This window comes from Phascolarctos cinereus, unplaced genomic scaffold, assembly GCF_003287225.1.
Source record: "Phascolarctos cinereus isolate Bilbo 61053 unplaced genomic scaffold, phaCin_HiC Scaffold_9;HRSCAF=440, whole genome shotgun sequence".
NCBI classification, from domain to species: domain Eukaryota; kingdom Metazoa; phylum Chordata; class Mammalia; order Diprotodontia; family Phascolarctidae; genus Phascolarctos; species Phascolarctos cinereus.
Window position 1 is genome coordinate 170,438,077 of NW_027556402.1, and position 288,358 is coordinate 170,726,434.

At 36.3% G+C, this 288,358-nt stretch overlaps 1 protein-coding gene, 1 long non-coding RNA gene and 1 pseudogene across 3 annotated transcripts; 1 reads left to right on the top strand and 2 right to left on the bottom strand.

The window, feature by feature from the left end:
* Window positions 1-5,067: 5,067 nt before the first annotated feature.
* Window positions 5,068-5,566, bottom strand: LOC110213250 (small ribosomal subunit protein eS10 pseudogene; annotated as a pseudogene).
* Window positions 5,567-39,959: 34,393 nt separating this feature from the next.
* Window positions 39,960-218,780, bottom strand: STIM2 (stromal interaction molecule 2). Of its 2 annotated transcripts, XM_020992223.2 has the most exons (13): window positions 218,233-218,780; window positions 157,319-157,449; window positions 122,610-122,724; window positions 82,518-82,629; window positions 77,675-77,790; window positions 74,313-74,490; window positions 70,509-70,686; window positions 53,119-53,286; window positions 52,834-52,857; window positions 52,281-52,381; window positions 51,784-52,022; window positions 46,284-46,539; window positions 39,960-41,396 (listed from the first exon to the last, which is right to left on the bottom strand). In XM_020992223.2, exons 1-13 carry the CDS (start codon window positions 218,570-218,572, stop codon window positions 40,919-40,921), a joined length of 2,436 nt encoding a protein of 811 aa, XP_020847882.1. In that variant the 5' UTR covers window positions 218,573-218,780; the 3' UTR covers window positions 39,960-40,918. The 2 variants fall into 2 exon arrangements, with proteins under 2 accessions (XP_020847882.1, XP_020847891.1); XM_020992232.2 differs by lacking the exon at window positions 52,834-52,857.
* A 3,441-nt stretch (window positions 218,781-222,221) lies between these two features.
* On the top strand, window positions 222,222-235,200 carry LOC110212246 (uncharacterized). Its single transcript, XR_002325614.2, has 3 exons — window positions 222,222-222,290; window positions 234,100-234,204; window positions 234,801-235,200. It is a non-coding gene; the product is annotated as an uncharacterized LOC110212246 (long non-coding RNA).
* The last annotated feature ends 53,158 nt before the right edge of the window (window positions 235,201-288,358 follow it).

Here is a 288,358-nt window from a genome sequence, read left to right on the forward strand (position 1 = left end):
TGTTTATCACATATCCTACCCAGTAGGAAAACACAACTTTGGCACTAATAAACTACTAGATAATATATAGGCAGTTAGGTGGCACAGTGAATAGAGTACAAGACTTGGGGTCAGGAAGACCTGAGTTCAAAGCCTGCCTCAGACACTGACTAGCTATATGACCCTGGGCATGTTACTCAACCTTTCTGTGCTTCAGTTTCCCTCATCTGTAAAATGGGGAAAATAATAGTACCCTACCTTTCAGGGTTGTTGTGACAATCAATTGACTTAACATATGTAAAAGTGCTTTGCAGACTTTAAAGCACTATACAAATGCTAGCAATTGTGATGTATAACATCCTAATGAATATAATGGCTTAATTGAAGCATAGATTTTCTTGCTAGCAAATTCTCTCAGCATGCTCCTGGTCCTGAGATGCTTTTTTTTTTAATATAATTCTAGAAAATGAGTATGAGAAGGCAGCACTGACTGCCTATTGAACTGAACATTTCCTTTAGAAGGCAGATTCCCAGCCAAAGTCCTAGCTTTCTATCACCGTGGGCAAATTTACTTAACTTCCAAGTATCTCCAGAGAGGTTGATAACTAGACCATAAATTCACATCGAGGTCTTTGAGCTCACTCATTTCACTATGTCTGAAGGAGAAATTATAAAGTGAGGTGGGGGTGGAGGAAGGGAATATAAAATCAAGCCAGCCCATCCAGAGGGTGAACAAAATAATGAAGTGGAAGTGACATCATATGAAGCTTAGTTGAAGGAATTTTGAGTATTTATAGTGAAGATTAACACTCACATTAATTCACATTTCTAAGTGCTTTAAACTCTACAACATGTTCCTTACAACCAACAAGTAAAAGAGGAAGCATGAGTTTTATTATCCCCATTTACAGATGAGGAAACTGAAGCTCAGAGAAATGAAGAGTTTTGCCCAAGGTCATACAGATCATATATGTCAGAAGAAAAGCTTAGGGGATGCAGGGGGAGGGGGGGGAGTTAGGAGGAAGAGAAAAAAGGGAAAATCAGATAGTTAGAGGGGACTACAGATTTATTCCATATCCTTAATGTCATCACTATCAGTAGATTGCAGGCTGCTCATGCCCACCATGCATTGTTTCATTGCCTGTTTCAGTCATCTAAAATTATGATTTCTGCTAAGATGATGGTGTTCCATGATTTATAGATACATATCGTCACTTGGAGTTTATTCCTAATCCCCTGAATGCAGTCCAGCATAGTACAGTGGGAAAGGGTTGAATTTAAGGTCAGAAGACTTGGGTTCAAATCCTGGTTTTGCCAATTACTACCTGTGTAACTGTGAGTAAGCCACATCATGTCTGCTGTGTTTAGTCATCATCCTCCATTCCCTCATCTGTCGAAGCAAAGTGGTTAAAAATAGATGATTTCAAAGACCTCTTCCAAAGCCTAAATATATGATCCTATGGTCCACAGGATAGAAGTAGGATTAATGGGTGGAAGATAAAGGGAGTCAAAACCAGGCCCAGTACAAAAACTAAAACAGTTGTTCAGGATGAGAGGAAGCTGCTTCTTCCAAGTATTAGAGCTGAGGGTGAGCGGTCACCTGCCAGGGATATCATCAAAGGGATCCCTGTATTGGCACTAGATCGAATGAACAGACCTGTGTGGTCCTGGCAGTTATAAGATAATGTTATTCAATTCTGATAATGGGGAAGAGAGAAGTTTAATTCTATTTGGATTAACCTCTAAGATGTAAGTGCCCTAGTCTCTGACTTTCCAAATTCAGGTGACCCTAAGGCACTTTCAAAACCTAAAGCAACAAAATCTAAGTGTTAAAATGTGGAAATGGGATATTGCTGGGATGTGCTTGAACATAAAATTTGACCCTTCATAGTTTTTAGTGCCAAAGCAAAGACAATTTTACAAAACAATTCAAAATAAAATATTTAATTAGCTGCTCTTAAATAGATTTGTTTTTAAACCATTCATCTAATTAATACACTCACAATCTTAGCTCTTTATTGAGTCCCTGTTTCTATAATAGGACTGGTGCATAGCTTTCATTCATCTGCCTGTAAACTTCTCCTTATGTTTACAAATTGTTTTTAGCTCTCTCACTCAGTGCACTTGTGTGCAATATTCATTTTCCAAGAGATATCAAGAAACCCTTCCAAATGAAAAATATTTTATGTTCTGAATTGCATGGAAAGCAGAGGTGACTTTTTTCCAAAATGCATTGCAGACGTGGCATCTTAATGCAAGTGCTCACAAAAAAAAAATGTAAATGAGCAGTCCGCATCACCGGAACAATTATATTTTACAATACATTGTCTTCCCTAATAGACTCAGGCTGTTCCAAGGAGAAAAGAATTGTCTTTTTGTTCTTTTTTAAAAAAATTGTAGTTTATGGATTCTACCTGCTTACTGATAAATCTGACATTATTGAAAAAATAAGGTAACAGATTTAGAAACAAAAATTATTCACACTGAAAAATTACATAATTAACAGTTTGAAAGTCTTCAGGAGGAAGGGCTCAAATATCATATTTAGTGCAATGTTGCCATCTTGTGGTTAATGTAGGAAGCGAACAAAAAAACTTTTCAGGACATCTTCATTTGAGAGCTTCAAAACGCAAAAAAAATTAAATAAATAAAGGGATTTACCAGCCCATCTGATAATGAAAAGTACACAGTATGGGATTCAAGTTTTATAATACCATTGTTTTCATCACCCATTTGATGGGACAAGTACTGGGATCTTTTTACCCTTCCCCTTCCTTTTTCTATTTGAGTTACTAGGAAGAATAAATGATTACCACTGGATGGCATGCCTAGTAGCAGAGAGAATGCAGGGGGAGAACAGGAAAGGAAGAAAAGAACACTAGTAACTGGGGAGGAAAAGATGGCTCCATCTTACACAAGAAAAATGACACCAAAAGGCTAGAGAAGATTAGAGATCCACCCATGCCTGGACTGAGTTTATACAGTTATATGTATTCTATATATGTGTAGGTCAAAATAACTCAAAAGAGCCAGTTGTTAAATGGTCTGCATGAGCATTTAGAAATTGGCAAATGCTACAAAGCAGGGCTTGACTTATTGTTTTGTTGACTTGTCTAGTTCTAGACTTAAGAAATTGACAGAAAATGTTAATAATGCCATTCAACTTAAAAGTGTGTTGTGTATACTTTTTTTCTGGAGATCCTATTTTAAAATATTTATCAGCACATCACTATATCTATGTGTATGGGTATTTGTGTACACATATATGTCTACGTGTGTACATACTGACTCTAATACATATATACACATATATATGTATTCTATGCCTGAGGGCCCCAACCAGTAGTATTAGGATATATTAAGAAAAGGTAAACATTCCAATGTATAAGTTCATTCATTCCTTTGACTCTTTGTTAAGGTAGGGCTCTGCTTCCAGGGTGGAAGGCATATTGCCCCAAGCTTCAAGGATTTTGTGCAGCTGCTTTCAGAGATACTTCTAGGGACCTGTAAGTTTTCAGTTCTTCCAAGGTAGTATGATCTAAGGAGAGGTGTTTGGCCTGTGCTCTGGTCTGTGAGTGACCACAAGCACTCTTTTCTGCCCTGGGACTGTGAGGAGGGCTCCCCTCCACTGTAGCCACCGAGCTCTGCTGTGCTAAGTGCTCCTCCTCACCCTAGAAGTGCCACCCAGGACTGCAACCGGGATCCAGGGGTGGGCAAAGCAACAGAGGCCTGCCCCAGTGCTAGCAAAAGACCTCTGTAATCTCTTTCTTACCAGATGTTTGACATGTACTCCTTACCATCTGTAGGCTGAGAGCTCCGAAAGTAGCCACTGCAGCTGCTGGTTCAGTCGCTCCCAAGGCCTGCTCCTGGTGTGCTGGGGCTGGGGCTGTGCTGTCACAGCCTGTGCTGGACTGTGTCACCTAGGTGTGACAGATCTTTCCTGCCAACCTTCCAAGTTGTGTTAGGCAGGAAATTTGTTACACTCCAGCTTTTTGTGGGTTCTGCAGCTCTAGAATTTGTTTAGAGTCAGTTTTTAAAGGTATTTGGAGGGGTTTGAGGGAGAGCTCAAGCAAGTCCCTGCCTTTACTCCACCATCTTGGCTCCACTGCCCCCCACTGAGGGAAGAGCATTAACGTCTAGGGGTATCACCTAGTTCAACCCGTGCTTATGTAAGTATCCAGAAAGCTCTCGACTCACTCTTGAAGAGTCAGACTGACTAAATCTCTCCCTCAGGATTCTAAGTATACCCTTGGGGTTGTATGTGATGTTTAAGCAGGACTAACACCTCTGATATGAGGGCTTGTCAAGCCCTTTTCAGGAATGCTCATCAACCTTTGGTGTTCATCTTCACCAACTCTTAACTTTGGCTCCAAAAAGCTGTAGCGTGCACTACACCCTGGTAAAAACCACTTTGGCAAATGGACTAAACCAGGTTGGGGGTAACTGACATGCCTCAAACTTGTCAGTGACTTAGGGCGATGTCTAAGCCAAGCACGTGAAGACTTTCCCCAGTGGAATGGGGACGAGAACAATTTGTTTCAATGGCAATGAAGGCAGCTGAAACAGGCACTGTGGAGCACTTAGAATTCAGTTAGTCATCAAAAATGCCAAGGTCATCCACTTCATCCCGGGGCAATACCACTGGACTTTGCTGACTTTGGAAGATGACTTTGTGCAACTCTGCATCACTTAAATCCAATTCAAGGGCAAGTCAAGACATCACCTCGTCTTGAAGGATTAACAAAAACAACAACAGGGGTACCCCAAGAGGAAATAAGGTGATTTTTCTCTACTACCATCAGCTCAAGCCCCATTCTGTTGTGTTTACACACACACACACACACACACACACACACACACACACACAATTAGCTACAGGTGATCAGCACTCCAATATCATTTAACCAATTAATAATAATTAACTTCTAAAGAGGGATCTTTAGTGTAAAGAGGAAGCAAGAACAGAAGTTACAAATATTTCCCCACAATACCTGAGGGCATTCTCGCCTCTATACTACCTTAGTCATTGGAAACTTAGGGCAGCTTCCTTTTTTTTCTTCCAAATTTTATTCAATATGAAACATATCTCTACACTTTCAGTTGAGGAGGTTGACCACATCCACAACCAGATCCACCTCTAAACTGGAATTCTGTTGCTGACCCAGCCCCAGCCTCAGCCTTCTAGTCAGCGCCAGGGGGAGTAGCACTCCTGTCTGTATGTGTCTCTGTCAGCTTCACCTCGAGTAAGCCAGGCAGGTCGCTCACCCTCCAGACCTTTGGGCCTTGGCCTTCCTCTCTCAGGATAACTTCTGCAGAGTGCAGCAGGCATGATCTCAGGGGGCAGGTGAAGGTAATCCCGGAGGTAATGAATGCCCTCATTGGTGAGGTACCAGTAGAAATGCCTCCATGAAAACCGCTCCTTAACATAGCGATGAGACTTTAGAGACTTCATGACATGGAGATAGGGTACATTTTTGTCTGCCAGTTCAGGATGCTTTGGCATGTGGACATCCTTCTTGGCTACCATTACTGTCTCCTTAAAAAGAAGTTCATAGATGGCAATTCGGTTCTTCTTGGGCATCAACATGTCAGCGGCTGCAACGGGTGCTGCTCTTGATGAAGCCCAGGATAGAAAGGAGGGCAGCTTCTCCATAGCATTCACCCCACCCAGATTACTTCCAAATGTGTCATGGCCAAGTGGTGGACGAGTCTGCATCTCTGCTACAGTGGGAATGGGCCAGGAAGATCACTTGGGACTTTACTCTTCACCACCTAATGTCTGATAAATCCTCACAGGGATTCTATTTCTGGATTTCTGATAGTTCACCATTCTGACTTTTCAAAACTCACAAAGTTGTAGATGTCTCCAATTCTTTTTTACCTTAAAAAAAAAAAGCAGGACGGAGCAAAGGCAAAGAGGCGAAGAACACAGGTCTGCATTCACAGACTACAAGTCAAGCTTGGATGGGGAGGGCCCAACACCTTCATATTGTCTCACCTGAACAGCAACTAGGTAGGAAAGTGTCCAAGCAAAGTCTAAGGGCCTGAATTTTACTGCTAGTGTTTTTTTAATGCACACCAGTTTTGTGGGAACATAGAACTGGAAACTAAATTGGTTTCCATTAATTAGCAGAATAGCTGAACAAATTATCATATATAAGTGTAATGGAACTAAGCTATGATAAAGGGGATGGTTTCAGAAAAACCTGGGAAGACTTGTATGACCTGATGAAGAGTGGAGTGAGCAGAACCAAGAGAATAATTTATACAGTAACAACAACATAGTAATGATAAGCAAAAGACCCAAGAATTCTGATCAACACGATGACTGCTCCCAATTCCAAAGGACTCATGATGAAATATGTTACCCACCTCCTGACAGAGAGACAATGAATTTAGAGTGCAGATTGAGACATATTTTTTTTTACATGACCAATACTATAATTTATTTTGCTTGACTATATATATCTTTGGAGGGGGGTTTTTTAAATTCATTTTGAACTTAAATACAAAAAGAAAAAAAAGAACATTTCCATGTACACAACACAACATCGAAAAGGATTCAATAGAAAACCATGAGCTTCTATTTCACACTGTTTACTTATAAAAAAAAAAAACTAAGTAATAAATACTACACATCATTTTCAAAGCTACCCTGCTTCTCTGTACTTCTTTCTGGTTTCTTTTGTTCTCTGCTGTGCACTTTTTTTCTCCCTCCCCACCCTGCCCTAGAGAAGGCTACCATTAGACACAAAAATGTTTATTTATACACACACACACACACACACACATATATATTTATATATATGTATGTATGTATATGTAAAACCATACTATTCATACTTCTATTAATCTATTCTTTCTTTGGATGTGAACAGTATCTTTCTTCATAGATCCTTTGTACTTGATTTGAGTGTTTATAATTCTCAAAAGGATTTAGTCATTCAAAGTTGTTCTTAGAACAATACTGCTGTTACTATATTCTTGGTTTTACTCATTTCACTCTTCATTATTTCATACAAATCTTTCCATGGTTTTTTTTTTCTGAAATCAACTAGCTCATCATTTTTACAGCACAATAATGTAATATCCCAAATTGACCAGCATCCCCTCAGTTTCCATTTCTTTGCCACCACAAAGGGAGCTGCTATAATTATTTTAAAACATACAAATTCTTTTCCTTTTTTCCCTAATCACCTTGGGAAACAGACCTAATAGTGGCATCACTGGGTCAAGAGGTATAGGTCATTTAATAACTCTTTAGGCATAATACCTGATTGCTCTGCAAAATGGTTGGATCAGTTCACAGTTCTACCAACAGTAAATGTGTTTCAATTTTTCCACACCCCTTCCAATATTTATCACTTTCCCTTTCTATCATTGTAACCAATCTGATAGGTGTAAGATGATATCTCAAAGTTGTTTTAATTTGCATTTCTTTAATTGTGAGTTCAAACTTTTTTCATATGACTATATACAGTTTTGATTTCTTCACTAAAAACTGGTTGTTCATATCTTTTGGGCATTTATCATTTGGGGAATGACTCATTCTTATAAATTTAACAAAGTTCTTTATACATTTGAGAGATGAGACCTTAATCTGAGAAACTGTCTATAAAAATTTTCTCCCAATTTTCTGTTTTCTTTTCAATCTTGGCTACAATGGTTTTATTTGTACAAAACCTTTTTAATTTAATGTAATTGAAATTATACATTTTACAAGGCTCAGATTCTTAAAATCTAGCCAATAGCTCACTAACATTCAAACCACTTAAGAGTCTGCACAATAGGACAAATGTTCTAATAAACCTTGTCTTTGGCTAAAAAAAAATTATACATTTTACACCTCACAATGATCTCTATCTCTTGTTTATTCATAAATTATTCTCCTATCCATAAGTCTAATAGTTAATATGTAAGTCTAATAGTTAATATGTTCCCTGTTCTTCTAATTTTCTTATGATATCTCCCTTTATATCTAGGTCATGTATCCATTTTGACCTTATCTTAGTAAATGGTATAAGATCTTGGTCTGTGTCCAATTTCTGCCCAACTGCTTTCCAGCTTTCCCAACAGTTTTTACCAAATAATGAATTCTTATCCCAAAAGCTTTACTCTTTACATTTCTCAAATGCAGTATTACAATAATCATTTGCTACTTGTATTGTATGTCTGCTCTGTTCCACTGATCTACCTTTCTATTTCTTAGCCAATGCCAGATAGTTTTGATAATTACTGCACAACTAATATTTATCCAATTATTTAAATCTGACTTTATTTGTATAAAAATATTTTATAATTATGTTTGTGTAGTTTCTGGGTGTGTTTTGATAGGCATACTCCCAGTTACTTTATAATGTTTACAATTATTTTAAATGGGGTATTTCTTACTATCTCTTTTTGCAGGGTTTTGTTGGTGGTATATATATAGAAATGCTGATTATTTATGTGGGTTTATTTTATATCTTGCTACTTTGTTAAAATTATTGTTTCAACTAACCTTTTAGTTGAATCTTTAGGATTTTCCAAGTCTATCATCATATTGTCTTGAAAAAGAAATCATTTTATTACCTCATTGCATTCTGATTCCTTCAATTTCTTTTTCTTCTCTTACTGCTGTGGCTAACATTTCTAATACAATATTGAACAATATTGGTGATAATGGGCATCCTTGTTTCACTTCTGATCTTGTTAGGAAAGTTTCCAGATTATCCCCATTACAAATAATGCTTGCTGATGGTTTTAGGTAGATGCATTTTATAATTTTTAAGGGGAAATCCCTTTAAACCTATGCTTTCAAGTGTTTTTAATAGGAATGAGTGTTGTATTTTATCAAAAGCTTTTTCTGTGTCTATTATATAATCATGACTTTTATTACTTTTGTTATTGATGTAATCAATTATGTTAATGGTTTTCCTTATGTTAAACCATCCCTGCATTCCTGGTATAAATCCCACTAGATCACAAAGTATAATCTTTGTAATATATTATTGTAGTCTCCTAGCTAGTATTTTATTTAGGATTTTTGCATCTATATCTATATTTGATCTATAATTTTCTTTCTCTGTATTTCCTCTTCCTGGTTTAGGTATCAGTACCACATTTGTTTCATAAAACAAGTTTGGCAGGACTCCATCTTTGCTTATTATTCCCAATAATTTATTTAATATTGGAATTATTTGATCTTTAAATGCTTGGTAGAATTCACTTTTCGTAAATCAATTTGATCCTAATGCTTTTCTCTTAGGCAGCTCATTTATGGCCAGTTCAATTTCTTTTTCTAAAATAGGTTTATTTAAGTATTCTATTTCCTCTTCTGTTCATCTAGGCAGTTTACATTTCTGTAAATATTCTTACATTACACTTAAATTGTTAAATTTATTAGGCAAAATACCACCTTATAATTGCTTTGACTTCATCTTCATTAGTGATGTATTCACTCTTTTCATTTTTAGTGCTAGTGATTTAATTTTCTTCTCTCTTTTTAAAAATCATATTAACCAATTGTTTATTTTTTTTCATAAAACCAACTCCTAGTTTTATTTATTAATTCAATAATTTTCTAAAATTCAGTTTTATTAATCTCACCTTTAATTTTTAAGATTTCCAATTTGGTGTTTAATTGACAATTTTTAATTTGTTCTTTTACTAGAGTTTTTAATTGCATACTCAAATCATCCATCTGCTCTTTCTCTATTTTTATTGAAATGAGCATTTAGAGATATAAATTTTCCTCTGATTACTGCTTTTGCTGCATTCCATAGGCTTTGATATGTTGTCATATTATTGTCATTCTCATTAATGAAATTGTTGATTGTTTCTATGATTTGTTCTTTAACTTACTCATTCTTTAATATTAGGTTGTTTAATCTCCACTTAGTTTTTAATCTGTATTCCCATGGTGCCTTACTGAATGTAATTTTTATTGCAGTGATCTGAAAAGGATGCCTTTAATATTTCTGTGTTTCTGAATTTAACTATAGTGTTTTTTTGCCCTAATATATGGTCAGTTTTTCTATAGGTACCATGTATCACTGAGAAAAAGGTGTATTGCTTTGTATTTCCATTCAGTTCTCTCCAAATATCTACCACATCTAGATTATGCAAGATTCTATTTACCTCCTTAACTTCTTCCTTATCTATTTTTTGGTTAAATTTATCTAATTCTGAGAGGGGAAGGTTAAAGTTCCCCACTATTATAGTATTACTATCTATTTCCACCTGAAATTCATTTAACTTTTCTTTTAAAAATTTAGATGTTATAACATTGGGTGCATATAGGTTTAGTATTGATATTGCTTCATTTCCTATGGTATCTTTTATCATAGTGTAGTTTCCCTTTTTATTTCCTTTAATCAAATGTATATTAGCTTTAATTTTATCTGATCGTGAATGATACCCCTACTTTTCTTTTCATCTCAGCTGAAGTATAATAAATTCTACTGCAGCTCTTATTTTAACTCTGTATTTATCTCTCATTTTTAAACATTTCTTGTAAACAACATATTGTTTTGGACTTTGATTTTTAATCCATTCTGTTATTTCTGTTTTATGGGTGAGTTCATTTCATTCACATTCAAAGTTATAATTCCTAGTTGTGTCTTTTCCTCCATCCTATTTTTCCTCTCTATTATCCTTCTCACCCTCTCTTTTTGCCCTATCCTTCCCCACAAGTCTGAATTACTTCTAACCACTACCTCCCTAAATTGTACCCTTTTTAAGAATCTCTCCCTGAAAATCTGGTGTGAGTTTACACTGGCGTTTCTATATGTATCAAATCCTGGGCCAGATACAGATTCCAGGCATATTCATGGAGTTGGTCACACATGTGAGTAGCCTCCCTAGAACAGCCCCAATTCAATTTCCCCACATTGTTTAGCCATTGACAGAAATGTTCTTAGAAATGTAACTTCTGAGCACGCTAGAAACTATATATGATTTATAGCAGTGTTTTCTTAAAGAGAAATGTTGTAATTTTAGTATAGGGGATTAGTTTTAGTAAATTTGACCTATGTTATACCAAATTGTTTAACTATTTCCAAAGTTCTGGTTTAGATGACAGTGAGTAAAGAATAATTTTTAATGTTTATTAAAGCATTTTAATGATCTTTAAAAAAAAAAGTCCCTTATCCTCTCGCTCCTACTTCTTGATCTACACACCCTTCTAAAAGTTCCTCACCCTCTAATTTTCTTATCTATTTAGAAAAATGTTATACCCTTCTAGGTGTATATGTTATTTCCTCTTTAACCCAGTTCTGATGAGAATAAGGTTCCAGCACTATCAGAACCTCTAGCCCCATCTTCTTCCACTGTAACAGTTCTTCCATCCCAAAGCGGAATTACCTGCCTAGAGAGGTACTAGGTTTCCTCTTCTCAGAGGACCTTCAAGAAGCAGGTGGATCACCACTTGTCAGGTATGTCATAGTGAAGATTCCTTTCATGTAGGAACTGCACTAAATGTGTCGGGCACTCTGCTAGGCACTGAGGGGACAAAGACAAAATTTAAGTAATCATTGCTCTCAAAGAATCTTACTTGAGCGGTGTGCTTGAACCAGCTCAAACCAGCTCTCTTGAGAACCAAACATTAAATGTTCACTGTGAGCATTTTCACTTTGGACATCAGTCAACATTACAAATAAGGGTTTGATTTACTGTTCTGATGATTGTCTAGCTTTTAAAAAGTGATAGAGAAAATGTTAATGCAGATTATACTTAAAAGAGTGTCTTCCACACATTTTCCCCAGAGAGTGGATTGTTAAATATTTAGTAGCAAATCCCAACTTTGGTGGGAGTAGGTAGTTTCAGTTGAGAAATGAGGTCAGAAGTTAGACTGGAGAGAGTTAAGAAGGGAGTAAGAGGAAACAAAATGGAGACACTTAATGTAGACAGCCTAGGGTGTCCGTGGCAAAAGGCAGGAGAAATGTGGAATAAGAGCTAGAGAGAATGGATGAAGTAAGGGGTTTTGAGCATGTGGGAGACATGGGAATGTTTTTTGTGCAAAAGAAATTAAATAAAAGATGTTATTGAGGGCATATACGTCCAGAAAAAGAGGCAGGGCGGATGGTATAACATGAACAAGAGACAACAGAAAGCCTCAGTGGTACCTTAGGTCATTGCTGCTGTTTAGTGATTTTGTTGTGTCCTACTCTTCGTGACCTCATCTGGGTTTTTCTTGGCAAAGTCACTAGAGTGGTTTGCCATTTCCTTCTCCAGCTGATTTTACAGATGCGTGACCTGTCCAGGATCACAAAGCTAGTAAGTGTCCGAGGCCAGATTTGAACTCATGAAGCTGATTTGAAGCCCAGTGCATTATCCACTATGCCAGCTAGCTGCCCAGTACCCTAATATCTCTGAGCTATTAAATGAAGACTTCCAATACATTGGATAGATTCTCAATGAGGCATTTATGGGAAAACATAGAAAAGAAACACATGGAAGAAAGTGTGAAAGGGACGTGAATGCCATTCACCAGCAGCACCTCCACCAGTGAAATCAAGAATGAACCAATGGACCAAAATACAGCACTTTAAGCATTATTAGTCACTTAAATCTTAGTGTGAATAAGTCAAATAGGTCATTTAGTAAAAGCAGGTTTTAATTAAAGGCAGGGTTAAGGAGAGCATGAGAGCATTTGAAGAGCAAGGAGAGGAAGGAGACAAATGGTACAGAACAGGATGGCATTCCCCTCACCAAGAATGCTTATTTCAATTTGGCCAAGGGCCAAATATTAACAATAGCAACTCCCACACCTATAGCAAGACCTAGTTTAGGAAGTGCTTTCCTTCCCAATAACCCTTTAGGGATATAATACTAAGACTCCCTTCTGATAGAACAGGAAGCTCAAACCCAAAAAGGTTGTGACATAGTCATGGTTATTTAGTCTTTGTGCAAGCCCAGGCATGACAACCAAAAGTCCTATGCTCTTTCTACCATGTCTCTAATGTACTCTACCACCTGTTTACCACAATCTTCCATTTTTAGTCTGCTGAAGATATCTTCTTCATGCTTGAAGGCATAGCTAAAAAAAAGACAGCTACATGATTGTAATACTTTCCATTCTTTTTAAGTATGAAAAGTATTCTTCAGTTTGCAGCTACACTCACTGAACAAAATCTGTTATATATCCTTGCTGCCCTTATTCACCTTTCTTATACAAATATGAACTTGTCTAATCACTACTTATTGTATCTCAGCATTTTGATGTCCATATTTTGGTTGTATTCTCAGGAATCCTTATAGGATTTTTTTTTTACTTGCAACTCTCAACTTCCTCCTCCCTCCATCAGCCTTCCTCTAGAGACGTATCTGGTGGAACCATCCTTTGGTTAATATTCCTGGCCACATAGTCAATATTAGAGCCAGTCTCTTGACTACAAGTCTAGGCCTCTTTCCACTATACTGTACTACATATGAAGAGAACCAGGTCAAAATAAAATGATAGACCACCAAAAACTTCAATAGAGTGCTGCAAAATGCAGGGGAAATATAAAATCTTGAAAGAAAGCATCACCAAAAAGTTAGTGATTCAGAAAATAAGATGTAATATTATGTTCTGTGAATAGCCAGAAGAGTTTATGGTTCTACTTTCCAAGGTTTGGCTCCTATTGAGTTCTTTGAAACTTATCTAATATTCTCCCACAAGCTTGCTGATATGGTACATTCTAACTCCACTTTCCCCATCCTGAGGGCTTCTATGCTAGACATTCCCAGTGAATCTTTAGAAAAATTCTCTTGCTATTAGTCCAAGCTACTTAAATCCATTGCTACCTGTGATTGCAGGCCTTCAACATGAGTTCACACTTCCGCACATCCAACCTCCTTCCCATAGGGAGTGAAAGAGGCTGCATGTGACTCCATCACTGACTTAATTGTTGTACATCTGCCCGTACTGTCTAGTACTGTCAACCCTCCCTCAGTCAAATCCAATTCACTTGCATGTCATGGCATCACCTCCCTGATGTCATGGTCCTCTTCAAGAAGGAAGGACAAACAGTAGTAGTAGTACTGTACGTGGCTGTGAGTACCAATTAATCATTTTGGTCCATCCTAGTGTTGCTTTGTGCCATTCACCTCAACTCCACTCCGAGCTTATATGGCCTAACTTTAAAAACAATCGGTGCTAGATCTGAAGTCAGATATCTGGGTTCATATTTTGGCTTTGCTATTTTATTGCATTCCACAGATATTGTGTTTTTTATAAGTTGAAGGTCTGTGGCAACCCTACACCAAGCAAGTCTATCAGCACCATTTTTCCAATAAAGCATAGGGATTAGAGCCAAAAAGCCACAGATTTGAGTCCTGTTTCAAACACTGGACACTTCACTTAACCTCTCTCAGCGTGTGCTCATCTCATGTGTCACATTTTGGTCATTCTTGCAATATTTCAAACTTTTTCATTATTATGTCTGTTATGATGATCTGTGATGGATGATCTTTAATTTTACTATTTTAAGTGTTTTGAGGTGCCATAAACCATGCCCATACAAGACAATGAACTTAATAGATAAATGTTGTATGTGTTCTGACTGCTCCACCAACCAGCCATTCCAGTTTCTCTCCCTCTCCTCAGGCTTCCGTATTCCGTAAGACACAACAATATAGAAATCAGGCCAATTAATAACCCCACAGTGGCCTCTAAGTGTTCAAGCGAAAGGAGGGATTAATCAATGAGGCAAATTTCTTGTCGTTTTATTTTAAGAAATTGCCACAGCCACCCCACCCTGCAGCAACTACTACCCTGACCAGTCAGCAGCCATCAACATAGAAGCAAGACCCTCCACCAGCAAAAAGATTATGACTTGCTGAAGGCTCAGATATGGTTAGCATTCTTAGCAATAAATTATTTTTTAACTAAGGTACATACATTGTTGTTGTTGTTGTTTTTAGATATAATACTATTGCACACTTAATGGACTAAAGTATAGAGTAAACATAATTTTTCTATGCACTGGGAAACCAAAATTTTCGTGTGACTTGCTTTATTATGATATTTGCTTTATTAGAGTGGTTTGGAACTGAACTGGCACTATCGCTGAGGCATACCTGCATATTAGATATAAAATCTACCCACACTCCCACTCAATTTTATGTCTTTACCTTTCAAATAAAAAGGAAAGGGAAACGATGATACAGCAAATCTAAAGTATGCCACAGGGTGGCAGTATTGTGACTATTTTTGTAGATAAAGGCAGATACTTGCTGAAAATCCTGATTTTCCTGGGTGTGAGAGGTACATTCAGCTTCTGATTTGAATATAGATAGCAAATACATTGGTATATTTTTAGCAACTGATTTTTATTTGGGGTACTTAATGTTTCATTATTTATTAGACAAACACATGTTAGAGGAGTGCTAAATATGGGCATTTATAAACTCAAGACAAAGTTTGAAAATTGCATAAACCTACATCTGAAAATTGAGCTTCCTCTGTGAATTGTTCTAACAGATAGCCATTCTGGTAAGCAACTTAGAAAAAGGCTAAAAACAAGTTACTAACATGTTCATACCTGTGACCTAAAGAGTGTGCTGACAGGTATATAATCCCCAAGGTAGTCAAAAACAGAAAAAGAAAAAAGTCCCTTCTCTCCAAAATTCATTGAGGCACTTTTTGTGTGGAAAAAAACTGGAAAAAATATAGGCATCCATTGATTGTGGAATATTAAATAATCAATGTAATGAAATAATCACTATGCTATAAGAAGTATGAAGAATTTGGAATTTAGAGAAACAAGAAAAAACATATGGGAACTGATGCAATGAAGTAAGTAGAACCAGGAAAATACAACTTTAATTAAGTAAATGGAAATAAAAATAAAGCCAAGCCTGAAGACCCTAAAGAAGAGCAGAGAAAATTAGCCACTTTTGCTTCGTGGCACAAGTGGGAGACATGAGTGTAAGTTTATTGCATATATATGGTCGGATGAAATCATTGTGATGGATGATTCTGCTTTTAAAAGTAGTTCATCCTGGCAGTTAGGTGGTGTAGTGGATAGAGCTCTGGCCTTGGAGTGAGGACCTGAGTTCAACTCCATCCTCAGACACTTGATACTTACTAGCTGTGTGACCCTGGGCAAGTCACTTAACCCCAATTAGCTATTTTTTTAGAAGTGCTTTGTTCCCCACACACACTTTTTAAATCTTTGTTACAGGAGGTGCTATGTTGGAGGACAGAAAGTAATATATTTGAAAACTACCATGAGTAAACAGAAGACCTTATAATCTACCTCCTTCCATTTGGCCTGTACTGTAGACATCCCTCAGAAATGTAGCAGAATTTGGTTCGGTGAGCTTGCCTGTATTTTGTTTGATGACAAATAACAAAAAGTTATTAAAAGCAATGTGGGGAAGGGGACAGAGTACAGGGATTAGGGCCAAAAAGCCCTAGATTTGAGTCCTGTTTCAAACATTGGGCACTTCACTTAACCTCTCTCAGACAGTTTTCTCATCTCAAAGATGCAGATAATACTAGTCAGACCCTTTGCTTCACACTAACCTCAGAGTTATCGTGAGGTTCAAATGAAACACACACACACATACGTATATTTGTGTGTATACACATATATGTACAAAAATACATGCACACATGTTTGCCAAATGGAGACCCACAGTAGCCAAAAACTATAGCAGTTCAGACTATAACTTTTGTACAATCTGAAAAAGATGAATGATTGAAGATTATCAATATTATAGTGTCACAAAAGAGAACCGTGGAGTATAAAATCAACTTAAAGAAAAGCTGATAAGATCCAACTAAGCAAATCTATCCTGAAGATATTAAAACATAAAAAATGAAGGAAGACAACAAAGAGAAGAAAAATGGAAAAGATTTGCCAAGATTTTTATAACCAACACTTTTCATATTCAAGTCTAATTCTAATTTTTACCCTTCCTTCTCTTTCCTTAGCTTAGCCCAAATCACTGGTTTGTTTTTCTTAGAGTTATTCCTTCTCTATCTTTACTCTCTGCCTTAAATCTTCTCTCTTCCTTTCCCTTTCCCAATTCAATTTCCTGTTGACTTTACAGTATTTTTATATAGATTTCTTTTTTCTCCCCAACTTTTCCTTGCTTGGCTCAGATAACACTATATCAAACAATATATTTTAAATTACAACAAAACTATTTGGTATTGGTCAAAAAGACAGAAGTAGATCTGTGGAACAAACTATGAAGATACCAATAAGATCAGAGAAAGGCTAGATGAGCAATACAAAGGAGCAAAAAGCAGTGTTAGACAAACTCAAGAGTATAAATTACCTGGAGGAAAGACTCCTTTTTTGACGAATGTTGCACATCATGAGCATTGACATAGAGATGCTAGACTCTTTCCCATGACTTACTGTGTTTGGTGGTGTGGAAAACATGTTGTAGGAGAAACTTCTGAAAGGGGAAGGGAACATGCATTTTATAAAGTGCCTATTATGTGCCAGCACCATGCTAAGTGCGTAATAAATATTATCTCATTTGATCCTCACATCTACCTTGGGAGGGAGGTGCTATTTTATAGATGAGGAAACAGAAGCAGAGATTGAGTAACTTGCCCAACATCATACAACTAGTATGTATCTGGGGCTGGTTTTGATCTGAGATCTTCCTAGTACTCCAGGCCTACTATTCATTGTATCATGTAGTGTCTCTGAAAGAAGAAGGCAGCACTATCATTTTTCCTCAAATGTTTGCCATTATTGTTATTAAAAATCTGTTCTTTCTACTAATGCAAACAAAAATCAGATGGCCATCAGGTCCTGGCCTGGATTAATCACTGCTGTGGGTAGAGGACTTGGGGGTAGGGGAAGCAGCCCAATTAGATTCCCACGAAAGAAAGTGAACCAACAATTAATAAAACCCCTAGATGCAAGCTATCTGGAAAGAATAAGCTAATGCAGGTAGTGGGATGGGAAACTGGCATCATAGTTTGAGAAGCAGAGCACCACCCTGAATTGAAATGCTTTGCTAGCATCAGTGGAGTTAGATAAACGCGCATTTCTATCAACTAATGACCACACTACACACACCTTGAATTTTTATTGCCCATACTATCGAATCTTAGCAGTATAGGTAGGTATATGACAAGTGCTAACCCAGGTGGAATCACCTCCAAATTTCTTCTCTACACAGGGGAAACTGGATACCCTGTCTGCTTTACTTGAAGGAGACTTTAGTTTTTTATCTAATGTGTCTGCTGTATAGGAGCTACATATATGGAATCATGGGTAGCCATACAATCAATAGGTTATAGCTGTCCCCACCCTGTATTTGAAAGGGCTATTTATATTACACAAGAACGTCCAGAAAAACTGGAAAAAAATTTGGCAGGAATTAAATTTAAACCAGTGTTTCATACCATGCACCAAAATAATTTTCAAACGGATACGTGACCTGAATATAAAGGTCACACAATGAATAATTTAAAAGAGAATGAAATCAGGTCAAGAGAATGAATAATTTAGAAGAGAAAACAATCACTTCTCCTGAATACTCTCACCTCTCTAGGATTTTGCAACACTGAGCTTTCCTGGTTATCGTCCTATTTATGCTACATCTCAGTGTCCTTTTCTGGTTCTTCATCTGGGTCTTCTCTGATAATCATGAGTGCTCCCAAGGCTCTTTCTGGGCCCTCTTCTACTTCTGTACTGCTTCATTGGTGATATCATCAGGTCCTGTAGGTTTAATGATCTCTTTGCAGTTGATTCCCAGATCTATATATTCAACCCTAATTTTTCTCCCAACCTTGTAAGAGTTTCTTCTACTGCAAATATCCTCCTTCTGGGATTACTTCTCATTTGCACAGTACATATCTTGTATGTACATTGTTGCTTGCATATTGTCTTGGGCATTATGATGTGAGTTACTTAAGGGCAATGACGATGGGTTTTTTTTTTCCTTTCTTTGCATCTCTAGAATTTAACATAATGCCTGGCACTTAATAAGTACTCATTAATTTATTGAAGACATTTAGAAGAGAAGTGAAGGAATAATAAAAATGTGTATCAAACATGAGTGATAAAATTCTGATACAAAAATATTCAGGGAAATGGCTCAGATGCAATACCAAGAGCCATTCCCCAATGAATTAGTGACCAAAGGATATGAACAATTTTCAAAGAAAGATCACTATCTGAATGAGCACATGAAGGTATGCTCCAAATCACTAATAATAAAAAATGCAAATTAAAACTCAGAGATATCATCTCACACAAATTAGTAGAGATGAAAAAGATAGGAACAATCAATGTTTGGGCACTGTGGGACAATAATGAACTAAAGTGCTATTGGTGGAGCTGGGAAGTTGTCTAACTTGTGGATTTTAATTTGGAATGATACAAGAAGTGATTAAATGCTCATACCCTTTCACTCATTAGTCCTACTACTAGACATAGACCTGTAAAAGTGAAGAAGTGAAAGATAGAAGCAAACGTCCAACAAATAACAAAATATTCATAGCAATATTATTTGTGGTAGTAAGGAACTGGAAGAAAGGTGCCCATCAATTGAGACATGACTCAAAAACCTAAGGCATGTCAACGTAATTAATTATTGTGCCTGAAGAAATGACATATGAGGAATTCAGAGAAACATGGAAGATTTGTATGAATGGATATAAAAGAACTTAAGTAGACTCAAGAAAACTATATACACAATAACTGCAACTATGTAAATGAAAAGATCATAGAAAGGAAGTCAAACTCTTAATAATCTAAAAAACAGTGAAGATCCTGGAAAAGAAATCATAATGCAAACCTCATATAAACAGGGCAGAGGTACATAGAATCACAGGCCTAAAACTCAGAGGGAACTTAGAAGTCATCTAGTCTGATATCATCTTATAGAAAATAAGATTGGGAACTACTGGGATAAAATAGTGTTTGTTTGTGTGTTGTGTGTAGATAGGTAGATACAAAGATCAATCTATACATACAATTTGTTTTACTTTGTCACAATTGAAGGTTCCATCTGGTGGTGGAAAATAACTATAATGTAAAAATAAAGATAAAAATACCAATAAAATGTACTTTTGAAAAGAGAGCTTCCAGAAACTCTGATACAAATGTCACATTTTTCAGTAAGCTTAGTATCAGTTCCTGCCAAATTTCTAGAATGGATTATCAAACTGGTAGTTTAGTTAGAAAAGAAAGTACCAGAATGTGTTCACTAAAAACAAGTCAGGTCAAACTAAATATGTTAATTTTTTTGACTGGTAGTTCAAAAGAATGTACATAGTGCATTTTATTTCAGCAAGTCATTTCACAAAGTCTTTCGCAATTTGTTTAAGTGAATATGGACAATAAAGTGAACTGTAGGAGAGAGATAGTAAAATTCAATAGAGTTGTAGCTGATTGAACAATCTTATTCAAGAGTATTGATGGCTGATGCAATGTCAAATTGGAGGGAAGTCTTCAATGTTATACCACAGAAAGTGTTAACTTGGTATTTTCCTATTTTTTCTTATGTTCTTTTCCTATTTCCTTTTTAATCGATGGCTTAAGTGAAGACAATGAAGACATGCTTATCAAATTTATTTACCTAAATGTTTGGTGAATTGATCACAAAGCTGGGATAGGTAATAAGCTGAATCATAGAATCAGGATACAAAACCATTTCAATCAGCTAAAAAGATGCTAAGATAATTCACTAATAAATGATACCAAAAAGTTAAAAAGTAATTTACCAAACCAACAAGATATAATTTCATAAGTATAAATGCAAAGTCCTGCATTATCATTTAATGGTTCATAGATCTATTATTTCACTTACGCAGGTACTCCATCTATGTATATTAAAACCCCTTGATGAGGGGCAGCTAGGTGGTGCAGTGGATAGAGCACTGGCCCTGGGGGCAGAAGGACCTAAGTTCAAATCCAGCCTCAGACACATAACATTTACTAGCTGTGTGACTCTGGGCAAGTCACTTAACCCCAATTGCCTCACCAAAAACAAACAAAAAAAACCTTGATGATTGAGTAAATGCATTTCAAGAGTTGTATGGCCAAAAAATTCACCACCCTATGACCAAAATGGTGATGAATCTCTGAACTTCTACAGACTGGTTCTCAGACAATAAGCTTTCACTAGACTCACACTTGGAGCCTTTCCAAGTTGGAAACCAGCTTGGAGCTAGCTATTAAAAGTCCCCCAAGTCAATTACACAAATATAAATGCATTATTATGATGCAATTATGACCAACAACCATTAAAAATACAAAGAAAGTGGGAAAGACCTTTATGAAATAATGTAAAATGTGGAAAAAGGCAGAAAACTGAGTATATATAACTATAACCATACCAGAGGAATGAGAATGAACAAAGATTCCTTATAGGAACTTAGAATAACTAAAAAATGACAATATTTTATGCACTGAAATTAATTAATTTAAATATCAATAAGCAAGTGATGATTAGCTATATTTGAGGAAAAGTAGGTTGGAACCAGGCTGTGAGAGGTTTTAAATGCCCAAGTTTTTCTATGAATCTAGAGATAATAAGGAATCATTGGTATTTACTGAGTAGAGGAGTTTCATGGCCAAATATGTATTTTAGAATTACCACTTTGGCAGCTATGTGGAAGATGGATCAGAGAGGATAAGACCTGAAGCACAGACACCAATTAGTAGACTACTGTAACAGTCCAGGATAGAGATGATTAAGATCAGAAATAAAGTGTTGAGTAATTAGAAAGTGTATGTAAGCAGAAGAGAGATGTTGGAAATATTATAAGGATCAGATGGTAGAATTTGGTGATTACTGAGGTAAAATTGAAAGAGTAAGGAGTAGGGGATGCCATGGAAGTTTTAATCTGGGAGACTAGAGGGATTATGGCACCTTTGGAAATAGTAGGGTAATTTAGAAAGGGCATATATTTAGTGGGAAGATAATGAGTTTGGTTTGGACATAAATACCTATGAAATATCCAGTCTGAAAAGACCAATAAGTAGTTGGTGATGCAGGACTGGAGCTCTGGAAACTGGAAGTGGGATTGGGGAAAAAGGAAAGAAGAAAGGTCATAGGCATCATAGATTAAGGGCTAGAAGTGACCTTTGAGTCTGTCTAGTTCACCTGTTTCACTTTGTGGGTGAGGCACCAAACCCAAAGAAGGTAAGTGACTCAGCCAAAAGTCACACAGGAAGGTAGGGAAGAAGGGAAGAGAAGAAGGAAATCTGTGAGGAAGAATGGGTTATCTCCAATGGCTGCTGATTTTTATGCTAAGGATCATACAAATAAGTCAGCACAGTCTCTGAATGCTTACATTACATGTAATTTTGCAAAGAAGATTCAGGACTAAGACCTACAATGTAGATGAAGACAGCTGCTCTTGAAGTTGAGACCTGAGTTCACATCTCATTGCAACCTCTCTCCATCTCAGCCCCCTAATTCCAGATGTCTCAGAGTATGTAAATTGTCCCTAATGACCTGTAAGTTATATCCAACTATCCCAACAGAACAGTTGCAAAGTGTGATAGGGCCAGAAATAGGGATTTTAATTCCATGAACACCAATATATGCTTGTGAAAAAATAATCAAACTTGATTTTATGGTAAAGAAGGGCTTTCTGGTGTGAATGAAAAGCATACATGTCAGCAAAAGCAATATATCGTACAATCACTTAAGGCTTCAAGTTTACAATGTCAAATGTTAAGCATCAAACATAGAATTTTTTTTTGTTTCAGTGGTAGAAAAAAGCTGTTATTAATAAAGAAATGCCATCAAAGAATGTTAGAAATGGAAAGGAGCTCAAAGACCATTTAGCAAACCCCATCTTTTTTTAAAAAAGGTTTTGATATCTTTTGTTTCAAAATCTCCTACATTCTCAAATTTAAAACTAATTTCTCCAGAATCACTCATAATTGATGAGGAAAATGAAGCCCAGAAAGTTTAAATGACTTACCTAAGTTCATACAGGTACCCATAACCAAGAAAGGTATGAGGTTCCCTGTCTCTTCCCAGTATTTCCTTCACTGTACATCTTTCTTGATTATATTGTTAAAAAAAAAAGCTCTGAAAATAATTTTATATATGCCCAAATTACAAGAAATAACAAAATGAAAATTCAGGATCTCATTTATAAAAGAAGTAAAAGTTGACCATGAAGTTCAAAGCTTATCTTTTTAAGTATATAAGAGGAGAATAAAATGTCTTTTGGGAGCTAAAAAGATAGCTGTATATAAAAGCACCATGTTTACTGATATTGTGAGATATTTGACAAAGAAAATGCAAAACTGATACTTAATTTCAAATACTTTCCACAAAAAGACCAGTTAAAAAGGATGACTATAAGCAGTTATGTAGATTCTTTTTAAATGTAATAATTGTATGTGTTTATATATATACATATATATGTATGTATGTATGTATATATACACACACACATTTATATGCATATACACAAAGTCACATATGGGGCAGGGAGTAAACACTCTGAACCTGTTCAGCTGCACACAATTCGTCTCACACAATCTAACAAAAAACAATGACAGACTTATCAAGTCCACCCTTAACCCCAGTTTTGGCCTAAACTTTAGGCAATCCATCCTCACCTATACATTCAAAACTCCATGCAATCAATTTGTTACTGTCCATTGTTATTTGCTCTCCTCAGGAAACATTTTCTTTTTTTTTTTTTTCTATTTTTTAAATTAATTTATTTTTAGTTTTCAACATTCACTTCCACAGGATTGAGTTCCAAATTTTCTCCCCATCTCATCCCTTCCCCCACCCCAAGTCAGTGTGCATTGTGAATACCCTTTCCCCTAATCTGCTCTCCCTTCTATCTCCCCCGTTTTCTGTTATCTCCTTCCCCTTCTATTTTCCTGTACAGCAGGATAGATTTCTATATCCCATTGCCTGTATATCTTATTTCCCAGTTACATGTGAAAACAATTTTTAACATTCGTTTTTAAAACTTTGGGTTCCAAATTTTCTCTCTTCCTCCCTCCCAACCCACCCTCTTTGAGAAGCCAAGCAACTCGATACAGGTTATACATGTGTAGTCATGCAAAACATTTCCATAGTAGTCAAGTTGTGGAGAACTAACTACATTTCTCTTCATCCTAGCCTGCCCCCCATTTATTTTATTCTCTCTTTTGACCCTGTCCCTCTTCAGAAGTGTTTGCTTCTGATTACCTCCTCCCCCAATCTGCTCTCCCCTCCCTTTGCTCTCTTATCCCTTTCTCTCCTATTTTGCTGTAGGGTAAGATGGATTTCCAGACCCAGTTGTGTATGTTATTCCCTCCTTAAGCCAAATCCAATGAGAATAAGATTCACGCATCCCCTATCACCTTCCCCCACTTCCCCTACAATGTAAAAGCCTTTTCTTGTCTGTTTTATGTGAGATAATTTACCCCATTCTATATTCTCCAGATATCACCCCTTCATCTTCAACTCACCCTGTCCCCTATATCTATCCATCCATCTCTCTCTATATATCTCTATATCTATATAGATATAGATATATAGAGAGAGATGTAGATATCAATATATCGATATAGACATAGATATATGGATATATATACACAGATATATATGTATGTATGTATATAATAATTTTTCCATCCAACTACTCCAATATTGACAAAGGTTTCACAAGTTATAAATACAATCTTTCCATGTAGGAATATAAACAATTCAACCTCAATAAGTCCCTTATGATTTCTCTTTCCTGTTTACCTCTTCATGTTTCTCTTGAGTCTTGTATTTGAAAGTTGAATGCTTTATTCAGCTCTGGTCTTTTCATCAAGAATGCTTCAAAGTCCTCTGTTTCACTGAATGTCCATTTTCCCCCTGAAGGATTATACTAAGTTTTGCGGGGTAGGTGATTCTTGACTGTAATCCCATCTCCTCTGACCTCCAGAATATTATATTCCAAGCCCTCTGGTCCCTTAATGTAGAAGCTGCTAAATTCTGTGTTATGCTGATTGTGTTTCCACAATACTTGAATTGTTTTTCTGGCTGCTCGAAGTATTTTCTCCTTGACCTGGGAACTCTGGAATTTGGCTACAATATTCCTAGTTTTCCTTTGGGGATCTCTTTCAGGAGGTGATCAGTGGATTCTTTCAATTTCTATTTTACCCTCTGTTTCTAGAATATCAGGGCAGTTTTCCTTGATGATTTCTTAAAAGATGATGTCTAGACTCTTTTTTTGATCATGGCTTTCAGACAGGCCAATAATTTTAAAATTATCTCTTCTGGATCTATTTTCCATGTCAGTTGTTTTCCAAAGAGATATTTCACATTGTCTTCTATTTTTTCATTCTTTTGGTTTTGTTTTACAATGTCTGGATTTCTCATGAAGTCACTAGCTTCCATTTGCTCCATTCTAATTTTTAAGGAAGTATTTTCTTCATTGAGCTTTTGGACTTCCTTTTCCAGTTGGTCAATTTTACTTTTTAAAGCATTCTTCTCCTCATTGGCTTTTTGCACCTCTTTTGCCATGTGGGTTTGTCTATTTTTTAAAGTGTTATTTTCTTCAGTATTTTTTTGGATCTCCCTTAGCAAGCTGTTGACTTGTTTTTCATGATTTTCTTGCATCACTCTCATTTCTCTTCCCAGTTTTTCCTCTATTTCTCTTACTTGTTTCTCAAATTCCTTTTGAGCTCTCCCATGGCCTGGGACTGATTCACAATTTTTTTGGAGGCTTTGGATGTAGGAGCTGTGACTTTGTTGTCTTCTTATGATTGTATGTTTTGATCTTCTTTGTCACCAAGGAAAGATTCTATGGTTTGACTTTTTTTACGCATTTTGCTCATGTTCCCAGCCAATTACTTAACTTTTAAAGTCTTTGTTAACATAGGGGTCTGCTTCCAGTGTGGAGAACATACTGTCCCAAGCTTTGGGAGTTTTGTGCAGCTGTTTTCAGAGATAATTCTAGGAACCCATAAATATTCCATCCCTCCAAGGTGGTACTATCAAGGGCAAGGTGTTTACTCCTTTCCTGGCCTGATTTCTGGTCTATGAGTGACCACAAGCACTCTTTTCTGCCTTGTAATTGTGAGGAGGACTCTCTCTGCACTGCCACCAGAAGCTCCACCATGCCAGTGCTCCTCCTCGCCCCTCACCCCAGATGCAAGAGCTCCTCCTCCCCACCCAGAACCGTGAGCCAGATCCAAGTATGGGCAAAGCAAGAGAATCTTGTCTCAGCACTGGCAAAGAGATCTCTGTGATCCTCACCCTGATCAGCCACTCAATTTTCCCTGTCTGTAAGAGGAGAGCTCCAGAAGCAGCCACTGTGCTGGAGCTATGCTGAGACTAGGGCTGGGACCAAGCTTCTCTCTCACTGTGGTCACACACATCTTTCCAACTGACTGTCTAAGATGTCTTTGGTATTTCAGTTAGATGGATCGCCCACTGAGCTGGTCCATCAGTATTATTTATCTTGAAGTTTCCTACTATGTTCCAGGCACTGTGCAAAGCACTTTAAAAATATTATCTTATTTGATCCTTATGGGAACTCTGAAAGGTAGCTTTTATTATTATCCTGATTTACAGATGATTAAACTGATCCAAACGGAGGCAGAGTGACTTGCCCAGGGTCAAACAGCTAGTAGGTTGAAAAGTTTGGAAATCACCACAGCTGCCCACGATTCAGTCTTCTGAGGCCTGCTCCAGGTGTGCTGAGGCCTGCGTGCCCATGCTGAACTGTGCATCCTCTCCCAGCCTGGCACAAGAGACATTTCCTGCTGACATTTCAGGTTGTATTGGGTTGGAAATTTGTTTCACTCTGTCTTTTGGTGGGTTCTGCCCCTCTATATTTTGTTTAGAGCCATTTTTGCAAGTATCTGGAGGGGTTTTGGGGAGAATTCAAGCAAGTCACTGCTTTTACTCCACCATCTTGGCTCCACCCCCCAGGACCCATTTTCAATGCCTTAAATTAGAGGTGTCAAACATACAGCTCACAGGCCATAAGCAGCCCACCATACTCCTGAATACAGTCTGAACTAGATTAACATAAAATTGAGAAATATTTAACAAAATAAATAAAAATACAATAAAATATGTTAATACGTGGTTTTCTAAGCCAAAATGAGCCCACTGGATTCCTTATGTACAGTTCAGTGGCCCCCATTTCTATTGGAGTTTGACACTATTGCTCTAGATGATTTTAGTATCAGGATCATGTTTTTCATTTTTCACTACATTGTGTAATGTCTATCATTTTTTGAGACTTCAGCCTCTATACTGACAACTCATCTGATTTACCACTTCTTCACATTCTACGACTTCATGACCTTCACAGCCATTTCACATTAGCCACCCAGAGCAAGACTATATGTTGAGTCCTGTCATCACTCAGCATGGCTCCACTTCCAAGCTTCCAAATGTGCTTTTCCTTTGCTTTTAATGGCATATTCATGTATTTAATTCACATCCATTTAACATGAGCTTATCAGATACTTGCACAAAGACAAAAATGGATGTGTCCTCAAGAAGCTTCTGTATTAGAGGAGGGAAACAGTACATACATATGCAAATCCATACCAAATATACAAAAAGTAATTTGTGTGTGAGGAGGGCACTCACAACTGAAGGGGGGCAGGAATGCGTGAATCAGGGACAGCCTTGTGGAAAAGGTGGCCCTTCAGCTGAGTCTTGAATGGAGCTAAGGATTCCAAGAGGGGGAGATGAGGAGGCCATACATTCCAAGCTTAGAGAACAGCCTAAACAAAGCCACAGAGAAAGGAGATAGCCTGTCATTTACAGGAAGCAACACGCAGGCCAGTTTGGAAGCAATGTGAGATTAGTCTGGAAAGAGAGGGTGGAGCCAGGCTCTGAAGGACTTCAAACACCAGAGAGTGTGTGTTTTATTATGGACAATAAGGAACTACTAGGAATATGCAAGGGAAGTTAGGAGGTGCAGTAGATAGCATGGTGGGCCTGGAGTCAGGAAGACTCATGTTCCTGAGTTAACCCGACATTTACTATCTGTTCGACCTTGGGCAAGTCACTTCGCTTCCATTTGGATCAGTTTAAGCATCTTTAAATGAGGATAATAATAAAAGCCACCTCTCAGAGTTTCCATAAGGATCAAATAAGACACTTGTTAGCCTTTAAGATGACATTTTTCTTCACCAAATCTGACTTTTTAAAATAAAAGAAAATGACACTAGGATTCTGTTTTCCATTTTCGTTAGTTAATTATTTGGCTGTGTAAAGAAGTGGTCTGCTAAAGAATACCATGTGAAAACCTGACTGTTCATTTCTCATATTTTCATAAAGGAAGCCTTTGGTATACATATAATTTTAAATTTTTTGTTTGTTTTGACATTGTACTCTTTCCAAATATAACCCTCCAGAGACCTATTTACTATAACAAAAAGAAAAAAAAAGTTAAATAAAACTAACCAACTTACAAAGCCTGACAGCATATGTTATGTTCCACACCTCTGCAAATGAAGATATATTTTTTCTTGTTCCAGGCAAAGCTAATTTGTTATTTTCAAAATTGTTAATTTAAATACTTTAATTTGAACAATTAAATAATTTAAATACAAAATAATTATTCTCAAAAACATTGCAGTTAAGGTCCCAGAGTCACCTCTACTCCATGATGAGCCATAAGAATAGGTCTTTGTGGAATAATAAGGTATATATCTCTTTTTATTGCACTTTGCAGATATAACTTTTTTTACAAATTGAAGGTTTATGACAACCCTTTGCTGATTATCTCCAATTTATCCTGTATATATCCTATTTGTATATAGTTGTTCGCATGCTATCTCCCCCATTAGACTGAGAGCTTCTTAACAGCAGAAGCTGTCATTTGCCTTTCTTTGTATCCCAAACACTTATGTGCCTGGCACTTAGCAAGCACTCAAAAAATGTTTACTGACTGACAATAAGGAGAATCTACTTATGTACAGGGGTGTTGTTGTCCTTTGTTCATGAAGAGGATCATGACATCGGGTAGGTGATGTCATGACTTGCAAATGAATTGGATTTAAGTGAGACAGGGCTGTGCAAAGTCACCAGCATCACTCTCTCCTCCGGAGCCATCTTGGTCCAGTGGTGAGATATAGATCAGGACTGGAGGTGGCCCTGGATGCGGTGGGAGACCTTGGCTTTTTTAAGCTAAGGTCTTTCCCAGGTCTCAGTTTTTCTGAGGTAATGCCTGTTCAGTGATTAAGACGAGCAGAGAGACAGAAGCAGAGAGGCAGAGGCAGAGCAAAGGAAAGAGAGGGAGAAAGAAGAGGGAAGAAGGGAGAATTCTGTGGCAAAGAACAAACATGTGTAAAGAATCTTTTTACCCGCTCTAATCTCTAATATGCTCATTTCTGCTACATTTTGCCTTCTGCCTTTAGTAAGAGACAGAGTAGATGTCATTACTCCTCAAGCCTACACTAAGGGATAACAATAACATGACCAGATTCCACTGGAGGAATTTTTTTTAAAAAGTGAACAGTATAATATTATTTAGTAAGTGCCCTCAAAGACTTCAATGTATTTACAACTTCCAGCATTGTCACAATTAAAATGTACTAAGTATTTAGCATGTTTGGATGCCTCAAGCACTTAAAATCCATCAAAACAAATAAGTAAAAAAAATGAAGGAGCAATTAGAAAGATTATATTTAAACCTGTTCAGAATAAAAACACGGTTTCTCCACAGAAGTCAACTACCCTTCCCCCAAATGCATGAGAGGCTTATGTTGAGAGAACCACTTCAAAAGTATAACAAGACTGTTTTTCACTGTCTTTAGTTGCTAGTTGCATTGTAATGCAATAACAAAATTCTGGAGAAAATAATATAAGCTTACTTGAGAATGATTTTCAGTTTAATGGACGAGATTTTAAAGGTTATTCTGATCAGAAACAAGGTCAAAGGTACATATCATATAATGGACAGGCTTAATGTATATGAGAATTGAAAGTTACATAAAGAAAAAATGTAGAGTACTCTTTGCCTCAGTTTTGCCTACCTTCCAGGGTTGTTGTGAAGATCAAATTAGATAATAATTGTAAAGTGCTTAGCACAGTGTACATGATAAGCACTATATCGATGCTAGCTATCATTATTATTGTTGTTGCTATTGGTATTCTCTGACAAAAGTCAATCTCCAAAGGTCTACTCCAGTCCAGCTCAGTATTGCTAATATAATCTTAAAGCTTAATAAACCTGAAAAACATAGGCTATGGCAAAACTACAATCACTGGTCTGTTTGCAAACCCTAATAAGCACTCTCATCCCACAGCCTACAGACATTTATATACTACCAGGTAGCCTGGGAGAGTAAAAAGTATGTCCCAAGTATAAGCCATTTTCAACTAAAGTGAGGTATCACTTGTCATTTTCTAGAACATTGTTCTATGCACAGAGAGAACCCAGAAGTGAAAAATGGAAAGACAGGATGGGAACACCAGGTCACATGTTTGAACTCTTAATGTGGATCTTATTAGCTATAGAAATGTAATATAATGATGCTCAAGTACCATCTCTGACATTTACTGGTTTTGTGACATTGAGCAAATCATTTAACCTCTTGTTGCTTCAAGAAACTTGCTAAGATTATAAACTGAAAAACACCTGTCAATCTGCACTGGGCATTTTCTTGACCAGAAGCTCCTTTGATTGATATGCCCAGACCAAAACAAAAGAGACCAAAAACAATTACACCCACATCCTCATAGAATTGTGGTGGAATAAACACTAGGAATGTGGAAAAGGGAAACAAGATTGCTAATAGGGATGCCGACTGCTGACTTCTTCAGAGAGCTGTGATTCATCACTGCCTTCCTACCTTAGAAATATTTCCTGGTATTCCAACACATGTCATTATGTCATAAAAACAATTTGGGAGGGGAGGATGGTGAAGCCAAGATGTGGTAAAGAAGCCAGAAAGTTGCTTGAGCTCTCCCCAGTTTCCCTTGGAAACAATGTTAAATTAAGCCTCTACAAGAATTCTAGAGCAACAGAATCCGCAAAAAGGCAGAGTAAAACAATTTTCCAGTCCAATACAATTTAAAAGGACTTCAGGAAAGGTCTGTTGCACTTGGGTAAAAGCGAAGCACAGCCCAGTAAAGGTGGTGTCTGACCAAGCCAGCTGGAAGTTCTTAGACACTGCACAGAATAGTACCTTAGGCCCCATGGTCCTGGGTGGGCAGGCCAGTGGGATGACAGGCCACTATGAGGCCTTCAGCCCCGCACAGCAGGCAAACTGCCAGGGCACAACTGGTGTGACTCAGCTAGGCCACCCAAGCACAGTGGGCAAGCTGCCAGCCCCAGAGGCCCTGGCTCAGAAAGCCAGTGACCAGAACCTCGGTGCCTGGTGCAAGAAGGTGGGGACAGTGCCCCCTGTATCCCATAAGCAGAGCTCAACTTTTTAAATAAACAACAACAAAAAAGCCCCGATCATAGAAACCACGATGGTGACAGGGAAGATCAAAACACAAACTCAGAAGAGGATAACAATATCAAAATTCCTATATGCAAAGCCTCAAAGGAAAATAGGAATTGGTCCCAAGTCCAAAAAGAACTCTTGGAAGAACACAAAAAGGATTTTAAAAACCAAGTAAGAGAGGTTAAACAGGAATTGGGAAAAGAAATGAGTTATGCAAGAGAATTACGAACAAAGAGTCAACAACTTGGAAAAAGGGAAGAACAAAAATTGACTGAAGAAAACAACTCCTTAAAAAATAGAATTGGTTGGGGGCAGCTAGGTGGAGCAGTAGATACAGCACTGGCCCTGAAGTCAGGAGGACCTGAGTTCAAACGCGACCCCAGACTTGACGCTTGACACTTACTAGTTGTGACCCTGGGCAAGTCACTTAACCCCAATTGCCTAAAAATAAAAAAAAATTTAAAACAAATTTTAAAATAGAATTGGTCAAATAGGAAAAAAAAAATCTACTGAAGAAAACAACTCTTTAAGTAGAATTGGCTGGGGCAGCTAGATGGTGCAGTGGATAAAGCACTTGCCCTGAAGTTCAAATCCAGGCTCAGACACTTGACTCTTACTAGCTGTGTGACTCTGGTCAAGTCACTTAATCCTGATGCCTCACCAAATAATAATAATAATAACAACAACAACAACAACAACATAGAAGGAAGGGCAGATTGACGGATGTGATGGTCAGAAGCAAAATACTGCTGAGGAGGGAGAGGGTAAAAGGAGAGGGAGAGAAAAATATAAAGAGGGGGAAAATAGGATGGAGGGAAACACACAGTAATCATAACTGAATGTGAATGGGATGAACTGTCCCATAAAACAGAAGCAGATAGCAAAGTGGATTAAAAAACAGAATCCTATGATATGATGTTTACATGAAACACATTTGAAGCAGATAGATACATATGTATCTCACAGTATGTATCAAAGGTAAAAGGCTGGAGCAGAATATATTATGCTTCATCTGAAGTTAAAGAAAAAAAAGCAAAGGCAGCAATCCTGATCTCAAAGCAAAAGCAAAAATTGATCTAATTAAAAGAGACAAGGAAGGAAATTACATCTTGCTAAAAGACACCACAGACAGTGAAGCAATATCTAAACATATATGCACCAAGTGGTATGGCATCAAATTCTTAGAGAAGTTAACTGAATTACAGGAAGAAATAGACAGCAAATCTACATTACTGGGGTTTATCCTCTCCCTCTCAGAACTAAATAAATCTAACCCCACAGGAAAGCAGTTAAGTAGGTGAACAGAATTTTAGAAATGTTAGATATGATAGACCTATGCAGAAAACTGAATGATGATACAAAGGAATATGGCTTTTTCTTACTAGTACATGGCACCTACACAAAAATTGACCATGTATTAGAGCATAAAAACCTCACATTCAATGCAGAAAAGCTAAAATATTAAGTGCATCTTTTTCAGATCATGATGTGATGAAAATTACATGTAACAAAAGGCCACAGAAAGACAGACTAAAAACTAATTAGAAATTTATTAATCTAATCCTAAAGAATGAATAGGTCAAATAACAGCTTATAGAAACAGTCAGTAACTTCATCAAAGGGAATGACAATAATGAGATGATATATCAAAATTTATGGGATGCAACCAAAGCAGGACTTAGGTGGAAATTTATTTCTAAATACTTATATGAATAAAACAGATCAATGAATTAAGCAAGTAATTTAAAAAGTTAGAAAAAGAACAAATTAAAAATCCACAATTAAACACCAAATTAGAAATTCTGAAAAACCAAAGGAGAGATTAATAAAAGTGGAAGAAAACTATTACAATAATAAATTAAACTAAGAGCTGGTTTTATTCGGGGGGGACAATAAAATAAACATTTGGTTAATTTGATTTAAAAGAAAAAAGAAAACTAAATTACTAGTATAAAAAATGAAAAAGCTGAATTCACCAAAGAGGAAATTAAAGCAATAATTAGGGGCTATTTTGGCCAACTGTATACCAATAAATATGACAATCTAAGTGAAATGGATGAATATTTACAAAAGTATAAATTTCCCAGACTAATAGACAAAGAAATAAAATATTTAACCCCATTTTAGAAAAAGAAATTGAACAAGTCATCAATGAACTCCCTAAGAAAAATATCTCCAGGACCAGATGGATTTACAAGTTAATTCTACTAAACATTTAAAGAACAATTAATTCAAATATTATATAAACTATTTGGGAAAATAGGCAAAGAAAGAGTCCTACCAATTTGCTTTCATGACACAAATATGGTACTGATACCAAAATCAGGAAGAGACAAAACAGAGAAAGAAAATTATAGACCAATTTCTCTGATGAATGCTGATGCAAAAATTTTAAATAAAATATTAGCAAAGAGATTAAAGCAATCTACCACCAGGATAATACACTATGACCAGACAGTTTTCAGATGAAGAAATTAAAGCTATCTTTAGTCATATGAAAAAATGCTCTCAATCACTACTGATTAGAGAAATGCAAATTAAAACAACTCTGAGGTACCACCTCACACCTATCAGATTGGCTAAAATGACAGAAAAGGAAAATGACAGATGTGGGAAAATTGGGACACTAAATGCATCCTTTGTGGAGTTGTGAACTAATCCAACCATTTTGGAGAGCAATTTGGAACTATGCCCAAAGGGTAATCAAATTGTGCATACCCTTTGATACCAAAGATATCGTAAAAAAGGGAAAAGGATCTACATGTACAAAAATATTTATAGCAGCTCTCTTCATATGGTGGCAAAGAACTGGAATATGAATGTAATGGAATACTATTGTGCTATAGAAACGATGAGTAGGCAGAGTTCAAAAAAACCTGGACTTACATGAACTGATGCTGAATGAAGTGAGCAGAACCAGGAGAACACGATACACAGTAACAACATTGTGTGATGACCAACTCAGCAATACAATGATCCAAGACAATTCCACAAGATGCACAATGGAAAATGTTATCCACATCCAGAGAAAGAACTATGGAGTCTGAATGCAAATCAATTTTAACTTTTTTTTTGGTGGCTTTTCTCTTTTGTTCTGTTTCTTCTTTCACAACATGACTGATGTGGAAATGTTTACAAGATTGCACATGTATAACCTATATCAGATTGCATGCCGTCTTGGGGAGGGAGGGGGGGAGGGAGGGAGAAAAAACTGGGAGTCAAAATTTTTAAAAAATTAATGCTGAAAACTATCTTTACGTGAAATTGGAAAAAATAAAATATTAAAAAAAAATTTGGCATATACTGCCGAACTCTGGGGAATAAGGCTTTTATAAAGCTTAGCATATAATTCTCAAGCATGTGAAAAGACCCTTGACTGCCTTTATCCCTCCAAATCTTCATTTAAATTATAGTGCTATATCACTTATACATTCTTACGAGAGCTACCCAAGGAAGGAAGGCTTTTCTGGCTTTGTAACCAACCTAATGATCACAGGATCTTGGGCCTAGTGTTGGAAGAAACACAAAAGGCTATCTAGCCCTGCTTTCTCATTTTAAAAAATGAAAATGATGAAACTTAGGGAGAACTAAGCTTTTCCTCTCTTCTGAGACCAAAGAACTGAGGAAATCTTGAATTTAATTTGGCCTCTTTAAATCATCTTACACAAGTGATTGTCATTCAGGATCAATCAAAACTAGAGGAGAGTGATGCCAACAATTAACTGTGAGGATACCGTCTTCAAAAGGCTATATTACCAACATGTCAAATTTCAAATTTAGATGTATAATAGTTAACACAATCAAAGTCACAGATACATTAGTCATCAAAATACACAGCTATGTTCTGAACTAGCTAACATTAAAATACTATACTTTTCTTTGGAAAACTCCACATTTTCCCAACCTTGACTAGACTGACACATTCCTTTTCTACACTAGCTTCTAGCACTGACCACAACAACCATAAATATAATTGGTTTGAAAATGTTGGCAAAAATTTTACAGATAAATTCCCAATTTACTGGTTGAACACAAGCTATTAGTTTATAGAAGAGTAGAAATAATCTGTCCTTATCATCCAGTACCTTTCTTCCTATACTCTTACCTAATGAAAAAATAACATTGGAGTCAGAAGGCCTATATTCTAGCCCTGCCCATGTTATTTATTAGCTATGTAACTTTGAATTCTATCTCCATTTCTGTAAAATGGTGCCGCTACTACTTAACACTGATTATTTCTGGGTTACTGTGATTACAAGCTAATGAAATAATAAAGAGTCTATACAAATATAAGCTATTGTTGTAACATCTGACCAATTTAAAAACAATTTTTTTTCTCCTCTCTACTACCCTATCACTATGTGCCTCTTGAAAGTATTTCTACGTTTTAAAACTATATTATAATTGTGTCATCCTGTTTACTTGATTGTAAAGCTACAGTAGTTCTGATAGAGCACTTGTCCCAAAAACTCAAATTGGTTTCAATGCAATTGATTAGTTAGAAAACAACTTGAGCATCATGCAAATTTTGCATTTGTTTAGGTCTGAAGCCAGATACCCTCACTATTTATTTTAACATTTACGTTTAGCATGTATCAAATTGTGCTATCATTTTTATTCGGTTCTGATCTTTTTTAGGTGACATTGACAAAGTTGAGTGTTGTGCCCATAACTCCCATTTTTCCCTTAAGCCCTAGGTTATTTTGGTGTTGTTGTTGTTGTTTTGTTTTGGGTGAGGCAATTGGGGTTAAGTGACTTGCCCAGGGTCACACAGCTAAGAGTCTGAGGCCGAATTTGAACTCAGGTTCTCCTGACTCCAAGGCCAGAGTTCTACTCACTGCGTCACCTAGCAGGAGTGTGTATATTGCACTATAGCAGAACTGACTGTACTTAGAAGCAGACTGTCTTGTTTTTGTATACCCCATTGCCTAGCTTAGTTGACTGAAGTTCATTAGCATAAATTGAATTTAATCTTCAACTTCAACTAGATACTAATGTAACTTCAGAAAACTGTAGTAAACAACACTGCCTTCACTTGAGATCTCAGAATCAACAATAAAATAGCATTTCTAAGACCAAGTCTAAACCCAGTGTTTTTTTTTTAATCATGACTTGGCTTTTAACAATATGTATAAAAAACACAGACAATGCCATTTTTTGTTTAGTAATTACTTCCAGTAGTATAGTGACGAATAAGACAATAGCTACAAGTTGAACAAAGGCTGTCACAAAGTCATCTTTGAATCAAGTGTGGGACAACATCTCTGAATGAGGTAAGATGCAAAGAGTAGTACCTTTAAAAAGTTCAATTACCTTCATTTGTATTCCAATAAAAAGAACAATTCACTAAAACATAATGCTAAATCAAGTTTAAGTAAAATAAATCAGTAAATACCTTTCAGTTGATTTTTTAGTCTACTAAGTAAGCTCTTTGCAAAATATTCCAAGTGTTCTCAAACAGATTTCACATTTAATTTCAGTTTATGATAATCATCTACTTTAAAAGTTTGACAAGAAATCAAGATTTAGGCAGTCGATCTAAATCTTGATTTCTTGTCAAACTTGAAAACATCTACAATTTCATCAGAGTAGGTACATTTTCCTCCCACAAATGCAGGCTGACATCTTTCCACATCTTAAGAAACAACTCTGCATGATTTGCTGTGGTCAATCTTTCTGATAATGAATGAGCTCCGAACTCAGAGAGACTGGTCCTTGAGATAGAAGTCTGTTGGCAGGCCATAGCCTTTTCAAACTGATAGGACCTGTTTGAATCAGTACTTTGTTAGAATAAGAATCTGTAAAAACTGAAGGTCATACCCCCAAAGAGATCAAACAAAAAGTCATCCATACACACACACACACACACACACACACATAGAAACACACACACCCCTTTTATAGTGGCAATAAATTAAAAATAAAGAGGGTGCCCATCAAGTAGGAAATGGCTAAACCAATTATGGTAAATGAATGAATATGCCATAGAAAATTATGAAAGGGACAGTTTCAACGAACCCTATGAAGACTTGTATGAATTAACGCAAAGTGAAAAGTAAACAGAACAAGGAGAATATTACTCACAAAAACAGCACTAAAAAAACAAATATTGAAAGCCTTAAGCACTCTGGTTGATGCAGTGGCCAACCAGTATTCCAGAACACTGGGCTAATGATGATGCATAATATCCACTTTCTGACAGAGAAGTGATGGACTAGAGGTGCAGAATATATAGCAGTAATTTGTTTTGCTTAACTACTCGTATTTGTTAAAGACTTTTGTTTCTTTTTCCCCGCCACACTGAAGGGTAAAGATTGGGGGAGGAATAAATACATATTCATTTTTTAAAAATAAATTTAATTTCTTAAAGGGTCACTTCTCCAAGGCAAATAAAAAGTAGCATGTTACCGAATCTAATTATATATTCACTGAAACAAAGGGATAAAGGGTTACATATCTTGGAGGTTTATAAGCTATTGTATAGCCATAGTAATGGAGGATTCAAAATTGCTACCCAGGCACTTTCCTGCTTCCCAAATTACTACTGAATACCCTGCTAGGAAAGATAAAGGAGGAAGGAGTGTCCTTATGCCTCACTCCCCTCCAGTTCTGTGGCACATCACCTACCTTTTTTGTGTTCTCTTCTTTCTGTGCTCCTAGAAAATATTAATAGTTCTACTTAAGGTTGGTGGTTGTTTTTTTTTAACTTAAGTAGCACTATTAAATAAAAAAAAGTTTTTGTGGACCTGGCCTAGAAGCCCAACTACCACCTATCAAACTGTTTCTCAAGTTAAGCAACTAGCCCAGGAATGAACTTTTAGATTAACATCTTTTTAGTTTGGACCAACATGTGTAGAAAAAAAATGCCTGACATGGTTGCTCACTTTTATCTTCTGAAATTCTTCCAATTCTGACTGGGGACTCAATATTTTATATGATGTAGGTCTTCAAATCTAACCTCTAAAGTTACTTTGGAAGCCACTGCAATCACTATTTTGAATGTCAATTAGCATTTTCCTCTTCACAGTTTTCCAAGGATTTCTTGGAAATCAAAACTATGTAAAGAGATATGACAAAATTACAAATTTAAATTACAGTTGAATCTCAACTTGGGTCTGGTTATATTTAATACACTCTTCATAGCATATTACTGATATGCTAACACCCAGGGTACTGAGCTTCCACTGATGAGGTCTTAGGCAATCTATATGAACAGGACAAAGGCATTTCTACTTTTTGTATATTTGATTAATTTATCTTTCTAATTATAGATATAGTCTCTAAAACCTAGTTCATGCTACCTATGAATATAATCATGCTACCTACATTAGTAAATAAATGAGTCACAGGTGGCAAACTAAAGCCCAACCCCTATGCAAATCATGTGAAATTCAAATTAATTATATTTAACCATGTTGAAAATGCAGTAAGTACCTATTAACTACAAGTTCTAAATAAATGTAAACTTCTTATTGCTTCAAAGAAGTAAGTCATTAAAGAACTGATAAAAAAAAAAACCACAACTCCTTACCTGTAACAACAACAACAAAAAAGATGACATTAGAGAATGAACTTAATTATCTACCATGTAGACAGTTTTCACTAGTAAGGGCAGAAGGGCCATGTTCATTTCCCAAAGATGCCAGCTAAATGGGAATTACCAATCATTGTAGGCTGTTGCTGACTCTCTCGAGTTCTGCCTAGTAAATCAGCCAAGTGAATTTTGGGCACTTCAAACACTTCAGCAAAGGTCTCTGAGTTCTTTTCAATTCTTTACAACTTTCCCCTCACTTTCATCATGCTTTATTTTCACAATATCTCTTCCATCTTGAACAAATCACTGGAAACTCTACTCCTTTTCTTTATCCTTCAAGTCAGTGTACCCTAATCTTAGTCAACAGTTTTTTTTTTCTTTTTACTTCAATCTTTTTCACCTTCCTTCTGGAACTTGTAGATCAAGCATCCTAAAAATTAGGGGAATCACTTAGATTATTCTAAATTCTACAAATAAAAATATTAATATGTCCTTCAACAAGTACTAAATAGAATCAATAGCTATAAACTTACATGAAATTTCAACTGCTAACATTCTATAGAAGTGAAAGCATTTCTTTGGAGTGAAAATTCTTGTTTACCGATCAGCATTTTCATGTAATCTTAATAGAAAAACTCTTATTTTCTGGAACAGCCATGATGTGCAACAACTGACTCCAATCCACAAGTACAAGTCTTTCATCCAAGCACACACAGCACTGAAGAGAAGACCTCTGATTATTTTTTAAGAGCTGAGAGATGAAGGCAAAAAAAATTCCAAATATTATACATTTTGTTGCTCTAAGTTAAACTTGTATAAGTAACCCAACTAAAGCTATTGTTCCATCTGAAAATTATACCTGAAATGTCAATTTAATAAACCCCAAATTAATAAATTACAACTGTCTAAATGCATCATGAATGTATATTTGTTTGCCTTAATATTAGAACATTTAACACTATGTACATTATAAAGGAAGATAAGAATTTTTTTGAAAATAACTTCAAAAATACCACTATTATTTATGCGGCAATGAAACAAGGAAGCTTATCACAGCTTTTAAGAAACCATAACTGTTTTAGTGGAGTATCACCCTCAACATAAATTAACACAATCCCACACAATAATGTCTCCAATTTATTATCTTTTCCACAGTACAAAGTTTCACAAACCAAATATCCTTTGTAGTTATTCAAAGTCTGTAAACAAGTGCCCATATTTCCCCCCCAGTTTAAGTTTGTGAATGTTTTAAGTCCTTCAATCAAGTTCCAAGTTTGTCGCTTGCAAAAAGAAATCAAGAACCTCAGCTCATTAAATTATGTATATCTTTTATCATACAGCCTGCAATGCAGTAAAATCACAGTGAAAGCCCTTGGGAAAAACAACAGAAACAAAAACCATGATCTTTACAGCAGGACTTGAAACTTTAGAATAATAAATGTGTCTAAAGAAGCTTCCCATAATAAAAGTGTAGGTTTCCATTTCCAGAAATCAAGTCAGTTAGAAATCCTAGGTTCTATTTAAAAACCTATTTAGATTTAAAAGTGAAAACAGCTTCCTCTCCTTAGTCATTTTATAAGCCCTAGACAGTTTCACTTGCAAAGATTTTTTTTTTCCAGTCTGGAAAACAGTAGTGCAATTAGTTTTACTTCTTTTAAGTTACTTAGTCCAGTATTGTAAATAGCTCTCTGGAAAGATAAGAAGATGCTCTGGTAAACAAGAAATTTTTGCAAGCCCATGCCGGCTTACTAGTCCATTAAAGCTCAGAAGTCCAAAGTGGCTTTCAAAAAAATTTTTATATACATAACTAATAACAAAGCAGAAATAAATAGGCAGGAATAACTGTAAACTGTCTCAATGTTTTAATGATTTTTTTCAGTGACAGCTGGTATGATGTACTGATGGTAGAGTCACTTTAATAAGCAAACAGTTGCCTTTAAGGGCATTCCACTATGGTATTCATTCTGGAATGCCCAAATGGAATTACATTCCTAAAATTTTAAAATAACAAAAAAAAATTTTTTTAAGTGAAAGATAAAGAAAGGTTTAATGATGCCACACTTATGGATTTCCACCAGCCAATTCATTTGGATTTCTTCTTAAAAAGGCTTTTAATTTTGGATGGCTTTTTGCTTTTCTCTCCATTCTGATAAAGGTCCTGTGGGATGCTGCTTATCCTGGGGACATTTGGGATTTCTTGAATGGGTTTGCTTTCATTGTTGGCTGATGAACATGAAGTGTGGCGAGGCTTAGGAACAGGCATTCCACTAGAAAGCTGGTTCATGCTGCAGGATTTCTCCAGGATACCATTATATACTTTGCTTGCAGGACTGAATATCATACTTTTAGTTTCTGTCAGACCTATACAATCAGGAGAACCCCTGGAAATATTAGCAGTTACTGGTGAGTCTCCTCTGGATGAATCTTCTAATGAGAGTTCCTCCCTGGATATTTTTCGAGGAGACAAGGTATGGTACATCTCAAGGCTTGAAGGTGGAGACTGTTTTCTTCCAATGGATGAGTTTAAGGAGTCACATTCTGAAGCTGTATCTGGTATTTCCCTGAATGAGATAAAATCAAAACAAAAAAGTTAAAGATAAAATGCTGACAGGAAAAGATGACATTCTAATTTAGTCAATGTATCGTCAATATACAATTATATTTAATCTACTGTAATTTGAAAGGGGGAATACTGAAAGTGAATTCCACAAATTTCAATAAACAAACCAAGAATAATCTTCATTATTAAGATTTACATTATTTGTAATAATGTGAAAGTCTGATGTTTAATTTAGGAAAAGGAGAAAAAGCTGAAGTATTTTTATTTCTAATCTAGAAAATAGTCTATAACAAATTTAAAATAGGACCATCTTATTACATTCTAGACAGCTTAACTTTGTGATTTCAAGAATTACTACAAATCATTGTCCTGTTCAATGTATATTTCAAAGCACAACTGAGTATTACCATCTGAAAAATAATTTTCTTCAATCTTCCTTTTCCCAGTTATTTTCTAAATTTTTATTCAACTGAACAGTTAAAAATCTACAATGGAAAACTCAGTTTCATTTGTTTCAAGTAAAAAAAAAGTAGAAAATCAACTGAAATGCTTAAAAGTACAGCTATGAATATGCTAAATATTATATCATTTAAACAGAAGATTATATGAAATAAAATTGGCCAGATTGCTCTATTTTACTTAAATCTTCTCTAAAAAATGAACATTCCTTTTAAAATTGCCTTATAACTGTCATATTATTGGAGAAATTAAATAAGTATTTACATTGGAATGTTCTACCTGAGAGTCAATTAAATTAAATAAAGACAACAAATGAAAATGTACATTTCCACAGATACAAACATTAAGAGAAATATTATAATTTTCTACTGGGAAAGATAATGTTAGTCTAACCCCTGATTTTTTAGTATCTGATTAAACTCTTAGTTTCTGTTAAGCACATGATCAGAACAACTTGTGAAAACATTTACAGTTATTCATGAATCTCCTCTGGATAAATCCTCAAATGAGAATTACTCCCTTGATTTTTAAAAATTATGTTGAAGTCTTTTGTTTTTACAGCCCAATCATTTCTCACTTACCACCCTCCTAATGATCTCTTGATATTTTTGAATAGACAATGTTTGGCCTACCACAACACTTTAAGGAAACTCAGTTAACTTCAAATCAAGATTTTAACCAACAACAGGCAAATTTTTAAAAAAATATCCTTATCGACTGAAATGTTCAAATGATTATAAGTAAATAGGTACCTTTCTATACCCATTCCTTCATGACATTTTTTATTGCTCCTTTCCCTCCCTGAGAAAAGTAGAGGAAAAAAGGGTACAAAGAGGAAGTATCATGGTAGAAAGGAGTAATGAAAAAAATAAGGGAGATAGTCAAGAAGAAAAATAGTTGGCAAAAGGTACAAATGTAGTATAAACAGAAAGAGATGAATGCTAAGAAAACAAATTGCTCACAAAACTATCTGTTACGCGATTGTTACTCTCACAACTCACACCTGTAACTATCCATCCATTTCTTGGGAACACAGCACTATGGGAATTTTCCAGTATTATTTCGGTGTCTGAATCAAGTTATAGGCCTGAAGACCTCAGGTAGGAGCATACTCTCAAAGTTACCACTGCCCCTCATTCTAAAAAGCACAAGGGGGTGACAGCATGAGGAAGCTGAAAAAAATTGGTTGTAACATATTTCTGGTACTATAATTAGTGTTGAAAAAGTTTCCTTTTTGGTAGAGGAGTATTTCGACTAAACCCACATATAACTGTTATCCTAGGAAAAATGAGTCCTGTTACTGCTGGAGTAGCATTCTCCAGGAATCAGCAGAAACGCTGCCCATTTGCTGCATTCTACAATTTAAAGTTACTAAATTAATACTTTAGTAGAGGAATAACAGAGAGAGAGCCAGTTTCAGGTTCAGGAAAATCTGGGCTCAAATGTAGCCTCAGATATGTATTGACTTTGTGACCCTGGCAAGTCATGTAACATTTCAGTTTCCCAGGCAACTCTTTAAGAACATGAATTGCAGAACAACCGCTGATCTATATTGATTAAGGGAGTTTCCTTACCAGGAGGTTCCCTTCACTGTTGAAAGCACAGGTCCAGACCAAAAATACATAAAAATAAAATAACACAGCACGCTATAATGAAATGAATACTGGATTGGAAGTGGAAAGAACTGAATTTTATTTTGGACTCTGTAACTAATTTTCAATAAGAAGCTAAACCTTAAGCAACCCCAAGGTGTGAAAAATTAGCTTGTTCAACCACTACCGATGGCTAACCTTATAATGACTAACAGAAGGGAGTCCTAGTTTACAATCATTTCTAACATATTTAGGATGATCTAGGGTTCTCCACAACTGTTTCTTCCCTATTCTACATAATCATATGACATAATGACATTGATCTTTAACATGCATTTTATATTCATACCTAGTCACTGTTAACCAATAATTTCTTGTGCACAAGAAGTAGTGTAAAAATATTCATGACAAAGATTACTGGAAAAAGAAGCAGACTATTCATATAGCAAGAAAAATGAATAATCAAAGCTATAGCCTGAATAGCATCCTGGGAACCTCAATATAATACAAGACCTAGAAGATTTCCATCATACTGGGTGGCTCTCATATGAATCAGACTAAAAAGGATACGTATTATGAAAAAGTATATATTTATAATGGTTCTTTTTTGCAATGGCAAAGAACTGGAAACTAAGAGGGTGCACATCAATTGGAAAATGGGTAAACCAATTATGGCATATGACTGTAATGGAATATTATCATAAAATAAGAAATTATAAAAGGGACAATTTCCGATAAACTTGGCAGAGTTTGAATACAGAGTGAAGCAACCAGAACTAAGAGAACAATTTATACAATAACAACATTATAAAGAAAAACCAACTTTAAAAGCCTTAGAACACTGATCAATGAAATGACTAAACATGATTCCAGAGTACTAACTATCCTTCTGAAAGAAAGGTTCTGGATTCAACATACAAAATGAGATATATTTTTGGACATGATCGATGTGGGATTCTGTTTCATTTGACTACGCATATTTGTTACAAGAACATTACTGTTGTTTTTTAAATGAGGTAAGGAGTAAGAGAGTGTGGGAGTAGAATAGAATCACACACACATACATACACAGACACACACACACACACAACAGCAAAAAGGAACAGAAAGAATCAAAGACAAGCAGAAGAGCTTTGAAACTTGGAGGTAAAATTTATTGTGTATTAAAAATCAAAGCAATACATATTTGAAATTTCATGTACAATCCTCTGAGGATGTACGTTTATTAAAATGCTGATTTTTATCTGATGATTTGTTAAAACTCAACTTAGATTTTTTTTTCAAAAGGCACAGATGTACGGTAACCTGTACTAGTGGAGGGAGTACTAGAACATATGAAGTCTATCTCATGGTCTATTCATGCATGGAGCTACTGCTTTCATTTTATCATATCTATGTGCTTTACCTAGGCCTGTGTGAATGCTGACTTTATAAGCTTATAAATTCTTAAGACAAATTCTTTCACTGTAATTTTCTTTGTACAACATGACAAATATATCAATAATTACATGATTGATGATTATGCCTTACTTTACCCAGGATATCTCATATCAAAGCACTTGCACATAAATTATCTTACTGGCAGAAACACAATAAAATTTAAAGGCAAGGGACAGTGCACATATATGGACAAATATCCAATCCAGGGCCAACAGTAACTAGTTGGAGGCTCTACAAAACTTCTTTTCCTTCTAGACTGGATGGCCAAAAATTGAACAGTGTGTGTCATTATTCCCTGAGGATGTTTAGTTTTCTGTGCCTCAAATGCCTCTGTAATCAGATAGTTATTTCATTGTAACTATTAATTTACTTGATATTTTGTTATGTGGCTCAGCTGTTCTCTGTCATTTGGCTGCTTTGTGTGTGAAATTCTAATCCAGGTTAAAAATATTTCAGAAGATAATATCCAATAAAAACCTAATAAAACTAAACCCCTTAATATATGGGAAGGTTCCTTATACCTACATACTCAAATACATTTAGGGATCAAGTAATTCAAGTAAGCTGAAACAGCTAAATTGAGCTTTCCACATTCCTGGGTTTTCTCTACTACATATGGCCAATTTTACTACAGAAGTACACAGAAAATTAGTCATATCAATTTTTACCAATTTAGGCAATCTAGATTCTCTAAAGGTCAAAATGAGAATAAGGAAAGAGAATATTAATTATCCCCTAATGATATTATTCTAGTAATCACTTCATAACTAGATTTTCTTTCAACTTTGTAAATGCTTTAAAAAGTAGACAAGTGATTATTTTCTATCAGTTTGATTCTTCTGTTCTTTTTTTGACTGACTTTTACAAAATTTAGAGCAAATTAGAGAAACAATGGTCATAAGAGATACAGATTAGTCTCCTAGCATGAAAGGCTCATGACAATCGTAATAACAGTGCCAGTAGCAGAATCGTGGAAAATTAGAGTTAGATATCATCTAGTACCACCACTTCATTTTAAAGAAAAGTAAACAGAGACCTTCAGGTGTTAATGACCAGCTCAAAGTCATAGTTCCCACTATTGTTATTAGTAGTAGTATTCTTTATAAGTAGATAGTGCTTTATAATTTCCAAAGTGTTTTCTCATGCAATACTCACAATGATGTGAGAATGAGGTTAAGCTAGTCTAATAAGTATCCAACCCAGTTCTTTAGAATCTCAATCCAGAGCTCTTTCACACTATATCACACCAGCTGCACCAACATTAAAAAAAAAAAAGGAGGAGGGGGATAATCATAGCTCAAAGACAAGGTCTTCTATGATATACCTCATCTGACATATCACATTTTCAAATGCCTATGCCCAACCAATTTTTAAAATAATCATTTCATTACTCATACCACTGTTTGTCAGCAGTGAAGTAAATGGCCTCTTCCTCCTCTTCCGTGCGATAAAGAGCAGGGCAACTTGAAACTGAAAGAATATCAGGATCAGGGGAAGGCAAAGAATGCTGTATATGTTGAGGATGCCGAGGATGAGGTGTGTGTGAAGGAAGCTGAGTATGTGGAGACTGTGGAGATGATGGCACAATACTTCGTCGAGAACGACACAAGCTGCTACTTCTTGCTAATGACACAGAAGGTTTAGGTATAGACCCTAAAAAAAATAAAAAATATTTGAAGAACACTCCCTTATATGAAAGTGAAATTGCAATTATGACCATATGCTCCCTTTATTCATATTATTTATTTACATACAGAAGAGAATTGTGAGGTACAACTGTCTGACCATCTTCACCATATTTGTCCTCTGCCTTTGGACTGATAATTGCTTGCTCGTAAGAAAATTAAGTTTTTTGGAGAAATAAGTACTTATTTTGACAGCAAAATAAAATGGACATGCACATATAATAACAACTGAACAATAATATCACCAATTGCCTTATCTCGATTTACTGAGTCTCCCTAAAGATGATTAGCATCGTTAAATTATAGAATTAGCATAATAAATTATTTAAAGGATACTTGTATCAACTGAAAAAGCATTAATGGTTCTAGGTATTAAATAGGCCTTTACTCATGCAGTCATATTGTCAGGCTAATTTTAGGCAAAGAGATATCTTTTCAGGTACTACAATCAAATACAGATACTAAAATCAAATAACTTCAAGAAGCTATAAATCAGGGAATCATTTTGATCTACTGAGGTACATATATATTTTTTTTGATACTGAACTTTCATTGACTTAAGGAATCCCTGAAGAGGAACTGCTATTGACCAATGGAGATGGGCCCCTGCTTAGTTAACTAACTAATTATGGTATTAGAAAGTTGACTAGGGCACTAAGAGGTTAAGCGACTTGCCCAGGGTCACACAGCATGTGTCAGAAACAGGATAGGAACCTAAGTCTTCTTAAATTTGAGGTCAGCTCTCTGCTCACAATACCAAACTGTCATTATAAAGTTACATACTTTAAACAGGATTCTAAATTTAGAATTGTGAGGAACCTTGACCTTTAAGACCTTCTCAGCTTAGATTTGAGCAAACTGAGACCCCAAAAAGAGTTGTGACTTGTCCAAGGCCATACAATTCTTTTAACTTTTGAGTTTCTATTTGGCCCATTTGAATTTTCAGGAAGTTTGCTGCTTGGGCAAGATTTTATATTTCCTTTGCCAAGCTCTTTGATTCCCTTTCAAATTCCTTCTTCCATGGCTCTCATTTCTTTTCCAATTTGGTCCTCAAATACTTTCACTTCCTTTACACAAACATTTTGAAACTCTTTAAAAAACAACTATTGATTCATCTTTTCCAGGAATTCTAGTTGAATTGGTGCCCGAGCTGTGTTTCTCTCTGAGGCTTTGCTTGTATGTTTTGGACTCATTCTCTTTTTCTCAGTTTGCCTTGCATGTCTCTGTCATCATAATGGCTTTTCATGGTGGAATACCTCTTTTTGTTTGTTCATTCTTCCAGCCTACTTTCCTGACTTCTGACTTGATAATAGGGCTGGACTCTGTCACACTTCTGGAGGGAGGGATGGGCTGGTCTTGTTGCTGCTTTCTTTAGGGTACAGAGAGTTGTGTTATCCTAGGATCTCAGAACTGCAAGCACTTTTTAGTGCTCCCAAAGTTATCTGATACAGGGTAAACTCTCAATGTTGCCCTCCTGCTCTAAGCTCTACAAATTCCTAGGTTCTGGTTTGAGCAACAGGAAAACGCTACAGAGCTCAGTCCCTATTAGCCATTGTGGAAAGCTCTCCTGGATCAGAGTGACCGAAATGTAGGCTCCGCTTTCGTTTGGGTTTCCTTTCCTGGTTGTTCCTCTACTGCGGAGACGGAGTAGATAACGAAACTGAGACATTGCTCTCTGCTCCTGTGATCTATGCTACATTGATGCTGCTTGCTTCTGAACTTCCTTCTAATTATACTAATACACTATCCAGGGCCTCCCTACCGAGGAACTCTACCCTTGGAAACAGGTCTCCTTCTCCGTCTGCTCTATATCTGTGACTAAGAACTGGGTAATGGGCAGCAAAGCTGCAAGTTTCCACTTGTCCCAAAGTGGTGGCCTAGTATGGGTCTACAGTCTCTCCCTAGGCACTGAAGTTGTCGAAGTGCAGCACACTCCTGGCCTGACCCCATCCCCCAGTGTCTACAGGACCCTCTGTCACCTTAAGGTGACCTGGGTGGACAAATACCTCACTGTGTTTTTCCTCTGGATTTCCCCATCAAGATTCAATCTGGTACATTTTCGAGATCTGTCTGGGACAGTCTTGTCAGGAGGAGCTCTCAGCTCTACTGCTTCTGTCTACTCCACCATCTTGATTCCAACTGTACATAATCTTTCTAAATTATTACTGTCCCTTTTGTTTCTAACTAAAATGAAAAGACTAATAAATAATAAATTTATCTAATATTTATGTAATTATTTACCTAATAAGAAGAAAAAAGGGCTTCAATTACCTTTGGTTAAAACACCATTAATAGTTTTAAAAGGAACCATATGTAAAAACAATTATAAGAAGGCAAGTGTGACTAATTTTGTAATACTCTACCTTTTAAATAGCTCTTTAATTATAATTTTACTATATCTCAAGTCCATTTATTTTCTTTAAGGTGTCTATACCTTTCCATTCTCCATCTCTGATTTCCTGGTAGCAAGCAATATGAAATTTAGATTCAAAATAAAGAAATTAACCAAGAAGACCTTTTTCTAGGAATATATATATTTTGGACATCAAAGGTTGCACAAAATAACAAGAGCTGAGATTTATATTTTTTAATATCACTAGCATTTAACATAGTGCCTAGTTTTTAAAAAGTAAGCACTTAAAAATGCTTGACTGTTTACAAGTAGATTCCACATTATTTCATTTGAGCCTCACAACAACCCAGGACAGTAGTTAAGAAAAGCAGCTGTCACGTGTAACTTTACCTAGATAGTTCCAAAAGAGTTTACTATCCTTGTCATCACTAGTGAGGTTATTAGTCAGTCAACAAGTATTTATTAAGTACCTATTATGTGCCAGAAACAAGATGTGCATCATTCTTCTTGGATGACTATTTATTCCAAGCAAAAGGAGAGTAAATTTTTATTTTCTTTTCGTAATATTTTATTTTTTTCCCCAATTACATGTAAAAATGATTTTTAACATTCATTTTTTAAAATTTCAGGTTCCAAATTCTCTCCCTCACTCCTTTCCCACTTCCTTGAGAAGACAAGCAATATGACATAGATTACACATGTGCAGTCATGTAAAACATGTTTCCATATTAGTATGTGATATAAATTATATGTATCATATATATACACACAATATGTGTGTATGTATGTAATCTCCTTAGGGATGAAATATTTGATAGAAATAAAAGGTTGGAAATAAATTTCGTTGTCACATAATACAGTACATTGTTTTAAAATCCCAAGCTTGTTTTTGCTTCCACTTCCTACCTACTTTTTCTCACTATAAATATTCTGATTTGATAGCAAAATTTTTTGAAATTATATACAATAATATCTGAAACTACCCCTCAGTTGACATAAAGATTAAAAAAACAGAAACATGTGTACAAAGCACTTTGTAAGCCTGAGTGCGGCATAAAAAGGTAATTTGAAGTTCCCATTACTATTGACTGGAAATCTGTTTTACAGATAAAACGTTAGCAGCAAGAAAAGCACTGAGTTTGGAGCTAGTTGATCAGGACCAAGTCCTAGTTCTGTCATGTGATTTTGAGCAGATCACTGCCTCTCTCTGTCTCCATTTCCTCATATATAATATGGGCATGAAAGATTGCCCATGTCAATAGATAAGCAGTCTCAGTGTCAGAGCACCTGGGTTCAAATCCACTTGTGGTACATACTGGCTTTGTGACCCTGGGCAAATCATTTAAACCTCTCTGTGTACCCCAGGCAACTCTCTAAATGTATATACTGCAGAGCAGCTGCTAATCTGTACTGATGGAGGGACTTTCATCATGAGGAACCTCTACACAAATGAAATCACAGGTCTAGAAAAAAAAAAGGAAAGGGGAGAGGAAAGACAGGGAGGAGACAGGGAGAATACAGGGATAGGGGAGAGGAGCAAAGGGAGGATAAGGGAGAGCAAAGTGAGCGGAAAGGGGGAGAGGATAAGCAAGCCTAATGCTTACAAAGGAATATCCAAGTAAAAAATTTAGCTTGAAACTAATTAAGCTGTTTGCTGTTCTCTGATTCCTTCAACTAACATCTATATAACTCCTTCACCAAATTATCTCATGGGTAACTTCGCTGCTCTTAACAGCAATAATAAGTGCACAACAATAGAATTATGTTTAAAAGATATTATTAGATTAGTTAATTTTCAGAATAAACACTTCATCCCATAGATGTGTTAAAATATTAGAAGTCACATCAATAAAAGAAAAGTAAGGTTCAGTTAAATTTTATAAATTATCATATTTTTATTCCAAACTTTGATAAAGAAGCAATACTTGGGATTAAAATAAAAATCCAAATTGGGTATTATATATGCTCATAAATTCAAAATTTCTATTTGTTTTAAAGCCAAACAACTGTAGCTAGTTTAATTAATGCATAGTAATGGCTAGCTAATTTTACAGAGGCCTATTTGCTGCTGGGGTGGTGTATTTTTTTGGCTACAGAAAATCTGAAACATGGTCTATCCAGTCAGAGAAGTTTTAATCTGTGTTAGTGGAAGGAAGTAGTACCAATAATAAAATTATGTCATCTTGAAGGACGGTAACAGTAAACTTAATGTATATAAAGACTCTGCAACCCAAAGTATTATAACAGTTGTCCCAAAAGTCTTAATGCATTCTAAGTACTAATAGCAGCTAGCATTTATACAGGGTGCCCCAAAAGTCTTAGTGCAGACCTAAGTACTAAAAGCTTTAAACTGTCTGTCCTGTTGTTCTGTCTACCTTACAAGACTTGCTATGCCCTCAATTTTCATAATGATGTAGCTTTCTCTAAAGTTTAACATATCTACTTGTCCAAGTGTCCATATTTTTCAGACAGTACTTTCATTAACTATTAGTTATTGGTTTATGTACATGTTTGCTACCTTAATAGTGAGACATCTATAAAGCAATGACTGTCTAGTGCTTCTTTATAACCACAATACCTTGTGTGTACAACAGGTATTTAATAAATATGTGCTGATTAGTTCATTAAGCAAATTAATCCTTGATGTTTATTTAAATTCAGTAATATCATGGTTTCACATACTTTTGAATTCTGAGTTCCTAAATGATAATGCAAAAAAAGCTTCAGGGGAAAAGAACAAATAGACTGTCAGACAACTATAAAGAAAGCTACATTAAAAATTGGTATTTTTAAAAAAATTATATCAATTTAAACTATTTTAATTATAATCATCTATTACATCATATATTTTAAACCTACCTGAAAATTGTGAAACTATTGGAGGTGTATCTTCATCTAAGTCATCAACTCCACCAGCAATTGGGTAGGGTGGAATAGAGACTCTAGGCATCACTACCCAGCTGTGATCAGAATAAAGAGAAGATGTCAGGCTTGGTAACCCTGAATTATGCGCTATTTGAAAACCACAGATCTTCTCAATCTGCTGCCAGCGAAAAAGTCGTTCTCGTAAACAAGTTGTCAGCTCAGAGAGAGCTTTCCTAGGAAAAGTTGAGACAGTAGTTATTCATCATCTCAGTGAATTTCATGCGAAACAACAAATGTGACTATAAAGAGTTCACAGTAGAATAATTAACATCATGTATTTATTGACACTGATAAAGGAAAAAAAAATTAACCACTCTTAGAAGGGCATAATAGTTTGTACAATTTACTTGATAGAAATGGGTGTATATGTCTTTGTAAACTAATTTTTTTAAAATCACGTTAAAAAAGATTTCTGATTTTAATTTTCTTACTTTGCTTCAAGAATTTTATGGTCCACCTCATCCAGAGATGAGCTGTGTGCAACATGCAGAGTCCCAAAGACTGTGCTTCTCTTTTTTTTAATCTTCTCAGCCTAAGAATATCAGAAAAGAAAGAATGAATCTAAAAATCAACCTTACAGCACATTTATATACAATATCTACACATTAATGATGTTTATTTTGCTTAAAATAAATTTAATAATCATGAAAACTGCTACAAAATTAATAAATCAGAAAACAATTTTACGATTACCAAAAATAGAACAATGAAGTGGCAAGCTTTCTCAAAAGGCATTATTAATCAATGAAACTCAAATCCCTGTTCTAAAGAATTTTTTCCTAATCACTACTGCTGAAACAAACAAACAAACAACAAAACCTGAATCCTTCCACTGAGGCTACAAAAAAAGCATTAACTAGAGCCTACTATAATGGAGGGAGTTAGTTAAGTAAGCACTTGGGTTTACTAAAAACCAAGTTAACATTTTGTCTTATTTCAAACAAATAAATAGGTGTCAGATAAGAACTTTCAGTTACTACTAACCTGAATCAGATATGAAGCAGCAACCTAGAGAAGAAAAGCTCCGTATAAAACATTTATAATAATGATGAAAATTTTTAACTGTCAATTTCCTCTTGGTAAAATACATATTCTTCCAAATTTAGTGTAAATTTTATAACCTAATACTACAGAAGACTAAATCTAAAAACTAAAAAATGTTACCTAGAACACTCCAATACCTTGGAGGTTTAGAATAATGCCATCTTGAATGGTCATATTAAGAAACAAAATCAACATGTTCTTAAAACATGAGACAAAATAAAATACCTCATCTTTAGCAATTGCTAATTGCATTTCAGCATTTTGTCTTTTAATATTGTAGTACTGTACTTCCACTTCATGTGTTAACTGAAGCCATTTTTGCAACGCATCAGGAACAGACCAACTACTTCTTAGTTCAAATTCCTTCTCAGCTTTTTTCAGAGCCATCCGAACCTTAAAAATGAGGAATGCATAAATGATTAAGATGTTACTGTACTCTCTCTATATATATATTCAAAACCCACTTCCATTCTTTTAATGCAAAAATCACAACCTGGTAATCATACATACTTGTAATATTTATATAGAACTATTGTCTTATATGAAATGGGATGTTTGTGTCAGACTAGAAAGGAAAAGGCCTAAGGCAGAACCTTAAGTCTATGTCATACCTCCATAAAATCTCCCATGTAGTAAAAACTTAATTAACTCTTGATAAATTAATCACTGAAATTAGATATAGGTGCTAGACAATGACAGACAATGGTAGTAAGAATCTGGAGAGTGGAATTACTGTGTAACATGGATACCAGGGAAGGAGTGGCAAATCAATGACCTGGAGGTAATACTAGGGAGTCACAGCATTAGGTACAAAGCCAATTGCTTGTCTCCCACTGAGGGAAGACATGAAAAGACAGAATTTATGTGAAAGGGGAAAAAAAGCTCTGAAGAATTTAATAGCTTAACAAATTCAAAGTGTCAAAAATATGAGTAAGCAGCCAAAAACTAATTCCAGCCTACGTTAACAGAAGTATTCCTGGTTAGGTAATAACTGCATCATTCACTGCCCTGGCTAAGACAACATATGGAATATTGTGTTGAGTTCATGGTGCTTCATTTTAGAAAGGACACTGACAAACTGGAGTTAGTCTGAAAAAGAAGAACTGCACTAGTGAAGGAACTTGAAATCATGTGAGGCAAGGATCGCCTGAAAGAACTATATGCACAAGTCATCCCATCCCATCCCGTCCCCAAAACAAGATGCCCAAGCCCTCTCTATCATTCTTATTCTCACTTATCTTCTATCTTTCTGTGACTACTGGATGCCTCTCAACTAAAAACATGCCCATGTTTCATCCATCCTCAAAAAACCCTCATTTGATTTATCTATCCTAGCTAACTAGTGTCCTATATCTTTCCTATCTTTTGTAGCTAAACTCCTTGAGAAGGTCATCTGCAAAAGATGCCTCCATTTATTCTCCTCTCTCTTTTTAAGTATCTACAATCTAGTTTCTAACCTCATCATTTAACCAAAAATGATCTCTCCAAAGTTATGTCTTAATTGCCAAATACAATGGCCTTTTTCCAATTTTCATCCATCTGTACCTCTCTATAGCCTTTGACAATGTCAGTCACAAAAACTGTTACAGAAAACAGATGTATGGCTAAGTGACACTCCATTAAGCCTAAGGGAAAGAGCCTAGCCTCCATCTGAAGCCAATTTTGACTCCTCAGAATGAATTGGGGCAAAGACTTACTCCTGTGGAATGTGAATTGCCCTGCATGGGAGGAGGCTGTAATGCCTTTGAGGCTCAGCCTCTAGGGAAGCTGCAATAAATGAAGAGTTAGAAAGTGAGCAACAGGAGAATTTAAGGATAAAGACTGAAATTATCAAAGATCCTAAGAGAGAAAAAACTAATCAAGGGAGATATTAATAAAAAGAGGAAATACGGGCTCTTGATCAGATAAGAGTCCAGATGATTATGAATAAATATTGCAAGAGGAAGGAAAGTTAATCAATCAATACCTGACGAAACAGAAAACCATGGGGATTGCATTGAGGTTATGGAACCACAGTCAGATATTCCCGAATGTTTTAACAGATGAATAAGAAATATAAAAGCAGAATTTATGGCCTCATAGAAGAAATAATTAGTAAACAAAACAACTTGAATTGGCAAATCTCACCAAAGAAACAAAAGACATAACTGATTGGGAATGCAAATACAAAGAAGTAATGCGCAATCTGGAAAAGATTTAAATAGCTATTATTTAAAGATAGCCTGATGATATTAAAAGAAAGCCTGATCTCTATACAACTAAAATACATTGATATCAAAGATAGGATGTAGACAGACAACTTCAGTATTAGAGGGCTCCCAGAAAAATACAAGCTGGAAACCTAAATTCGATTATGCAAGAAATAATACAAGAAAACTGACCAGAACTTCTAAACACACATAACAAAGTATCAGCTAAATGACTCCAGACATCACTTCTAGGGGGAAAAAAAACCCCATGACATTCACTCCAAGAAACATATTGGTTAAATTTAACATCTCCAATGACAAACAACAAATTCTATGAGGGAACAGAAGAACAATCTTCAGATATAAAAGAAAGGAAATGTGAATTACACCAAGACTATTCAGCACCTACCATAATGTATTACGAAGAGTAAAGGAGCTCAGGATGTAACCCAAGGTGATGTGCCCTGTAAACTGAGACTAACCATTAATGGAAAAAAAAAAGATGGACGGTTTAATATAAAAGAAGAGTTTTGAAGCATTCTTAAAAAGAAAACCAAACTTGAACAAATCATTTGCTTTCTGTAATCTTATAAAAATGGGTTTGCAAACTGAAATACAGGGTGAGAAAAGAAAATTCCCTGCCTGTACTCACACAACTTCCTCGCTGTGCTCGCCTAACAATAGTACAGCTGGATCTCCTGAGAGAACAGACTTATAGGTTATATACTGATTTAGCCAAATTAAGAACAGAGCAGACAGAGGAATGGCCAGAACCCCCTCCCCCATGGGAGGATATTAGCTGCGCAAAGAATGAGGAAGTTTTAGGAGCTGTGAGAACAAAGGAAGCTCCCGCCATGTGCCATGAGGAATTTCAAAAATCCCACCAGTAAGGAATTTCAAAAATCCCCAAGAACAGGGGAAGGATAAAAGAAACATGTAGTCACAGCGCCATCTTGTGGGCATTGTGGAACATTACAAAGTGAAAAGGTTTCTGAACAAGGGAGTGTAACCAGCCCCTTACAATAATTATTAAAGCAGTATAAACCATCAGATTTTGAAGGAATAGAGAGTTTACAAACATATCCTGTGACAGAGCCCGATCCACAGAATCCAGGGCAGACGAGAAGGAGACATGACCCTGTAGACATACAAATGATAAAAGAATTGAAAACGGCTTGTGTTACTTATGGAGTTAATTCTCCCTATACATTGTTACAACTGGAAAACATGGCATACACTATTTTTACTCCCAATGATTGGAAAGCCATAGCAAGGGCAGTGCTGAGTCCTGGTCAAGCAATCTTTTGGATAGCAGAATTTTCGGAACAGGCCACGGCCCTCCGCTTAGCCCCAGGCCCGCAAGTTCAAGCCATGTATGAACAATTATTTGGTCAAGCACAATGGTCCACTAATGCAGAACAAATTCATTTACCAATTGGAACACATGAAAGAATAGCTTCATGTGTTTTAACTGCATGGAAAAGAATACCAGAACCAGGATCTGAAACGCCTTTTGCACAAATAAAGCAAAAGAATGGGGAAGACTTTACTGATTTTCTTGGTAGACGGACGAGAGGTATACAAAGGACTATGGGAGAAGCCCCAGGAACAGACATACTATTAAAGCAGTTAGCCAGAATTAATGCTAATGAGGATTGTAAAAGGGCAATGACAGGAGCAAGACAGGATGCTAGTTTGGAAGAATTGATACAAAGGTGTAAGGGAGTAGGATCACAGACATTTTATATTAATATGTTAGCAGAAAGAATGGAAAAAGTCCTAAACAGACCCTCTGACAGACAGAAAACAAGACTGCGCTATAATTGTGGCAAACCAGGTCATATCAAGAGGGAATGTAGAAGTAAGAATACTCCAGGGGGCACAAATAGGCCCACTACTGCATGCCCAAAGTATAAAAAACCAGGACATTGGGCATCAGAGTGTAGATACCATGCGGGAAACAAGGGCAGGGGTCCAGCCCCAAGGACCCCGAAAAAAAACCGTGGGGAGCAAACAGGAATCAATGGGGAATGGCAGGATTACAAACAGAGGAGACAAACAGGGAATAGGAGGATTGGAAACACAAATACGCCACACTGGCGGCCATGCGGCCCCCTCCTCAATAGACGTGATTCTCATCAGAAGCATGGGTAATTATAAACTGCCTGCTCATTCATGCTGTGTAGTACCAGTGCTTCCTACCCCTTTTGTGAGACCAGGTACTTTTGCTTTAACTATATCTCCACCCACCACCATGTATACACAATTAATTCCACCCACAATGGTTTTTGATGGCATTTTGAAACATGTGCCTATTGTCAACACCAATAATAAGGATGCTTTTATAGAAGAAGGCCAGCGGGTTGCTCAAGGTATAATTTTTCATAGTCACATACTAGGAGACACTTTGGACAGTCCATGGCAACCCCCTATAACAGGTAATCCTGAGGCACTGTTTACAACTACTATTTCTCAGGAACGTCCTATGTGCACCATACTTCTCAATGGCTTACCCTTTACAGGGTTGTTAGATACAGGTGCAGACAAGACAGTTATACCACAACATTGCTGGCCACCCCACTGGCAGAAACAACCTGCCTATCAACAGTTGACAGGTATAGGAGGAAAACAAGAAACAGAAATTTCTTCTCTACCTATCTTCTGAAGAAAAGAAGATAAGACAGGGGTTATACATCCTTATGTAGTTACTGGTTTGCCTGTTACTCTTTGTGGAAGAGATATATTGACTAAATTAGGAGTGGCCTTAACAACAAATTTATAGTGGAGGCTACTGTTGAGGCAAAGTACACCCCGATAGCACCAATTAAATTGAGTCTAATGATCCTGTATGGGTGGAACAGTGTCCCCTTAGTAAAGAAAAAATCTCTGCCTTAAAAGAAGTAATATAACAACAATTAAGTAAGAGACATATTGAAGAAAGTACAAGTCCTTGGAATTCTCCGGTACTTGTTAGTAAGAAAAAATCAGGCAAATGAAGAATGTTAACAGATCTAAGAAAAGTAAATGACACTTTACAGCCCATGGGAGATTTACAACCAGGTCTCCCTTCACCTAATGATTCCTAGAGGCTGGCCCCTACAGGTTGTTGATATTGCAGACTGTTTTTATTCTATTCCATTACATGAACATGATAAAGAAAGGTTTGCATTTTCTGTTCCAAGTTTCAATATACAAGAACCTCATATGAGATATCAATGGAAAGTTCTCCCTCAGGGCATGAAAAATAGTCCCACAATGTGCCAATATTATGTAGCCAAAGTGTTACAGCCTATGAGACAACAATTTCCTGAAGCAATTTGCATTCATTATATGGATGACATTTTATGTGCTCATCCTAATCCTGAAGTGTTAGAAGAAATTTTACAAAAAACACAAGATGTGTTGCAAAGTCATGGGCTTCAAATAGCCCCAGAAAAAATTCAAAAACATCCCCTATATCAATATTTAGGCCACCAGATACTTCAAGAAAAAATAGTTTTACATCCTCCAAAAATAGACCTACAAAAGTTAAAAACACTTAATGATTTTCAGAAACTTATAGGAGACATACAGTGGCTTCAGTCACAGACTGATATTCCAAATTATAAATTGATACCCGTGTATGATTGCCTTAAGGGGTGATCCTCGATTAGATTCACCCTGGGTACTAACCCCTGAGGTGAAACACACATTGTTGTATATTCAGGAACAAGTAGTTGGAGCACACACAAGCAGGATTGATAGGCATGAAAGTGTGGAGGCTTCTATATTTAACACTCCAAATTCTCCGACAGCAGTAATATATCAGAAATAAAGGCTTTTAGAATGGGTATATTTACCATCTCAAGCAAAAAACACATTAAGCAATTATATGGCCTTGATAGGGGGACTTAATACATAAAACTGACAACAGGTGTTTAACATTATGTGGTACACATCCTGAAGTCATATACCTTCCATTTTCTCAACAAATAATTGAAATGGCAATACAAGCCACACCTAACTGGTAAATGAATATCAATTTGAAAATTGTGTATGGAAAACCCCTTAAATATCACACAATCTTTGTGAATTGGCCTTGTATACAACCCACACTTACAGCAGGTGAACCCATACACGGGACTAATGTCTTTACTGATGCCGCTAAGATGAATAGGGCCTCTATCTGGTGCCCTCAAAGAAAGGAGCTACATGTGATTGAAACACCCTTTATATCCACACAACAGAATGAATTATATGTTGTCTATTGTGCATTTCAAAAATATGAGGAGCCAATGAATATTATCACAAATAGTAAATATGTTGAAGGAATTCTAAAACATCTGAAGACTGCTATAATAAAAAATACTGGTAACAATATATATCAGTTACTTAATTATATACAACAAAATATACAGAATAGGACAGAAAAATTTTATGTTTTGCATGTTCGTTCCCACACTCTTGACCCAGGACCAATTTTCGAAGGTAATGATATTGTTGATAAGTCTTTAACAATGAATGTGGAAATAGCAAGGAATAGTCATAATAAATTACATGTATCTGCTAGGTCTTTAAGAACTTTATGTGGCATAACAAAATCACAAGCACGTGAAATTGTTAAACGCTGTGCTACTTGTGTGCCTTTTCAGCCCCCTTTCCATGTTGATGTCCATAACCCCGAGGGACTTACACCTAACACCTTTTGGCAAATGGATGTTACTCATTATTCTCCTTTTGGAAGACAAAAATATGTTCGTATTTCTATTGATACTTAATCAGGCTTTATTTTTGCTACTGCTCAAGCGGGTGAGGCTGTTTGCAATGTTATTAATCATTTGCTTCATTGTTTTTCCTTCGCTGGCCCACCTCAATGCTTGAAGACTGATAATAGTCCTGCATATATTTCACAGGGTTTTTAAAAGTTTTGTACTGAGTTCTCTATTAGTCACACTAGTGGCCTTCCCTATAATCCTCGTAGTCAGGCCACAGTTGAATGTGCCAATCGTACCTTGAAAATGGTGCTCCAAAAACAAAAAGGGGGAGCTAAGGGATCCCCTTGGCATCAATTGCACACTGCACTCTACACTATAAATTATTTGAAATTCGATAGTTGTAATCTCTCTCCTGCAATAAAATATCTGGCATGAAATGACAACAGTACTAATGATACCACTAAATACGTTGACAGCGTCTGGCAGGGCCCAGGGCAAGCGCTAACCTGGGGGCAAGGGTTTGTTCTTATTTTTACAGGTGATGGAGAACTTTGGGTCAGAACAAAGGATGCCCGTATTATCCATTCAGAAGGAACAAGGCAAGCAGAAAAGAAAACACAGGCCAGCCAGGAATTGAAAGAGTCGAAAGAATAAGAAGAAGGCACTACAAGAACTTTTAACCAAGCTGTGCCTCTTGTCGTTATTGTCAGCAGGGATACAGAATACAGCAGCAGCAGAGACAGGAAATACAATATGATGGGCCTTTGTGACAAAACCACCACGGCCCAGACTAGTTACATGGGGAGAGACAATACCTGAGGTCATTCTGCAAGGAAATGCCTCCAAGGTTTTGGCAAGGAATTTCATTTCATATCACCTAAGAACCGGTCTCAACACACTGTAAAAATGAACTTTACTGGTGTGGCTTTGGTGCCACCTATTTGTGTTACAAAAGGCAATGACACCAAAAACTCCACGTGTTTACAATTATTTAATGTCACCACCCATTTTGATGGGTATGTGTTTAATAACACGGCACCCCCTCCTTATACTGTTGTCTTTTTTCAATTTTATAAGGTTACTTACATGGGCATCTTGGGGTCACAGTGTGTTAATGACACACCTATCAGACGTCCAAGTAATTCAAAGCCATGCTATCATGTGACACCGATTAGCAAGAGCTTAGGGTATCCTCCTTGGTTATCCTGTCATACTTCAGAATGTCATTGTGTTGTGTTACAAAAGAATTTTACGTTACAATGCTGGCACAATTATACTAGAGAAAAAACAATCATACTTGGGCTTTTGGTGGGTTTCCATTTCCTCAGTGGGTTTCCCTTCATGATAGAGGGGTTGAAAATCAGTTGTGGAAGGTGTGGGCAGCCTTAGGTACCATAAACATCATGAATTTGCAAGGGATAGTCCATGATAATATGACAATGCAAGCTTGTTTCACTGGTAATCATGCATTTATGTGGGGAAGAGCACAGAATATTAATATAATGGCCGTGGATTCAGGGGAATATAATGTCACTTGTATTAATTGCAGGGTGTCTGAATGTATAGGAACCAAGATTAGAGACCAAATTATTTTTGTTATTACACAACAAAAGTTTGCCTTGGTGCCTGTGAAAAGCAAAGATTGGTATGAGTCACGTTCTGATCATAGTTTTGGAATAATAGACCAAAGTAATCAATTAGCAGTTGCTAGGAAAAAGAGGTATATTTCATGTGTAGTATTAGGAATTGTTTCACTTATAGCTATCATAACTGCTTCTGTATCTTTATCTCAATCTATATCTATCGCAAGAAATGAAATGGTTCAAGCTGATTTTATGAATCAATTAGCTCGCAATGTATTAAAGGGTTTTCAAACACAAAAGAGGACAGATGATGAATTTTACCACATACTTGAGGGAATGAAGGAAACCATTATCGAAATAGGTGATGAATTGGATATTTTAGAATATAGAACACATTTGAAATGTGATTATAGGTATGAATTCATTTGCCTTACCAATGTTAAATACAATAAATCCCAATGGGATTGGCAAAGAATACGTAGACGTCTAAATGGGCTGTTTGGGAATTCTACTATCGCAGTAGATATTGATGACTTATATGAAATTGCTAAAGATATTGCAAGGGTGGCTGATAAGGATTTGATGACAGATAAAACTGCCCAACATATACTTGACTGGATAGATAAAATCCGTAATCCATTTAATTACCTTGGGCCTTGGTTTATATCTCTATTATCTTCTTTATTGCCATTATGTTTGCTATTGCTGGCCATGCTGTGTTTTGGACCATGTTTGCTCAGGTGCATAGCTAATCAGATAAAGGACTTTGGGACTGAGCTTCATATGCTCCATCTCCAGCAAAAACAAAAAGGGGGAATTGTTGGGGATCTGTAAGGATGTAGAGGGCCACAGGCTGTTCATGAGGTCTCACTGATGGGCGGAGGCCCCTCTCGGGTGCTGATCTATGAGCAAAGGTCGCCTGGTTCAGTGCTCCATTATATGGATCTTTAACAATCTTTAACTCCTTTAGTTACCAAACGGTCATTAGCAGTTTATCTGTGATTAGAGTCAGATAAGTGCACAGGATGTGCATACACTGTCCTTAGCACACCATGAGCTCTAGGTCATTGTGACTTGAGAAGAAGTTCCTGTTACTTTACTACTAAAGTGAATGCTTTGTTAAAATTAAAAGGAGTTGCTTCCATCTTGTCTCCCTCCTCATCAATGCGCATTCCAGATAGGAGGTTAAGCTGGTCTTATCCCTTCAAGGGTAGTATAGGATCCTTGCTCTTGTGGTGAGCTGAGATAGTCGCGTGACAATTATGAATAAATATTGCAAGAGGAAGGAAAATTAATCAACACCTGACAAAACAGAAAACCATGGGGATTGCATTGAGGTTATGGAACTACAGTCAGATATTCCCGAATGTTTTAACAGATGAATAAGAAATATAAAAGCAGAATTTATGGCCTCATAGAAGAAATAATTAGTAAACAAAACAACTTGAATTGGCAAATCTCACCAAAGAAACAAAAGACATAACTGATTGGGAATGCAAATACAAAGAAGTAATGCGCAATCTGGAAAAGATTTAAATAGCTATTATTTAAAGATAGCCTGATGATATTAAAAGAAAGCCTGATCTCTATACAACTAAAATACATTGATATCAAAGATAGGATGTAGACAGACAACTTCAGTATTAGAGGGCTCCCAGAAAAATACAAGCTGGAAACCTAAATTCGATTATGCAAGAAATAATACAAGAAAACTGACCAGAACTTCTAAACACACATAACAAAGTGTCAGCTAAATGACTCTAGACATCACTTCTAGGGGAAAAAAAAACCCATGACATTCACTCCAAGAAACATATTGGTTAAATTTAACATCTCCAATGACAAACAACAAATTCTATGAGGGAACAGAAGAACAATCTTCAGATATAAAAGAAAGGAAATGTGAATTACACCAAGACTATTCAGCACCTACCATAATGTATTACAAAGAGTAAAGGAGCTCAGGATGTAACCCAAGGTGATGTGCCCTGTAAACTGAGACTAACCATTAATGAAAAAAAAATAGATGGATGTTTAATATAAACGAAGACTTTTGAAGCATTCTTAAAAAGAAAACCAAACTTGAACAAATCATTTGCTTTTCAAATACCCTAGACAACACAAATACAAAAAAAGTAAACAAACACAGCAACTAAGGATAACAAAAACAAAATAACAATGAGGAGATCATTGTGAGATATCTTTCAAAAAACACACAAGGAGACTAGGGTAAAAGCAGAAGACAAATAGAAGTGAGGGTGGAGAAATAAGCCTGAAACATCATAAATCTCACAACATAACACCAACAGGTGAGTCAATGGTTTAGAGAGACTAAATTACTAAAAGGGGAGTGTTAGAGGAGGAAGGGAATACCTGACGTACACTAATCAAGTCAAAAGTCAATGAAGAGATAATAATTCCTCTAATCTCTCAACAAGAAGAGAATCTACAGGAGAATGAATAGGCAAGGAGGCAAAGGGAAATATTAAAAGGAACAAAGGGAAAAAATCTCATTGCAGTGGGGTGAAGAGGTTGTCCCACAAAACAATGTTCTCAAGAGGAATCTCTAAGAGATATTCTATAAAGGGAGATGGGGGTATTATAACAAATATAATCTGTAGGGATTTGGTTCTTAGCACCAAATTCATCCTGCCTTGTCAGGAGAAACAGACTCTGAGGCACAACTGACACCCAGAAAAGAGGGAGAGCATGGACCCAGGGAGGAGATTTCATGGCAAATGGGGTGAAAAATGACCATGGAGAGAGCAAAAGTTAATAACAAACTGCACAATGAAGGACACAGAAAAATTCCTAACATGGGGGAATAACCTCTCTCAATAGCCTGCAGGAAGTGGTATTTCTAAGAGTAAATCACAACAGGAAAAAGGTGGCCAGGGAACGGAATCTATAAAGCAACAACATACAAACTATTTAGAAAAAGAAACCCAATGGGGCAGCTAGGTGGTGCAGTGGATAGAGCACTGGCCCTGAAGTCAGAAGGACCTGAGTTCAAATCCGGCCTCAGACCAAATACTTGACACTTACTAGCTGTGTGACCCTGGGCAAGTCACTTAACCCCAACTGCCTAAAAAGAAAAGAAAAAGAGAAAAGAAAAAGAAACCCAAGGTGGGCACTATAGAAGCTTTAACTCCATGAAGAATACAGAGGCTAAAGGACAAAACAAATGTAAAGGCCATCAATTAAAGAACAGAAGTCTAGAATAGATAGAAAAGGAAGAGAAATAATAAAGAGAATGGAGGAAAGAAACCCTTTTTTAGAAAAGGACACAGGAAATAAAATTCTAAAAAACAAAACAAAAAAATACAAGTTGAAGGTAAGGAAAAGAAGAGGGATTTTATTTCACTACTTATCTGAGAGGAAAAATTAAATAACTAAATAAAAGTTATAAAGAAAAAGGAATTAAAGTTAGCTTGTTAGTAACTCCAAAACTAGGAAAAGGAGAAACAATGGATGGTTGAAGGGAAGAAAGCCAAAGGGAAATAAGGTTGTCTTGAAGTAGATTAAGTAAAAATAATTGAAGAGACAAAGTACTATGTTTACAGAGGAAGAGGGAAAAACTTCCAAATTCACGGGAAAAGTATTAGACACAAAGAGAGGAAAATATAAACTTAACCCTTGTATCTTCAAGGGTGAATGGATTAAACAATCTGATAAACTGGGAGAGGATTCTGGGAAGATGACAGAATAGGTTATAAAATTTTTGGCTCTCCAAATCTCTCCCACAAAAAAAGACAGAACATCGCCTCAGAAACAGCAGAAATAAACAAAAGTTGGAGAAAAGCAGTTGTCCTCCTAAAACAACTTAAGAAAATGCCAGGAAAGACCCAACTTCCAGGGGCAGAGGTTCAGCCTGAGTGAAGTGCAAAGACCTCCAGGCCAAGTCTGTAGAATCAAGAAACAAAAAGCCCTGGGAGCACCTGGGTTAAGAGGCAGCCTTAGCCTGAGGAACTTTCACCTTGAGAATAGCGTGGGGGTCCAAAGGCTGAATAAAAGAGGTTTAAGGATCTTCCACTGTAGAGGGATGCCAAGCACAGCTGTGCTAATCAGACGAGTCCTGGAGAAGGAGCTAGTACACACTTGGTGAGTGCAGTTAGCAGAGGGGCAGGGACCTTTCCAGCTGTGGACACTAGCAGGAGAGCAGAGGCCCTGGTTTCAGCTCCAGAGCAGAGAGGACAGCTGTAGTCTGCAGCCAATCAAGGGACAAGCTGGGAACAAGACTATTTGTGGGACAGGGTGCCTGGGGGCCTTAGCCACGACTGAGGGGTAGAGAGGAGAGCCCAAGGTTGGGCCCCAGGACAGACCTCAGAAAATAACAGTAAGAAGGACCTGAGGTTTGGCGAGTCATTCCCCATATCTCAGGACTAGAATTTGATTATATGAATAGCTGCTAAAAATAAAACAAAATAAAAATAAAAATGAGTACGCAAGGGAGAAAGAACCTAGCCAGAGATAGCTACTACGGGGATAAAGAAGATCGAGGAAGATAATGGAGCTAAAAAAGCCTCTCTTTTTCAATGAGAAACACCAAATGGTCCCAAACACAAAGAGTTCTTGGAAGAACTTGAAAAGGACTTTAAAAAACAAATAAAATTGGGGAAAAATTAGAAAAAAAATAAGAACAATCCTAGAAAATCAAGAAAATTATGAAAGGAAACTCAGACAACCTGAAATAGAGAATCAAAAATTTAAGGAGTAAAATAATTCCTTGAAAACTAGAATTGGGCAAGGAGGAGCTAATGACATTCTAAGACACCAAGAAATAATAAAACAAAATCAAAAGAATAAAAAAATAGAAGAGAATATGAAACATCTCATCAGAAAAACAACTGATCTGGAGAAGAGATCGAAGAGAAATAATATAATAGTTGGACACCTGAAAATTACAACAAAAAAAGAATCTTGATACAATACTACAAGAAATTACCAAGGAAAATTATGCTGAAGTTCTAGAACAAGAAGGCAAAGCAGATATAGAAAAAAAATTCACTGATCATCACCTGAAGAGATCCCAAGAGGAAAACTTACAGGAATATCATAGCCAGGTTTCAAAGTTCCCAGGTTAAAGACAAAATATTGCAAGCAATAGGAAAAAAACCACAATTTAAATGTCACAGAGCTACAATAAGGATTATACAAGACCTACCAGATTTTATAGCACGAAAGAGCTGAGGTTACAAACAAAGGCAACTTACCCAGCAAAGTTAAGTATAATCATGAATGGAAAAAATAAAATGGGCATTTAACGAACTGAAAGACTTTCAGGTATTTGTGACAAAAACAGCAGAACTTAAGGGAAAATTCAACCTATAAGATCCAAGAAAAATATATGGTACACATTAAAGACCAATTATAAGGGACTCAATAAGGTCAAATTGTTTACACTTCTCATATGTGGAAAAGTTATCAATGACTGTCATTATTTGGGTAGTTTGAAAGAAAGGCTTGTGCTGAGCTGTGTATAATAAAGTAATTTTTCAATATTGTGTAGGGAGAGATTAAAAAGGAGTAATTATCTCATGCAAATGAGGCATAAAAGGAAGAACTGATACAGAAGAAGCCAGCAGCAGGAAAGACAGGGAATGTTGGAACCTTATTCTCATCAGGAATGGGTTAAAGAGGGAACAACATGTATATCTAGAAGGGTATAAAAGTCTTCTACATTCAGAAAGAAATAAGAGGGCAAGGGGATAGGGTTGGGGGGGGAATAAAGGAGGGACTTTTATGGGAGTAGATAGGTTAAAGAATAAGAGGACAAGGTGGCAGGTAGAAGTAAAGCAGAAGAGTGAGGAAGGATAGGGTAAATAGGATAAGAAGGATAATGAGGAAAGATAGGAAGAAGGAAAATATACAACAAGTAATTATAGCTTAGAATGTGAATGGGATTAATTTACCCATAAGATGGAAATGGACAGCAGATTAAAAATGTGAATTCAACAATATGTTGCTTTTAGGAAACACTATAAAAATGAGAGATATACACAAAGATAAAATAAAGGGCAGGAATAGAATTTATTATGTAAAAAAAAAAGCAAGGATAGTAATCATGATCTCAGACAAAATTAAAGCTAAAATACATGTAATCAAAATAGAAAAATAGGGAAGCTACACTATGTATCAGCAATATTATTTAATATTGTTTTAGACAATTTAAAATTATCAGACAGTATAAAATACCTGAGAGCATACCTGCCAAGACAGACAAAGGAACTATACGATCATAAATACAAAGCACTTTTTTATACAAATAAGGCCAGAGCTAGATAACTGGAGTAAAATTTATTGTTCATGGGTAGATAAAGCCAATATAATAAAAAAAAAATAACAATTTTACCTAATTAATCTATTTATTCAATGCCATCCCAATTAAATTACGAAAAAATTATCTTACTGAGTTAGAAAAAATTGAAAACAAAGTTCATTTGGAAGGACAAAAGGTCAAGAATTTTAAGGAAACCAGGGCAAAAAAAGATGTAAAGGAAGCAGATTCAGTAGTATTCGACCTTAAAATGTATCATAAGGTGAGACACTGTTGAAGTACAAAATGGATAATTTTGATTATTTTAAATTAAGATTTTCTTGTATTAATAAAACCAATGTAGCCAGGAATACAAGGGAATGCAGAAAATTTGGGGAAAAAACTTTCATAGACAATCTCTCAAAAAGGATGTGATTGTGCAGAACATTGCTGTGACGTGGGAAATGATGAGCTGGTTGATTTAGAAAAAACAGGGCAAAATTTGGATTTATGAAGGAAGACACTACCTTCAGAGAAAGAGATGAAAAGTAGAAATATGCCTAGTACATATATGTATATGAGTGTACATGTGTATGTCTATAGAAATCTCTGTATGTACCCACTTTTAATTGTAGCCTTCTTGGGGGGATGGTAGGAATAAAGTAAAAACTGTACAGCAGAGAAGAAAACCTACAAGGAAGAAAAGAAAAGCTGGGTAGCTTTGAAAACAATGAGTAGTATTTATTATATAGGTTTTCTTGAAATGGAAGTGTATTGTTTTGTACTGAATCCTCTCTTACGTTCTGCTGTGTACATGGCAATATTCTTTTTTTCTTTTCTTATTATGTATTTAAGATTAAAGTGAATTAAAAAAATTACCAAAAAAAGAAAGAAAAAACAATCTAATAAACTAAAAAAGAAAGTTTGGATAAGAAAAAACTTCACAATTTTGACTACAAGAAACACATTTAAAAAAATACACACACACACACACACACACACAGAGAGAATAAAAACAACAGACTGGGAAAAAATTACTATCAACAGATTAATCCAAAATAAGTGAATTCAAAAAGCAGGAATTACAATCACATTATCAAACAATGTAAAAACAAACATTCACAACATAAAAGGGGATAAAGGAAGCAACTAAATTATACTGAAAGGAATCACAGACAACAAATTAATATCATTATTAAACTTATGTGCTACAAGTACCTTAGCATCTAAATGAATTTTTAAAAAAACTGAACTACAAGAAGACAGACAGTAATACAAGAGCAGCTGGAGGTTTCAATGATCCTCTCTCAGTTTTGGATAAATCTAACAGAAAGACACACGAAAAAGCAAATACAGCATTAAAAAAAATTCAGGAGAAACTACAGCTAAAAAACCTTATATCTTCTAAATGAGACTGCTAAAGAATATACATTCTCCTTAGAAATAAAAAAGCACAAAGAACTGAGAGACACATGGGGAGACACACTTGAGACAGTGATGTGAACAGATCTATAAAAATAATCTACATAATAAAAACAATGAGAATGGAAAAAATGAAAGAAACTGAATGTTGTATAATTATAATGACAAAACTTGGTCCTAGAGAAAAATTGAAAAAAAAATGTATCTCTCATCACTCTTTGAAGAGGTAGAGGACTATGGATATAACATGCAAGACATACTGTCAAAAATGGCAAATATGTTGGTTGGTTTGGTTAAATTACTTTTTTTTCTCTTTCAGTAGGTGTGGGGATAAGTGGGGATATATCAAATTCAGTGCAAAAAAACCCAAAAGATCAAAAACATTGAAAAAAAGACTTGTTGAATGAACATTAAATAGCAACACAGCTCAGTTTAAATACAGCTGATAAAACTGCTCAAAAAAAAGTAAAGCTGTATATTTAATTTTAACAAGGTATTACAAAGGTAAGTATATAAACTAACAAAAATTATAAATTATCATCTGCTTGGTAGAAAATGTACTGTTGAGAAAATCCTTTTAAAATATAGAATTATAAATATTAAAGAAGATCTCATTAAGTTTAACAAACTTTTAATTTGTAAAAGAAAATATTCAACATAGGATTCTCTCCTTATCCTCTTATAGCTCATGGTTCCTGGCTTAAAAGGTGGGTGTGGAAGCTTTAAAAATAAATAAATAAAACAAGCACGAAGATTATTTGCTAATAATTTAAGCTACGAAAATATCTCCTTTCCTCCAGGCCTGGTGTGCAATGCCGAAATACTTGCATTCAAATGCAATTTCTTTGAGAGAATGAATATGTTGAGAGACAACCTTTAGATGTCATAAATTTTTTATAAAGCTTAGCTGTGAAAAGCTGTGGATATTTTTATATATAAAACACATTTACTTTTAAAGCAAGTTAAATTGTTTTTAGTGATGCTAAAACTTAAGGGCATATTAAATCTTTTTTTAAGCTACATCTTGATATTCAAGAACTGGTACATAGTGGAGACCTGTGTCTTTGCAGAAAATTTCCACATGGACCATTTTAAAATGACTATCTCCTAGAAATCAAAATAAATAAATAAGTGAATAAATGGATAGCTAGATAGGCAAACACACAGGAGATAATTGATTGGAGATTATAATTCTATTCATCATGACTTATGAGAAAAGAATCATCATCAAAATGTTTCAGTGGAAGGAGATTTAAAAGGTGAATGGATGAACATGTTATGTTTATGATTATGTTACTGACTAGATATTGCTCCAAATAATAATTTGCCTCATTATTGAGCTTTATCTGTCACTGGAAAATCCGTGTGGTATCAGTATGCTATAAACACAAAATTATGTATAAATATAGCAAAATCCAACAGGACATATATATATGATACATACATATGTCATAAAAGGGAAATTAAATACCTGTTCCAATTCCTGCTCTGCATATTGGCGTCTACTCAATTCACATTCAGCTCCCTCCCGTAGTTCTCTCAGCCGACAAGCCTCCTCCTTGGCATAATTAATTTCATCCATCATTTTGCGCTCCAAATTTTGCTTTTCCACAGCAACATTTCTATTTTCTTCTTGTGCCTTTTCAAGCCTTACAGCAGAATAAATAAGAAAGAAAAAACTTCATTAAAATGTTGAAAATTTTATATTCTAAAAAATTAATCATAAGAAGTTATAGGCTAAATGTTTCAAAGGCAAATTATAGCACTTTTAACAAAATGTTAACTCAAGTTTATAAAAGCTGCAAGAACCCTACTTAAGGTTAATTTGATTTCTTGAGCTAAAGGAGTACAAATGTTCTCTTAAACAAATGGAGCATGTAAAGAAATTCACAATGTACCTAAATGTAATAAAATTAATGAAACTCTATATTTTCTCCAAAATTTGGTTTTTCCAATATTCCTGAATTTGTTTTTTAATTTATTGAATATTTTGAAAATTATCTTTGGAATATATTAATAAATCCATGATATCCTAGAATATGAAATAAAACTTTCATATAACCTAACATTCTATATGAATCTACTTCTGGGGGCAGAGCCAAGATGGTAAAGGAGAGAAATCAGTGAGCTGAGCTCGCCCAACACTGCCTCTCCAGACAACTTCAAAACAATGGCTCAAGTCAAATTCTGGAGTGGCAGAGTCAACAAAGGGTCAGAGTGAGAAATTCTTCCAAACCAAGACAACTTGGAAGACTGGAGACAGAGATCTGTGACATCACAGTTGAGGCTGACTCAGAGTCCATGTGGATTAAGGACCAGTAAGTAATGGGACTAGATGGTGGCAACAGAGTAACAGTAGCTTCAAGAGCTCTCAAGCTAGAGATGGTTTGGGGACTGGGCAACTGATCAGAAAGAGATTACAGAGGACTCCTGTCCTAGCACTGGACACAGGACTGGACACTGCTTGGCAATTCCACTGTTTGTACTCACTTCTGGGTCATATTTCAAGGACAAAGAAGAGTACTTTTGGTATTAAAAAAAAAAGCGGGAGTGGGTGTCCTAAGAGGCAGTATAGTTTCCGCTAAGAAAGGATCAGGGACCTTGAGAAGCAATATCATTTCCAGTCCCAAAGGAGCAGGGGCCCTGAGGAGCAGTATTAATTGCAATTCTAAGACATCAGGCGCCCTTCTTGAATAAGTTACCAGAGTACAGACTAGGAGAGCAGTGACTACACCTCTTCCCAGATCACACCCACCTTGGAAACACCAAAAACTTGCAAATCCCCAAAACCAGTTCTGAAAACAGCGGCTCAGAAAAAAAAAAAACCTTAAACTTAAGATGGTATCCCTCCCACTGCCCAAGCTGGGAACAGAGCCCAACTTTAATACAAAATTCAAAATCAAGAAATAGGGTGGGGAAATGAGCATATGACAACAAAGAAAAAATAATAACCTGACTATTAAAAGCTACTATGGTAACAGGGAAGATCAAGAGATAAACTCAGAAGACAATGAAGTCAAAACAGCTATGAGTAAAACCTCAAAGAAAAAAATGTAAAATGGAAACAAGCCCAACAAGAATTCCTGGAAGAGTTAAAAAAAATTTTTTTTTCAAAATCAAATAAGAATAGTAGAGGAAAAAATAGGTAAAGAAATAAGAGAAAAGGAAAAATTATGAAAAGACAAGCAACAGCTTGGCAAAAGAAAAAAATCAGCAAAAAAAAAATGCCAGAAGAAACACCTTTAAAAAACAGAATTGGTCAAATGGAAAGAGAGGTATAAAAATTCAATAATGAAAGTAATTCCTTTAATGGCAGAATTAGTCAAATGGAAAAACTGGTTTAAAAAAAAGCCCACTGAAGAAAAATCATTCCTTAAAAATGAGAATTGGCCAAGTAGAAGCTAATGATTACATAAAACATCAAGAAATGGCCGGGGGGGGGGGATGGACAGAAGAAAATGTAAACTATCTTACAGAGAAACTGCAACGAAAAATAAAAGAGATCAAATGAAAGAATTTATTTTACAGAGCTAGAAAAAATAATAAAATTCATCTGAAAGAACAAAAAGGGCAAGAATATCAAAGGAATTAATTTTTTAAAAATGTGAAGGAAGACAGTCTCATAGTTTCAGATTTCAAACTATATTACAAAGTGGTAATCATCAAAACAATCTGGCAATGGCTAAGTAATAGAATAGTAGATCAGCAGAATAGATTAGGCACAAAATACACAAAAGCAAAAAACCACAGTAGTCTAGTGTTTGATAAACCCAAAGATCCAGTAAGAATCAACATCTGGTAAAAATTGCCTGAAAATTGGGAAGCAATTTGGGAGACACTAGGTATAGAACAATATCTCACACTATACATCACAATAAGGTAAAATAGACATAAAAGGTGAAATTGTAAGTAAATTAAGTGAATGTCAAAAAATGTAGCTATCAGATCTATAAGAGAAGGGAATAATTTATAACCCAAACAAGAGACAGAGAGGATTGTAGAAAATAAAAATGGAAAAGTCTGATTACATGAAATTAAAAAGCTTTTACTCCAAACAAAACTAATGCAGCCAAAATTAGAAGGAAAACAGGCAACTAGAAAAAAATTTTGTAGCAAGTTTCTCCAATGAAGACCTCATTTCTCAAACATACAGGGAACTGATTCAAATTTATAAAAATAAGAGTCACTCCTCAGCTGATAAATGGTCAAAGGATATGAACAGGCAGTTTTCAGAAGAAATCAAAGCTATTAATAGTCGCACAAAAAATGCTCTAATTCATCCTGATTAAAGAAATGAAAATTAAAATAACTCTTGAGATACTACCTCATATATATCAGATTAGTTAAAATGACAGAAAAAAGAAACTGAAAAATGCTGAAAAGGATGTAGAAAAATTGTGACAATAAGGTATTATTGGTAGAGTTGTGAACTAGTCCAACCACTCTGGAGAACAATTCTGAACTGCACCCGAAGGACTATAACCCTTTGGCCCAGCAACACCACCACTAGGTATGTATCTCAAACACATATGCCTACTTCTACAAAAACATTCATAGCAGGGTTTTTTTTAATATGTGTGGTGGTAAAGAGCTGGAAATTGGGCAAAGCCCATCAATTGGAGAATGACTGGACAAGTTGTACTTGTTTTGTGATAGAATATTATTATGTTATAAGAAACGATGAGCAGAACTGGTTTCAGAAAAACTTGGGAAGACTTACATGAACCGATGCAAAGTAAAGTGAGCAGAACCAGAACACTATCCACAGTACCAGCAATACTACATGATGATCAGCTGTGTAAGATTTAGCTACTCTGATCAAAACAACGATCCAAGACAATTCCAAAGGACCCACAATGAAAAATGCTATCTACCTCCATAGAGAGGACTGATAAACACTGAAAGCACACTGAAGCATATTTTTTTACTTTCATTTTTCTTGTTTTATTTTTTGCCTTTTTTTTAATTTTGCAACGTCTCTAATGGAATAATTTTATATGACTCAACATGTATAACTGATCAAATTGTTTGCCTTCTTGAGGAGGGGACAGGGTGAAAGGGAGGGAGAAAATTTAGAACTCAATCTTTTTATTGTTTTTAAAAGTTTACATGTAATTGGGAAATAGTTAATGAATAAAATATATTTGTAAAAGTATATAAATCATAAATTCATGCTAAATTTTTATAAAACCACTTTATTTTCCTATGTAGTTTAGTTACTAATATTACAATCTTAAACAGCTAACAAGACTGTATATCTTTTTCTCTTCCATACCTCTCTTGTAAATCCATTAGACTTTGCTCTGCAGTTTGTAGGCTTTCTAGGTCTTTCATCATTTTTGCAACATGTTCTTTGGATGTTTTATTCTGAGTATAAGCAAACCAGCAGCCTCCAACTCCAATTACTATAGAAACCGTGAGCACAAAGTCCTTCATCCAGTTGTGAGGTGGGCCTATGTAAATAATAAAATATGTACATGTGACATATCTGTTGGAACAACAGTTCACAGGAGAAATTATTTTGGAAAAGCAAGAAGTACCTAGATTCTAATAGTTTAAACTTCAATCCCTTTAAAAATTGTTTGCTCACCAAAGAAATGTTTGAACTAATATTCACATGCACATTTCACATCACTAAATCAAGGAAAGGGTAGAGAAAGCAGAGGAGACGTAGATTATTACTAGAGGAAGTTTCAACTCTTCATAACATTCACTATTCCTCTGGTGCATTTGTTGTAATTGTTGTTCAGTCGTTTTCTGTCATGTCCAACTCTTCATGACCCCATTTGGGGTTTTCTTGGCAAAGACAGCAGAGTGGTTTATCATTTCCTTCTCTAGCCCATTTTACAGATCGGAAACTGAGGCAAACAAGGCTAAGTTACTTGCCCAGGGTCACATCGCTATTAATGTCTGAGGCCAAATTTGAACTCACGAAGATGAGTCTTCATGATTTCAGGCCCAGAGACCAGCTACCCTCTCTGATGCATAATCAATGCAAAATCAAGAGTAGTAGTGGACAGGAAGCACAGGGAACCAAAGAAAATAAAAAGGAGAAACTATCAGATAAAAGCTGGTATCAAAGGTCAAAAGAGAAGGCATTCTGGTCTAGTGTGTTACTGGTGTACCACATTTAACAGAATTCAATCTACAGAACACTAACTAAACCTATTACATCTCAAAAAGAACAAAAATACCTATTTACTACCTCAGCTACTGAATTGGGTTGGTTTTTGTTGTTGTTGTTGTTTTACAGTAGGAGAGGAAGAGTAGTAACTAAAAGAATGATAAAAGCCACATTCCTCTTGGCTCCTCATATGACAGAAAGAGATCTGTAGTGCAAAATCTCTCTGCACTGCTAGGGACAGAAGAATCATACTTCTCCAGGCCTCTCAGTTATTTACCTAATGAATTAAACTGATCAACTACATTTAGATTTCAAAAGAAAAAAAAACAGCTGGAATGGTTCATTGCCCGATGAAAGTTTCAATCCATATTACCACAAGGATACTACAGATTCCCAGAACATTATTTAAAATGTAATACTAAATAGAAGCCTAAAGAGTTTTCTAGCACCAAAAATCACTTCTCTAGAAAGCTAGAGAGCCCTAGCTATCAGGTACACAGAACACAGAAAGAAAGAGCTTCTAAAACATTAAAACATTCTTTACTACAGAGAATATTAGTCTATAAAGAAGCTTTTGATGGGGAGAGAAAATTCAATAAAGTTTAAAACAAATGTTGCATCACAGCTTAGGAAGTACAGATCACAATGTAATTTCTATGTGCAGGCCTCCTTCTATGTGATGTCTCATATACTTGAGGAGCATTATAGATTCTCTGGAACAGCTAAATTCAAAAAATTACCTTGACTCATAGAAGACATGTTTTACAAAGGAACAAAACTAAAATTCTAATACTCCTATACTCTTTAGCGCTGGTTCTTAACCTTATTTTGCATCGAATATCCCTTTTGCAGTCTGGTGAATCCAAGGGGCTCCCTTCTCAGAATAATGTTGTTAAATAAATAAAATAAAACTAATTATATTGAAATAGAGTTGTCAAAATATAAAAAACAAAACTCCCCCATTTCAAGCTTATCTAGTTATACACTCACATCAGTGTATAATCATTAGAAATAATCTGACTTTACAATTCAAGAACAAATCATTACATAAAGTAGAAATGATTTAAGTAAATCAAACCCTTAAAATTTCATATATTTGCTCATTTTAAGAACATTTCTAACCCTAACATGTTTAGAATCATTCAATAATTCTAAAATTAAAATCTATTTTTAAAGGTTAATGAATCAGGGCAGCTAGGTGGCTCAGTGGATAGAGCTCCAGCCTTGTAAACAGGAGGACCTGAGTTCAAATATGACCTCAGACACTTGACACTTACTAGCTGTGTGACTCTGGGCAAGTCATTTAACCCTGACTGCCTCACTAAAAAAAAAAAAAATTAATGAATCAATCAAATTTTAACTGGCTTCTTTTTTTATAATGTTTGTTTCCATACATTGCTTTTGAAATAAATTAGCTTCATAATAATACTTTTGTTCACCTATTGTCTTTCTATATTATATCAGGGGAAATTGCTTTAGTAACTTGTTTTACCTAGCTAGGTTTTATATTCATACCAAAATAAAGTCACTGACAAACTCATTCCACCCACCACTCGAAGTCATTTTTAGCATGTGCTGTAACACCAAAAATGCACCAAAGGTGTGTGAAAACTATATTTGGGTAATATATAACAAATTGTGTTCTAATTTTCAAATTTTCCCATAACATATTTTCATGTATTCTGTTTATTTAGGAGAAACTCCAATCACGATTTATAATCACTGTCCCCCAAAAAAATTCTTCCTTAAAATATATAAACTTTAAGGAATTTCCAGAAGCTTTCTGGAGTTGTTAAATAAAAATACAATAAATAACATAGCTTTATTTTAGAAAAGGCTACTTATATAAATATTGAGGAATGGCTGAGAAACAGATAAAACTCCTTTCAAAAATTTTCTATCCTGATCCTTAATCAGCCTGAAGAACTACTAGGTAATGATTAAAAAAAAAAATAATAGCCTCTAACAGAGAAGAATATAATGCCCTCATATTATTCCAAGTACTGCCAAGTGATAGAGAGGCTGATAATGTATCTTTACATTAAATCAGATCACTCAATTACAGGTTGGTAACCAAAGAACCCGACTGTACAGTAAATGCAATGAAGTCTCTTAATGACCAGCATCAACAACTAGCAATCAATTATTTCACTGATTAAACTGGCTTATTCAAATGTTTTTTTTCCCAATTAATGATTGATCATTGCTTCAGTGCTAGGTTTAAAAACATTCAAAGATGCAGGCTAAGTATAAAAATGTAAGTCAGAGTTCTAACAATCATTTCTGTAAACGACCAATTCCATAAATTTCAGGCTCCACTTCTGACACAACAAAATTGTAGAACATTTTAACCCCAAGTCTCTAAAGGATGAGTTAGCTAAAGTCTAAAGTCTCTTAACCAATGACCAATTCTTCCTATATATTTCTTACTATTTCTTGTTATTTCTTCACTCAGATAATTGCTAGCCCTTTAGATTATGCTTTTCCCCTCTTGCATTAGAATGAATACTAACGTGTTAGAGGTCCAAATAAAACCACATCCAACGCCTTCAGTTGAAGTTTTTGTCTATGACTCCGATCAATTATTTTCAATTGAGAAATCACAAATGCAGGTTCAGGTCCTGCTATCCTGTTCATAAAAAAAAATACTGAAATGAGAACTCATTCATACAGATACACATATACATATGTGTTATTACATTTAATTTTTATGTATATATTTTATGTATCAGAGTTTGTACATAATTTGTAATTAATAACAAAATTATATGTAATAATAATATTTGCAAAACTGAAGCAAAAAGTATACTGAATCACTAGACTGTGATCAATAATTTACCTAAGGCTTTAATTTTTTTCACCTACATCACTAAAACAGTAATTTAATTAGCATAAAAATACCTACTATCATTATTCAGGTGCTTTATAATTTTGAACGTATCTTACAATCACTGATAACTAGATAATATTACTAGCATTTCAGACAAAATGAAAAGCAGTGTAGTTCTTAACTTAGGATCCATGAATTCAAGGAGTTTCTGGAAAAAAGTTTAAGGGGTCCATGTACTTCGATAAGGGGGTAAAACACATTTTTGTTTTTACAACCTTCTAGTTGATAGTTAGCATTTCTTTCAATTGTTTAAAACATTATTCTAAGAAGGGTTCTACAGGCTAAAAACAGAATGCCAAGGGACTCTGTAATACAAAATAAGTAGGAAATTTAGTAGGAAAGGTAGTAAGAAAACTGATTAATGATTTGGAAGTCAGAAGATATATCTGAGTACTGGTTCTCCAATTCCCAAGCTATGTGAATTTGAGCAAGTCACCTAAGCTTGGACCCTCTATGTATAAAAAATGGATAGATACTATTTGTTCTACATCACAGGTCATTACATAAAAGCAAAAGAGAATATATATCAAAAATATTTAATATATCAAGTGTATAATATTATTATTAATACTATAATTACCATAACCATATGATGAGGATAATGACTAGAAACCAAGAGTTTGTTCCTAAATTAGGCTATTATATATGCTGCTTCTCATGAACTAAACATGGGGGGAAGGAGGGAGATTCCCTTTTGCCTTTCAATTATGTGGGACGTATGCCTAGTAAAAGTATTGTTGGATTACCTTTTTTGTTCATATGATATAGAAATGATAATTTGGGGGGATTTTAAATACACACACACACACACACACACACACACACACACACACATACATATTTTTTTAATTCTACTCTGTCTAGGTAAGTACATTTTCCGATTCTCTGCAGTACCTTAAATATTATGTCATCTCTTCTTCACCAATATTTACATCTTTATTTCTCTCCTATCTTGCTTCTATACCTAGCAATTTCAAAACATGTCAAATAACAATAGGAAAAGAAGTCATACTTGCTTTTGGTCATCAGTGAACACTTGTTAAGCATTTCCTATGTACCAAGAACCATTTTAGGCACTGGGGATCCAAAGAGCAACACAATTTTTCCGTGACCAACTTTCCTTCTACCAAGGAAGACAACACTTACTAGTTGTGTGACCCTAACTCCAATCACCTTGCAAAAAAAAAAAAAAAGGAAGATAACATACACACAGAAAGGTATGTACAAAATATATATTAAACAGATACAAATTAACCAGGGTGGGAGTGGGAAGAGGATATGAGCAGTAGGGGGGACCAGGATAGACCTAAAGCAAAAAGTGGTACTTGGACTCAGACCTTGCCGAAACCAAGTAATCCAGGAGGGAGAGGTGGGAGTGGGCTGCACTCCAAGCACTAAGCATATATAAAGACAAAGAGATGAGAGATGACAATGTTATACATGAGGAATGGAAAAAAGAATCATAGAGTACATGGAAAAAAATAATATGCAATAAGGCTGAAAAAAACAGGAAAGAGCTGTAAATGTCAGAGAGAAGACTTGATCTGTGATGCTAAAGTTAAAACCTGCTGAGTTTAGTGGATATAGAGGTACCATGGTCAGACCTGCACTGTAAGAAAAGGAGTAAAAGAAGAATAGAGGCAAGGAGACCAATTAGAAGGCTGTTCTGAGAACAGTTGCATATTATTCAATAACTATTCTTACATCCCTGGTATAAATCCCATTTGGTTATAAGTGAACAATTTTTGGATATATTACTGTAGTTGCTTTTCTAATGTTTCATTTAAAATTTTTTAGGCAAAATATTGATTAGTGAAAGTGGTATATAGTTCTCTTCCTCTCCCCCGGGTTAGGTATCAGATGACAGAGGAGTGATGAGGGCTAAATCTGGGCCATAGTTGTGGGGGTGGACAGGAGACAGATGTGAGAGACACAAAATAATAAGAAACATATAAGACATAATAATAAGAGACACAAAAGATGACATGGTAGCCAGAAAGTCAAGATCTGGTAAGCAACAACACAGAAGGGGAGTAGAATGAAAGCAAGGAAGTGAGGATGATATGGAAGTTGCAAAGCTGGGAAAACAGAAAGATGATAGTGTCTAAAGAATCAGTGAACTCTGGAATTGGGGTGGGGTTTAAGGGAAAATATAAAGGAGTTTTATTTTGGCCATTATTCTCTTTGAGATACATACAGCACATCCAGATTGAAATGTCCAAGAGGTGGTTCGTGATGTGAAACTAACTCAGAAAATACTGAGGCTAGATATAAAGATAAGGAAATTATCTACATGGAGATAAGTAATCCTATGGACGCTGATAAGGTCACCAAATTAATACAGAGAAAAGATACAGCCTCAGAGTTTTGGGGAACATTCACAGTTGGCAGTTTGACATGAATGATGTTCCAGCAAAGGAGACTGAGAAAACTTCCAGTGTTACTCCACTGTAAACAATGCTGTTATTAAATATACTACTGCAATCATATTAAAGGGTCCATCTAATCTATGCCCAAGGGTTTTTAGGATTAATTAATTAATCAAAGGATTTTTCTTTGTCTATGGATGTAATTGTGCTATTATTTTCCTATGCTGAATCATCCTTATATCCCTAGTATAAATCCATGTGATTATAATTCAATAATTTTTGGATATTACTGTAGTCACTCTGCTAATATTTCACTTAAAACTTTTTGCAAAATATTTATTAGGCAAAGTGATAATACAGTTCTCTTCCTCTCCCCCAGTTTGGTGTCAGAACCATTTCTCTATCACAAAAGTCTGGCAAAGGAATAACTTGCTACTTGTGTAACTGTGGATAAATTACTTCACCTCTCTAAGCCTCAGTTTCCTCAACTGTAAACTGAGATGACTGAACTGATACACTCAAAGGTCGCTTCCTTCACTAATTCTATTATTCTATAATCTTCAAGTGGTTTGTTCCTTTATGGTCAAGAATAATTTTAGTAGCATAAATATTCATCTATAAATCAATTTGGACCAAGTTTTGGGGGGCAGTTTATTTATATTATGCTAAATTTTCCTTTCTAAGGTTAGGTTGCTTAATATGTCATTTCTTGTTTTGGTAACAATGGATATTTGACAGATTTATAGATAGTCCCACATTTCATTTAAGAAATCAGTTCTTTTGGCATGTCTGCCTTGATTTCAGCACAATTTTATAAATAGATAAGATGGAAAGATGTAAGCTAGAAGAGAGTTCAGTCAGGTAAATTCACAACTAACTGAAGAACTAGGTCTAAAGTGGAATTCATTAATGATTTTGGAAGTTCTGTAGTGAATACTTCAAGGAACCATTCTTGGTCTTTTGCTGTATGACATTTTTCTCAGTAACTTGGATAAAGGCATAAATGGCATGCTTATCAAATTTACAAATGCAGTAAAGCGAGGTGAGATAGATTAATATGGAAAAAATAGCACATGCTAACAAACCTAACAAAGAATATTGGGCTGAAACCAACAATATAAAATTTAATTAAGATAAATGTGAAGATTTATGCTAAGATTTTAATCTCCTTCACAAGTACATGATGTGGAAGGTCTAGCTAGAGAATAGGTTTCTTCTCTCAAAGATCTGGAAATTTTGGAGACTCCAGCTGAATGCACATCAATGGTGTCATACGGCAGCCAAGAAAGTACAACATGAGGCTGCATTAAGAGAAGTACAGAGTCTATGATTAGGGGCAGAAGAGTCCCAGTTTACTCTATCTTGGTCAGACAATAACTAGAGTATTCTGTTCAGTTTGGAGAATGCCTGAGAGGTTGTTTCAAACTTTAAATCACTGAACCAGAAGGAAATATTCTAATTTCATGTTTCTCTTAGAACTGAGTAAGATACAGAAGCCTACATACTGAAAAGCCTCATTTCCTTCAAACGATCCTTGAATGGCTGGTAGTAAGGCAACAGAAAGATCCTCACTGCTCTGCTCTAGACAGTCTCCAGTTTATGAATGTTCCTTCTAAAACACTCTGTGGACCCAGCTACAGTTACACTGGCCACATATTATTCAACACAAAGGGACTCATAATTCAATGGTGATGATAATATACATGCCCCTCCTCACAGTAGCTATGGCTGCCAAAGGTGGGCCACCTCACACAAGGTTAAAAAAAAAAAAGCGAATGCTTCTTCCATCAAACTCTGAGGGGCAGGGAGCGTCCTCCTCTCTTTCCAGTATGTCTGCCACACAGAGAGATATTCTTAATATGATACCTGCAAACTGGGAACCACCCATGATTTCATCAATGAAAGATCTACATTTACCTCAAATATTTATTAGTAGAAATGTATGATACCTCTTTAAAATATGTCTCTGGAGAATTTATGTTTTCATTTGAATCCACAGTAATCACACAGTTTCCATACTGACAAAGGTCCTTCCAACATATCCTTTTTTACTAAAAGAAAAAAAAATGACTTTAAAAAAAATAAAGAAGGAATCACCTGGGAAGGGTAGTTCCTTTGACGTTGTTATCCCTAAAATTCTTCTCATACTGAGGAAGTTCAACAAATTCTATCAGCCACTGAAGGGTGTCTTCCAGTGTCCAATTGTGAACTAGAAGAAACAAAATAAAGAATTCCTTTCAAATAAATTTTCCTTACAGAACAAAAAAAAAAAGAAAATTACTATAAAAGAAAATAAAGTAATTAGGGTGGGAAGTTCATTCAATTCAATCAACAATAAACACCTAAAGCACATTTAGTACCCTAAGGAGAAGAGTTACACAACAACCAGAAAATCTAATTCCTGCCTCCAGAGGCTTACAATCTTTAATGGGCAAGAAAGAAAACAAAACCTTCACAATGGTTAAATGAATACACAGTTCTAAGAATAGTCATTTGTGCAAACTTCAGGAGAAGTGGAATAATCTAATACCTCCTCAGTTACCTAAAAATTTCAGATGAGTCAACCAATGGTTTCTGAGTGACTGAATGAGAGACAGGGGAAAGAAGCTGTTCCATATATGAGGGAACCACCAATAATGGCTTAGAGTTGAATCTAGGAAAAACAAACATGGGAAAGAATTATCTAATTTAAATGGACAAAATAAATGATACTATCTGTCTAGAGAAAAGCTAAACAATGCAGTTTGTAATGGAATTAAAGATTCTGAAGTCCACTGTAAGACTTTTATATATTATTTTTGTGCAAGATATTGTAGAGAGTTTTGAGAAAAGGAGTGATGAAACGGAAGCAGTTTTAAAAGACTGCTTTCATTGAAGCATCAAGGATGAAATTTTTTAAAATGCAGGTAAGAAAGTTCTGAGAACAGTGTTGCAGCCAATAGTATTTGAATGAAGTATCAATGAATTCCAAGGGATTGACTCAAGAAGATGAAAGAGAGCAACATCACATACAAATAATTGGATAAATATGACAGAGGGGATTAAATAACTTATATCATGTGACTGAATGCAAGGTCTGCTAGAAAAATTAGCAAATATAGAATGTCATAGATGGAAAGAAATTCAGAAACCATCTAGGACAAATACCCTCATTTTACAAATGAGTAAGCTAAAGACAAAAGAGCTGAAATGATTTGCCTAAGGTACACAGCTAATTTCAGTATTTTACATGCATAAATTTTAGGCACTTATTTTTAGAATATGAGAATTGCAGTTAAGAAGGAGAAAGAGTGCTGAGAATTAATTCTGTATAGATAACCTTCAGATCAGTAAAACAGTAACATTTGCTAGCAAAATACAATTCTGGCCATTTACTTTCCTCAAGTACTCTTTAAAGACACAATATAAAGAAACTGCAAGTAAAAATGGCTCTATATTTTTATAAATATATCTGTGACCCTAATTAAGTCACTTAACCTCTTAATACTCCACATACTTTTTAATACTACAAATTACAGAGAAGGTACTAGCCTACATTGGTAGAAGTTCCTCATCTGGCAGCTCCCTATATCAATTAAATCAAAGGTCCAGTCCTTTTCCCTATCTTTTTTGTCACCTGAAGGGCAATGTGCTATAATACAAGCTGCCAGTCAAGGAATTTGGAAAAAACCTGATCTTAAATATTTTCTCTTACACTTAATAGCAATGTGGCTATTAGCAACCAATCTCACTGATACAGAGTAGTCAGTCCCAAATAAAGAAAGTCCCTCTACCAATTTAGCTTGGCATTGTGTGTATGTTACCCGGCAATTTACTTTTTTCAAGTATCCTTTAGAAACACGGTATAAATAATTACAAGTAAAAACAAAATGTTTATATAGTTATCCCACATATTAACAGAAATGCTATCTTATTTTTTCAAATTCAACATTTTTTTAATTTTTAGGTAAATCCAAAGTTGTGTGAGTTCCAATTTTTTATTAAAGTGTTTTTTCAGGATCTAAATCCAATCTTCTCTCATGCAGTGAAGTCATAAGTAATATGCCTGCAACTGCTAGTGATTCTGTCAAATAACTAACAATAGCAGCAAGAGATAGAAATGATAGGTTCCTCTCACTCAATTTACACATTAGGGTTAATCATTTTACTCTTATACTTCTTCCTATTCAACAAGAACTTATGGTGAGAGTTGCTCTATCTTGGCTGCCAAGAAAGCTCCCTCACGGAGCATGCAGCGCGCATGCACCCCCCCCCCCCATACACATACCATAAAAACAGGATCACACTCTCTGTGGAATTTTTAAGGCTAGTTATCTGATCAAGAACATAAGTCTCTAATCTCCAACTAACTTGATAATCAAAATTATCTTCATTCCTAGAGTCGGCATACAGAAGAAAGAGAAAAATATTTTTTTCCGTTTTCAAAAATACTAATACTTCAAAATGATCTACTGATCAGACAAAAATAGCCTGGGGAATATCTAGAATAAGGTGACTATGATAGTTCTTTAAAGCAGGCTTCTTAAGTTTTTTCCACTTGGGATCCCCTCAGCATTCTCATTAATACAAGTATTCCTTTCAATAGTACAGACTGTAACCCAAAGAATCCTGTGACACTCTTGTCCATGTCCCCCCATCAATCCTCCATCATGGATTAACTCGATGTGCTAAGACCTTTCCCCTGGAATTCTTGATGCATATATACCAATAAAGTCCATAGGCAGTACACTGATTCTTCTTTGCTACTACTATAGTAACTCCTTTATCTCTTATTTTTCTGATGATACATCTTCAATATTATCTTTTATGCCATTTCTCCTGGGTAATTCTTCACTGGTAACACTTAAGTCTGCTCACAGCAACTATGGCTAACCCCAAACATTAATTCTTTAGAGATTGAGGTATCCCATGGTACACAACCACATGCCAGCTTACTATATGGCAGCAAAACTTCACAAAAGTCATCCAACTCAAGGTGTTTTTATTCAATTATGAGCCCAGTTCATCATCCACCTGCAGTGTCTATCCCATAAAAGTGAATATATGCGCGTGTGTGTGCACACGCGCGCGCGCGCACACACACACACACACACACACATATACACACAATGCCAAGCTGCCCTGGCAGAAGGACTTTCCTCATCTGAGACCTCTCTATATCAATTAAACCCTTACCCTATGGAACTGACTTGCCAATGGCTATATAGCTATTAATTATGAGAGAAAGCACTAAAAATCAGGGTTTTTTTCTAAGTTCCTTGACTGGTAACTTCTCGTACAACATGTTGCCTCTCAGGTGACAAAGCAGATAGGCATAAGGCCTGGACCTCTGATGTAACTGATACAGGGAACTACCAGATAAGGAAAGGCCCTTTACCAATGCAGGCCAGCACCTTCTCTGTAATTTGTAGTACTAAAGAGTTACAAAGAGCAGTAAGAGGTTAAGTGACTTACCCAAGATCACACAGTCAGTGTGCATCAGAGGCAAGACTGGAAGCCAGGACTTTCTGGCTCTTAGGCCAATGCTATGTTTTTGTGTGTATGAGTACACATATACACAAGCACACACATACACATACATATAAACAGTTGTGTGTGTATATGTACAACGTATGTACATGCTTACTACATATTGTACATATTTTATATCTATATGTATATGTGTATATATACACGAACCTGCCAATGTACATATGTATATGTGTATTTATGTATTTGGCTTTCCATTCAACTTCATATCACATTCTGAATATTTTTCATTCCATTAGGGTTTTTCTTCCCCCTATGTGGAAAAGTAAAACTGAATTATGTTGAGTGATTATTGATCTCACTGAGCATCTTGCAAACAGCATTGCGTCAAACACAAACAAGAATATCTTGAGGTCTGAAACATCTACAGGGAATTCCTCATATCTGAAGTCCCTACTGGATATCCTCCATGACAGTCTCAAATACTAGATCTTTTGATTCTTTTTTTTGTTTGTTTTAAATTACCATTATTTCCAAATATATCCCTCCTGTTCCCCTACGCAATGAGCCATATTTTCTAAAAGACAGGAGGAGAAAAAAGGCAGTTTGATAAAACTAACCAACCCATCAATCTGACAGTATATCCAATGCTTCCTACTAGTAGTCTTTCACCTTTGATAAGAAAGGAGTTACATTTTCTCATCTCTTCTATGGAGTCAAGCTTGGTCATCACAGCATTCAGTTTCAGGTTTTTCCTTCTTATTTACATTGCTGTAGTGATCAGGTATGTTGGTTTCCTGATTCCACTTATTTCATTTTGCATCAGTTCAGGTAAGCTCCAAATTCTTTATATTCATTGTTTCTTACAATGAGGTAATAATCAGCAAATTCATGTGCCTCAACCTATTTAGCCATTTTCCAAACAACGGACAAATGACAAAAGTGCTGCTATGAATATTTTGGTATTCAATCAGTCTCTGACTGCTTTGGAATGTATACTTGGCAGTGGAATCCCTGGATCAAAGGACATGGAAAATTTAGTGGGGGTTTTTTCCAGCATTATTCCAAACTGCTTTCCAGGACATGCAGATCAGTTCATAGCTCCACCACTAGTGTATTAACACGCATATCTTTTGAGGTCCCACCAGTACCATGCTGTAGGCTTATGCTGGTCATTTGTCATACAGCCTAAATTCTTTTTTTCTTTTTCTTCTTTTTTTTTTTTTTGCAATTGGGGTTAAGTGACTTGCCCAGGGTCACGCAGCTAGTAAGTGTCAAGTGTCCGGTCTGAGGTCACATTTGAGCTCCATTCCTCCTGACTTCAAGGCCCGGTGCTCTATTCACTGCACCACCTAGCTGTCCCCAGCCTAAATTCTCGCAATGTATTTTATACTTGGCTATCTACAAGTTAAATTAGACTATGAAATTTACTGGTAAGCTCATAGACAATAAAGAAGAAATAAATTCATACTTTCATTCAGCTTTTGCCCATGTAAGATTTTGAGGTGTTAATTTTTAAAATGTCTATGTAATATTGTTCAGGTAACATTGTTTGAATTATGAGTGCGTAAGAATTACCACAACAGGTAAGATCCACAAGCCCATACAGGCTAGTGTACTATTTCTTTAGAGTGGAATTCAGGAACATATTTTAGAAGGTATGACTGTATTAATTGATAATAATAGCTTATATGGAACATTAATAGCTATAAAGGACCTTGCTCACAAAAACCCTGCCAAGTCCTTTTATGCTCACTTTAGAGATAAGTAAATCTACAAGTTTAAGTGACTTGATCATGGACACAGAGCTATTAAGAGTAAGAGATATTATTTGAAGTCAGGTATCTTAATTCCAAGCTTGTTACTTTCCATTACAACATGTTTCCTTCACAATAATGTGAACCTGAATCTAAATGTTATAATAAAGTTTAATATCTTGCCCTATGAAGTTAATAGTAGATAACATAAAAGACGAGTCTAGGAAATAGTTTCAAATAAGAATGGCACTGGCTTTCAAAATCTTAAGGAATTTATTCTTCAGTGATGTTTTGACATTAACAACAGAACCACAGCCTTCAAGAAAATAAATGCTCAACTACCATATCCCTTGATATTTTATGTTATTTCATAACTACTTAGAGGTGTAAGCGTAGTTTCTCCCAACAGAATATAAGTTCTTTGTCAGAAGGGACTATTTTGTTTCTGCGTCTCTGGCACCCAGTACAGTGCCTGGCAAAGAATAGGTACTGGATAAACGTGTGTAGATTGATTGTACTTCTAACAAAGAGATGATGGCACTAATCTGAAATTAAGTGAAGTATCACATAACAACTGGTGGGCATAGTATCTAAATCTTCAGTCATCTATTTGTAGTACTTGGATATCTCATCTAGCTGTCTTTATCTTTTTAGTGCTTATTAAATACACATTTTGAAAATCAAGATCACATCTGTACCTAAGAGGCAGATAGGCCTAGTAGACTGAGCATAAGATTTGGGAGTCTGGAAGACCTGAGTTCAAATTCTGCCTCCGAAACTTATTAGCTTTATGACCTTGGGCAAGTCACTTACCTTGTCCCAAGCTAAGTTCCTCATCTGTAAAAATAAGGGGTAATAAGACCACCTGCCTCATAGGTTTGGTGTAAGAAACAAATGAAATAATATATATTTAGAGCTGTGCAAACTTTAAAACACTAGATAAATGTTAGCAATTATTAATTTTTTTTTAAAAAGTAATTCTGGAAAACATGACTGCCAAAGTTTTAACAGATACCACTATTTCTTTCTATAACATATTTGGCTGGAGCTACAAACCTTTTACAATATCAGTTGAAGAAAATGGAGAAGACCTGCCTCTCTCCACTATTTCCCCAAACATCTATCTGTCAAACGTGCACTACTATTCAGGTCTTACTTGATACTTCTTCTACCCAAATTTCATAGTTTTTAATTTTTCAAGGGAAAAACATGTCCAAAAACAAAAGGAACACAAATGACTACTGGGACCAGAAGTGAGTAACACAAAATTAACAAACAGACCTTTGAAAGATAAAGATAGCTCAAACAATAAAAAAAAAAAACTAGGACAAGTCAATGGATTATTTATCTTTTTAAAGTTTGAATGTATATGTCATAACAGCAAAAAATAAGTTTTCAAAGTGACACAGAAAACTACTTAAAGATAGGAAGAACTCTTATTTCCCAAACCTATATAAACGATTATCTAAGAAACAAACTTAGATTTTTAGTGTAGGGATATTAACAGAGGAGCATTTTGGAGAAGCTTTCTGTTTGAACTGCAATTCTATATGACTGCTTTATGTAATGTTTTAACATCTCACAGGTTACTAATAGTAATGAATTTCATTTATTCTGTGAAATACAATTTGTAGTTTGGGCTTCATTTGTTCAGGGTTAATGAATGATGTTTTCCCATTATAACTACATGATACAAAAGATAAAAAAATACAGAGTGTACTGCAAGAAGTATAGTAGAATGGAAGGAGCACTGGATTCGAAGCTGGAGACCCTCCATATTTCTCACTTACTCTGTGAGAACCTTGGTCAAATCTGGGGCCCACTTTCCTCATCAATAAAGGGGTTGGACTAGAACTTAAAGTCCCTTACAGTTCTAAATTCATGATCTTAACCTCTAACTATGAGAGGTTGGTGATTTGCTCCATAAACACACCAGCAAGAAGTAACAAAGATGGGATTCAAAAACAGGTCTTCTGACTACAAACCTAAAATTCTTTCCCCTGCTATGTTATTTAGATACATGTCCTATCTTCCCTTATCAAACTTGTGAAGTTCCTGAGGATAGGGATAGTGTTCTTATAATTATTTAATTGAGCATATATGTATGTATGCATGTGATGAGATACTTTTTTAAAGTATTTATTTAAAAGATATGCCAAGTTACTTTTTTTAAAAAAGATTACTAATACCTTTTTGACACAAAGAATTAAAAAACAAAACCTGAAATGACAACCATCACCCCCTTTTAACAGAATATGCTTCCTGAGAGAAAAAGGCTTTTAAAACAACCATTATTAACAGAAAATACATATTCTTTAACTTGGACAGTACTAGGGAGTATTTTAATTGCATTGTTATAGTGACTACGCAAAATGTTTTTCTGTGTCTGATTTCAGTTTGTAACATTTCATAAAGTCTTACCATGCCTATATCCCAAAGAGATCAATACAGTGACTGTCCATGATGTCAGAAGAATGATAAAGAAACACATTATCTACCTCCTGACACTGGTGATAGATTCAGGAGGCAGAATGACTCATACATATTTTTGAACAGAGCCAATGATGTTCATTTGTTTTTCTTGACTGATGCAGATTTATCAAAAAGAATTGTTTTTCTTTTTCCAAAGAGGTGCAGGGGTGAGGAGAGAAAACAGAGTTCTGTTACTTGGAGAAAAAAAATACTTTAAAACAGAGAAGTTAAGAAGAGCGCTACAGACGTGGAATGATACATGCACTTTCAGATAAGCTTACTGTGTTGTTACATTTTGTTTGTTATTCTTTGTTATAAGACAGCCCTAATGGAGTTGGGGTAATCTAGAAATTACTATCATGTAAAAATAAAATTTGTCAATAAACTTTTTTAAAGAGACCAAAGAAAGAAAAGGAGTCATATAACAGAAACATTTACTACAGGTCTTATCTTTTCATAGTAGTCAAAACTGGAAACTTAATGGAGAAAATGTGGGAAAATTGGAACTCTAATGTATTGTTGGTGGAGTTGTGAAATGCCCAAAGGGCTACAAAAATGTGCATACCCTTTGATCCAGCAATAGCACTTTTAGGGCTATATTCCAAAGAGATCATACAAATGGGAAAAGGACCCACATGTACAAAAATATTCATAGCAGCTCTTTTTGTGGTGGCAAAGAACTGGGAAATTGAGAGGATACCCATCAATTGGGGAATGGCTGAGCAAGTTGTGGTATATGAATGTAATGGAATACTATTGTGCTATAAGAAATGATGAACAGGCTGACTTCAGAAAAACCTGGAAAGACTTGTATGGTCCGATGCTGAGAGAAATGAGCAGAACCAAGAGAACGTTGTACATAATAACAGCCACGTTGTGCGATGACTAATACTGATAAACTTAACCCTTCCCAGCAATACGAGGATATAAGACATCTCCACAGGACTCATGATGGAAAATGCTATCCACATCCAAAGAAAGAACTATGAAAGTTGAATTGCTATTTTTTTTCTCTTCTGTTGAGTTTTGTTTCTTCTTTCTGATGGTTCCTCCTATTGGTTTTAATTTTTACTTACAACACCACTAATGTGAAAATATGTTTAATAGGAATGTAAACGTATAGCCTATATCAGATTGTGCGCCGTCTTGGGGAGGGTGGTGGGGAGGAAGGGAGAGAAATATTTTAAACTCAAAAGCATATGGCAGTAATTATTGATATATCAAAATAAATTAATAAAATTTTTTAAAAATTGGAAACTTAAGGGGGTGCCTACCTACTGGGGGATAACCAAACAAATCATAGTATATGGTTATAATAGAATATTATTGTGCATAAGAAATGACAAACTAGACGGTTTTCAGAAGAAACTAGGAAGATCTCTATGAACTAGTACAAAGTGAAATAAACAGAACTGGTGACAAAAATATTATTTAAAAAAGGAACTGTCAAAGATTTTACAACTGATCAATGCAAAGACAAATCTGAAGTCCTGCGGCATGAAGATAAAACTTACTACACAGCTTCTGTCACTGAGGTAATAAACTTAAAACATAGAATAAGACATACATTGTTGGATATAGCCAATGTGGGATTTGTTTTCCTAGACTATAATTTCTGTAAAGAAGATTTTCTTTTTCCTCTTTTTAAAAAAAATTGTTCGGTATAGGACAAGGGAAAAACAGTAGAAAGAAGAGATAATAAATGGAAAAATAAAAAAGGTTATAAAAAAATCTTCCCGTTGAGTCTCTGGAATCAGTCTTCATTCACTGTGGAATAATAATGTTTCATTACATTTATATACCAAAATTTAAGTTTTCCCACATTAATAAACATATTCTACTCAGGCTAATTGAGGTCTTTTCTTATTGTAAAGAAATCTCTAAGTAAAAGTACAATAATAATTTAGTAACTTTTCTTTTTTTGTTTGTTTTTTAGGCAATTGGGGTTAAGTGACTTGCCCAGGGTCATACAGCTCACTTACTAGCTGTATGACCTGTGTTTGGTATGAGGCCACATTTGAACTCAGGTCCCCCTGACTTCAGGGCCACCTAGCTGCCCCATCTTTCAATGATGATTCCTTCCTACTTTTTCCATTATATCTCTTGATAAGTTTTGTGACCAAAGGTTATTTTTTTTATGATTCTATGAAGTATCCTTTGGACAATTTAATGGGCAAAGCAATAAATCTATATGGTAATTTGGGAATATTATGATTTATACTATAATGCCACAGCTCAGACATGAACTTTTATTCTCTCTACAATTACTTGGGACTTATTTTATTTTTGTGATATTTCTTTCATACTTGCATTTATTTAAATCTTACAGTGTATTGGTGGGTTAATTTCAACATTTTTAATGAATATTGCCAATAATAAAGGAATTTCTCTTCCTATCTTTAACTCCTGGGTTTGGAGCATAAAATACAAAAATACTAATGACGTTTCTGGATTTGCTTTGCACTGTGCGCATTTACTTAAGCTTCAAGTTATCTCAAGTTTTCGTCAATTCTCAAACTCTTGGCATAAACCATGATATCATCTGCAAACAGATTATTTTAGTTACTCTTTAGCTATGTTTGTTATCTCCATTTTAAAAATTATCTATAGCTGCTTTTACTAGTAACATGTCAAATAAAGTGAAGATAGTAGGCAACTATTTTACCTCTGATCTTATTGAAAAGGTTGTATTGCTTCTTTGTTACAAATAATTTAAGCTTGTGGTTTTATTTTAAAGTTTTATTTATGTCTTGTTTTTTACCACTGTCATTTCCTATTATCTCACCATCACTACTCAACTCTCCACTGTAAGAACAAAAGCAATGAAACAAAATGAACCAACATATGAAAGGAAGAAGGCACATCACAGCATCAGATTCTCAAGATAGATTAGTCATTACAATTAAACAAGTTCTGTTGTCTTTCAATATTATTTCTGGTTATATTATTGCAGTCATTATGCATACTGTTCTGGCATAAGGTATTAATCTAAATCGTTTTTTTAAAACCAAATTGCTTTCCAAAGTTTCCAGCCATTACTGTCAAATATGGAGTCTCCTTCAATCAATAAACCAACATTATTAAGTTTCTACTACATATTAAGAACTATTGTTAGATGTTCAAAAATACAAAGACAAAAGCCAACGTAAGGAGCTTACAATCAGAAAGGGGAGACACGGACAAACACAAATATGTGTTTCTACACACACAATACATACAAAGTGGGGGGGAAATGGGATGACACAGGACAAACAGTCTAGCAATTGAGAGGATCAGGAAAGGCCTCGTGGAGAAGGAAGTACTTGTCCTGAGTCTTGAAGGAAATCAAAGATTCCAAGAAAAGACAGTAAGAAAGAAGAGCATTCCATGCATGAGAAACAGCCAGTACAAAGGTAATGAGATGAGAGATGAAATACTGTGTTTAATAAGATCAAACAGGTCAGAAGAGCTGAAGTGTAGAGAAATAGGAAAGGTCTAGCTATAAAAAGCTTTAAAAGTCAAATGGAAGATTTTCTATATGATCCTAAAGGTAATACTGTTATTTTGACTTGGGGGTATAAATGGGGGTGGCAGATATGACATATATAACACTCTAAATTGTGATTTAAGAAAATTATAGTAGGGAAAGACTTGAGACAGGGAGACAATTTAGATAGTTGCTTCAATAGCCAAGGTACAAGACTGTTATTTGTACTTCACTCTTGAAGAGGAACATGACATTAGTAAGGTGATGCCATGACTTGCAACTGAATTGGATTTAAGTGACAGAAGGCTGTGCAAAGTCACCAGCCTCACTTTCTTCTCCAGAGCCATCTGAGTCCAGTGGCAAGATATAGATCAGGATGACTAGAGAAGGCTCCAGATGCAGTGGGAGACCTTTTCAATCTTTCCCAGGTCTCCTTTCCCTTCCATTCCTTTCCTTCTTCCTCTCCTGTCCACACAGGGTATCATACCTTGCCTGTGGGTGCTCTGCCCAAAGAAATGCAAGGTACAAGGTGATGAGGGCCTGAATTAGGATGGTAGCACTATGAATGAGAAGTAGATGTGTTCAAGAGAAACTGTGGAAACAGAAATGACACATTTTGGTAACTTTATGAGGTTAGAGTGAGGAGCCGAGGATGACACTAAGGTTGCAAACCTGGGTTATGGGAAACATAACAGTGTGCTCAATAGCTATAAAGAAGTTTAGAAAAGGGGTAGGTTTTAAAGAAAAAGTAATGGGCTCTGCTTTGGACATACAGGAAATATAGTTCAAAATCCAACTAACTCTTCCCTCTTTCATGACCACAGCTGAGAAGATAGAGAACTAGATACAGAGATCTGATAATCATTTGTATAGAGATGATAAATCCATGAGGGCTGCTACAGCCACTAGGTGAAAGTGCAAGGAGAAAAAAGAGGCCCCAAGGCAGAGTCTAAAAGTAAACCCACAGATAGTTAGCATGATATGGATAATGATCCAGCAAAGGGAAACTGAGGTGTGGTCATACAGTTTAGAGGAAAACCAAGAGAGGGAGGTCAGAAAATAACCCAGAGGGGAAAATGCATTCAGGATTGGTGGGTAATAGTAAACAGCATCAAAAGCTGAAGAGAAGTCAAAGAAGTTGAGGCTGAGGAAAGGTCATTAGATTTGACAATTAAAACCTGACTTTATCAAACAGTGGACTACTTATGGTCAAAGGACCATGAGTTTTTCTCATAGGTGTTTGCTGAATGACTGACCTAGTCAAGCAAGACCTAAAGTCAAATCCCCTCATATAACCCTTAACCTGTTTGCCTCAGTTTCCTGATCTCTAAAATGGGAAGAGTAATTGCACCTATACCTCAGAGAATTTTTATGAGGATAAAATGAGATATCTGCAAAGTGCTTTGCAAATCATAAAGCACTGTATAAATACTAGCTATTAGCCCATTTCACTATTCTAATTTACTATTTGTAAATCAGTTTTGACTTATGACTGCCTTTTAATACAGTTTGAGATTATATAGAAATTTTATACCTTCTTTCATACCTTATTTCATTATAATAAAGTTTCCTGCCTCCAAATAAAGTTTATTTAAAAATTATTTTCCCTAGTTTTATAAATAACCCATTAGGAGTTTGACTGGTACTAAATTTATAGATTAATTTAAGTAATCATTTTTATTATATGATTCAACCATGAACATCATACATCTCTCCAATTACTTAAATCTTCCTTTATTTCTATACAGTAGAAGGGTTCTTAATCTGGGGTCCATGAACACTTTTTTAAATATCTTAAATATTTTGAAAACTATCTTTAATATAACTGGCTTCTTTCATAATCCTATGTATTTTATTTAATGCATTTAATAACATCATTCTGGAAAAGGACCCATAGGTTTCACTAGACTGCCAAAGTGGTCCACAAAACAATACTAAACATATAAGGCCTTAGTGTCTTTGCAGCTTAACTCCCACAAATTTTATGCACTTTATAACTGTTTTCCATGGAATTCTCTGGTGTTTCTTCTAGATTTCTGTTAATATTATAGAGAAATGTTAAAAGGTTTTGTGGTTTTATCTTGCTACTTTACTGAAGCTACTGAAGACTTTGTTTGGTTTCTTCTCTGATTTCTTCTCTTGATTCCCTGAGGCTGCTAAGAAAATCATCATTTGTACAGTTGTCCCTTCCACATAATGGGGGGGTTAAAGGCACAGCTCTCCCCAAGCTGGAAAATCTACACAAAAATCTTTGGCCCTCCCGCCTTACTGAGAAGAAGTCTGAATTTTTTTTCTTTTCTGGGGTGTTTACAGTACCATACATACATGTTATGAATTTCTGAGTTACTAAATTTTTTCTGTGTCATCTGTTAACCTTCATGTGTTATCTGCAGCTTCTAAAAAAATCCCCCAAAATTCCCATTTAATTTCTTATGCTGACCCATATGTTGAAACTCTGAAGGAGAAAGTCACAATGTAGAAGGGATAACTGTATTTAAGGATAATTTGTCTTCTCTTTGCCACTCTTTGGTGCCTTTACACCCTGAAAGTGTTTCTCTTATCTTACTATCAAAACTAGCAGTACACATGTATATGTTCCCTCCAAGTTCCCTTCCCAGTTCCTCAATCTTTTCAATCTGCATGATCGAACTCCTCCAATTCCACTTCAGTCACATAGAAAGATGACCATATTTGATCTCCATTTCCAAAACTAGTAACTAAAATTGTTAACCTTTTATCACCCTATCTCTTTCCATTCTTATTCTACATCTATTCTTCATTCCCAACTTAACACCTGATCGCTCCATCTCTCAATGCTTTTCTATGCCAACATCCCATTTCTAGTTACTCTTCTCCTTTCCCAATTTCTACTATTTAATTCATAAATTCAACTCTACACTACGCTCTATCTTCACATTAATCTCTCTCATCATATCACGACTATACTCTTTGCCAAATGCCAACACCATCCACCATCTACCAAATCCAGAAGTCATGCAACTATGTTGCAATACAAATTTGTCACCTAATCTCAACGAGGTTTTCACTGCAAGCCATCCCTTTACTTCTCCCTAATTTATTCTCTAGCCTACTCACAAAAGCAACTCTTTTAAAATCTTTTCTCTTTTCTAAAGTTATTTTCCTAAAACACATATCTGACCATGCTATCCCACTACCCAATTAACTATTTCCAGCACAATATATAAATTCTTCTGTTTGGATTTTAAAGCTCTTCACAAACTGTCCTTTTCTAACCTTTCCAGCCTAATACTACACATTGTTCCACTCCACACCGCCTATAGTCTAGTCATTTGGTGTTCTTGCCATTCTATACACAAGACATTCCAGCTCTCATTTGTGTGCCTTTGCAATGATTGTCTGCTTCGCCTGATTTACTCTATAAGTTCAAATGCCAACTTCTGGGGTCTCCCAAGCTTCTACCATCTCCCCCACCAAAGTTACTTTAGGTCTGTTTTGTACATATGTTGTAGATACTTTAAAATGTTCATATTGCCTGCCCATATTAGAATATAATCTTCTTGTTGGGGGTTGGACATCCCCAGCATCTAGCACAGTGCTTGACATACTCAATAAGTGTTATGATTACTACTCCTCTATAGTCAATCTGTTGCTAAGTCCTATTGATCTTACCTTTGTAATGACTCTCACATAAGCCCCCATTTCTCCTGACATAGCCACCACCCTGGTGCAGGCCCTCAATACTTCACACCTGGACTACTGCTATAGTCTGACAGTTGGTCTTCCTGCCTCAATTCTCTCCTTAATCCAGTCCATTCTCTATTCAGCTATCAAATTCAATTTCCTAAAGCAAAAGTCAGCCATTCCTCACCCCCCAATTCAATAAATCCCTATCACTTTTAGGATCAAATATAAACTCATCTGTTCGGCATTCAAAGTCCTTCACACCCTGGCCCCTCCTGCCTAGGCAGTCTTCTTATACCTTACCTCCCCCCTCTTCAATCCAAACAACTAAGAAAGACTTAAGAAGTCTCACTGACACAATGAACGACATTATTATGGAGAACCCACGTTAATACAATGATGAACATTTTATGCAGGTTTGGTAATGAATGAAAATGCTTCTTTCATGAACTAGTGGAAAAGGAAGAAGGGAAAAGGAAAGAAAAAAAGTCAATCTAAGGATACATATTTAATATGTTTCCAGATAGTCCCAACATTTCATAACACATATTTTTTTAACCTTCAAAATACAGTATGCATTATGTTTCACCAAACAGGCTCAACATGGTCTTCTGAGCTCTAAAAAGTTCTGTCTTAGATCAGAGACTGTGACCTGAAAGAGACCTTGGAAATTGTCTCAAACGCCCCCTGCCTCCCAAAAGCACTATTTTAAGAAATCATAAGAGAATGCTACTCATACCTATTAGAACCAGGGAGCATAGTGAAGACAGAAAGAATTCACAATTGCCCCAAAAGGAAAGAAAAGTCTCAAGCATATAGAGTCAAAATCCAGAGCTCTTACCTCAAAGAACAAATATGGCAAGTATCCAAAAAGAAGCAATTCAAGAACCAAGGATCCAAAGTTAGGCTTACACAAGACCTGGCACATTCTACTTAAAAGAGAGAGATCTTTGAATACAACATTAAAAAAATTTACAAAGAAGAATAATTTATCTTACAAAGCTGAGTATAATCCTACAGGGGGGAAAACGGATCTTTAACTGAATAAGAGGGCTGGTAAGCATTTCTGATGAAAAGATCAGAGTTTAATAGGAACGTAATATACAAAGACAAGGGTGGTCCTGAAAAACTCAGAAAGGTACATTTATTAGATCAACTGGAAGGATCTTTATGATGATGTAATACTGACATTCCAGTAGGGAGATAACAAAGTATCCCTTTGGAACCTTAACGTGTTCAAAAAGTACTAAGAAAACTAATGAACAAAAACAGAGGACATGTGGGTGGATTGGTTCTCTTCTGAGTATCTGAAGAGCTGAAAAAGAATACACTTAAGTAGAAAGGAAGAAACAAAGGTGGAAGTTGTTATTTCTCATAACTGGAGTAAAAGTACACAAAACATGGATTATGGGGTGGGGAAGTGTGCATTTCATTTTTATTTGAAATGGAAAATAAAAGGTTGAATATACACACGTACAGAGTTTGTTATAGTTTGTTATATAGAGAGTTTGTTATATGAGCTTATTATAGAAATACATCAAATTCTACAGGGAAACAAGTGGCATTGCAGAGGGTAATGAGCATTAAATGGGAAAATTATATGGGGGAGGGAAAAGCTACAAAAAAATAAACTTCTTGAGTCTGATAAGGGAAATAAAAGTTACTCACCTCCAGACAGAGAAGTAATGGACATAAAGTACAGAGACAGACACTTACAGACATGACCACCGTGTGGATTCCTTTTGTTTGATTCTAAATATATGTTACAAGGGTCTCTTTTTCTTTCTCTCAGATGGGAGGAAGAGTGGGGGAGAATTAGCAACAGTGATACCAAAAATAAGAGAGTCATTGAAACCTTTTTAAAAATGCATATTAGAGAACAGAAGGCAGTTCAGAAGGAAGAACAGAGAAGTAGGACACTTTTGAAGTAATATGTCTAATTTATTGTATACACAACTTTTTAAAGGCCAAGTAACACAAAATGGAGACTGACAATTTCAAATAAAATTCTCTTTTTGTGTTCTTTTGTTTGTGAAAATGTTCTTTTTTGGTATTTAAATTCAGAATTTTATAAATTAAAATTAAAAACCAAAAATATCTTAAAATATTTAAGTTGAGGAGGGTTGAGTAGCTCTGAATCTGCAATACCAGTCTAATGCCTTATCAAAGAGTAGCTGTGAGCCTGGGTTTTAAGAGGCTATGTCAGTAAAATGTAAATTCTGGCAAGTTCTACAGGAGTGAAAAGCTTTAAATATAAACCCAGCAATGGTCTCCATGTCATATAGCCGCTTCAAATGGTTTGTTTTCTGCTTTTTGTTTTTTTAAACATTTGGACCAGAATGTCACATTTCTCCCCAGGAGTTATTCCAACCTCTTCCTCTCTGAAAACCCTCTATGCTACATAATCCCCTCCCTCCTCAGCACATCTTTCGCTTTACTAAGAGATTAAGGCCAGCTCCTACGTACTCCTTCCTCCCCTACTTGCAATACTTCAAAAGCTCTCTGCATCTTCACCAGTTCTCTCTTCCTTTGCCCTTTGAGAGCTTTTCCCTTTACAAAAGTTATTCTCTCTCACCTATTCCTTTACATATATTCCATTGTATCTTATCTAGAAGTTAGTACCTTAAATTATTCCCATCTGCTCCCACCTTTAATCTCTCCCAAAACGTTGCCTCCTTCCCCTTGCCTAGATCAACTGCATCTTTGGGAAAAAAATCATTTGATTATGCCATGAATTCAAGGCATTTTTTTCTCCTTTTCACTGTCAACCTCCCAGAAAGATTCATCTCTAGTTACCTCTACTTCCTCACTACCTCCTCATTTCTCAGTCTCTTTTTTTCATTAGCATTTTATTTTTCCCCTGTTACATGTCAAGAAAATTTTTAGCATTCATTTTTACAAGATTTTGAGCTCCAAATTTGTCTCCTTCTCTCCCTTCCTTCCCCTCTTCTGAAAATGGTAGAGAGTTTGATATAGTTTATACATGTGCTATCATACAAAAACACTTCCATTTTAGTCACAGTTGTAAAAGAAAAAACAGATCAAAAGAAAAAAAAAGACACGAGAAAGAGTAAAGTGAAAAAACATGCTTCGATCTGCATTCACAATCCATCAGTCCTTTATCTGGATATGGATAGCATTTTCCTTCATGAGTCCTTTCTACTTGTCTTAGATCAATGTGTTCCTGAGAAGAGCTGAGTCATTCATAGTTGATCATCATGTTGCTGTAAAATGTTTTCCTGGTTCTACTCATTTCATTTTGCATCAGTTCATACAAGTCTTTCCAGGTTTTTCTGAAATCTGCTTGTTCATCATTTTTTATTGCACAACAGTATTCCATCACATTCATATACCCACAGCTTGTTCAGCCATTCCCCAAATGAGGGGCACCCCCCCAATTTCTGATATTTTGCCACCATGAAAAGGGCTGCTGTAAATATTTTTGCGCATGTAGGTCCTTTCTCCTTTTTAGTGATCTCTTTGGGACACAGACTTAGCAGTGGTATTACTGGATCAAATGTGGATGCAGTTTTATAGCCCTTTGGGCATAGTTCCAAACTGCTCTCCAGAATGGTTGGATCAATTCACAATTCCACCAACAGTGCATCAGTGTCCCAATTTTCTCATATCCTCTCCAACATTTATCACTTTCCTTTTTTGTCATATTAGCTTATCTGATAGTTGTGAGGTGGTACCTCAGAGTCATTTTTATTTGTATTTCTCTAACCAAAAGTGATTTAGAGCATTTGTCCATATGCCTACAGATAGCTTTAATTTCTTCATCTGAAAACTGCCTGTTCATATCCTTTGACCATTTATCAATGTGGGAACAGCTTACCTGCTTGTAAATTTGGCACAGTTCTCTATATAATTGAGAAATAAGGCCTTTATCAGAGACACTTGCTGTAAAGATTGTTTCCCAGCTTTCTGCTTTCCTTCTAATCTTGGTTGCATGGGTTTTGTTTGTACAAAAACTTAACATAATCAAAATTATCTATTTTACATTTTGTAATGCTCCCTATCTCTTATTTGGTCATGAATTCTTCCCCTCCCCATAGAAAAAACAGGTAGACTATTCTTTGCTCTTCTAATTTGCTTATGGTGTCACCATTTATGTCTAAATTATGTCAAAGATCTGTCAAATCTAACTTTTCTAATATTCTGTTTACCTTCTTAGTTTTTTTCTTGTTTATTTTTGGTTGGATTTATCAAGTTCTGAGAGGGGACAGTTGAGGTCCGCCATTAGTATGGTTTTGCTGTCTATTTCTTTCTGTAATTCACTTAGGTTCTCCTTTAAAAATTTGGATGCTATACCACTTGGTGCATATGTTTAGTACTGATATTGCGTCACTGTCTATGTTAATACCTTTTAGCAAAATGTAGTTTCCTTCTTTATCCCTTTTAATTAGGCTTATTTTCGCTTTTACTTTGTCTAAGATCAGAATTGCTACCCCTGCTTTTTTTTTTCTTCAACTGAAGTATAACAGATTCTGCTCCAGCCCCTTATCTTTACTCTGTGTGTCTCTCTCTGCTTCAAGTTTGTTTCTTGAAAACAACATATTGTAGGATGTAGCTTTTGTTTCATGGAGAGTTCAATTCATTCACATTTACAGTTATCATAACTACCTGTGTTTCCCTCCATCTTATTCTTCCTCCTGTTTGTCCTCTCTCTCCTTTCACCCCTTCCCTCCTCCCCAGTGTTTTGCTTCTGTCTACCACCTCCCCTGATCTGCCCTCCTTTCTGTCTGTCCCCATCCCAGTTTTACTTGATCTCCTCCCCCTCTACTTCCTGGTCAGATAAGATAGATACCTATATTGTGTATATGATTCCCTCTTTAAGCCAATAGTGATGAGAATAAGATTCAAGTGATGTTTGTCTCCCACCCTGTAAGAGGTCTTTTGTGCCTCTCCAGGTGAAATAATTTACCCCATTCTACATCTCCCTTCCTCCTGCATCCAGTGTACACCTTTTTCTCTTCCCTTAATTATTTAATGTCATTCCCTCAAACTCACCCTGTACCCATACCCTCTGTCTATGTATATTTCTTCTAACTATACTATCAGTGATAGAATTTTTCAGAATTACAAGCATTATCTTCCTGTGGAGGAATGTAAATAGTTTAGCTCTACTGAATCCCTTGTTTTCTTCTTCTTTTTTACTTGCTTATGTTTCTCTTGGGTCTCGATATTGGAGGTCAAATTTTTGAATGACCATTTTTTCCCTTGATGTATTATGCTTAATTTCATCAGGTATGTGATTCTTGGTTGTAGTCCTAGCTCCTTTGCTTTCCAGAATATCATGTTCCATGACCTCTGATCCTTTAATGTTGCAGCTATCAAGTCCTCTGTGATCCTGATTGTGATTCCTTCATATTTGAATTGTTTCTTTCTGGCCATTTGTAGTATTTTTTTACTTGACCTGATGGTTCTGAAACTTGGCTATAATGTTCCTTAGTTTTTATTTCAGGATCTCTTTTCTGAGGTGATCAGTGGATTTTTTCAATGCCTATTTTGCCCTCTGGTTCTAGGTTATCAGGTTAGTTTTCCTTAATAATTTCTTGAAAGATGCTGTCCAGGTCCTCCTTTTGATCATGGCTTTCAAGTAGTCCTATGATTCCGATATTGTCTCTCCTGGCTCTATTTTCCAGGTCAGTTGTTTTTTCCATGAGGTATTTTACATTTTCTTTCATTTTTTATTCTTTTGAATTTGTTTGACTGATTCTTGGTGACTCATAAAGTTATTAGCTTCCACTTGCCCAATTCTAACTTTTAAGTGTTGTTTTGTACTTTCTTTTCCATTTGATTGATTGTACTCTTTAAGGAGTTGTTTTCAGTGGATTTTTGTATCTCCTTTTCCATTTGGCCAAGTCTACTTTGTAAGCAATTTTCCAAGCTGTTGACTCTTTTTTCATAATTCTCTTGCATCACTCTCATTTCTTTTCCCATTTTTTCTTCTACCTCTCTTACATGATTTTTAAGCTCCCTTTAGAGTTTTTCCATGAGTGCTTTCTGGGCCTGGAGACCACTTCCCATTTTTCTTTCGGGTTTTTCCCATAAGGTTTTGACATTGTTGTCCTCTTCTGAGTTTGTGTCATGGTCTTCCCTATCACTGTAATAACTTTCTATGGTGAGATTCTTTCTTTGTTTACTGTTTTTTGGCCTTCTTCCTCTTTAAAATTTGTGCTCTGCACCCAGGGTAGAAGGGGCACTGTCTTAAGATTCTTGTGCCAGTGGCTGCAGGCCCTGACTACTTACCTGGTGTTGTGCTGATGTTGCCCTGAGGACTCCAGGGAACCTTTGGGTCTGGTGCTGTGCTGAAAAAATGGGGTGAAGGGGGCTGGTTCTGCTGGAGGCTGTAGGGGGGTCTGGCAACTTATGTAGTGCTGAGCTGAGGTCCTAGTGGTGGTACCTGGCATGTGCTGAGGCTCAGTGGGATGTTTCTGCATTTCACTAGGCCTACAGTGAGGCATGTGAAGGTCTAGCCACTGGAGGATGCCTGTTTACCTGGGGCTACACTGAAGCACGTAGTGGTTCTCACGCTGGAATCTGCCAGCTCCCCTGGCTATGTCAAGGCCCATGGGGTGTTAGAATTTGCCTGCTCCATGACAATGGAGCTCAGGATCTCCTGCTAGCTTGAGGTGTGTCTTGTTGCTGGTTCGCAGAGAATATGCTTCTCTTTTACCCAAATGAGATGGAGCTTTCTTACCTATCTTCCAAATTTCTTGGGTTAAAAGACTGTTTCACCCCGTCTTTTTGCTGGTTCTACTGTTCCAGGATATGTTTTGGGGTACTATTATTTATGTTTGGAGGTGAATATGGGAGAGTTACTCCATCATCTTGGCTCCCAGAAGTCCCTCCTCCCTGCCTAAGTCTCTTGAAACATAGCTTCTAACCCCACTATTCTATTGAAACTGTTATATCGAAAGTTATCAATCACCTCAACCTTTAAATCCAATGGCTTTTACTCCATGCTTACCTTCCTTGACATTGTATTCATTATGCTGATCGCTTTCCTTCCTGGATACTCTCTTCTCTTGGCTTCTGTGAGACGATCTTCTCTCCTGTATGTCTGACATCTCTTTCTCAAAGTCCTGTTCTGAGTCATTATTCATCCCCTTGCTCCCTAAGCATGCGCTTCACCAAAGATTCTGTTCAGTGCCTTTCCACTAACCCTTCTTTGAAGGTTTCATCTACTCCCTATGGATTTAATGATCATTTATCTCTACATAAATGAAATGCTAAATAAAAGTTAGTTAAATTGAACTTCAAACTAAAAACAGCTAGCATTTATATAATGCTTTACGTTCATCACCTCATTTCATGCTCACAACAATACGAAAAGGTAGGTATTAAAGGCACTATTATGTCAATTTTGCAAATAAGTAAACCAAAACTTTATACCATAAGTGGCTTGGCAATAGGATAAAAACTTCCTGAAAGGAGGAGCTATTTAATTTTTATTTTTGTATCTCCACAGTAATTGACAGAGAGTAGATTCACTGACCTAGTGAGTGAATGTCCAGGATCACAAAGGTTCTATGTGCCACGGCAGACTTTGAATTAGGTCTTGACTTAAAATACACAGCTTTTTTCACTACCCCATAATAACTGTTCAAGAACTATTGCCAAAAAAGTTAGAATATAACCATTACTGTATCACTTTAAAACAACACTGTCCAAAGAAATATATGCACAGCTTAAGTGAATTCATACAATCTAATATATTTCCTAGAGTAACTTCAACCATAGAAATACTGCTTTTTCCAAATCTGGTGAGCACAAAATTGTATCTAGAACTTCTTTTTTAAAAATAGAATAAGTAATTTATTTAGGAACTTTGTGATTTGATAAACATACAGGTCTTTCCCTTCCTAAGAAGTTCACCATGGGTTATTTTTTTAACTTAATTATACCTATGAGCTCTATAATTTCAGATTCATTCTTTTCTACTGCCATCTTTGGCAAGAACTCCAAGTAAACTCAAGTGACAAAACTTCCCAAAAAGCAGCACTACAAACACCTTCCTCCTACCACAGTTTTACTCATGGGTATAATTTGGAAAGCCACCCAACCAACGTAGCAGCACAGCAGGCCTCAGACAACACAAACATCTTGCCATCTGTGCTGCTGCCCACCTCTCACTACTGTTCAGATTCCCAGACTCCCTCTATTACCCAGTTCAGTTAATCCACTCAGTTTTGGGACACCGTTGGATTGGAGGTAAGGGGCAGGGGAAAGGGAGGGAGAGAAAAAAGGCAAGTAATATAGACATAAGCCTAAAACACATTTTTACTAAGAGCCCAAAATTTTTCTTTCCTTTATCAAAAGACCCCAATTATGTATACAATGTATGTTCTATTATTGTTATAATCACATTCATGCAACTTAGCATGCTCATAAAAAATACATGTTATTGATGAGGAAAATCTGAAGCTCAACAGACACTCACTGAAAAAAAAAGTCTGTCTTAAAATAACTCACACCACACTCTGACATATACTTACCTTTGTTAAGGTCACAAGTTGTTATTCAGAAGTATGCAACTAGTAAGCAGAAACCTCAATTATTACAGAGAGATTCTAGCCTCATTATTGTTAGATTGCTGACAACAAAGTTTTGGGACTAGATAAAATATGGAAAATAATGAGGTTCTAGTTCTATAAGCTTTAAATGCTCATAATCAAACCAAATACAATTGTGCTTAAATTGCAAAGACATGAAATTTCTTGGCTTCTTCTTTTATAGCCCCCCCCCCAAGAAAATTAAATGAAATTCTTTCAAAGGGAATGTCATTAAAGGTTTTTCAATGGGACATACATTTTTATAAATGGCCAAAGTGGGAATCTGTTTTGCTTAACCACATATATTTTACAAAGGTTTGGGTTTTTTTTCTTTTTTTCCCCCAAAAAATATTTTAATGTTTTAAAAAGAAAGCCTTTTATCAGAAAATGTATCTTAAGATGGACTTGACAAAAGTTAGAAACAAATCTAAGAGGCATTTAAGAACAAGTAATTCTCAGTCAAACACACGCTTCCTAAGCATCTCAAATTCAATGCTTTAGTATTTTTTCTAATTCACTGTATCAAAATCTTGCCTATACATATCCTTACAATATTTAGGTGAAATCACACTGGGATATGAATGAACGGAACTCATGAGTAAAAATGTGCTATCCATAAATAAAAGCATATTATTGGCCTGTACATTTTCAGTTGTTTTCTCAATATTGGTGATGGGTTTCCAATTAAACATTCACACATTCTTGCCCAATAAGGATACACATACAACAAATGATTACCCCTTCCTTCTTGAAATTCTCTCTTCTCTTAGTTTCAGTGATACCATCTTCCTGGTTTCCTCCTATCTCTCTGATCACTCCTTAGCTGTCTCCTTAACTTTATTTCTTAAGTTAACTCCTCTAATTATGGGTCTTTCTCCTAAGACTCTATCTTGAATGTACTGCTCTTCTCTATGTTCACTTCCCCTTGGTGAACTCATAACTCTTAGCTCTTCAACTATTACTTATGGGAATTAATTTCAAATTTATATCTCTAGTTCCAACCTTTAAGCTGTGGTGCAGATTTGTATTTCCAGTTGCTGTATTATCTTTATGTGGGTTTATATTGTCACCTCAAACCTGTCATATCCAAAATAAAATTCATTAACACCACACCAAAAATATCCTCCCTTCCCCACTAGTCCTTCACTATCGTTAATAACATTGCTCTTCCAACTTTTTAGGCTAGATACCTTGGAAGTTGGTCCTTTACTTCCTATACCTTATCTCTCATTCAATCCAGTTGATTTTTCTCTAAAAATATCTCTTGGATTCACATATCCTCCTCTACTTCTATTACTACCATCTTAGTCTAGGATAGTATCATCCAACATCTGACTTACTACAAAAGCTTTTTACCTCTCTCTCTGTCTCCAGTTCCTTTACCTCTCCATCTAAAACAACACTGCCAGGCTATTTTTTCTTTATTACTACTCTGATAATATCACTCAGCTCAAAATTCTGTGACAGCTCCCTACAGTAACCCAAAATTCCTCTACTTGCCTTTCTAGATTCTCCACAAACAGGTCAGATGCCACCCTACCCATTCAACCTTATTTCCTATTAATTTTAAACCCACACCCTCTATTCTAGCCAAGTGAGTGTCCTCATTATCTCCTGAATGTTTCATGTTCACATCTGCCTCTGCACCTTTACTCAAGTGTTTGTCAGACCTGGGGCACCTTCCTTACGGCCCCCATTTGTCTAAATCTTTCTCATCTTTCAAGGCTCAGATCAAGTTCCATCTATTCTATGAAGCCTCTCCAAGAACTCTAGTCTGCAATGGATTTACTCCATGTACAATGGATTAATCCATTACTGCACCACTATTAGTACTCAATAATTTAGCACTTAATTATAGTCTAAGTGTTTCAATATGTGCAAATATTATTTCCTCAACTACATTAAGTTCTGGGTAAAAGCCTATACTACCAAAATAGTGTGTGCTCAATAACTACCTGATGACTGAAGACCCAAGTAAATTTCCTTCTACCAGATGATGTCCCTTTGTTACTTCAGCTTCCGTTCTATATATACTCTTTTGATTTAAAAAAAAAAAGATTACTTAAGTAATCAGAAATAAATTGTGAAATCTGAAAGATGTATATAGGATTCACATTCTTCAATATGCTTTAAGACTTAAGAGTAAAGCTAGAGGACAAAAATTAGGTAAAGAGAGGAAAGGCCAAGCATGTCAATAAGTATCACTAAAAACCCTAGTTAAGAAGATCTTCATATACAAACTAACTACATGATATAATACACAGAAATTGGTTAACTTGAGCTTTGTTTATCATACTCCACAGAAAAGAGGCTGAATATCCAAAGAAAGAAAAGAGCTTTAGAGCTTTCTAGACAGGATTCTTGACCACCTCAAACATAGCCAGATGTCAAAAAAAAATTTAGAGTCTTAAACCTAAATTGGCCAGCTAGGTAGTGCAGTGGATAGACAGAGTGATAGGCCTAGAAGTGAGGAAGACTCATATTCCTGAATTCAAATCTGACCTCAGATACTTAGTTGTGGCATGACCTTGGGCAAATCACTTAAACTCTGTTTGCCTCCACTTCCTCATCTGTAAAATGAATTGGAGAAGGAAATGGTAAACCACTCCAGTATCTTTGCCAAGAAAACCCCAAAGGGGTCATGAAAGGTTGGTCACAACTGGAAAAAAAAAAAAAAGGAGTGAACAACAAACCTAAGCTATGTTTGAAATAAATGAACTGCATGCATAATCAAAGGTAAAGCCTGGCTTGATAGCCTTTGAAAATTCAAATTTTCATCTAATTTGTATAACTATATACCTTCCAATACTGTGGCCTCTATATCAGCAAACAACAAGACAGCATAATGAAGAGGGTTTAAAGACAAAAGAATTATTTTAAAAATAATCAAAACAACTGACACACTTGCAGGGAAAGGGAACTATAAAGAACCAACAATTTCTGCTTCCACATTAAAAAAGGGATAGAATAAAATATTAGTCCTGTTTGGAGTAGAATTGGATGTTAATGAATATTTTACAGAATTTGCTTGCATGCATTTTAATGCCCAGGATGGTAAGCAAAAGTCAACCCCTCCCAATCCCTTCAAAGATTACAAAAGGTCAATGCAACACTTCCATAGGCAATTTGCTCCCAGTAGCTGGAATAACCAAAAAAAAAACAAAACAAAAAAAACCAATCTGCTGTTCAAAACAAGCCCACAGATTCTAAATAATGAATCACAAACAGTGACAAGTGGCCAGCCCTCATTTTTACCTTCTGGAGAAGGTTCTGCTACTGTACTTCCAAACTTGAGGTATCCCTTGAGTCTGTGAACACAGCAGAGGAAAAATGTAGAGCAATTCAGGTGTAAAGAAAACCATAAGAAGGCAATTCTGCACTAATTCACACTCAGTTTTTGAAAAGCATATCTTCAGTAAATTACAATGAAAGCATAACATAATTAATTACATTCCAGAAAATGTTCTACCTTAATAATGAACCTGACAGTGAAAATATATATTCTCAGAGACTTTATGAAGAAAAAGGCACAGACAGATAGAGTGGTGGCATAGCTAATTTACATGCATTATCATGACACAAATCATAAGTTTCTATTGTACCATGACAGCTGACCAACAAGATATTAATAGGTACATAAAAGGAAGTCAAGTTCATCTGAAACTCAACTGTCTTCCCCAAATAGAAGAAGTACAATTTTATTTATCTTAAAAAACTAGACATCATGGGTCCTTGGTTCCTCTAATTTCTAAGATTCTCATCTCCCTCCATTTCATAATTCTCAACAGGAAAAGTGAAGAAGGAAAGAAGAAGACTAACAAACAATTAGGTCCCTAATAACTATACTGGAGCTGAAATACTAAATAAATGATCATTACTGAGAGACCAATAACATTTCATGGGCTCCAGACTTACTTATTTGGCTACTTCTATATACCACAAAGTGAGTTATTTAATTAAAAGAGAGTCAGCAACAGCCTGTAACTGAAAGGACATAAATTAATTCTTATCTATAGGAAAGGGTATATTCCTAATTTCTAAGTACCTTAAATTAACTTTTGTTACTTGACTAATAGAGACTCACCTTGAGCATTCTAGAATGTTTGTTTATAGAACTCTTTATTGATCAATGTGAATTCATAATTTACTTTATATATAAGAGAACTGAAGAGCTTTTTCATCAGTAGTACCAGTAAGAACATTTGTAATATTCTGTATGTATATTCCACCCAAAAAGCAGATCTTATTCTGGGGACATAACACCACATACAACGAAATACTTTATTTATTGAAATGCTCATCTTTCAAATAAGAATATTAATGAAAAGTGTAAGAAATGGGGCAGCTAGGTGGCGCGGTGGATAGAGCACCAGCTCTGGAGTCAGGAGGACCTGAGTTCAAATCTGACCTTAGACACTTGACACTTAACTAGCTGTATGACCCTGGGCAAGTCACTTACCCCCACTGCCTATCCAAAAAAAAAAAAGTGTATGAAAGCCAAAATGTTAACAAAACAGCAGCTACACATAACAAGCATTAATTCTTTCTTAATATGCCACACAATGTTACCTTTTCCCCAGCTATGAAAATAGTTAACCCCATCCAAACACACACACACACACACACACACACACACACACACACACACACACACACACACACACATATATACATGCAGTAAAAATTCCAGTGCATCCAAGACAAAGAAGTTCTTCACAACAAGGTTGTTTGCAAGTTCCAGATGACGACCCAAAGTAATAGATCCTGTTGATCTGGTAATGATAAATTCTCAAAAATAACATGACAGAGTACTTTCATTTGTTCCATATCCACCTAACAGACAGAAAAATGCCATATTATATACTATTTTAAACCACTGCTAAGAAGGGGAGAGCTGACTTAAGTGATCTGGGCTCCACCATAAGGAAACAGCACAGCGCGATGAAAGAGCTGGCTGGATGTAAAAACAGAGAATCCAGACTCAAAGGTTAGTTATTCCACTTACTGTACAACCCTGGGAAAGTCACTAAAGTTTTCTAGGCCTCAATTTTCTCAGCTAAAAAATGAAAGGCTTGGCCTAGATAGGCCTCAAGATTTTTTCCACCTATAACTCCACAATCCCTATCATCCTTTTGACATCATGCAGCAACAACCTCAAATTTGCTCATCCCTTCCAACCACACGAGAAATAAATCAACTTAACTGAAGAAAGAACATTATAAAAACCCCCAAACAAAAAAAGAAGTATGAGATGTCTTTATCACATTCTTTGTGGTGATTAAACAAAGTTGATCTCAGAAGGCCTTATCTGTAATATTATGCTTGCCTCTCTAGAACATTTTTGTCCTCAAAGTATTAGAAATAGCAAAACTTACTAAAGTTGTAAATGAAAATTTCTAAATAAGAGAAACAGCGATGAAAACATAATATTCAGAAATTCTAAAGTCACTATCACTGTTAATCTATTTCTCTACAAGACTGTATTTTCATTTTACTTACGAAATAAGAGACATAAAATTTAGGGACTAGACCTGTGATTTCACTGTTAGTGGGAACTCTCACATAAAGAAAACTCCCTTTACAACGCAGGTTGGTGCCCTCTCTGCAACTCACAGTCTTAAGAGGGTTACCTAAAGCACTGAGACTTACCCAGGGTAAGAAGCAAGTATGTCTTAGAGGCAGGATTTGAATTCAGGTCTTCCTGGCTATCAGGTCAGCTTTTATCTATTCTGTTCTAAAATCTTTCATGGAAACTTCTGTGCGTGTGCATGTCAAATTTCAAAGGGCCTACTAAATTATTTTTAACATTGTTTCATCCAACAAACATTTCTTAAGGTCCTCCTATGTGCCATGCACTGTTTCTGGTGATGGAGGTAGAGAAACCAAAACATAACTGTCCCTGCCTTCAAGGAGCATAAATTCTACTGAAGGAAACAACACATACATAAAGGGTAGGTAGGCAGTCGGGTAGGTAGGTGGGTGGGTGGATGGATGGGATGGATGGATGGATGGATGGATGGATGGATGGATGGATGGATGGATTCAATGAATGAACAAATGAATACAAAATGTAAGGGCTGGGTCAAAATCAACCTATCCCATTTAGCCCCAAAACATTTATCCAGCAGGAATACCTCTCTAGTGCTTAGTGCTGATATATTTCTGATATGAAAATACATCTCAGTCAATCAATCATCCATCAAATACTTATAGGTTAAGTGTGAAAAATCCTTGAAAGCTATTAGATAAACTGCAGTGCTACTGCACAACTTCTGTTGTGCTGTTCGTCCTTTGTTTTCAAAGAGGACCAGTGACATCACAGGGCGTTCTGACTTGTGCATGAATTGGATTTAAGTGAGGCAGTTTCACCCTCTTTCAGTCATCAAAGTCCAGTGGTAAGACAAAAGTCAGGATGGATGACCTTTGAGTCTTCGATGTCTGACCAAGCTCTAAGTACTCCAAAGCACCTGTCTTAGCCACCTTACGGGTAAGGGATATGGCAAAAGCCAGTGGAGAGGTGTATAAAACCAGAGAGACAGTTCAGAACCTAAGAGATTCAAGCAAGCAAGAAGATATCAGACTTTCCCTTCTGCTTGACCAAAGACCACTCTAATTCTGTAAGTCCAGCTGGTTTCACATGCTCCCATCTGCCTAGTAGTATCCCTAGAACAGCTGACAGTACTGATAGCTTTAAGAGCCAAAGATAAACTCTACACAGATTCATAGCTCTACAAAGAGCTCAGGAGAAGACTACACCATATATAAGAAAAAAACACCTTAAAGACTTCTGGGAACTATTATCCCTTTCTTAAAAATATGCTCTCTAAGCTTAAGACTACTCTCCCCTGGAAACTGCATGTACTGGAGAGTACGTCACAGATCTTGGGAGGAGGAAAGGAAGATATTTTGTACAAACTGTTTTTATAATACCACCTCAGTAAAATATCCTTTTCTAAAAAACCATTTAAATCTGGCTTAGTGATATTACTCACTTATCATGAGAGGAAAGCCATTAGTAGGGGCTTCTGAAATTTATATGATTAGTAAGACACCCACATACACATAGTCAGGAATACCCTTGACACGGGGAGGTGGGGGAAGACCTGTGCCCAAGTTTTACAGAACAAATCCTTTATTGACGGGATTTGTTCTAAGAAGTTTGAATTCAGTCAAAGAATCACACTTGAGGACCTAGAGGGCCCGTGCGGCCTCAAGGCTGCAGGTTCCCCAACCCTGCCCTAAGAGACCCTAGAAACCATGATCTGGGGACTCCACTCCTCACTAGCAGTAAAGGTTGAAAGAGTAGATCCAGAGTATGCCCTACAAAAATAATTTGAGAGATGGCACTAGCAAATAGCAGGGATAGGAAAGGCTGACTGTTCTAACTATACTACCTCAGTAAAATACCCCTTTCTAAAAGCTTAGTAAGCTGGAGGTGGTCAGATTTAAAGGAAGCTAAGGATTCTAAGAGAAAGGAACATATTCTAGTCAGTAGGACAGCCTGTGCAAAATCACAGCTATGGAAAGTCACGTATGTACAACAGTCAACAGGACAGATTGGACAGCAGAATGTGGGATGGAAAGAAATATATAGTAAATCTAGCAAGGCAGATTGATGTCAGACTGTGAAGGGATTTAATCATACAGATAAGGAATATCATCTACCTGAAATATGCTAGAGATAGAGCAGCAGATAACTTCTTGGCTTGTTTTACATCTTACTCTTTTACAACAGAAAAGAAAAGTGTTTTATCATGCTACCTTCAGAGTAAAAAGAAAAATTAAGGACTGGAGAGACTTAGTATTTGGAAGACAATCATGTACTACTAAGAAAAACAAGGTGAAAGCAGAGATATTCAATCCCTAATTAATTGGTATGCTTTCATCTTCACCAACAAGGAAAAAAATCTTCCAACAGGAAAATGAAGAAAATTCGTGAAGAGGGATTTATGCCAGAAATAGGTGAAGAGCCAGTAAAAAAGTACCTAGATCCTCTAAATGAATCCAAGTCTCCTGGACCAGATGAATAACAATTCAGGGTAGTAATATTAATACCTGAGAAGTGGGTGGCATTCAAAGGTTTGCAAAGTGTTTTTATATCTATAATCTTATTTGACACTCACAACTACTCTGTGGGGTTGACGGTGCAACCTAACCTCATCAGATGAAAAAATTCAAGCTCAGAAATTAAATTACTTGACCAAAAGTAATGAAAGGACTGACAGATCTAAGCACTGAATTGAGTGATCTTTAAGAAGAAGAATGGAAAAAAACCAGAAGACTTGAAATGGGTAGATGTTCTAATTTTCAAAAGAGAAAACCGGAGATTTTGGAAACCAGATTAGTAAACTTGATGAAAAGGGGGGAATGTTTACTAGCAAGTCTAACAGAATAATATCACTTCCTTTAAAAAAAAAAACTAGGCTACTATACAATAAATCAGGAAATGCTATAGACATAGTCTCTGTTTTAACAAAGCACCTGCAAAATCACTCATAATATCCATCACACTTTTACCTTTTCCCCACTGGAAGAATGTACACCATCTTTGGAACTATCCCACACACTGATATGTGAGCTCTTCCTTTATCTTGCCTGGATCAAGGTAGTCCTCCACCTTACTTCTCTTTACTTTGTGGCCATCTCCAAATGATACCATGATCACAACAGTATGCCTAGAGCTTAGTATAGTGTGTGGCACATATTAAGTGCTTATAAGTGTTTTATTTATCCACCTGTCATCTACCTATCTATCTAACCTTGTGGGAAAAATGTAGAAATCTGGCATGAATGACAGAACAATTAGCAGGACCTGAATTAGTAAACAAAGAATATTTATCACCTTGGGAAAGGTACTCTAACAGCATTTCTACATAGCTCTATCTAGCCTAGAGATTTATCCCACATTTTTATCAGTCTTGGGTAAGGCTAGGTGGCATGCTTACCAAATATGCAGATAAGACAAGGCAGAAATATACAGCTAATACTGGAATCTAAAATAGTCTCAACAACCTATAACAAAACAAGATTAATTTTTGTTTGTTGGGTTTTGCAAATTTATCATCATACCCAACATCCAGTAACAGAAACTCCCTACCTTTGATGTAGACTGGCAATGTGTCTATGCCTAATCATTTTAGAGAGATTCCTATGGCAGTGAGAGGTTAGGTGACTCATCTCTGGTCCTACAATATGTGTTAGTCAAGATTTGCATTCAAGTGTTCCTGAATCCAGGGGCAGCCAGCCCCTCTATCCACTATACCAGACTTTATAGATTAAATTTTATAAAGACAGATGTAAAATACTTAATTAGATCTTTTTTTTTAAGTAGCTGACAACATAATAACAGGATGAGAGAGATCTAGATTAACTATTTCTATGGAAAAAACTTTAACAGTTTTAACTGATAAAGTCAAAATGGCTACCCCCAAAGTGATAATCCTCACTTTAATGAAATTTATAACTAGAACGAATTTGACATTGGCCACATTGTATCTACTCTATTGATCAGACCATCCTTGACCACAGTTTTCGGTTATAGGCATCAGAGAAAAACTGATAGGTGAGAATATACACCAAAGTAGGCCTAAAAAAAGGAGACTTCACATGTCTGGAACCTGTACCATATGAAGAAAAACAAAAAGAACTGGGTATGTTTAGTCTAGTAAAGATTAAGAATTGGATAGGACATGCTAACTACCTTCAAATATTGAGATGATCTCATGGGGAAGAGACATTCTACCTATTTCTAGAGGGGAACTCCAAAATAAAGCAGCAGAATCTTGTACCAATATTGGGGAACTTCTAGGGAATTAGGGGACTAAGAATAAAAATGACTGCCCCACAAAACAGAGATCTCTTTCAGTCAAAATTGTAAAGCAATAATAGCTGGAAGATAAATTTCTCAGAGAACCTACAGAACCAATTTGTGCATAATGTATAAGACTAACCTAGATAACCTCTAATATCCTATCTAAATATGAAATTTGAAATATGGCCTACTACTATAAAAATAAAAAAGATGGTAGGATATTACTCCTGCCCAAAACTTCACAACATTTTGTCTGCACGCTGTCATCTACACTGTGGTTTTAGGATACATCCTTCTGGATACTAATATTGCCAGGGAAAAATTAATTTTTTTAATTAGTGAAACTCTCAGAGGGAAGCCACTAAGATTTAAGAAGACTGGGAAAGGTTTCTTGAAGAAGATGGGACTTTAGCTAAGATCAGAAGGAAGCCAAGAAAGCAAGAAGACATAGATGAGAAAGATGAGTTTCTCAGGCATAGGGAAGAGCTAGTGAATATATTCATATTCTGGGTTAGGAAATGGAGTGCTCTGTGTAATAAAAAGCAAGAAGGTCAGTGTCACTAAATCACAGAGTATGTAAGGAGAAATAAATTGTAAGAAAACGGGAAAGGTAGAAGGGGCCAGGTTGTAAAGGTCTCTGAATGACAAAGGATTTTATATTTGATTTTAAAGGTGACAGGAAGCCACTGAAGTTTACTGACATGGAGGGTAACATGCAGTTTCTGGAAGATCACTTGATTGGAGAAACTTGAGGAAGGGAGATCAACCAGAAGGCTACAGTCCATCTCTGAGATAATGACAGCCTAGGGTGGTAGTAGTGTCAGAGGAGAGAATGAGGCACATGCAAAAGATGTTACAAAGGCAGAAATAAAAGAATTTGACAACTGATTGGGGCTGACAGAGAGTAAACAGTCTAAGATGACACCTAGTCGAGAGGCTGGATGATTGGGAGAACAGTGAGACCCTCAACAGTAATCTGGAAGTTTGGAAGACGGGAGGGTTTAGTTCAATTTGAGACATTCAGATCGAGATGTCCAAAAAGCAAGTGAAGTTGCAAGTCTGAAGATCAGGAGAAAGGTAAGGGCTGGATAAATGAATTTGAGAATCATCAACACAGAGATGATAATTAAATCCATGGGAGTTGATGAGATCACCAAGCAAAATAAAATAGAAGGAAAAGAGAAGACAGTTCAGGACAGAGCCTCGAGGGACATCAAAGATCAAATTCTCAAGAAACCTAACCATAAAAGGGAAGAAAGATATAGCATGATAGCAAGCAGGGATGGATGGATCAAGTAAGGATTTTTTGAAGGTAGGGAAGGATGTTTATAAGCAGTGGGGAAGCAGCCAGTAGACAGGGTAAATTGGAACACTGTGCCAGGTGCTGCCTATACAGACAAAAATTAAATAGTTCCTACCCTAAAAGCATCTTAATTCTGTTAAGGTAGATAACAGGTAGATAAATGAGTATACATGAAATACCAAAGATAAATTCAAAAGGGTTTTTTATTGCTTTTGATAGAGAGGGAATCAGTATTTGGAAGGATTAGGAATAGTTTTTTATAGAAAATGGAGTTTGAGTAGAATTTTGAAAGAAACACAAGGTTCCAAGAAGTTAAGGAAGAAGTGCATTCCAGGCATGAAGAATGGAAATAAGTTGTGTATAAAGAGACGGGAGAGGCTTATTTTGGCTGGACCACAGATTACCAAAAGGAGAATAGTGAATGATAATGTTAGATAAGGAGGAACTAGAGTGTGAAGGACTACAAAAACCAAAGAGAAGAATTTATATTTGATCCTAAAGGCAACAGAGCACTCCTGGAGTTTATGGAGTAGAGAAGTGACATATATTCAATTTTTAAAAAATTGTTTTGATGGCTGTGTGGAAGATGCAATGGAGAAGGGAAGACTTAAGGCAGGGAGATGAATAGGATACTACTGCAAGAGACCAGACAAGAGGTAATGAGGGCCTGAACAAAGGTGAAGGCTCTGTGAGGGAAGGAATCCAATGTGAGAGAGGTTGCTGAGGTAGAAACAACAAGATTTAGCAACTGACTGAACAAGTGTGGTGACAGAGAGGTCAGACCAAGTATAAGAACACAGGATGCAAAGCAGTGTGATTTGGCCATGAAGGAATAACCAGTAACCTGGAGTCAAGTTGCAAAGGCCTGGCTTTCACAGTCTGTCTTCTAACTCTCTAATTCTGCTTGGAGATCAGAAGTCTATGTAGCCTCATGTCTGAATATGCTCTGCTAGGTATAGGAAGGATAATTCACTATAATCCTTTTACAAAGATAATTATATGCTTCACTTCTTTAGGATTATTGTTAAAAATAGAAGGACCAGGGATGTGTCAAGTGACAAGGAAATATATATGCATATATATGACAAGTTCACTTTTCTCTATGATGAAAGTACAAGCAGCTGCATCTTTCATTTCCCACAATGCCTAGCAGCAATTACACACACAATTCAATATGTACTTATTTGTGGTTCTACTGACTCTACATTCATATGGTTGGAATTTTCAGGTTTTTTTCCTAGTAGTACTCAACATTTCCTTGCTTTTATAACTAAGAACATACTCTTTCAACACAACTGATAAGTGTTGGAATGCGATTATAGAAGCACAGAGAGTTAGATATCTCTGAATAGTGATCAACTCTACGGCCCTAGCTTTAGCAGTATCATTTTCTAAGCAAATGAACTAACTAGCCATTCACCTGTATTTAATATAATATTTATCAAAAGAGAGGGAAGCTATTTTCATATAAGATTCCGCTTTCATTTAGGACCACATTTTATCACAAACAAAAATCTATTTTAGAGAATAGTAGTTGCCATAATCTTCCTAAAGGTTAAAAATTTAACAACAAATTATCAGGAACTTATTCTTTATACCCAAGAGGAAGCATAATACAATAGTAATAGTCAGAACACTTGGATTCTAGTCTTGGTCATACCACTCAAACAATCCTTTAACGAATAACAAAATGTTAACTTCATCTGCCCTAAATTTCTCACAAGTTTGTTGTGTGGACCCAATAAGTTAACAGATATGAAAGTACACTGTCAATCATAAAGCAATATTTAAATGTGAGGAATCATCATTGTATTTAACCTAAATTTCCTCTGATAAAATGTGAACTCATCTGCTCTTGTTATCTTCAAAGGCAACAGAGAAGACTTGATCTCAGGATTAGCTCTCTAGATAAGACACTTTTATTTGCTTGAAAACTAGTTTTAAATTTAACCATATCCTTTTCTTCTCCCCACATGAGTAACTCAAATCCTTTATATCTCCCCCTAAAAAAGTGATAATTTAATAGCACTTTTCTACACTTTCTCCAAGACTGGTATAGCCCTCTTTAGTTCTGAAGCCCAGAAATGTGTACAATGTTTTTTAAAAAAAAAAAGCATCAAACTAGAATACTGTAGGGAAGATTACTAGCTCTTATGAATACTGTGTTGCATATTCATTCTACTACTCAATATTCTTACTAACAAAGCACAGTATTAATGAATTAGTGTGTTTTTCACTGTGAAACCTAAAATCTTCTCAGCCATTCTCGTACATAATTCTTTCCACTGCCATTTTTCATGGGTACACTGTTATTTTTAATTTACTTCTCACATTTATCAAAATCATTTTGAATTCTAATATGACATTCCAATATAGCTCACTTTCACTGAACTGTTGTCATCTGCAAACCAAACAAGTAAACTTTCTTGTGGTGATGGAAATAACATTCAGTATAATACAAATGTTAAATTATGAACCAATACAAGCATACCTTTCACTTCTCCCCAGTTGACAATTATCCAACAATAAACAATCTCTAAGATCAGAGGTTCTTAATGTTCTTAGGGTCATGAGCCCCTCAGGCAATCTGGTGGAGTTTATGGACCCCTTCTCATAATAACATTTTAAAATACATAAGATTAAGGAAAATAAAGATGTAACTTTTCCCCTTGCCAGTTAAAAGGTTCCCCTGAAATATTAACAATGAACCACTTCAGGGTCTATAGACCCCAAGTTAAAAACTCCTTCTTAAGATTGAGATTTCCATAAAGATATGTAATGATCTAATTAGTTTCACATTTTCCCATTTTCTTGTTGAATTTTTGATGTAGGAGACAGCCAGAAAGTGTAATGGATAGAGCACTGGGCCTGGAGTTGGCAAAATCTCAGTTCAAATTCACTTTCAGACACTTAGTAGCTGCATGAGCCTGTTTATATCTGTTTGCCTCTGTTTCCTCATCTATAAAAAGGAAATAATAATAGCACCTGCCTCTCAGGATTGTTGTGAGGAATAAGATACATGTAAAGCATTTCAGCAGACTTTAAAGAACTATATAAACTTAGCTATTATTATTAATATTATTATCATCATCATTATTATCTAAGATACAAGTTCAGCTGAAAACAGTTACCACTGAGTTGACTAAATATCCTTAGCAAATGATGTGCCCCATAACTGAACTTTTTAGAAAATTGCAGTTACTACTTTAAGCACCAAAACTTTCATTTAAATAATTTTTGATAGAAATTGCTCTAAGACATATCATATACACCCCAATCTCTTGTAACAGAAAACACTAAACCTATTTTGATAGATTCAGGTCATAATATAAACATCAATTATTCTACCATGACAATGCCTTCAGAATTACATAGGGCCTCTTACAGTAAGTGGTGCCAGACTGCTTTCTTTCTCTTTATAAGTCTTTGTACTCACTTTTTAGAGTACATGCTACTATAATATGCCTACAACACAATACAGCACAAACCTACATATGCATATAAACAGTGAAGTACATATGTTGTCTGTGTGTACCTAATAATAGGTATTAGTGTCTTTGTGCTACTACATCAGGACAAACATTCAGTATTTACATTACATGTATATGTTTGTACATGTACAATAACAGAGCTTCCTTTGACTTTCAGTGACTCTCAAGAATGCTCTCACTGCTTTTAAATTGTTATTTGATTTTCTACATACTAATGTCAATGATGAACTAAGAAATGCTCCTATAAAATTAAGCACACAGCCTCTGTGATCACCATTGTGTTAAAACCCTGACACTGAGTTCACTCTGAATGCTTTGTCACTTATACTGGGGTCATGAAAAGATACAAATTTGAAATGTTAGACATTAGACTTAAAAATAAATGGATTATTTGTAAACATTTAACATTCTTCCTTGGTTTCTCATTCTATTATCTTATCAGAAACAGAAAATAGTTTGATAAGTACTTTGCAAAGTCATGCTAACTATTACCTAGTTGAGAAGGCATTCTCAAAAAAATTAAAGTCATATTAATTTTTACACAGTAATTGTTCACGGGTGATAAGCTTATATATAAAGAAAAAGGTTATTCCTTATTCAAATAAAAGCATTTAAAGGACTTCTTTCACACAAGTTAGACTTACAAATATTAATAAGGAACAATAAATTTACTATATAAATTATCAAAATAATAATAAAGTCTTTAAGTATTCTGCAATAGCAGCCCGATTTTCTTGAAAGTGTGTAAATCACTGAAAACAGATTTCAAGATGACTAGGATATTTTAAAAATCATCTTTTATCAGGTCTTTCCTACTTTCATTTTAGTTTCATGTATCATTAATCTACTACTCATAGATTTTTTGTTCCTTTTTCAAAATATGAAGGCTTAAAATAATTATTCAGTAAATATTCACTTTACCTTCATTTGAGTCAATTAACCATTCATCCCCCTTTAATAAACAATATTTTTATTTCCATTTCTCTTGTTTTATATATAACCATACACTACCAGGTGCTTATATTGGAAAAAGGGATAAAAGACCACCTGGAAAATCAAAAAATCTATAAGTTCAGTGTCTATATCCAGAAAATTATTAGAAAAATGTTCTCTATATTTTAATTTCTCTTATATGCTTTACATATTTAATATTATTTCTTTAGCTTCACTATCTGTATTCCCAAATCCTTTACTATTTCTTTCCTTCCAGTTTTCACATTTTTCTTTATTTACTATATGTAACAAATAATATGTTATCCTACAACTGCTTTCCAACTTTAAGACTAGAGACTTGAAAAAAAAAAGTATCATGGAATGGAATGGGAACATACTTATTAAGTCCTTACTGTGGGCCAAGAAATGTACTAAGTGCAAGGGATACCAAGAAAAAAGGCAGACAATCCCTGCTCTCAAAAACCTCATGTTCTAATGGGGGGAGTATATACATAAAGAAAGATAGAGTTCATGCCAAAATGGAATGATCAAGTGGTACTTGAGTTCTGGTAGGGAAAGTAGTTGGTCAGATGGCAAAGCCCTGAGGACCTTGGGAAGCAATGGCAGGACAAATGGTCCCAGACCAAGAGAACAGTGGGTCCAAGAGTCAGAGCAGAGTGAGGATCTGGGATACATCCAGTAGAGCTGGGGATGAATGACTTATCAACATCCATGTGAGAGTGGGCATCATTCAGTACAGTTGTTAGGTAAATACAAGTTTTAAGAACTATACGAAATTTAATAACAATAGAGGTCAATGATTCAAATGAATTACAATTCATGGCTTCTCCCCGCCCCATGTACTGATGATTCCAACACCTATTAAAACGTTCACCAGAGTCTGGGTAGGGTTAGGAAAAGGAGACAATTTAAATCAGTCAACTTGGTTGAAAAAGGTCAAAACTACTCGCAATAATTAGATTCTAGCATTCCCTAAGCATTTTAATACTTGCCTCTCCTAATCAAAAGTTATTCAAAAGTGTTTTACTTGAATATATATTTATCTTAGTGACTGATAAACTAAATAGGTCCATAAGTAAATTAATCCTTAAAATGCTGAAAACTTATCACCAGACAGTCATTTATAGAACATTACTGATGAAATGAATTCTCTTACTTGTTTTGGGAAAAGATACAAGTTAACAAAAATTAAATTGGGAAAAAACGAAAAGTTTAAATCTTAGAATTTTCAGTTTTTCTTACCTTCTGATGTTTTCCATCTTTTCCATAAATCTTCAACAGTAATATGTTTATCTTCTCTATGCAGATGGCTATGTTTATTAGTAGCATCCTTATATTTCATATCTTCTCTGATAAACTATAGAAAAGAAAAGTCTAGGTTAAATACCAGTCATCTTAGAAGGAAAATCAAATGTTACTCTTAATGAATTGGGGAGTAGAATAAACACTCAACTGAACTGCTACAGAAAAAAAGTCTTACATTGTATTATGCATGGATACGATTAGATAACTTCTGAGACTGCCTCTACAACTGACACTGTCTAGACACCAGTAAAAGGTAAGTTTGGTCTGAACATGATGAAGAATATAAAGTTGATGACAGAGGTAGAAGCAGATAATTACTGGCCGACGCAATCCCTGGTCAAATCAAGAAATAGGAAGTCTAACTGTTTAAATGGCACCCTGAGTACTAGCAGCATGCAGTGAAATTAAAAAACAACATTTAGTTTTTCATACTTCTTTTTAAGTTAAATCACTAATTCTTGTTTTTAAAAACTAGCGAAATATTTTCATGCTATAAATCTAAGTTTCTGATAAAATATTATTCAAATAATTCCTAGTTACATATTCTCAAATATACTTCTGTACACATACTCATACTACACAGGTTCACATATTTAGAGCTGGAAGGGACCTAAGAAACAATCTAGTCCACCTTGCCCACTCCCTCTCATTTTGCAGCTAAAGAAACAGAAGTCATACGAAGTATTGTGATTTGCCCAGTTTCACAGACACTAAGTGACACAGTCATAATGTGCAAGTATACAAGATAACACATATGAAGATGGCACGTCACATGTGAAGCACAGAATTTGGAATGCATAGTACAGGAAGAGAAGTAATGTCTAATGAGGTTCAAAAGAAGTGCTAAGTTGACTAGATATCATTTGATCCACCAGATCCAATCCAACAAAGCATCTATGATGCATCCTTCTCATGCAAGGCGCTATGCTATACACCAAGGCTACAAAAACAACCTGAAAAATAACCTCAGCTGACAAGGAGTTTACATTCTACTAAAGGGAAATAACATGTAAACATACAAGTATAAACATGCTAGCTTGACAAGGAGGAGAATGTAATAATAACTAAGAGATCTAGAGAGGTTTCCTACAATGTGTGTGTGTATGTATATATGTCTATAATGTAAAGAACATAAGAATTCTAAGAGACAGAGGTGGGGAAATAGTGTGTTCTAGATATGGGGAGAGTTGGGGCAGCTTATGCAAAGGCAGAGAAGCTGGTCATAAAATAGAAAGCTAGTCTGACTAGAGCACAGAGGGAATGAAATGGAGCAATGTGAAATGAGCTTGGAAAGGCAGACTAAAGCCAGACTGGGTAAGAGTGTTCAATGCCAGGCTGACAGGTTTGTCTTTCAACCTAGAGACAACAGTGAGCCATGAAAGGTCCTTGAGCACAGGAGTAAGACAGCCCATCTTTTGGCATCTGTGTAGAGGATAGACTGGAGAGGAAGAGAAACTAGAAATGAGGAAATCAATAGTTCAGGTAAGAAGTAATAAGATTCTGAGTTAAGGTGGTGACTGCATGAATAGAGAGAAACAAACAGATGTAAGTTATGCGGTCAAAGAAGAACTGACAAGATTGGCACCTGACTCACTGGCTATGGAGGGTGATCAAAGATGATCCCAAGGTTATGAATCTGGATGACTGGAAAGCTGGCAATGCCCTACACAGAAAGAAAGACGTTTGTAGAGGGGTAGGTTTAGGAAGAATACCAAATTCCATTTTAGACATGAAAAATGAAACTGAATCTAAAATACCTAGAGGACCTTCATTTGGAAAAGTTCAACAAGCAACTGGTAATGAACAGGCTGTCACTCAGGAGTAAAATATAGAACAAGATATATCGATTTGAGAGTCATCTATACAAAGATCATAATTAAACCCATAAGAGCTAATGAGATTCTCAAGTAAAAGAGTACATATAGAATAGGAACGCCCAAGACAGAAGTTTGTGGGAAAATCTTCTTAGAAAGCACAATGTGGACAATAATTCAGCCAAGAAGACTGAAAAGCAACAAGAGGCAAGAGAACCAGGTAAGTGCAGTGTCATGACAACCCAGAGAGGAAAGAGTATCCGGGAACAGAAGGTAGTCATCAATGTCAAATGGTAAAGAAAGTACAAGTTGAGTAAGAACTGAGAAAAACTCTTGCAATTTTGCAATTAAGATACCATTGGTAACCTCAAAGAAGCCAATTTCAATTGAGTATTCAAGTCAAAAACCATATTAAAGGGGATTTATAACTGAGTGGTAAGAGGAAGAAGTTCAGAGCAAAAACAGCATTTGGTCTAAAACACAGTGAATTTAGAATTCTGGGCTGCTATTTTGAGCCCAAATGTAAGATTTAAAATTTATCCTTTAAAATTTCTCTTTAGACATGTCCCACCATTATAGCCTGTCAAGAGTGAACAAACAGGTCACAAACAGCTGGATACGAGTCCAAAACACTGTTACCAAGTCAAGGAGATAAAGAATCTATTAAGAAATAAGATAAGATGTTTAGCTGCAAGAGCATTAACTGCAAGCTGTACTGGTTACCTAAAATCCAAATCTAAAGTTTCTTTACTGTGTGAAAAATAGCAGGGGTGGAGGAAAGAGATCATCACAGCAGGACAAAAAGGAATTAATAAAACATGGATAATAATAGCACCTAGCACCCAGAATTGTTGTGAGGATTAAATAAGATATTTGTAAAAACCCTTAGTACAGTGCCTGGCACACCATGGAAACTATATAAATGCTTCTTGTTGTTCTTGTTGTTATTAATAATAAACATTTGTTGACTGACAAGTGGTACAAAATAGGAAATTCTCTCCCTTTCTATACATTCCAGCTTATCAATTCTCCAACTAAGATCTGATGGCAGAATACAATGAGACTAGCACTATACATTATTAAGTACATTAGATAATAAAAATAAATTGATTCAATTAAAATTAAAAGAAAGAGAAACCCTGTGCTACTTAAACAAACCAAACTTGAAATGGATTTGCTGGATTTGCAATCAAAGAACATAGATTTGAATCCTGACTCTGCAGCTGGCCACCTTGGTAACCAAACATAAGTTATTTAATCTCTCTCAGCCTCAATTTCCTCATTCATAAAATCAGAGTACTGAACTATGTCACGTTTAATATCTTTTCTAGGACAAAATCTAAGTTATTATATCTTAGTTGATTACATTGTGCGAGCAAAAGAAACATCATAATCTGATATTTACAACTGTAGTGTTTTTGAGATTATGCAAAGAAATCAATGAGTTAATTGCAGCTTAACTTCCAAATTCTGTTGAAGGGAACTAAGAAATCCTGAAAATGTACGGAGCGCTTGACAAAAAGTCTCATTCCTATATTACATAAATACAGAATTTTAGAAACAGAGCAAGTCACCATGAGAGGAAAAAAAAACACCTCAAAATACTACCAACAACTAGTCATCCAGTCTCTGCTTGACAGCTTTGAGTAACAGAGAGCATACTACCTTCTTGGGCAGTACTTCATTCTTGTAGACAATTCTAATTATTAGGAAGCCTTTTCTCACAATCAGCCAACTCTGTCTCTCTTCAAATGCCACTTAGGCCCTCTAGAGGGGAACTGTGTAACATAGTTGATAAAAAACCTTCAAGTATCACCAATGACATATAGTGGCTATATGATTCCGGGCACTTTAACCAGGGAGCTATGTGGTGTAGTGGATAGAGTATCAGGCCTAGAATCAGGAAGACCTGAGTTCAAATCCAGCCTCAAACACTTACTAGCTGTGTGACTTTGAGCAAGTCACTTAATCCTGTTTACCTCAGTTTATTTGTAAAATGAGCTAGAAGGAAATGGCAAACCACTCTAATATCTTTGCCAAGAAAACCCAAATGGGATCACAAAGAGTCACATACAACTGAAAAACAACAATTTATTTAATCCCTCAGTCATCAGGAAACTCTGTAGGCCTACAAGTCGAACAATTCCATATGGGTTTTGAGATCTCTTTTCACTCTTCAATAACCCTTAGATCTTTTTTTTAAGTTTCAATTTTGCATTCTCCCCAGCCCTTCCCTCACCTATTGAAAAGGAAAGAAATGTGATATCTATTATACATCTGAAGCATGCAAAACATATTTATATATCAGCCACATTTGGGGGGAAGGGGGGCAGGAATAATTAAAAATGCTTCAGTCTATAGTATAGAAATTGGAAAGACACAAAGGAACTAATTCTAGGAGGAGGAAAAACTGGAATTATCTGAAGAGCCCTATATGGATATACAAGAAACTTATCAATTGACTTAGATTTAAAAATAAATTATTGACTATAGAAGTAAGGACAGGTGACAGAGGATGACTACAAAAGTGTGGTATGGTCCTGCAAGACAATCACATGCCAAATTGTGTCTTCACAATATCTCCTGCATATGTCCCCCTCTCTCCATTCTCCCGGACTGTCTTCTCCCCATTCAATACACTCTCTATACAGCCACCAAAAGTGTTTTCCCTAAAGCACAAAGCACAAAAGCTGGTGCACAATTCCTTGGGTGTAGCCTTTTGACTGAGTTTAAGTTTTACAGAACAAATCCTTTTATTAAGGGATTTTGTTCTGTGAAGTTTGGTTTCAGTCAAAGGGCTACACTTGAGGATCTAGAAGGTCACAGGTGGCCTCAAGGTCACTGGTTCTCTACCCCTGGTTTATATATTCTGAGTCTATCAGTTTTGTATCTGGAGATGGGTAGCATGTTACATTACAAGTCCTTTGGACTTATGCTGGATCACTGGACTGATCAAAGTCCTCCACAGTTGATTATATTTACAATATTGCTGTTACTATATAGACTGCTCTCCTGGTCTCCAGCTCACTTCAATTCATCAGTTCAAATAAGTCTTCCCAGATTTTTCCAAAACCATCCTGCTCATCATTTCTTACAGTACAACAGTATTCCATCACAATCATATACCACAATTTGTTCAGCCATTCCCCAACTGATTGGCATCCCCTCAATTTCCAACTCTTTGTCACCACAAGAAGAGCTGCTATAAATATTTTTTATACAAATAGGTCCCTTTCCTTTTTCTTTGATCTCTTTGGGATATAGACCCAGTTGTGCTCACTTCACTTTTTCTGAAACCATCCCCTTCATCATTTATTATAACACAATAGTATTCCATCACATTCATATACCATAACTTGTTCAGCCACTCCCCAACTGATGAGCATTTCCCCTCAGTCTCCAATTCTTTGCCACCACAAAAAGAGCTGCTATAAATATTTTTATACATGTGGGTCTTTTTCCTTTTTCTTTGTTCTCCTTGGGGTGTAGACCTAGTAGCTTTATTGCAAAGTCAAAGGGTATGCACCATTTTATAGCCCTTTGGGCACAGTTCCAAACTGCTTTCTAGAATGGTTAATGACCCTTTAATCTTAACACTTACCAGATGCATTAATAGAGGGAGTTTCTTCACTGTGAGCTTCCTAACAATGAAATCACGGTTCAAAACCCCCTATTTTCCCTTCTCCGTTCAAAGCACCCTCTATACCCAAGCACCCTCTAAGCTAAGTAACTCAAAATTCTCTTCCACAAGATAGCCCCTCGAATGCTCAAATGTACTATGCTGTTCTCCTGTACCTTTCTTGAGACTAAATATCTCCAGCTTCTTAAATTATTTATTATACAACATATTCTCCAGTCTCCACACAATCTTGACTGCATTTCCTATTTACACAATGCAGTTTATCAATACTCCACATGTTGTCTAAGTAGAATATAGTGGGGCTCTAAACATTTAATTAGGAAAGCTATGCTTTCTTAATATGGCCTCAGATTACATGAACATTTGTGGCTACAATGTCACATAATGACTCATGATACTGAGTCTGTATCCTCTAAACTTTCCAGACTAGTATAAAAACATTGCTTTCTAAGAACATCTCCTTTCTCCTGTACTTTGGAATCAAAGAATAGGTATTTTGGTTTATCCTATTGAAATTTCTCTTTAAATTCAGCCCATCATTTTAGTTTGTCAAGATCTCTTCATCCCATTGATAATGGAGAATGGGTCAGTGAGGATGATCAACAGTTTCAGCCCTGCTATCTTATCTAAGTACCCTGGCAAATTTCCTAAAGAACTAAGTATGCTCTGTAGCTGTCAGAAATGGGATCTACTTGAGCATTGCAGGTTTTATTTTGTGAGGTTTTTTTAATGTTCCTGAAATATTCTATGTAAATCAATTTCTCAACATTTAAAACATACTCTGAATGAAATTGGGACAACGTGCTAACTTAAGCAACTTCTCAATGTACTTAAGAGTCTAAGAGGAATGGGAGTCTGAACATCCCCTAAATTTAGACAAATTTCGAAGAATCTGGATGGTAATAAAATATTGTGGCAGGGCTGTAGGAAAACTTATTATCTCCTTAACATCTTGTGGTTTACCATTACACATCATTAGAAGTCAGAACTGCCTCCTTTACACAATGTAAACTGATACATCAAGCACCAAGAGTTGGGAGTATCCCCAGAAAAAGTTTATGCATACAGGTCCTTGGGCTGAGTCTTGATGAAAACTAAGGATTCCAAGGGGTAAAGGAGAGAAGGGAAAACATTCTAGGAAAAAGGGACAGACAGCACAAAGGCTATAAGAAACAGAGCACCTGGGAGATGAACGTTCCTTTGTAAGGAAGAGCAAGTAGGTTAGTATGGCTGCACATAGGGTTAGTGCATGGGGAAAGTGGATAGGTCAGAAGGATGAAAGGTAGGAAGGGGCCATAATTGGAAGGGCTTTAAATACACAACATATAGTTTCTATTTGACTTTCAAAGTAACAGGAAGACATAGAAGTTTATGAAATAGGGTGATGACACGGCTATACTTGTATTTTAGGGAAAACACTTTTGGTGGCTATGTAGAAGATGTATTGAAATGGAGAGAGGACAGTTCAGGAAAGTAGAGAGAAGGGGACATATGTAGGAGATGTTGTGAAGACATAATTTGGCATGTGATTATCTTACAGGACCATACTACACTTCTGTTGTCATCCTCTGTTACCTGTCTTCACTTCTATAGTCAATAATTTATTTTTAAATCTAAGTGAATTGATAAGATTCCTCTGTATCCTATAAGGCTCTTCAGACAATTCTAATTTTTCCTCCTCCCGGAATTAGTTCCTTTGTGTTTTTCCAATTTCATTCTTAAGTTTCCCATCCTTGCCAAGCTTGTTATGCCCCTATAAAATTTTAGTCCTTCAGAGCCTGCCTTTGCTTCTTCTTCACCACCAAGATCATTCCCAGCTCTAAATCCATGATCCCACTGAAATCTGCTTTTTCAAAATCAAAGGTGCATTTAAGACAATAATTGGCTTTCCCCTCCTTTTTCATAAACTGCAAAAGGAAGTAATATTTTAATTCTAGAAAGCAGCTCTCTCTGTGAGAATCAGATACAGCACAGAATTTCTCCCTTGTTGTTTGATCAACCTTTCCAAAGAAAAGTCAAGACATTATTAGCTGCTCTAGTTTTGTCAGAGAGCTCCAGCAAATGTCTGGATAACTGAAGTTTCCATCACTTTTCTATCATGCCTTGCAGATTATTCTTTCTGTCCAGGTGGTCTACAGTATATACCCTGATAAGAAATTGCTTCTGTTCCCCCCTCCCTTGAACTTTCTCTAAGCTCTCCCTCCACTGCCTCCTTTTAGTTCCTATATTCCTGAACATACCTTACTAATATACAACACTAGTCCACCTCACATACTTCTCCCTGTTGTCCCTACGCCTTTGGAATAACATACATCAGACATGAATCATGATTCAGTCAAAGATTCATCCCATCAAGTTTCCCATCAAGTTTTAGTAATAACTGTTGTGAAATTTGCCTCCCTACGTTAGGATGTCTAATTCCTCTTGCTTGTTGCCTAACATTTGTGCACTGCTACGTAAACATTTGAGGCAGCGGTTTTACTGATGGCTCCTTTATTGGATTTTGTTTCTGGTGAATTTCTAGGTATCTCAATAGCTCTTTATCTTTTACAGGGACTGCTCTTGATGTTATCTAGCTAGACAGATAAGTAGAAGTTTTCTCCCTCCCCAATACTTTGCCTTTTAAAGTATCTTTGATGAGATTTGAAAGACAACTGCATCACTGATTACTCATTAAGGCATTTTCAACTGAAATATCTTGTAAGCATCTCAAACTCAACAGATTTAAAACAGAAGTCATTATCTCCTATCCTTTCTTCTCCCCAATCTTCTTCTCATTCTAACCTTTCTATTTAAGCTCACAATTTCAGAGTCATCTTTGACTCTTCATTCTCTTTTACTATTCATACCCAAACATTCAACAAGTCTGGCTGATTCTCCTTCTACAATATCTCTCACATCCAACTCCTTCTCTCCACTCACATAGCCACTAACTTAATCCAAGGTTTAATCATATCTTGCCTAGACTACTGGATGACATGTTTATCAGATTTCCAGGTGACAAAAACTGGAAGGGATAACTAAAGTGCTAGATTACAAAGTCAAGGTATAAAAAGACGCTGAGGTAAGAACCTATAGGCTGAATTTAATAATATAAAATTAACATAGAAGTAAAAATTCTATACTTGAGTTAAAAAAAATTTCAAAAGTACATAATAATGGAGATGTGGCATGGTAACAGTTAAAGAAATTTGGAAGTTTTAGGGAAATGCAAGTTCATTATCAGTTAACACCATGTTAGCTTAAGTAAGATAATGCATAGACTGCAATAAGAGAAGCATGGTGTTGAGAACTAGGGAGGTGATAATCTTAGCATATTTTGTCCTGCTTAGAGTACTATGCTCAGTTTTGGGAGCCACATTTTAAGCATAACATAGATAAACTGGAAAGCTACCAGGTAAGTACAACCAAGATATGAAGATACTTTAAGATCACGCAGGATAAAGATTGTTTGAAAGGCTAGGAGTGTTTAGTTGGAGAGACTATTTTAAATGAAGGTCATATAAAAACAAAAGACATTAATGCCATTTCTTAAAGACATTGGGTTGGAGGAAAGATGATCAGGGAGATGGGGGAATTTGAATATGAATAATGTGAAAGAGATATCAAACTTGTTCTGTTTGGTTTTGGTCCCAAAAAATAGAAGCAGAAAGAAAAACAAAAAATGAGAAATAGGTAGATCTAATTGGGGTCTGAAACAGATGACCTTCACAAGACAATACTGTGCCTCTACTGTCCATGGGAGTCACATACACACACATAACAACAGACTCTCTAATTTAAGTAACTTGGGAATTCTGAAGATTATAAAAAATAAAGAACTCTCAAAAAGAATTTAAATTATTTGACAGATTTTTTTTCATGTAATGAGAACAAAAGACTTTTATTTAAACATTGCACTGTTAACACCAAAAAAATGCAATTAACTAATCTTAGTTGACGGACAAACTGAAAGGGAGAGAAATTTCTCTTCAATTAAAATGCTAGAAAATGGAAGGATTTTTCAAATATTATGTCAATTTTGTGGTTTCAATCAATAAATCCATTAAGGACTTTCTGTGGGTAAGGTACAATGCTGGGCACTAAAGATTATTTTCTTTAAGCAGACCTATGACTTCACCAGTATAGCAAGCTTCCTATGAAAAATTTCTTCTAACAAAGCAGAGTGGCTCTTCGTAGGTGACTTACAGCCTTAGAGAATTGCCTCATGTACTGAGAAGTCAAATGATTTACCCAGATTCACACAAACAGCGTGTGCCAGAACCAGTACTTAAATCCAGGTCTTCCCAACTCTAAGTACATCTCTCTCTGTCAGCACACATATCACCTCTACAAAGATAAGGATAAAAAGACAAAAAAGAAAATAGCAATCTTACCCTCAAAGAGTTTACATTTACCTAGGGAGACAACACATTAACTTTTAAGTTCTGTAATTCAATGTGGCTAATATGTTTGAAATGTCCAAGTAATAGCTTTTAAAAACAACTCCCAAACAGGAAAACACAGACCTCCAGCAGAATGGATATTAAAGAATTTCTAAATATAATCTCCTATACTTTTTGTTTCATTCTAGAATTTTATATTGGCAGTAAATTTACAATGAGTCTAATACAGCCAACTGGGATATGACACAACCTTAGTTTCCTTAAGGAAGCTACAAGATTAAGAAGATAGATACATCTCACTGTTATCTTAGTACATACCGTAATACCTTATTTATCTGAAGGCCACTTATCTGGAAACCTTACCTATCTGGAAAGTTACCAAGATTGTTAAAGTAAGCAAAAAAGCAAAAAATCTTTGCTTTGAGCAGCCAAGATAGTCCATGCACTAAAGTTCACATTTTTTTTTTAATAAAAGGAGAGGCCCTTGGAACCTCTCTCATTTTTTTTTTAATTCATTATTTCATCAAGGTAGTGAGCTTCAGGACAGAACTTCCTCAACAATGCAGAACTGCATGAGTTCCATACTTATAGCCTTATGTCCTAGAACATCAAGAGGTTTAATAATGTGCTCAGAGTCATCTGTGTATGTGTTTGTGCATGCATGTGTGTGTTGGTTGAGGAAACAGGAAATCAGATAAACAGGCCTGTTGAAATTATGTGCAAAAAAGACTGAGGGAAACGGATGGCACATGTGGACAGAGAGTAGATACAGAGCTGGTCTTGAAATCAGGAAAGCCTGGGTTGAAGTCCTCCCTCATTTAGACATGTGTACACACAGGTGTGTATACACACACGTGTATGTATATATGTGTATGTAGACATACACACGCAGGTGTGTGTGTGTGTCTGTGTGTGTGTGTGTGTGTGTGTGTGTGTGTATGAGATTTCCTACATTTCTTCAACAAATATTTACTATTTACTATATAAAAGGCTCTGAGCTAGGTCCTATAATGGAACAAAAAAGAATAAAATGCAGATCCTAATCTGAAATAATAGTTTAGTATGAGAGATAAGACAAGCATATAAATCATTAAATTATAAGTTAGAATTCTATTAAAATGTATATAAGATCTCACAGGTAAAAGAGTCTTGAGGACATGAAAAGTATGTGCAAACAGACCTATGTTACTCAACAGTTCTTGAATGTGCAGTTCTATAAGGGACAAAGTACAGTGACTGATGATTTTAATGATGATACACAAGTTATCATTATATTTAATATATTCCCTTTAGGGCAGGTCCAGGAAATTTGTAATACATTTTAGAAATAAGTATATCCTAAGTGGTTTAAGGGACTTTTAAGGGAGATAATCTTTAATTTTGTGGAAAATTCATTTATATGGAAGACTTCAACCCCGATAACAAAAAAGGCATTACTATATGAATAGCTTTTGATATTTTTCATTAAAAATACTCAAAAACAATCACCACAAATTTGTTTTTTTATTTTATTCATAGGACAACCATTTTTTTTCCCACAATATTAGGTACCATTTCCAAATATATATATATAGGAAGTAGCTAAGAACAGGGAAAAGAATGCTTAATGCCTTTAGAGTCAGCGAATGTCAATATGAATCCTGGCTTTCCTAGTTAATTCCTACCTATGTGACTTTAGTTGGACAAGTCATTTAATCTCTCTAGACTTGGTCTCCCAATCTGTTGAGTACCTTGGACCAGATGATTTTAAGAATACTGTCTCTGGACATAGAAGATATGAATTCAAATCCAAGTTCTTACTGTTACTACTTGTGTGACTTTAAGAAAGTCACAATCCCCCTGTACCTCAGTTTCCTTACCTATAAAATATAAGGTTCTAAAGCAAGGGTTCCTTAACCTTTTCTCTGAATCATAAAACTCAGGCTGCCTGGCACAGCAGATACACCTTTCCTCAGAATGTGTTTAAAAGCAAAATAAAATATCTAAGATTATAAAGGAAACAAATTAGATTGAAATAGGTATGAAATATTAATATTAATTTATTAAAACTTATTTATTATAAATTATTACATTAATTAATGTCAATACTAGACACACCTGCCCCAAATAGGATCTAAGTAAATAGAAAGCTAATTGAACAACAGAGGAAACAGACATCAAAACAATCATTGTTAAAGTTCATCTTTTAAATTGAGACCAAAAAAAAAAATCAATAAATGAATGAATAGAAACTCCAGCTGAGTGCTGGAGACATAACGTTTTCATAGAAGAGACACAGTCCCTCTTCTCAAGGAGATTACATTTTGAGTGGAGGAGAAAACACATATGAGAGTACAAATGCAAGGCAAATGGAAAGTCTTAGATGGCAAGAAATAACTGGAAAGATCATTGTTCGTGGTTGGTCTATGTCAACATAGTAAAAATTATAATACTACCCGAATTAATCGCCTTATTCAGTGCTATAATGCAACAAACAAGCTTAATAAACTAAATAATAATAAATAACAACAACTTTGAAGCAAAAGAGGAAAAAGCTGTAAAGAGAGACACTGCCACACAAGGACGGCAGCCATGGGAAGACAGATGTCATTGGGCAACAGCACAGGTAGGCAGCCTCCCAGTGTTCCCAGATCCACTGGCAGGCTAGAGAAGATAAAAACAACAAGACACAGCAACTTATTACATAGGTAAACTGAAGAAGAATAATGAGTTGAGGATGACACCAAAGTCATGAACCTGGGTGACTGAAAGGATAATGGTACTTTCTAATATATAGAGAAGTTTGGAAGAAAGATGAATCTGAAGGAAAAAAAATGAGTTCTGTTTTGGACAGGTTAAATTTGAGATGCCTGTGGAACATCCATATCAAAATGTCCAATAAGCAATTTATGATGCTATATTGAAGGTCAACAGAAAGACAATAACATGAAAGAGAGACAGAGAGATAAATACAGAGACACACAGTTATGTAGTTATGGACTCATTGTCACGGAGATGATAATTCAACCCATAAGAGCTAATGAGATGACCAAATGACAAAATAAAGAAAGAGAAGATAACAGAGACAAGGACAGAGCTTCGGTGTACACCTACAGTAGACAGCATGAAACAGATGATGATCTAGCAAAGAGGAGAACCAAGGATCAACCAAGAAAGCAGAGTCACAAAAACTCAAAGTATCCTAAAGGAGAGGGTGATCAATAGTGTCAAAGACTGCAAAGAGGTAAAAAAGAACAAGGAATGAGATTTTGAAAGAGATCACTAGTAACTTTGGAGAAAGCAGTTTCAGTTAAATAATGAAGTCAGAAGAAAGTTTAGAAGAAAACGAGAGGGGAAAAGTAGCTAAGAAAGAAAGGAGACAAAAAGAATAATAACTTGATAAGATATAGGAACTAATAAGAATTTTTTTAAGGATGAAGGAGACTTGGGCATGCTTGTAGGAAGCAAGTAAGGAGCCAGTGAATAGAAAGAGGTTGACGATTAAGGAGAGAGGATGATAATAAGGATAATCTTCAGAAAAAGGGGACAAGATGAGATCAAAGGCACATGCAGAGGGGTTGGCCTTGGCAAAGAGAAAAGCAACTTCTTCAAATAATAGAAAAAAAAGGTCAGATGACATTAAGGGTTCATAAGATGAGGGGAATTGAAGACAACACACAAAACAACATGGCTGCATGGCTTCCTCCAGCTTTATTCAACTAGGCATGAGTAGGAAAAGAGAAGTCAGAAAAGTGGAACAATGTAGGGGTTGAGATTTGGCAAAACACTGGCCAGTAGAAAAAAGTGTAAACTTGAACTGTTAACTAAGGAAAGAACTGTAGACTTAGGAGAAGTAAGGCACAGAAAGAGCCAGAATGACAGAAAATTATGATCATATAAAGAAATTTTCTAAGTTCCTGATCTTGAAAGCAGAACATTTGTAGATGATGGCTGGGACTTTAACTTAATTTGTTTGCTTTTATATCCCCAGGGCCAGTGTAGAATTCCTCACAGAGCAGATGCTTAGTAACTTTTTGTTGAACTGAGTTCTTACAAACTGTCTCATAACACAGAAATTCACAGCTTCCTGAATTACAAAAATAATTTAAAAAGCATTTCTGTACTTTTAGAATCTTTTGTCTTTTTGCAATTTAAGAAATTATTTACTGAATTGGGCCACATCTGCTCAAATTTCTATTTTAGGTTGGTGAAATGATTGCGTAATATAAACCGGAAAATGCAAGCAATATGTTAACTATGATATAAGCCAATCTGCTTTAATAATACTTTCAAAATGCAAAAGCCTCTCAATGTTGATATTAAGAAATAAAACATGCTTTAAATAGACACTTGGTAGTAGCTGCTGTTCAAACTTGTGTAGTTGGAGGGAAATTGTTAGTACATTGAAAATAAGCAAGAGCTACCACTCTTCAATCTTTATATGTTATTACAAGTTTTAAGAGTAATGAAATGAGCAAAAAAATAAATACTTAAGCATTCTTAAACAAGAAAATGCAATTTCATGCCAAAGTAAAAAAAGCAAGTCTCTCAAATGAGATGCTTTTTTTTTTTGCTACAATCTGGTACTTTCTCTGAATATTCTGCTAAACATAGCTATGTTTATATATCAGATTCACTACTCAAATATAGGTAGATTTCTTTTATCTTACCTCTTTATGCATTCTGAGCTACAAAGAAAATTAAAGTAGTGTAATTGTTTAGGCATTTAACAGGTTGCGCCAAGGTACATTGTGCATTCTCAAACTCTTAGACATCTTTAAAAAGAGGTCAAACGCCAACATTGCTGCTAAAAACAGTCTAGATAAAATTAGTAAGTCCTTTGTAGTCCTGTGATCCCATCATAAAACACTTCTCAGGTTTCATTTCTGGACTAGGCCTAACCAAAGAGAAAAACAAAATTCCATCACAAGCTAATAAAATGAAATATAATGGGATGATGGGGAGCAAAGACAGTCATTAATAAGCACTCTGTAATAAAGAAAAAAGTAAAATAAATAACAACATACATTAGTAGAACATGATGAGTTCTATCATTCAACTGCCAGTAATAAGTATGCACTGGGCCTTTTGTAATTTACTTCTATTTCTTAGAAAAGTTAAACAGCCTCCTTTCATTAGAAACAAGTCTACGTGTGTACACACATATAAACTTTACATAATTTCTAGGAAGAATGTTAGCACTTAACTCACATTTAACACATCTAAAAGTAAGACTTCATGCTCAATTAAAAATACCAGTTTTTCTATCTGGAAGCAGATCTCTTGGCTATATTGTAACAAGACGTATAGCAACTAATGATGTATCAATCACCAAACTGTTAAATAATTTTAAGATAACTGAAACCCGAAGAAACCAAATAATTCCGTTTTCATTTTTTATGAAAATCTTTCTGCATGATATGACACAGAGTGACGAAATTTTTAAAAAAGTAGCTTTTAAAAGAATGGCAACCTATCAACAATTACATAAAAGATCATTCAAATCACTAATGATAAGAGAAATGCAAATGAAAACAACTCATACCCAGCAAATTGGCAAAGGCAAAAGATGGAAATAGTCAATGTTGGAGAGGCTGCAGGAAGACAGGCACACAAGAACACTTAGTGAAGTTGTAAATTGGTCCAACCATTCTGGAAAACAATTTGGAATTATGTGAGCAAAGTCACTACAACATTCACATCTTCTGACCCAGAGATCCCACTACTGGGGTCATATTACAAACTGATCACAAACAAAAAAGTTCCATATTTACCAAAATATTTCAAACAGTATTTTTATGGCAGAAAAAAAACTGGAAACAATGTAGACTCATCTATTGCATGGAGACCTACTAAACACATTGCAATACGTGAATACGATCCAACATTACTGTGTCATAATAATGAACACGAAGAGTTCAGAAACACTTGGAAGATTTGTATGAATTGATAACAGATGAAGCAGACCCAAAAGAACAATATACCAAATTATTACAATAATGTAACTGAAAGCAGCACTAACATGAAACCAAATGCTAAGCAATTATAATGACTACAGAACAGATGAAGAACCTCCCTTCTTTAGAGAAAGGTTTGGATACTACATTTGCAATGCTGTACACATCACCAGATACAGTCACTGCATCATTTGGTCTTGTTTAACTGGTTTTCTCTGACAAGTTGGAGAAGGGGTTACAGTGTTTAATATATAGAAATGATTGTGATATAAAAACAAAAGGTATCAATCAAACTCATAAAAATATATTGTATACTAAACTAGACACAGTTGTTATATTAGTTGGCTTTATTAAGTATTATAGCATGTTCTTAGGAAAGGGGGAAGGAGGGCACTTAAGTCACTAAAGTCACTGAACAGTCAAACCATTTGATGGAGATATTACTATCAGGCATATGCTCTCAGAGATCAAAGAGTAAGAAGACGTACAAAATATTCAGAGGAGCACTTTTTGTAGTAGCAAAGAACTAGAAACAAAAGTAGGCACTCATCAAATGGAGAATGGCTAAACAAGCTAGGGTGTAATAAATCTAGCAAAATAAAATACTGTTTTGAAGGGGTGCATATTTACAAAAACCTGGAAGGCAACGGGCACCAATTCAAGTCATAGACACTGGATTCAAATCTCCCCTTTAACACTTGCTGTATGTCTTTGGAAACATCCCAAAACTTCCACGAGCTCGTTCCCCCTTTTGTCAAATGAAATAGTCGGATTTGCTTGTCTCTAAGGTCCATTCTGGCTCTAGATCCACAATTATGTGACTTGCATATCCTAGTGGAGAGTGAAGAGAACAGAAGAACAACTTATACACAGACTACATTCTAATCTCAAATACCTGTGAAAGTGGTCTGTGATCCGTGGCATGAGAACAGTGATTGATGCAGTTATCTATGATTACTCCAAAAAGCTAAAGATCATTCTTGCTTTCTCTCAATCTCTTAAGAGAAGGAATTAGATGAAGAATGAGGCTTGTTTTTGCAGACAAAGGCAAAGTGTGCACTTATTTTGCCTAACTATACTAATTATTGGGGGATCAGGGAGGCAAAGGGGGATAATAACAGAATAGTTTTAAAAGAAAAAAAAGAACAAAAAAATATTTTAAAAATACACAGAAGACAGCAAAAAGAAGTTCAGACAAGGATACAGATGACCACAGCTGTGTTGGAAATAGTTATATTTAACATGTAAAATATATATACATGTATCACACACATACATGATATTGCCAGTGACATATAAAATAATCTTTTTCTGTTCTTTCTATATGGAAATGTTTATGTGTTGATGTTTACCAAATTCATAATAAAAATACAAAAAACATATTTTTAAAACTTAGTAACCTTAGTAATATTGTTTTCATTTTTTAAAAAAATTACCACAGAAACAATTAGTAAACTTCAAAATTGAAATGTGACACTTATTATCATTCACAATGATTTTATTAGGCCATTTTGCTTAAAGGTTTTCAGAGAATATACTTTGTCCAGTGGAGGATGGGTAGGGTATTTGCAGCTGCTGAAAAATATCTATCATATAAAAACAAAATGCATCATCAAAAAAAATTTTTAATCCAAAAAGGGATTTAAAATTAAAGGGACATTAGATTTTACAAAATGGAAACCAAGGTCAGAAAGATTGAGTGACTTTCCCAAAGTTGGACAGGTAGTAAGTACCTATCAGAATCTAAACTAAGATTCTATGATTCTCAATCCAATGCTCTATCATTACATTGTCTCTAAGTTCCAGATCTTAGTTTGATATTTTTGTCATCTGCCACTTTCCCATAAAGATGGAGTTAAGCAAGTACAGAAGCAGGAAGCCCAAGGCTGTGTTACAAATTAAAAGCTGAAGCAGCCTTCTCCAAAATGGCTTCCTTGATACCCAAAAACCCTTATTGTTTTTCATTGCTATCAATGGTCTTTAACTTGTCACCATCACTCACAATATTTTCTATGATGTCTGTATTGCTAAAATCATGACCAACAATATTCTACTGTAGACAAGAGTTTAAAAAAAAAGCGCCAACTCACCACATCAAGGATTTCAGCTTAGTGATGGTGATGATAGCAGCTAGCATTTTTATTGTGCCTACTCTGCGGCAGGCTCTGTGCTAAGTGCATTAAAAATATTACCTCATTTGTTCCTCACAACCATCCTGGAAGGTAGACACTGTTATTAACTACATTTTACAGTTGAGGAAACCGAAGCAAATGGAGGTTAGGTGACCGACGGCCCATGGTCTCACTGAGGCTGATGTATGTCTGAGACTGGATTTGAATTCAAGTTTTCCTGACTCTAGATGTAACACTATATCTACCATCACACCTACCTATTCAAGGTTTGTAACCGCATTCTAAAATTTATAAATTCATCATAGTTCACAGAACATATTATTGCTTTTAACATTACCAGTTTGTCTTTTCTTAAAACTCTTCTCAATATAAGAAGTTTTTTAACTTCATACAGAAAGAATATTAAAAATTTTATAACTTCTAAGAGGATTGCAAATTTATTAGAGTGTCTGTATGATCAACTCTCTGGTAAAACTCTTTTCTATAAATTCATTTCATATTCTAAATAGCACTATGATCTAGTTAGCATAAATTACTTTAATCAGTAGATAAGGTAAACAGTTGTTCTGTTTTGTTGTGTTTTAAGTTACTCAAGGTAGGCTCTAAAATTACTTTATAATAGAAGTATAAGATCAATCATTTAGAATCTCAGAGGCCATTTATTCCAATCCTCTCGTTTTAAAGTTGAGGAAAACGAAGCCAGTGAAAATTAAGCACTTAACTCAGTGTCACACAGATGTGTCAGAGGTGAGACGAGTAGCTGTAGCTAATCAGCCTTTAGCTACAAAAAAAAAAAATCTTTAAAGGCAGCTTACATCTAAACGGTTGTTTGCAGGCTACCTTTAGACTGACAAAGTCATCCTGTGATCACTCAATCATGAAAATCAGTGTGACAGGGTACAGACAATGAAGTCAGAAGTCAGAACCTGGTTTTAGGTTTTAGATTGGTCAAGCATGTAGCAGCAGGGTGATTATAGTAAGCTGTGATTAAAGCTCTCTTTTGCACCTCAGTTTGTGCACCTGTAACCCTGGGATAATAAAATTTGTACTACTTTCCTCAAAGAATGGTTATCACAAAAGCATCTTGCCAACCAAAGAAGCACCAGAGTATTAAAAGAAATGAAAGCTATGGTAAAGATACATGCATTTGTATAATGTTCTACATTTTGTATTTGACCTTCATAATACTCAGACTGTAGTCTAGTTCTTGCTTGACATATATCAAAATCTAGTCTCACCATCAAACTATCACTGCATCTTCCTCCCAATTTCTCTTTGCCGCTTTTTTATTTTTGTTGTTAACTCCTTTTACAACTTCAAGACAGCTCAGTGTCTCCATCACTTTGACTTGTTTTTATACTAGCTGATTTCTCCCTAAATCTTCCCTTCTGTTCTTTTGTCTTTCTTTCTACCTTCTATTGATTCTCCTGCAATTATATGCTGTTGCAGTGGAAAAGGCCAGTCTTTTGTAAATGCTGCCCACCAGTGAGATCATTCTGGCTCTTCAGAGTAAAGTGAATAAAGTTACAAAATTTCTAGGTTTTGGTGGTTCTTGGATATGCTTGCTTGTGGCCGTGCTCAGGAACTTTCTCTTTACCATCAAACAAGACTGTTATTTCTTTCTATTCTCCTTTGCCCAACTAATTTGAGTTCTCTGGCCATTTCAGAAGCCTAAGGATCCTAGAGAGCCCAAGAATGACTGTACACAAAAGACTTCCTGCGCGCAAAGCAAGAATTACAAAGCAGGAAACATAACAGGATTATTTTTACATTTAATTTTTATTTTTTCTTAATTACATATAAATTTTTTTTTTATTTTTTAAAAATTTTGAGTTTCAAATTCTCTCCCTCTCTTCCCTCCTGCCTTGAGAAGACAAACAATACGACGTCGGCTATACATTTGCAGTCATGTAAAACATATTTCCATGTCATGTTGCAAAAAAACTGAAGACCCAAAAAAACCCCCAAGAATAAAGTTTTCATTTTTTTTCTTTCCAACCCATCACTTTATTTTATTTTGAAGCTTTTATTTAGTATTTTCCCCAGTTACACGTAAAAACAATTTTTAACATTTGTTGTTAAAATTTTGAGTTTCAAATTATCTCCCTTCCTCCCTCCCCACCCCCACCTCATTGAGAAGGCAAGCAATTCAATACAGGTTATACATGTATAGTTATGCAAAACATATCCATTATCATGTTGTAAAAGAAAACGTAGACAAGAAAAATAAAGTAAAAAAAAGTATGCGTCAATCTGTATTCAGATATCATAAGTTCTTTCTCTGGGGATGGATAGCATTTTTCATCATAAGTCCTTCAGAGTTGTCTTGGATTGTTGTATTGCTCAGAATAGCTGTCATTTATAGCCGACCATCTTACGATACTGCCGTTACTTTGTACAGAGTACATTTCACTTTGCATAAGCCTATGCAAGTCTTTCCAGGTTTTTCTGAGAGCATCCTGCTCATCATTTCTTATAACACAATAGTATTCCATCACAATCACATACCACAACTTGTTCAGCCATTCCCCAATTGATGGACATCCCCTCAACTTCTGAATTAAAGAAAGTTTTTAAAAGTATGCTTCAATCAGCATTCAGACACTATCAGTTCTTTCTCTGAAAGTGGATAGCATTTTTCATCTTAAGCCCTTCAGAATAATCTGGATCACTGTATTGCTGAGTAGACAAATCATCCACAATTGATCATACAGTATTGATATGTACAATGTACTCCTGATTCTGCCCATTTCACTTTGTATCAGTTCACGTAAGTCTTCCTGAAAGCATCTTGTTCATCATTTCTTATAGCACAACAACAGGATTCCATTATAATCATATAACACAACTTCTTTAGCCATTCCCCAATTAATAGTCATCCCTTCAATTTCCAATTCCTTGACACCACAAAAAGAGCTGCTATAAATATTTTTGTACATGCAGATCCTTTTCCTTTTCCTTTGATTTGTTTAGGGTACAGACCTAGAGGTACTGCTGGATCAAAAAGTATGCAAAGTTTAATAGCCCTTTGGGCATAGTTCCAAATTGTTCTCCAGAATGGCTGGATCAGTTGATAATTTCAACAACAGTTCATTATGTCCCAATTTTCCTATATCTCTTCCAAAATTTGTCATTTTCCTTTTCTGTCATCTTAGCCAATCTGATAGGTACCTCAGAGATGTTTTAATTTGCATATCACTAATCAACAGTGATTTAGAACATTTTTTTCATTTGACTATAGATAGCTTCAATTTCATCTGAAAATTGCCTGTTCGTTTCCTCTGGTCATTAATCAATTGAGGAATGACTTGTATACTTCTAAATTTCAATCAGTTCTTTATATATACATATATATGTGTGTATATATATATATATATATATATTATACATATATATACATACATATATACACATATACATATACATACGAGAAATGAGGCCTTTATCAGAAAAACTTGCTGTAAAAAATTTCCCCCATTTCCTGCTCTCCTAATCTTGGCTCCATTGGTTTCATTTTGTGCAAAACTTTTTAATTTGATGTAATCAAAATTATCCGTTTCATAGGCCGTAATGCTCTCTACCTTTTGTTTGGTCATAAGTTCTTTCCTGATCCATAAATCTGACAGGTAAAATATTCCTTGCTCCCCTAATTTGCTAGTGATATCACCCTTTGGGTTTAAATCAGTATATGGTGTGAGATATTGGTCTATACCTAATTTTTGCTAAGCTGCTTTCTAGTTTCCCCAGCAATTTTTGTCAAATACTGACTTCTTATCCCAAAATCTTGTACCTGTGGGTTTGTCAAACACTAGATTACTTATGGTCATTTACTATTGTGTATTATGTGTTTAATCTATTCCATAAATACACCACTCCATTTCATAGCCAGTACCAGATTGTTTTGATTACTGCTTTATAATACAGTTTGAGATCTGATATAGCTAAATCTACCTTCCTTCACATTTTCTGTATTGATTCCCTTGACATTCTTGATCTTTTATTCTTCCAGATGAATTTTATTATTTTTTTCTAGTTCTACAAAGTATTTTTTGTTAACATGATTGGTAGGGTACCAAATAAGTAGCCGTAATAGCTATTTTTATTATATTGGTTCAACCTACCCATGAGCAACTAATATTTCTCTAATTGTTTAAATCTACCTTTGTTCGTGTAAAAAATGTTCTGTAATTATGTTCATATAGTTCTTGGCTTTGTCCTGGCAGACAGACTCTCAAGTTTGCAATTATTTTAAATCGAATTTCTCTATCTATTCCATCTGGACTTTGTTGGTAATATACAGAAATGCTGATGATTTATGCAAGTTTATTTTATATCCTGCAGCTTTGCTAAAGTTGTTCATTGTTTCAGCTAGGTTTTTAATTGATTCTCTAAGTGTACCATACTTTCTGCAAGAAAGTGATACTTTTGTTCCCTCACTGACTATTCCTTCCATTTCTTTTTCTTGCCTTACTGCTATGGCTAGCATTTCTAGAACAACACTGAATAATAGTGGTGATAACTGGCAATCCTTGCTTCATCCCTGATCTTATTGGGATGACTTCTACCTTATTTCTATTATAGATAATTTTTGATTATGATTTTAGATAGATATTACTTAACATTTTAAGGAAAGCTTTATTTATTCCTATGCTTTCTAGTGTTTTTAAAGGAATGAGTTTTGTATTTTGTCAAAAGCTTTTTCTACATGTATTAAGGTAACCATATGATTTTTGTTGGTTTTGTTATTGATATGATATGGTCAATTATGCTGACAGTTTTCCTAACATTGAAGCAGCTCTGTATTACTGGTGTAATCCTACCTGGTCATAGTGTATGATTTTTTTTGACATACTGCTATCATCTTCTTACTAGTATTTTACTGAAAATTTCTGCATCAATATTCAGTAGGGAAATTGGTCTATAGTTTTCTTTCTCTGTTTCGTGACGTAAAATGATATTGATAGGAATCCTTCTTCGCCTATTTTTCCAAATAATTTACATAGTATTGGAATTACTTGTTCCTTAAATGTTTTATAGATGTGACTTGTGAATTCATCTGGCCCTAGGACTTTTTTTTAAGTAGCTCATTGATGGTTTGTTCAATTTCTTTTTCTGAGATAGGTTACTTAAGTATTCTACTTCTTCTTCTGTTAATCCGGATAATTTATGTTTTTGTAAATATCCATCTATTTCACTTAGATTGTCAGATTTATTGGCCTATATAATAATTGGAAAAAGTAGCTCTAATAATTGCTTTAATTTCATATTAATTGTCTGTGAATTCATCCTTTTCAATATGGACACTGGTAATTTGGGGTGTTTTTTTTTAAAGTCAAAATAACCAATTGTTTATTTTTTTTGGAGGTTTTTTTCCCCACAAACCAGCTCCCAGATCTATTTATTAATTCAAAGATTTTCTTAGTTTAATTAGGGATTATTAATTTGCTTTTTTCTAGTTTTGTTGTTGTTGTTGTTGCTGCATGCCAATTCACTGATCTGTTCTTTTTTCTGTTTTACTTATGTAAGAATTTAGAGATGTAAATTTTCCCGGAAATGTTGATTTGGCTTCATCTCATAAATTTTAGTATGTTGTCGCACTGTTGTCATTCTCTTTAATGAAATTATAGATTGATTCTATGATCTGTTCTCTGACCCACTCATTCTTTAGAATTAGCTTATTTAGTTTCTATTTAATTTTAAATCTATGTTTCCACAGCCCTTTAATAAATATAACTTTATTGCATTATGCTCTGAAAAGGATGCATGTAATATTTTTTGCTTTTCCGTATTGGGTGGTGAGGTTTTTATGCCCCAATATAAGATCAATTTTTGTGAAAGCTCCATATACAGCTGTGGAAAAGGTATATTCCTTTGTATTCCCATTCAATTTTTTTCAGAGTTCTATCATACCTAACCTTACTAAAAATCTATTCATTTCCTTAACTTCTTTATTTATGGTTAGATTTATCTAGCTCTGAAAGGGGAAAGTTGAGGTGCCCCACTAGTATCATTTTACTGTCTATTTCCATCATAACTCATTTAACTTTTCCTTTAAAAATCTGGATGCTATGACATTTGATGCATATAGGTTTAGATATAACTTCATTGTCTATGGTACCTCTTACCAAAATGTAGTTTCCCTGATTGTCTCTTTAAAACTAGGTCTATTTTTGCTTTTGTTTTGTCTCACATAATGATTTCTAGTCCATTTTGCTATCCATGTCTGTTTTATGGGTGAGCTCATCCCATTTACATTCATGATTACTGTGTATTTCATTACCTCCTATTTTTTCCCTATTTATCCTGCTCTCTCTCTTTTTACCCTATCCCTCCTCAAAAGTCTGTTTTGCTTCCAACCACTACCTCCTTTAATGCACCTTCCCTTCTATAAGGGAGTCCCCGTCCCCTTTTCTTACCATTAATCTTTCATTCTTTTATCAGTCTCTTATCCACTTCCATGTAAGGCAAGATAGATCTCTATACCCAATGTTATTCCCTCTTTGAGCCAAATCCAACGAGAGTAAGGTTCATGCATTGCCTGCCACTTCCTCTATTATCCCCACCATTTTAAAAGGTCTTCTTTTTGTGCCTCTTTTATAGGAGATGATTTTTGCCCTTATTTCTCCTCCATCCCCTTTCTGCCAGTGCAATCCTCTTTCTCAGTCCTTCATTTTATTTTTTTTAATTATTCCATCACAGTCAACTCATGCCCCTGCTCTCTATGTATACTCCTAGCTGCCCTAATAATGATAAAGTTCTTATGACCTGTATCATTTCCCATATAGGAACTTAAACATTTTAACTTTATTGACTCCCTTATAATTTCTCTTTCAGGTGTACCTTTTTAATGTTTCTCTTGAGACTTGTATTTGAAAGTCAAATTTTCTCTTCATCAGGAATGCTTGAAAGTCCTCCATTTCATTAAATATCCATTTTTTTCCCTGAAGAATTATACTCAGTTTTGTTGGATATGTGACTCTTGGTTGTAATCCTAGCTGATTTGCCCTCTAGAATATCATATTTCCAGCCCTCTGCTCTTATAACATGTGAGCTGTTAATTCTTGTATGATCATGACTGTGGCTCCATGATATCTGAATTGTTTCTTTCTGACTGCTTGGGATATTTTCTCCTTGATCTGGGAGCTCTGGAATTTGGTTATAACCTTCCTGGGAGTTCTCATTTTGGGATTTCTTTCAGGAGACGATTGATAGATTCCTTCAATTTCTATTTTATCATCTGCATTTAATATATTGGGGCAGTTTTGCTTGATAAATTCTTGAAATATGTTGAGACTTTTTTTCCTTATCATGGCTTTTAGGTAGTCCAGTAATTCTTCAATTATCTTTCCTAAATCTATTTTCCAGATCTGTTGTATTTTCCAATGAGATTTTTCACATTTTCTTACATGTTTTTTTTTTCATTTTGTTTTATTGTTTCTTGGTGTCTCATGGAATCATTAGTTTCTAGTTGCCCAATTCTAATTTTTTTTTTTGGGCAATCGGGGTTAAGTGACTTGCCCAGGGCCACACAACTAGTAAGTGTCAGGTGTTTGGTTTGAGGCTGGATTTGAACTCAGGTCCTCCTGACTTCAGGACCGGTGCTGTATCTACTGCGCCACCTAGCTGCCCCCCCATTCTAATTTTTAAGGAATTATTTTCTTCAGTGAGCTTTTGTGCCTCTTTTTTCATTTGGCCAATTCTGCTTTTCAAAGCATTCTTCTCTTCGATAGATTTTTATGCCTCTTTCACCATTTGATCAATTCTGTTTTTTAATGTATTATTTTCTTCAGTAGTTTTTTGTGCTTTTTTCTTCCACCAAACTATTAAACTCTTTTTTACAATTTCCCTGTATCACTCTCATTTTTCTCTACTTTTTCCTCCATTTCTCTTATTTGACTTTTCAAAATCCTTTTTCAGCTCTTCCAGTAATTCTTGTTGAGTTTGTATCAAATTAACATTCTTCTTTGAGGCTTTACTTATAGCTGCTTTGACATTATTTTCTTCCGAGTTTGTGTCTTGATCTTCCCTGTCACACTAGTAACTTGTTATGGTAAGATTTTTTGTTTTTGTTGTTTGCTCATTTTTCTAGCCCATTTCCTGACTGAACTCTGGGTTAAAGTTGGACTCTGCTCATGGGGGGTAAAGGGCACTGTCCCAAGTTTCGGGTCTTTCACACAGCTGATTTCAGAGTTAGCTCTGGGAGACTGCAAGTTTTCAGTGCTTCCAAGGCAGTATGATTTAAGAAGAGTTGTGGTCACTGCTCTTCTGGCCTGTGCTCTGGTCTTTACCCAAGAAGGGGCTTTGTTCCCTTGTAGCCACCAGTGCTAGCATTCCTCTTAGCCCTAGAAGTATGACCAGGTACCAAACTATTGCTGCAGCCACAAATGCTAATGCTCTCCTCTATCTTGGAATTGAGACCAGGGTCCTTACTCCCTCATGAGTGACCACAAGCACTCCTCTCAGCCCTGGAATCACAACCAGAGCTTCTGCTCTCCTGCAGTAGCCATGAGTGCTTTCACTTATTTTGGCCCTGAGAATGCTACCTGGAACTATGTATGGGCAATGTATAACAGTGTTCCAAACTAAACGCCAGCAAAGGGTTCCCTGCAATCTCCTTCTAATCAGTAGTTCAACCCCACCTCCACCACCACCCCGAACCCCACCCTGCCTAGCTCTGGTCTGTTGGCTGAGAGCTCCAAAAGCTGCTGTTGCCATCAACAGAGCTGCCTTCAAAGCCCAGGGCTGGGACCACAGCTTGTGTTGCATAGTCTACACTGAGCTCTATGCCTGACCACCAGCTCAGTGAGACAGACCTTTCCTGCTGACCTCCTAAGTTGTCTTAAATGAGAAAATTGTCTCACCTGACCTTTTGCTAGTTCTGCCACTCCAGAATTTTGAGACATTATTTTAGAGTTATTTACAGAGGAATTTGGGAGAACTCTGCTGAATGCTTCATTACTTCCCCAACAATCAAGTGACAAAATATAAAATTAAAATAACCTGAATACAATTAGTGAACATTCATTATACTTACTGCTCTAAAAGACACTAAAATACATTTAGTCTCAATGATAGCAAGTTATGTTATTTAATTTGAGTTTTCTTTCCATATGCTATACCTAGACACAAATACTAAAAAAAAAAAAAAAGATGTTCTTCTATGTAAGACAACGTTCACAAAATTCCTTCTTTGGTACTTCACTACAGCATGGAGGTACTTCTTGGTTCTCAAAGGCAATATCAGTAAGTTCTAGTAAGTCCTAATACAAATCCTTCCATATTTCAGATACTGTAAGTCTCCAAGATTATCTAATGAAAACTAACAAGGTTATGATGATTTACACTGGCAAAGGGAGTACCACACCAATAAAACTACAGGTCTTTCAGAAGTGGAGTCCTTCACTAGTTATTCAAACAAAACTTGAATGACCACTTGTTAAGAATATTGTGGAAGGAATTACTGGTTAGATACGGGTTACAGTGGAAAGCCTCTGAGATACCCTCTAAATGTACTGTTTGTTGCTCTAAAATAAGGTTTGCATTGTAAAAGAATTTATTCATCACTGCTGTATTTTAACTAAAGTTAAAACCATGCTTCCTATGCAAATTTTAAAATACAAAAAAAACTCACAAAAATAAGGTTTCAATTTTTTCTTAATTTGACAGCATCAATACAACCAACCACTCCACCTTGTTCTTTCAGGTGAAGGCTGTGGGACCCCTCAACCAAAAATTTATCCACAATTATTATATTTATGACTTTAATTGAGAGAAAATAACCCTAAATTATAGCAAAGAATATCATTTTTACTATATAGTCAGATACTTCCCATTGTAAAGTTAATGAATCTGTCATGTCATTATATTAAACATTTATCCCCATGTTTACCGTGGGCCAACGTCCAGAGACGGCACAGCAGAAATGGTATTATTCTCCTAAAGTCAAAGGGAAAATCTGTATGGGTACTGCTACAATTGTGTGCCATGTTTTTCTTGATAGTATCAGAAGCTAGAAATAAACTGAGATGTCCAAAAATAGGAAAATTATAGGAAAACAAGATATGTGTGAGTAACCAGATAGATATATAACAGTTCCAACTTCCAAAACCACTATCATGTAATCCTTTTCTAAAAACTAAGAGTATTTTCTGCTAACTTTGCTTTGGCATATTCCTATAATTTTTTCCTTGTTTATTATATATCTATGCACAGTTAACTACCTTTCCCAAGAAACAGTAATATACACAAATGCTGACAGATATTTCATAGGTGGAATCTTTGCATGGAAGTTTAAAAATACAGCTTTTCATACAAATTTACTTTATAGCTAGCTATACTATATTACACTAACTATTGTAAGATTAAATCCATTTTTAGACATTTTTCAGACTATTAAAGGAATCAGGGGAAAGAAGAAAAATGAGAAATAAAAATAATGGGGGAAAAGACAGAAAAAGACTTCAGTGAAAGCTATAGCCAATCAACATTTTATCACCACTGATTACTAACAACAGGCATTAACAATATGCATTCCCATCAATTTGCCTTTTAGTCTACTAGGAAGGCAACTGCGGGCACAATACATTAAGAACCAGGAGCAAGACCTGAGTTCAAATCCAACCTCAAACACTTACTAGCTGTATGACCATGGACAAGTCACTTAACCCTGTTTGCCTCCATTCCTCGTCTGTAAAATGAGCTAGAGAAGGAAATAGCAAACATCTCCAGTATCTCTGCCTAGAAAACCCCAAATAAGGTCACAAAAAGTCAAAAGGACTGAAAAACAGACTGAAAGACAAAAAATAACAAAATATATTCCTTCAAATGATGCTATAATCCCTAAATCCCTTATTAGACTTAATCCAAGAAAGTCACGCCACACATATATTGATCTGAATACCAAGAAATCTAGTGATTCTGGAAGACCTACAGATGTTAGAGGACTTTTTTGTGTAATTTTATTTTGTTTTTACAGAAACAGATGAAAACAAATGTTTCTTCTAATCTGTGGTATTGAAACTCCATCTACCTCTGAACCATCAGTGGTACAGTATAAACAAAGGTTTCTAAAATTGCTCTGGAGTAAAGAACTTCTACCAATGAATACTGAGCCATTCTAGTAATATCAATTAGCATAGCCTCCACCTCCCTCCTTGTCCCAAAAGTGAATGAGCCATTCTAGTAATATCAATTAGCATAGCCTCCACCTCCCTCCTTGTCCCAAAAGTGAAGGAGCTTGAAGGAATCAGGCTATATCACAACTAATACCATAAATGAGTTTAATTTTAGCCTCAAGTCTGTTAATGATAATGACGAATAGCAGCATTTACATATCACTGAAAGTTCTATAAAATACTTTACACTTGCCGTCTCATTTGATCCTCAATATTTCCTCAATTTTTTTTTCAACAGCTACACAGACCTGTAATTTCTCTGAGCAGAAAATTTTTACTCAGAACTTTTAAAGTTTGGGTTTTTTAATAATATGCATAATATAAATACTTCTAATGAAAACTGAAAGTCTGTATACTTTTGATTTTATTTATTAATTGTATTATACAATAAAATTTACTACAGTTTTGTCAGAATGTTCACATCAATAGTCACTATTCACACAGTTGTCTTTGCTTTCCTTTTCTAATGGCGACATCACCTTCATACTGACTTTGAATCCATCTCACATAATGTCAAGTTTCTGCTGCTAGATGACTTTAGTAAAGCAATAGCTCCAGCCAATCATCACTTTCCCATCCATTTGAAAATAGGAAGGCCACCTATTTCATTCGTAAGGAGGGCAGAAGGATCACATGACCTCACTGAACAAATCCAACAGCAGTTGATAAATCAATTATAACATAAAGCACATTAAGGAAAGAAAAGCAAAAACCAACAGTGTAAATTAGTTGACTTAACAGCAGTAACGTTTTCAAAAGAAAATTTCAGCTGCACAGCAACAGAGAAATATTAAATGACTTGTCCAGAGTTACATAGCTAGAAAGTATCTGAGGTAAGATCTGAATTCAGGACATGCAGACTCCAAGTCCAGTGCCATCTCAATATGGTTGTCTTATCCTAATTAAGTTTCTAAAACAGGCATAGTAGGGACCCACATAGCATGTCTGTCTTTTTTTTGATTGTCAAGAGATTAAAGCATAAAATCAATATTAAGTCTAGCTAGGCACAACCCAGTCTCTAAGGAAATATCCCTAAGGGAAATCTACCACAGAAGGTGGGTAATACTATCAACAATATTCTTCACTTGCCATGAATTTCATGACATTTAAATAAGACAACTGATGAAGGAACAAGCCTTTAAATATCATAGAGGTATTCTTGATAACAAAAGTAAAATTCTCCAGGATGAATTATTTCCTTTTTAATGTTGACTAAACAAGCATGTTTTGGACAACAAAGCAACCTCTTTTAATTATCAAAATTCTAGTGTGTAATTCTGTTGCTCAGTTGCATCCAACTCTATGGCCACATTTTGGGATTTTCTTGACAGTGATAATGTAGTGGTTTGCCCTTTACTCCTGGAACTTATTTTCCAGATGAGGAACTGAGACAAAATGGGTTAAGTGACTTGCCTAGAATCACATGAGGCCAGATTTGAACTCAGGAAGATGAGTCTTACTGATTCCAAGCCCACTGCTCTATCCATTGTACCATCTGCCCCAGGATCTAATGAGTGCTCCTCAAAAAAAAATTAATCATTTTGATTACACAAAATTGGAAAGCTTTTTTGCACCAATAAAATTAATGCATCTAAGATGAGATGGGAAGCAGTCAAGAGAGGGAGAAAAAAAAAACTTTGCATAAAATTTCTCAAAGGGTTAGCATTCAGATGTAGAGGCACCTAAAAAAAATACTTAAGACCAAAAGCAGTTCTCTAAAATGCAAGTGGTGAAAGAATATGAACAAACAGTTCTCAAAGGAAGAATTTTAAACTATTAACAACCATATGAAAGAATGTTCGAAATCACTATAATAAGAGAAATGCAAATCCAAATAATCTTGATGTACTACCCCCAAACCAGCAAACAGACAATGATGAAAAAAGATGGAAACAATCAATGTTCGAGGAGGCGTAGAAAGATACAAACACTGATACACTGTTGGTGGAGCTGTAAATTAGTACCAGGAGTCTACAAATCAATTTGCCATCATCAAATATAGTCATGAAAATACCCTTACTCCACCTAAAAGATTCTCCTATCACATACACAGTTATATAAACAAATCACTGACCCAAAAAAATGCCCCATCAACACCAAAATATTAATATTAGTGCTTGTTGTAGTAATAAAGAAGTAAAAACAAAGTATATGAATGTAAGGGAATATTACTGTGTTGCAATAAATGATGGAACACGATAAATACAGAGAAACATGGATCCCCTGACATGAAGTGATGAAGAATGAACCATAAAACAATAAACAATGAATACAGCAAAATTGTAAGCCCAAAAAAGAGATATGAGAAGAGACTTCCCCTTGATCTTTTGCAGAGGTGATAGGGGAATGGGAAAGTACACATGTGTGGAATATTTCATATAATGTAGATCTTTCTTTAGATGTATTGATTAGTTTTGCTTAATTTTCCCCCCTCTTCCTCTTTTAAAAACATTCTTTGTTATAAGGAATGGCTCTCTGAAAGCGGTAGAGAGACACAAGAGGAAATCCAAGTGATTAAAAGAATAATAAAATCTACTTTCAATTTTAAAAAATTTATTCAGATGTAACAGATATTATACTGAGGCAATGATAGTAGCTCACATTTAGCTCTTTAAAAATATTAAGATAAAGAATAACTAATAACTATTTTGTAAATACATTTTAAAACACTGACAAAAAAATAGTCTAATTTTGCTTAATTCCTGTTCTGCTACATACAATATCAATCAGTTACAGCATCATAGATAAAAAGCCAGTCTTTGGAGTCAGGAAAACCTGAGTTTAATTGTCAAATCAGGATATATAAGCACTTTGAGATGCAAAGTAACTCACAATACCACCAGGCTACTAACACTGAAAATTTCAGATTAAGTTACTGATCTACATGGCAAACGGTATTTCCTCACTGGGAGTTCTGGACACAACAAAATAATTCTGTAAAAGAAAGTTAAAAGCAGTTTCAGAAGCAGTTAACTTCCCAAATATTGAGGCATGAACTCTGCTATTTTTATTAACTGTACTTATCTTTTGTAATGATTATAAATTTGAACCACCGAGAAAGGTGCAATTTAAAGTAAAATAAGACTTTAAAATCTCATGCCAATGTTTTTTTTAAAAGGAATAAAACAAGCCCACATTCTAGGATCACTTTAAATTAATAAAGAACATGGTAACAGATGGAACACTAATGCACTGTTAGTGGAATTGTGAACTGATCCAACCATTCTGGAGAGCAACTTGGAACTATGCCCAAAGGGCTATAAAAATATGCATATCAAAAAAAAAAATGTGCATACCCTTTAACCCAGCAATAGTACTTCTAGGTCTCTATCCCAAAGAGATCTGACAAATGGGAAAAGGACTCACATGTACAAAAATACTTATAGTAGCTCTTTTTCTGGTGGCAAAGAATTAGAAATTGAGGAGATACCTATCAGTTGAGGAATGGCTGAACAAGGTGTGATACATGAATGTAATGGAATACTATTGTGCCATAAGAAATGATGAGCAGGCAGACTTCAGAAAAACCTGGAAAGACTTACATGAACTGATGAGTGAAATGAGCAGAATCAGGAAAACACTGTACACAGTAACAACCATTACACAATGACTAACTTTAATACACTTCTCTTCTCAGCAGTCTAAGACAACTCCAAAAGACTCATGATGGAAAATGCTGTCCACATCCAGAAAAAGAATTATGGTGTCTGAATGCAGATCAAAGCATATTATTTAATCTCTCTCTCTCTTTCCTTTTTTTGCTTCTTTCTTGTGGTTCCTCCTATTGGTTCTAATTCTTCTTTACAACATGACTAATATGAAAATAGGTTTAATGTGAATGTAAATATTGAGCCTATATCAATTTACATGCTGTGTTGGGAGGAGGGGGAGGAGACTGAGAAAAAATTTGGTACTCAAAATCTTATGGAAGTGAATCCTGAAAACTAAAAATAAATAAATAACTGTATTTAAAAAAAATAAAAACATGGCCCAAAGAGAACATTAGACTTCAGAGAAGACCTTCAAGAATTTTTATACTTACTTGACTTACTTTACTTTGAGCAAGCCACCTTAACTTCTCCAAAACTTTATTTCCTTAAAATACAAGATTTTCCATAGCTTGAAAAATGATACCTTTGATAAACTTCCAAAAAGCTTCATCTAACTTAACTTCCAACAGCTGGTCAGTCAGTAAACATTTATTAAGCACCTACCCTCTGCCAGGCACTATGCTAAGATAAGTACTAAATTCCTCAACTAAAGTGCCCCATTGTTATAAGGAAGTGACCCTGGGTCTACAAGGCTATACAAGTAAAAACTCTAAGAGGTCCTACCAGCTGGAAAAGGCCTGAAGTATAGGCCTGAAGAAATTATGACTATGTTAGGAACAATATTTTAGGTAAGACCTAAGTTAAATCAGTCTATTAAGACTGGAGATTTAAAATGCAATTAAAACCATCTTTACTATCAAACTCTGGAGAAACCTTGGGGCTTCTGCTCTAACCAATAATTCCTAACTGCCTCCAACAAACTCACACATACCCCAGCAATTTCCAACCACCCCTGGTCCTGAAACACCTGGCAAAGCTTACTAAGGACATTTCTGCAACCTTGTTTTTGTAACTTTTCAACACTTCCCTCCCTGTAGCTAGATTGAAAGAATAAGCTTCTAGAGTTAAAAAAGATTTCACAGGATTACTCACAGCAGCTAACCAGCAACTTGCCAGGCTCAATCAGAAAAACATTCCCTATAAGCAAGTGAAATTTCACCTGAAACTTTTGATAACTATTCCCCCTGGCCTAGGCCTTTTTATACTCAAGTGACCAAAGAGGAAAAACAGGCTCTCCACCCCCAAAGCAAAAAAAAAAAAAGCTCAGCTACATGCACATGCTGCTGGAGCAATGGTCAGATGGGGAAAGGGATTAGGAAATGGGGGAGGGAAGAAAAAAGTGAGAAAAGAACAAGCAAGAAGAGGTAAACACCACCCTTCCCCTTCCCACAGCAATTGCTCCTACCCAAAAGCAACTCAGTGTCTCACTCACCATCCATACAACTCCTACCACAAAAAACCTAAGTTCAAAAGATTCATTACAAGATTCATTAAATTCATTATGCCCTAGACACAGGGCATAACAACCTTTGAAGACCACCTCCTAGTAGGCAAAAGTAAATATGGAATTGGAATTCAGAAGATGGAAATAATACTTTAGTCTAGTTCTGAAAGTTAAGTAAAACTCTCTGAAAGTGAAAAAGGAAGAAGAGAGGCTCAAGGGCTAAGACTCAAGGCATTACACAACTAGCTATTCTTTCAGAATAGAGAATCACAAATATTTGAAAAGGCAAAGCAAAAATTCTATGGAAAGGGAAAGAATGAAGCAGAACGAGAAACTAAAGATAGTAAAAAGAGAGAAAGGTATTATGTCCCTGGAGAGGCAGAAGTAATTAATTAATATCTAAGAGTTAAATATCAGAACACTGAAAGAATAACCCCAAGGCAAAAGTTTTATAAAGCTATCATTCTTTAAGTCTTGACAGAACATTAAAGAAAAATTTCTTCCACCTACTTCATCACTTTCCTCTACTTCAATGCCACCATCTTTGTCATCATCCATCTGTTTATGTATTGTTCGAAGAGCTTCTAGACTAAATCTGTCTTCTTCAGTAAAACACGGTGGACTCAATGAAATGCAAGGATCTGAAAAGAAATAAAACAGGACAATTACTGATCAGCTATAAAAGAACAGGCTACTATCACAGTTTGAAGGAAAAACTGTTTCAGTTTAAGTTAATCTTAAATAAGTTTAACATTTCTAATGAAGAATGTTACACATAGTAGTACATGTTCTAAAAATGACAGAATTTCATCCAATCCAATTTAAATGGATGTTAAATTGCTACTTCATAAAATATTCCAATATTAAATTCAAGTTTGTCTTTATTTAACTACACTATTTCAGCACACATTTTCTTCCTCCTCTTCAATATCCACATTTAACATTCTTCTAAAAAAACATACTTAATAACCTCTCCAGACAAACTGGTCATTATGAAGCCATAAATGATAGAAAATAGAGTAATTTTTCTACAATCCAGTTAAACAAAAATATGACTTTCAGAAATACTAGTACCTGAAAAACAATATATCAGAAAGATAATACAGAAGAATATTTAAGAAAGCATTTATTAAAAGTCTGCTATGTACCACGAACTGTGCAATGGAGCTATAAATATTAAGAATTAAACAACTTTTACTCTCCCAGGGCTCACATTCTAATAGGGGAGAGAAAAGGAAAAACTAGAATTAAGAGATTATGCAATTAGAAAGCTGGTCTTTCTTTCTTAAAACCAGATGACCAGTTACCCTCTCCCAAAACAAACATCTTCGAGATTTTAAAAAGTTCATAGGATCATTCAGCAATAGTACGTACGGGGAAACAATTTAAAGAATCACAATTTTAGTTTCTTAAGTTTCCTTAGTTACCAGCCTCCAAGAAGTTAAAAGAAACCAACTAACATTTAAGAAGGAATGTAGGTGACCATGAATTGGGAAATGGATAAAAAATTGTAGTATGTGAATGAAATCATTTTTACCATTAAAAATTATGAATGAGGAATAAAGATGAACAGATCAAAGCATACTTTTTTCTTTCTCGTGGTTTTTATCTTTTGTTCTGATTCTTCCTTCACAATATGACTAATGTGGAAATATGTTAACAGGATTGTATATGTATAGCCTATATCAGATTGTATGCTGTCTTGGGAAGGGGGAATGGGAGGGAGGGAGAAAAAAACTGGAACTCAAAATCTTATAAAAAGTGAATGCTGAAAACTATTTTTGCATGTAATTAGAAAAAATAAAATACCATTAAATGGAAGGGGAAAAAAAGAAATAACCCCTCCCATCTCACTATCAACTCTTCTTTTAGCTGTTATGGATTTCAGTGATAATTCCAATTTTGCCATTTGACCTGAGCAAAGTCACAATCTCTCTGAGCCTCAGCTGTTTTATCTGTAAACACAGCTGAAATAAATCATCTCTAAGGTAATTTTCCAGATCTAAATCCTATGGTTAAGGAATTGTCTCTAGAGCCAAATATGAACAATCTTGGCAAGAAATAAGCTGAAAATCATTTGCAGCCTATTAACTCAAATACTAAAATTTAAACTATGACAAAATTATTTAGCTTGTGTGCAAAGAATTTCAAATGTACATCACATAGAGGGCAAAAGAGAGGACCGCTGTGGGGGGGAAATGGTCACAAAATAATAAGCAAGAAAACTTCAGAGAAAAACAAGATACAGAATATCATCAGAGAAAGGTGTGATTAAAAAAAGAAAAAAAGATAAGTTTGGTCTCATGGCAGAGGAAAGGGATAACAGGGTGAAAGCCTGAGTGCTCTAGCAGCATCCTCAAAATGTAAGGAGGAATCAAGGAGAGCCTCCAGAGCATTGGGTGGACCCTGTGGCAAAATTCACAGGAAAACATGAACAAGCGTCTCACAGAATGAGCAAACAAAAATGGTTTGAAATTAGCATTACTGGAGGAACATCCAAATCAATGAGCTCACAGATCCCTTTGACTATGAGTGTCTTAAAACCTTTTCTTTTTAAGCAAAAGTGTTTTTAAAATCAGATTTTAAGGGGCAGCTAGATGGTGCAGTGGATGGAGCATGGGCCCTGGATTCAGGAGTACCTGAGTTCAAATCCAGCCTCAGACACGGAACACTAGCTGTGTGACCCTGGGCAAGTCACTTAACCCCACTGCCTCACCAAAAAAAAAAGAAAAAAGAAAAATTAAAATCAGGTTTTAATATATTTCTTTCATTATTATTTTATGCAGCCTGCCATACTGATGTGTTGGTTAGTATTAAAATGGACAGCATTAGAGAAGGAGGCACTCTGAGAGGAAATTAATATTATAAATAACCAATTACTAATTCAGAACACAGATTAAAGCTGTATAGAAAGAATAAGAGTTCACCTTTATATAGCTCTTTAAGGTTAACATAGAATCTAAGAACCCAATGAACTAATGGTAAATAAAATGGCCCTGAAAACTGCTTAAGTATCAGTATGAACAAGAACATAATTCTACTTGCAAATATTTTAAAAGGACAGAGATAAAGAAATATACTTAGGTACTTATAACAAGCACCATAAAGCTTCCCATATTTAACTACCTCTAGCAGGCCTAGATTCTTCAACAAATTTTATAAAGGTAATAAACTTGAAAATGTTTGCTTATTGTCCACTGACATAGAGCAAGGAAAACTGAACAGCTTCTTCAAGCTAAGCAACCTTTGTTATAAAGAATTCTCACTAATTCAATACTGGGTTGGGCAATCTTTCTATGGCACTTAACTTCAAAATTTCAAGGACTGATGATTTCATCGATAGGGAGCCTTCTCCCAGAAATGTAACACAGGTTTCCCCGCTCCAATCATAAGACGACTTTCAGGAGCTGCTATTACCTGGTAACCAGGTTTCTCAAATAACAAGACAGTCTGTCAACAAACCTGTACTCAAAGAAAAGCCATTGAGAATTCAGGGTAACCACCCCTCCACAAGGAGATATCAGACTAGAATTTTAGTGGAAGTTTAATGGAGGTTAAGATACAAGATTAATTTAGAAGTAAATGTGGTAAAGAAACACAAAAATTTCATTTTCAACATTTCTAACTTAGGATGTCACTTCAAGTATTTGTTTTATTAATACTGTCACATTATAGATATTTTTTTACAAAATATTCTAATATATTTTAACTTATTTAATACTTACAACAACCGTAGTTTAAGAATGTTATCATATTATTTTACCAAATGAGAAAACTGAGCCTCAAAAAGGCTGTGATTTCCCTAAAGTCACAACCAGTAAGAAGACACAACATAAGACCAGACCTCTCCTGCCCTCTTTTATGTGCTATCTCCCAAAATTAAAACATAAATTCCTTGAGGTCGAGGATTGCCTCAATTTTCTATTTGTATCCACTTAGCATAATGCTGAACTGCTTAACAAACATTTACTTAACCAACTAATATACATTTTCTGACTCTTCATCCATTGTTTTTTTTCTACTGTAACACATTATGTCTTTCTCTTTTTTTTCTCCCTCATTCATTCCCTTCCTAATTCCTAAACTCTAATAAGTAATAAGGTTTGACCTTAGTAATTCTAAAGCTATGCAAAACAAAGCCAAAATCACCACATAAGGGACAAGATTAGGATAAGAAGTTTTGTGAAGCACAAACCACACTAATGTAATTGCCTTTAACAATGAGAATGACAAGTAAAAGCAGAATCAATAAATAAAGCTCATATGGACTTCTTTAGACAGGCACATTAATAAAAACACTGCTAATGAAATTATGAATCATAGAAGGCTTTTGATTTTACTCCATGTGACATGCTTGCCAACAAATCAAATAGCTCTCATAGCTTCTTGATTTGTTGTTAGTACACATACAAGGTATGTTAGTAAGTGAATATACTAGAAAACCAGTCAATCTTTAAGTCAGCAAGATGTTAAGTCTCACCTCTGATACATACTAGCACATCTACATTACTTAACCTGTCAGTGTCCCCAAGCACCTAAGATTCTAATTTGCATAAGAGTTATTCATCTGCACTGGTGGTGGAGGAAATCTCATCAATGGGCTTCCTCCCCTAAAGACATGACAGGTCAGGACCAGAAAATAGATAGATAGATAGATAGATAGATAGATAGATAGATAGATAGATAGATAGATAGATAGATAGATAGACAGACAGACAGATAAGTAAATAAATGAGAGAAAATGTGTGAGTGAGAGTGTGTGTGTGTGTGTGTGTGTCTGTGTGTGTTAGCACCAGCGTTTTTCAAACTTGGCAGGTATGGAATATTCTTACATCCTTGCTCAAATAAATTACAGGCCCCCCTTCAGCCACTTACTAATTGTGTGACTCCTATGCAAATCATTTCATCTCTCTGAGCCTCAGTTTCCTAATCTATAAAATGGGAGCAATAATAGTACCTACCTCACAGGTTTGTTGTGAAGATCAAATGAGTTAATTGATGCAAAGCACTCTGCAAACCTTAAAAACGCACTCCATATAAATGTTTTCTATTAGTATTAGTATTATTGCTTAGAACTGGTAGAATAGACCTAACTTATTATGTACACTATGACTATACTTCTTTCAAGAACCTAGAAATCTAATGGAACCCTCGGATTTTGTAAAACTTTAAACTACTAATCAAGACTTTACTGCTGTCTGACATCATGCTAAATTCAGTGGTATTTACAATATATTTTTGTGATCTGTATTATTAAATAATTTTTAGTAAATAGAATGCAACTGACACCAAGCTGGGCAGGGCATCTGAAACCTCGGAAGATAGAAGGATGATAATTTAAATTTATGTTGAACTTTATGTATTAAATGGTTTTATATGCATTGCCTCATTTGATTCTCATAACCCATTAATGCAAGTAAAGAAACTATTACTATTATCTATTTTTCAAATGAACAAACTAAGATTTGGTTGATTTTACAAAGGTCATAGAGTTAGTAAGGTGTCAAACCCAAGTGTACTGTTGTCAAGTTTAATGCCCTGTTCACTAGCACCCTATTATTTTAGGACACAAGCTTTTAAAGCAATTCTGCAAAGTTCGAGTAAAATGACCCATCAAAAGCAAAATCAATCAGAGGGTAGTAGAAATATAAATTATCGTACATGGATTCAAAAACAGACTGAAGGATTGAGAGGAGGGCAGAAAAAGTGGGGAAAGTATGTTCAAATATGATAGAAAATTTGTAATTTTAGGGAGCCATCTGAAGACTACATAAGCAATTTAAAGTTACTCATATAAAACATTCCAAATGTATCAATATGTTTGACACTCAATAAATAACACTTTCCTTATGTTTGACATTGGTTTCATCTACACAGAAGGGATCTGTGAATTTTAAGGAAAGCACATATTAAGAAAACATTGAAAATAAAGAGTAAAGAACAAATGAAAAATAACACTAAAAAAAGAAAACGGTAACATAAATACCTAGAGCTATCTCCTTTAGGTAAATTCAATATATTCTGATGATGCCATTATCTTCAAGAGCTAAGTTTCTATATGGATACCTCCCATTCTGCCTTCACTCAAATCACTTACTTCTACTACAGCGTGTTGGGGATGAGGGTGGTAATGGTAAAATTAAGTGTAGTAGTAACTCCCATGTATCACTTTTAGATTAAATCACAAAATTATGGAATCCGAATTTAAAGTTACATCTAACTCTAAAGGTCTAGTCAATTTCCCTGTTTGATAACTCTAAAAATTCAAGTTCTTAGATCATTCTGAAACTTCTGTCTTCCCTAACTTCCTCTAGTCATAATACCGACTCCAAGCAGCAAAGAATATCACCAACCCAGAACTTCTAGCAGATGTAACAGTTAAGATGCTACCACATGCAAAAGAAACTTAAGAGCTGAAAAGCACATATCAGTTAATGAGATAGAAATGATCAAAAAAGATTAAATAATTTTAATTACATAAAATGTATAAGCTTTTGTATAAAAATAATCAATGCAACTAAACCAGGAGGAAGTTGTTAATCAAGATTCTCTGAGGATGGTCCAATATGCAAAACATTTAGGGAACCATTCACAACAGTCCCTGGAATACTGATGAGTGTGTGTGTGTGTGTGTGTGTGTGTGTGTGTGTGTGTGTGTGTGTGTGTGTGTGTGTTTTCTTTTTTGGTTTTCCTGATACTGTTCTCTCTTAGTTTGCCTCCTCCTTGTTTAAGCTCCTCTCAGTCTCTTTTGTGGACTCATCAATTATATCACACCCTCTATTTCCCCAAGGTTTTGACATAAGCCCTCTTCTCTTCTCCCTCTACCAGCATGTCTTCACCCCCTTATCAGCTCCCATGAGTTCAGTTAGCCTAGCTGTTTGTTATTCATTTTGTTTTTTAATTTTTACATATCCTAATTTTACATATTAGTTTAGCTGAAAAAGGAGGTGGTTGCTTTCATTTTTGTTCATCTCTTCTCTGATTTTCAGAATTTGTGCTTTGGTGCTTAGTTGGAAGTTTTTCATTTGTTGCATCCCCAATTTATAGGGTTTTTTCCAAACAAATATTAATTTTCCACTACTGCTTTAGCTACATCCCTAAGTTTTGATATGTTGTCTCATTATTATCAATTTCTCTGACAAAATTTTCTATTGCTTCTAAGATTTGTTCTTTGACCCACCACTTCTTTAGGATTAAGTTGTTTAGTCTCCAATTAATTTTTCATTCTCTCTTCAATTCTCTTTACTCATTGACAACAGTAACAACAAATCTTAAGAGAAATAATAGAAAATTCCATCAGAGAAACTGATAATTAGACAATATAGCTTAGAAACAAGAGAAAATTTCTTATAAAAAATTATAACAATGAGACAATATGCCAAAATTTCAGTAAAATATGTTTAGTATTCTTTTCTGCATTTTTAAGGTTTTCATGCCCCCAAAACAGTGACAATTTCTATAAAAGTGCCAAATACATATAAGAAATATGTAAATTATCTCCTGTTCCCATTCAAGAATCACCAGAGAGCCAGAATCTCTAATTTTTCTAAATTTCTATTCAGGTCTTTTATTTCTTGTTTATCTTTTTGTGCCCATATACACATACAATTATTGCTGTATTGTCTATTTCTACTTGGAACTCAATTAGTATTTTCTTTAAGTATATAAATATCATGCTAGTTGGTATGTGTATTGTATATGCTATTTTATAGATATTATATACATGTCACATGTGTATATATTACATAAAGGTATATGCACACAAAGATTGATTATTTGTAGTACATTTAAATATAACATAGTTTCCCTGCTTATCTATTTTTATCATGAGTATATTTACTGTAGCCTTATCTGAACTCATGATTTATTCTGAGTTCACCTGAAGCATAATAGATTCTGCTCTAGCATCTGATTTTAACTTTAAGTAAATCATTATTTTCAACTGTGTTCCTGTAAACAATTATATTGTGGGATTCTGCATTCTTATTAATCCTGCCATCCTTTTCTGTTGTATGACTGAGTTTGTCCCATTCACGTTCTTGGTTATGACTGTTAATTTTGTATTTCCTTTCATCCTGTTCTCTTGGTTGGTTGGTTTTTTTACCTCTACTTCACCCAGCTCCCCTATTTACAAAGAGGAAGAAAGTGGTGAAAAAGGAATATGACTAACACTTGATATCTATGAATGATGTGTTCTGTTTTCACAATCTGATCCTTCTCTGTCACTTCCGAGGTGTCATCACAGGCTTTTACTTTTTTTTTTCCTTTTAATATACCCCTTTCTTTCCCTTACCAATGCTGAAACTGTTTTGCTTATTCCCTCATCTAACCCCCACCTCTTCCTGCCTCCAAATATTTCCCTGTTAAGGTAAATGTACATCACATTTGGTGTATCTGTGTTTGTGTGAGCATATTCTACCTTCTCTAGGTCTATCTAGCTCAGATGCAAACGAGGTTCATAAGTGTCCTGTTCTCACTCCTTCCTTTATGTTTGTATAGTTACCTGATGCACAACTATTATGAGAGATAATATAGTTCTGACTCCTTTACTCCACAGAATACCCCATTCTTATCCTTCCGTCCTCTTAAAACCATCAACACAACAGTCAATAAACATTATTAAGCACCTACAATGAACTGTGCTAAGCATTGGTGACACAAAGAAAGGCAGAGGACAGCTCCTCCCCTCAAGGAGCTCACAATCTAATGGGGAAGGCAACACATTAAAGAGGGGAGGAAGAAGAGAGAAGAAAGGAAGGAGAGCACTTTGTTAAGTACATGAAGCCCAGAGGGTTACTGCCAGTGGGAAATAATGAGATGGCTGCCCTGGATCCCCCTTAAGGGGGTGGGGTCTGAAAAGAATTCTCCATGTCTCCATCCTCCTCTGGGGGAAAGGGGGAGAGAGGGGAGATTACAAGGGGTACTAATGAGGTGTGGTCTTGCAAGATGATGAGGTTCTGGAGATCATGATACAGTCTGGAAGAGAACAGCAGAGAGCGAAATAATAAAATGGTTCCCCAATGCCTATCTTATTTAATTTACTTCCTGATTGGGAGTGTTTGAGAATCCTCTATTTCATTAAAATCTATTTTTCTCCTGTAGAATCATACTCAGTTTTGCCAAACGGGTTATTCCAGATGGTAAATTTTATCTTTTGCCTTTTAGAGTATCATATTCCAAGCTCTCCACTTCTTCAGAGGTGACAACTGCCAAGGCTTATGTAAATCTGACTGTGACTTCTTGGCCCTTAAAACTCTTTCTTTTTGGCTGTTTGTAGTACTTTTTATTGACCTGCAAACTCTGGATTTTGGCTAGAACAATCCTGGAAGCTTTCATGTTGGTATTTCTTTTACAAAGTAATCAGTGGATTCTATTTTGACTTTGCCCTCTGATTCTAAGTCTGGATAGTTTTTATTTAAAATTTCTTGAAATACGGCATTCCAGTTTTGGGGGGACTTTCATGCAATGTGATGACTTGTTTTCCAAGTCAGCTGTTTTTCATAATACATCTTACATTACCTTCTATTTTTTAAATCATTTGATTTTGTTTTAATATGCTTTCATGTTTCATGGAGCAATTTTCTGTTTGGCTCAATCTAATATTCAGGGAGTTCAATGCTTTGGTGAGGTTTACCACAATCTATTCTAAGGTATTAATTATTCTTGACTTTTTTTTCTTCCTTAGCTTTTCCAGCTTGTATCTTTTATTTCATTTCTTCTAGGTATTTTTGTAGTACTTGCAGCTAGGGGTATTTTTTTCCCTGTGGCTCTACTTGAACTTGCTATGGACTTACTCTTTTCTTGGTTTATCTCATGAGCTTCTCTCAGTCTAGGATGATTCTTTCTTTGTGGTCAACATTTCCCCTTGTTTATTCCTATCTCCAGTCTTTACTTGATGGTTAAGACTAGACCAGGTCTTCTTCAAAAATCATCTGGTTTTATTTTCTGCCTGTTTTGACATTTGTATCCCTAGAGTCCTAGCACAATGCCTAGCATATTAGGTACTCAACATATATCTATGGACTGCCCTTTTAACAGATACAAAAAGTTCTCAAAAACTGCCAACTGTTAAAAACCATATGAAAGATTATTATAAATCACAAATAATAAGAGAATACAAATCAACTAGTAATGTCTTTCAATGTGTGAGAGTACAAGCCTTTGGCATACTGTATCTGAAACGGGTATTCATACAATGAACTGCCTTTAGTTGTTACTAGGTCTTTTTAAAATATCTTTAGGTATAGAATACTTTATAGTCATGCTCTCATACAACTACAGGTAATGGATAATTCAATGAAAAATTTTTGTTGTTGAGACATTTCAGTTGTGTCTGACTTCGTGACCTCATCTGGGGTTTTCTTGGCAAAGATAGTGTGAAGTAGTCTGCCATTTAAAATAACTTGCAAAAAATGAGATCCTTCACACTAATGCATTGTTGGTGGAGTTGTGAAATGATCCAACCATTTTGGAGAGCAATTTGGAAGTGTGCCCAAAGGGCTATAAAAATGTGCATACCCTTTGACCCAGCAATAGCACTTCTAGGGCTATATCCCAAAGAGATCATAAAATAGGTAAAGGACCCACATGTACAAAAATATTTACAGCAGCTCTTTCTGTAGTGGCAAAGAACTGGAAACTGAGGGGATACCCATCAACTGGAGAATGGCCGAAGAAGTTGTGATATATAAATGTAATGGAATACTATTGTGCTATAAGAAATGAAGAGCAAGCAGACTTCAGAAAAACCTGGAAAGACATGTATGGACTGATGCTGAGTGAAGTGAGCAGAACCAGGAGAACATTGTACACAGTAACAGCCATGTTGTGTGATGACTAACTTTGATTGACTCAGCTCTTCTCAACAATATAGGGATCTCTAAAAGTCTCATGATCATGTTACCCACATCCAGAGAACTATTCACACTGTGGAGTATGAGTACAGATCAAAGCATACTATTTGCCCTTTTTTCCCTTCCGTTTTGTTTTGTTTCCTCCTATTGGTTCTAATTTTTCCTTACAACATGACTAATATGAAAATATGTATAATAGGCATGTACATGTAGAACCGATATCAGATTGCATGCCATCTTGGGGAGGGAGACAGAAAAGGAGGGGGAGGAAAATTTAAAACTCAGAAGCTTATGAAGTGATTGTTGAAAACTAAAAAGAAATTAATAAAAAAAAAGAAAAGAAATAGTTCCTTCAATACTTTAAGGTTCTAAAATTTCACTGGTATGGGCATTCTGTCCACCAAAAAACAAATAAACAAACAAACAAAAAAAAACACTTTGGTTAAAAAAAAATTATCTTTAAGAGCTGCTCTGGCCATAAAATCCATCACCCTGATGGCAACCTCATAATGAGTCTCTCAAATATATTCCAACAGATATCATCAAGCACATGCTCAAAGTCTGACAAGAATTCCCAGAACAAACACTCCATTAGCAGAATCTTTAAAAACTCTTTGCTACTTAGATGTCATGGTGAGCTACAATAAGCAGGCATTAGTGGACAAATATCACCCAAATAGAGTATTCATGATTAACCTGTTCAATGGTAAATATCCACCTTCTGCTGCAATTAATTTTAATGAATGAAATAACAAAATCATAATCTAGTTTTCTAGTGTTATTAAAAATGCTATCTGAAAAATTAAAAATAAACTACTGCTTTAAAAGATCTAAAATACAATTTCTAAACCATAAAATCTATATCTATCTTTGAATTGTGAAATATGTTCAAGTTACTTCAAACAAAAAGACCACTGCAGAAAACTATGATTACACAATGAGTCTTCTTGACTAACATTTAAAAAATCATCTTGTTTCAATCATGCAAAAACCACAAGTTTTTATTGTGTGTATGATTACAGTTCAAAACCAGTGGAATTAACAAAATTGTATTGTTTGTGTTTTCTAAAGTGTCTGGACATCAAAATAGCCTACAATTGGAGGTTATGGCACCTGGTAATGCAGGGCACAGAGTTCTAAGCATGGAGTCAGAGAGTTCTAGGCATAGAACCAGGACCTGAGTTCAAATAAAATTACAGATACTTCCTAGCTGTATGACCCTGAGGAAATCATTTAACCCCTCTGTGCCTCAGTTCTCTCATCTGTAACATGGGGATAATAATAGAACCTACCTCCAAAGGTAGTTATGAGGACAAAATGAGATAATATTTAAAGTAGATAGTGTTATGATGGGGATATCGTAATAATAGTGGAGAAAGTATATTAGCCTCGGAGTTCAGACATCTTGTTCTATTTCTGCAAATAACTACTTAATATTATCTGAATAAGTACCTCTACCTCAGCTTCCTCATCTACAAAATGAGAGTTGAGCTAGATGATTGGAAGAATAATCTTATAAGAATAACACAATAAGGCTCTATTTTACTATAACATTTTGTGAGTCTAACTTCCAAATGAAAGTACAAATGTAAACACACAACAAAATAACTATTATTCAGCAATTTATCATTCATTTCCAATCACCACACCATTCATTCAACCAGAGTTACCAATGTGAAAATAGCTGGTAAACTTCAAGACCATCAACCAGTGTTTAAAGAAATTTAAAAATACATCACTGTTTACTAAACAGTGTTCGATTTCTTAAGAGAAATTATTTCCTCATTAAGAAACAAACTCATCTGCACTACTATTAAATCTGTTACTAATTTTTTTCTTTTTTTTTTTTTTGGTGAGCCAATGGGGTTAAGTGACTTGCTGAGGGTCACACAGCTAGTGTCAAGTATCCAAGTATCTGGATCTGAACTCAGATCCTCCTGACTTCAAGGCGACAGCTCTATCCACTGTGCCACCCAGCTGCCCCATCTGTTACTAATTTGCAAGAGGTATTTGAACCTATCTTCACATAACAGGACCAGAGAAACTCAAGGAAGGTACTTGGATTGGACCATGAAGGAAAGCAGGATTTCAACATACAGAATAAGGAAGTCTATTCCAAGAACTAGGGGACAGTATGAGAAAATGAATAGAAACAGAGAGGGCATTTGGTGATACAGCAAAGTGTAATTCACTACAAAAAAGAATACCAGATGTTATTAAGAAAGAAGGCTAAACAAGTATGTTAGAGTCAGACTAAGTAAGAAACATAGCTCTAGCACCAATCTTGAAAATCAGATCCACTTCTAGGCTTCCATTTTTTCAAAATGTCTCCCTTAAAAAGTTTTCCTGCCAAAAATATTTCAGTATCTTCAGGCACCAACCTATCCAGCCTTATTTATTACTACTTACTTCCACATCTGTTACTTTACAACCTAATGTGTCTTTAAATGCTAAGGTCTGATGTTTGAGCTTTATTTGATAAGTGATGATGAGCCTCTGAAGGTTAGTTGTTTGTTTTGATAACAGTGACATGCAGAGACGAATGAACTAAGAAAATAAGGATCTTATATCTTATTAAGTAGGTAGTGTGGTGAAAAAGAGGAATGGACACAAAACACTCAAAAGAAAATAAATCAATAAGATTTTTTTTGCAACTAATTAGGTTGTCTACAAAATAATTTAATTATATACCAGATGTTGCTTCATTAACCCATACTTCAACTCACAACTGTACATATTCTAATGTCCATTTAGTCACTGCAAGTCAATTACAGCCTACACTGTCATTATATGGAAAAATTAAAGTTGAAAAGTAAGCCCAACTGTTAGGATCACTGCTGAAACCTATTTTCATCTTACTTAAGGGGAAATGGGCTGCATTTAACAAAAAAGAGGCAAATTTCAGGCAAGATAACTGCAAATGAGAAAGAAATCAGTCTATCCAGGCTGACCCCAATACCAAAGTAAAGACTGTTTTCTACTAATAAATCACAACATCATTAACTGCTAAGAACTTGGCTTACTGCACTAAAAGTTATTTCTGATTCTCATGATTAGGATTTTCATAAATAATTCCACTGGTTTTTTTCTCCCTCTCAATTTTCATTTGACCTAATTATTGTTTTAAAATTTAACTCTCAGCTTCAAAGTTAAAATTTTCTGTACATTTTAGCTCTTTTCCTATCAAAAATTAATATTCTTATCACATGCTGAAAATCACTATATATTTTGAGAATAAATATTCTGATTCACTTCAGATTCCATGAGCACTATAAAAATGAGCTCATTAATATAAGGATTTTCAAGGCTGTTTTAAGAATAACGAAGATATTTCAAATTCATAAAGGAAATGAACAGTGACTTCTGTGTACTATTCAATTACATCCAAAGGAGTTAGCCTTAGATGGATACTATACACTTTAATGAAACAAATTCAATCCAGCTCTTAATGGAAAATAATTATGAGGAGCATTAGTATCACAAAGAAAAGCTACTTCCTCCATAATTTAACATTTTCTACATCTGTCTCTACCCTTTAACTCCCTAACACAAACCCTAGGATCTCTTAACTGCCAAATCAAATGGTTTTTTTTCTCATTCTCCATCCTTTGTTAACAACTTTTCAGCCTTTCATATAGTTAACTACAGTATGCTCTTCTTTCTTATCTTATCTTTCTCACTCACATAGCCACCAACCTATCTATCACCTCTCATCTGGACTCCAACAAAAGATTCCTATTGTAATTGGTTTCCCTACCTCAAGTGTCTCCTCTCTCCAATCCATCCTTCCCACAACTGTCAAACTGATAGGCTAACTGGCTACAGGAAACAGAAACTTTCCTGTTGGTCAAAAACCTTTCACAATGTGTTTCCCACCTCTCTCTCCTGTTTTATTGCCCATTACTCTCCTCCACATACTCTGCGATTCAGCCACATTGTCCTCTTGCTGTTGCTCATACACTGACCCCACCTCCCAACTTCATAACTTTGCAGCTACTGTCTCTCATATTTTGAAAGTACTTCCCCTTCACTTCTATCTATAAGTATCCCTAGTTTCCTTCCAAGTCTAGCACAAGTGCCACCTTCTGATTCACCATCTAATGCATTTCTCCCAAAAATAACTTTTTATATGTTTTGCATACATTTATATATGTGCAGAACTCTCTCCCCTGGATACATCATAAATTCTATGAGAACTGGAATTGTTCTCATTTTTATCTTTGCAAAATGTATGACATAGGCATGTAACAATAAAGTATTATTGATTGATTGCCATAGCAACAAGAAATCCTTTAAATAGATCGTTTAAATCATTATGCATTCCTAAAAATTTTATAATGGTGTTATATTACTAACAGCTAGACCAAAGATACTTCAAATAAGTGTCTAAGACAGTGTTGTTAAATCCAAATAGAAATGATCCCTGTGGATTGCATATTATCAGAGAAAACCACAAATTAACATTATGTTGTATTATATTTTTATTTATTTTCTTAAACATTTTTCAATTATATTTTAACCTGGTTCTGGCCTCACTTGGGAATCTGGGAGTTTCGTGTAGAAGAGGTGAGTTTGATACTGGTCTAAGACATTTATTTATCCTCCTCCTACTTCTTAGGATTTTCATCACTAAGTTATTAACTTGGGAACGCAGCATCAAGAAGTTTAAAAAACAATGGCTTAGGAATACAAAGAACTGAATTCTTGTCTGAGGTCTGCCACTAACTTGAAGTATGAATAATAATAGTAGCTTCCACTCATAGGCATCTTTTAGTTATAAAATGATCTTCACAGCTTCTAGCTCACATGACCAAAAATAGAGAACTAGACATATTCTCTGATCCTCAATACTTCTCAAAACTTTCCAGAATAAGAATTATGAATAAATGGTCTCTACAGACTAAAGTATTAAGAACCCTGAGGAAGTAACAATCTGATGAAGGCAGAGAAAAACTAATCCTCAATATATAATCACTACGGGCAGCTAGGTGGTGCAGTTGATATAGCACTGGCCCTGGAGTCAATGAGTTCAAATATGACCTCAGACACATAACACTTACTAGCTGTGTGTGACTCTGGGCAAGTCACTTCACCCCAATTGCCACACTTCAGCAGAATTGCACAACAGCATCCATGGGCTAATGCTCTGTTATCCACTCAGCAACTCCTTACTGCTACTGCTGCAGTTTCTACCAGAACATACTGCACCTGTCCTCAACTTTCTGCAGCAACAAGCAAAGGAACTCACTTCTGCCCCCTATTCCTGTGTGGAAGAAGTGGAAATGTAGGAAGAACTAAAGAGAAAACTAGAGCAAGATACTATCTTGTGAATGGGGGAACCAATGGTCTTGAAAGAAAAAAGACTGGTTAGCAACAAACTGGGGCCAGTTCTATCCCTCCTCCTCACAACCCCCAAGTCCCTAGGAACTGGGACTATGACCAGTGAAAACTGAATACACCAGGGTAGAAAGAGGCTAAGATAGTTCTGAGGTCCAGGTGTGAGAAAGGAAAGGAATCAGAAAGGGAGCTGATCTTATTGATACAGTACTTTCTCCAACAATGAAACTTGTAACCCATCCATTTCTGACCATTATGTGTGATTTTTCTCTATGTCCATCTGCAAGTCTTCTCCTAAGGGTCTATCAGACAAACAGGGGAACATAAAGAGAGAAAGAAATTCTACAAAGAATTTAACCTTCATAAAGTATTCCAAAGTAAATCAGTATATAACATTCAGTTACTTCAATGAGGTGAAAAGAGAGCAGAATGATTTAGAAGATGTTTGGAAAATATAGTTCAGCTGTAGTATCATTCTAGAACAATTTGGAACTATGCCCAAAGGACAATCAAATTGTGCATACCCTTTGACCCAGCAATACCACCACTAGGCCTGCATCCCAAAGAGATCATAAAAAAGGGAAAAGGACTCACATGTACAAAAATATTCACAGCAGCTCTTTTTGTCGTGGCAAAGAACTGGAAATTGAGGGGATACCCATCAATGGGGGAATGACTGAACAAATTGTGGTATATGAATATAGTGGAATACTAGTATTACATAAGAAATGGTGAGCAGGCAGATTTCAGAAAAACCCAGAAAGACTTGCATGAACTGATGCTTGGTGAAGTGAGCAGAACCAAGAGAACACTGTACACGGTAACAGCAACATTATGCAATGACCAACTTTGACAGACTTAGCTCTTCTCAGTAATGCAATGATCTAGGACAATTCCAAAACACTCATGATGGAAAATGCTATCCACATCCAGACAAAGAACTATGGAGTCTGAATGCAGATCGAAGCATAGTATTTTCCCTTTTCCTTACTGTTTTTTATTTTTTCTTTCTCATGGTTTTTCCATTTTGTTCTGATTCTTCTTTCACAACATGATAAATATGGAAATATGTTTAATATGATCATACATGTATAGCCTATATCAGACTGCATGCCATCTTGGAGAGGGGGAAGTGAAGTGAAGGGGGGAAATTTTAGAACTCAAAATCATATAAAAGCAAATGCTGAAAACTAAAAATTAATCAATTAATTAAATTTTTGAAAAGAAAAACAAAAGAAAATGTGGTTCAGGATTAAGAAATGAAAAGGTGACTTTCAAAATAGCCAGAAGCCGTTTTGCATTTTTTGCAGAAACTTAAGCATCAAAAATATCTGTTTCATCAAGAAAGTCAGAAGTAACTAAATGTGAAGAACAAAAAAATTCCAAAAATATCATGAACTACATGTTAACAAAATGGAAACAAATGGATTCGAATATAAGGGTCATTTCTTCATCACCTACCTATGTTAAAGCAAGTTAAAAAAGGATAAAGCTAAAAATGTGATAAAAAATACAGGCTAGAATTATAAGAGATCTCATAACTGATTTATATTTAAAAATTCAACGATGCTGAAACACCAGAAATGCATAAGGAAATCATAATAATAATAATTCACATTTCTATAGTTTTAAGGTTTGCAAAAAAGGCCTTTTTTCATAATAACTGTGAGATAAGTAGTACAAGTATTATTATCACCATTTCATAGATAACAGAATTGAAACTATAAAGATTAAACTATAAAGATTAAACCCACTGACTCCAGGTCCAGTGCTCTATCCATCTGCCACAACAGACTATGATCATGCCCTGAAATAATCTAACGTCATAAAGCGATTAACAATACAAGAATGCCTAAGTGTCTAGAAATTGCTGCAGCCAGCAACAAACATAAAGGCAGTCACAAACACATCTCAATAATGATTATAGTGGTTTTTCCCTTTTGTTCTTCTTTCACAACATGACTAATGTGGAAATATGTTTAACATGACTGTACATGGATAACCTATATCAGTTTGCTTGCTGTCTTGGGGAGGAGGGACAGGAAGGAGGGAGAAAAATTTGGAACTCAAAATTTTACAGAAATGAATGTTGAAAATTATCTCTACATGCAAATGGGAAAAAAATAAAATGTTATTAAGGAAAAAATGACTATAAATTCTTATGATGAAAACTGGCAGAACATTGTGAAAAACAACAACTCACTAAACAACAAAGAGAGGCAAATGGGAAAATAAATCAGCAACAGAAAATTTAATAATTAAATTTGGAAGGCCAGTTCTGGTTTTTGTTTTTTTTTAATTGAACAAATTTCAGCATTTTCAAAACAAATCATTTTCCTTATGGATAACAGCAAAACCAGATTAGGACTTACCATCTTACAGAGAGATAGACATATGACAAGAAAAAAAACAGCATGATAGATAATAATAACAACATTTATATAGCGCTTTATTGTTTGCAAAGCACTTTACAAATATCTCATTTTATCCTCAAACAACCCTGGGAAGTAGGTGCTATTATTTCACCCACTTTACAGATAAGGAAACTAAGGAACAGAGACGGTAAGTAACTTGTCCAGAGTCACACAGCTACTAATGGTCTCAGGTCTTCCTGACTCCAGATTCAGGACTCTTAGCCACTCTACCACCCAGCTGCATGCCCCACCTTCATTAATACAATGTCAAGAGATCTAGAGGACCCAATTTGTCTGATAGATGCCTAAGAGAAGACCTGCAGTATGACACAGACAAGAATCACATATGATGGTCAGAAATGGATGGTTTACAAGTTTCACTGTAGCAGAAAGAGCCATATTAATGAGAATACAAATCCAAATACCTTTTTTTTAAGGAATTTAAGTATCTTAAGTATCCACTATGAGAAAGTAGAAATGGCCTTAAAGGAGACAAAGTTGAGAAAATCACCTGGATCAAAATAAGTACATATAGAACAAAGCTGCCCTGGAAACAATATAATTTTGAAGGTACTTAAGTATCAATTATTCACATATCTAAAATGGTATAAGATATCAGAGTATGGTGGAAAAATCAGAGGGTTATTGCACCCCCCCAAAATAAAAGGCAATTAAGAGGAGATCAACTAGTGATCCGTATAACTCCTTTCTTATCTCTATAATAAACTTTATGAGAATGATCTACATGTGTCATAAGCATAATCTTTACATGAATGGTCCACATATATTTTTGAGGGTATACTTAATGATAACACAAGAAGGAAAACAAGCAGGCTTTCACTAACTGTATTCTACAGCATACTACATCTTCTCAGTCACACAACTGCTTGAAAATTGCAATGAATAAAAGATCCCACTACATTTCTTTCTTGATTTTTTTTAAACATTCAACTTCTTACACCAAAAAGGGAATCTTAAAGAATCTCTTCTAAAAAGACACTCCCAATGCATTTGTTAAAATCATTTAAAATTCACTGGTATATGCTCTAAGAAATGACTTTGTTCAATAAGCCTCTGAATACCAATGTCAATTGAGGCCTCAAAAAGAGGCAACTTACACTCATAAAAACTGTCTACCACTGTTAACAGCAGATGTCTATCAGAGTCCAAATGGAAGAGATGATAGGTGATAAGATCCTGTAGATGCTCCTGTTGGCTGATGATATTATGATTGCTAACTCAAGTCCAAGAATACTGCACAGTCCCTCTAAGAGGGTCACAGATATCCTACAGACTTTGGTCTAACAATTAATGCAGAAAAAAACAAGCAGATGAAAAATGTGTACTGCCCATGAGATACATAGTTGGGTAGAGTTACTGTTTGTACATATATTTTCAACAGATGAAAAATGAGGTAGGTCCAGAATTGAACAGAAGGGAGAAGAAGAACAAAATGGATAGTAGAAAGGAGGAAAGGAAGAAGTGAGAAGGGGAAAAGGGATGTGTTTTTGTATCTTAGTTCATTCATTAACTTTTGTCATCAAGAGTATCTATTTCAGCATTAACATATCTGGCAGTGGAAGTTTAAAGATATGATATTCTGTCACACTTTTTATTAAACATATAGGGAAAATCCACTTTAGGGTGAAAAATTATAGTTTCTGGGACCTCTCTAGGCCTCTTAGTTACTGAAAATTGAAAGAAAGATTTCAGATTTGTTTTCCTAGAAAGTAAACTGATTTACTTAAAATTTTTCTGCCCCATCATCTGAAGAGTTTTAACTGTTGTGACTTCTATCTTATCATTTGGTGGGAGGAGGTAGTTTGTTTTATCCATAGTATCTCACAGTCTTGTTCTGAAAATCAAGAAGAAATTGTTTATTTTTTAAAGTTGGCACATGTTAAGCATCTGCAAAGGAAAGGGAGAAGGAGAAAGAAGAGACACAATGTAGAGAGAATGTATCAGTAAAACTGTACTAGGCTTTTCAGTTATCACAAACTGGTTCTGTGAAATCAATTAGCAAGTAATTTAAGTGCCTTCTACATGCCAGGCACTGTGCTGGGCATCGCAGATATAAAGACAAAAGTGATATAGTCCTTGCTCTTGAGTTTACAGTGAGGGAGACAAGATGTATATTAATAAGTATATACGAAACATGTATAAAATAAATATAAGGTAATGGGGGAAACAGCAGCTGAGAGAGAGGGAAATCACACAGAAGGTGACACGATCTTAGCATTGAAGGAAACTAGGAATTCTAAGACGCAGAGATAATAGAATACATCTCATGTACAGAGGAGAGCAACTGTAAAGGCAAGGAAACAAGATGGGAGTGTTGTGGGAAGTACAAGAAGGTCAACTTAGCTGGAACAGAGAGTGCATGAAGAAGAGTAATACATGATAAGGCCAGGGAAAAAAGGTTGCAGCCAACTTCTGAAGGGCTTTCAATGCCAAATGGTTTATATTTGGTCTTAGAAACAACAGGAAGTCAACTGAGTTTACTGAGCTGAGGAGTGGCATGATCAGACTGGAGCTTTAGGAAAATCACTTTGGCAGGAACTTCAGACAAGGAGAAAAACCAGGAGGCTACAGCTACAGGAGCTACAATAATGAAGGCCTACAGTTTTTAACACCAATATTTTCTGAATTGAGCAATATGGCTATAAATCATAGAACACCATAATCTCTGCATCACAAGAAATTCTCACTCTTCAAAGAGCAATGAAGAAACCTTATGGGCAAGCAAAGAATAAAATACACAAGATTACAAAGGAAACCAATTTCATTGAATTACAATTATTTAAAAAAAAAAAAGTTCATGTATCCCAAGATGAAAGCAATCATTTAATAACTATTTGATCCAAAATGAAGGTTGGTCATTGACATAACAAAGCTAAGATAACACACACTGACCACACATGGCTGCACTGCTCTCTCCAGAATATCAAAAGGTCAGGAGTAAAGCTTCAAGCACACAGTGTAGATACTTCATGTAATAACGCAGACATAGGTTGTAAGGTTATAACAAGATAACAAAGTACAAATGGGTAGTGAGCTATACCACTGAAGAAATCACACAACTTTTGAAGAACTTAATATTCCCTCACTGGCTTACATCGTATTTTTAGAGATACACTCCCAAAGGAAGAGAGGAAGGGAGAATTAAGTTTCTATTCTGTACCAGGAACTATGGGAAGTACATGATAAATATTATCTCATCTGATATTCACAACAATCTTCACAGGTAGATGTTAATATTATCTCCATTTTAGTTGAGGAAACTAAGACAGACAGAATTGTTAAGTGAATTGCCCAGGGTCATAAGGCTAGCATCCAAGGCCATATCTGAACTCAGGTCTTCCTGACTCCAGGTCCAGCCCACTGATCTACTGTACCACCAAGCTGCCCAGCTTAGAAAAGAGTTATTAGGCCACACTGAAAACCAATTCAATTTATAACTTGCTACAGCATAACTTGTAGGAATTCAGAGTCACTCTCCACACACAAAAGGAGTCATCTTAAAAAGCATTACAGTGGAAGCCAACTAATAATATTATAAACAAACATTTATTAAATGCTCAAAAATTCTCAAAAAAGTTCAGCTCTTATTAGTGAGATAATTTTCGAATGAATCATACTCATCAAGGAATAGAGATGATCTTGGGTTCTCTAAGGCTATACTAGTGGAATGAAAGCTTGGGCAGGTCCTACATATTGGAATCACTACATTAGAATGTAAGCTCCTTGAAAGCAGGTAATATTTTTGCCTTTCTTTGCATCCCAAGGACAGTATAGCACCAGGTACATAGCCTAATAAATCTTGACTGATTGATTGTGGTCCAGTAAGGGATGGTATTAGGACTAACCTAGGTAAATGTGTTGAGGTTCCATACTAGGAAAAGAGAAGGAAATAAGCATTTGTATACCTCCTTACTGAGAGAAATTATTTCTCTCTTACATTTAATAACTAATTATTGAATCAGGACCAAGGTTTTTCCCCTTTTCTCCTTCCTTATCCAGAAATCAACCAGTAGGAAATCTTGGGCAAAGACTTACTTACCCAGGCTAAAGATCTAATCAGACTGCTAAAGAAATTCTAAGTTTAGGCTAATGGATGGATTCCTGCTCATTTTGTTTACAAAGGTCTGGGAAAATGTGGATTCTCCCTTTTGTCAAACAGGTAATACGGAAACTGATGTCTCTTTGACCAAGACTTGGGTGATCCAAGTCAAGTACCTCAAGACCCTCACTGGGATACAACCCAGCCCCTCACTGTAAGTCATTCTCTCATTAACTGTTAACCAAGTGAGTTGATTGCCACCATTAGGAACACCTGCTCTTCCAAGGGCATATAAACTGTGAGCCCACCACACAAAGGATCTTTGGCATTTGAGAGTGCCACTGACCTATTTTTAATTAATAAACATGGTAGCCTTATTAATAAAATTATTAAATTACCCAGAAATGGTGTCTCAAATTTTTTAAATATCACATTATACATGTCAGATGCTTTTTAAAAATATGATCTCATTTAAGCTCAAAGTGATGAATTTTGGGGCTATTAGTAATGCCTAGAAGAGTTACAATCTGTTGTAGATGGAAGACCCACACTGATAGAATTAAGGATCCTTGGAGTTTAAGTACACAAATATGCTTCAGTGCAACAGCCATTATATACATAATTTATCAGGGAAGGGATCTTTAACCATCTTCCAGATATTATTGTCCATTTTTATTTTTACTCCAGGTAAAATGCTTAATGGTAAGTGCAACCAGATAAATTAAGCCATCATGTGACTAAAATACAAAAAGTTAAACTGTCTGAGGTGCCGACCCATAGTAATAAAACCTCTCTTCCCATTTAATCCTTCCTCTCCCTTCTCTTGTTAAAAGGAAACCCACTCTTGTATAAGGTCCAAGAAAATGCCACCTATTATATGACACCAGTTGGAACACTACAGCAACAGCTTACTTCCAGCTCAGGAACTACTATGGCATGTAAAAAAGGTAATAGTTGGTACAGGAATATATTTGTCTAGAAAGACTGCCAATCACTAGTCTGTACCATGCATTCTTCCTTCCTCCAGAATTCAAGTATCACTTCTAAGAAGTGGTTTAGACAGGCCTAAAATGCAATGAATGAAGCAATTCATGAAACAATATTGATAACTTTAAGGAATATTCCTGTATCTTTTTTTTCCTGAAACAGTATAAGCATGTCAATTTACACTGAAAAACTATCTTCCTTTTCCCATGATACAGAAATAAGTTTATCTAATATAAAATTAAAACAGCATTTTCCTCATTGAATACAGTGAATGGAACCATAAATGTGACTATATTTTAATAGCAAATGAATAAAGTAAAACAGCAAACATAAACAGCATAAAGTTATTTTTTCAGGTCAACAAAATGGAAATTCTTAGTACCTTGCAATTATCTTGTCAATTTTTAATCTGTATATGTAAAATTGCCAAACTCTAAAACGACGCTTTTTCTTAAGGTACAAGGAAAAGTTTGCTTAGTTTTGCTATAATAGTCACAGGAATGTACTCTCTAGGCTATTTCTATAGTACCTAGGAATAAATGAACGAATGACATAACATTTATTGGATGCAACTATGCTAAGCTGTAGAAAAGCAAGGCAGTCCTTACTCTCAAAGAGCTCACGCTCTACAAAAGGAGACAACATACACAGAAGCCTGCTACTGCAAGCCAGATAGAAAAGCCCCTGAAAAGGACCCAGGTCTTTAGAGCTCAAGCAGTACCTCCACTATTTGCTAAAAGGAGAACCTCAGGTGAATACCTCAAGGTCAGTATCTCAAACTTATTTCTAAACTTCAAGGTAAAATAATTTCAGATAATCTGATTTGCTCATCCTCTTAAAACTTATCCAACTCTGTTAGCAGGCTCTAAACTTTTTGGTCTCCAGATACCTTTATACTTCTAAAAATTATTTAAGACTGTCCTAAGACCTTTTGTTTAAGAGGGTTATATTTGTTGATATTTGCCATTTTAGAAATTAAAACATTTTAGTATTATCATAAAAAAATTTTCTTGTGGAAAAAAGGTGTGTCCCAGGTAGCCACAGACCATATCACTAGCTTTTAAAACACATTATTCAAAAGCAAGTATTAAGTTTCTCAGTACACTCCTGAGGAAGGGAAATTTAGCTAAGGACCACTAACTCCATAGGCACATATTTAGTATTCATGATTTGGTACTCATAGCAATATGCTCACAAAGGATGGCTGTCTTCTCAATATTTAAAAATTTATTGAGTTCAGTAAAACCTCTTTCATACGAACAATTAGTTGAAAAGTATAAATACTGAACATCTAAGATAAAGCAACTAAAAAATCCTGTTGAAGTACCTACATTTAATAAAGTAATGTAGACTACTACCAAGCATTAAATAAAAACTTAATAAGCAGCAGCACACGTTACACTATTTAGATGGATTTTAATCTCTGTAAAGCACAACAAAGATTTCTTTGTCGAGTTCAAGAAAAAAAAATCCAATAACTACTTTGATGGCAGTTTTAATAAATGGAAACTTAGAAACTAAAGTCTTAAAATTCCCTTCTTTTTTTCTTCTAGTGTCACGTGCATATTTATACTTAACCCTTTGCATAAGGATACATTGTACTATATACTTGGAGAACTTAAACTATAATAATTTTAAGGGGTTTCATTAGCTAGTCACTAAATAGTTTACCTATACCAAAATATCTCATGTTCTTTTCAAAATACTATTACTTAGAAATCTTGAAAGGTTAGATAAATTAAGAACAAATGTCTAAATCAGCTCAGCTCTGTATACAGATTAAAGAAACTACAAAGGAAGAACTTGGTTCCTACTCAAAAGCCTATCTATGTATATACACAGAAAGGCTCAAGAATCTACTTAAGTAATCTCTCAGTAAATTAATGGATAAAGACATTCACAACAAAATTAAACAATAAATGCATTATTCATTTTTTTACAAATGGCAGGTTTATGACTAAAAATTTATGAAGAAAATTAACTGCAACAGAAAATATAATTTGACTTCACTTCTTTTTCAATAAAAATCCTTCAATTAAGTAAACATTACATTCCTCACATATGCAGAATGTTCTGCTAGGCAATTAATTAAAATAACTAACTTCACAGGTATGTTGTAGCAATTATTGAAAAAAACAAGTTCAAACTCTACAGAATTGTATTAATTAAGAAAAGGTGTCAAATGATTGCTTTGAACTATAAGTGTACATAACAATTCACTTGGTCCATAACAATCCCCTTTATACTATGCATCCTTATTAGACTTCACCCAAGAAACATAATCAGACATTATTATCTAGATATGTATATGAATATGGAATAATATATTTACTTTGCTGATTAAGAGAATGTGTTTAAATGACAGAAATTAACTGCTAGGGATGTACGAGCATAAGGACAGGATATAAGAAAAAGGGCAGTTATGATGCAAACATATAATGAAATAGTTTTAGCACAAAATATTTTAGACCATCACTTATAGTCCATTAACTATTTTAAATGCTAATAATTGTTATTTCAATATAATTGTTTTCCTTTGTAACCCAATGAATTTTATTTTATGCATTTAAAAATGTTATCCTGAGAAGAAGTCTACAGGTCTCAAATTGACAAAAAAGTCTATGACACACAAAAGGTAAAGAACCAATGCACTAGTAAAACAATACCTCTACACTGTAATTTTTACTAGCTATCTTATCAGTGACAGAGAATTTCTACTAACATTTGGACAGGAGGAAAGGTTGACATATTTCTGGCTTGTCCACTGCCCCCTCCATCCCATCCTTACTCTGCAACCTCTTTTAAGGTTCCTTTGAGGTTCACTCCATCTGCCTATATCACCCAAGCCAGTTGCCATAATCTGTCATTCTCCAAGTCCCCTCCCCTCATTTCTCAAAGAGTTAAGCATTTAGAACAAAAACCCCATCCTACAGACCCATAAACCCCAAATCTTGCCTTTATAATTAAGGGCTTCAAGAAATCTATTGACATTTCCTTGAAGACTTTGGTCTCCCAATTTATTAACCTCAAATTCCAACACCTACACTTTCATGTCATTTCAGTCACCTAGTCACTTCATCTAAGCTGATACCTTAAATGTCACCATCTTTTCACCCTTCAATGAAAAGGATGAAAATTTCCCATCCATCACCTCACCCCTCACACATTCAAAATCCTACTGCAGGCCATCACTATCTCCCACCTTCACTACTGTAATAGGCTCATTATCCATATCCCTGCCCTACTTCTTGCCTCTCTCTGAAACGTCTACCACACAGATGCCAAAGTGATATTCTTAAAGGAGGTCTATAATAATCCCTTGATCAATAAACCCCAATAGTTCTCTATTACCTTTAGAATAAAATAAAAATTCTTATTTAGCATGTTAAGCCCTGCACAATTTGACTCCAATCTACCTTTATAGACTTATTACACATTATTCTCCTTCATGTACTCTTTAATCCAGCCAAACTACTCTTACTGCTCCCCACACATTTTATTCTATAACCTAACTCTTGTGCCTTTCTATAAGCAAAAACCAAGAAGAAAACTGCACATCTTAAAAAAAAAGCCTAAAAACAAATAATTTGATAACTATGTTTCCATATGATAGGCTTTTAAAAACATTATTCCAAGAAGGCATGCATAAGCTTCACCAGATTGCCAAAGGGGTCCAAAAGGTTAAAAAAAAAAGTAAGTAGATTGCTTTAACGGAAAGAATGGGAAAACAAAATTCATATTCTAGAAGAAATTAGAAAAATAAATTGATTAGCATAAGTACAAAACCTTAGTAACAGACACACTAAAAATTAAGACTAGACTCCACAAAACAAGAAAACCATAACACAATCAGAAGATTGTTTTAAAATAAAAGAAAGTCTAATGTACTGCCTACCAAAAAAAAAAAGTTTAACTAGAAAAAAGGTAAAAGAGAATGCCAACTACCAGCCTCCCTGAAGATAACAAGCTTTGATATATTTTAAGAAAATATGTGTAAAAACTGCTCAGAACTATTAGAACCAAAAAGTTGAAGATGAAAATAGAATCAGTCAGGTACCTGAAAGAATCCCCAAAGTAAAAACTCCCAAGAGCATCACAGCCAAAATCCAGAGCTTCCACATTAAAGAAAAAATGCTGCAAGTAGTCAGAAAGAAAGAGGTAAGTCCCAATAAGCCTCAGTCAAGATTTGGCAGCTCCTACTACAAAACAGAAGAGACCTTAAAATACATTCTTCTAGGAGAGAAAAGATGAAGGCCTAAAATGAAAAAGAGATTACCCAGCAAACCTGAATATAATCTTGCAACAGGGAAAAAATGGGCCTTTAATGAAAAAGACTTCCAAAAATCACTGACAGAGTTGAATACATATTATAAAATACGAACTAAAGAATCAAAAGTACATAACAAAGCTTTTTGATGATGAGGTGTTGCCACTCAAATAGGAGAACTAGAAACAAGTGTTCCCTCAGAACCCTAATGATCAATTATCATAAATAAGACATGTTTTGATGATTTTAAGAAAGAAAAGCGAAGTGAAAAGGGACATATGAGAGAAGAATAAGGGAAAAGATAGGACTGACTTTCTCACATAATCAGGATATGCAAGAAGACCATATAATAATGATGAGTTTTGAGGAGTGTGCTATACATGAACCTCATTTTCATCTGAACAAGACAAATGAGTGGCTAACATACACACACAGAGGCTGAGGTGTGTGTGTGTGTTGTGTGTGTGTGTGTGTGTGTGTGTGTGTGTGTGTGTGTGTGTGTGTGTGTGTGTGTGTGTGTAACTGCTATTCGATTAATTTATTGTACTACAATTTTCTTATACTATTATTTCCTCAATTTTTAGTCCTTTAGGTAGGACTTCATGAACTCAAAAAGCAATCATTTTGTTTCTTTTTTGCCTACCATACTACCTCATTTTCTTTTTCTTACCTTACTAATGTAGCATTTCTAGAATACAAAACGAAGCAGTGATAATGCAAATCCTTGCTTTCCCCTTGATCTCACTGGAAAGGCCTCAAGTCTCTCCACTAAATGTCTTAAAAAGACACTATTTTATTAAAGAAATGTCCATTTATTCCTATTCTTTTTCAATCTTTAAAAACATATAATTTTGTCAAGTTTTTCCTCCATTATTTTGTATCTATAATCATGCAATTTTTAATTATTACATCTATTACATTAATACATCTCCAAAGATAATGCCACCCTGCATTCTCAGTATAAATCCAAGCTAATCATGTCTAATCTCTTTGATATTTTGCTATAGCCTCTTTGCTAATATTTTATTTAATAATTTCCATCAATATTCATTAGGAATATTGGTTTGTAGTCTTCTTTCTCTGCTTTGTCTATTTCTCTGAGGTTAACATACCAAGGGGGTGTGGGAATGGATGTGTCTATGTCTATGGGTAGGTGAACTCTATGACTTTTTCATTTTACTTTACTGAAACTGAGTTGTTTTGTTGTTTTAATCTGGGTATGTTGTATTTTTGTAAATAGTCACCCATTTAATTTGTAATCAATTCGATTGGTATATTATTGAGCAAAATCGCTTATAACAATTCTCTTTAAGTCTTCATTTCTGATGAATGTTTCATATTTTTGTATTGGTCATTTGGTTTTCCTCTCTTTTTAAAAACCAGATTAATGTTTTTCATCTTTTCATTTAAAAAAACAGTTTTCTTTATCAATTCATCAGGCTTTCAATTTTACTAATATCTTTATTTTTTCATTTTCAAGATTTCCAAAATTTTTTTTTAGTCGGGATTTTATTTATTGCTTTTCTAGGGATTTTTTTTTTATAAATTACAGGCCTAATTTACTGATCTGTTCCTCTGCTCTTCTATTGACCAAAGTTTTCAGCAAATTCTTCTTGCTCTGGTTGCATTCCAAATGTTTTGTATGGTGCTTGGTGGTTGCTGTTTTCTTCATGAAGTTCTCTATTATTTCTATAACTTGTTCTTTGACCAACTATTTCTTTGAGATCAAATTATTTAGACTTCATTCAAGTTTAGATCTTTTTTTCAAAGGCTCTATATTGATAATTATTTTGTTATTATCAATCAGTAAGAGATATGTAATATTTCAATTTTTCTACATTTATGAGGTTTTTAGGTTCTATCATAAGGTCAATTTTTAGTAAAAGTGGCAGGCACAGGAGAAAAAGATGTATATTCCTTTCTATCCCTAACGAGTAATGTCCAGAGATATAGCATGGCTAACTTTAGTAAAAAGTTCTATTCAGGTTATTTTTCTTTTTTTTTTTTAACGTTGTACTGTATTTTCATTTATTTTGTTAAACATTTACTAGTTACATTTTTTTATTTGTGTGACTAAGGAAGAAAAATGTGCTTTGGATTCACTCCTACAATAAGACACACTCCTAGAGAGAGAAGTGAAGGTAGCTTTAATTAAGATTATAATATAGGTATAGAAAAAGTAGATTTACAGCAACATACAATTAGCAATATGACTATGGTCAGGCTAAGAATACAAAGAATAGCAATAATATAAGAAAACATCACCAATTCAGGGAAGCACCAACACCTGAAGTCCAAGCTGGGGATTCCCAGGGTACAGCTTTCTGGGTCCCAATTGGGAAAGTCCCAGGCAGAGCGTCCTCTCCATGGGTGAGAATCCAAAGATGGCTTTCCCAATTAGGATTTAAATAGGGCCTCTAACAAAGAAGGCCCCGTGCTAGAGGTGCCCATCATTCTAGTAGATATTTTTACTTGGTCCAGGAACTGGCCAAGTTCCTGGAGCAAGCAAAACATCTTAGAAGATTAATTAACTTGATACATTCTGATGAACTGGCCAGGTTCCCAGAGCACATCTCCTGAGAACTGGCTAAATTCTCAGGTCAACATAGATAACCACACTCTGGCTTATAGCTCAATGTTTAGAGTCATACAGGGACATGGAAGATCTTTCCTTATAAGATTTATGGATCATTGTTTCATTTGATTTTATTTTTAAAAGCACAAAAATTTTTTTATTCTTTTTTTCAGTTTCAACTTCTTACTTATCTTTCTATTACATTTATCTAGGTCTGAGAAAGGTACATTGAGATCCACAACAATTATAGCTTTGCTCTTTCTCCCTAGAATTCAATTAACTTTTCCTTTAAGCACTTAGATGCTATAGCATTGAGTGAATACGTTTTTAGTTTTTATATTATTACATCATCTATGGTTCCTTTAAGCATAAGGATGTTTTCCCTCTTTACCTTTTAATTATGTTTATTTTATTGTTGCCTGGTCTGAACTCAGGATTGCTATCCCTGATTTCTTGTGTGTATATGAAACAATAAATCCCTACTCTAGCATCACATTTTAACTCTCCGTAAATCTTTACATAACAAGTATATTCTTATAACCCACATGGTTATTGGATTATTCTGCTTCCTAATCCATTCAGTTATTCTCTTTTGGTTTAAGGATGAGTCCATGCCATTGAAATTCATGGTTTTCCCCAATCATATCTTATTATACTTTTACTGCTCTCTCACCTCCTTCATTTACAAAGAAAAAGAAGCTGATATAAGAGAAAGAATATGTTCAATGCTAATAAATTGTATCCAAAAGGCACAAGTGATCCACAGGGTCAAGTTCATAAATCAACAAGATCAAGAAAACAAAGTATTTAAAAACTATTTTAGTACTGATTTTTAAAAAGATAAGATCACTGGAAAGGCCTAGATATGAAAAAATCAGAAACAAAGTCAATACAGTCACATTCAATATATCAAGAACAAGGAGGCGCAGAAATACCTAGGAAAACAAAAATGGCTGGGAAAATTGTAAAGTCATGTAGTTACAAACAGGTTTTGATAAGAAGCTTAGACCATATATATACCACAATAAGTCCCCAGTAGATAAGCAATCTAAATATAAAAGGTTGAATCTCTTTTTTTTTTAAAGAAGAGAATGGAAGATCTCTTTCACAACTATTACTATAAAAAGAATTATTAACCTAATAAAGGTGGAAAGAATAGATTCTAGGTAATTTTAGCTACATAAATGAAAAATGGTTTGCATGAACAAAACAATAAAGCTAGTACTGGGGAAAAAATTGTCAACTGAAAAGATGGGGGCACACAGGTGCGTGTGTATATCTCGGGGGGGGGGGGGGAATTACCACAAGTATGTAAGGTCTGGCAGCTAGGTGGTGCAGTGAATACAATGCTGGACCTGAAGTTAGGAAGACTCATCTTCCTGAGTTCAAATCTGGCCTCAGACACTTATACTACTTGTGTGACCCTGGGCAAGTAACTTAACCCAGTCTGCCTCAGTTTCTTCATCTGTAAAATGAGTTAGAGAAGAAAATGGCAAACTACTCCACTATCTTTGCCAAGAAAACCCCAAATGGTGTCACTAAGGGTTGGACACAATTGAAAACGACTGAACAAGAAAAAGGCCAAGAGTCATTCCCCAATGTTAAAGTGGTCAAAGAATTTAATCAACATACTCAAAAGGAGAATTTCCAACTATCATATCAACAACCATACAAAAGATTATTCGAAACCACTCAAAAGAGAAAAATAGAATAAAACGACTCTGAAGTTTCTCCTCATACCAAATTAGAAAAAAATGGAAAAAGGAAATATCCTGTGGATATTTGAATGTGGAAATGTGAATAGGTCCATACATTATGGAAAATAATTTAAAATTATGTGAGAGAGATCATTATATGCTGTTCAATTCTTTTAACCCACTGTGGGGTGTGTACATCAAGAACATCAAAATTAAAATGACCCCATATATACCAAAATATTCACTTAATATGGTAGAAAAAAATTAGAAACAAAGCTGGTGTCCATTGATTGGGGAATGGCTGCACAAATCATGGGATATTAGTCTAATAGAATAGCACTTTTGTTTGTTTGTTTTTCTCGGTTTGGCTAGGCAATGGGGTTAAGTGACTTGCCCATGGTCACACAGCTATTAAGTGTTATGCGTCTAAGGCTGGATTTGAACTCAGGTCCTCCTGAATCCAGGGCCGATGCTCTATCCACTGCACCACCTAGCTGCCCCTAGAATAGCATTTTGACATAAAGAACAACAAATACGAGGAATTCAGACAAACAGTTCAAGCTGACACAAATGAAGGAAGCAGAAGCAAGAAAACAATACATACAACAATGATAATAACACAGATGAAAGGAACAGAGTCTGTTGTACTCTAATGACCAATCTTGGCCCTGGTGAAGAGATGAGGAAATGTATTTCCTTCTTTCCCTCAAAGAAGTTCTTCACTATGAGTGTAGAATGTTGCATACGCTATCAGTTCAGTTAAATGTGTATAGTTGGTTTTAACTGTTTTTGTTTGTTATAAGGAAGGATCACTAGGTGGGAGGTTGTGTGGTTTGTCTTTCATTCTCAAAGAAGACCATGATATCAAGGAGATGATGACATGACTTGCAATTGACTTTGATTTGAGTGAGGGAGGGCTGTGCAAAGTCACCAGCCTCACTTTCTCGTCCAGGAATATATCTAGAAATGATTATAATGCAAAAACACAATACTCAAGTGATAAAATATATAAAAGATAAAAAAAAGACATCAAAAAAATTAAATACCAATAAAGTCCAAAAAAGATAAAAGTAGAGTAAGAATTTATGATCAAAAGCATTTTAAAACCGTTCTCACCCTAATGGTAATGGTTAATAGTTATATAAATAGGTAGGTGGTATAGAAGGTAAGAGCACTATGTTACCCAGGATATCAGTGAGTTCTTCTCAGAATATCTATTTGATACCATCCACATCAAGAGAAAGAGCTATGGAGTATAAATACAGATCGAAGCATACTATTTGCTCTTCTTTTTTTTTTCTTGTTTTGTTTTGTTTCTTCTTTTTTATGGTTCCTCCTATTAGTTCTAATTCTTCTTTAAAACATGACTAATGTGAAAATATGTTTAATAAGAATGTATATGTAGAGCCTATACCAGATTGCATGCCATCTTGGGGAAGAAGGTAGGGAAGAAGGGGGAGAAAATTTAAAACTCAAAAGCTTATGGAACTAAAGCTAACTAAACTAAACTAAAAATAAATTAATTTAAAAAAAAGAACCTACATGTGGGAAAGGGCTCCAGATCACTCCTGATTCCATGGATTTAGTCCCCATGCCTCAGATGCCTTCTTTCCTACACTTCTGGGGCCCCTTTTCCCATTCTAATTGGACCCTCAATTTGAGAGGAGCCCAAACCACCTTTCTTTCATTCTCCCAACTTAACTACTAAGTTCCTACGTGAGTAGCTTACCTTTCCAAATGGGTAGCTCCCTTAGGACAGGGGCTGTCTTTCCTTTTGCTTCTACTTCTAACTTCAGGACTTAGCACTTAATAGTAAACATTTAATAAATGTTATTGACTGGCTGACTAAAAAGCAACTTACCCAGGATGACACAGAGGAAAGTGACACTCAGAAAGGTTAATGACCAATTCAAGGTCATATATATAACAAGCATCTAAACTAGGACATGAGTTTCAATGTTCTTTCCACTATATATTCAACTTTTTGATTTACATGTCTTAAATCCATTTCACATTTTTTCTATTCTATAGGAAAGAAGGTTATAAATGATCTTCCTGCCTCTAACTGAATTACTAGAGCAGATACTTTCTCTATCAGAGGAATATAAAGAACAATGAAATCTTCCTCTACTTAAGTCTTCTTTATTTTCTCAGTTCAGATTAAGTCTCCTTTGTTTTCCTAAAACTTTAACCCAGTAATAATTTCATGCTCTTGTTAGCAATAGATTTTCAAGATATGAAGTTACAGATATATTCCAACATTCATTCAGACAAGCATATCATATAAATTTAAATTACTACCTTCACACACCATCAGCACTATATTCATGCACACACACAACCCTGTTGACTCACATGTATCCACAAAACAAAGATGTCCTTTCCTTTCTATTACAAAAGGAACATTATTTGATACAGTTTAACTATGTCTTCAAGAAGAATAAAAAATGTAACAAGAGATATTCAAATTTACTATTAAAGAACTAAGAATCTATTCATGCTTTGTTTTCATTTATATCTGCTACTAACCTAGAATAAGACTGTCATCTTTTTATACCCACCAAAATATAATTTCTATAACACACTTATTGCCTCTTAGGGCAATTTTGAAATAGATTCTTTAAAAAACACTGTATCTGTAATCTTGCGATAAGGGCTAAGAATAGAAAGCCCACAATCTTCTGATGTAAAGAGCTCTACAAACCGTAAAGCACATGTAATAAATACTGTCACTCTATCTCCATCAATCAACAATTATTAAGTGCCTATATAACTAGGCACTAGGGAAAAAAAATATTCTCCACTCTCAGCAAGATTACATTCTATCAAGGTAGACAACATATACATATAAAGTATAGAGAGAATACAAATAGAGAGAAAAAACACAAAATAAATAAAAAGTAGTTACAGCAAAAGGGCACCAGAGGTTGGAGTAATCACATTACCTGATAGTGCCTGCGCCGCATCTTGAACAAAGTGATGAACTCTATGCCATGGAGGGAGTGCATTTCAGGTAGGGCGACTAGCCAGTACAAAAGTGATAGGAGTGACTGCTGTGAGAAACAGAAAGGCCAGTTTGCCAAACCATAGAGTGCAGGAAGGGGTGTAATATGTAATGAAGTTAGAAAAAGACTGGAGTCAAACTGTGAAAGGTTTTTAAAGCTAAAGAGAGAAGTACGTATATAGCGTTTGATCCTAAAGGCAAGAGTAAATCCCTGGAGTTTTGCTTTTGTTGCTGGGTTGTTTTTTAAATGTTTATTTGTTTGTTTTTGAGTAAAGAGGCATGCACAGTCAGATCTGTGCTTGAGAAAAAAGTACTGTGACAAGTTCTGAGAAGGATATATGGGGCACAGGGGCAAGGAAATCAACCAATTAGAAACTCAATCTAAGCTAGAGGTGATAAGAGCCTGAACTAAGGTAGTGGCTGTGTGAGTGACTGGAGAAAAGGGTTTGTTACAAGAGATGTTAGAAAGGCACTAACAACAAGAATGGGCACAAGTGATTATATATTTGATGTGAGGGAGAATACCAAGGTTAAGAACTTAGGAAAATAGAAGAATTCCAGTACCCTGGACAGAAATACTAAAGTTAGGAGAGCAGAAGGTTGAGGAGGAGGGCAATTATTATTGTTGCTCCCTTTCCACTAAGGGGAAAACTCTGCTGATGGAAAGAACATTAGATTTGGAGTCTGAGGGATCTCTGACTTTAAATCCTTACTTACTATCTTATTCATACCACCTATATGGCCTTCACAAAGCCATTTTTGTATCTCTAAGCCTTAGTTTCTTTATCTGCAAAGTAAGGGATTTTAGACTATGTAATAACCTCTGAGGTCCCTTACTTAAGCTCTACATCTATGATCCTAAGAAAAGTAGCAGTAAGAAAACTAGAAGAAACTAGGCAACACAGGCAAGAGAGGATTTAATGAAATGGGATCAAAAAAGCACTGCACCCTGAAAAGAGACATCTGGGCATGAAAAGAGGTCAATAAGACAGCAGATAAGAAGTTTTAAGGCTTCTTCAATGTCTCCAAACCACTATACAAATATCTTCTTACCTATGTTGTTCTTCCATTTTCTCTTCCCACTAAACATTTCAATAAATAAAAAATGTGTTTGACATACAAAATATTTTCTCATTATTGTGCAAGGGAAAGAAGTGCTAATTTATAAAACAAAGGTTTATACAGGATTCAAAGAGCTATCACAAGGAGAAACAGGAAATTGATTCAAAATTATGAAATTTATTAACATTAGTGACATAGTCAGAACTGAAAAGCTTACTTGTCTACTTTTACTAAGAAGAATTTGCCATGTCAGCTATAGTTATCACAGTAGGAAGAGGAGGATCAGTATTATAATAGCAAAGCAACCATTACAGTCTTCTCCCCACACCCCACCCCCAAGAACTCTACACCTGCAGAAGAACAACTGGGCTCCATCAACCCTAGAACAGGAGGAATAGACAGCCATAAGTGGCTGGATCCAAAAAGGAAGGGCTGAGGGGACTCTTCTACCTCTTCTCAGTTTTTTCCTTAAAGTGTTGACCCAAAAAAGGGAAGTGGGTGAACAACAAAACAAAAAACCCACTGCTTTAAAGATACTCCTGAGATTTTAGTTTTCTTAAATTCTTAAATTTTAAACATAAACACCAAATAAAAAAGACATGTCCATATACACAGAATAGAAAAAGAGGATTATAGATGAAACTGCCAAGCTACATTATGTACAACTTGCTTTTATTAAATAAGAATGATAAATATAATAAATGATTTATGACATTTGTTATTACCTAGTATGTGATATACACTATAATGACATGATAGGATATATGGTGACTATAACTAATTCAATATATTACTGTCAAAGCTGTCCTGCTTGTCTGTGATTCTTTCTGGCCTTCTGTTCTCTTCTGTATATTTGTAAAAAAAAAAAAACAAACAAACAAACTTCAATGATCCTCTTTTCTACTCTTTTATTTCTCTGAAATTTAAAACTTTTATTAAAAATTTCATGAAGTCCAAGTATTCTAAGAAAATCTAAAATTTGCCATTTTTTGGCAAAAATCGACTCTTTTTCATAATATAACATTAGGTCAACAAGACATATGAATTCCATTACATTATCATGGCTAACCCCCTGGATAAGTCACTTTCCCCCAACTCAAGAGTTTCATAAGAGCTGAGACAACACCTTTATCTATCTATTCTTGTCCACTTCTCCAAGAAAATCCCAAATGTAAGAACAGTGGCCCTCTCTTCTTTTGAGGATTACTTCTATTTGACAACTGCACACTACAGTTATCTCATAAACGCAATGCACCTTCCTTCTCTGAGCCTCAAGTACAAATCTGAATTCAATTAAGGCCTTAAAAGAATCAAAGGTTCATCAAATACCTTATTTTGCAATCTAACTTTGATCCTCAATCTCTACTTTTAATCTTTGTGCACAAGAAGAACTTAACAGAATTTCAACCCCTTTTTATTTTAACGTGTGTGTGTGTGTGTGTGTGTGTGTGTGTGTGTGTGTGTATGTGTGTGTACCCCTATATTTTAAAAGATCACTGGACACTTCTGGATTTTAATGTCCTAAATTTCTAATTCTGTTAGTTTTCTACAATGGAACTGAATTTGGAATTTTGCCCTTCTCACCTATTCAAATGTTATTTACTTGAATAAAGATTTTTTCATGTGAATATATAAAAAAAGGCAAAGTGGAAAGAATCAGGAAGACTTTAGTTTGAATCTGTCCACAGACACCCAATTCTTCTGTTGCTTCCAGTTTCTTCAAATGTAAAATAGCACCCACCTCCCAGGGTTGTTGTAAGGATCAAAGAACAAAATAATCCACAGTGCCTGGCACATAGCAAGTGCTATATAAATATTAGCTATTGGTTTTGTTGTTGTTACTTAGCACTCGGTTAACAAATTAAAATTTCCTATTTAAATTCAAAAGCAAGAAAAAAACTCAAGTACAGTTAACAATGCATTCATTCATAGGTGGGGATGTCAAATTGCATACCCATTTTCAGCAGAATAAAGGACATGGAACAGGTATAGCAAACGTTGAACACTGTGTAAGAAGCTGAACTATATGGCCTCCTATGTAGCTTAAACTATCTAATAATGAAACTGAGTTCCTAACCACTGAAAGTATTTAATTGTCAGGGATGCTGTAAAGAGATTCCTACAGTGAGAAGATTAATCTAGGTAATTTTTAAGTTCCTTTCTAATTTTAAGATTCTAAGACCCATCACCAATAAAGAATGTATTTGCTTATAAGCAAGGAAGCATATTCCCTGATAAAGTATAAGCACCTTGAGGACAAGGAGTGTATCTTAATCATCTCTGTATCCATCAGAGGCAAAACTAACACTTGGTACACAGTAAGGACTTAATAAACATTCACTGAATTGAATTCTATTACACATATGTATTTTCTCTTACCAGGAACTATACAAAGGATAGAAATGTCCTTAAGAGGCAACTACCTAGTAACTACTGTCTTAACTTTGATTGGATCATTTTAGTTTTTTAGGCTTTTTTTTCCAAGTGAAAAAATGTTTAACCTGTCCCTCCCCCATCCTACATTTAGCAATTTTTTTTAAAAATTCTTCAACATATACATGCTACACAGTCCAATTAAATAAATTCCCACATTAACCATGTCCAGAAATATCTCAGAATTTTAAGTTCATCACCTCTTTGTCAGGAGGTAAGTGGTGTGTTTCATCTTCATTCTTTTGTATTCATAGTTTATCATTATGTTTATCAAAGTGTGAAAGTCTTGCAAGATTGTTTTTCTCCATAATGTTGGTATCATTATATAAATTCAAATTGTTCTACTAGTTCTGCTCACTTACTTCAGTTCATAAAGGTCTTCCCAGTTTCTATTTCACATAGCCAGTCAGTGGCTGAGGTGGGATGTCAACCCAAGTCTTCTTGACTCCAAGTCTAATTGCCTTCTCCATTATTCTGAAATAGTTGTCAAATCAAAATTACATGTACTTCAAAGGACAATGAAGGTATCAGAAGTACACAAATTACAATATATTATCAATTATAAATTACCAGTCAACAGGCATACATGAATTGCAATGTATGCTTTCTTACTTCTGACTTTAATGAGAAATGTTTAGTGGAAAGGAAAGATAGAGGAGCAATTCAATTTAGCACAGATTTGTGTAGCAGATTGGCTGGAAAAATTCAAAAGATTTAAACTACCTACTTTCTTAAAGACTTTCTGTGTTCCTCCTACCCAGGTGTCTTCTTTTTGTGATGCTTTTTTGATTTCATTTTATTAAGCACTTACTAAGTACTGGGGATACAAAGAAAGGAATACACATAAATATATGACCCCTGCCCCCAAGAAGTTCACATTCTAATGGGGAAGACAACATACAAATAATCACACAAACAACCCCACATTTTACAGATCAGGAAAATGTGATTCAGAAAAGTTAACTAACTTGCTCAAGCTCAGAGAGATAATAAATAGGAATTTGAATCCCAAACCTCAAAGTCCTTTCCAATGAACCATGCTGCCATCCCAGGAAGATATAATACTAATTGTATATAACATGTAATAACAGTATATAATAAGAGGAAGATACAATAATCCCAAAAATAGTAATTTCCTTATTCCCTTTAATTCTATATTATCAATCATATGAGTTGTTAAAGAGAAAGTATCACTACCAGCACAAGCTCTTAGGCAACAATAGGAACAGGGAAAGAGACCTGAAGACACAGAAAGAGCAGACTGAACAAGTGAAATATTATGGATACTAAAGGTCTGTAGAATAAGAACATGGAAAATACTTTAAATTGATTTGGTTGGGGAGAGCGGGGAAGGGGCAAAATGAAGTATATGATGCTATAGCTCCTACTGAGACAACTAATTAGGAAGTACGTTAAACTTTTTTTTGTCCCAATTTCATTTCCTACAAAATTCCAAAAGGCAGCTCTTATAACAATTAGTAGAAAACTGAGTTACATTTTTGAAACAGAATATCACAACATGATCAAGAAGTACTAGCTTGACTGAAAATACTTTAATTAAATTTAAATGACAACCTAGACTTAAAAACTTCAAATTATATTGCAAGGAAGCATTCACTAAACAAAAATAGATAATTTCATAATCATTAGAAACATTTTGGATTTTCATAATCTAGACTCAAGGTCTTAAAGTATAAATCTTACATAGAAAGAATTTTCTTCAAAGATAATTAAAGATTGAAGATAACATGTAATATCATTGTACAACTGGTACCCAAGAGCCATAGGTCAATAAAGATAATGGAAAGTTGTTGGCCATCTTTACAGAGACTTAAGTAAAGAAAATAACCTAAAATGGCAACAGAAAACTTTGATTAGGAAGACTTGACTATAAAACTGATTAAACACTAGAACAAGCCACCAGAAGAAGCTTTACATTTTTTCATTTGTGGAAATCTTTAAAAATATAATCAAAGTCTGTCATCAGTGTTTGTCCAAAATCAAGTGCCTTAGTCTAGACACCCTCAAGGTCTCTTTCCAGCATACCTTTATATTTTTATGGGATTCTCAATAACATACAACAATCTCTATAGTGAAAAAAAGAACACTGGACTGGGAATCAAGAGACCTGGGTTCTGTGTTCCAATTTAATTTTGTGACAAAACAAATCACTTAATTTCTCTGGCCCTCTTATCAATATGAGGGGGAAGGCTAAGATGATCTTTAAGTTCTCTTTCAGCTTTAATACTTAATATACCATTTTACCAACAAAAGGAAGAGGACACAGACGACAAAAGTAAACTACTGTTGACACAATTAAACAAGAATAATGATAATAAGAGAAAGCCTAATTCAGTATCTAAAATAGGTTTTGTAGGTTTGATAAGAGCAATTGGAAGATTTGTTCTATTAACATCAGTCCTTTTACTTTAAGCTTTAAGTGCTATTGAAATCTCTTCAATACTTCTTATCAAGCCATCCAGTACATGCCAGATGATGAAATGGGATCATTATTACATCAAGAGTAATTTTTTTAATCACATACTTCTTCCTCAAAATTAGCAATGGACAATCCAGACCACACAGGCCTGGAAGGGTCCTAAGTCCAAATCTTTCATTTTATAAATGAGAAAAGTAAAGCGTAAAGGTGTACAGTGAATTGCCCTAGACTGGACTGATCCCAGGGCCCTACTGTAGCAATCTTTTCACAATACCACAAATACTAATTTGTATCATCTCAATTTTTTTAACATAGGAAATTATGGATAATAAGAAAGTTATATTTTCTGAGAAAGGAATCTGTATGCCAACTTAAAGAAAACAGTTTTATTGGTCTAGACCTGTGATTTCATATGGAACTTGCTTCACAGGGACTGGTAAACAAATATTACAGAATTTTATCATCTTAGAAAGTTGCCTGGAGCATTGAAGGATTCAGTAAGTCATGGTCACATAGCTAGCATGTGTCAGAACAGCCATGTCTTCATGACTCCAAGGCTCTATTCGTTAAGCAAGGCTGCCTCTACAAGAAAATATATTCAGCACCAACGTAAATTAATGTGTACCATAAATTCATCCCCCCCACCCCCTTCACCTCTGAAATTCCTTTCCATCCCATGTAAAGGATAGAGTATTGTATAATCAATTATAAATATATGGTATAAATTCTATGCCAGTCAGATCAGACTGGAAGAACACAATAAATATAAAGACTAATAGCAAAGTAACATGGGGGGAAAAAATGAAGTAAGATGGTCATTCTTAGACCCCATATTCAAAATGGTACAATCTCCCAGAGAGGAATAAGGAAACCACATTTTTTTGATAACTCACACTGAATAAAGGATGTGATGGGTGGAATACCTCTCATTGCTGCTACCTCTTCCAGTTAATCACTGTCCAATTTCTTGGAAGCTCCCCCTAGTGTGAGATTCTAAAGATCCCCTAGACACAGTCACCATGCTCCACCTCCCTCAGTTATAAAATGCTTCTGCAGCTTCTTTTCCACCCAGCTACTGATATAACATAATCAAGGCCAAGTGTGACTGATCTTTTGTGAGACTATACTAGCCAAAATACCAGAGATTAATCAATATATTAATTCTTTAATTAGCCAGGTGTCATCAAACCTGATTGAAAGAAAAGGGCTACTCAAAGGCTATGAGAACCTTGACTATTTGACAATTCCATCCACATAAAATAGCAAGTCCTCACTTCTACCTATACCCCATCCACCCACCCCCTCCTACCCAAGAAAGGGTACAGGGAAAGTACCAGAATCCACCTCCACCCCCCCCACCCCACTCCCGCTGAGTCCTGAACTCACTTTCCTGTGCCCTTTTAATTTTCATCAAAACCCTGCAGCTAGTCCACTTCCACGTAAATTGCCTTTAAGTTTTTATAAACCTCATGGAGGCACTTAATAAAAATGAAGGTGAGCAGACCCAAGATGGCAGATTAGGGGCAGCCATCCAGCTGAACTCTCCCAACATTCCCCACAAACAACTTTAAAATAACACCTCAAATTAAACTTTGGAATGGCAGAGCTAACAAAAGGTGGGGGCCTACAAAACTTAAGGGGTCTCCAGAAGTCTGTGACACCTGGATGAAGGCCTGTCCAGGGCCTCCACAAGCACAAGCAGCAGCAGCAGCTTCAGGAACTCTCAGACCAGAGATGGTAAGGGGGTCAGAAAACTGGTGAGAAAGAGATTAAAGGGACTGTTTGCTGTCACTGGGCATAGCTAGTGCTGATTGGCAACTCTATTGCCCATACACAGTTCTGGGTCACACTTCCACAATGGAAAGGAACAGTGGGTGGTCAGTCACAATGGAGCAGGGGCCCTAGTCACAGTTCCAAAGCAAGGAAGAGCACTAGCACTTACGGCTGAAGGGGAGTTCAAGGGCCTTTCCTGAGAAAGGCCACTGACTGGAGGGAGTGATCGATCATACCTCTCCCAGGATCACACCACCTTGGAAGTACCAAAAATTTGCAGATCCCCAGAACTAGATTTGAAAACAGCAGCATGAAAAAGCCTGACACTTGGGACAATGCCGCCCAACTCCCATGCTCAAAATAAAGAAACAGGCTAGAAAATTGAGCAAAAATAACAATAATAATAATAAAATAATTTGACCATAAAAAGCCCCTAAAGTGGCAGGGAACACCAAGATATAAACTCAGAAGAAAATAACAATGTGAAAGTTACCAAAAAAATCCTTAATTAAAGAAAAATGTTAATTGGCCTAAATTAAACAAGAATTTCTGGAAAAATTAAAGAGATAAGAGTGGAAAAGGAAAAATTGGGAAAAGAAATGACAGTGATGCAAAAAGTTATAAAAAGTGAATTAACAGCTTAGTAAAAGAGGCACACACACACACACACACACACACACACACACACACACACACACACCCCTTGAAAAAAATAATACCTTAAAAAACAGAATTGGCCTAATGGTGAAAGAGACATAAAAAACCACTTTAGAGAAGAACTCCTTAAAAAGCAGAATTAACCAAATGGAAAAAGAGCTACAAAAGCTCACTGAAGAAAATAATTCCTTAAAAATTAGAATTGGGCAATTAGAAGTTAATGATTCCATGAAATAACAAGCAACAAAATCAGAAGAATGGAAAAAACTAGAAGAAAAATGTAAAATATACCTCACTGGAAAAATAACTTACCTGGAAAATAGATCAAGGAGAAATAATTTCAGAATTATTGGACTACCTGAAAAGCATGATCAAAGAAAGAGCCTAGAACATTGTTTCAAAATATTATCAAGGAAAATTGCTCCAATATTTTAAATATAGAGGGCACAACAGAAATTGAAAGAATCCACCAATTACTTCCTGAAAGAGATCCCAAAAGGAAAACTCCCATAAACATTATAATCAATTTCCAGAGCTTCCAGGTCAAAGACAAAATACTTTAAGCAGCCAGAAAAAAAAACAAAAACAACTCAAATATTGTGCAGCCACAATCAGGACAGCACAAGATTTAGTGGTTTCCACATTAAAGGAGTGGAGCATTTGGAATATGATATTCCCAAAGGCAAAAAGAAAAAAAATTAGAAAAGAAAGAAAAGCAATTGAAACATTTTTAAATGTATGGAAGGAAGACAGGTAGGTGTCTGAGTAGATAAAGCTAAACCCCTAGAGTCAGGAAAATTTGAGTTCAAATCCAGCCTCAGCCACCTAGCAGTGTCATGTGACCCCAGGCAAGTCACAACCACCATCTGACTCAGTTTCCTCATATGTAAAACAGGATAATAATTGCACCAGCCTCCCAAGGTTGTTATAAAGACAACTGTAAAGTATTTTGCAAACCTTAAAGAGCTATCTAAATGCTAACTACTGTTATTATTAAGAATAGAGGGAGTTCAAAATGAAACAGAATCGGAGTCCAACTTTGAAAGTGATAAGTTTACTAATTCTTAAAAAGTAAAATGTATATTAACAGAGGTTCACAGTTTAACATATAATCTTCTCTGTTCCATCTAGTATATGAGAATGTTCTTTGGAATTCCAAAAATTCAGAAAAGTTTAAAATATGAAACTGACGTGTGTGTGTGTGTGTGTGTGCGCGTGTGTGTGTGTGTGTGTGTGTGTGTGTATGTTAGGATAAAGAATTCAACTTCCTAAAAATAAAATGGTAGACAAATATATACAACAGTTTGGTTGAAAAAGATTGGAAGTTTTAACCCACAAGTTCAGGAAGTCAACTGTGTATTATGGCAACCAAGAAAGCTAATGCAACCCTAGGCTGCCTTAAGACAGGCACAGAATCCAGGAATAAGGAAAAACTATATTTTCACTATACTGCATCAGACCAAGCCAGATCTCAAGTATTATCTTCACCTCTGAGTACAATATTTACTAAGGACATTAACTAGTTAAAGAAATTTAAAAGGAAGGCAACCAAAAGAATAAAAAGCTTCAAGTTCATTATGTAAAAATCAGGAGAAGGAATTAAAGATGTTTATCCTAGAGAAAAGATTTAGGAGGACAAGCTAACTTTCATCAAGTATCAGAAGGACTACTTAGAAGGAAAAAGGGATCAAACTTGTTCTTGTTGGCCGCAGAAGGCAGAACTAATAATAATGAGTAAGTAAGGCAAATTTAAGCTTGACTGAAAGATAAATTTCACAATAAGAGCTATCTCAAAATGGAATGGACTACCTCAGAAGTAGTGGGTTCCTCTACTAAAGGTCTTACACAGACAGTCAAAAGACTGTATGTCCACTGCTCAGTCATGTTACAGAGGAGATTCTTTTTCAGGTCAAGGCTGAATCAGACAGCCTCAAAGGCCCTTTACAACTCTAACATTCTATAGTTCATCTTCATTTGCAGTTTCAAAAGAAAAAATAAAAATTTAATCTCCTTTTTAGGGTATAGAAACTTAAGTCAATTCAAGTTAAGCATTTATTAAATGTCTTCGATATTTGTACAAGACACTGGAAAAGCAAAAGTTATGGTGTTTCAAAGTTACTGCTGAGAGGATTGAGTTTTATTAAGAATTTTAGGTAACAAACAAATAAATCACAGAAATTAAAGAAATTAGCATTTCTAACTGCCAGCAATTCCTTCTGATGTAGATAAGTGCATTCACTATAGGAGTTTAGCCCCTAACCTTAAACTGTCCCCCCTTGTTAATGAGATTACAGAGTTACAAAGACAGTAAGTAGTTAAAATAACAGAACTATAGCACAGATTACTTAAGTCACAGAATTATACAAAGTCAAAATTAGAAGGGAGTTGATAGACCATTTTGTTCAACTAGTACTTGAGAATCCCTGCTCCAAACCCCTAACATGATCTTGACTTCTGGCAAGGACTGCTCAAGAAAAGGAAAGTTGTAAGCTCTTTTCTGGAGGTTTTAAGCTCAAACTGTCTGTATTTCAATATAATTAGTTTCCTTTGCAATCTTATCCATTGCATTTTAAAAAAATGATTCTGAGGTGTCCATCGGTTTTAACAGACAGCCAAAGTGGTCCCAATACAGTAAAGATTAAGAAGAAAATATGACTGCTACCTGTCTCCAAGAAATTGAAGCTCTTTCAAGTTGAAAAAAAAGTAGATTTCTTCTTGGCTCCAGAAAAGAGAAGTAAGAGTTATGGGTAGAAGTTGAAGAAAAGCAGATTTAAGCTTGATGCAAGGGGAAACTTCCTAGCAATTAGAACTATACAAATATGGAATGCCATGGCCTCAGAAGAATTCAACGGTCACATGTTAGAGATACAGTAACAATGATTCTCAGGTAATGACTGGACCAGAAAGCTTATGAAATTCCTATCAACTTCGACATCTGGACTCTGGGATTCCACTTGTTTGTAGTATTGTAGTTAACTTCAGTTACTTATTTTTGCCTTTGCACCACGTGCATTTACTTGCATTTTGAATAGCAAATTTCGTACACTTGGCTTTAAGAGTCCACATTCAGGTTCTATTCTACCATGAATACAAGTTAGTGGGAATATAAATCCAGAAGAGTCTGAATCAATTGTCCTCTTTAAGCATTCAGTAATTGCATGTAATCTCTCCTCACCAGAAATTCAAAGAACAGAATAACATTTTACAATACCTAGTTACCACCATACTGATCTTATTTGATATATTTGATCAAATATCTCTTAGGGGATGGTCAAAGAAATAGCTGTGCTGTAAAGAAACCCCAATCCAGGAAAAACAAAAATGAGTTCTTGTAGTACACAAAGGGACAAAAAAAAACACTCACCTGTGAAAACACTGCACATTTCAAATTTAAAGTATTTTAAATACTTTAGCTCAACAAAGATACAACGAATTACACTGACAAAAACACAAGGTATAATAATTGTTTTCACTGTATTTAACTCATTTATGAAGCTAAGCTTTCTTTGCTAAATACTTATCTTCTAACAATTATGAAATGGAAACTTTAGAGCTTTAGAGAAACGTGATATAGTGTATAGAGAACTGACCTCAGAGTTAGGGGACACACACACACACACACCCTCTAAAGACAATAGAGCTCTTCAAAATGTATTTTACATCTTCTGCTAAATAATACTTAGAATGTGTACAATAATTCTCAAACCACAGCATATATTCCTGTAGAATCTATAAATTATGAATATAAACGTATATGTTTACATTCCTTTTTTATTAAGTCGAATATGCCTATTTAAATAAGTACACATAATATGATTAAGGTCTATGTAAAAACTTAAGATATACCATGGTTGGCTCTTAACAATAACTTAGGAAATTATCATTTAGATGACAACCTGCCCAGTCATTACTCAGGAATGTTTTCATGAAAAGAAGATGCAAATAGGAATTACTTGATTATAAAACCATTTTGTATACCTAAAAGAGCAAGCCTAAAGAATTTGAAGTCTTCCTGATGAATCAAGACCAGTTCTCAGTAGCAAAGAAGCTTCAGAACTTCAGATTTGAAGCTAAGTGCTTGTCTGGTGACATCATTCAAAATTTAAATAATTTCTCAAATATCAATCAATAAACATTTAAAAAGCATCTATGAGCCAAGAACTATGCTAGTCTCTGGAGACACAGAGAAAAATGAAGTAGTCTCTGCTCTCAAGCACCTATAATTTTTTAAGAAGAGACAGCTAATAAAATTAATAGCTAACATTTATATAGCACCTACTATGTGTCAGCCGCTTTGCAAATATAGCATCTATAGCTACAAGGAGAATTAAAACAAAATAAATACACAGATATTTAGGGAGGAAGGGCACTAGAAATCTGGAGGGAAGAGAAATCAGGAAAACCTGCACGTGAAAGGACATGTTGAGCTAAGTATAAAAATATTTAGAGCAGTTCTCATTTTAGGGACGAAGAACTGGAAACTAGAGGGGTGCCTACCAGTTGAAGAGTAGTTGAATAAATTATGGTATATGAATGTAAAGGAATGCTGTTATGCCATAAGAAATAGCCAAAGAACAGTTTCAGACAGTTTCAGAGAAACCTATGAGCTGAATCAGAATGAAATTAGCAGAAGCCAAACAATTTATATAATAACAATATTGTAAAGGCAAACAACTTTGAAAGACTTAAGAACTTTGACCAATGTAATGACCAACTATGATTCCAGAAGAAAAAAAGAAGCATGTTTCTGATACAGGGGTGATGGACTCAGGTTGAGAATGAGACACATATATTGGGACATGTATAACATTGCTATTTGTTCTGCTTGACTATGCATACTTAGTGGGGGCATCTATTGTAATATTATAAGAGACAGAGATTTGTGGAAGAAAGGTTAAAGTCAGAATCCACTGAAGACAGGACGAAAGTAGTCTGGGGACAGAGAACAATCCAGTTTGGCTAGAACATGGAATAAATGAAGAGGGTAATATCAGATAATAATGAAAAGGTAGAGGTGGAACCAGTTTGTGGAGAGCCTTGACTATCAGAACAGGAGTTTACATAAAGTGATATGATCATAATAGTGCATCAGGAAAATTACTCAGGTAATAAGCAAAGTAAAGGATAGCTTGGAATCAGAATAGACAAGAAGGTAAATAACCAGTTAGGAAGCCATTACAAGAGACTCAGCAAGGGGACTTGATAACCTGAAGGGCTGGTTGCAGAAGTAGAAAAGAGATGCCAGATACAAAAAAGGGGTTGGGGAGCAGAAAAGACAGAACCTGACAACTTGCCTAGTTGAAGAACTGACTCTAAGATTATAAACCTTCACTCCACTCCTATTTTCTCCAGCAGACTATATCCTAAATAATCCCTTCTGTTTCTTGAATCTCCCAACCTCTACATACTGGCTTCTTCCTTTCTACCTTCAAAAATGCCCAAGTTTGCCCATCCTTAAAAAAAAACTCACTAATTCCTATCATCTCATGCTATTGTTCTGTATCTCCCTTCACTCTGTTACACTCCATTTAAAAAAAAAACTGTCTACACTAGCACTTCCATTTCTTCTCATTCCATCAACCTTTTGCAGTCTAGTTCTGACTTTGTCATTCAAATGAAACTGCTGCCTCCAGAGTCACTAGTGACCTTTCTTTTGCCAAATGATACGACCTTTTCTCAGTCCTCATCTTTCTCTACCTATCTAATGTGTTCTAATGCATTTCACATCGTTGACAATCCTCTCCTAAACACTTTCTCCTCCCTGGTTTTCACTGAACTGCTCGGTCCTGTCTGTCCTCCAATCTATTTGATGAGATTTTCAATCTCCTCTGCTGACTCATCATCCCTATTACAACCCCTAACAATGGTTACTCCCCACTATTGTATCCCAGACCCTTTTCATTTTTCCCTCTACTCTCTTCTCTCTGGGTAACTTCATCAGCTCCCATGGATTTAACAATCGTCTCTATAAATATGTGTATTTACATATAAATATGGAATTGGGGGGGAGGCAATCAGGGTTAAGTGACTTGAGCAGGGTCACACAGCTAGTCAAGTGTCTGTTGGCCACGTGTTTTGAACTCAGGTCCTCCTGACTCCATGGGGGAAGCTCTATCCACTGAGCCTCCTAGTTGCCCCTAAATATGGGATTCGTAAAGCCAAGTCTACAAAGTGTCAATAAAGATCAAGCCATTAAATTTGCCTTAGGGAAAAACACTATGGCCACTAGTGAAACAACAAACTGTGCCTCAAGTCTAGAAATCACCTTCAAAATATAAATTATTTCAATGATATCATACATTATTTAGGATTCAATCCTCCACTTACATCTTGCACCAATGCCTCTTTACATTTTGAAGATGACCTGTAAGTTCTTAAAGGCTCAAATATATATATACAGTGAGACTACAGAAGAATGACTCCAAAGGGGTAAAGAGTGACATCTATCACAGGCCCCAAGTGCCATCAGGGGCAATTCAGTGCCTACTCCAAAGACCATTTCTATCTTTCTATAGGTTTTCTTAACCTCTTGGTGATCCTATAAGGCTCCCTTTCAACAGGCTCTCTCTACTCTAAATACACCCCAACCTCCATAACAATAACCCTGACAGTTTTCTTGAATAACCCATGCCTAGAGCCAGACCAACTCCCCTCCCCCTTTCCCTTGGCTATAGAGCAGTGGACTCCAACCTTTTTTGATCACACATCCTTATCAGTGCAAAAAAATTTTGAGCACAAACACCCAATAGACTACTGTATTGCTATACTATACATTATTAAATACAAAAATAAATCTTTTTTTTTAAGGCAATTGGAGTTAAGTGACTTGCCCAGGGTCACACAGCTAGTACATGTCAAGTGTTTGGTCTGAGGCCGGATTTGAACTCAGGTACTCCTGACTTCAGGGCTGGTGCTCTATCCATTGTGCCACCTAGCTGCCCCAAAAATGAATCTTTAAAAGGATAATTAAAATTAAATAATTAAAATTAAATATTTTATGATATAAAACCCCTTTTACTTTCATTATTATTTAAATTATTAAAATCATTATTTAATAATAGTTTTAGTAAATACAATGTGATTGAATATACTTTTTTTTAATCTTGGTTTAACACTCTGGGACACAAGGATTCAAAAGTCTGCTTTGTTCTATTTATTCCCATATAGTTTAGATCTGCTATAACACCTATTTTGAAACAACTAATTTGTTTCAACACAATTGATATATTAAGGAACATTCTGATACACCATTCCTTCCACAGGAAACATCCAGAGAGCACTCAAAACTATTCCACTTCACAATAACTTACAACTTACAAAATAAAAAGTGATCCCTTCTGTTGCTTCAAGGCCCAACTCAATGCTAGTTGATAGTTCCTCCATGAAGCCTTCTTTGATGCACTCACCTAGAAGCAATCTCTTCCCCCTCAAATTTCTCAGAGCTTTTTGTTTAGTTGTGTATATTTATCCTAACTTGCATTAGTTGCATCCATCCTTTATCTCCCCTAATACACCATAAGCAAGAGACTCTGCAAAATTAGATTACAACATCTGCTCTATAGAGAATACATAACTGAATAAGGCATATGATAAAGGGATGGAAAATTATAAAGCTTATATTTACATTTTATTGCAACGTAATTCCTTGGCTGGAAAAAATGGGGGATTAGGGAACTGTTTTGGTTTTGTCAGATCTTTTAAAGGAAAGGATAGTGGCTGCTTTTATTAACAGCTTTACAAATTACAACATAACAAAATCAATCTTCTCTGTTCACAGGTACTGAATTTTATGAAATTTTAAGAGCCATATTTCTAATGCAGAATATTTCAATATTCTAAATGACTAAATCTGAAGGATTGATAACCTGCTTTTCCTTACCTTTTTCTCAAGGATTTCATAGAGGGGGAAAAAAACTTTTTCCCAAGTACAATTAATGTCAGTGTTTAATTCGAAGAATAAAAGCTTATTTGCATTTCTTCACAAACCTCAAAGAGCTCAAATTTTAAGATATCATTTTCTAATACAAAAAAAGTAAGAGCATGACAATATTTTATAAAATGTTCTAAAGGTCTGACAAAACTACAGTCTCAGAAGTAGCTGTTTAATCAGAATTACAGATTAATGCTTTCTGAACACTCTGAAAGCAATATATTTTCATTTTTTCCACAGTAAGAGAATATGGAGTTTTTAATTATACTAAAAGACTCTATTCAAAACTCTTACTTGTTTCTCAAAACCTGGTAAACTTAGAAGCAATCTCCTGGTCAACAAAATAATGAGACTTAAATAAGCAGCTGACAGCCTCTGGTGAAGCTCAACACTGGCTGGCTAATTTCTCTATTAATTCTAAAGATCATAAATGTCCTCCAAAATAAAGAGGGTTTGCTTATTAATCAGACATAAAGAAGTATCACTGACACATTTCAAGTGCCAATAACTGCAGGTAATGGTGCTAATTTAGTAATAATGTTATAAAAAATTATTTCAAAAAATAACATTATCGATTCATTACTCTCTAATACTGAAATGGTCTAGTTCACATTTACACTAACTGCAGTTTAACCATCATACATACAAAACAGGCACACCCAAAACACTGTTCAAAAATGTATTCTACTTGGGCTTCCTGAGTGCCAATACTTCAATGCTTTTGCCAATTAGGTCAGTAATAAATGTGCTTGAATTCAATTTTTAAAATATTTATTAAGGGGCCACTTTTGTGAAAGGTATTGCACTAAGAAGATACAAACACAAAAACAAAACAGTTGCTGTCCTCAAAGAGCTTACCTTCTACTGGGAAGACACTATATGAATAGATAAGCATATATGGTAAGCAGCGAAGGAGACAAAGGACAGAGCACATCTAAAACCTCTTGGACTAACTGATAAAGAATGTTAACGCAGAGATGGGGGTAGGGGGTGGGACAAGAATGGAAGGAAAGAAAGAAGGAATTAAGGAAGGCTTCATGGAGGTGTTGCCCCTGAGCTGAATCTTACAGAAAGGGAAGAAATTTTGAAATTAAAGATGGGAAATGAAGAGAGATGGCATTCTAGAAATGGGAAATGACACAGAAGTGAGAAAAGTGATGTTAAAATTCATGAACCAACAGTTTGGATGGAATATAGTTTGCAAAGGTCAGTACTGAAAAATGACTGTTATGGGGAATTGTAGGCAAACTGCAGAGAGCCAGAATAAGAAGTGTGTATTATATCCTATAGGCAACAGAAAATCACACAAGGTTTGAGCAAAGGAGAAACAAGTGACCAACTTAGGAACTTTTTCTCTTTTTGAAACAAAACAAAACTCAAGAGTAATACAAGCTCTAAAGAACAATACACAAATCTGGCAGCATGTTTGTGCCTATGGTCATATCAATTTGTGGCACAACCCGGGTCCAAGCCCATTCTCTTGACCTTCGGCTCACTCTCTCTCTCTCTCCATCGACCAGCCTTCTAGATAAAATGCTTGTTCTTTAGACCAGCACTTCTTAGGTGCCTTTGTAGGCAAGCACATTTTGCATCCATACATAATCCTCAGGACAGCCCATGATGGAGGCAGAAGAGGTGCTAGTATCATCCTTATCTCAGGGCTCTTAGGTCTATCACACAATCTTATAATATCTCAAAATACGCAAGCAGTCTGATGGGGGGGGGGGGTGTTAAAAGACTCTATTTTGTTCTACCAAAGAAATGTTTTAGTGTAGTCAACAAACACAGTGAGATCGTTTATTCCTGCCATTCTCAGTGATACCGTAAGCTACAGAACATAGGCGGGAAAATCCTTTTGCTTCTTCCCTTTTTACATTTTCCATCTATGAGATCCTCAAGTGGAATCAGATTATTCTTCAAAGGATTTTTCAGAGATCAGAAAGCAAATAATCTTGAGCTTCCTAAGCTGGTCATTTTTTTTTTGCTTTTCTGTAGGAAAAAAAGTTCATTTAACTTCACTCTGAAGTATACTCAATCATAGAGCAGTTTCTTGGTACACTACAGAGTATTTGTCTAACCACTTCTCAAAATGAAGCAAAAAACAATTTTTTTTACTCCAATAGCCTATTGCTTTGCAATTTGGAATTCACAAAAGGGACAGCTCAGTCAGTACTAGCATGGCAGTACTGAGGAAAGATCCCAAAGAATTATTTTTTTTTCCACTACCCATGAATAAGTCCTAAGATTAAAGTTCCAAGGTGCTAAATAAAGGTATTCTGGAATACACCAAAAAGCATTTCAGGGCAAAGGACTTGCTTCCTCACCTATAATATAGAAAGGAGGTAGAACAGATGTTTACCAATGGTAAAAGGTTAAGAAAAAGCCTAGCAAAGATGAAGCATGAAAAAGGAATAATGAGAATTCCTCTGAGAGTTGAGAAGTTAGAAGAACTGGCTCCAAAAGATAATATATTAGTTAGAATGTTAGATTATTTAGTTATTTATTTTACTTAATTATTTAGATTAATTAGTTAGAATTAGAATACAGAAAACACCGAAAAGGTACAGGAAGAGGAGTGTTACAAGAAGAGGCCAGGAAGGGCTCTCTTGGCTAGATTGTCCTATTCCCCCAATAACATAAAAAAGTCCTCTTGTATATCAATCTACACAGATTACCTATTTGTACACCATAAATACTCTTAAAATTTGTACAATTACAGAATATTCCTTAATTTAAAAACATTTCTGTAAACCACATTCAGTGAATGCACAAAGTAATAACAATGTAACTACTTTAATGGGCAAGTTTAGCAATGCTAGTATACCTACCACCAAGTAAAATTCATTAAACTCCTACCAGGTACCCTGCTATATGCACAGGGGATAGGAATAGGGTAGGTATCAAATGAACCACCTAACACCTTCTCTGAAACTTCCAGTCTAAGAGCATTGCCTAGAGCACTGAGGGGGTTAAGTGACTCACCCAGTTACCTATTTTCTACCTGCTACCTAACCCTCAGTTTTCTCACCTGAAAATGAGGGAAATACTTGCACTATTTATCTCACAAGGTTGGTATGGGGGGAAAAAAACAGTATGCTATATAAAAGCAAGCTTATATATAAATGTGTGCTATTATTACTATTAAAATTTGGTCTACTGTAAATAATTAATTCATTGGTACACTAAATTAAATTCTGGCAGACCATTCCCCATACCTGGAACTCATTTCCCATCCTCTAGATCTCAGCTCCTCATTTACAAAAGGATAGGGCTGGATTCCCTTCCAGTTTTAAATCTATGAACGTCATCTCCAACAACATTCTTTTCCTTCAAGACTCAGCTCTGATACCACCTCCTTATGAAGCCTCTCCAGGGACATTCTCCCCCCTCAAAGTGTTCCCTTCCTCTTTTGCTAGGTATGTCGTTTTGTACAGTTCTCTCCTGTGCCCCTTACCCACACTCTATATTACCATGCCACATGCAAATTATAAGCTCTTTGAAGTCAGATTCTATTACTTTTCAACATTCTACTCTTTAATAAGCACTTCCTATTGCTGAATTGAAATAAACACAATGCCATTTCAATGACAAATCCTAAAAAAAAAAAAAACTCAATAAAATGTCATAAAATTAGAGAGAATCTAAGCAAGTCTTCAGACAGAAGATCTAAATAATTTAATGATTCTGAAGTATGGAGTCTATAACATATTCAGATCAAATTTAATGGCCACCTAGGAACTGGTAGACTAAGGAAACCCCCTTACTACCACAGCTGCCAACCTTGGGATTTCCCTTCCCTCCTCTCATTACCAGATGTTCTCTTTAACCACCTCCCACTCTCCCAATGACATATTCAATCTGATATTCTCTTCAGGCAGGCCAAGAAGTAACAGGACTGGGAAGAGGGAAAGAGAACAAGGAGAGGAGGGCAAAATGTGCTCCAGCCTGATCATTCTTTTACTGCCGGTTCACTTTCTATGTCCCAGCTTTAGAAATGAGAAACAAAGCTCAGGAAGGGGAATTGTCCAAGAGCACAGTGTTAGTAAATGGCACAGCCAGAAGTTGAATCCAGGTAATCTGACCTCTGGACCTTTGAGTAAACCAGCCATTTAACCTAACTCAACCTCAGTTCCCTCATCAGTAAAATGAGGGGTTGGATTCAATGACCTCTGAGACACCTTCAGGCTCACCGATGATCCCACGATCATCTAGCACTTGTTTTTTATCTGGCTTTTGTAAACCTTTAAATTACTACACAAATCTTACTATAATTATTACTTGATAAAATTAAAAAGGTGAAGGGATAGGGGGCAGCTAGGTGGCGCAGTGGACAGAGCACCAGCCTTGGAGTCAGGAGGACCTGAGTTCAAATCCGGCCTCAAACACATAACACTAGCTGTGTGACCCTGGGCAAGTCACTTAACCCCCACTGCCCAACCAAAAAAAAAAAAAGAGGTGAAGGGATTTTCCCCTTCAAACACACACATAGCAAACAAATGAGAACTTTTACATTCCATTTCCCCTTTGCTACTACTAGTCAAAAAACAAAAAACCTTAGAAAAGCTCAAAATGGCCATTTGCTAGAAGACTAAGACCCTGTCCTGTTATAAAGCAGGCTAAAGAAAAAAAACTCAGAAAGATATAATAGGTGGCTACAGTGGAAATCTATCAGGCAACCCCTGAGGCACAAGAAAAGGAAGTGAGCAATTTGTCCCAAACTAGAAATGATTACCGCAAATAAACCTACAGATGGCCTAACTGTCCCATAGCTCAAAGACTCCTAGGGAACCTCATTCACATCCCTCACCCCCGAGATATAACCAATCCTCCATGACAAAGCCCCAAGAACCACCAATAATGGAAAAACTAAAACAGTCGCAATCCTACTGAGAGGAAGCAAGTAATAAACCTAGGTTTAGAACCAGGCTAAGACACTATCTAGCTGATATGATCAAAGGCAAGTCAATTAACTCCTCAAGGCTCAGTTTGTACAAACTGGACTACACAGTCTCTAAATGACTCTATGAACAACAGCAGGTAAGGAATGAAAAGCTGGGAGATAGGTTCCTATTATCCCAAACTGATATTTGGAATATATCTTCCCATACCAACATCATTATGTGTGGTGGTTATGTTCTATATTACAAGTAATACAGTATATACTTCAACATTATGAACTTTTGCAGAATGGTTTTGAGAACCTAATTAATATTTACAACATTGTTAAAGAAAATTCATTCTGAATTCCAAACCCTTAAAATAAATAAAGGCCTGTCTGTAGGTTTAAAAATCATTCGACAGCATAGTATTAAAATTATACTTGCTATGGACTTGGAAAAGCAATTTTAATCTAGGTTCTGTTCCTTTAATACATTTTTGTGTAATATTCCTTCTCTGACAGAGTATTTCAGTTCCAGAATAATCATTCTTAAATCTGATTTACAAACTAAACCCTTAATCCAAATAAAATCTAAACCATTTTTTTCAAATTTCCTATTTAGAAAGCAGTGTCAAAAGGTAAGCGAATACAAGAATGTAAGAAAAACTTTTTTAAAGCATATGAACTTTGAACTGAAATCATGAAATGAAATAATGTGAAAACCTCAGAACGAGATAACTAACTAAAGCCCTATTTTGTTTTACGCCCACCAAACTCCCTGACTGCGATGCCTGCTAAACTACTTTCAATTTTACTTATAAAAGTTCTACTCATAAAAGATACACAACATTGGCCAATTTTTATTACTTGGATTAGAGTTAAAAAAGAAAAAAAGTATAAATATAAGTCTTACCTTCCATATACCTCCTCTTACTAAGCCACTCCCTGACCCTTACAACACACACACACACACACACACACACACACACACACATACACACACACACACACACACACACACACACACACACACACACACACACATAAAATTTATACCCTTGATCACTCTAAAGCAAGGAAGTGTTTCTCAAAGTATAGTCCTCAGAACGTGTTTTACACTCTTCAAAGTCACTGAGGCCTCCTTTATATCCTTAAAATTTGAGTACCCTAAAGAGCTTCTGTTTATACAAACAGTTGTACCTATCAATATTTATTGTATTAAAAATTAAAACTGATTTTTAAAATATCAGTTAATTCACTGAAAATAATAAACCCATTAGATATTAATATAAATAATTTTTATGAAAAATAACTACAGATCTAGCACAAGATTTAGCAACCTCTACATTATGGGTTCTGAGGGCTTGGAATATAAAATTCTGGAGGTCAAAGGAGGTAGGATTAAAACCAAAAATCACCTACCCAGCAAAACTGAGTGTAATCAAGGAGGGGGGGAAATTGACATTCAATTACACAGAGGAATTTAAAGCATACTTGAAAAGCCAGAGCTAAATAGAAAAACTGACTTTCATATACAAGACTCAAGAGAAGCATGAAAAGGTAAACAGAAAAGAGAAATCATAAAGGACATATTTAAGTTGAACTGTTCACATTCCTACATGGAAAGATGATATTTGTAACTCATGAGACCTTTCTCATTATTAGGGTAGTTGGAAAGAATATATATAGACAGAAGACACAGGGTGAGTTGAATATGATGGGATGATAATCTAAAAAATAAAATTAAGGGGTGAGACAGGAATGTACTGGGAGAAGAAAAGGAGAAGTAGGATGCGGTAAATTATATCACATAAAAGAGGCAAGAAAAAGCTTTTACACTAGAAGGGAAGAGGGAGAGGTGAGAGGGAATGAATGAACCTTACTCTCGTCGGGTTTGGCTTATGGAGGGAATAACATACACACAAAATTGAGTATGGAAATCTATCTTACCCTACAGGAAAGTAGGGGGAAAGGTGACGGGGGAGGGAGGGAATAGAAGAAAAAGCAGATTGGGGGACGGGGTAATCAGAAGCAAGCACTTTTGAGGAGGGACAGGGTCAAAGGAGAGAATAGAATAAACAGGCAACAGGATAGGATGGAGGGAAATATAGTTAGTCTTTCACAACATGACTATTATGGAAGTGTTTTGCATAACTACACACGTATAACCTATATCAAATTGCTTGCCTTCTCAACGACGGTGGGTGGGGAGAGAGAAAGGGAGAAAATTTGGAACTCAAAGTTTTAAAAATGAATGTTAAAAATTGTTTTTAAGGACAGCTAGGTGGCTCAGTGGATAGAGCACCGGCCCTGGAATCAGGAGGACCTGAGTTCAAATTCAGCCTCAGACACATAACATGTATTAACTGTGTGACCCTCGGCAAGTCACTTAACCCCACTGCCTAGTCAAAAAAAAAAAAGTTTTTATATGCAACTGGGAAATAAGATATATATAGGCAATGGGGTATAGAAATCTATCTTACCCTACAAGGAAATAGAAAGGGAAGGGGAGAGTGAGCTTGAAAGGAAGGCCGACTAAGGGAAGGGAAGGGGTAATCAGAACGTCTGCTGTCATGGGGTGAGGGGAGGGGAGAGATGGAGAGAAAATTTGTAACTCAAAATCCTGTGGAAGTTGAAAACTGAAAATAAATAAATTTTAAAAAAAGAAAAACAACTATATTTTCCAAAAGAGAAAAAAAAATTTGGTAAGAAGAATAGCACTGTTCTACATAATTCTCTTTAACGTCTAGCTCAATAGAAAAGAGCCGGATTCTCATATCTGCTTCTGTATTCAACCTGCTGCAATGTTGTTTTGGTTCAAGTATATGAAGAGATTCCAATGTAGTTAGAAAAAAAGAGTATTTTAATAGGCATATAACATCTTAACATAATTATGAAATATTTTGAAGGTTACATACAATAGGAATGATGTTTAGGTTTAATATGACATTTCACAAATAAAAACCATTAAGTAACACAATAACGAACTATTAATAGAAACAGAATCTGATTTATAAAGGAAGGTATCTTTGAAATTATCTAGTCCAACCTCATGCCCAATACTTCAAACTGATAACTAACAGTTCATGTACCTGTGTTCTAGATTCCAAGGCTATCACAAAAATAAGAGGCATGAGATTTGAAGAGGAAATGAACTAAATAATTTGTGTACTGTGTTCCTGTTTCTTTCAATCTGTAAATGCGAAATTTTAACTTGCTAACACCACCAATATTTAAATAAGGGGGTTAGAGTTAGAAACAAATTACAAACTTCGAACCATGCCACTGCATGTAACATAAAAGTCAATGTGAACAATTAAGTACAGACCTATTTGAGCAAATCCTCAATCTTTTGTTCTACAGATGTCTACCACGCCTTCTTTGGATACCAGAAGTATCTGGAAAGGAACCAGATTCCATCAGACTATATGCATCTTTGTATGACCTGTGCAACACCAAACAGTATCAAGCTTTCTAAAACATTTGCTCAACTGTCATTCAAAAAATATTTCGATAAAAGATAAGCCAATTATTTAACAGAACTTTTCACTTCAAGTTCCTTTCTACAACTATACTTTTACTAACATCTGCACCTCAAACCTTAGTTTCTCCTTCCATCCACCGATAAACACATCTTACAGTCACAGTTCTTCTATACATGCTTCTTCAATAACAAGTAAGCTTCTTATAAAACAGTTTTTTCAAGTTTCCAGCTAGAGGAGTCAACAAGCATAAAATCAACCAATGCAGAGGAACACTGAAAGTAAATAAACCACCAACACTGAATTCTGGAGTTTTCAAATCGTCCAATTTTTTAGTAGGTTCCTTTTTTTAAAAGACATTATATAACTTCTCATTCATTGCATTCCCTACTTAGTAAAACCTAAGATCGAGTTTAGTTTTCTAGCCAAATAGGTTCTCCTGTACAATAACCATCCTTTCAGTGAAACTACAGACTCTGCTTCTCTCTGAAGCAACTGGCTTCCAAAATCAGTTCTCCGAGCATCCCTATTAGTAACTTCTGGACTCCTGTTGGAACGTCACTTTAGCTAGAGAAATAATGGGTGTTCCTGCTACACTGGTGCCATTTTACTTTATCGTACTACTTTTTTTTTAAACTAATCATCCTAGAGAAGTTGCTTCTCATATAAACACCAAACTCAAATGTACAACCTAGATAAACAAACACTAATTTCTACAACTAGTTACCGAAAGAAATCAGCTCAATGATGTTCATGGTACAAGCCATTAGATACAAATGACAACCAAAGGCCTAAATAAAATGCGAAATCTTACTTAGCAAACATTAGGGCAAGAAATCTTTCAATAATTAAGAACATTTCTCATCTGTTAAGAAATGCTACAACTAGGTCCACAATCACAGTTCTCACAAAATGCAAGCCAGTACTGAGTGCCCTGTACATGATAAATGATGGTAAATATCTTGGTACTTGCCTGGAGTCTGTCTTCAACACTATCTTTCTCTCAATGGTGCTGCTCACTCACAAAATAATTACGCTCCCCTACAGAAAGCTAAAGGCTTCCCCGAGCAAATATTAAACCGTTACTACGTATTCCAAGCCTCTTCAGCAGTGTCCCCAGGGATATTCTGCTTAGCACGGACTTGAAAGGGTGCGAGTCATTGCCAGGGAAGCCTTCGCAAAGGCAGCACCGGGGGCAGCCTCAATACCGCAATGCTGCTGTTGCTGCTGCTGCTGACTTTCTCCAACCTTATCCCTAAAAGACAATTCACCCCAGTCCCCCGCAGCCTTGGCTGACTGCAGCGAGGAAGAGCTCACCCGGGAACTTTGGGGAGGCGCAGAAGCAGGAAGAGAGGCTCACCCCAAGTCGAGGTTTAGTGCAGAGTTGTGAATACGAGGCGGGGGCACTCCCGAGAATTTGCAAAGGCTCCCGATGCCTTTACCTGCTCCGCGGGCAGCGCCGGCCATCCGCCGCTCTGCCGGTCCGCCCCCGCCCCTGCGCAGACCCCCGATCTCGGGGGTGACGGGTCGTCGCCCTCGCCCGTGACGCTCCCGCACCCCCACCCCCGCCTCACCTGTCACCACGGCCGGGCTCTCCCCTGTGGAGGCAGCAGCGGCTGCGGCGGCGGCTCCAGCCAACGACGTCCTTCTCCCGCGAAGGCTCCCGGGCACCAGCTCGCATCCGTCCGCCGCTCGGGCCGCCAGCAAGCCCAGCACCAGCAGCGCGGTCCAGCCCGGGGCCGGAGCCCCGGGGCACAGGGGATGGAGGCGAGGCGGCTGGGAGGCGGCCGCTGGCCACAGCCACGGCGGCGGCGGCTCCTGGGGCCGCCCCCGCCGCCTCGGGCTCTCGCCCGCAGATATCCTGGTCCCTCGGGCATCGGCGGCCTCGGGAGCTCGGGTCCGGGCCCCGCTCATTGGTTCCGGTAATTTTTTTTTAAAGGAGAGGGGGTGGAGGCGAGAGGGGGGGAGAGCGAGCGAAGTGCCTTCAGGCCGCGCACGACACTCGGCGCGGCCGCCGCGTCGGAACCTGGGGCCGCTGCTCTGGCGCCTCCAACCACCGGGCAACAGCGCCAACGCCGGCGCCGCTGCCGCCGCCGCCGCCGCCGCCGCCGCCGCGCATCCCCCCGCCCCCTCCGGCCTCGAGCTTGTAGTACCACGCTCGCGCTGGCCGCCTCGGAAACCTGCTCCCTGCTCCCCCCTCCCCCCGGCTCCCTCCCCTCACTCACTCGGGCACCAATTCACGCCGCGCCCCACCCCCTCCTGCCGCCCTCCCCGCCCAGGGCGCAGGCGCGGACCTGCCGGCGCATGCTCGGTGAGGCAGCCTCACAGTACAACCCTCCCCCTTCCTCCTCCCAGAGGCGTGGCCGAAGGAAGGGGGTGGGGTGAGATGCGGAGAGTGGTGCTCTTTGAAGGGATCTTTCCCTCTGGGGTTTAGCCACGCACAAAAGTGGGGCGGGGACGTTAGGGAAAGGAAGGAAGGAAGACCTCCCCCACCCCACTAACCCCAGCCGACTTTGGGGCTTTGAAGGACTGGATTAAGGGAAAGGCGGCTGCTAGTGAAAGTCAGTTGGAGAAACAGAAACAAGAAAATTTGAAATTGTCAGGGAAACTTTACAACCAGAAGTGAAAGGATTTAGCTTGGGTTTCTCGAGTGCATTTATCAAACTTTACCCATTTCTTTCACCAGTTTGAGTTTCTGTTGTTGAGTGGCAGACTGTAGACCGGGGGAGGGGGGAGTGCGGGGGCGGAGGGAGGGGACTGTTCACTTTTAGCCCCCCCCCCGAAGGCACAGGTGTGGTCCACAAACACCGAGGTTTGGTTTTCTTGCAGGTTTTGAAGGTTTGGGGATGTGGGAAAGGGGAGACTGGAGGTGGAGTTTTTAAGAACTGGATCATCTTCTTTCAGGGCAGATGACTGGCACATTTTTTCAAGTACTGCTCACATTAGCATTAAAGGAGTGCTGAATGTAAAGTTAGAAATAATTAAAAGCCCTGTACACTCACATTCTCTTTCCCAAGTGCACTCATAGTAGGTATGAAAATATAAAAAGGGGGACTCTAAATACACCTAGGTGTCTTTTTTTGCTTCCGAAAATCTGACCCAAGCACCCACGTTAGTATCTAGAGGATTTCTTAGCCGTGAGCTGCCAGACAAGTCAGAAGGACAATGAGAAGCATTCATTCCTGGAGAAGCAAATCTACAACTACAGAGAACAGTGGAGGATTTCTTTGCCGACAATCAATCAGTCAACAAATGTTTATTGACAGACTTCTTGAGGACGTGGTGGATAGGTGACAATTCTTTGTAGGGCAACTGGGAGGTTAGATTTCCGCAGCTGGAAACCCACCCAGTCAAATATTTGTTGAGTCCCTGGCATATGCAAATTGTTATGCTACTGTCCAGAGGGAGCAGAGAAGTTGGAAAGAAATAGTAAGCTAAGTTCCTGTTCTCCAAAAGGTTATAATTTGGGGGGAAGTTTGACAAAATTAAGATTCATAAAAAAGTTAAATCAACAAGTATTTATTCTGTGCCTCAAGATTTACAATCCTATTAGGGAGATAAGATTTATGCCCATTAAACAATTAGAACATTCAACACGATAATTACATAAAGCACATAATAAGCAAGAAACCAATAATGGCAACATAAAGCAAGGGATAAGTATCATAGGATCATAAATTTAGAGCTGGAAGCAATCCTAGAGGTCATCTAGTTACCTTTGTCATTTTGCAAGTGAACTGAAGCCCAAAGAGGTCACACTGGCTTGCAGCAAGTGGCAGAATTGAATTTGAACTAAGGTCCTACAACTCCAAATTCAGCAGTTTGCATGAGGCTCTGAGAATGGATGTCTTATATAATGGAGTACACTGTGGGGTCTGTTTTATTTGCTCCTTTGGTTTTTATTTCTATAATCTGCAGAGGCCAGACAGTCTTAGTATGCAGGGCATTTGGAGGCTGCCAGGAAAAGAGGAAGTCTCAAACTCAGTAGGGGTTGGTGGCAGCAGCTGAGAAAGTAGAGGTATGCTGTCTCCTGTGGCAAATTGAGCACATCTCTATGCCTCTTTTGCCTTTTACCTCTATTTCTAACAACAAAGGTGCTGATAATGAAGTGTATTTCTGGAATGAATCTCTTCATTAAGAGAGGAGAATGTCAGTGGAGGCAAATGAAGGGAAAATTCCACTCCTTTAAAGACACACCTACTGCTAGCATCAGATTTCTCTGGATCCCTACGTACTTCTACTTCCATGGCCATATGTGAACCCTCTGCACCAGATGGACCAGTATCCTCGATTTCCCCATCAATCACTCAATCAAGAAGTATTTATTAAGGGCCTACTACTATAAGCCAAACTGCTATGAGATCAGTGAACACTGTGCACTACCTCTTTACTACCTCTGTTCAGCGGGAACTGAACAATCAGGAATCCGAACTGAGGCACTTAAGTGGTTAGTAGGTAGAGGCACCCCCACTTCCAAAGTCCAGAGTTCAAATCCATCTTCATGCACTTACTAGCTGTATGACCCTGGGCAGTCAATCTCTTTGCCTCAATTTCCTCAACTATAAAATGGGAATAACGATTGCACCTAACTCACAGGGTTGAGGATCAAATGAGATATCTGTTAAAAGTGCTTAGCATAGTGCTGGACACATAGTTGATGCTACATAAATCTTTATTCTTTCCCTTTCCCTTAAAACCGCAAACCTTAAAACGCTGTATAAATCTTAAGTCATCATTAGGTCCCATTACCACAGTCTTCTCTCCTTTCTGCTTCTTTTTCAAAAGTTCAACAGGGGCCAGCTCAATTCCCACCTATCTTATAAAGCCAACGCGCAAAATCACAGCATTTCGAAGCTGCAAAGTACTTTGGTGGAGCCCGAACTACGGCAGCCCACACTTCACTCTCCTTTAACGAATTCCTATTAAACTTAATTTCTGCACCACGCCAATTAATCATTTAATTACATCCTGTCTAGTTGTATTATTCTTCAATAGATACATTTGCGCCTGTTTTTTTTTCCTTCTCTAACTACAGGGCTGATGCCTTGAAGGGCAAGCACCCTGTACGTATAAGGGTTCTTGTGAATCATCCGAGGGGGTCAGAGTACAGCACCTCATGGCCACTAGTAGCTCCAGGCGGCGGTACTCGCAAATGAGCAGAAATTCCACAAAGCCAGCGCCGGTCTGGTCATCTGACTCCCTCCCTCTCGACCATGCTCTCCCCAAGGTCCGCACTCTAGACTGGCTCAGACCCCCATCCCCCCACCCGCAATCCACCCACAGAACCGCTGCAGAGGAAGCCGCTGCTCGCCAGCCCCTCCTCGCTGCTGCACCAAGCCCGCCCTCGCCCAATTTCAAAGCTCTTCCGCACCTTCCTCCTTCCTTCCTTCACCCGCCCACGTTAACTCCAGCTCCAAAGAAAAAGGCTTCGGAGCCGCTCGTTTTTCTAGAATCTTGCAGAGGTTTCGTGGAGCTGACTGCGCTTGCGCAAACAGTCAAGATGACGCAGGCTCAGTAGGTTCGATACCGTTTGGGAGTGGTGCGAGAAGTTCGGCAGCCGCCTGTCTTTGGGGTGCCTGCCCGCAGTCGCTTCCACTTCCGGGTCCCTAGCAGCCGCCGCTCGCTGGAGCATGTTAGTACACTCCCGGCCGCGAAGTGATGTCACCTCTTAGTTGGCGGGCAATGGCTGGAAGAGCAGGAGGGAGGATGAGGATAGGGATGAGAAGGGGATTTGGGAGAATGCGGGCGGGAAGATAACCCTAGTGGTCTGCTCTTCTCCGCTCTCCCCGCACGCTGGCGGGGGTTCCTTAATCCCACCTTGAGTGACACCAACTGCCTGGTGACGGAGCGCAGCAGATAATTCCGCCCACTTCCTCCTGCCTCCTTTTAAGCACCTGCTGTGTGCAGCCCATAGACGCAAAGATGAGCAAAACAAAGCACTGAGCCTTGACCTTACTCAAGTCCCAGCTCTTGGGGACTTGGAGGACTAGAGGTGGCAGAATTATCACTAAACTTATCTGGGCCTCAATTTCCTCAGCTGTAAAATAAAGGAGTTGGTGTAAGGCTTTCATCGTCCCTTCCAGATCTAAATCTGTGATCCTGGTAGGGCGTTAAGACAGGTATACAAATGAATCAAGCATTTATTAAGTGCATTGCACCTTACCACCTACCACCTACAGTGGATACTGAGTGAAAACAGTCATGTTCTTGAGCACCTAGACAGAAGATTAAAGTGCCAGATACCTGTGACTCATAGATAAGAAGTCAAACAGTAGCTCTAGAGATAGGAAGAAAAATCAATGAACAAACATTTATTTTCTGTTATAATGCCAGAAACTGTGCTAAGTGTAATCCATACAAAGACAGAAGTGAGAGAATCCTTGCCCTCAGGCAGGTTACATCCTTCTAGGGTGATAGAACATACTAAGAAGCAAATCTTGTTTTTAAACAAAATTAATAAAGTGTGAGAGAGGAGGATGTTGCATTAAGAACTGTGGCAATCAAGGTATTTTGAAGGTAGCAGCACTTAAACTGAACATTGAAAGGAGCTAGGAGTTTCAAGAGTGGAGATGGTCGTCCTGTGCCAGGGCTTCTTAATCTTTTTTGTGTCCTCAGACCACTTTGGTAGCCTGGTAAAATCTATGGATCCCATTTCTGAATAATTTAAAATGCATAAAACAAAATATATAAGATGACAAAGGAAACCAATTTATTGAAATACAGTTATCAAAATATTTCTAAACAAGTTCATATTAACTGTAGTCCAGTTAAGAGGCATTGAGGGCTTGAATAAGGGTAGTGTCTGTGTGAATGGTGATTAGAATAACTCTCATTTTTGTAGCCCTTTAAGGTTTATGAAAGGAAAGGTAGTTTCCACAGATGTTGTGCACCCATCTTGTGCAGAACACTGTTAGGTTCCTTGGGAGTGGGACCCTTGCCCTCAATGAGTTTATATTCTGAGTAGATATAGAATGGAGGCCAGAAAAAAAATATTGAAAGTAACATATACAAAAGTAACCAGTATATAATTATGGCTTTACAGAGCTATATTATTTATTGGAAGCGCTGAGTGACCAGAGCAAGATTGAGATTGAAACCTGGGAAAGTTGGAGGAAAACTGGGGAGGCCCAACTTTACTATTCTAAGGTCCCTGAATGACTTTTTTTTTGGTATTTGTATCATTAAACTATGAGACTATGAGACTTTGCCAAGTCAACAATTCATTCAATTCAATACATTTCTTTCCTAAGAGCTTATTAGGTTGGCTATCAGACAACCAACTGGAAATGGAGAAACACATGATAGACATAAGAAGAATTATAGAATCAGAGAGCTTGAGCTTTTTCAGATAAGAAATCTGAGATCCAGAGAACTCAAGCTAGAAGGCTGACTTCAAAAGTCTCTTCCTCCTCTAACTCTCTGATTCAATGATCTTTGATCGATGCATTTCCTCCAAAAATGCAGATTATGACACATCCATGCATGCAATCCTGTAAAAACTCTTGTTTATATCCCCCATAGAGAGTCTACCAAACCTGCTGGGGGCCCATCCTTGAGTTCCCTTGACATTACAAGGATACTAACATTTGGCAAACATATGCCTTGTTTGATATTAATGATCAAAGGGTCATTAAATAGTATATTGTCAAAAAAAAGTTTAAAAATGGTCTATTACATCTTCCAAGGAATCTTGTATAATTCATACAGGTACATGAGAGGTCCCTTGTTGTTTGAGAGCCTTTAAGACAGCATTATGCCCTATCAAATAAAAAACTTTTTAATAATTAAAAGAGGGAAAGAGCATCAGCACAATAGAAGAGTTAGTCTTGGAAAGAAGGGCCACCTCTTCCTCAAAGACTGCAGAAAAGGAAGAGAGGCAATATGGAGGGGTTTAAAGGTATGAAATAGGAAGATAACTGACTTTATGACCAATTTTCTTATTTTTCTCAAGTACAAGGGAAGATGATCTAAAAAGACATAGATGGGTGTGACCATGGGACCTAATTTTAAAAAAAGTTAGAAACAGACTTCTGGGAGCATTGAGGACTCAACCAAGCTTAGATAATATGCACTGGTAGTGGACTCCATCAGCATGGTTTTGTGACTTCCTAAGGCAATTCAATTTAATTCAATAACTAGCTGATCCACTACTTTCTGCTCTTAATGATATCCTTTATGTCACTCTTCTTGTGAAAGTCATTGTTGAAGCCAATTTAAATCAATTACACATCTTTCAATGCCCTTCAGGTTAAGTGTAATTTTAATTCTTCCAAGATCATGTTCCACTATTTGTAATCATTTAGCATCACTAGGAGACTGCTGGTGCTAAGACTGTGGCTTTTGTGGCAGGAAATAGTTCAGGGTTTTTGAAAGTACAGTGCAAATTTACCAATGAGGTGCAACCTATTCTCCTTCAACAAAATTCCAGACCTTGCTCTTTTTCTGTCTGGAGCACTTATCTGTAAAATATACAATGATGAATGGATGCATAACACTTGAACATTTTTCTAAGAAATAATGTAAATTTTGTTTTTACAATAATGCTTAACCCATTTTTTATATTTATATTTTACTATGCTTGTCTCAGAGGAAACAACTTATATTCTCGAATATTATCATCTCAGTAAATCATAGAATTAGAGAGTTAGAAATCAAGCAGTCTCAACTTTTTTTAAAGAATCCTAAGGCTATTTTAACAGTACAGAGTATACTATATCACTATTTTGTAAGCCCCAAAACTAAAAGCATGTTTACCACTAATGAACAGTATGGTAAGGCAGATGGGAGAAGGCCACGGAAATGTACTCCCATAAGAGGTAGCATGTGTGGGAGTAGACTTCTGGAAAAGCTGGTGGCTTATCTTAGTAAAGGAGGTGGAAGCAGAGACAATGGGAATCTCTTAGAAGGCTTTGTGATATGCTTCTATCTTTGTTTGTTTGTTTTCTGGCCAGAAATTGCCCATGAGTTGTTTCCTATACAGAAAAAGTTCCTTTTATTTTTTTAGCATGATTTTAGTTGCGATATGATGAAAAGAATAACAGACCACATAATATTGGGAGACTTAGGTCCTTGTTTGCTGACACTTAATTAGATGAATCACTTCAAACAGTCACTTCACCTATCCAGGATTCATTTTCCTTATCTGTAAATCAAGTAGGTTGGACTAGAATCTAATCACTAGATGATCTCTAAGGTCTCTTTCAAATGTTGGTGGGGAAAAAATAAGGGAATACTTGATGCTGGCATACGTAGTGGTGGCTAAGTTCTAGGTGTATGTTTGCCTACGTGACGTTTTAATTCCTTGCTCTGTTACCTTGAGTATCATTAGGACATTTTACGAATGCTTGTCATAGTTTTAATGGGAATGGCCTTTTAGTAGTTAATATAGCAAGAGTTTAGATTGACTACTGAGATAAAATATTCAGAAAGTCATTTAGTACAGATTTATGGAGTTTCATAAAAGGGAAAAAGTACAATTTCAAACAACTCTCTAGACAACATTCTTTGCATAGAAATCAAAACTTTTAAGTTTTAAAAACTAAATTTGAAGGGACATCTAGGTGGCACAGTGGATAGAGAACCGACGTTGGAGTAAGGGGGACCTGAGTTCAAATGTGACCTCAGACACATTATACTCACTAGCTGTGTGACCTTGGGCAAGTCATTAACCCCATTGCCTCACCAAAAAACAAAAAAGAAAAAAAAAACTAAACTTGATTCAGCTAGAATTTTCTGTAATTATTATCAAAGGTTTATTGTAATTTTACCAAGAATCAGTTATCAATGAACCATTGTAGAGTATAAGACCTTAAAAAAATTACAGAATGATATTCATTAAATTTTAAGTGTATTACTAATAATAACTGAGATTTATATATATTTTCAAGTTTACAAAGTATTGACATATATTATATCATGTAATAATATCTTATATTTAGTAAATACCTATTATATGCCAGGTACTTGACAAATGTAGTCTGATTAGATCCCCATAACAACTCTGGGAGATAGGTGCTATTATTATCTCCATTTTGTTGATGAGGAAATTGAAGCAAAAAGAGGTTAAGTGACTTGCTTAGGATCATGCAGTAAGTATCTAAGGCCAGATTTCTATCACTGGGCCACCATTTGAGTCTCATGACAACTCTGTGAGGTGGGTACTCTAATACTTCAATGGATCTATGACCTCACTGATTTGTATATTCCCTTCAGTGCGGCAAATCATAACCTATTCATGTCTCCTTTTCTGTGTGATTCTTCTCCATGTCCTCCCATAAATCTGTGACAGTGTCCTTAGAGGTATTATTATCACCACTTTGCCGATGAGGTAACTAAGAGGTTAAGTGATTTTTGCCTATTGTCACATAGCAGAGGTAGGATTTGAACTCAAGTCTTCCTGACTCCAAGTCAGTGATCAATCTATAACACCACATTGCCTCTAATATTGGCAGCTTCTCTTGTATGACATAAAAAGTGACCCATAAGGGGTCTTGACTCACAGTTCAAGAAATGCTGAAGGGGTCACCTTTGGAAAAAGTTTAAGAAGCCCTGCAGAGCAGAAGTCAGAGAATAAGATCTAAACAATTGAAGTGTAATTGGGAAATTTTTAACTAACTAAATAAAAATACAATACAACTTAGATCATATTAATTTGTTGGGGTTTTTTCTGAGTCAATATATGGCTAGTGGGGATCCATTTCTGTTTGAGATTGACACTATTGCTGTAGAGTACCATCTGTTATCACTGATTATATCCCCTCCTACTGAATAGTCCTTCCTTCTTGGTTTTTCAAGGCAGTTCTCTCACCTGGTTCACCTCCTACTCATGATTGCTACATTGCTGTTTTATCATCAATTTCTTGTCCCCTAATTGTGGGTTCTCCCTAGGCTCTTTCTTCCTCTCTTCTTTCTCTAAACCTTTTCAGTTCTCATGAGTGTAAATAACACACAAATCTCTGTATCTCTAATCTGTCTCATGAACACCAATCCATCCAATCCAAAATTTATATTCTGCTTTTTGTACATTTCCACCAGTATATACTTCCTATAAGTCTCCCAAATTCAACATGTTCAACAGAATTCATCATCTTTGCTCCTAAGCCCACCCCTCCTCCAAACATTTCTGTTTCTGTTTTAGACATCTTTCTAATCACCTAGTTTTGCAACCTCATCTATTCATCTTTGGCATCTTTCTACTCACCTTGTTTTGGAACCTCAGAGTCAATCAACTCCTCTCTTTCCTTACTCCTATATCTAATTAGTAGAAGAGCTTTTCTTCATATCTTTGGGGTTTTGTTTGTTTTTACTGTTTCTACTTTCTTATGATTACATTGAGGATTGTGATGTTAGAGTCTGAGTGTAATGGTTTTATTATAATTGATTAAGAAAATAGGTTTTTAGGGGTGGTGAATAGAACACTGGCCCTGGGGTCAGGAGGACCTGAGTTCAAATCCAGCCTCAGACACATAACACTAGCTGTGTAACCCTGGGCTGGTCACTTAACCCTATTGCCTAACTTAAACAAAAAAAAAAGAAAAGAAAAGAAAAAAAAGAAAACAGTTTTTTTAAATAAAAATCTTTACAAACCTCTTCTATTTTTCATTTTTGTTATCTTTCCAATTTCATTCTTAAATGTCCTCAGGATATTTTTGCTTAGTTGGGACTCACAGAAAGCTTTCTGTAAATTTCTTTTTCATTTCACTGTTTCTTCCTGTTTTATGAGGTTATACTACTTATACTCTTCCAACATCTTCCTTCATAAGGACTTATAAAAAATTACATTCTAGACTAGTATTGCTATGGCTACAGTGTCTTTCCACTTGGCAAGGAGATCAAATGTTTGCTGTCAAAGGTGATGTCTAGGCTCTTTTGTTCCACTTGTTATGGTAATTGATTTATATCCTCTTAACTTCCTTGGGAAGTGGTAATAATCTGTGATGAAATTTGTTCTTTTATCCATTTCTCATTTTTCAACATCAATTCTAGTAGTTTTATGAATCCATGATCTCATCTGTGTGATTACCTCCATTGATATAGCTTATAGGCAATCCGTGCCTTCCCATTCTACACAACTTGTATCCTTCTATGTGCCACCATGGGTCCATCCAAAAACCTTCAACAAGTTCTCTTGACATTGTATGGATACTAATGGAGCATGCAGGTTTCTATCAGTTATCCTTCACCCTGCCACATGAATAGTTCTTTTTTTCCCCTGTCATATGTTTTTCTAAAAACATCTTTTATCACTCATTCTGTATAATTGTTTGTAATGTCTTTTTGTAATATCTTATAGCCTGCTTCTATTCATCATTTCCCGAATTGGCTTTTAGGTAATCTTCAATTTTCTTATTTATCAGAGACTATTGTAATGAATGACTTGCAACCATATAGCATTAACAGGTGAATCAACTGCTACTAAAAAGATAGTCCTTTGTTTCATGAAGAACCTTTGGGTCATTAAAATAACTGTATTTTACCAAAGGTAATCCAGATTACTTTTTTTCTCCTTTTCAGTTCTTAGCGAAGTTTACTAGCCATTTGCATTGTTACTCCAAGATAAATATACTGATAGATGAACTTTGTAAGTCATTCATTCAACTGAACATGTTAATCTGTGATAGACACTACACATTCTTCATCCACTTGGGGTTTTTGCTTGGATACTTAGGCCAAATTATTTTGAACATTTAAGATGCTCTACAATGATCAAGGACATGGTGCAATCAGCACAATGTTATCTACAAATAAAAGCAACTGGATGATCTCACCTGCTATAGGAGAATTCTTTTTCAACTTGGAAACTACATTGAACTCCTCCCATTAAAGTCCAGAGAAAGTGTTTCTCTACTTTGAAGGGTCACTACCTGAAACTGCTATCTTCCTATATCTTCTCTGAGTTACTTCCTTTGTCATCAGCCACCACTGCTCCAGTGGACTCTGCTGCCAATTCCAATCAACAGTAGGACCTCTGATAGGATTTCTGATGGAACCTCAGGTTCTCCTAAATTCACAAGATTACCACCTTGAAATTTTCTTTTTGGCATACTTGTTCACCTAAAATGAAGAAAGAGCAAGTGCAAATTAAACAACGTAGCATGTGCTCACAGACATATGGTGGCCACGTAGGGAATGCAGCTTGCCACTGCTTCTTCACCTAGTACTTACCTCATTTGCCTGCCAGAAAGGAAAAGAGATTGAAATATTTACAGGTCCTACCCGTCAATTCTCACTTAGCACTTCCAGTCATCAATTCTTCCAGTTCTGCAGCCAATTAAGAGATTTTTCTATCATCACACAGCCCCTCATTCACTATAAACAGGCTTCCAAAGTTCCACATATTGAATTAAAACCAAGCAAATTGATATGTGAGCATGTACTGTATAACTGACTAGTAAAGGCAAATCTAGGCATACTCTCAGGATGGGGCTCTCATAGGCTAGTCCCTTCTTATGCATAGGAAATACCTTATTGGAAGAAAACATTTATGGTGACACTTTCGATTAAATTTGGTTAGCATTTATTTAATGCATATTATATAAAAGACATTGTGTTAGTCAATGAGGATACAAAGACAAAACCAAAACTGTCATGTCTTCAAAACTATGATTCTAAGCAACCTTTGTCCTTGTTTCTGACATTCTGCCATTGTCACTGCAAAAGTTGGACAATGTGAAAAAAATTGTATTTTTCTTTGTCTCATGGGTTGCCATGTCAAAAAATTCATCCCCAAGTGGCCAGCCTGGTGGTGGTGAGCCTCTTTATAGCTGGAAAGTAGTCATAGCCTGTTCCTACTAGAGCTTGTGTTCTTTTGACAAACTTTGTTCCTTGAGAAGCTAGGGGCAAGCCTACACTCTATTGAGGCATTGAAATAGAACCTCATAGCATTGTCTGCATTATCTTTTAACTTTTGGTTTTTCTTCTAGTTTGATAATTATTTTGTTCTTTGCTCTAACAATTTAGTGCTTTTTATGCATTGGAAATTATTCCTGTGTCAATAACTTGTCATTGAAATGTAATCATTTTCATTTTGTATGATGGTACTTATATCCAGATCCTTTTACTCCTCAAAGTATTAAGAAAATAATCACGATATATAATTATGTGGCTTTTGTATAACCCACAAATCTTTTACCTCTCTTGGGTTTTTTTGCTCCCAAACCATGTTTCCCAACATTTCTCCTTATATGGGCCATATTAGCCATTTATAATGAGTATTGGATTGAATTGGCACTTGTGGTTAGAGTCATTGAAGCTGTACTATCAGTTTTATTATTCATATTATTGGAAAAACAGTGGCATAACTAATTTTTTAAAAAATATTTTAATAGCAGCTTATCTGTGGATCACCCATTCAGAAACCTCAAGCATCTGAACTAAGCAAAGACCTTGAGCAGCCAAAAGAGATTTCACAAAGTCCTCATTCCAGAGACTATTTAACAGCAAATTAGAAAGAGCAGATGGGTTTACTAGACCCAGGCATTCTGGTTTTTGGGGGGGTTTTTGTTTTGTTTTTGTTTCATGTTTTAGGCAATTGGGGTTAAGTGGTCCCAGGGTCACATAGCTAGTAAATGTTAACTCTTTGGTCTGAGGTCGAATTTGAATTCAGATTCTCCTGACTTCAGGGCCGGTGCTCTATCCACTGCGCCACCTAGCTGCCCCCAACAAGTATGATGGCTTACAGGCTGAGAAAAGGGGAAGATACCAGAAAAATATATATAAAAATCAGGCACAAGCCCTAAAAATTTCAAGCAGTCTAGGGCCACTTAATGTCCATTAAACAGCTCTACATGTACAAAACATTTTCATATCTATTAATTCATCTGATCCTCACAACAACCTTGTGAGATAAATTATGAAAGTATTATTATTCCCATTTTATAAGGAGAGGAAATGGGATCCAAAAGATTAAGTAATTAACAAGATCATATTATTATTAAGAAGAGCACCTGGGACTCAAGCACATTCTTACTCCAAGCCACTGTTCTTTTCTACTGTAACCTCTTACTCATAACCTTAGCTTTGAGCTCATTCATTGAGGAAGAATTCAACCATGAGGACTTCTCAATAATTATATTTTGGTTTATATTCTCCACCTGAGGATTCCCTGGAAACATGAGAACTTGACTTATATTGCTCCAAGTGCTTTTAGCCCCCATGCAATCACTCAAGTGAAAAAAACAGGTGGTCTGGACTTCATCAGGGATCTATAAAGTCCATTTAATTTTTTGGTACTACCCAGATAGGGTCCCCTTGACAGGCAATGTCTCAGTCTTCTCCTGCATGTCGTGGTCCCTGCTGTGCCAGTCCATTTTCCTCTTCTCATGTCTGCCTGGAGAGGGCTGCTCCTGCATTTCCAACTCCCTCTTAGTTTGACGCATTTGTCTGTGTCTCCATCTGCCATCATTTTCTCTTGGGGGAGGAGAGCTGGAGGGTAGAGAATGATGGAAGTAGAAGAACATTCAGGGCTCCTGAAGAGGCCTTCTGCTTGTGCAGGTCTCAGAGACCATATCAGTCTATTACTCTATTCAGCTTCTCTCTCCAACCCTTCTTATGTCTGTATGTAGCCCCCTTTTAAAGTCCAAGCCAAAGGGGTAGCTCAGGTATGGGACCCAAAACAAAAGACACACAGAGAAGAGACACATCCAAATCACTCTATAGCATGAGAGTCTCTCTCTCTGTTACAACACTGTGTAATACTTGATCATCATAATGACCTTAACTCGTCAAGAAAATATTAAAATATATCCAGTTTACTCTTTTAGAGATTAGTACCATGTAGTACATTCTATGATGATCTCCACCAAAAGTACCTAAAATAAAAGAAATTTTGTATTTATGGAAGTAAGTTTGAATGGCTGGTCAGTTCACTTTTATGGAACACCTAATTCCGCTTATAGTGTTTAGTTTTTTAAAAAGGTATTAGTTTATTTGGGGAATGTGGTCTTAGTTTTACATTTGAATATGAGCTTACAAAATGTTTTGGAGCTTCACACCACCAAAAAAATTATTAAATTATGAAGACTTGATTTATAAACTTCTGGAAAGTTGCAATTTACCAAATCAAGACTCCATCTCGATATTCCCTAATGCTCTTCGCTTCCTTTTAGAAGTGTCATCATTTCTCAGGCTGATAAAAAATACTAGCCCAAAATAAGATGCTATAAATTCAAAGCATTTATAGTTCACACCTTCCCTCACTTGGGGATAATTGTAGTAGCTGTATAGGTTTAAAAAAGCCACCTGTTCTGTTGTTGGCTGATTTGGAAATAAAAGAAAATGATGAGTGCCAACAATGGACTTCATAGTAGAATCCCTAATTATTTAAGAACTTTACCACAGTTATCTGTTACTGATAATCTGCAATTTAGATAATAAAAAGTTGATCTTATTATTTTAATTATCTGAAATGGTGCCTAAAGTTGCTAGAAGTAATGGAACCTATTATTGTAATTCCATCAAATGCTTATTGCAGTGGGTGCTTGAAAGGCTCATTATCACCTGACACTGAGGAAAACATCTGACATCTGCTGAGAGAGCTGCAGAGTGCCCTGAATGCCAAAATGACATTACAACTCTCCAGTTTCTTGGCCACGGGGTCTCAATTCCCTGTACCTCAATTTCTCAGGAATTTTCCCAGACCAAGAACAAGGAGCTGTTTCCCATTTCCCCAAATTATGCCTTCCTTTTCCCAATCCCATTGTCCCAGCATACATGAGATACCTAGACCTTGCTTAAGACTGAATAAAGAAATATCAAGTTTATGCAAGTCTTTGTTTTCAATTTATGATTCAAAAATTAATTCAAAGGCAGAGCCTGGAATGGCTGAAATTTTATTTTATGGCTATTCTTCAGCTTAGCACCTAGGAAACAAAAACAGAAAAAGATTAAGATCCTCACTTTTTCTTTATAATCTTAGAAGCTATTTGACAATCCTAACTTTTCTAAAATAAGTAACAGGTAAACTAATCATATCCTGAAAAGTTCATAGAATAAGCAACATTGTTCCTTCAAGCTATCCATTTTCATTTTGTATAAAATAACCTTAAAATAAATAGTGACAGCTGTTTCTACGTACTACAGTGTTGTTTGGATTTTTGAAGTATTTTTAAAAGGATATAATTTAAAATGTTGATATTTTATTATGAATATGTGTTTGGATTTAGCAGTCCGTATTTTATGCAGTTTGGTTTAATCAAATATTACAAATATATTATATCTCAATGCAATTCTTGCTAATGTAATTATGAATACTTCTATGCCTGTTATTCTACCAGATTTATTCTCTCATTACACAAACTGTTTCTGGAAGATGGGGTATGTCGGTTACCTGCTTATAGAAATCCCACATGAATTAAGTAGAAAGAGGAAGAATAATTTTCATGTTTTGAATCCCTGCAAAAGTAATAACTTTTTTAATTATGGTTTTCATTTGTATATCAAAGCATAGGAAAACCTACAAGATTACTCTGTCACCCTGTTCACTTAGCCCAGTATTACAGGCTTAAAAGGAGTCACTGCCCAGAGACTGACCTACAAAAGTCCACAGAGTGAGTAATTTTCTTACTTTCATATTCAGTTGAGTTTAGCAGTTAGCATTCATTTAATGAATTCAAACAGTGCCTTTCTTTATGAAATGGTTATACAAACTATATTCTACCACCAAAGAAATTAGGTACAATTTTGTAAACAGATAGTAAGCTAACAAACATCAACAGCCTCCCTAGTGGAAGGAAAGGAGTGACACATAGATTGTTTGTATGGGAAACCAAAATATCCAGACATAAATTGAAAATGTTAACCACTGTTGTGTGTTGGCTCTGATATCAATAACTGGTGGAGCTATTTTTTTAAAATTAATTGCTTATAACTTTAATATCTAGGAGAAAAAGTCAAAATATATTTTTAATCATCAGCCCAAGTTTCTCAGTCTCTTCCCAACTATTTACACTAACAATAAAGAATAATAGCATAATCATACAAAGCGATGAATAATGTTCATGTTTGGCTTTGAAATGTAGTCAAAGAGAAATACTCAGTCATGCATAAACAAAAGCATGCTTGGTATTTGGTTTCAGATACCTCCAGCCTCTACCTGACTGTATCAGTGTTTCCAAACCCAAATTTGTGATTGTGTTTTCTGCAGCTGCTTCCTTTATACTAAGATATAAGGGAGAGTTGACTCCACTACATGGATGTCAAGCACCATAAGACCAAACTGGAACCAGATGACAACTTTCATTGGCAATGAAACCCCTGGAAAAGCAAAGCCTACTGCATAGTAACATCAGCCAGGCAGCCCACTTCCTACCTGCATAACTTCAACTGGAATCACTGCGGAATAATGTCCTTGGCCTGCAAGGGCCACTTCATTCTACAAATACTCTCCTAATCTAGCATCCTGGATCCAGTTGGTAAACTCAAGTTGACAAAAGAAATGAATCCTGAAGGTACGGCCCCTGGAGGACACCCAGGCTGAAGCTTGGGGATTAACCAGTATCAGACTAAAGCTGACTGCCTCCCTTTTGTTTTTGATTTCCCACAACAGCTGCCCAGTGTACAGGGGTGGAATGGAGACAATAACTACGTTTTCAGTAAAATTTTCAAAAATTTTCAAAGGCTACAAGTCAGGGTTTGATTTATTATTTTGTTGATTGTCAAGACTTCAAAAAAGTGTTGATAGTGCCGATTAAACTTAAAATTGTGTCCCAAGTACCTTTTTAAATTTTTCTGGAGAGATATTTATCAGTATACCCCTGGACTGTGTGAGAACATTTAGAGTCACTCCTATAAGGAGACCCTACAGACCAGGCAGCAGGAAATGTATCCAGATGTGGTTCAACCTAGCCTAAGAAGATCTCAACTAAGCCATGGCTAAATATTATGCTTTGGGGTCCAACTAAGGCATCTTCAGTTGGGAAAACCAGCTTCTTCCTAGTGTCTGGGATGCTACAGTTGTTTCCGAGTTTCTGAGGTAACCAAATTTAATCCACCTCCAAAATCATAACCTAAACTCACTTCCAATCTTTGAGACCCCTGTCTTGACAGCCTGGCTCTCCTGAGAGCTCAGATTCCTGATATCGACCCTGTCATTCAAACAAACTTGGTCAGACTGATTTGGCTACTTAGAAAACCAAGATTTGACTTCATAGACCCAACCTTTAAACCCCTTGAGTAGTCCCAAATTTGGCCTTTCTTCTACGTCCTACAGCAAAATATTCTACACACACACACACACACACACACACACACACACACACACAGAATGTCTACTACTGCAGGAGAAGTCACATATAATTTTCCTCCTCCTTCTCCCAAAGTAAAATCTCCTGGAGTATAAATATCAATGTTTCCAAACCCAAATGTGTGATTGGGTTTTCTGCAATTCCTTCCTCTAAACTAGGGGACAGAAGAGAATTGACCTCACTGCGTGGATGTCAAGCACCACAAAACCAAACTGGAACCAGAAGACAACTTTCATCAGCAATGAAATCTGTGGGAAAGCAAAAGTACAAAATCACTTTGAAAACAATCTAATCTTTCCCTAAAGTCCCTGAGAAGGAGTTATTTGTCTTTCTTGCAAAAGTGATATCCTTCCTCTATGGTCTCTAGATTCTAACCTTTCTCTCATGACAGACTTTAACTACACAAGGATTAATTTGTTAATGTCTAGGAAAGGGGCTTTGTCCTAGTGCTCCCAACACTTTGCATAATCAAGCAACAAGCATTTATCAAGTGTCTACTATGTGCCAGGTACTGTGCTAGACAAAAGGAATAAAAAGACAAAAAATCAGAGTCCTTGCCCTTAAGGACTTTTAATTCTATCAGGGATTGAAATAACATGAACATATATAATTACATATATAAGAGGCAATAGCAGTTCAAGAATCAGTAAAAACCTCATGTACATGCTGACACTTGACCTGAGCTTTGACAGAAACTAGTTATTCTTTGAGGCAGAGGTGAGGAGGGAGTGCATTCCAGGAATGGGAGACAAAGGCTTTCAGGTCTCTGATACTTCAAAAATTGCTGATTAAAATATTTTTGTATTTACTGAATCTTTCCCTCTGTCTTTGACCTCCTTAGGCTCTGGTAAGGTCCAGTTGAAGGAAGGAAGGAAGGAAGGAAGGAAGGAAGGAAGGAAGGAAGGAAGGAAGGAAGGAAGGAAGGAAGGAAGGAAGGAAAGAAGGAAGGAAGGAAGGAAGGAAGGAAGGGGAAAAGAAAAGGAGAGAAAAGCAAAGAAAGAAAACTTCTGTAATGATTATTATTTAGTTAAGATTTTCCTCTCTATCCTGAATTGTGCAAGATAATTTCTTCCATTCTTCTCTATTTTTTAAAATGATGTGAACTTTTTATATTTAGATTACGTGTAAATTTACAGTTTATTGTGGTATATGGTCTAAGATAATGATTTAAATCTAATTTATGCTCCTTTTTTGTTGTTGCTGTTTTGCTTTTTAGTTTTCCCAGAAGTTTTGTCCAATAGGGAATCCTTGCCCCGGGAATTGCTACCCTTGACCTTATCAAATACTATGCTATTCTGTTCTATTGCTTCTGGGTCTTACTTACCTAGCCTTTTCTTTTGATCAACTTTTTGATTTTTTAATCAGTATGTTAAAAGAAAAATTCTTTGTTTGCACTTTCACCCTGATTAACAGGACAAAACTCAGGAAAAGAGAACCGAAAGGGTTTATTAAAAATACATCAAAGTAGTAACCTGTTGATAGGCTGATCACAAGAGATAGCAAAAGATGGAGTGAACTTTTATTGATAATTTTCTCAATGAGGTAAAGACAATTTGGATAGATACATATTAGCAAAAAGGGGTGGGTCATTGCATCTCAGCTCTTCCCCAGTGGCCTATACAAGATGTTTAACAGGGAGGAGATGACATGCTTATAATGGATGGTAGGTAATACCAAAGCTGCAGATTGCTTCCCTCAACACTGATCGAGAAGCAGGACTGGTCACTGAGTCAGCATAACTTTCAATAAGTATGAAATAGTGTTCATAAGGTTTCTATTTGGGACTTCACAACAATTCCTTATTGCTTGTACTTCAAGGGCCTACAGTGACATTTTCCTGTTATTCTCTCCATATTTCACCAACTTCATTTTTCTTTACTCCCCAGCATGGACTTTGCCTTCCATTCAACAAACAATTTTCAGTCCCTTTAAAACAACTTGCCCTAACATATTCATTTATACCACCTGGCATTCTCCTTTTTTGCCTCCATCAACCCAGTAAAAATCCGGATAGTATTCACCTCCTTCTGGGAAGCATTCTCTATTTACTCTTGGGTTCATATTCCTCCTTTCCTTACTGGAAAAGTCTATCTGTACACACCAGTTTGTACTCACTTCTTTGTTGCTTGGTTAGTGGTCTTTTTCCACTAACCTATATTGTATGCACCAACTGTTTATTAAGCTCCTTCAGGGTAGGAATTGTGATTTCAATTTCATTTGTGTCCCTCCCCATGGTTTCCAGTACTGTGTTCAGTACATAGTGGATATTCAGTAAATATTGACAACTTAGTACTCACTTTATCATAAGGGAAAGCATCAAGTTGCATGCCAGAAAAGTGTTTTCCCAGTAGGAAAGCATCTTCTAATTACAAGAGCTTATTGTATTGCCTTGACCTTTCCCTTTTGACTCAGTCATTTATTAAAACACCAGAGTTTTATAGCTTTCAGTTATATGTGGAACAAAGGATAATAGAAAGGGGGAAATGTTAAACTAAATATTAGAAGAATAGACAGAAGAATGAATATGAAGAGTTAAAAGGAGATTAAGGCTTCCAAAAATTTGCCTTTAGGAAGAAAAAAAAATTGAGTTTTTAGGGCTCATTAAAGGTTTTATGTTATTTTTGTTTAAAAAGGCCACAGCCTGAAAACAATATCTGTATAAGTTTAAAATGCCTGTAGCATGTGATTCTCAAGAATACCAGGTCTCCAAAAATAATAGGCATTTATGTACAGAACAAAGGGAATGATTTCCAGCCCAAACTAAGCCCTTAGGGTAAAAGAATTATATTATCTTAGTTTTTTATGTTTGAATTTTTTAAATAAAAAATCAGATTACTTTGAGTTAGATGGAAAATATGAATCACTATTTTAAGAGATATTCAGTGTATGTTTCTTTGTTGTATATACTGGAAATTTTAGGCATTGGGAATTCTTAAATATCACTGTTGACTTCTTAATACCACCCAAAGATTGCCCTCAGTAGAAGGATTTATTGAAAGAAAGAAATTACTTTTGTTGGCATACTATTATATTTAGTAAACATACAAAAACAATAGCAGACACAGTAGTACAATTAAGTACTTTGTCTTTTCAAAGTAGTTTGAAGGGGCAGTTAGGTGGCACTGTGGATAGAGCACTGGCCCTGAAATCAGGAGGACTTAAGGTCAAATGTGACCTCAGACCAAACACTTGACACTTACTAGCTGTATGACCCTGGGCAAGTCACTTAACTCTGTGCCTAAAAAGAAAACAAAGTAGCTTGAAGTTGATATATACTTCAGCCCTAAAAGCAGCTTCATCATTTTCATTTCATAACTTTTAAGAAATTGAGTGAAAGTTCTCACTGAAATCAATGCCATTGGAAACTTTGGATTTTCTCACTTTGAATCCCATGTTCAAACCAATACTCTTCAAAAAAAGTTTTATGATGCCTTTAGTTTCCACATTATTATCATTTCTGGATTTATGCCACCTATTCCTTTCTTCCCACATCCCCCCACAAGTGAACTTTCCCTTGTAGCAGAGAAAAACAATTAAAAGCAAAACCAATCAACAAAGTGACCTAGTCTGATAGACCATGCAACATAGTCTTCCCCCTTCAACGGAAGGAAAGAGTTACACGTCCTTGTCTCTTGTCTGGAGCCAAGATTCAACCAATACTCTTAATTCTCCATGCATTTAAGAAGTAGCATCACCTTGCTTAGTTAGCAGTCTAGGTTATCTAACGTAGCCATGAATGACCCATTAATTTAGCAATATCTTGCTAAATTAAGATGCATAGTTGGGAGCTCATGGAGACCTACTAAGCCAAGAAAGCCTTTCCCAATCCCTCTGTTGATTATCTCCAATTTGTCCCGTACAAATCTTGTTATTTTTATAGTTATTTTCATGCTGTCTCCTCCATTGGACTGTGAGCTCCTTGAGAATGGAGATTGTCTTTTACCTTTCTTTATATCACCAGCATTTAGTAGAGTAACTGGCATATAGTAAGTAGGTGCTTAATAAATGCTTGTTGACTGACTACATATCCATGGTTGGGGGTATTCAATGGTGTTATTGGACTAAAGAAAAGATTTGCTACAAAGGGGGAAATTTTTCTTTGGTTTCACTGGCTTTGTCCATTTGTTCCAAAAAGAATGTCATGGACTACAGGCCTGGTGGTATGGGTAGAGCTACTGAAAAGCATACATTTAATCCCAGTCCCTTAATGTGCACAAAAGCAAGAAGACAGTAGGGAAATATAAGTATTTTCTACTTAAAAGAAATAAGTCAAACTTGATCTACTCTTGGTAGTAAAAAAACCAGGCAGTAGGGATTATGTAGGATTAGGAATTAGCAGGGCATGAACAAAGATCCTTTATAGTGGTAGCTGATAAAACTTGTGTAATTCTGACTGTGGCTCTTCAAAATTTGAACTTCTTGCTTGCTTTCTGCCTGCAGTATTTCTTGTTTAAACTAGAAGTTCTGGATTTGGGTTATGACATTCCTGGCAGATTTCACTTTGATGTTTCTTTCAGGAGGTGATTGGTAGATTCTTTTGATTTCCACCACACCCTTTACTTTCAATACGTCTGCATAGTTTTCTTTAATGATTTCTGGAAATATAGTCTCCAGGCTCCTTTTTCGGTCATGGCTTTCAAGCAATCCAGCAATTCTTAAATGTTTCTTGCCCTCTACCTACACATATGCTCAGATCTCTTCTTTCTGAAAAAGATCTTTTTTGATTCTTTTAGTTATCATCCTAACTCTTTCCTTCCTTTTGCTGTCAACCTCTTAGAAAGTCCACAACAGTCAATGAAAATTTATTAAGCACTTACTGTGTATTAGGCACTGTACTAAGACCTGGGAATACAAATAAAGCAGAAAGAAAGACAGTTCCTGACCTTAAGGAGCTTATATTCTATGTAGGAAGATGACACATAAAAAAGAAAGCAGAAAAAGGAAAGGGGAGAAGATAACTATGGGTGGGGCATAGTCAGAAAGTCAGGAAGATTAAGGAAGAAGTCAACATGGTTGGCCTGAGCCCTTCCTTGAAATGGAAGTTCTGGGAAGAATTGATCAATCAGAAAGGTCACAGACACAGAATAATCTTTTATAATCAAAAGGCTTCTGGGAATGGTGGTGGTTAAAACCTCTTTTACCGTGAGGAGACAACTGTGACATGGTAAAGAAAGAAGTCTGAAAAGTCAAGAATGGAGCCTGGAGAGGAATAAAAGAGTAGTTTATATTCAGTGTCTTTACTCAAGGCAAATCTTTGACCCTCTTCTTTTTTCTTTCAATATTCTCTCCCAAGACAATCTGATTTACTCCTTTAGCTACCCCATCTATGTAGGGAACTTCCAAATCTAACTGTTGGTATTCCAAATGTGAGATCTTTATTAATGACCAACAATTGACATACAACTCCAGGAAATTAATCATATCAAAGTTGACATTCTCAAAAAAGGTTACTTAGAGGACATAATATCTAGTAACTTACCCACGGCCTTAGTTTCTTATCTTTACATATATTTTATGAGAATAATTTACAAACATATTAAGGATATGCTTAAGGACAATATGAGAAAGGAATACGTAGGTTTTCACAAATGACATTCTATAGAAGATCATAACTTTACAGTCAAACTGTTGATTGTAAACTACAGAAAATCTCATTGTATTTGTTTAAGTATAAAAAAAGCATTTGATTAAATAAAGTAAAAAGGCTGTCTTCCCATAAGGTGTCTCCCATACATATATCAAAATCATTTGTAATAATCTTTTTCAACTATTCTCTTATTAATATCAAGAGAGACATAAAATAGGGAAGTAAATGGGCCTCAGAAGTATTTGCCACTGTCATGGAGGAGATAATACAATATCCATGTTGGACCTCACTATAAATAGTAAGGTTCTATACATACTTTGGTTTACTGTTAATATTGTACTGATTGTATGAAGTCTTGAGTTTGGCCTACTTATCGCTACAGGAAAAAGCAACTGGAAGAAAGCATATTGTTTAAACTATGGCATGCAGTTGAATGGACAACATGTAGAGTTCATCCATCAATCAAATCATGTCAACAAGCATTTATTAAGCATGTGCCCTTCTATGTTCAGGGCACCATGTTAAGTGCTAGGTATACAAAAAGGCAAAAGACAGTCTTTATTTCCTAGGAATTCAGTCTAATGGGGGAGACAACATATGAACAACTATGTACAAACAAAATATATCCAGGATAAATTGGAGATAATTGGAGATCATAGAGGGAAGGCACTGACATTAAGAGGATCAGGAAAAACTTCTTGCAGATAGTGGAATTTTAGCTGGGACTGAAGGAAGCCAGAGAATTTGTATATATGTATCTCAGACAGACACTGAATATGGACAACAAATTGAGTCCAGCAATGAAACAGCAAGAGAACAAGTTGTATTCCTTTTGGAACCTTCAAAGGTTTTTTTAATATATATTTTTTTTTTATTCTGAAACCGACAAATACCAACAGACATGAATATTTCTATGTACAAAGAACAGAAAAAAGGATTATATATGAAATTGCAAATCTCTTATATACAACTGGGTTTTAAAAAATATATAATAAATTCAACACATTCATTTCAAAATTGTTCTGCTAGGTTTGTATTTCCTTCTGAATTTTTTTCTGTTCTGTGCATTTCAAAAAATGTTTAAATTATGCTATTTTCTTCTCTCTTTTTTGGTATCACTCTCACTAGCCCCTTTCTCCAAAATCCCCTTACCCCAAAAAAACTCTTTCTTGTAAAAAATAAGTATAATCAAGCAAAACAAATCCATACATTGGCCCTTCCAAAAATGCAGCTCACGTTCTGAATCCCTAGTCCATCACTCCTCTGGCAGGAGGTGGGTAGCATCCTTCAACAACTGGCTCCTTGGAATCATGGTTAGTTATTTCATTGATTAAAGATCTTTTAAGGATCCTGAGCTTCTCCTTGAAACAAAGGATTATCTTTTTTAATTTTTAATATTAACGTTTTGCTAGGATCTGACAAGATCTGAAGGACTGAAATTAAGCGTCATCCAAAAGGCGATGGAAAAGTGCATCATTGGTGTGAGTAGGCTCTAACACATTATGAAAAAGGATTTATGTGACAAAAGTGGTATATAAGATGTTATCAAATAAATGTATTGGGGGGGAGGGAGAGAAATGTAGAAATGTTGGTCATATGGCAAGAGAGAGGATCATCACTGTAGAGCCAAAGAAATCTCAGAGGCCATCTAATCTAATTCCCTCATTTTACAGATAAGGAAACTGAGGCTCAGGGGTGTAAAAGTGACTTGCTCAAGACCATATAGGTAGTAAGTATCAGAAGTAGTATTAAAACCAACACCCTCCGACTTCAAAGATAAACCTTGTTTCCACTGTGCCACAATGCCTGGACAGCTCGAATACTTTATTTGTGTCATTTATATGTCAAAAAACCCCAAGGAAACCACCCACCCACACCCACACCCACCTTCCCCACCCCTCCCCCTTTGGCAAACTCAGAGGGAGAGTATGGACAAGACTTTCACAGGATAAGCAAGTAAGGACAAGGTGTGAATTAGCTTCATTGGAGGGAACTTCCAAATTGATGAGATCATCAATCCATTAGTGAACTGAAGTATCTGCAGAGTCATGGGGCCTTGGACACAGCAGATACTTAATAAATTGTTGTCGAGCTAGAATGGGGAATAGAGGCTTAATTTTGAATCAAGATTACTCATTTTTTAAAATACAGATGTAGGTCAGTGAAAATTTATTTTACAGAAACTCTTAAGCTAAAATTGAAGCTTATCTGTTTTGAGATCTAAAATGTGATGTTTATCTAAAATAGAATAATAACAGCTGGAATTCATATCATTCTTTGAAGTTTGCATACATTACATACATTATCTTATTTAATCATAACAACAATCCTGGGAAGTGGGTGCTTTTATTATTACTATTTTATAGATGAGCAAGTTAAGTGATCTTTTCCAGCATCAAACATCTAGCAAGTGTCTAAGGCAGCATTTTAACCATTTGAACTTGACCCTAGGTCTAGTGCTCTCTCCAGCAAGCCATCCTGCACCCACACATCTGTGTGTATGTAGGAAAAGCAGTGTGGTTGAGTGGAGAAGTCAGCCTCTGAAGAGCTGGATTCAAATTTGCCTCTGACAAGTAATAGCTTTATGACCAGAGGCTTAACCTCTCAGTGCCACCAGGCAACTCTCTAAGACTATAAATGAAAGGGTAATTGCAGATCTAATAATAATATTAATAGTTAAAATGTATATAGCACCTGCCACTGCCGGGTACTTCACTGTACTAGACACCTGCTATGTGCCAGGCACTGTGCTAACTGCTGTACAAATTATCTCATTTCACCTTACAAGAACTCTGGGAGATATGTGCTATTATTATCCACATTTTGTAATTGAGCAAACTGAAGAGAACAGAGGTTAGGGGACTTGCCCAAGGTCGTTGATCTATTAAGTGTCAGAAGCTAGATTTGAACTCAGATCTTCCTGACTCCAGGTCCAGCACTCCATCCACTATACCACTTAGTACTAATAGGGACAATTTCCTCACTGAGGGTTTCATAGACCAATGAAAACATGTCTTCACTCTCTCTCTCTCTGTATGTATGTACGTATGTATGTATGTATATATGTATATATATATATGTATGTATTATATACATACCTGTATGTATATATGTGTATAGTATGTGTATGAATGTGTGTGTATATGTACATATATATGTATATGTATATATAATTTCCTTCCTAATTCTAGATTAGTGTTAGTTAACCTTTGTTCAGTGTCTATGTAAAGGTACAATGTTTTGTCTCTTCTAAGAAATGGCAAGAATATTCAGGAATTCAACTAGTTGGTTTTGACCTCACTGTTTCTGAGTGCTTTGTTTACTCCAGGGGCTTGATCTTGTTTGTGTCTATATCATAAGCAGCATTTAAAATAAACATTTATTTTCAAAATACATATTTTTGGTCAACAAACTTATACTCTTATACCATATTACTATTCTTGATACCTATAGATTTTACACTCATCTAATTTTATAGTTTATACCTTGCTTAAATGAAACATTTTCCCCAGAATTTCAAATTTACATAATTGATCAAAATAGTGAACTCAGAAATAGCCTTTGACAAAATTAGGACCAGCAATTTGACACACTTCTAGAGAAAATTTATCCTTTCAAAACTGATTCTTCTAGCTACATGGTTCTCTACCCCTTTTCTCTTTCCCCTTCCCCAGTAAGAGAAATTATATAGCAATATTTCTAAGCAATTAAAATGAAAATAGAAATTTGTGTTAAATTAAATACTTAAATACTGGGCTTTTTAGATGTTTTAAAGTTCTCTAAAATCCGTTTTCATCCATTGCAGACAATATCTGTATAACTTTAAAATACCTGAATCATATGATCCCCCAAGAAGTCACTCTCTCTAACTCTGTTTAGAACATTCACAATAAACTATAAGTATCTGATAAGGGCTCAAGACCTTACTTTTCCTGAGACAGTTTGCATTTTAACTGCCCTCAGTTTTAACAAGCATTCAGCTAAAGGATTTGTTTTGAAGTTAGAAGTTCAAACATCTATACTGCCTGATTTCCCAAATGAAATCTAGCCCTTCCTCTTATTCAATTCCAATCTATATTTACTCTCCATATGTAGGTTCTGCCCAAAGCATATTTACTGATAGATCAACTCAATGGACTGTTCATACTGCTGTATATCATAGTTCAAATTTAAAAAAAAATTCTTCATCCATTCACTTCTTTCTGTGTGGAAGACTATAGGGACAAACTCTTTTGAGTGACTGTGGATCTCATGTAGAAGGCTATATGTTGTTCCAAGCCTGATGCAATAAGCACAATGATGCCTGGTTATTATTGTGGATGTGGATTTTTTTGGGCCTCAAGGACACCCTGAATTTGTACCATAATATGATGAAGGCTATCATTGACTCATCCTACATAAAAAACATCTTGAGTACACTTTTTTTAAAAAATAAAACCTCCATCTTTTATTTCAGCCATTGAGCCAGGTTCTAATGTCTCTGTCAGCACAACTCCAATGAAATCAACCTAAATTCTTTTGGCCTTAATTTCCCTATCTGCAATGATTGATTGGATTAAATGATACCTAAGCCTTCAAGCTCTCAAGTTCTAGGGCTTCATGAACTGTGCGATGGTATCTAACTGGTAAAACCTACCTCTATGAAACATTCCAAATACCTGAATGAAAAGCGAATGAGGAGAACTGCAGGTCTATGAATATGATTGTGTTGTCAGGGAAAACCCCAAGGAATGCAAAAGATTCCTACATATTAGTTGAAGTGATTGGTGACAACAAAGGTCAGGAAAATCCTACAACATATTGGGAGTGCTATAAGAAAGCCCAACCCACATGCTGTTCTTCCATGGAGATGTAGCATGGTACAGGGAGGAAAACACTGGCTTTGGAGTTAAAGGAACTGCATTCAAATCCTGGCTCTACTATGTCAGACAAGTTACTCAGCTTCTGGTACAGAAGAGTGTCCTCTTCTATCAAACAAAGGGGTTGCACTAGTCCTTTTCTAAGGTCCTTTCTGGCTCTGTGTCTTCATTCCTCTGATCCACAAAGCCCTCTCTTATTCTTCTTTCACTTTGGTAATGAGCTTTTCTCCTCAGACTTCACATACTGGTTTGTCCTGCACTTTTAACATATTTATGTAAAATTATGTAATCTAGTTATTTGTGCTTTTGTTTTATTCCCTTATAGACTGTAAACACCATGAGGGAAGTGATATTATTTTATCTAAACTTTCTACCCTAAGTGGAGGAAGGGGAGGGAATAAATATTTATATAATAAGTGACTACTTTGTGCCAGGCACTGTGCTAAGTGCTTTACAGATATTATCTCATTCTACCCCAAGCAAAATCTCTGATCACAGTAGGCACATATTAAATATTAATTGACTTTGATATAAAATCTAGAATACCCTGAACTCCACTTGCTTTTTCTTCCTCTACAAAAGTTGTAAACACCATTGATTTGCGTATTATCTGTAATTTTAAGAAGAAAGTCAAGGGTATGTCATCTTGTCAGAAACACACCTACGTATACAGAATCAGAGTAGGAAAGTCCAGTAACAAATACCTTTTGGTGGAGAGCTGGCTTCTGATCTCTAAGTCACGTCATCATCTTCCTGATGTCATGGTCCTCTTTGAGAACGAAAGACAAGCCATACCCAGAATTTAAGGTAGGAGAAAAGGACATCCCCTCCCCCCTTTCCACCCCTTTACCCCATTCTTGGGCCAGTGACAATTAAAGTGTGGTCCAACCTGCTTAGGGTGTTAGTAAACACACACACACACACACACACACACACACACTTTGGGTGTATGCCATTTGCATGTATGTTCCTAGTACACAATAGGACATAACTGGGGAACAGATGGGGTGCTTGAAAGCACTTGGATAACTGAGGGCTGAGAAAGTAAAAAAAAAAAATTAGGATTCTTTCCAAATTTAAAATAATGGGGCAAGTTCAAAGGAAAAGTGTGTATAATTGTTTTGGACTAAGAAGTCTATATTCCTAAGGAAGACTGTAATACTGAAACACATGTGTTAGGAGTGGTGGGCTATGAGCTTGTGGGGTAGCATGAGGGTGACAAGCCTCTCAAATCTAGCCCGCAGGGTCCCTCAATTATGTATAGTCCCCTGCTGTGATGCTCTGGACATGTGAATCGGGATGCAGAAATAAGCAACAATCTGGAGAAATTTGTCACAGAACACACTGTACTAATACCTGGATCAGGTTACATTAACTTGCTGAAGTAATTCCCAGGGTGTAAAACCCCATCTACTGGATATTCAGCCTATACCTTCTGTCCACATGGATCTCCAAATGCTGGCAAATCCCAATGTAGCATCGACATTTCCTCCCTGTGGAATTTAAAAACAAACAAAAAACCCTCACCTGCCCATAAGGAGATTTCACAGGAAATAGTATATTTGTTGGCACATGCTGCCTGAGAATGAAGCTCATTTGCCCTCTAAACTATTTCAGAGCAAGACCTTTTTTCTTAAATTGTGAATGGTTCTCCAGAAATACAATCACTGGATCCCAGTTTTCTTTTGAGGAACTCCATACAGGTAAAGATACTCCATTTGATGCAGATTGCAGCCCAACAGAAATGGTATATCCTAACATTTTAAAAATAACCTTGCAGCTCTGAGGCTTTCCCCATTAAGGCACTTTGAACAGGCAAACATTTTAGAGTAAACTTCCCATGGTCAGATTTTATAGTTCATTAACTCACAAGCTATTTCCTCAAATGAACTGCTAATTGCCCATTGTTTCTAGAGAACTGTGTATTTATATCTACACAACTTTTATCAATGTTAGTAGAGACAATTGTTTTGGCAAGACTGTGGCTGTAACGTAAAACGAACACCATAAATGTAAACTCTGTCCTCCTAACCAATACCACCATAACCATCAAAAATATTAAGTAATGTACCTGTATTAGATTCTATGAAACCATCTCCAGCAATGTTAAACAAAGACACATTTGCTTGAGTGGTATAGAGTGAATTCTAGACTTAGAATAAAAAAAACCTAGATTTGAAACCTATCTCTCTTGCCAACTGTGAGAGCACAAAGAAGTCATTGGTTCAGCTCCAAGAGTTTCAGTTTTTTCATTTGTTAAACGTGGGAGTTGGGCTACATGATTTTTAAGGTCTCTTTTAATCTTTAAATCCTATAATCCTAATGCAATGTATCTATAACGATGATCCATAAATGCTTTGGAAGTGACAAAAATGATGTCGTTATAATCCAATGATTAAAATGCCAAGAGTATCATGGTGAATTCCACCTTTATCAAGATCTTTTTTCGGCATTGTTAAAAAGTTTGGTCACCCCAAACCAACCCAGACCACTTTAACATGTTGATATGCTTCAACTTCCCTGGGGTTCATGATGGAGCTAACAAGTGTTTTGAATTAACTATTTTTCCTCATATCATGAGAGCACCAGCCTTGGAATCAGAAGACCTGTGTTCAAGTTGTGTCTTTTATATATACTAGCTGTTTAACCTTTCAGTGAACCAATCATCTCTCTAAGTCTATATCAATCATTCAACAAGCTTTTATTGGGCAACTAGGCGGTGCAGTGGATAGAGCTCCAGCCGTGGAGTCAGGAGGACCTGAGTGCAAATCCAGCTTCAGACACTTGACACTTACTAGCTGTGTAACCCTAGGCAAGTCACTTAACCCTGATTGCCTCACCAAAAAAGAAAAAAACAAGCAAACAAACAAAATACCCCAACAACAACAACAAAAAAACCCCCAAGCATTTATTAAATGGCTACTATGTGCCTCAAACAATCCTAGGCTCCAGGGCTACAATGACAAGAAAGGAAATAGGCCCTAAGTAGTCCCTGTCCTAAAGAAGCTTATATTTTATCAGGGACATATATATGTGTGTGTGTGTGTGTGTGTATACATATATACACATATGTGTATAATATATATGTATGTTCTAAATACAGATGAAATGGATAGGATCTGCACCAATAAAGGGAGTTTCCACACTGGGAATTACTTACATTGATGTAATCACAGATTCAGACCAAAATTAAACAAACAAATAAAAAAAAAAAGCCAGTGCCTAATACAGTTATCTAAGTTTGGATTCTCTAGTCAGGCAATGATTTACTTCATATTCTCAAAGTCTACTGGCAATAAAAGGACGCCTCAAAAGTAGTCTCAAAAAGTCTTCTTTGAAAGTAACCATCTCACCTCAGACACATAACACTTATTAGCTGTGTGACCCTGGGCAAGTCACTTAACCCCCATTGCCCAACAAAAAAACAAAAAAACCCCCAAAAACCAAGAAAGTAACCATCTCAGAAGATCTTTTGACATGAATTTTGCCTGATCATTCTATATGCTGACAGTGAATTCACTCGATATGTCTAGTGAGATCATCTCACCTACAGAATAAGTTTCTTATATTGAAAAACAAATGGGTTGATGCCATTCACCCTGGACACCTTGCCAGCTGACCTATTTCAACTGGAATAGCATCCTCTGAACCACATTTGCAGAGACCATGCCCCACTCCTCCCCGTTGGCAGTTAATTCATTAAGTTTTGAAACTGCACAGAAGTTGAGCTATCCTCCTTTGTAAGTCAATGAGTACAGACTCACCTAACTTACTTTACCTAGTTAGTCCCAGGCCATGCTTCATATTCCATAAAATCTTGTCCTGACTGGTGTGTGTTCTTTCCCTCTCCCACTTTGTTTTCTATCTCTGACCATGAGAAAAAATCAAATCAATATACTACCATTGCTTCTGGATAAGGCGTAGCAATATTCTACCTTTTATTTACCATCCCTGTGACTCCAGATCAAAATTCTCTTTTCTGGCTGCCATTCCCCTATTTGTATTCACCCTCCTTCCATAAGCCCCTTAAGAGCAGGGACTGTCTCACTTTTGTATTTGTACCTCCAGCACCTAGCTATGCTTGGCATATAGCAGTCACTTAGTAAATTTCTCATTCATTCATTCATTCATTCATGCTATATTGGTAGTTACTAGAAAAATACTTTACACCTGTGAAGTTGGTAGTGTCAAAGAGGAATAAACAAGAAGAATATACTACACAGACTCTAATAATCTAATAAATTATTTTTATCAAATGAAATAGTAGCACTTTTCAATTTGAGTATGCTTTTTACTTTGACTCTGACTTTTTAGTGATAGTGTTTAGAAAGCAGGGAAGGGAAAGAAAAGGCAAGGGATAGAAGAAAGCAGACTACTAGACATTAGAATTAGAATTATGCTATGTTCAACAGAGCTTCTGAAGAAAGGAGGACACATGAGGTTCAAAGTTTAAAATTATTTACCTTTTCCTCATCATTACATTAAACAAACACACAAAAGGTTATATAAAAAAGAAAAAGCAACTAGGAAACTTCTTAAGGAAAAGTATGCATTAAGGGAAAGGATTGCCTGGCTGTCACAGTCTCACACCTTGCTGTAAGATTGGACTATGTGATCGGAAGGGAGGGCTTTTCTTGTTATTTCTATACAAAGGAGTTCCTTTGTCCTGCCGTGTATTTATAAGCACCACTTGCCTGCATCCTCCACCCCCTCCACTACTAGCCTTGTAACACTGATACATGTCCATATCTTTGGCTTTTCTGTTCTTTAAGCAGAGGCAGTATTGTCTTTTCTTCCATGCTTATGGAGATATGATTTAATAATAGCAGTATTTATATGGGGCTTTACGTTTTGCAAAGCACTTACATGTGTTACCTCATTTGACCCATACAACAACCCTGTGAGGCAGGTGCTCTCATTATCCTGATCTTACAGATGAGGAAAATGAGACTGAAATTTGCCCAGGATAATATAGCTTAGTAACTATCCAAGGCAGGATTTGAACTCAGGACTTCCTAACTCTAAGTCCAAAGCTCCGTCCGCTGTTTCATTGGCCTAATGATCTGACTCCTGCTCTTGAAAATTATCTGTGATAATATATCTCCACAAAATCCTAATCCAGTATTTGAATTCATAGGTTCATAGCTCTAAAGCTGTCATTTTACAGATAAGTAAACTGAGGCACAAGGAGGTTGAGTGAGGTTACACAACTAGTAAATGACAAAGTTGAGATTGTATCCAAACTTGATGTGTAGAGTATTCTTGGGTGGATTTTAAGTTCTGACAGGTTCTACCAAGGCAGAAAGGCTTCAAATACAGACCTGGAAATAGGCTTTGTCTACTTTTTTTAGGACTAGCCTCACCAAGTCATATAGTGAGGCTAGCACATGGGTCAGTTTCTTGGCCATGACGATTTAGGAACTAAAGCAAAATACGAAATGATTCTCCATCCTCTGTGGTCCTCTTCCATCCTCTCTCTCACAGGACTGGTAATAGATCAGCATAAAAGGGGGCAGAGAGTACCACTCTGAATGTGATAGATATCCTTGCCTGGTGACCGATGAGTGGCTATACTATTTTAGAAACTGACATATCAATCTTCACATTCTTGCTATAAATGAAGCCAGAAGGAAAAATGAAGTTGTAGCTAAATGGAGGGTTGTCGCACACGATTCCCTTAGAGAAGCAAAGAAAGTAGCTAGTGGAATTATTTTTATTATGCATCTGAAGTTTTACATGAAACTTCATTTCATAAGGACAATTGGCCATCTTTTATTATTGGGCTTATGTTAAGCATTTGTAAAAAGACTACCAGGCAGATAATGCAACTTTTGTGCTAATATTTGTTGTAGAGAAAGAGAAGGCAGAGAAATTACATGAACTTGATAAGACCCGCCAAATTAAAAGAACATCTATGTTAGTACTTGACAACTTCAATGCAAAGATGAGCTTAGGGAAGGAAAGCAAGAATAAGAATAAACTGATGCACATTTTTTCACTTCCTTCATTTCTTCCTTCCTTCTTTCCTTTTTCTTTCTTTCTTTCCTCTTTCTTTCTTTCTTTCTTTCTCTTTCTTTCTTTCTCTTTCCTCTTTCTTTCTCTTTCCTCTTTCTTTCTATCTCTCTCTCTCTCTTTCTTTCTTTCTTTCTTTCTTTCTTTCTTTCTTTCTTTCTTTCTTTCTCTTTCCTTCCTTCTTTCTTTCTTTTTCTTCTACAAAATGCCTAATATGGAAATGTGTTATATGATTGTACATGTGTAATCTATATTGAGGGAGAGGAGGCAAGAAGGGATAGAATTTGGAACTCAAGACTTAAAAAAATGTTAAAAATTGTTTTTACATGTAATTAGGGGGAAATAAGATATTATTTAAAAAAAGAATAACACTAATTGAGAAATGTCAAAGGCTTGTAAATGTTACAGAAGCCTTACACACGTTGCATGAATACTGTCTTTAAGAGGACCATTGGCATGTACTGAACTTAACACCAGATAACACACACAAAAAAAGCAGATTTTAACATAATAGGCGAGAAATGATTACCAAAGTGGAAGATATTTCCAAATTAGTCGCCTGTGTACAGACAGATGAGCAGAGATCAAAATAAAAACTAAGTCAGAAGAAAAAATTAAAATGAGAAGATACTAATCAGTTAATAAACATTTAAGTGATTGCTATATACCAAACATTTGGCTAGGTACTAGGTATACAAAGCAAAAATAAAACAATTGATGACCTAAAGGAACTTATACTCTACTGGGGGATAAAACATTGCCACAGATAAATGAATACAAGATACATAAAAAATGAATACACAGTAATGGGGAATCAGGAAATGTGGTGAACCTTGAGCTGACCTTTAAAGAAGCAAGGGGTTCTGAAAAATAGAGATGAGGAAGGAGAGCATTCCACGCATGTGGGTCAGCCTGGGCATGAAGACAGGAGACAGAATGTTGTGTAACAAGTAGGCCAGGTAGGCTGGATGCTGCCAATTCTAGCCAGATATACCTACTTTTGACTTGTACTGATTCATTAAAGAGATATCACCTTCATTTCATACATATAAATTCATGTGTATATACACACATATACCCTACCCTCTCTCTCCCAGATAGCCAATCCTTATAATAAAAAGAGAACAAATAAATGGTTCATCAGAACTAACCAGCACATTGAGTCTGACATCATATACAATGTTCCACACTCATATTCCACAACTCAGAAAAGAAGGGGTAGAGATAAACTTTCCTATGTCCTCTTTGAGACAAAGCTCAGTAATTATAACTTCACAGCATTCAGTTTTGATTTTTTAGTTGTTGTTCTTTGCATTTATGTTTTTGTAATAGCCATTGTGTATATTGTTTTCCTGTTGTTTCCTTCTAACCAGTGATTGCTGTATTGAAGCCTGCTCCTACTGGTTGGTGAGAGCCAATTGTTCATTTTCATGAGCATACATGGAAATTGGCAAATGCTACAAATCAAGGCTTGACTGTTTGTAATGTTGACTATCTAGACTTAAGAAAAAGCTGGAGAAAATATTAATCATGCAAATTAAACCTTAAAAGTGTGTCACACACACTTTTTCCCCCCAGAGAGCCAGTTGTTAAACAATTACCAGCACACCATGGCATCAGTTCATATACCTTGAGTCTTCCCATGCTTCTCTATATTATTTATATTTGTTTCTTACGGTACAATAATATTCTTTTATATTCATGTATTGCCATTTGCTTAGCCATTCATCTATTGATGGGTATCTACTTTGTTTCCAGTTCTTTACTACTACAAAAAATTCTGCTACAAATGTTTTGGTATATTAGAGCTTTCTACTTGTCTCTGATAAATAGCCTAGCAATGAAATTTCTAAGTCAAAAGATATCAATATTTTATTCTCTTTTTAAAGCACAATCCTGAATTAAACTGATTTATTAAGCAAGTTGTTAATACTAATATTGGGAAAGAATAGACATTGGCACAGACTATCACCATTATCTCAGGAAGTTTAACCAATAAAAGAACCTATAAACTACCTGACCTAGCAAACATTTTATCTCCACACCACACAGAAAGATATAAAATGCAACGTTAGTACCAGTTAATAAACTCATTTGTAAAATGCTATGGAATAGGAAGGTAGAAGCTTATGAGCAGTAAATATGATCTCATAAAACAGCAGGAAGCAGTAGAAGAAAAAAATAAGTTTACATAAAGCTTAGAAAGAGCTTCAATTAAACCAGGCCATGCTGTACACATTTATCCTTTAACATTTAAGGATCAAAGTGACAGAACGATGACCAAACAAAATGGAAAAGGTCTATAAACATTTCTGAAACACTTTTCTCCATCTATGACAGCAGAGCTACCACATCTGGACTCTAACATCAGAATACTCCATTTGCATAGGGAACTATAGTGTTAAAGAAAGCAAATATGGGAAATGCAGCTAGACCAGAGGCGTACCTAAGCTCGTACTGGTGGCTACACAAGTCTGAGGGTGCTAAGGGTGCAGTTCTTAACTTATAGGAAATATGAAAAGGATGCCAAACACTTGTGGGAGGAGAGACTCATATAATCATTATGATCCAAAAAGAATAATTAAGGAAATTTCAGTAACTACTGACCCATATCCTTACTTTTTCATCTGTACAAAATTTTTATGTGAGTAATATGCACATATATCAAAGGTATCCTTGATGGAGGTAAAATAAGGGAACAAATAGGGTTTGGCAAATTATATCCTCTATTAGAACACATCTTTACAGTCATATCATTAATTGGGAGGTGTGAAGAATATAAGATTGCCTTGTGCTAATTTTTTGACTTCAAAATATTGGTTTGGTAGAATAAAATTCCACCTTATGGGCTTCCCTCTATGCATATGTTATAATTGTGATTCATTAAAAAAATAAAACAGATACCTGGGGTGATAGTCTGAATATTAGTATCAAATATTAGTATCAATTAGTATCAAAAGCTCCACAAATGTATTTAACACTACCATAGAAGATTTCCAGGCAAGAGTCAAAATCAGAGGTAATTTCCTTAGAGAGGGAAGTCTTCCAGAGTTGTCTATTTGCAGTTGACAGGGCAATGACTGCAACGAGGCCTGAAACAGTACAGAAGTTCTTAATGACATCCATAAATACTCAAAAGAATTTGATCTATCTATCCACACAGGAAAAAGCAAGTGGGCAAAGAATTTAGACTTATTGTGTAAACCAGGATATGCAGTTGAACAGAAAGCTCACAAAGTGTGCATTATTGTGCAATGATTTTTAATGATGTCAAGCTTCTCTGTGAAACAAAGGCCTAGGTTTTATTGTTGTGTTTTTTAATATCATTTGTGTGTGTATGTGTGTTTGAGTTTTTTTGTTTACTTCTGGTGCTGCTGTGTGGTTGCAAGACTTAGAATACCACAGCATCCAAAGAGTTAAAGTCCCGGGTCACTCAAATGGAAAAGCAGAAGTATATTGTGGGCATGAGTAGGATGTAGCATATCACCTAACAAAAATTACATAAGAGAAGTGGTTTAAAAATTATCAGAAAGCTATCTGACCAGAGAAGGAAGCAGACCGATCATGTGATAAGAGCAAGAGATAGCAGATGGACAGCTAACCCCCTGAGATATAGAGGAAAGCCTTTGGCATGATGGGCAAGCTTCCTCCAAGTCCCAGAATAAGGAGCTACCCCTTGCCATGAGTCTCTCCCTAAACTCTTTCTTCCACCTCACCTATAGCAGGCAGACTCCCTGTAAGGTCTTTATAAGAGGATACAGGCAAAGATGAAAAGTTTTGGCACAGCATAACATCTACATCCATGGAGGTAGCCTCCATATTTATGGAATCACAGATCTATCAAAGGATCAAAAAAAATTACCCTAGGCCAAAATGATCATGTCTTCTACCCACTCAAAAAAATCTTCAGTAGAGGCAGCTAGGTGGCACAGTGGATTGAGCACTGCCCTTGGAGTCAGGATGATCTGAGTTCAAATTCAGCCTCAGACACATAACACTTACTAGCTGTGTGACCCTGGACAAGTCACTTAACCCCATTGCCTACCCAAAAAACCCCAAAACAACAAACCAAAAAAAATCTTCAGTAGTTTCCCATTGCCTACTGAATAAAGTATAAGCTCCTAAACCTGGTATTCAAGGTACTCCACAATTTATCTCTAATTTACCTTTCAAGCTTTATGTCATATCCTCCTTCCCAACATCCCATGCTCTAGCCAAACTGTACTACCTTATCACCTGCCCTCTCTTGTCTCCATCATCCCACTTTATACACATAACTCCTTTTCTTCTCAAACTGTATCTGCTGATTCTTCCTCTAAGACCCAGCTTAAATAGCCATATCCTCCATAAATCTTTCTTTGGCTCCAGATGGAAGTTAATTTTTTTCTCTCCAAATTTCTAATAGCAGTTTACCTTGTCCTTCTCTTTGCACTTAAATCACATTCCTTTGTATCATGGTTATTTGCCCCTTTAGATTGTAAGCTCTTTGAAAACACATCTGTGCTGTGTCTCTCCTTGTATTTTCACTGCTTTACACAATGTCTCAAATATAGCATGTACTTGATAAATATTTGTTGGTTGAATAAATGAATGTTTTGTTGGTTGAATTAATAAATGAATGAACAAAGGATATTAAATAGTATAATGAACAATGTCTTTACTTTCAGTTCTGAAGAAAATTTGAGCATATTTTTAAATAGATCTATAATAAAAATTTTCAAGACTTGTGAAACTTTATGATCACTACATTCACTTTTAGTAATTCATAGTGGGACAAATGACACTACCAGAAGAAACCTGCAGAAGATCTATGATATCCTGCATAGAAAACAGAGGTATTTGGGTACATATGTAGTGTTTTATCACTCATTTTGAATAAAGTTTGGATTTTAAAATAAAGGAAGATTTGGGAAGTGGCTGCATAAGTGGTGTTAAAGAATGGGATTTGACTTTTGAGAGTATGGTTTAAGATGCCTAAGTAGTATAGCTTAAAACATGTCCCTAAGGACAGAATTCATCTCATGAAGATTTGAGGGAATGTGTCCCATCAGGAGCCTGTCTTTGTAATCAAGGAGACTTTCAATTAAATACAGGAGAAAAATATCCATGTTAAAGATTAACTTTAGATATGATAGAAGCTATCAAATATGATAAAGAAGGAAGAATAATAGTAGTGGAGGTGAACACTAATATGAAGGAAGAAATAACAGAATAGAATCCTAAAAGAAAACCTAAAAACAACTCTAGATTCGGATTTGAACATGGGTTCAAATATGGTTCTACTATGTATTACCTATGTGACCTCAGATAAGTCACTTAAGGTAAGTCATTCAGGTAAGTCTCTGCCTTATATGTAAAGCGAGAGCACTGAAGTATGTAATTTTAAAGTTTCTTATGGCTCCAAATCCTATGAGCTTTGAAATAAATGGGAAGAGGCTCAGTTATGGCATTAGAATGATATACTTTTTTTTCCAGAAGAAACTGATCTGACAACGGGGTATCAGTGTTGTACTTCATAGAATTTGTACCTAAAAAAATTTTATATCAATACTGTGTTAATAGCAAATAGCTAGAAACAAAGCAGATGCCCATCAACTGTCTCGTTTATAGGACGTGAATGTAATGCAATATTACTGCGCAGTAACAATCGTTCAATACAATGAACAGAGAAGCATAGGAAGATATATGTGAGCTAATACAAAATGAAGTAAGCAGAACCATGAAAACAATGTACACAATAGCTAAAACAATTAAACAGAAAGAATAACAATGACAAAGTAGTTGGAACTGAATGAGGCAAAATTATAATGACTAACCTTGGCCCCAAAGAAGAACATAAGAAGGCATCTTTCCTTTCTTTGCAGAGGTGGGGGATTATGGGTATGGAATAACATATGTGATCAAACTTTTTAAATATGTTGGTTAGTTTTGATGACCTTTTTCCTCTCTTCTTTCTTATTTTTTATAAGTGATGCTTCAAGGGTGGGGTGGGAGAGCAGGAAGGATACTTGGAAAATGTAGGTGAGATAAAAACAACATATATTTAAAATTATTTTAGGAGAATTAGATCCTCAATTCAAAGAAGCTGTTTTTTGATGTATTTGCACATCTGAAATGAGGTAGAAATTTTCTCAAAGGTCTGTGTCCTTGCAAGTCCATGTTAAATATCTATTTCCCTTCCTAACAACAACAAAAATAACAATGTACACCTATGTGAAAATCAAGGACCTCAGCAGGGAAGAATGATGAATAACATTTGGGTGAGAATAACAGGAGACAACATCCAGCAGCGATATTCTCCTGACCACCTAGTCAGATGAAGTACAGGGGTGATAAGGTATTGATACCTATCACAAAACTACCACAATGGCAATAAATCCATAGTGTAGGGAAAAAGAACACTGACTTCATAGGACCTGGGTTCTATTGCTGCTTCCACATCCACAGGCAAGTCACTTCTGAGTTTCTGTTTCCTCATTTGTCAAATGATGGGGTTGGACTCACAGTCATTTCCATCTCCAAATCTGTGATCCTATGATAAAGTAATAATGAGGGAACTCAGTTGCTCATACGTGTTCTACAGGTGACGTCTGGACAGGTCATTTGGACTCATTCCACTAACAGCCCAAGCAAAATAGCACGAAGGAGGTAAGATGGCAGAGGGAAAATGTTTATGCCACGTTCAAAAAAATAAATATGAGTATTTCGGGTTGCCTATGCCATTGAGAGTTCTCTACATAGCCTAGAAAGGGCATTTGCCTTGGAGAGCTGGACTGTCACGGTAGCAGGGAGCCTAACTAGGTGACAGAGTTGGGCATGTTGCTCCAGCTTTCTGAATCTTATTATCCTCATCTGTGAAATAAGGATAATATCTGTCCTATTTAAATCATGGGGGGAGGTTTGCAAGAATCAAGATAAGGTACATGTAAAGTGCCTAGCATGATAGAAATGTAAGGTGGTATTATTACAAATGAAATGAAAAGAAACAACCCTAACCCCTTTCTCAGGAATATGTAGTAACTAATGCTTGGCCTCCAAAACACCCTAAGTACTCACCCTAAGTACACTAATGGATCCTTCATCCCTTTGATGTCCAGGTTCCCTCTAAAGATGCAAATCACAAACCATCCCTGCATGCCCATCCTGCATTTTTGTCCATTCCCTCCCATAAGTTTGCAATATGCTGGAGGTCTTCCTTGATTTCTTCTGATATCTCCCAGGGTACCAGTGGAACACTCTGGATGACCACCTCTCATCCATTCTTCTTGCCACCTGACCAACCCTTCTCTTCATATCATATTCCCTTCATATCACATTCCATATTCATGTCATATTCCTTATATCAATTCCTGGATGGGATTTTATTCCCGTTCTTCTGAGTTCCTTATGTGTTACAGTCCAATAGGCACTTGGAAATGGGAGACGAAGTCAGAGGAAAGTTTAGGACTACATAAGTAGATTTAAGAATCATCAGCATAGAGATGATAATTGAATCTAGGGGAGCAAGAGAGATCACTAAGTAAAAGAGTATAGAAAGAAAAGAGAGGAAGGCCCAGTACAGAGCCCTGGAGAATATTTATGGTTAGAGAGAATGACCTGGATGAAGAGTAGTCACCATAACATGGAGCTGGTTAAAATTATTTAAGTCTATGTTTTTTTAAAAAAATTCAAAGCTAAAATTTAAAAACTACATTCAAGTTTTCCTTTCTTATGACCCTTTGAACAATTACTAGCTATATGAATGAAAGAAAAAATAATTTATTAAAAAGCTTTCTAAGTGTTAAGTGCTGGAGATAATAAACATATAAACAAGCAAGCCAGTCCTTGCCTTCAGGGACTTTATATTCTAATAAAGGAAAAGAACACATATAGAGGAGCTAGCCTTGAAAGGGGCAGGGCGGGACAGGAGGAAGACTGGTGCATGCTGGGCCTGGGACCTCTATCGGCACAGAGGGTAAAATGACTTTATTATGGTAACATAGCTAAGGAAGTATACAAACTAAGTTATTAGCCCATGTCTCCTAACCTCAAGTTCTGCATTCTCTTGACTATGCTACGTTATCTTTCAATTTGATTATGAGCTCCTTGAGGGTGAGAAATATTTCATTTTTCATCTCTGTATTCATAATATATAATACAATGCTTTGCACAAAAAATGTGAACTGAATGAGAAAAGTTCCTGAGTTGTGAGGTGTATTTGAGCATTGTTGCCTGCACTCATCTCTTTTTCTTCCTCCTCTTTCCACTGGAAGTCTGGTACCCTGGGCTCTGACTGGGGAACTTTGACTCAATGCCCCCCCCCCCCAGGTCCCAGGTCCTAGAATACAACTTTCTGACCAATTCAATCCTGCCTCTGCTCAGCCTCTTCCCCATACCCTGCAATTTCCAATTCTAGATCCCTATATGTATTTTCTTCCCTTTGAAGACTATAAGGGCCTCAGACCAAACACTTGACACGTACTAGCTGTGTGATCCTGGGCAAGTCACTTAACCCCAATTGCCTAGCAAAAAAATAATAATAATAATGAGGGCTGTAAGGTCAGGAAACCATTCTTGGTTATTTGTATTTCAATCAGTTAATCAATCAATAAGCATTTATTAAGCATCTACTATGTCCCAAACAGTGTGCTAAGTAATTTATATCCCCTGCACTTACAGTTCCTGGAATACGTTAAGCACTTAATAAATAATTTTCTCATTCATTCACTCATATGCCTACTAATTCTTCAAAGAGCTATCCGAAAGGAACCTTTGGATGCAGTTTTAAAATATCAGGTTTGAATTTTTTTTTATAACATAGGCCTAAATTATTTCCACCAGTTTCATGGTCCCAGTGACTTTAAAGTAAGTGATAGAATGGTATCAGTAGCCTTAAATAGAGTCCAAGAGTGACATTTGTAAACATGGAGCTGTCTATTTCCTAAGGATAATATTTCACTTATTTTCGCTGTTCTGTCATTTCGGTCCTATTTGACTCTTTGTGACCCTAATTTGGGGTTTTCTTGGCATAGATACTGGAGTGTTTTGCCATTTCCTTATCTAGCTCATGTTATAGATGAGGAACTGAGGTAAACAGGGTTAAGTGACTTGCCCAGGGTCACACAGCTACTAAGTGTCAGAGGCCAGATTTAAACTCAGGAAGATAAGTCTTCCTGATTGTCTATCCATTGCACCACCTAGCTGCCCCAAAAGTTTCATGCCTTCAGGCTAATTTATTCCAGATCCTAATCATTATTTACATAGTTAGAATGAGACAGTTAACCATAATGAAGTTCTGCAGCCATACCTAAATGTGAATTGTTCGAAGTGGCTCTATTTTTACTTAGGGTGAAGCAGAGTTGCACACAGGCCGACCAGCAGCCACCTGGCCATACTGGTTATCTTGGACTCTAAGGGTCACACTAAACAAACAAACAACAGAAACACCCATTATCTCAACGGAAAGTCTGTTTAGGATACACATGAAGCTTGCAGATCAGTGAGCACTTTTGAGACTAGGGGAGGAAGGAAGTGTAAAGGATTTGTTCCCACTGCTTCTTTGTTTACAGCCTCCCCCCCCCCCCAGCCGTTAAAAGTCAGGCATGATGACAAAGGGAAGCAAAAACAAACAAAATGCCTGGCCTTTGGGCCATTTGTCCACGGCCAATACATTTAGCAGCTGATTTCAGCAGAATGGCAGGAGCGGGTGGGATAGACCTGAAACAAGGCATTTGCTTCTGAGACATCTAAGGAAGCTTGTACAAAACCTGCCCATACTGGCATCTACAGAGAACCTCTTCCATGATAAATAATGTCATCTTCTTCCACAGCAACAAAAAATCCTCTGTCACTGATAGCTGAAAAGGAAAAAATCAACAATGCTAATGTCACTGCAAATGAGACACGACCATGAAGGTTGCATGATTCAAATGCTATGTGCAGACAACAGTAGGGCTTGGCATCTGATGTGGCAACAGGATCTGCTTTCCCTGTGGCAGCTGCTACAGAAAAATTGCCCATCTTGTCTTACATGAGTCAACCGAGGAAGTGAATTTTGTGCGAGTACCGCACAGTGTCAGTGAAAGCATCTCTGGCCCCAGGGACTGGGAGGGAGGTGGGGTGCTAGAAGGGGGTGGGGAGTGTGAAGCGTAGATGAGAGGACCAAGTGACCACCAGAGGTCTGTCACACATGAAAAAGCAGCCCCTAGTTAGCAACAGAGTGATGAGCAGAGTTTGGACAGAGCCTCCAGGCTGAAGTACAGTGATAATTATTAGCATTCTTGGTCTCCACTTGTTTACAGGCTATCCCAGAACTCGTATGACAAACCGAGAGCCAGAATTAACCGTAATGGAAGAGCTCTTTTGTTCTTACTGATTGTCTCGACAGGAATTTGGTTCTATTTGTTGTCTATTGTTAACTTACTTAAACACAGGCGTGTTAAATTGCAGGTACCATGTACTCTCTTGTACCTAGAGTTTCTCCTGACCACGTGGTCAGGCATGCTACACAAAAGTCCAGGCTGCAGCTCTTTAAAACCATTCCAATAGGATTAATTCCTCTTCGACATCGCCATCTAATCCCTCAAAAAAATAGCCCAAGACCAGAGAATTGTAATGTTTGGTTTTCCTGATCCCATCTCCAAGCTCTGAGAAATAACAGGCCCATAGATCTAGAGATGGTCCAGGATAACCCCTCTATTTTAAGGATGAGGCTCAGAGTTACGTCGTCCAGAGTCACCTACGTGGTAAATGACAGCGCTGGGATTTGAGCTCATATGCTGTGACTCCAAATTCAGCCTTTTCTTCACCTCACTGAAGCACACTGTCTTCTCTTGAATGTCAACTAACCCTTCTGGGGACCAATAACAAAACATAAGAAAGACTACTGTAATTTCATGGAAATGTGAGCAAAAAGAAGAAATGAAGAAGGGGGGAAAAATCCTTGCATTTTGTTAATCATTAAGAGCCAGGGAATTTCTTATGTACTTGCATGCTTCCTGCTGCTGTTCTAAAAGATTTCAGCCTGATGAGACGATTTAACTCTTTTATCTCTAGAATCCACTTCCTTGGGAAAGTACTTGGAGCAAGCCACTGCCCAAGGTCAGGAAAATGGAAATGTTCTCCTCCAGATAACTTGGTGCAATAGAAAGATCCTGGGGGCAGGAGACCTGGGTTCTAGTTCTACTTTTTCTAGGAATGAGTGTGTGATCTTGAACAAGGCACCAAATCTCTATGGATCTCATTGTTTTTCATCAATCAATGGGTTGGACAAGATAAACCCTAAGTAAGGTCTTGTTCAGCTTGAAAATTAGTTGATTCTATGAAATGATGGGCCAGATTAGGAGAAGAACTTTTCAAACCTTTATCTTCAGTTCGTGTCAGTGAATCTAATGCTTCTTAACACTGGTAATAAGTGATCATCTCTTTCTCTACGTATATACAGCTACAAGGTATACTTCACTATTTGATGTTGTTCAGTTGTATCCAACTGTCATGTCTGACTCTCAGTGACCCCATTTGGGATTTTCTTGCAAAGATACCGGAGGGGTTTGCCATTTCCTTCTCCAGCTTGCTCTATAGATGAAGAACTGAGGCAAACATGGTTAAGTGACTTGCCCAGGGTCACACAGCTAGTAAGTGTCTGAGACCAGATTTGAACTCATGAAGTTGAGTCTTCCTGACTCCAGGCCTGGTACTCTATCCATTGTACCACCTAGTTGCCCCTATCCTATAGTAGGATATAACTAAACTCTTTTGTGTTCCAGTTTCCAAGTTACAGCATGGTTTCATTCTTATCATTTTCTCATTAAGGAGTTTAACTAAGTTATCTTAGTTATTTTTTATAAAATAAATATAGGTATAGCAATTGTAATATTTAGATAGAAAGACAACAATGTCAAAATGGTATACTATATTGAATCCTATCATATTGATAACAATAAGGGTCCAATTAAATAAAAGGAAAATGTCAATAATAAAAGAAAAAATATTTCTGTGATCTTGGCTTATTTCTAGCAAATATTTCATACAGCAAAATTTTAACACAGCAAAATAATTTGGAGAGCCCTGTGAGATATTAAAAACAAAATTAAACCTATCTTGCACCAGACCTGCAAGTCTGTTGCCTGAAATATATAAAAAGCTAAACAGCTTCCTCAGAGGATATTTTCACTGAAGCTCAATGTAGAATCAGTTGAACTAAATTTATTCCTCATAAGGATGTGTTTTGTGATAAGAAGAGGAAGTTCTGGAGAACCAATTAAGAACTACAAGTAACTTAATCCTGTTGATTGTTCCCATCCACAGCCAACGCCCTTGTAATGCTAGAGATGCCAACCTCAAGAAAAGGCCAGATGTTCAGGCCAATTTTACACAAGCAGAACAAAGTGGAGACAGCTTTCCTGTAAAATCTGAAAAGCCACAATTTCAGAAAGTCCAAAATGAAATTCATCTTTGCCCCTAAATTTGCCCTTCCTCCAAACTTCCCCATTTTTATCAAAGATATCACAATCCTTCCAGTCACCCCAATTCACAAACTAAAAATTATCCTTAACTCTTCACTCTTCCTCACTCTCCTTACTCCCCATTAAGTTCTGATCAGTTCTACCTTGACAATATCTGTCAAGCATTTCCCTCCACGAATGCAGTGACCACCAAATTCTAACACCTGGGCTATTGAAATAGCTTCATAATTATTCTCACTTCTACATTTCATTCTCCACACAACTGATAAAAGTCTTCCTAAGGCATAGGTTTTGCCCTGTTCAAGAAGTTTCCCTGGGTCCCCATTGCCTTTAGGATAAAATACAAGCTCTGCATTTGGTATTTAAAGGCTTTCACAGACAGACTACAGCTTATCTTTCCAGACATATCCCATCACTTCCCTTCAGCTCTACCAGTGAAATCCCAGGTGCAGCCTCCATGTCTGACCTCTTCCCCTTTACACACTCTATGTTCAGTTAAATTGGTTTGCTTATCATTCCCCAAACTCAACACTCCATCTCTCACCTTGGTGAGAAGGCTTGTCCCCAGGCCGGGAATACTCTCCCTTCTTCACCTTCACCTCTGAGAATCCTAAGCTTCCTTCAAGACTCAACTTTTCTAGGTCAAATTATCTTATGTTTAATTACCTGTATAAATGTATCCCCTCAATGTAATGTAACCTTCTTGAGGGTAGGAACTATTTTTTTCTATAGTTCTTTATTCTAGTCCCCAGGGGAATATACCACACATAGTAGTTGTTTAATAATTGCTTGTTGATTTGAAGATTGGAGGTGAAAATTATAGGAAGGAGATTTTTCTTTTTTGCTTTATATGGTTTTAGTCTGAGGAATAAGAAATAGGGGGAAAAATTGTGTGGATGGAGTGTTAGCAAAAGCATGGAAAACCAGGATTAAGCACTGTGTCAAAAATATTGAGCTAAAGAGAAAAAGAAGAAATCACATAGCCATCGAAGCACCTTGATTATCTTTCAGTGGGGATAGAGGGAAAGGAGAAAGATAATCAGTGGAGATGGCATTGTCATTTGTTTATTTTAGCTGTCTACAGCAGTTTTCAGCTCTATAGGAAAGACTAGAGGCACACTTTCCTTTAAGTGAGTCAGATACCCAGAACATTTCTTTATCTGACATACTTGGAGATTGAGACATTCAGATTAATCAGATATTCCAGGCACCTATGAGTTACAATAAGCACTATACATCAATTGCCATTTTTTAAGGAATTCTAATACCTTGAAATACAATTAGCACTAAAACTGTGGTGAGCAGGATTTAAACTTTTTTTCATGACTTGAAGGCACTTCAAGAACTAATAGTACATTAGAACAAGTATTCTGAACATTGCTTGTCACTGAGTAGTACTGGAAGAAAAACTAGTTATTTGAATTTTGTGGAGTTTTTTTATTCTGAGAAATGAAAACTTATCATATATTTGAAAACCTGATTTTATTCGAAAGATAGATCAAGTGCAATTATTTGCTTTTCAAAAGATTCTTTGATTTGAAAATTGTTCTCAGCAGGAGTCTTTTAATAGCAAGTGTCCCTGTTGAATTTAAAATATGATCTTATTGACAAATTTCAATTTGTAATTTTTCCAGAATGTATCTATTTAAAAAAAATAAAGCCCACCCATACATTGGAGATAAGAGTTCTGATCTCCTGTTTATGGCTGGAGTCCTTGGCAGAAAGAGAGACTGTTCACTGGGATTCTATAGGCTTCTTTGAGTAGTAATTGTGCTGGCAGACTTCCTGGTCACAAAATCTCGGAAAGCCACAATTCTCAGAATGATCTAACAGGAAGCCTCACCCGGCTAGTAGAGGAAGCTTAGGAAGGAAGGAAAGATGGTAGTGTGGGGGGAAGGGACAAACTTCAGAGCTCTCAGTAGATATAACAATAAACAAAATCACTAGATTAAGTCTACACAGCCAAAGTGAAGCAAGAAATTGAGTAACTAATTATCTGGTTAATTCAGATAGAAAAACTGCATAATTTAGATCTCCCAAATGCTGTGATTTAGGGGGCGTATATTTGTGATTCCCTCTTTTCCCACTAAAGGGTAACTTTTTTTGCCTTAATTTGAAGATTAGGCAGCTAGGTAGTACAGTGGATGGAGCACTGGGCCTGGAGTCAGGAAGAACTGGGTTCAAATCCAGCCTCAAATACTTACTAGCTGTGTGAGCTTGGATAAGTCACTTAAACTCTGTTTGCCTCAGTTTCCTCATTTATAAAATGAGGATTGTGATAGCACCTACCTTTCAGGGTTGTTGTGAACTATACATTTATACATACATCAGATATATATATGCATACATATATTATTATTATTATTATTATAGCGCAGCTAGGTGGCACAATGGAACAAGTGACAGGCCTGGAGTCAGGAAGACTCATCTTCCTGAGTTCAAATCCAGTTTCAGATACTTCCTAGATGTATGTACCTAGGTAAGTCACTTAATCCTGTTTGCCTCAGTTTTCTCATGTGTAAAATGAGCTGGAGAAAGAAATAACAAGCCACTTCAGTATCTTTGCCAAGAAAATTCCAAATGGGGTCACAAAGAGTCACTCATGATTGAACTATAATAACAAAAATGTTACTACTATTAGGATTAGTTGTTTGTACCACTGGAATAAACATAATATGATATGCCTTTATTATACGGATATACCTTTATCATTATGCCTCTCAGAAACTAATATCTAAACAAAAAATAACTGGGCATTCTTGGTTCTCAAGGAATGTTTAATAATAGCCAATAATTTTTGGCATCTCTCTCAAAAAGTCAAAACTATTTGGAGATTAGGTAGTTGGACTAGATCTCTAGAACTTGCTTCTTTGTTCATATTTAATAATTATCATTACCAAAATGGCAGTCTGATCTGTTTTAATGGGATGATCACTCTCAAATAAATATATTCATCGCTGTGTAGTGGAAGGAGTGCTCCATCTGGAGTTGAGAAGACCTGTATTAAAATTCTGCTTTTTTTATTTACTAGTTGTGTGACCATGAGCAAATCACTTAATTTTTCTGAGCCTCAGTTTCCTTATTTGTAAAACAGGGACAATAATTCGTGTATTCCCTCCTTGTGGTTGTTATGAGATTCAATTTAGATGATGTATGGAAAGTATTATATAAGTAGTGGTTGTTATTTTTTCCAGTAGAAGGTAAATTCCTTGTAGGCAAAGATTGTTTTCTGTCATCATTAATTATCTTGTTTAGACTGATATTCCATCAGCATCTCAGATTCTACGTGTCCAAAATGCTATTCTTGTCATTCTTCCTTCTGTTGAGAGCACTAGGATTCTTCTTTTCACCTTGGTTTGAGATTGTGGAATTATCCTTGATTTTTCCATCTCATTTACTCCCTGGCCTATATCCAGTCATTTCCTAAGTCCTATTGATTCTGCCTCCGCAACATATCCATCCCCTATTCTCCACTCACATGTCTACTTCCTTTGTTCAGGTCTTCATCACCTCCTGCCTGACTACTTAACAGCCTCCAAATAGTTTTCTCAATTTCCAGTTTCTTTCCTTTCCAATCTACCTATTATGCAGCTGCCAAAATAACATTTCTAAGATACAGGTCTTACCCCATCATTCCCCTATGCAATAACCTTCATTGGCTCCCTATTTTTTTCTAAGATAATTCCATAAGACAATCCCCATAGCCCAACATTTAAGGCTCTTAACTGGCTAGCCCCAACCTACCTTTCCAGTCTTACTTCATGTCACTCTCCTTTCCATAGCCTATGTTCCAGCCAAATTGAGACATTAACCTTTCCTGGAACTCAACATTCTGCCTCTCACCTCTGTATGCACTGACCAGCCATCCCCCATGCCTAGAATGCACTCTCTTCTCATCTCTGCCTTTAAAAAACTTTACTTTCTGAAGTGAGCAGAACCAGAAGAACATTGAACACAGCAACCGCAATATTGTATGATGATCAGGTATTCTCAGCCACACAATGATCCCAGACAATTGCAAAGGACTTGTGATGAAAAAATATTATCCACCTCCAGAGGAAGAACTAATGGGGTCTGAACACAGATCAAAGCATACCATTTTTCACTTTCTGTATTTTTTGTGGTTTCTTTTTTGTGTCTTCTTTCCCAACATGACTAGCATGGAAATATATGTTGCATGATTGCACATGTATAATCCGTATCAATTTGCTTGATGTATCAGGGAAGAAAGAGGAGAGGGAGAGAAAGAGAGAATTGGGACCTCAAAATTTGAAAAAATGAAAATTCAAAATTGTTTTCACATGTAATTGGGAAAAAATAAAATGTTATTTGAATGTAAAAAAAAAGAAAGAAAGAAACTTTAATTTCCCTCAAGGTTCAGCTCAGGTGTTAGCTCCTCTATGAGCACTTTTTCTGATTCATCCCTCCCCTTCCCCCACTGCTCACCTTCATTTGCTATTATTCTTTCACTTTTTTAAGTACCTTACATTATGTTCATGATATTATACACATTATCACTATGTCCAAAACAAATCAATCTCTGTGCACATGCAGAGGGAGCTATGACTCCTGATTGTCTGAGAGAATGCTGAGTGAGACGCTGTGTACTTGCTGTAAAGAACTTATCTTAGGTGATTCCAGACACTCTTCAGAGATAGACATGGACAGAGGACTGCCTGAAAGGCACTTGGGAGAGACTTTAAATAGTAAATTAGAGCTCTCCCAGCTGTAGACATTTTTGAGAGCCAGTCTCAACATGTTCCTTGATCTCTAGGGCTTGTAATTCTAGAGAATAATGAGAGAGGACCTCCCCTGGGCAAGACTGCTAACTTGCTTAGATAAATGGATTTACTCAATATTTGCTCTTTGTGATGGTCTTTTGTGTAACAAGCATTTGGAAGTGAGTATAAACTAAGACTTCTGTCTCAAGAGAGATCAGGGAACCAACAATATTTAGGGGGTGGCTGATAGATGTGTTTATTTTGCATATATTATGTATATGCATATATATGCTGCTTCATTTTTTTGTATTCTCAAGTATTAATAAGTACTTAATTGATAGATATATGTTGAATCTCTGACCTCCTCCTCCCCCCAATAGAATTTGAGCTCAAATTCTACTGAACGGACAGATTCAATTTGTTTCTGATCCCCAGCACTTAACAAAATGCTGCACGTATTAGGTGCCTAATAAATGGTTGCTAAATTTGAATTTAAAATAAGATATTCTGATGGCATAATTACTAATAAATGATGGTATCACACTTCATCTTATGAAAGAAATTATTTAAATTAAGTTTTGTTAAAAAATCCACCCATGTTGCCATTTAGCCTTTATCTTTACTTCATCTATGGCTCTCTTAAGTTTTGTCATACCAAATAAGCGAAAGTTCTTTCAGACATACCTGAAACAAGAATTGTAACACTTAGAGCAAACACTTGAGTACTACCAATATAATTTCATGGCTCTTTCTTCCTACTAAGTCACCTAGCCTGCTGCAATCATTAAAGCTGATAAAGAGTTGCCTAGGAATAATTTCAAATTTCATTTTGCTATTTCTTAACACTGACTTTTCTTTTTTTTAACATGGAACACCAACCTCTCCACCTAGTTACTTCTGCCTTTTGAACCTTCAAAGAAGACCTTAGGTGGGCGTTAGTAGAAGTTACTATCTTGGAACCCAAGTAATGCAGAGTACCTTCTTCTGGAGCATCTCCTTCTTGCACTTCTACAAGGCGTCTCTTTGCTTTAAAGTTTGTGAAGCATTTAACATACTTTGCATTCTCTGATACTCCCAAGAGTACTGTGGAGGGGAGACTCCGTTTTACAAAGCAGAAAAATGAGAAGTTCAGAGAAGTTAAATGATTTGATTATGGTCACCCAGCTAGAAAGCATAAAAATCAAGGTTCTAAGGCGAGTTTTCTGACTCCAGGAACAGGACATTTCCCATCTCACTATGTTATGCTGTCTCTAAAAAGAAAGTCTGTTCAATCAGCTTCAGTTATCTTATGCTACAACTCTTCCCCCTTTAGACAGGAAACATTTTGAAGCTGAATCATATCCTAATAACTGCAGCTTGTGTCAGGGCTGGTGTGACTTGTGATGAAGGTGGTTACTGGTCATGACAACAATCCATGGCCTCAGAGGCAGATGAGATGAAGTTAATGGAAATTCTAAATTCCCTGTTGTGTTGGAGAGAACTGAGCTGGAAATCCTCAAAGTAGTTTCCCCACATGCGTCCCAGGCTAGGAATATCTCACAGAGACGGGGAAGGAATGTCTTGCCCTTTCCTTTGGGAGTCTAGAAAATATCCTAGGAATAGGGAGCATGTTGAAATAGGAGAAAGAACTGTCCAAAAGATGTAAGCGGGGAGGAGGGAGTGTCTGAACCCTTTGGCTTGCGGCTTGTCTAGGACAGGAAAAGAAGTCATCTTGATACCAAGTGGTGATAATGTCGAGAACTGAATAGAAAATCAGGCAACTTCTTTTCTCATCCTAGGGTCAGTTAAGTGGCACAAGTGAGGACAGGAGATCAAGAAGACTTGAGTTGGAATCCTGCCTTGTATACTTCAGAGCTGTGTGACCCTGAGTAAATAAATCTCTTATTCTCTCAGCATCAGTTTTCTCATCTGTAAAATGGCAACAATAATAGCACCTGTCTTCTAGGGTTGTTTGTGAGGATCAAATGTGATAACATATATATATTTTATAAATCTTAACATACTCGCTATTATTGTTACCTTGACTACCAGTCATAACTTGTCCCCATTTTATAGATAGGGAAACCAAAGGCTAGAGGAGTTAAGTCATTTGTCCACAATCACATGGCCAGTGGTAGAGTCAGGATTCAGGCCTAGGACTCCAGACTCTAGCTACAACATTCTTTGTACACCATTGCTTCTTTATGATACTAACTACCTACAGATCTAGCTGTGGCGCCATCTTGGACAGGCTACTCCACTCCTCTGTTACACGAGCTCCAGGGTCCCTTTTACTTCTAATCATTTGTGACTCTACAATAGTAATCCTTTGAACTTCAGAAATTTTTTTTTCTTTCAACTGTGGGGTTTATTTATGAAATATACTTAACTTCAGAAAAATCCTCAGTTTTCTCCTAATCCCGTGTCTAAGTTAGAATATTTACAATTGTCTGTCCATTTCCCCTTTGACTAAATATTTAAATTGGATTTCAACTTTTCCTCTTCAAACTTTCTAAATAAAAATAAATCCTGCACTCTGGACTGTGTCTACAGTTTCCCGTTTACTTAAGGAGTTCTATTTAGTCCACACAACATGAGTGCCAGTAAAGTAGAGGCTTGGCAAAGTCATCTGCCTGAGTTCAGGTGAGTTAGATTAAGCAATGCACTTTTCCAAGACCAAAAGTCGTCCTTCCCTTCAGGAGCAAAATCAGGACTTGGGATCCAGTTTCTCTTGACTGTGGCTGGTAGGTAGGCCCAGGCAGATGAGTCATTCAGTCCCTTGGTAAATGAGAGAACATTGTTCTCAAGCAATTCCCTTCTGTGAGGCAAAGCAGAAAATTTGGTTTTAGCCAGAGACTCACTGTGGTTTCTTCCAGCTAAAGGCATCAAGACTCATGTACAAGACATGCTTTCAGATACAAGGGGTTATGAGCAAGATCTGTTGGCAGATATGATCAAGTGTGTACTTTTTAAATAATGCTGAAAAAATGCAGCTAGATTACTGATGTTTGTGACCACCAGCTTGCTGGAGTTCTTGAACCTAATCTAGCAGGACTTCAAATACAACCATATGCTGGATTCTTTAAGGTTTTCAGAAAATCGTGTTCTTCTTGCCAGTTTCCCCTTTTCATAAAAAGAGAATTCTACCAAACTCTGTTTTATAGGGTTTGCAAAAACGCTTGTTCACAGAGCTCTAGAAAACAAAAAAGTGAAGCCTTTTCTCTGCCCTCCCTTCCTCAGCCTTCTCTCTTCTCTTCTCCCTCTTTTGCCAGAAATCTCCATAGCTTGCCAAGAGCCACCCAGGACCAGATTTCCTCATTTATCTGTTACATCTGCTGCTGACTCCTACTCTCTGTTACTCTCTCCAAGTGAACTGCTTACCACAAATCAGTTTGGGACAACAGGGACCGTAGAGCTGATTCATATTGCTCAGATAACTCATATTTGTTCACTTGATTTTTCAAGTATGGGAAGGAGTTCGACACCAGTTCTACACAGCTGATGCAATTAGCTCAGACTCCTTTAGTCCCAGGTACCACTCTTGATTTCAAGTTGGTGAAACCATGTCTTTACCCTTTATGGATTGACACCTATTCATTTTAAATAATTGACCTAGAAGTCAGACAAGCAGGATGGCTTTGAAAGCTATAGGTTCATCTTATAATAAAATTAAAAAGAGAAGCAAACTGTACATAACAGAGACCTGCTGTTTCATGCACAAATAGCACTTATAGGGCTCTAATGTACATGTAAATGCTTATTTTATTTGGTGTCTGATAAGTTCCTAGTAAAACAAAATGACAGTTATATTTGTCCATGAATGCTTCAGGGAAAGTCTATATTCACAGGAAAGTCAAAAGTAAGAGGCTGAATTAATAGCTCAATTGTTGACTCTCATGTGACCTTGGATCAGTCAGTGATCATCTCCGAGCCTCCATTTTCAAAACAGGGAGTTATCATTCTAGTCATCATATTTTTGGCCAAATGCTTTGAAATTTTACCTGAGCAAAAGCATCAATTCCCTTTCCAAACCCAGTTTAAGAGCACTGACAAATAGACACGATAGTTCAGAAAAATCTCAACAGTGAAATAGATACAAACTCATGCATCCTGTTCTACAGGCTGTCACAACTGGTAACTGAAGAAAAGGAAATTTTCCTTGGAGAGGAAAGTGACCTCAACTTTCTAGGCTCACTGAGAGGCATAATTGCATAAACAAGGAGCTGGAGAGTTAACAGGGAATATGGAGGTGTTTTACATTGTGTCCTGAACATATGCACACACACACTGATTGAACAGTTAGCCTTAAGCAACTGTAATGCAGCCATAGCTTCATGAGAGAATCTAATTCATCATAATAGTTACAACTAGGAGCAGATTACAGGGATATGTGGTTCTCAAGAAGGTGGAGGGTGGACTCCTATTTAAAAAAAAAACCATTGCATATTCCATTCCATGCAAGTCAACAAATACGTATTAAATACATTTTGTATGCAAAGCACTGAGCCAGCTTTGGGATTGCAAGGCAAAACCACAACAGAGTCTGCAATCAGAGGGGTTTACAGAGGCATCTAGGCCATTCAGAGCACAGAGGGCTAGATCTGGAGTCAAGAGGACCTCAGTTCAAATGTATCCTCAGACATCTCCAAGCTGGTTAACTCTGGGCAAATCACTTAATCTTTGTCTGCCTCAGTTTCCACTTCTATATAATAAGGATAATAATAGCACCTGCTTCTCAGGGTTGTTTTGAGTTAATGAGTTAATATTTGTTAAAGCTCTTTGCAAACCAAGAACTATATAAATGCTAGCTATTATTTTTATTATATGTTCTACCGGATAATTACAAAAGGAGTGGCAATGTCACCTAGCATAATGTCCTGCCTGTAATAGGCATTTATTACCTTTGTTGATGCAAGGAGTGGCCCAGCATGCTTAATTCTAGATCTATGTGGATTGGATTCAATAATATGGCTATCACTTAAATCACTTTTCTTTGGTTCCTCTTGCTTTCAACTAGAGCTATTTCTTTTGGAAATGATACAATACAGGGGCAGCTAGGTGGCACAGTGGATAGAGCCATGTACTTGGAGTGCAGAAGACCTGAGTTCAAATCCAGCCTCAGACATTTGACACTTACTAGCTGGGTGATTCTGGCCAAGTCACTTAACCCCATTGCCTAGCCAAAAAAAAAAAAATGATGCAATATATGTAGTTCATATCTAGGTCCCATAGATGAGTAGTTCTTAAGATTCTGTAGAACTCAGTTATAATGCCTGTTCAGTACAGGACAGGTTTTCTTTCACCCCATAGAAAATGCAGAAAACATGCCAGACTTGCAATAGTCTGAGATATAGAGTGAGAAGACTAGATTCGGAAACTCTTGAACTTGGAGTTGTTACAAGCCAGTACAGGAAATCTTCCCTCCTCTATGTGAGAAGCTAGTTTTAGGGACAATTTAAGCATGTGGTTCCATTCTCTACAGCTGCCATATCTCAGGCTAAGAGTTTGCATTACTTCCTCTCCAAAGGTGGGGCCAAGAACTCATCTCTTAGGCTACATGGATGAAAGTATACACAACTTCCCATTTGCCTCTGTCCCAAAGGAGCCATGAGTGTAACACAATTGGGTATCCTCAATGAGAGAGTTACAGGGACAGAATCAGGTGTGTCTCCTTGAGAAGCCAGGAATTCGTCTTGGCCTAGGCCCTTTTTTTCTAGCAATGATTCAAGTTTCCAGCTTTCAAAGAGGATCCATGGGTTGATACAACATTGATGATATATTCATATACTTGAACTAGCCCTTGGGCTTGGGATTTAAAAGGAGAGAAATATGAACTAGAAGAGACACCAAGTATAGATAGGGAAAGGAAACCTTCCCATCCTCCAGGGAGAGAGTAACAGAGGCAGTAGGCACAAAAGGAGATGAAAACTCAAAAAAGAGAGTCACAGAGAAGTCCTACTATTGAGGACACCAAACATTCCAGGAAGACCGTCCTGAGGGTGACTGATGGGGGAAATGCAAAGAGCAGCTATGCATCTAGACATGGGAGAGGTTCCCTAAATGGTCTCCAGGGACGAGACCCCACAGAAGGGGATGAACAAGATAAATAATACCAGGTAGGGGAAAAGTAATGGCCCCAAACAAGCCAATTGCTGATGTTCCCTGGGTAAAGCCCAAGTGGGAATATAGGCCAGAGAGATCACTTACAAAGGCTCCCCAAGATTGAACCCGGTCCATAAGACCTGTGATCTTAGCCACAGATAATGCACAAAATCATAGAATCTGAGTTGAAAGAGATCTCAGAAACCTCAGGAACACGTACAAGAATAATTTCTACAATCACCAATTAAATTCAACAGTGATTGATTAGACACCTACTAAGTGCCAGCCATTGTGCTAGGTCCTGGAAATAGTTCAAATGAAAAACACTCAGGGTATTATATTCCACTTGAGGGTGGGGCTGAGAGGGAAATGCAACATTTACATTGAGAATAAATATAGAATAATTTGAGGAGGCAAGGAGCATTAACTAGGGAGATCAGGAAAAGCTTCAAGTAGGAGTGAGCCTGGAAGGGAGCTAAGGATTTGCAGAAGTGGAAAGGAGGAGGGTGTGCTTTGTAGGCATCAGAGACAGCTGGCCCAAAAGCAGAGAATACCGAGTCCCGGGGAACATCGAATAGTCAGTTTGGCCAGAGGGTAACACATAGGAGGCAGAACAATGTGAGGTCAGTTTGGAAAGGCTACTAAAAGCGGATCATGATGGGCTTTAAATACTAAATTTAGAAGCTTGTATTTTATCGTAGAAATGGTTCAGTGAACACAGGAATAGTCCTGGAGTCAGGAGGGCCTGAGTTCAAATTTGACCTCAGACATTTACTAGCTGTGTTACCCTGGCTAAGTCACTTAACCTTGTTTGCCTCAAGTTTCCCATCTGTAAAATGAGCTGGAGAAGGAAATAGCTAACCACTCCGGTATCTTTGCCAAGAAAATCCCAAATGGGGTCATGGAGAATCAGACACGACTGAAACAATTCAACAACAACAAATTTATTATAGAGGAGTGGTTCTTAATCTGTGGATAGATTATAGAGGGTGTGTGAATTATTTGTTTTGTTTTTTTTTAATAACTTGTTCACTATATTTCAATATAACTGGGTTTTTTAAAAAGTCTGATATAGTTTATTTCACGCATTTAAAAACTTTATTGTGAGAAGGGGTTCATAGACTTGCTCTGACTGACAAAGGGGTCCATGACATAGAGGTTAAGAACCCTTGGCCTAGAGGCAAGATTTGCTTGGCCCAAGTCCAGCAGGGGTGTGCTCGATGGTTCTGGGTATGAGCAGGATTGAAACGCCCTCTACATTGCCCCCACCCTTGTGTGGGCAGCATTCTTCCTCAGCCACTCCCTCAGCTGCTCCATTCTTGGAGCAATGATTTTTCCCTTAAATTGTACTCTGGAAAACGGAGGAAAATGGAAGCGACCAAAGTCCCACCTCCTAAAGCTTAGGACCTAAGCCAATTTCAGCTCATCATCTCCTTTTCTAGTCAAAGTTGCTAACCCGTTGCCTAGAAAGATCCAGGGCTAAGTTTCTCCCTCTGGGAAGTTAGAGAAAAATATGAACTAACAATTATCTTTCTGCAACTCAAACTCCCCCTGCTATACACACACACACACACACACACACACACACACACACAGAGCCAGACAATTTCTTGGATGAAAAATATACCTTAGTTATAAAAATGTATTTCTCTTTCACCTTGGGGTGCTTACCTTTTATTTTTTTCTCTGTCTTTTTATTTCACCTTTTATTTTATTTATTTATTCATCTATATTTTTATATAAAATATATATTATCATGTACAATTTATATATTATTCATTTATATTATTTCACCTTCTATTTCTTTCTGTCTTGTTTGAATAATGATATATAGATCAATAATTAACTAAGTTTATCATATTTAAAAGACAAAAAGAAGCAGAAATTTATTTTCAAGAAACAGAAATTGGGGAAAAGGTTTTCTTTACTTCCCTGGAAGGAAAAAGTGGAGGAAGGGAGGAAGATTTAGTGAGTTTCTGGCCTTAACAGTCTGAATAATTTGCACATCTCCATGACTGCTCCATCGCTCCTGTTCAAACACAAAGCCCCTCTGTTGTGGATCTGCCTGGCTTTCTCTTTCCGTGGTTCCCTAGGGAAGGTCCCCTGATCTCTGGCACGGCATTAAATCTCTGTGGATGCCTCTCTGTGCCAGCACTTGTATTGGCATTTTTGTTCCCTTGCATGGCTTCAGCTGTCCCTATTCCTTTCCTTAGAATGGGAGAGTTGGCTTATCATCTGCGGCAGGATCAGTGCTAACTCATTGCAGGTTGAAGAAGCCTACCTGATTCGATGTTTAAAAAAAAAATAACAGTCATTTATTAAGCACCTAGGGGCCGGTAGGTGGTGCAGGGGACAGAGCGCTGGGCCTGGAGTCAGGAAGACTCATCTTCCCAAGTTCTAGCTCTGGTTCTATGATTAACTTGTCAGGTGACTACAAACAACTTGTTCATACCCAAAGTAATAGACATTTAAAATTAAAAGAATCCAAGAGCTTGTCTCATTCAATCCTCTCTCACTTTACAGGTAAGGAAACTAGGAGCAGAGAGACTAAGCAACCTAAGCCAGCTCACACACATAACAAGCCCCATTGGGTCCCTGGCCCTTTGACTAAAACTATAGGAAAGTACATCATTTCACTCTGGGCCTTGGTTTCCCAATCTGTACAATGAAGGAGGTTAGACCAGGGGCAGGGAACCTTCAGCCTTGAGGCCACGTGTGCCCCTCCGGGTCCTCAAGGTTCCCCACCCCTGAGTTAGACTCAATGATTTTTTTTTGTTTGTTTGTTTTGTTTTTTTTGTTTTTTGGCAATTGGGTTTAAGTGACTTGCCCAGGGTCATACAGCTAGTAAGTGTCAAGTGTCTGAGGTCAGATTTGAACTCAGGTCCTCCTGATTTCAGGGCCAGTGCTCTATCCACTGCATCACCTAGCTGCCCCTAGACTCAATGATTTTTAAGATCTTTTCTAGCCAACATTATGTGATTCACAATAAGGGAAAACTTTACACTAAACTCCTAATGGAACTGAAGACTCCAGGCACATATACTTGTTCCTTTTAGGGAAAAGTACAAAACTTGAGTGCCTGACCCTAACTTAACAGCTCCTGCAGCCTGAGGAGTTAACCTAACCTTTCCTAGTAGCCTAGACACAAGGACAATTTTTTCCTGTGTTTCTTATTGTCACCAAGCAGCTGTATGTATTCACACACCCAGATAATAATGCTAACATCCTTCTCTGTTAAGTATTTGCTTTTTTTTTCTTTTAAACATTCTTCAGCTCCAGTATGAGTCATGCCAAACTGTCCCTCTGATTCCCTGACTCACAGGTCGCCTTCATTAGACAAAGGAGTTTTCAGGGGATTTGTTTTCCTTTCTAACATCTACTCCCTACAAATAGTTTTCTATTTGTCAACTAGGCTTCTTCTAGGTAGCCACCCTCTTCAGTGGTCTAAGATTGAAGCTCTGACTGATGAATTATTCCATTACAGGTGCCCCTGGGCACTGAAAACCCTAATGCTAGCATCATAAGGGGGAGGAAATAAGAATATTCAACCTGGAGATGTCTAAAGGGCAAAAGGAAGCCGAGGATACATAGAGCAGCTCAAAGCTGGACATGATCTCAAGTACCATCTGGCTGAACCCATCCATAAACAAGAATCCTATCTACAATATTCCCATAGAAGAGTTCATCTAGTCTCTCCCTGGAGACCTCCATGGATAAAAGACTCATTCTTCCCTGAGAGCCCATTGGACACCTCTAATGTTTTTTCTTCATGTTGAGCTAAAAAGGACCTGCATTCAAGTCCTACCTTTGTCATTTACGATCTGGGTGATCTTGGATTACCTCTTTTAACATCTCTGGTCCTCATATATTTTTTAAAAAATTGTTGCTGCTGTTGTTCAGCTGTATCCAACTCTGTGTGACCCCATTTGGGGTTTTCTTGGCAAAGATACTGGAGTGGTTTGCCATTTCCTACTCCAGCTCATTCTACAGATGAGGAAACTAAGGCAAACAGGGCTATTTGACTTGCTCAAGGTCACATAGCTAATAAGCATCTGAAGCTGGATTTGAACTCAGAAAGATGAGTCTTCCTGATTCCAGGCCCAGCGCTCTATCTGCTGTGCCACCTAGTTGTTTTAAAAATGAACAAACAAATGCATGAAGTAATTAATTAATAAGGTGATTCTATGAGATGATGTCTAAGAGTCCTTATGAACCTGTGACTCTAAAATGCCCTTTGTATCATGGAAATTTGCCTCTCTGCCACTTCTACCCATTGCTTCTAATTCTGATTTCTGGGGTAAAGTTGAAGAGACTAATTTTCCATCCATATGGAGCCCTACCAATGCTTGTTGGTATAATGTTGACCTCTTTTCTCTGTGGCTCAAGTCTGTTCTTTTTCTTGTTAAACATTCTTAATTCCTTCGACCATTCTTCCTATAGCATGGCCCCTGCGTTATACTGCTGACCTTCCTTTGGACCATTTGGAGCCTTTTGCTGTTTCTGATTGTGTGAGTTTCTGATTGTGTGAGCATAAACTCATATATGGGCTTCCATATCTGGCCAAGCCTAGCCATGCTTCACATCCCACTTGGGCATCTTCTTACTATCTGTCCTATTTATGAACCCTCCAGACCAACCCCAGAGCTCTGGAGACTATGCCAAACCTATGCCTTAGTCCCCTTAGCTTTGAAACTACTGCTGTGGAGCACCACACTGTCCTGAGTGGTCAATGCATTGGCACAGAGGCCACTCACCAGCTCTAAGTAGCCCAGCTATCCTTCACATCTCAGTGGCGGTCCATCTTGGTAATTTCATCATTGTCCTGCCACCAGACCTATGCCCATCCCTACCGTTGCTCTGGAAACCTTAATCAAATGAATACTGTCGTGGCTACTGGAAGGTGCTTATCAATCAGCTCCCCTGCCATACCATTCACTATTCCTGTGAGACTTCCTGGACCAAAACTCTCTTCTTTGATCACCACTCTCCTATATGTTGTGACTTCCCTCACTAGGATGTAAGCCCCTGGCGATCATGGAATGTTTCACTTTTTATTTGTATTTGCACAGCTTAGCATAATGTTGGGTGGCTGGTGAATGCTGAATCATTCATTTATTACCCATCCATTCACTGAATAGTCTAGCTCATCAATGTCCTTCCTAAAATGTGGCAACCTAAACTGAACACAGTACTCTGGGTGTGGCCTGACCAGGTAAGAGTACAGGATTGCCTTCTTTGTTCTGTACACGTATGTCTCTTTTAATGTAGTCTAAGATCCCATTTGTCTGGAAGCATCAAAAGGGAGCCCCAAACAGCTTCTCTCATTTCTCCTAAAACCTTCAGGGACTCTCTGATGCCCAGAGAATAAAGTACTGATTCCTTACACTGACATTCAAAACCCTCTATGGTTTTTTCCCAACTAACATTTCAGGCTCTCGTGTGTCTGCTATATGAATCTACTACTCCAACAGATCACTTTATTTCACTGTCTCCTAAACATACCTTATATGTCTTACTGCCTTCACCTTACCTTTGCTCATGCTTTTTTCCCTTGCCTAGTAATCTCCAAAGTAACCTTCATTTTCCCTAACTATTCAAATCTGTCTTATTCTTTAAGGCTCATTCAAGCCCCACTCTGCCATGGTGCCTTTCCTAGTCACTCATTTTTCATTAAAAATAATGATGATGATGATGATGATAGCTAGCTTTTAGATAGCACTTGAAGATTTGCAACGTGCTTTACTTGCATTATTCCATTTGATTTACCCCATTTGATCTAGCTCTGTGAGTTAGGTCCTATTATTTACCACCATTTTATGGAAGAGCAACCCGTGGTAAACAGAGGTTAAGGGTCTTACTCAGGGTCACACAGCTAGGAAGCTTCTGAGGCAGGATTTGAACTCGGGTCTTCTTGGAGTCAGGAAGTCCAGTGCTGTATGCCACCTGTTTCAATAAAGAAACATTGTAGTGAAATGACATCAGGAAACCCAGGTTTGAATTCTGACTCTGTCACTTACTAATTCTGTGAGCACAAACAAGTCATTTTAACTCTCTGAGACTGTTTCCTCATCTCTAAAACGGGACTGATGATACTTGAACTAGTACCTTAGAAGGTTGTTCTCAGGAGGAAAACGCTTTGTAAACTAACATGCTAGTGAAATGTGAATTATCACTCATTCAACAATCATTTAAGGACAGACTATGTGGGAGACAGATCTCTCTCTCTCTCTCTCTCTCTCTCTCTCTCTCTCTCTCTCTCTCTCTCTCTCTCTCTCTCTCTCTCTCTCCCTCTCTCCCCCTTCTCTCCCCCACCCTTGAATTCCTGCAATATTTACTGTCTGTACTTTTCATTTGGCCCTACATACTTGACCTTGTTAATTACCATTAGTGTCTATAGGGATTAGCTATCTCTCCAGTGATAATTTTAAGCTCTTTGATGTCAAGACCTGGCTCTTGTACTTTGCTCCCTCACGGTGCCTGTCATTCAGTAAACATAACAGTAGACTCACAGTTAGGAGGGACCTCCCTAAACCTCCAGTGTCACAGCTGAGCCGATATCCCCTCTACACCACTCCCCACCTTCCCTATAAGTAGTCATGCAGACTCTGCTTTAAGGTTTTCTTAGGGGAAGCCCTTTCCATTTTTCAGATAACCCTATTATGGAATTTCCTCCTATATTGAGCTGAAATTTGCCTCTCTGAAACTTTAATTCAACAGTCTTAGATTTTATCCTCTGGGGTCAAGCAGGACAAATTGAATTCCTAAATACTTAGAAGACAAGTATCATATCTTTCCCTACTTCTTCCCTCACCCCTGATCTTCTCTCCTTTGGTTTAAATATCCCCAGGCCCTTTCTTATACAGGAACGATGGATGTTCATTGATTTATGGGCAGATTGCCCAGGCCCTCTCAGAAGGACTTTTAGGAGTCCCTGAGTGATAGAAAAAATTTCCTTCATAGGAAGCTCAATAGGGAAAGAATTTCTTGTCTCAGGATTAAGCAACCAATGCAATTCTGGTGGATTTGGAATTGGAAGGGATCCCTGATTTAAAAGCACCTCCAGTACCTTCTGATAGGCACGTAGAACTATGAAGAAAATCCTGTGGCTATGTAATATTATGCTGAAGATTATAATCACAGGAAATGCAGCGTTAGAGTTTCCAAAGTAACCTTAATTCTTCCTCTGTCTCCTGGATGCATTGCCCTGGGGTTTCACATTACAGGCTCTTGCCTCTATGCCCAAAATACAAAATGCTTTGAGGGAGCTGCTAAAATAGGAAGAGAAGGAATACTTTTTAAAAGGCTCCTGGGAAAACTCTATTAAAAATGTAGCTAAGGAAGTAGGAAATAATACAAAAGTCCATAACTGGGAGCCAGAGGAGTTCCTGTACACACACACACACACACACACACACACACACACACACAACACACACACACAAAACCTGCTGGTGAAATGAGACAGCCTGTATTTCTTCTTGGTAGAGCGCAGTGAGATGGAAGAAAAGATAGTAGAGTATGCCAGTCAGAAGCTTCTATATGCTTATTGACAATCTGTGTGCTCTCATTTCAAAGCCATGTTTTTTAATGAATACAAAACCACCAGCCTGCGTTTATGGCTGTGCTCATTTGCCATTTAAATATAAGGCAGTTTTTTAATTAACCTCGTTCCCCGCCCCCCTAAAAAAAAGAAAGAGCAGATTTTCTCAAATAGTTTAACACTTCATAGGATATTAACACTGGAAGGGAATAACATAACACTCATTTTATAGATGAAGAAACTAAGAGCAAGGAGGAAAAAGGGTCTTGCCCGAGATCCCAGAGCGGGGCATAAAGGAGGCAGAAGCCCTGGTCACCATCTCACTCTGCCACTGCCTCTCCCTTCCCCCCAACCCTGTGGTTCTCAGTGCCACCCAACGGCGGCAGAGAGAGTACCACAGTGCTCAATATCTTTTGCAGATCTTGAGCTGTTTGGGACATAGGCTCGTGTTCTTTTGATCTCTCAAGATCTTCAAAGATTACTTTTACATCTGGACAATGCTGTTTGTTAGGCAGAATAGATTAAAACTTCACAAATAACCCAAAAGAACACTTCTAAATCAGCTAGAAAGCACTAAGAACTAGGATTCTTAACTTTTTTGTTTCGCGGCCTCCTCTGGCAATCTGGTAACCCCTTCCCAGAATGATGTTTTTAAATACGCAAACTAAAATCTTACAAAGGATTGCAAAGGAAGCCAGTTATATTGAAACGTGATTTTCAAAATACTTAAATCGCAGCAGCAGCAACACATCAGCCAGTTCCAGACCTCAGGTTAAGCACCTCTGCACTAAGAGACATCCAAGTACCCTATGACCTCACGTCTTGGAGACATTGCTGGGGTTGACAAGCTCCACCTGGTAGGTGAATGTCCTGCAGAGCAGGCTTCGCTCAAGACCCTCCCTTGGAGCAAATTCAAAAATAGTATGGGCTACTTTGGAGTATCATAGTTAAATTACTTTTTTTCTTTTTTAAATGATGACATGGTAATTAACAATAATTCTTTGTGTGCAAAAAATGCTGTATAAGATATCATCAGAGAGATGTATTCCTGGAAAAGGAAGTAAGCTACTGTTGTAGTGAAAGTGAGTGATAAAAGGTAGGACAGTCCATTCCTGCACTGGTACCCAGATAGTGTCAAGAGACCTAGGGGAAGGACTCCAGCACATTGGGCGGACCCCCTGAGAGGACTTACAGAGAGACTGGCTCAACATAAGGAAGGTTTAATCTGTGTAACTCTGCCGGGTCAGTCTTTTCACCCAGGGCAATCACTTTATCCCCATGGCCCGTTCCTCCTGGAACCTCCCACATCAGCCATGTTCCCTCCTTCATTACCCTCCAGGCTCCACTCCTGACTTTCCAGGCATTTTTTCTCTGCCTTGTGCCTCTGGCAGTTCCTCTCTCTCAGATTCCTTTAATGTGTTATCTTCCCCCATTAATGACACAAACACCTGCTAACATGTATATGGGCCCTCACTATGTGCCAGATACCTGCTAAACTCTTTAAAATTATAATCTCATTTGATCCTCACAACAACCCTGAGAGGTAGATGCTATCAGCATCGTCATTTTACAGATGAGGAAACAAAGTCAAAGCAAGTGTTAAGTGACTTGCTTACAGTCAGGAAGCTAGTAAATGTCTGAGGTGACATTTGGACTCAGGCCTTCTTGACTCCGGGCCCTGCACTTTCTATCCATTGGGCTACATACTGCCCCATTAGAAGGTAAAGTCCTTGAAGGTATCCAGGGGTGGGGAACCTGCAGCCTATTCCCTTCTCCAATAGATTAGGCAAATAGAAGTTAAGTGACTTGCCCAGGGTCTCATAGTGAGTGTCTGAGGTCAAATTTGAACTCAGGTCTTCCTGACTCCAGGCCCAGCACTCTATCCACTGAGACAATTAGCTGCCTCCAGGGCATAATTACCTCTTAATAAATGCTTGTTGACTTGACTTGAGGGTGGAGAACTCACATTAATGAGATAGACCACAGATTCATCCATGTAAGTCATAAATTATGATATAATTTAATAATAAATTATGTCTTCTAATGACAAACTTTTCCAAACTTAGCAAGGCTGGAACTCGAATAATAGACACATAGTAAGATAATGAATCCATATTCAAAACCTTTCCATCTTGTTATGTAAAATATGTCTGGGCACAGCCACACATAGTAAGTTGAGGCAGATTTTTACTGATCCACATATGAGTTCAGCCCTTCCAGAAGTGGCAAGATGAGGAATGTGTGGAGAAGGGCAATGATGCCACAGTAGAAAGGTGTTTTGTGGTGCTGTCTATGGAAACTTGGGAGATGAGAAACAGACTCACCAATTACACTCCATTGAAAGAAAGTAGTACAAAGTGGTATTTTATGCTATGTGCTTTGTATATGTATGCCCTTCAGCCGTGCTATGACAAGCACCTATTCTGGCTTCCACATTACAAAATACTTCTCTCTTTATACAGTTTAGTCCTCTCATCCCCTACCATTTTACTTCACTTTCCATTTAGTTTCACCTACTTCAACATTACACTAATCTTCAATTTGCCAATCCTAATTCCTTCCTCTAGAAAGTCACTGGCACTCTTTTGGATAATGAAGCATTCTATTTTATAACAAAACAATGGATGATGAACATCCAGAAAAAGCTTTTCCAGTAAGGGACATGTCGAATAATTATGACCACTAATGATCTCAACAAAGCTACTTATAAGAGGATCATCAGTCTAAGTTCTCTCTTACTTTTCCTCTGAATGTTTTTCTAATTTGCATGGTAAGTGATCTCTAATTACTATAAGCTAAAATCACTAGTACAATTTTCACTTTGTAGGACACTATAAAGTGATATTCTTTATTCCTTATACCAATATAAAATACAACTGGACTTCATTTCTTGTGGAAATGATGCCAGTTTTCCATAATCTGACCTTCACGTGACATCAGTGGACCAGAACCATTCTTTCAAAGCAGCACATGTATTTTTATAACCTAGATGCCCAAGATGACGACAAAGGATTATCTTTAGTTATTAAAGAATGTACTTCATGACAAATGGAAAGAGTTGCCCTAAAGTTATTCCTGATCCTTGTTTGCAGTTGACTTTCTTTCTGTCGTCACAGGGTGTAGCTTAATACTTGAGAATTAGAAGTTCCTTTGTCTTTGCAACCAATGTTGAATTAAGTTTCTATTTTCCAGTCAATTTTTCGGTATGATTAGGAGTCATACTATCTGTAATCCTAAAAAACACACTCACCAAAAAAAAAAAGCAAGGCAACTGTTTGTGTTTTCAGTTCTCTGTATAAATAGAGTTTATTCTGGTTCAAGGAAAATTTATTGACCTGAGGGTTTTAATCCACATGCCAACTTTTGTTCTTCCACAATCATTTTTTAGTTTTTTTTCTTCTTAAAGCAACATTGTCATAAATAAAAATTTTATGTGTGTCCTGTTTCTTTCACTCTATGAATAAAGACTGTTTGTCCATAGAGGGAAAAAGAATAGAGTTATCTATAAATAGCTAGTAAAAAAAATTAAGTTGACAGTGATAACATTTTAAAAGATCCTTTTTGGAAACAAGGAGGTACTCCCTTTACTAGGCAACTAGGTGGATAGAGTGCTAAGTCTGGAGTCAGAAAGTCCTGAGTTCAAATTTAATTTTAGACAGTTGCTTACCTGGTCCAGTTACTTAACCTCTGTTTGCCTCAGATTTCTCAACTGTAAAATGGGGATAATAACAGCACCTACCTGTGGGTTGTTGCAAGGATCAAATGAGAATATAGGTAACACTTAGCACAGTGCCTGGCATATAGCAGGCACTACATAAATGCTTATTCTCTCCTCTCCCTGGTACAGATTACAAACCATCTCTGTTTTCAATTGCACAGCCACTAATTTTCCATTTTAAATAAAAGACAAAAATGTCTGTACTGTTTTAATTAGGTTTTCTAGGTGGCTCTATCACTTAGTAGCTGTGATACACCGGGCAATTAATTTAATCTCTCCAAATCTGTTTTCTTATTTGTAAAATGTAAAGTGTATGTTTCTAGGGACATCAGAGACCATCTGGTCCAACCTCCTCACTTTACTGATTAGGGAACTGGATTGTAAAGTGCCTACGGCTACCCAGGTAGTAAATATCAGAGACAGGCCTCCAGGGTTGGTCCTCTGACTTCAGAGTCGAGACTCTTTCCACTCCTCCTTAATGCCCATTAGGTGTTTATCCTAACTGCAACTGCTTTAGGACTAACTTAGGCTCGGTTGAATAATTAGACCAGTCAGTAATGCTAGATGCAAAATCTTTGGTTAGCTGTGCTTTAATTCCCACTAGAGAAGGTTTGAGGTTTGAGGGGGGACCCTCAGGATAGGGAGAGCACAAAGGAAAAGAAAGGGATGACAGGGAACGGACACAACTAGGGCCATATCTACCCCTAAACTAAGGCACGGACCGGCACTTCCAAAGCATACTCAGCAAAGGAAGGGAAAGAGATTAGATAGCAGGGAATAGGAACCACTAGGAATACTGCCAGGTACTCAGGACTACGGATCTTTAAGCCACGGCAGAAGGAGGAAAAGAATCCATGATGGTCCCCTGAGAAGACTTGGCATAACCAAATTATATCAAACTTTTTATTACTCTTCCTAGTTAATGAGACACAGGCCCAATACCACTCTACCATTCCATATATCAAGGCAGCTCAGTGATGTAGGCAAGGGCCAGGGATTTTATGAGGAGATGGTGGGGGTGGGGGTCTCCAGCAGACATATTTGACTGATTTCCCATCTCTTATAACACAGGCAGAGAGAGGCAAATTAACAAAATTGTACGGGGCTTGGAATAATGTGGGACATTTTCACCGCAGAAGATTCCAGAAAAGGGAACTGGTATAGGTAGGATAAGGAGATGTGTTTACCCAGATAGCTTGCAATAGCCTCCCCTACAAACTTATGAGTGTAAAAGGGTTTAAAAATGAGGTTTTTTTAGACTAACGCAGTGCTAGGTAAATGCAAATTGTTTTCTTCTACATGAAGCTTTTTTTAAAAATTTTTTTCTGAAGTTTTAAAAAATAACTTTAAATCTTATGTAATCCCCTCTTTTTTCCTGTCCTCTAAGAAAAGAAAATTAGAAATGATCACTTAGGTACTTCACTTGTACAAAAGCTAAATGTTTTAGTAAAGTACGAATTAAATCTGTTAAGCTATTTTGAGGCAAGCTGGCTTAGAA

What these genes read in the sequence shown, in the direction of transcription:
- STIM2 (XM_020992223.2), bottom strand. Translation starts at nt 218,572, where the DNA reads ATGAGCGGGGCCCGGACCCGAGCTCCCGAGGCCGCCGATGCCCGAGGG. An exon ending in AAGTAGAGGAAAGTGATGAA is followed by an intron (nt 122,725 to 157,318) that starts GTAGGTGGAAGA and finishes TCTTTTCTATAG; the next exon opens with TTTATCAGAGAAGATATGAA. An exon ending in AATAGTTTCACAATTTTCAG is followed by an intron (nt 46,540 to 51,783) that starts GTAGGTTTAAAA and finishes TATTTTTTTTAG; the next exon opens with GGTCTATACCTAAACCTTCT.